Source organism: Pleurodeles waltl, chromosome 2_2, assembly GCF_031143425.1.
Source record: "Pleurodeles waltl isolate 20211129_DDA chromosome 2_2, aPleWal1.hap1.20221129, whole genome shotgun sequence".
NCBI classification, from domain to species: Eukaryota; Metazoa; Chordata; class Amphibia; order Caudata; family Salamandridae; genus Pleurodeles; species Pleurodeles waltl.
Genome location: NC_090439.1, coordinates 731,249,552 through 731,537,909, shown reverse-complemented (window position 1 = coordinate 731,537,909; position 288,358 = coordinate 731,249,552). Strand labels below are relative to the sequence as shown.

General features: G+C 45.2%; 2 protein-coding genes across 2 annotated transcripts; both read left to right on the top strand.

Moving 5' to 3' along the window:
• The first annotated feature begins 60,864 nt into the window (after positions 1-60,864).
• On the top strand, positions 60,865-221,041 carry LACTB2 (lactamase beta 2). The gene is made up of 7 exons (XM_069220326.1): positions 60,865-61,110; positions 132,536-132,699; positions 138,597-138,723; positions 171,436-171,614; positions 189,839-189,987; positions 195,158-195,239; positions 220,898-221,041. The coding sequence occupies exons 1-7, from the start codon at positions 60,989-60,991 to the stop codon at positions 220,939-220,941; spliced, it is 867 nt and encodes a 288-aa protein (XP_069076427.1). The 5' UTR covers positions 60,865-60,988; the 3' UTR covers positions 220,942-221,041.
• Positions 61,552-64,025, top strand: LOC138282581 (protein regulator of cytokinesis 1-like). The gene has a single exon (XM_069220325.1). The coding sequence runs from the start codon at positions 61,622-61,624 to the stop codon at positions 63,098-63,100; it is 1,479 nt and encodes a 492-aa protein (XP_069076426.1). The 5' UTR covers positions 61,552-61,621; the 3' UTR covers positions 63,101-64,025.
• Positions 221,042-288,358: the final 67,317 nt, after the last annotated feature.

Genomic DNA, 288,358 nt, shown 5'->3' with positions numbered 1-288,358 from the left:
TTAAAGCACAGTACCCTTCGAGAAACAAGTGTGTACGAACACTGCGCAACACACTGACATAGTTTGTCATGTAATGATAAAAACCCTTTTTGCCATTTCTAAGCACAGCTCTTTTGTTACACAGTTGGGATATACTGCGTTTACTGTTGGCGCTGTATTCTACATTTCCTGGGTTTAGTTAGTGGCCTGCAGATAGCTACAGACAGTAACACAGTATAGAAGAGCCTGGTCTCTGCACAGACGTTGGCTTTGTTATCCCACTCTACTTACTTATAAACATGACAATCAATTTCAAACCCGAGTAAACAACCAACTCTGATCTAGTGCCACCGCCAGGCCTGTCCACCTGTGACAGCACACGAGAGAGACAAAGAAGCCTCGCTGCCTGTCGCGTTCATGCCTGAGGCAAAGTGCAGGTAATACTCGTTGAAGTCAAGTCGATAGAACGGTTACATCAGAAATGGCTCTTGTTTTACTGCGCATGGCTGGGTGAAGGAAGTTTGAAGCAGGCACAGACTGACCTTTTATTCCACCGGCCATTTCCGCGCGGGCTGGAGCCACCGGAGGCAGGTTGTGCAAGCCAAGGGCCGCCGTTGATGTCTTTCACTACTTCCTGAGGTCACTTGCTGCAGGCACAGAGGACTAAAGGGAAATGAAGACAGATGGAAAGACATAGACCAGACAGGGAGAACAGAGAGAGAGGAAAGAAGGAGGGAAGGATAATGGAATGATGGAAAGATATATATATATGGTGAGGAAGGGAGTTGGGTGGTTTGAACATTTTTGCCAGGGCAGTTTTTGGTTATTCACTCCCGATCTGGTTTGAAGCTGTTTCCATTAGCAGTGACAGCTAGGCTGCGTAACTCCACACAGAGGAAGTATAGACCTTATTTCATCAAGACATGTACATTGTAGCTCTACAATCATGTCAATGCATGATGTTGTGGGTCGATAGCAGGAGCTTGCTGACATTATTTGGAATGTATTCTAAACACCACAACAGAACCCTCCCCAAGGTGTAACCTTGGGGGTGTATAGCAATAAACAGTCTATTAGGGGTCTGACATTAGAATATTGAAACATAAATTTACAGACAGTCCTTCAATTGGAAGACCCAGATGAAGGGGACATTCCATCAAATATTTGGTGACTATAGCTGTTTTTTTGTCTAGCACTTTTTTCAGTTCAACATGAATCTTGCAGCTTTATGATGTTTGGATGCTATGATGTAGATGAAAAGTTGACATGGGGTATGTTTTAGAACTGATAAAATAAAGTTCTGCAAAGGAAATTTGGACAGGATTCAATTCAGTTTTTTCTGCATTTATGGACGTGTGTGTGTGTGTGTGTGTGTGAATAAATAGATAGATTATTAATTATTAACCTATTAACCTGCTAACCTCCATTTGCTACATGTTTTTTAAAGGTTTCTCTGCATTTGCACCGAGTTGTTCAGAAGATCGGATTGATTTTGAGGGACTACAGTATAAGGAACAATAGCTGTAAGACTAAAATTGTGTGTAAACTTGGTTTGACCAGCTTTAACAAGACAAGGCCTTCCTGCGAACTAGTAGAAGGCAGCCAAAAGAGCCTATAAAACTGTGGCCCTTTTACTGATGGTGGAATCTTTCCAAGGAGGAATGATAAACTCCTCACTGTTTTAGTAAACAGGTAGAGGATTCATAAAAGTGATATTACCTAGAGTAGTTGTTTGAGTGGGAAAGAGTTTCATTGATTGCCAGTTCAGAAGCTGGCACAATAGGAATGCATGTGCAAGCTGGGTGTTGGGTGCAAGTGATTCAAGTCAGAATAAGGAAGAGATTTGTCCTCAACTGAATGACTGAATTAAAGAAGAATGACACTTGTAAAGCCCAATATATGTTAAGCTCCCTCCAGGAACAATATATGTCTTTGGAGTGAAGAGTGGCACCTGTCTCCCATACATTTGTTGCAAAAGTGCAAGTTGGACTATTCTTCATTTTTAACAGTATGGTTTGTGTGGATTGTGTTTTGTTTGTTACATGGAGTAAGATGCAGTGTGACTGAAATGAAGCCTGTCGATGATGAAGATGTAAAATTAAGTTGAGTAACGTTAACCGGCAGGTGGGAAGTCACACTTCTCCTTTTGGGTTTATTACAAATAGACTTGGAGTATTCCATTCCTTCAATCCACTTCTTCATTGTGCTTAGCAGTTATGTCACTGATTGCTGGGATAGGAAGGCAGTAATCCTTAAAAGCTTTAACAGATATTTATTATATTTGGTGCGGGCATAGTTGGGTTTCACACACAAGATTATAGCAAATCTAATATTCTCTTAGGTGCATCACATTTAATTCTACATGCATTGCCATGTACACCCCATTGTTCAATTGACTGTTGGACAATAAACTGCAAATTGTTTATTGACACACTAGTGTGTAGTGTCAGGCACTACCTAAGAACTACTCTGCAGCCAAAAGGTAGCAAAGCTGCAGTTTGTGCTTATTTAGTAAGTTCACTTAAGAAGGCCTGACAACCAACAATAAAAAATTTGTCCTGGTCCAGCCACCAACTGTTGACTGTGGCAGCTCCGATATAAGCCAGAACACCCGACTGAAGCAAGAGAGCTGGAACAACAATAGAAGAGCATTCCATTTGACATATTATGAGTAGGCATGTAACACAACTAAAGGAAACAAATTAATGATATAAAATATACAAATAAAGATGATGTAAAGATACATCTCCCCTCCTACTACACAAAGAAAATTATTACAAGTATCCAAGTTAAGTATCCAGGTTTCTTTCATACACAACCACATCTGGTAGTGACAACATCTCTGCTATTGTTTGTTGCCTCCTTCGTGCTGCTCCGATGATGACTTGAAGTTTGATCATCCTTATCGAGCCCCGGAAATACAGCCATATCAGATGACACTGGAGAGGGATTAGCATTCCATGCCTCCTGTTGAGATGAGTTAGCACTGGATACCTCCTGATGTAACTGCAATGAAGAATCCTCATGGGCAGGGACATAAAAAGGAAACAAATCATAATCTCATTATAAAGACATTTGTTTCATCATGACAATTTTTTGAAAATCATAAACAGCAATTAAATTCCCTTTAGCCCACCAGCGTCCATCTGCTAATTTGACTGATGTGTGAGAAAGTCTAACAACTTTAAATAGACCATTAATATGAAATTCAACTTTAGGGGCCACATGTAGCAAGCTTTTTGCACGTCTGTAGGAAGTTGGCTCTGTATGTACTATTTCAAAGTAAGAAATAGCATGCACAGAGTCCAAGGGTTCTCATTAGAGGTAAGATAGTGGCAAAAAGAGATAATTCTAATGCTCTATTTTGTGGTAGTGTGGTCGAGCAGTAGGCTTATCAGAGGGTAGTGTTAGGCATTTGTTGTACACACACAGGCAATAAATGAGGAACACAAACTCAAAGACAATTCCAGGCCAATAGGTTTTTATATAGAAACATATATTTTCTTTGTTTATTTTAAGAACCACAGGTTCAAGATGTACAAACAATACTTTAAATGAAAGGTATTTCACTCAGGTATCTTAGGAACTTTGAATCATCACAATAGCATGTACAGTTTTGGCAAAAATGGCAATAAGCTATTTTAAAATTGGACACAGTGCAAAGTTCAACAGTTCCTGGGGGAGGTAAGTATTGGTTAGTTTCGCAGGTAAGTAAAGCACTTACAGGGTTCAAAGTTGGGTCCAAGGTAGCCCACCATTGGGCGTTCAGGGCAACCCCAAAGTTACCACACCATCAGCTCAGGGACGGACAGGTGGAGAGGTCAAAGTGGGGCCCAAAACACGTAGGCTCCAATGGAGATAGGGGTGCCCCGGTTCTAGTCTGCCAGCAGGTAGGTACCCGCGACTTCGGTGGGCAGACCACGTGGGTTCTGTAGGGCACTGGGGGGGACACAAGTCAGCACAAAAAGTACACCCTCAGCGGCACAGGGGCGGCCGGGTGCAGAGTGCAAACAGGCATCGGGTTTGCAATAGGTTTCAAAGGGAGACCCAGGGGTCTCTTCAGCGATGCAGGAAGGCAAGGGGGGGGCTCCTCGGGGTAGCCACCACCTGGGCTAGGGAGATAGCCACCTGGGGGTCGCTCCTGCACTGGAGGTCGGATCCTTTAGGTCCTGGGGGCTGCGGGTGCAGTGTGTTTCCCAGGCGTCGGGTTCTTTGAAGCAGGCAGTCACGGTCAGGGGGAGCCTCTGGATTCCCTCTGCAGGCGTCGCTGTGGAGGCTTAGGGGGGTCAACTCTGGCTACTCATGGGATCGCAGTCACTGGGGAGTCCTCCCTGTAGTGTTGTTTTTCCGCAGGTCGAGCTGGGGGCGTCGGGTGCAGAGTGGAAAGTCTCACACTTCCGGCGGAAAACGTGTGGTTTTTAAAAGTTGCTTCTTTGTTGCAAAGTTGCAGTTTCTTTGGAACAGGGCCGCTGTCCTCGGGAGTTCTTGGTCCTTTTAGATGCAGGGTAGTCCTCTGAGGCTTCAGAGGTCACTGGACCCTGGGGGATGCGTCGCTGTTGCAGTTTTTCTTGAAGTGGGGAGACAGGCCGGTAGGGCTGGGGCCAAAGCAGTTGGTGTCTCCGTCTTCTCTGCAGGGCTTCAGGTCAGCAGTCCTTCTTCGTCTTTAGGTTGCAGGAATCTATCTTGCTTGGTTCTGGGGGCCCCTAAATACTCAATTTAGGGGTGTGTTTAGGATCTGGGAGATTAATAGCCAATGGCTACTAGCCCTGAGGGTGGCTACACCCTCTTTGTGCCTCCTCCCAGTGGGGAGGGGGCACATCCCTAATCCTATTGGGGGAATCCTCCATCTGCAAGATGGAGGATTTCTAAAAGTCAGAGTCACCTCAGCTCAGGACACCTTAGGGGCTGTCCTGACTGGCCAGTGACTCCTCCTTGTTTTTCTCATTATCTCCTCTGGCCTTGCTGCCAAAAGTGGGGCCGTGGCCGGAGGGGGCGGGCATCTCCACTAGCTGGGATGTCCTGTCGTGCTGTAACAAAGGGGGTGAGCCTTTGAGGCTCACCACCAGGTGTTACAGTTCCTGCAGGGGGAGGTGAGAAGCACCTCCACCCAGTACAGGCTATGTTCCTGGCCACAGAGTGACAAAGGCACTCTCCCCATGTGGCCAGCAACATGTCTGGTGTGTCGCAGGCTGGCAAAAACTAGTCAGCCCACACTGGAAGTCGGGTATGTTTTCAGGGGGCATTTCTAAGATGCCCTCTGGGTGTATTTCACAATAAAATGTACACTGGCATCAGTGTGCATTTATTGTGGTGAGAAGTTTGATACCAAACTTCCCAGTTTTCAGTGTAGCCATTATGGTGCTGTGGAGTTCATGTTTGACAGACTCCCAGACCATATACTCTTATGGCTACCCTGCACTTACAATGTCTAACGTTTTGCTTAGACACTGTAGGGGCATAGTGCTCATGCACCTATGCCCTCGCCTATGGTATAGTGCACCCTGCCTTAGGGCTGTAAGGCCTGCTAGAGGGGTGACTTATCTATGCCATAGGCAGTGTGAGGTTGGCATGGCACCCTGAGGGGAGTGTCATGTCGACTTAGTCATTTTCTCCCCACCAGCACACACAAGCTGGCAAGCAGTGTGTCTGTGCTGAGTGAGGGGTCCCCAGGGTGGCATAAGACATGCTGCAGCCCTTAGAGACCTTCCCTGGCATCAGGGCCCTCAGTACCAGGGGTACCAGTTACAAGGGACTTACCTGGATGCCAGGGTGTGCCAATTGTGGAGACAAAGGTACAGGTTAGGGAAAGAACACTGGTGCTGGGGCCTGGTTAGCAGGCCTCAGCACACTTTCAAATCATAACTTGGCATCAGCAAAGGCAAAAGGTCAGGGGGTAACCATGCCAAGGAGGCATTTCCTTACACAACCCCCCCCCCCCTCCAAACGAAAGAGGATGAGACTAACCTTTCCCAAGAGAGTCTTCATTTTCTAATTGTAAGAACCTGGAAAGGCTATCTGCATTGGCATGGGCAGTCCCAGGTCTGAGTTCCACTATAAAGTCCATTCCCCGTAGGGAGATGGACCACCTCAACAGTTTTTGATTTTCACCTTTCATTTGCATTAGCCATCTGAGAGGTCTGTGGTCAGTTTGAACTACAAAGTGAGTACCAAAGAGGTATGGTCTCAGCTTCTTCAGGGACCAAACCACAGAAAAGGCCTCCCTCTCAATGGCACTCCAACGCTGCTCCCTGGGGAGTAACCTCCTGCTAATGAAAGCAACGGGCTGGTTAAGGCCATCATCATTTGTTTGGGACAAAACTGCCCCTATCCCATGTTCAGAGGCATCAGTCTGCACAATGAACTGCTTGGAGTAATCTGGAGCTTTTAGAACTGGTGCTGTGCACATAGGTTGTTTCAGGGTGTCAAAGGCCTGTTGGCATTCTATAGTCCAGTTTACCTTCTTAGGCACTTTCTTGGAGGTAAGTTCTGTGAGGGGTGTCACTATTGATCCATATCCTTTCACAAACCTCCTGTAGTAGCCAGTCAAGCCAAGGAATGCCCTGACTTGAGTCTGGGTTGTTGGAGCTACCCAGTCCAGAATAGTCTGGATCTTGGGTTGGAGTGGCTGAACTTTGTCTCCACCTACAAGGTGTCCCAAGTAAACCACAGTTCCCTGCCCTATCTGACATTTTGATGCCTTGATAGAGGCCTGCTGCTTGCAGGGCCTTCAAAACCTTCTTCAGGTGGACCAGGTGATCCTGCCAGCTGGAGCTAAAGACAGCAATACCGTCAAGATAAGCTGCACTAAAGGACTCCAAGCCAGCAAGGACTTGATTCACCAACCTTTGGAAGGTGGCAGGGGAATTCTTTAAGCCAAAGGGTATTACAGTAAACTGATAATGCCCATGTATTATGGTATGCCTACTTTTTGCTTCTCACAAATTATTCCACATCCATGCCACAAGTTAAAGCTGTGTGAATACCTTTTTAAAGTTTTCTATTCACCTTCTTCACAACTCCCTTAGAATTGGGAATCTATAAAGCTACAGTATAATGCTTACAACACCTGTTTTCAAGAAAGGATTCCTTTTTTCCAGGTACTAACTGAACACCAGTTTCCATAACAAGTCCCTAACGATAACCCTGTAGAACAAAAATCTTGCTCGAAAACTCAGTGGTCACTTGTGTACTCAAGTTCACTCACAAAGAAAAATGTAATGCTTTACTCCATGGACAATTTGGCAAAGGATTAGGCACCAAAGTTGTTTCTCTAAACTTCCAACGTTTGTTAGACAATAGGCATTTCCCACAATTGTCAACAAAATGATCTACATGTTTATCCATATACAGCCACCAAAAATTACTCCTCAACATTTTACTTGTGGTTGTAGTTTCCAAATTCCCACAATGCGCCAAGCTAATAACTTTAGATCTCAGATCCTTTGGTGGAACAAACCTCCCAGCCCGTAACAAAATCCCAGATTGTATCATAAGCTGAGAAGACATTTGGCAAAAACAGTGTGATTCTCCCTGAAACTGTTTCAGTAAAGGCCATCCCCTGTCAATATAATCCACCACCTTAGTTAGGATAACATCATTAGCATAGCTTTTTTCCACTCTTTTTCACTAAGAGTCTCTTGGTGTACATTAACCACATCAACACCAGCTACCACACTTTCTGAGTCAAAACCAACAGCATCATCAACATTTGTATTTTCGACCAGAAGCAGTCTAGGCAATGGTCACAAACATTCACCCCTGGAATATACCGGACATCAAAATTATATCCCTACAATTTCGAGAGAATCCACATTAACCTTGAAGAAGCCGCAGGCCACCCTATGTACCCTAATTGGTACATCAAAGGTTTGTGATCTGAACATAAGAAAACATTTGTGCCCCATACATAAGTTTGAAACTTTTCTAATGCCTGTGCACATGCTAATGCCTCCCTTTCAATGCTACTGTATCTCTTTTCAACTTCTTAAGGCAAAAGCTAGAGTTTGCTCTTCTGCACCAACCCTTTAACACAAGACCACACCCAGCCAACAGTGCTGGCATCAACTGATATAATATACTTACAAACATTGACCTATGTCTTTAAAGCAGGTACATTAGTAAGTAAGTCTTAAAGATCAAAAAATACTTTTTGTTGGATATCGCCTTGAACAATTTGTTTTCATAATTTTTTTTAATGGTTTCATAACAGTTGCGTATCTTTCCACAAATCTAGCATATTAATCGCTCAAACCTATAAATGGTTTAAGTTCCTATTTACTTTTAAGACAAGGTACATTTCTCAAGGCTTTTTATAAGGTCTTCTTTTGGTTTTATGCCTTCTGATGTAATGCAATGACCGCGATATTCCACTGTACCTGTCAAGACTTTACATTTGTGGTGAGACACAGTCATGCCGTGTTAACTCAAAATGGACAACACCTTCTCTAAAAGGCAGTTATGCTCCCTGATGGAATTGGCAAAAATAAAAATGTTGTCCTAAAAGGCTTGTACCAGGAATAACTTTAAATAGACAGAACATCAGTTTCTGAAAAGCGCTAGCAGCACACACTAGACCAAAAGATAAGCACACATACTTAGAAGCTTGAAATGGAGAAGTGAATGTATTATGTAGCTAGTATGTATCTTTCAAAAGCACTTGATGATGCGCTGCCTTGAGATCAATATTGCTAAAAAAAAATGGCTCCTCGAAAGTTAATAATGGAGATTTTCTTAGCTTTCAGTGAAAGAACGTCTTGATTGTATTAAAGACACGGAGGTGAGTATTATGCTATCTTCTCTTGCTTTATTTTAAACAGCAGTAAAGATAACCACAACTCCCAGAAATCCTAGATGGAGACTACGAAAAAAAGTAATAAAGGCAAGAACCAATCATCACACAATATAGGTATAAACGTCTTAACTGAGAGCAACAAGTCATCTTTTCTTGCGAGAGCAGTTAATAAAGTCTGAATAAAGGAAAAATAATCAGCAAAATGGAAAAAGCTAATAAAAACGTAAAAAAGCTTTTCAAACAATTCTTGATCTTAAATGTCTGTAGGTTGAAATCTGGGAACATGGCCATGTCTTTGTGCCCATCCATGAACGAGAACTTGTGATTGGTTGAAGTCAAACCAGGAGAAGTAGAGAAACACAGAAGGAGATCCTTCTTAAGACGTCTGGTTAGGAGTGACTGTTGTATCTGATAAAACAAAGGGAGGGTTAATAAACAGTGGAGGTATAATACTCGCCTCTGTGCCTTTAATAAAATCAAGACTTTCAGTGAAAGCTAAAAAAATCTCAATTTTATTACAAGGCATGGAGGCTCATATTATGCTAGTTCAAAGCATATAAACTAATGAACTGGCTACATGAGCCACTGCTTTGCAATAAAAAGTTCTAAAAGTTGTAACATTTGACCAATCAGCCGATTTGAGAATGTCAGCTAAACTTAAGCCTGCCCAGAAGGCTTTGGAAGCCATAGCACCTCTAGTAGAATGTGCCCCAAGCACAGAAATGTCAATACGCACCAAATTTATAATCCATATCACCCAACGTGCAAAAGTGGTGGAAGAAACCGGGTAATGCAGGGTTTTGAAAGAGATCAGGAGTTGAGGTCCTGTTGACTTTCTCAAATCTTTTGTTCTAGAGATGTACTCTTTCAAACAGGTTCCCACACATAAATTTGGATGGGCCGGGAAATATGGATAAAATACAGACATTAAATTTGTTTTGGTTCTTCTGTGAACCTCAAAGAAAACACCTGCAGCAGTATGCTGTACAGAGGAGACTTCTAGAGTTTAACATCAGAAGTGTGTTTTAAATATACTAGGCACAGAAGCATAGTCAACTTGGCAGAAAGAAATTTGAGAGACAATAGGGAATTAGCTGGTTCTTTCAGAAAAAACTGTAAAATAACATTAACATCCCAGATAGTACTATAATTAGGTAAAGGGGGTGTAGAAAATCTTACCACCTTCAAAAGATGTAATATCAGAGGATGCTCTCAAACCAGTATATCATTGATTCTGGTATGTTCGGCAGAGATTGGTGACTATTAACTGTTCTATACGCTCTGCCTTGAGAGGTTAAGGATGCCAAAAAATTAACAATCAAAATTACATCCGCTGAAAAGGGATCGGTACCCCTGTCCATACACCAATTATTCCATACTCCCCAGGCTGACTTGTAAGCCTTGGTCATTCCAGGTACCCAAGCTTGTCGTATGAAGCTTGCAGCTTCCTGCTAAATTCCTGGGGTTCTCCAGGAAGACCCGAAATCATCCATGCAACTAGCCATAGCGATTGGTCGAGGATTAGGTTGTGAGGCACACCCGAGGGTTCAGAAGAAGGGGAGGGAATTGAGGAAGTAGAACTGGGAAGTCTGTTGACAATTCTAAGGTTGACGGGAACCAAGGTTGACCCTGCCAGAATGGAGTGATTAACAACACCTTCGTAGCTTGGTGTCTGACTTGAGCTAAAACTCTGGATATCATGATAAAAGGAGGATAGGCATAATATGTCTGGTTGGACCAATCCTGTAGAAATGCATTGGTAGCTAAGGCTTGCGGATCAGGTCTCCAATTGTAAAAGAGTGGGAGTTGGGTGTTCAAGCGAGAGGCAAAAAGATCGATAGAGAAGGGACCGAATTTGGAAGAAAGATTGTTGAAGACTGAAGGATGAAGATTCCAGTCGCTTGAATCCCGCAGGAACCTGGTGCACCAATCTGCTATCATGTTCATGTTTCCTGGAAGATATTCTGCTTGAAGGAATATCTGATTCTGGAGGCAGAACACCCAAAGACTCTTTGCCAATTCGGCTAATGGTTTGGATCTTGTGCCTCCGAGATGATTTATGTACCAAACCGTTTTTTTTTTGTTTTGTTTTTTAGAAGTAGTACTGAGGTATCTAATGTTAATAATTTTTTTTAATCTGACATAGAATTTGACACAGCTTTTTGAACTGAATCCTTAATAAAGGAATCCAAATTGTCTTTAAATAACTGGGCTTCTTCATCTTCAGAAATTTTTTCCATGTTTAAACAGTGAAATATAGAAACAACTGATTGAAAAATATATATTGAAAGAAGGTGGGCACCAAAGAGTTAATTTGTCTTGAAGGAAAGAAAAACTACCAGAATTGACAGGGTTCATTTTTTTCCCAACGTCGAGTGGAACCAGTAAGTATTTCTCAGAAGAAAACGGGGAGTGTACAAACACTCCGAGTCAGACGGAGGCAAGGCAAGGCAGCGTCTGACTGGAGAGAGAGAAATAATGCAAAGCTGAGTCGGGAGGGAGCTGGCAGCTGCTTGATGAGGTCGCATCACAGTGGGGCAGATGAGAACAATACCGTCGGAACAACGGTTGAACTAGCACGCTCTGACAGAAGACGGCATTCGTTTAGAATGTTGCATAAAACGAGTGATCGCTAAGAAATAACAGTCCTAATTGATTGTTAAATAATAATAACGATATATACTAATGATAACAGTAACTGTAAACATAAACACTGTACATACGCACAATAATTGAAATGGAGAAAAGTGATACTTATCTTGACTGCGAGCAGCTAGAAAAGAGGACTTGTTGCTCTCAGTCAAGACGTTTATACCTATATTGTGTGCTAGTTCTTGCCTTTATGACGTTTTTTTGTAGTCTCCATCTTGGCTGCTGTTTAAAATAAAGCAAGAGAAGATAGCATAATATGTGCCTCCGTGCCTTCTAATAAAATTTCTGAACGTTTAGTAGAGGGTGACATTCCACAACATTTTTGTTGAGTGAACATAAATCGGCACACAAAAAATGTGACTATCCTTTTTTTTTTAGCAGTTACCACAGCACTTACCCACTCAGCTCATTTACGGGTTCAATGATATTGCCAGCACACAGCTGATCTAAATGTTTTCTCAACTCATCCCTGAAACACAAAGGAACATTGTGCACTTTGTGTGCTACAGGTGTGGCACTGGGCTTTAAAATGATCTCATGTTCAAACCCTTTCATTGTGCCAATTTTTGTTCAAACGTTTATCCACATTGTCATGTCTTCACTCCACTGACATAATAGGAACATCCTTACTAGGTCTCAACACAATACCCAACCTGCCCTAATCGAGCCATCCCATAAGGTTTCTACCAATCACAGCCACAAAAACATTTGTGTCAGTCATTCTGCCGGAAAAATACAATTCATCTTCAAAAAAATACCAACGTCTCAATTTCAGAATCATCATACACTACTGCTCTGATATCTGCTTTTATAAGCTGCACATCTTTCCATAATGACTTAGATGTTGTTTCAGATAAGATAGTTGGGGTGACCCTAAATCTGCCATGATTTTCAAACTAACTTCCCATATCCTTACCACACAGTATAGCCCATTCTTACTTGCAACCTCACCTACATCATGGTCAACTTTCACAGTAAAAATAGTAGTTGTTGGAATGTTACTAACTTCCTGTTGCTCAACCTCAGAGACCCAACATACTTTAATAGCATTCTCACCATTCTTACGCACACTCATAAAGTGACCAAAAACATTTTGCACTAGTTGCACTTCTTATCTTGAGCTGGACAATTTGCACTACTACCCAAATGATTGCATGAATCACACCTAAAGCATGCATCTCTACGGAGTAATACTTCTACTGTCTTCCTGAAATATTTTTACAACACTTATATTCACACACTCTGACTTGCCAGAAGCTCTCGACAATACTTTCAGGAATTGAACAGAACGCTCAATCCCTTTTAAAAATGTTACAGTTTCCTGTATTGTAGGATTTCTGGAGCACAATAGAGTTCCTTAATTTTCTTTAAATAACAGTTCAGTACAATGTCCTTCTTAATATAGTGATTACAGCATTATCAAATTGACATTTACTAGCTAATTCTCGTAAGAGCAGCTAAATATTGATCAATGTTTTCTTTAGCTTCCTGTTTGCGTGAATACATATTAAAGTGCTTTAATACAAAACTTGGTTCCTCCAAAAAATTTAGCGATAGTCTCTTCTCAGCTTCCATGAAAATGTTCCAGAATCACCAAATCATTCCTAGGGGGCTGTATTTCTGGCAAATTGTCAAATGTTTTCTGTGCTTCAGTGCCTAAACACTTAAAAAGTAGTTCTAACTTCCTGACTGGAGAGTACTCCACAGCATCTTTGGCTACCAAATAATTTTGAAGGGCACGAAACCAACATTTCCACTGCAAAACAGGTTTACCAGGATTGGCCAGAAAATGTGGAGGTTGTTGAACATGTCAACTACCAGCATAGTGAACAACTTCTGTGTAAATATATAAGTTATTATGATAATTCAACTCACCAAGTGTGAAGATTCATAAACTGAATGCAGATCCAATCCAAACGCTAGTCAACACGCACGCGTGCAATACTCCGAGCACTCTTTTGTGAAAAGAGTACAATAAATATTTACTTCCTGTTTGCACGTTGCACACTTACATAGGCATGTCTCTTAAAGTATGCTTGGCCAGCCTTGCTTCATGGACTCCTTCAAAATGACCGCCCTCACATTGCATGCGGCAGCAGGCCAACGTTAAGGCATTTAAGAACAGTGCCTGGCTGAGGACAGCAATCTTTGCCTGGAGGCCATGTCACCTTCAGTCCTCTATGCAGCCTTGTAGTGGTTTCTTCAGGCTGGCACCTCTAACTACCCCACAACAGCTCTGGAATTAACATTACCCAGCAATCACCACCTGGTGATTATTGAAAAACGAGGAGAAGCTGCAGCCGGTACTAGACAACACTGATTAGTCGTCTACTCCTCCATCGGTCGTCACCAAATATACACTGTCAAGGCACTACATAAGAATGACTCTGCAGCCAAAAAGTAACGAAGCTGAAGTTTGTATTTATTTGATAGGTTCAGATAAGAAGGCAAGCCCACCAGCCAACATCCAAGTTGTTCTGTTCCATCTGCACACTGCTGACTGTGGCAGTTCCGTTCTAGACCCAGAACACCAGAATGAAGAAATAGAGCGGAAACCCTAATAGAAGAACCGTCCATATTACATAATAAAGGTAGGAATGTAATACAAGTAAGAAAAATAAATTAATATTATGAAATATACAAAGAAAAATTATGTAAAGATACAACTACTCAACAGACGCCGCTGTGGCAGAGACTATGGCTGGGGGAGGTCTCGGCGCTCCAGGGGTTCCATAAATGGGATCTTATAGGTATTTCCCAGCTGGATGATGTCTGGGCGGGCTCCCACATGCGGTCCTTCCAAGAACTTCAGCAGCAGTTTGAGCTTAATCAGTCCCAGTTTCATAAGTATCTGCAATTCAGACACGCCTTGCAGGCACACATTCGGGCAGGGACGGTTCTCCCTGAATTTAGCCCTGTAGAGGCCAAGATAATGATGGGTGCTCTGGATAAAGGGGGGGGTGTCACATATCTATCGCTCATTAGTCACTAACACAACTCAAACGCTTGATAAGCTCCGAGAACAATGGGAGCAATTGGTGGGCTCGATGGAGGATGGGGACTGGAGAGATGTGTTGATGGCCCCGCGGTCACTGACCATGACCCTCCCGTCTCCAAGTAGTGCAGGCCTACTTTCTCCATACGGCATACCTCACTCCTGACAGGTTGCACAGAGCGGGCCTCCGGCCCCAGGCTGATTGCCCTCGTTGTGCAAGCCCTAGTACAGACTTTTTTCACATGGTGTGGACTTGCCCCCATATAGCCATTTACTGTCAGGAGTTATGCAGGTTGAGGTTGAGGTTGCTCCGCTACCTATTTTACTGGGATTTCTTGAAGGGGTGGGCTCCAGTAGAGCCAACCGGGCATTTGTGGGGACGGCCTGCTTGATGGCCAAGAGAGACATTGCAGGGAACTGGAAAATGGAGACTGCCCCCGCAATGGCAAAGTGGCGTCAAGGGGTAGACTGGTGCGCCCAGCAAGAGAAGTAGGTTTACCGAAGCAAGGGGCTGTCCAGCCAAGTATAAAAGAGTCTGGGGGAGATGGATGGGGAGTGGGGAGGATGGTGCAAGGGGCATTGCTTCATCATAGGGAGGATGTGCGGCGTGTATTTGACTATCATGATGGTTCCTGATTGTCTACCAGTATGATATGCTCTGGATCTGTGCAGTTCGTTCTCCTAATTGTACTAGTGACCTGTTGGGTTTTTATGCTGTTCTATATAAAACTAATAAAAATGGTTTAGAAAAAAAAAAAGATACAACTAAGAGCTGTTACTTCACACTTTTCATACCCTCTCGAGGAGTAACCACAGGTGGGATGGATACACCAAAAGGAGGTAATGCGGCAACACCCTACTTTGTCCTGTAAATGTATTTGTATTTGTTTTGGTTAATGCTGAAAACAATTAAATAAACAGGCACCCTACTTTGAAGTAAACTGAGTCGCAAGCTTTTCCATAAGGAACACACTATTTCTTGGTTTGAGAGGTGCTACTAAACCCTTCAAAAGATTTATCCTTGGGGACTGAGCATGGTGGGGTCCAAGATGTCGGTCTTCTTTTGTGTCCCGGCAGCCGATCCAGATTTTGGATAAGCAGGCTTTCTTGTGGGCTTCTGGGAGATGTGGTTTGGAAGGCCTGTGATGCCTCTTTCATTGTGTGACGCAGGTCTTGTCTTATTATAGGTGATACAACCAGACCTCCAATAGAGACACAACACGCTGTAGGTATTGAGAAGAGTTTATTTGTTGTAGGTCACACTAACCGAAAAGAGCAGCTTCCCCCTCAGCTACTAAATTCCAACTGACACAGCTAGACTTCTTGGGACGTCACATTCCTAGTTTATACACACCTCAATGGAATGTCAGCAACTTTCCAATCTCCTGAGCATAAAGCACAACAGTAGGTTAACTTCATATACAAGATACGGAGAAGGATGTCAGCCTTGCTCTTTATGACAAAGTTGGTCCCAGGTCGAAGGGGGGGGGGGGTACTGCCTTCTCCTCCTCGAGATGCTGGGGGAAGTGAGAAGTGCAGGGCACAGCATCCATGTAGCCACTGCAGTTATATCATCATGCGTGCAATGAGGTGGGCTTCATTTGCCAGTTTTATTGAATTGAAGACATCCACAGGATGAGGTTCATCCTCTGAGAGGAGGGTCACTTATCACCCGCAGTAGTGGGAACCACTGGAATGCAGATGGACCCCAAAGGGGAACATCAACAGGGGTCCTAGTGGCCAATATGTTATGCTGTTCCTCCTTCCACAAGAGAGACCAGGGCTAAATGGGCCACTGCCTGCTACACTGGGCGAACACATATGACTTTACTCCAGGGCGCAGCGGTGTACCTAGTGAAATCAGAGTGATACAACCATAGTGGGACGGATGCAGGAGGAGGGCAGGGCATGGTGACCACTGGTTTGTGGTGCAGAGACTCACCTGTTGTGACCATCAAGTAAAGATGGGGAGGGTAAGAATAGTATTGAAGTGTCACCACGAGTAGCAGAAGAGGCACTAGAAAATAAAGTGAATCCTTTACAGGAGGAACAGGGGAAGGCCCAGAGGCCAGTGCAGGTCCACTTGGGGCCAGAGCAGCTTTGAGGTTTGAGAAGAAGGTAGACAAGAATATTTCACCGTCAATGGCCCAGGCAATCAGAGGGGTAGGTCAGCTTCCTTTACAGGATGTCAAGGTATAGGCAGGAATCCAAAGACAGAGGGTAACCTCTCCCAAGAAGGGGCCAATGAGTGTGGAGTCAACGAGTACTGCAGCCATACACTGGACCTGGAATGAACAGCATACAGACAGTGCCTCGGAATAGAGTGAGACAGACAGGGCACCTTGCCCATAGCGCAGTACAGTAGTGTTGGTGAACCTTATAGCACCAAGCATAAGTGACAGAGGGAGCTTATTTCAGTCCACATAAGAAGGCTGACCTGGGAGTGCTCACACAACAAGCTAGAAAAAAGTGGGCAGCAAAGGGTGACTGGCTTCCTCGGGAGAAGGAGGACAGAGATGGCTGGTACACCCCTCATTTCAAAAAGACTCTCCATCCAGCAAAAACAAACCAGCGATTTTGGGGAAGGGGGCCGCTGTGGTGGACGATTACATAGGTGCCCTGAAGTCTACCATGGTGGTACTGAACAAGATGGACAAGGGCATGGAGAAGGGGTGGTTGCAGGCCATTGGAAGAAGACTTTCTAGGAGACAGCTGAATGACTGCCCAGGCAGAAGAGGGAGATGGGCTGATTAAGAAGGATTCATGTCCGAAATCACAGCAAGACGGAAGAAGTATGTGCAGTCATCAGATCCAGGAAGGATTACTGGAGGTTTTGAGGAATAAATGGGTGGAGCAGAATGCATAAGGTCAATTACTGTTAACCCACAAAGGAGGGTGACAGAACCATCTAGAAAAAAACACAGCTGCCCTTGGGGCAGTGTAATGAGAGAGCAAGAGCCAAGGGTTGAGACAACATTTTACTAAGCATTCATATGAACATCAAATTCACAATCTATCTAGCTATTTTGCTGCTTACCTTTACTCAAAACAGTTTTCACACAGTTTTTGGAGTTTAATGATTCTTCCAGATAGGAACTCTCCACTTTAGAGGTTTTCAAAAGTTTTAAGATCTTCTCATGAACTCTACTGAAAGCATAGTTCAGGAGGCTCAATGTCCAAATAATCAAATGAAACATGAAATTCCAATAGTCTTTACATCTTCTCTCAGCTCCTGTCTTTACGTGTGCTCAAAGTGTGGATACTCAGAAAAAAACGAGGGACTTTTGTTTCTGAGGTATTCAACTGTGTTAAAGTTCCTTCCAGGATTAGTGCAGTAACCTTTGATTACAATTTCCTCTCCAAGCATCGACCAAGTAGAAAGCCAAGTGGCTGGCTGTTTGTTGGAGCATGCTTTATATAATTGTGCTGTTCAATATAGCCAAGTCGCATGACCAAGGAAATCTCACTTTAAATCTTGTAAGATTTCAATCTTCTATTTCTCGGGTGGTCATGGTCCAGAATTCGTTCCTTTGGGGAACTTTGGGTACAGGATTCTGTACCTGGGACTTCATGCAGCTGAATGTGCACAGAACTTTGAAGTTGTGTAAAGGAAAGGAAGTGACTGTTCAGGACAAATTGACAAAGAAGGTGACATGAGGGTATATATGTAGACCTTTCACATCCTCCCACAAAGGACTTGCTAATCTCATCTTTGCCAAAAAAGTAGAACACAAATTCTGACTGATACACTGTTTTTTTTTAAAACTTTTATTTTATTGGCATTTCAGTTGAAGTTTAAGCAGGTACAAGATAATGCCTAATACGTTGTATGACATACTTCTTGACATTCGTAGAAGTGACACACTTAGGCTTTACAGGTATAGTCGACTTACAGCATAGCATAGTAGTTCCGTTTTGTCGCTAAAGTTCTCACCCCTTCGTTAGTATGCCAGTAGTACTCAGCTGTTCAGTGGTTCTTAACAGTGATCTAGGGCAGTGGTGGAGTGGGGGTAGCAATGATCATGTCACTTAAGGTCACTGTCTAATGCCTTCAGCAGTACGTATTCATGCTCTCTAGGGATTACCAATCCAATTCGATATCTGCAATACATATCAAGAGAGTCAACCAGAAATGAAGCCAATAATATAACAAAGCTAAGAGAAACAAAAACAAACAATCTGCCCGTGGTCCTCACATGTATACAAGCAGTGTGACGACAATAGGCATGAAAATCATCTTTTGAGTACTGTCCCGGAGTCTGTACATGGGGATGGGTCACCAATGGGATGAGTGTACAGGGAGGGAGCCACCCATCCATGTGTCGCTCCCCTGGGGGTCCTGGAGTTAATACAAGGGTACTCTCCCTACATCCCTCTCCTATAAACTCATTGTAGTGCTTCCCGTATCACTTTCAAGATCTGTGTCTAGTCCTGCAGCACTGTTTTCACAGCTATCCATCACCTCTGTCCACAGTGGGGCCAGGGGTCTACGTCTCATACCTTTGCCTTCTTCCCTCTGCAAGGCTCTCTCCTCCGCTCTACCCAATCTCGTGACGTCTTGTATCCAAGTCTGTAGGCTAGGACCCTCAGCTTGTTTCCATGCCATTGATACTCGTCGCTTAGCCAGTACCAGGGCCATATCAACAAATCTGTTGCCCACTTTTTTTGGGCATGGCCTAGTGAATAACCCCAGGAGGCATGTTTCCATCGGTCTCTAGTCGTCTATGCAGCGTATGGTTAATTTTATGGATGACCCCCCCCTCCAAAATTCTTGCAGCTGTGGACATCCCCATGTCATGTGCCCGAATCCAACATCCAGCAATCGACACCATGGGCAACCCAACCCAGCCCCCCGTATATGAGCGTCAGCCGCCGTGGGGTTAAGTAAGTCCAATGTGTGTAGTTATATTGTATATATTTTAGTCGGGTGTTTAGGGAGACCGAGGGGGCGTACTCAAGAATCCTGTTCCATTCTCCATCAGTGAGGTGTCTATCTAGGTCCTTCTCCCACCTAGCCTGTAGAGCATCTAGCAGGTAATGTACCATTGCCAGTAGTGCCCTGCAAAGCCAGGAGACCAAATGTGAGCCCTCCCACCCAATGGATGGACAGTATAGTCTGTAAGACCTTGTATGTGGGAGGTTCACCCTCTATACCTCTCCAGAGGGCCCAGATAGATCCTATTATCGCCTCGTATGTCAGGAACTGCCTACGCGCGAGGCAGACCAGTCCAGTCTGTAAGGTTGTCTAACGGGATCTCTATGTACAGTGCACGTAGCGTATGCAGGTCCGTGGCCTCCCAGCAGTGTATTTGTTGTTTTGTAAAACAAGAGAGGGGGTCACTAAGGGACATTCCCACTAGAGGCATATCTGGCGCATAAGGCACCTGTGTGTGTGTTCTTCTAAGGATTCTCTGCCAGTTGCCAAGAGCTGTTGTCAGCAATACTCCCCTCTTAGTGCACCATGCGGTAGGCAAAAGCAGCCCATCCACCAGTCCAGTGTTGCTGAGATCTCCCCCGTCTGCTGTCAGTTCCGTAAGCCCCACTCCGTTGAGCCACCGCGCAAGCCACTGTAACTGGGCTGCCAGGAAATAAAACTCAAAGTCAGGGACTCCGAGCGTCCCGGGGTAGTCTCAGAGTGGTCAGTGCCATTTGTTGTCGTCCACCATCCCAAATCAGTTCCCTAAGCAGCATGTCCAGTGGTCGAAACCAAGAGGGCAGAAGGGTGATAGGCAAAATTAGCAAAATAATATAGTAGTCTGGGCAACACGACCATCTTAATAAGAGATAAGCAGGCCATAGTCAGCAAGTGAAGGGAATGCCAGAAAGTGACACTGGTCTGCAATGCCCGAATCACTGGGCCCAAGTTACCCTCCCTGAGGTCCTGTGTCTCATGGTAGATCTGAATGCCCAGATAACGGAAGGTATGTGGCTCCCAAGATACTTCCTCTGGAAAAGAAGACTGCTGGCTCGTTCCACGGGCCGCCGGGAAGACATAATTCTTTTGTTTATTTAGTCGGAGACCCGAACAGACCCCGAACTCATCTAGCAGTTGAAACACCTGAGGTAAAGTTTCTAGACCATTGTGGAGGTAGATAAGTAGATCATCTACATACAGGGAGACTACATGGAAACGTCCACGTCGACATATGCCCCTTTCTTGGGCCTTAACTCGAAGTCTCGCCGCCAGGGGTTCTATGGCAATGGCGAATAGCAAGGGGGATAGAGGGCATCCCTGTCGGGTTCCTCAATGTATGCCATAGCTACAGGAAATCGTTCGTCCCGTCTAGACTCGAGCCGTAGGTTGTGTGTAGAGCAGCTTAACCCAGTGACCCCAGGCCCTGCCCAAGCCCAGCTGCGGCATAGTGGCATCCAAAAATTCCCAGCTCACTGTGTTGAAGGCTTTTTCAAAATCCACCGACACAATATTTTCTGTCGGACTAGGGGGATGAACATCATCATAGAGCAGGGAGTATAACGACTGATACACTGTTAAAGTCCACTCACCATACAGATCTGAGCTGTTGGGAAGCTATAAGGACCTCACCAATCTGTCAGCAAGACAGCTATTCTGAACAATATTGTTGACTTGCCAACTCTCATGGTGCCACCGTGTGACACACATTTGGCCCTATTCACACAGTCCCATGGCGAGGAGTCAAAATCACACAGTGGTAGGAAAGAGGAGGTGGAAACCACTTAAAAGTGTGGATTTTCAGCACCACTTTGGAGACCCTAAACAGCAGATGTCCATTAAGAGGTGTTAAAATATGCCCCCCGGACATCGGCTGCAGTCCCAGCAACCTTTGTGTTTTTGTTTTTTGAGGTGGGGAAGTAGGTTGATGGGGGCAAGGCACAGGGGCAGACAGGACTCAAAAATAGTTCAGCATAAAGCCCTGTCCCTTCCAAGGCCCCTCCCCCCCTCTCACACAGCGATTTTTATTTTCAAGTTGGCAGGTCTGGTATTGTTATTGGTAAGCGCGTGTAACACAGCAGGGGGGGGGCAAGAGAGAAAACAAGGGCATTCTTCATGTGTTCGTATGTTCCCTCAGCAGTATTCTCAGAATCTTTGTTTCCTGAGCACAACACCTATGCCATGGTTTGAGACAACAAATTACTCAGCATTCGAACAAATATTGGATTCACAATAATGTTCTATTTTTGTTCACTCTTACTCAAGAAGACTTTTCATACATTTTTAGTTCAATAATTCATACGGAAAATGAGTCTCCACTTTGGCGGCTTTCAAAAGTTTTGACATCCTCTCACCAACTCTATTGAAAGCCTATTTTGAAGCTCAATGTCAAAATAACACACTGAAACATGAAATTCCAATAATCATTATATCTTCTCTCATCTCCAGTCTTAACTTGTGTTCAAATTCGGAATGCTCAGAAAAACTGGAGACTTTTAATTCTATGGTTTCCAGCTGTTTGAAAGTTCCTTCTAGGATTAATGCACTAACTTGTTCTCGCTTTCTTAACTCTACCAACTGTTGATGAATCTGCATCCATTGTGTTGCAAGAAGCAATTGAAGCAGAATAAACTCGGGTCCTGAGATCTGGAATTACTTATGATTACTTATGATGATCAGCTCCCCTCCAAGCATCGACCAAGTAGGAAGACAAGCAGTTGATTGTTGGTTTGAGGATAGTTTATATAGCTTCACCCTTCAAAATGACATCAAAGTCACAAGACTGTAGACATCTCACTTCAAATCTCGCTTTAAATCTTGTAAGATTTCAATCTTCTATTTTTCTAGCAGTTTTGGTCAAGAGCTCAGTCCTATGGGGAGCTATGGGAGAAAATGAAGGGAAACGCTCTAAGTGGGGGCTACAATATTGCAATCAAGAATGGGACTTGTTTACTCACGGACACTGAAAGACAGAAGGCATTAGATCTATCACCTCCAAAGTAAATCAGACAGTTCTTGATGTGCACCATTTGTTGTGGCCAGGGGGCAGGGCCTGAGAGGCGGTGAGCGATTTACTTGTCCAGAATAAATGCTCTAGGGAGTGTTCAAGTCAACATTCGGTCTCCTATCCATATCCATACACTCAGAGGATTTTCAACTGTTAGGCATCGACTTTCAAGGACGTCTTGTAAAAAAAGGCAGTGCCTATCAACTATTCCTTGGCTTGAGTGAATTTCAGAATTCATCGCCTTTGTAGAAAGGGTAGTGTAGTGGATTCTATCTAGTTTTATTGGGAATCAGGAGTTTGCTTAGCCTTCTGGCTTGCAGGCCTGTGCCCCTGTCATCTAGTGATTTTTAACCTACTTAGCCTGCTCTGTTTTAGCATATTTATTACATTTTTCTTCTAAGATGGCTGCTATGTTTATAGTTAGGAAAATGTTTTAATTTCACATTATCAGTGCCACTCTGTGAAGGCGTCACTATCAGCGTCAAAGACGTGATTTACGTAGGTATTCACCTCATGTCCCTTTCCCTCGTACATGTGACAGGAACATAATGTACTTTGGAGGGAATTGTTTATGTAATTGCCACCCCAAGCATGCCTTCCTATCTATTGTTTGGGAACATACATGCATCAGGGGTTCTACAAGATCTGTATAAATACATCTCATGCAGGCAAGGTTATCAAAGAGATTCCTACCGGATGCCATCAACGCCATCTATACTACACGTCGCCCTGATGAAGACCCAGCCTTTGTGCCCCCACGGAGTCTGAACTAGAGACTTCATTCCAAAGTAACGAGGGTTTGGGGGTGGATCTCATGGACATGGTACTGGCAGATTAGGTTTATCACACCTAGCTCTCGTTAGGTTAGGGATTAGGTTCTCCATGCTAGGTTATTAGGGCTTATTTCACATATCATGTTATTGCAAGATAGTGGGGGTCTTTGTATTCATGACTCTTGTTTTTACAATTCTGCTTCTTGCATTGTCCATTATCCTAATCATTGCAACTCATGCATTTTACAGTAGATTACAGTCTTGTTCATAAAACCTATTGAAAACTTTACTGCATCTCCTTTATTGCCTGTGTGTGACTGAGACTTATTGCTCATCTGAGAAAAGGGTACTCTCTGTTTAACCACGACTCCCCTGAGATGTCGCACTCTTGAGTCCATGCGTAAAGGCTGCCAGAAATCACCTTTTACTGTTACGTTTCTGGTGAGGTACTGCTTATAAGCTGGGAGGGTTGTGCCGACAGATGAGACTTGTTGTAGGATTGGCCTAGTCGCCTACAAACAAAAGTGCTGCCATCCCTAAACCAGCAGTCTTGCCTACAGCAAGAGCCCAACAACAAAAGTAGTGAGAAAATTGTCTGGGCCTGAGCAAGTGCCATGCTATATCTTGATTTTTTGATTCGAGGAAGAAACACAAAAATGAAGACATTCAAAAAAGTAGCAAGAGAAAGACAGATTTTCAGGCTACAAGCAAGAACTGAATTGGATTCACTTGCTGAATCCTGACAGGATAGGGGGGGACAGAGCTGTCACCTACCACACTTCTACTCAATAAGGGCTGCCTCCTGCACTCACGAAAGACATCGCACTAGCCTTTTGTCACTCCAGACATCTTGGGGCTTGAACAGGGGAAGGAAAGAAATTCCAGAAACGGATGTTGGAGAACTCTAGAAGTTACCCCCACTCCAAAGCTGGCACCAGGTATAAATATTGGACCCTAAAACCAACTCCTCCGTACACTCCTGGACCCGTGGATATCACAGAAGAAGAACTGCCCTGCTGTTAGAGGACTGCTCTGTTGCTTGAGGCCTGCCCTGCTCTCTCAGACGGAAGACTGGACCTGCTTCCTTCATTCTAGGAAGAGTGACACCAACGGCCAGGCGACTGACCTCCTGTTCTGAGCTACAGAGACACAACGAGCTCCAGTGGCCTCCCTGCAACTGCCCAGCTGACTTGCTAACTGGACCTGCAAATGGGTCCGCCTGAGCCTTGTTGGCCTCTGGTTGAGTGAGTCCCTGATCCCCAAGAGGTGCCTCCTCAGGTCCACCCTGGGCCCTTTGTTGGCATCAAAGTGCATTCCTCTAAAGAAAAAGGAGAAGTCCTGACGTTTTGGGCTCTTTTCCACCGCAAACTGGACCATTCCCACAGAGATCCTACTGCCTGCGACAACTGCCCACACTAGGCTTCAGTGGACGCGGCTATTCATGCTACGGCGACTGCCAGTGACGATCTGCAACACAAGATCTGTACTTCATGCTACAGCATTGTCAGTCCGCAGTGACTACAAATGCAAAGCTCCAGCAGAAACCATCTACGGCACATAATTCTATCTTTGCGCTACAGAGATGACTGTCCATGGTGCCCAATGTGCTCTTCACACTACAGTGACGACCACTGGCAATGCTTTTCCTGCTCCGCGCAGCCTTCTCCACTGTAAGCTGGACTCTTTGCACCAGACTTTGAGAAGGTAAATTTTTCAGCGGGACTAACCTGGTCCCTGTATCTGGCCAGTGCTCTATCATGGACGGCCTGAGCATGTGACTTTCCCCCAGTGTACCACAACCAGATATTGTGTTTTTTGCTTTTAAGGGCTACTCTTATCTAAATCTTTGAAACTGCTTATCTCTGGGATCTACTGAGTGGATTTTTGTGTCATAATTAATTAAAATGTACTCTTTTTTGCTAAATTTATGTAGGCACAAATGGCTGTACCTGAAGGAGGTGTTCAGTTTCATCCAATGGGCTGGAAATGATCAACAAGCAGGAATTGGGGAATGTCAGAGAATGGTGGGACAAGGCATCCCTGTTTGGACCCAACTCCCAACTAGGGTGTGAAGAGAGGTTAGGAAGGATGCAGAAACAAAGGAGGTGAACAGAAAGGTATTGGATAATTGGAGAGTGAAATGTATAGATGTGAGCAGACACGTGGACACAGTGTGTGAGTACCTATTAGTATTTTATCAAGAAGACATATACCTGTCCCTACTGGGTGACAAACTGTACTTAGAAAATCTGAACTCTTGGAGGGTTGGTCGAATAAGCAATGCTGAATGGTGGACGGAAATAACACCACAGGGGCAAGTTTTCCGGGTGATGGCTCAAACCAAGAGAGATTTGGTTAACCACTAAAGGAAACAATGTGAGGGGTAGTAGCGAGAAGAGAAGTAAAGGTAAACTGGAAGGTAAGCCTGTCTTGAGAGAGCAGAGCAGGCAAGCAAGTAGAAGCGCTAAGAGATGGGGAAGAGTACATTGGCTGTAAAACAAGGGGAAGTGTTCACAAACTGAACTTTGTACTAAATAAAGTAGCACTACAGTAGCACTACTCGGGTACTAAAAATGCTATTCACATACCTACGGTGAGAGACCTCTGCATCTACTACATTTTTTGTTAATAACTTGCGGTAGTTTTTGTCAGACGTTTTTCCACAAGTTTCATACATTTTACAAATCGAGCGCTCAAACAGAAGTTAGTGAAGTGGATTGCAGATGCTAACGCGCGTCAGCATGATCAAAAGCCCCGACTGAATAAACAAACGTTTTAGCCAGACATGTCTTACTGTTGCCACTGTGGGACAGGCACACATGGTGTGCTCTACAGATTTCTTGGGGTAGTCGTAGAGTCTACAAAGTTGCAAGGTGGTGAGTTTTCTCCCAAGTGATACAGGAAACGTTCTTGCCTTGTGACTATCAAAGTGAGTTCCAAAATAAGCCTGACACAGCAGAGCTCAGTAGCTTTTTTAATCACTGTCCATGCGTGGGCACGTTTTGACAGGAGATGCTTGACTTCCAGGATACACAGTGTACGAATGTTCTTGTCAAGCAGTTTCTTAAAAAGAGCAAATGTGATTAGCGTGTTCCATAGGTAGGCAGCCTGCAGGTCAGCTAATGAAAGGTGTATGTAGTATTTTACTTGCATTTCGTCTCCAGCATTCTCAATTTCTATCCATAGCAAATTACCTGGTGTGAACTTGGGGCTTAACAGAGTTATCGTTCACGTTCCGGGTTCCATGTTTTTTTAATTTTATTCCCTATGATCAAGATTTTAGTTTTGCCCACACTTACCTATCGCTTATTTTCTAGGGAGTAGTTGTGTAAGACATTCATCAAGCGCTGCAATTCAATTTTGGTCTTGCTCATTAGAAGGATGTCATCAGCGTTAAACATGCTTGGGAGTAAACTACCCCCAAACTTTGGTGGATGGGAATTCGTGTTGCTAGTACTGTGGCTAAATCCACCAAGAAGATACTGAACTGCAACAGTGCTAACACACAGCCATGTTTCAGACCAGCACTGGTGTAAATCCTTCGGGAAATTATGCTGCCATCACTAATTTTAATGAGGAACCAAGTATTGATATGTAATAAGATTATTCCTTTTAATGTAATTGGTGGTATGATTTTTCTAGGTTCTGTAGGAAAGTCCACCTTTTTGCCCTCGTCACCCCAAACATTTTAGACAGACACTGGTAGTTACTGATTCTTGGCTGTGCCCTGGGTGCTGCTTACCAGTCCCAGGGCCAGTGCTCTGTGTAAAGTGGATATGCAAATTAGGCTAATTATAATTGGCAGTATCAACCTACCTATAAGCCCCTAGTAAATGGAAGGGCATGTAGAGTTAGGGACCCCAGCATAGGTAGGTGCACTGCTGAGGTGCCCAGTGTCATTTTAAAGAAACAAAACAAATTGGTCAAAAGGCTGGGAATAATTATCCTATTTCCGGCACAAAAGAGTGATTAATACTCTCTTTGAGAATACTTTGTGGATCTCGGCGAGGTTGGGTATAAAGTGTATTTGACCCTCCAGAATAATACCACACATTGCAAGGAACCCCAAGAAGAAATTGATAGGTGTCCAGCATTTGTGGGTACAGGTATCCACAACCATTGCATTTAAGTGGATTACGACCATAAGTAACCTTTGTAACCACTACCTCTTGTTGAGGAAATTGATCTGGGACAATCTCCAGATGACTCTTCACTCTTCCATAATTTCTCATCACGTATTCTTACTATGTATTGTTGATGTTTTGTGTTATGTTTTGATTAATTGGGACATCCAGTTATTTATGAGTGATTTTTTAGTTTGCTCTTTTTCCGTCCTACATCAAAAATTTTCATATAAAATTTGTAAAGAAATTATTCTCAAAGAGAGTATTAATCACTGTTTTGTGCCGGAAATAGGATAATGATTCCCAGCCTTTTGACCAATTTGTTTTGTTTTTTGTGTTTTTACCCAGGTCAGGTAGGGGTATTGGGCAAACCTCTTTTTTTCTACCAGTGTCATTTTAAAGGCAGGCCAACCTTGCTGGCTGCTTTTAAATTAAAGTTATATGTAAATTCGACTTTGGAATTAAAAATACTTCCAAAGTCTTAAAATACCTTATTTTTCCATATAAGTCACCCCTAAGGTGTGCCCTATGTGCCCCTAGGGTTGGGTGCCATGTAACTATAAGCAGGGGCCTTATAAAATAGTTTTATAAGCCATGGTGAGGTAAAATAGTCCTATTTGCTTTCCCTCACTGTAGTGAATGGCCTCCATAGGCTAAAATGGGGAGACTTTATTTTAATTTACAAAGTCCCCCTAAGTGCCAGATACCTCAAATTTGGTATCAAATTAATTGTTATAATAAATCCCACAACTTACAGTTGTTGGATTTAATATAATTAATCCATGGAAAGAGTTTTAAACTCTATCTAAAAAGTTGCCAACTTCAACTCTGTAGTGCCCTTCTCCGATTGGCCAGCCTCTGTGAGGTGTGAAGTGGCCTGGGCTGAACACAAAGAAAGTGCCTGGAGGAGGAGAACTTCCTCAGCAGATGGGGAAGCATGAAAGGGGATGGCTGCCAAACTGGTCTTCAAAGACAGGGAAGAACATTTGGAGCAACCCAGCATCTCCCTCACATCCTGCAACCCCAGACAATTAGGTGCCCCTTTGATTAGATTAGGGAAGGGTAGGAGAGGGGTGTGTTTGGGATTTTTAGCCACACCAGTGGGTGGGCTCAGCCAGATGTAACCTCCAAAAATCAGTTTCAGCCATGATGGATTTGTGAAGAATGTTGCACCCTGGGATTGAATTTTGCCACACTTCCCTGGAAGTAGTCAACACAGGGGGCAGGACCATGCACCTGATTGGAGAACCAGGACCCCACTGGTTTTCACCCAGGAGCAAGGATAACTATTGCAGAGCTGCACCCACACATCAGATCCCTACAAGGAAGAACATCAGAAGAAGGACTGCCCTGCTGGACCCCTGACCTGCACCTGGACACTGCACTCTAAAGAACTGCACCAGTTGCACATTTGGGCTTCATCACAAAAAGGACTTTGCCTGGCGTCAACTGGTTCAAGGAGTGACTCCCTGTTTGCTACAGGTGAAAAATTGCTAACCAGAGCCCCCTGCACGGACTCCTGAAGAGACTGACCAGCTGTCCACTGTCCAGTGGCCGATTTGGAGTTTGCGCCAGGTGCATTCTGGGAGTTGTAGTCCGCGCCCTCAAAGAGCAACTCAGAGCTTCTGGAACCTTGGGGTGAGCTGTGGACGTCTAAAAGACCTTCTGGAAGAAGATCCAGAAGTTTGGAGAACTTTTTGGAAAAATCTCTATAAAAGGACCAACCCACCGAGGCAACTGTAGCCGGCTTGCCTCAATCACGACCCAGCCTGACTTGCATGTTCGTCCCGGTGAAGAAAATCTCCCAAAAAGTGACTAAGTCCGATTGTAGAAAGTTGACCCGGACCTCCCGCCAAGGTATCCGAAGAGGGCTCCAGGGACGTCAGATCAAGATGCAGGTTTGCCCCGGTTGAAGGATTTTCATCTCGAAAAATCGTCTAAGTCCGAACGAGGAAATCTTCACTGAGGGCTCCCGTGACACATATCTGAGGAAGAGCTCCAGGAAGTCAGATTGGACTGGCGATTTGGTCCAGCTGAAGAAAATCTTCAAGAAAACGACTAAGTACGAAGGTAAACATTTGACATAGGCCTCCCGCTTGCTGTAGCTGAGCAGGACTCCATCACAGTCGGCCCTAAACTTTGACTTTGCCCTGGTCGAGGTGCGACCAGGTGAGCAGATTAGCACTATTTGTTTCTAAGTGCTAAAAAGCATTAATTCTTTAAAAATTCAAATCTCTGGTTCCCTTTATCTGATTTTATTTGTTTTTGATGGTATTTTAAAGCTAAAAATATTTCATATTTTTATGAAATGTTTTGGGATTTTTAAACTGTGTCCTGGGTTTTATTTAATTACTGTTTGGTGATACCTGAATGCTTTACGCTTTGTCTCCTAAGTTAAGCCTTGTCGCTCGTTAGCAAGCTACCAAGGTTGAGCTGGGGTTAATTTATTGAGACCTAACTGAACTTAGTGGGGGTTAGTAGCCTATTGCTGAGTATAGGTACTTACCTGCCCTTACCAATAATCCATTTTCCAACAGGTACCAGATTGAAAGCAGACTTAAAGTCGACAAAGCAAAGGTAGAGTTTTGCATGGTTAATTATGTTTTTGTGGATTAATAACAACAGTGCCATCAGTTTGGATAGAGTGTCCATGCATTTCCTAGAGCCTGTTTGATTTATGGTACGATCTCCTACTCAGTTGCCCAGTGCAACAGATCTTTAATGTAGTAAGGCGGCAAAGTATTTGGCTTTCATTTCCAACAGCGAGAGTTAATGATAATTAGCAGGATTTGGTAAACCTCCTCCTTTACAAATTAGGTAAATAATCACCCCCACCCTAGGAGTCTGGGATTTGGTTGATTGCTAATGCCTAATTGAAGATTGGGTGAATAATTGCCCCACCCCAGGAGTTCGGGATTTGATTGATTGATTGCTCATGCATGATTGAAGACTGGGGTCAAAAAGCTTGACTTTAGATTACATTGTCTTTAAGCAGTAGCAAGGGGACCCTTTTTGGTCCAGGGCCACCGCATGAGTGGCTCTTTTTACCATCTGCTCTACTTGGAGCTCAGTAAACTCCCAGCCCGCTTGTCCATTTAGTGAGGTTATAAACACCTCAACTTCCATGCAGATAATATTGGCTGCTTCCTTGGCGAGCGTCGTCAGATGTTCCTCTCTTCCCTCCCTGCGCATGACAATAGAGTATTAACTGACCCAGTCATTCTCGCTAATATTTCGTTATTTGCTGCTACTTTTCTCTTTGCTGTTTACAATTCGCCGAAATTTGTTGGCTGTCCTTCCATTACTGGTGAAGAATAACTCCCCCCAGAAGATATCAAGATACTGTCTTTTTGAATCCCAAATGGCCCTTTAGTATTTTTGTCGAAACTGTTTGATCTTTTCTGTTGGGCCAGAGTCTGGGCACTTTGTTTCGAGTGTCTTAGTTCTCTGGTTAGTTCTCTTTTAGCCAATCTCAAAGGAAGGTTGAACCACTGATTTTGACTGGACTTGAAGAGCAGGGCATGACCTTAATACGTCTTTGCTAAGTATAGAGCCACAAATTTGAGTGTAAAAGCTTTCCACAACTGTGCTAGGTTGCCAAATTGTAATTACAGATTTTTGAGCATTGCCAGACAGCAATTGAAGATGTCTGTGGGGACATTCTTTCGAGTTTCGTATTATCAGATTAATAGTATGTGAGATTGCCCCTACGCTAGTTGCTTTTTGATGTAACGTAGTCCCTGTTGAGTGCTACAGGTGCTGTCCAAAATGATCTCTTTCAGATCTGGGCATTATGACAAAACAAGTTACATACTTAAATGATGACAGACTTTCAATTGTGTAGTCAATGGTTGATAGGGCTTTTGTGGTAAAAAAAATGTATGAGGAGGGAGTTGGTCATCTTTGAATCTCCCATTTGAGGACTCGAAGGTCAGCTTAGTCACAATTGTTCCGTACTACTTCCCTAGCTTGTTGTGTATCTTTTGACTTGGAGTGGATAAATACAGGATTCCCTACTGCAGATCTTTGAAGGTGTTAGCTTCATCTTCAACTGGAGCCGCAAATATGTTCATGTTGAAATTACCGGTCATTAGTATGAGTGGGTTGTTGTAATTTTTTATAAATTCAATAATTGAGCTTTGGAACCTTTGTACTATCTCTGTTTTCTGCTTGTACTGGTGTTTACGTATACATTTTGAATTATCAAGTTTGAAGGCTCACATGGGGACCAAAGTTCCACTTGGACCAGTGACACTCAAAATATAGCCCAAGGGCTGCTTGCAGCCCTCTTGACCTCTGCATGATCCCCTGTCCCAGTGAACAGCAGAATGCCATTTACTTTCTCAGCACTAATATTCAGAAATACATTTTAAAGAAGCAGCAAGCCTTTATTTGCAGGTTATCTGCCATCATGAAGTAACTAAGGTGGTGTCCTCCACCATTTAACTTTAGGAACACCTTTATTTTTAAAGACATCTTACAATAGCTGTGTAAAAATAGGATTATGTTTCTTAAAAATAAAGTGTATTTCATTTACATGCAGAAGAGTTTTTCCATACCACTGCATTGAGAGGTATTTTTTAAGTGATAGTTTTCAAATATGAATTGACCCAAGTTTTCTGGTTTCACATTGTGCAATTCAGCCACTTGATGTACATGCTTCGTTTCTCCTATGACCACCTTTCACAATCCTTGACCATCCAGGACCCCCTACTGCCACCCTGTTGGCATCTGAGTAGCCCTCGGTCACACCACAGGCCATACTTTGTGGCCCCTAGGCAAATGTTTGCGAGAACTCATAACTTGAACTGATAGTCTTCAAGGGTCCTCGGAATGGATTTTAGTGACTTTTAAAGCTAAAGCTGACAATATACAAAAAGACAGCCTGCCCTTAGGCTTGCCTTTTGACTTGCTTTTTGTCACTGGTGTGATCAATTCTATAACACAATCATTGGAATTGGGACCATACTCCAAGTCTCTTGTAAAATGATTACATCATACTCTTTCCATAAAGAGATGACCTTAGGGTCAGACATTTTTTGTGGTAAACCACCTATGTTGCAGGAACAGATCTGCAGCTTGACAGAGCCAAATGGTGCAGGGGAGCTTCACAAAGGACTATTCATTTTTCACCAGAAGGAGCGAGAGCTGTCAGTATCCAGCTCCAATTGTCAGCATGGGCATCAGTGCATCTCTGAACTGAGTTGAAGGTATTGAACCACATGTCCTCCCTTGCTGGAATCATACAATTGGTAACAGAAATAGGGGGTTTTGCCTGGTGACTTCCTTAATCCTACTTGAGCTTTTCAAGATGGAATGGACAGCCTTATTTTGAAAGAGGACGCTATTGTTGTTCGTAACATTGCCCATTTCTCTGTGGCTTAATTGTATAGGATATGCATTCTCACAGTTTTGAGATCATTTAATACCCCCACTCTCTTAGTGTCTCTTTGTGCACCAAGATTTCACTGGCAGTGTTGGTGGGAGTGCCACATTACTACAGTTGCTGTCAATCTCTGAGCACCCTGGGGCTTAAGGAACTCAACGCAGGTGATGTCAGTAGAGGCTAGGTATGATAGCTGTGGGATGGATTTTAAAAGTTCCAGGATAATCCCACTGTTTAAGACATCATGTAAGACTTTTGACTCATATTCTGGATAGAATAATAGTTTGTTCATCACCAAAATGGGTTGCTCTATTAGTCTGGATGTTGCAAGAAACTCTGAGACTGCAATGGATGCCTGGGTGTAATATTAGACTTGCCTCTTTATCTCAGTGTGGGCAGGTGCTACAAAACTTGGGCTCTACCATTCTATACAACTGATAGAGAGGACTACTGAACAGATAACAATTACCACACTTTAGTCATGAATGACAATATAACATGGAAAACCCTAACTAGTTCAAAGAAACTTGAAAGGCTTTAGACAATTCGAACTGTGAATGAGACTTGAACACTACCAACTGCCCTGAAGTTGTCCCACTGTCTTTGGGACTAAAGGCACTTACTGCGCTCTTCATTGTGTTACAAGAAAGAAAAAGAAAATCATCTTAATTATGAATTGTATTTTGTATGACTATATAATTTATTGAACATTTGCAGAACATTTAACCGTTTGTCAAATGTAAAGTGCTGTAAGTCCTTCAGGTCACAATGTATCAGAGTGTTTCCCTCACTTAAACATTTAACCGTTTGATACATTGTGACCTGGAGGACTTAAAGCATTTTACATTTGACAGAGTGTTTCCCTCACTTCTTGCAAGAATTACTTTTGTAATTTGGGGTTTTTAGGAGCAGTTTACTCAGGGAGGAGGACATCTGTGATCTGGACAGACGCTGTGTGGCATTATACCCTGTAACCATTCGAACCAGTGGTTTCTAAAATTAGTACCAACATTGGACTCCAAATAGGATGATCAAGCATTGAAGAAAGCTGGCCCTGTAGCAGACTGTCTCTTATTTGGCAATTCAATTGTTATAGGACTGAGAAGATTTGTTTCCACCTTTTCAGAGCTTGACAAGGCACAGCTTTCTCTTGCAGCACAGTGGGTTTATCGGCAATGCCATTTTAGTGCCGAAAACGATAAGGGCTTCATTTTATTGTTAAACCTGAGAAACCTAAATACCTTTATGCTCACAGACACCTCGAGATGGAGAAAATTCACCTCCTGAGGGATATTCTATAACAGACCTAATAAGTGGTCCGACTGGACCTAAAGATGAGTATTTCACTATCCAAGTGTTCAAGCCTCACATGTGATTCCTTCAGTTTTGGTGAAGCCGAAGTGTAAGTTTGGAGCGCTTCTCTTTGAACTGTCCTTTGTTCCTTGGTGCTTCACCAAGGTGATATGTCTGGTAGTAGAATGCCTCCAAATCATGTGGAGTGTGGCTAGCAGTACAATTCCATGATGATGCAGCAGACCATTCTATTTACCTAGAGTTAACAAGAGACTTGCTGCACAGTCTAGACAATGGTCCCAAATCAGCTGTATCACCCGCAAAGGAGCAAGGATTCTTCGGGTTCAGAATACATTAACCACAATGCTTAGTCTACCCATGGAAAAGATCAAAGCCATCAAGAAGAAGCTAGGAAGAACCTTAGCCAAGGCCAAATCTGTAAGACAACCAGCAAGGATTGTAGTTTGCTGTTAGCCTCCATCCAAACCATCTTACCTAAAATCTGCACTTAAGAAGGCAGCAGAGGTGGAAAATAAAAAGAAGTACACTTCTTCTTTCTTCTTAATTCTTGCTTACATTCTTGCTTTATTCACACAGGAGAAATAGACATCCAACCCTGGCAGATGGCAGCAGCAACTCCCCTGCCTTACAGACTAACTTCCAATTCTACATTCTAATCTACATTCTAAGTCATGTTGCCAGGCACCCCCAACCTTCCATTATCTAAATACAACACATCTCCCCCTTATACTTTGAAACAAAACACACATAAGCATACAAAATTACCTATAGGAATTGATATGAACTATATACAAACAAAATAATATAATACATCAATACGGTGTACACAACATCCCTTGATAATTTCATAACAACACTATTCAGTATAATAATCCTTCAAATACCAAGGACTTTTAGTCACTGATTTTTCTAAACCCCCCCCCCTCCTGACAATGTTTTATTTACAGTTTCTGACTGTTCTTGGTGCATCCTTACCCACTCTCTCACCTCTTGATCACTACATTTCACCACACTACCCATATTCCATCTCTTGCATCATCCAAATCCACACTACACCTCCTCACCCTCACTACCTGTTTAGGATTTGACCATTTGGATAATCCTTTCTTCACATCATTCACCAATTTGGTACGCACCCAATCACCAACCAACATTTTGCGCATTCTTACCTTGTCCTTCAATCTTCCATCATACTTCCCTTGCATTTTTTCCACTCAACGCTTTAAATTCTGCCCATCCACACATTTCCTACCTGCTCTACACATCCATCCTGGCACAATCTTAGTACATGGTTTCCTGCCTTTTAATAGTAAGAATGGTGTTTCTACAGTCAAAGAATGAGGTGTAGTGCGATAATTCCATAACAAATTCTTCAATTCAGTCTTCCGATCTAAACCATTTTGAAGTGATAATTGAATATTTTCCCCAAATACTCTGTTAAATCTTTCCACCAATCCATTCTCTCTAGAATGTGCTACCACAGTTCTAACATGCTTAACTCCACATCCAACCAAATACTCAAATTCATTAGAGGTAAATTGAGGTCCATTTTCCGTCACCAATTCCGAAGGATACCCTTCCCTCCTCCAAACCTCCTCACAAAACGCTATAATCATGGATGACCTAATATCTTTCACCACACTGATCTCCGGCCATTTGGAATGATAATCCATCATGGCAATCACAAAAGCCCTTCCATTGCCAACCAAATCAAATGGCCCGCAAACATCCATTCCTATCTTCTGCCAAGGGTCTGACAGAAAAGGCACCGGAATCACATGCGTTTTGTCACTCCGTCCACAACATATACAATTTGTTACAAACCTCTCCACATCCTTATCCATGCCTGGCCACCAAAAATCCTCCCTCGCTTTTCTTTTCATGCCAGACATTCCTCCATGCCCATCATGCAACATCCCAAAACATCCTGTCTCAATTTAAATGGTACAACCAATTTGTCGCCTCTCCTCAACATGTCATTTTGAACTGACAACTCTGACCAAACATTCTTAAAATTTATTATCAAACTAGCATCTTCTCCTTCTACCTCTGACCATCTTTTGTACACATTATTCATTACAGTTTGCAGCTCATTATCATCTTGAATCGCCATTTTCCACATATTCTCACTTATGGCCTTCTCGTTTTTATCTTGTAAACTCGCTACCAACCATTCCTCATCCTCCTCTTCAGATCGCATTACAACTGGCAATCTTGACAAACAGTCAGCCTTTACGTTTGCCACACCAGGCACATACTTCACACTAAACGTGTACTCTTGTAATCTATACAACCATTTAGAAATTCTTGATGATGCACGGCCTGCACCTCTTGTGGTGAATAAATTTACTAATGGTTTATGATCTGTACGCAGCTCGAATTTTCTTCCCCACACATAGTTTCTAAAATATTGTATTCCCCACCAACAAGCTAGGGCCTCCTTTTCAATCACTGAATATGACATTTCCGCACCCTTCAATGTTTGTGATGCAAATGCTATTACGTGTTCTTTTCCATTGTGAATTTACATTAATACTGCTCCTAACCCATACATGCTAGCATCAGTTGATACTATAGTATGGTCTTGTACCACGAAGGGTTTCAACTCAAGCGCATCAACAGTAAAAAAAAATAATTCAAGAAAAACTTGTTGACATTCACTCGTCCAATTATACTGTTGATTATTTTTCAATAAACAACGCAAAGGTTGTGCTAAATCTGCAAAAATGTTTACAAATTTGGCATAATATTCTGCCAACCCAAGGAAAGACCGCAACTGATCCTCATTCTCAGGTCTGGGTGCTTGTTCAATTGCCTCTATTAAACTTCTCTTAGGTTTCATTCCTTCCCCAGAAACTGTATGACCCAAATATTCTACACTTGGACGCGCAAATTTGCATTTATTCACTTCCACCGTTAGTCCTGCGCTCTCCAATATTTGACACACCTTCCCCAAATTATTATCATGTTCCATCACATTTTCACCCCACACTAGTACATCGTCTTGAAAACACCTTACATGCTCCAATCGACCTAGCAGACTCTGCATAGCTCTCTGAAACACAGCTGATGCTGAAGCCAGACCAAATGGCATCTGGACAAATCTAAATGCACCTTCTGGAGTAATGAAGAATGTTAAGTGCCTAGACTCCGGATTGAATAAAATCTGATGATACACAATTGACAAATCTAAGGTTGAATATATCCTACCATCTTTAACTCCTGTTAACAATTCATTTATGTTGGGAATAGGGTGCCTGTCGATCTATATGTTGTCATTCAAATCCCTTAAATCTACAAACATTCTAATTTTTCCATTAGGTTTACAAGCTAGAACAACTGGGCTTAACCATTCTGAAGCTTCATTTTTTTCTATCACTCCTAATTCCAATAGTCGTGTAAGTTCTTCCTTCAAGGCACCCCACAAAATTATTGGCACACTTCTGACCTTATGCACCTTTGGTAGCGCCCTCTACTTCAACACAATCTTGTGCTGAAATTTCCTCAAACAGCCTAATTTATTATTGAACAAATTAGGAAACTCCACATTACACTTCTCTGCTTCATCTTGCTCAACAGTCAAAACTTGTTCCTCATTGTTTGGATCCAGAACTATTCCTAAAAATGTTTGTTCTTTCCAACCTAACAAACAACGACCCCTTTCCACAACATACACCCAACACTTCGCCTCCCTTTGTTTGAAAACTACCTTCCCCCAAAAATAACCCATAATGAGTATTTTGTTACCACCATATCCCACCAAATCAACATCGGAGTTGGATAAATCACATTGTCCTAATCTAATCCACGTTGTTTTATCAAAGAGAGTATAAGGGGAACACGAATCTGCCCACATACAGACCACCCTGCCATTCACACTAATCTCACACTTTGGGGGAGTGTATTGATCATTTCCAAGTTCACACACCTCACTTCCTTGCTCCTGCACTGATACAGAATTGTCGTTTATCATGAGAACCTCCATATGGCTGCTAACATTCTCATTCTCTTCGGAGATATTCTGCTCTTGAATCTTCCCACTCACACAATTCACACTCTTTTTCTTATATGACCCAGTTTTTTGATTGCATACTTTAAAAAAATGGCCCACTTTATTGCACAAAAAACATTTGGCTTCTTTTGCAGGACAACTGGTAGAAAAAGCCAAATGTTTCATACTTCCACATCTAAAACATTTTTTTTCCATCCACTTTACTGCTAGTTTTGTGTTTCACACTATTAGCTGATTGTTCTAATGCATTCTCCCCGTTATTATTACTCAATTCCTTGACATATCTCGAAGTATCTTCCACCCGTTTTGCTAATGCTATAACCTCATCTAACGGTGGGTCCTTCAAACTCAACAATTTCTCCTGAATACGTAGACTTTTAGTACGATTGATCAACTGGTCCCTAATTATTTCTTTGTGCAAGTTTCCAAACTTACATGTAATTGCTAGCATCGTAGTGCACTGACGAATTGATCAATTGACTCATGCGATGCTTGTGCCCTAGAGAAAAATTTGTGACGCTCAACTACAATCCTTAGCTTACGACCACAATGATTTCCCAAAGCCAACATTGCATTTGTATATACATCATCTTCATCTCCTTCTTCATCCGAACCTGCATTCTCATTCATTACTATATTTACATATGGTTTTCAAAACGTTCCTCCCTTCAACCCCCAAATTATGCTACAATAATGCTAACTTCCTTTTAGCCGTAAAAATAGCTCCACCCAATGCTTATAAATATGTTTCAAAAGCTTCCTGCCAGTCCTCCCATGACATACATGGTTCACCTGAAACAGGTACAAATGTGGCCAGAGGTGCTATAGCTTGCATAGTCAAATCTACAATCACCGTTCTTAATATAGTTCACTTATTGCTCAAAAATCACCCCACCTCTATCAAAATAATAATTTAAAATAATAAAAGTAGTCACTGTTGTCCATGCGCTTCCATGTTGAGAGAAAACAAAAACGTGTGTTTCTTTTCTTTTTCTTTCTTTTTTTTTTTTCTCCACCACAATTGGAATTAACAGGAACACAAAAAAAAGAAGAGAAGAAAAAAAATTCCTCCTTCTTTCCTTGTGTTGTGTTGAATCAAAATTACCGTTCTCTAAATCCGATGGACTGTCAATACACTTAAGCGCTCAACATCTCAAACACGCTGACATCGGCTAACCAAACCGGAACAGTCGCGTTGCCATGGTGCAGACATATAACAAGGTTGCGCAATGCTTCACCACTTCCAATTTGTCACAGCATTTACGAGTGACGCACGCCGTGCATTTCCACAGAAACAGTAACTCAAATATTGCTAGCTCACGCTGCTGAATCAAAGATGCTCGTGCGATCGTGTGCGTCCAACACAGCGCGTGTTGGCCCACTTTGCCGTTCCAACTCTGCCTATTCAGGATCGTGCAATGGAACACCGGCACTGTTCAAAATTCAACAAATGCTCCACAGCAGCCAGCTCCAGGTAAAATATCAGCACGCGCTGCCGTTTCCAGTAATCCCAACGTTGACAAAAAAAAATGAATACAAACGCAATAATTTTGGAAGCAAAAAAAAAACAATCTGCAGCGATAGTACTCCTCACATAGGCTCCACAATCGATGATGTGTACGTCATTCGACTAGATGCATACGAATGACCCTCGCCACAAATCATGTTGAGTCTTCCAATCATGTACTGAATTTCACGATTGAAATGCCACTGTCAGCGTGCTTACAACTGTCCTCGCTGCTGTAACACTGTTTCCTTTTCAGCACACCCCTCAACAGCTTGTGGCCTTCATTTGTACTCTGCCAGGGTACCCACAGAAAAAGATCCCATCCTCGTCGCACAAAAAGAGTACACTTCTTCTTTCTTCTTAATTCTTACTTAAATTCTTGCTTTATTCACACAGAAGAAATAGACATCCAACCCTGGCAGTTGACAGCAGCAACTCCTCTGCCTTACAGACTAACTTCCAATTCTGCATTCTAATTTACATTCTAAGTCATGTTGCCAGGCACCCCCATCCTTCTATTATCTAAATACAACAGAAAATACTGCACCTGCAGAGAACTTATGCAGATTTGATCAAAGAGTACCAAAGAAGCCAGTCATGAGCTAGAGTGGTGGCTTGCAAAAATGGAGCCTGGAACTGTAGAGCCACCTTGGGTTCCCTGCTGGATCTCATCATTGAGTTCAACACCAGCAAACAGTGCTGAGGAGCAATATGTTAAAATGTTTCTACAAGAGGTAAATGGTCAGAAGCAGAGAACAGGTTCCACATCAACTGCCTTGAACTATTAGCACAATCATTTGTTGTTAAGTGCATGACCAGAGGCAGGATGGATTGCTATAATCCCTTAAAAATTAACAACATGTCCCACACCGGAAGTGCTGTCCTACCACTAGGCTGCCCAGTTGACTGTCCTGAATGATTGGTGGTTTGGTGGGTTTAGAGATTGGACCTATGTTTCAGAAGGGTAGGCAGTGGGTGAGATGCCTCTTTTACATTTGCATACGAGGATGGCTCCTCCATGGCTCCCCCTGGCAACCTGCGTGGTCCTTAAGGTCTGAAAGGAAACAATGGCATCCATGGGTTGGAAAGGGCGACTTACACTGGAGACTCCACTTTGGGCGGGTACTGAGCTGCGTCAGGTGGCTAGGCTGCAGGAGATCCAGCGCTGGGACTTTATTGGTATCTCTTGGTTGGGAGACATACTAAGGATAATTCACTTAAGACCATCACTGATCTTCAGGAAGAGTTTGGTCGCCACTAGAGCCAATTTTATAAATATTTACAACTCTGTCATGTCCTTACACCCTACATCATGCATCTGGATGACATCCCAGCCTTCAGCCCAGTGGAAGGTTAAATACTTCTGATGGACAGTCCACAACACAAGATTTCCAACATCTATTGGTCCTTAGTCCTTAATGTCCCAGATGCCTTTGGGCTCCTTCAGGAGGATTGGACTTGGGACAGAGGTCCCCTTACAGATGAGGACTGGAGGGAAGAGCGGGCCTGTCCTTGAGAGGCAGCCATCGCCTCCCAATACCACTTTACACAGCTGCGATATCTACACTGGGTGCATTTCACAAGGGAGAGACTGGAGAAGGTGGCTGATTGAGTCTGCCAGATGCTTGCACTGTCAGACCAAGACAGGAGACTTCAAGCATATGGTCTAGAGCTGCAATGTTTCAGCCACCTTCTAGGAAGGGGTGTTTGATTGCTTGGAGTGAGTGTTGGGACTGACCTTGCTGAGGACCCAGCAGTGTGCCTTGCTGCACATCACATAAGGGGTAGTTAGAAACAGGTATAAGCAAGCCTTGCTTTGGCTGGGCGTCACAACTTCACAGAGAGATATTGCGAAAGCATGGGCGGATACCCAGGCCCCTCCTTAGAGTGCTGGAAGTTGGGCTTAAATCGTAGTCTGGTGTTGGAGTGCCCTATCTACATAGCTAGTGGATGCCCTAAGAAAAACAAAAAAATATGGGAAGGATGGTCAGCCTTCTGTGGGATACATTTGGAACCATGCCCCCAACATGACTGGTACCTGGATGCCACAGTCAGATAAGTTACATCATGAATGTATCATGGATGCAGGCGGGGCGGGAGAGATGGGAAGAGTACTCTGACTACTGTGGTATATGGTGCTACTCATGGTTGTATCATTATTTTGTTTTACTGTATTGTCCATTGTTGTTACTGGTTGTAAACGTAGGGCCCGGGCCCCATTTGTCGGAATGTTAGCATGCTTGGAGGGTAACAGTGTCTGCGTTCTGTATGCCTATACTGTTGTTTATTATTTTAAAAATGCAATAAAAACATTTCAGAGACAAAATGGATAACATGTCTGTGATCTATTATATCAATCAGCTGGGAGCATAAAGTTCAATATGCTAGTGAAAGATTTTTGGCATTATTTTCATAAACGCTACCTCCCCATCTCAGCAGACTATCTAATAGGCAAGAACAACTCTATAGCCGATTGTAACTCCAGGTTTCTATAGGACTTCAATGACTGGAAGTTAGGCTAGTAGGTGTTTAAAAGGCTGATGTTGCTGTTGGCCAATACAAAGTAGATCTCTTTGCTTCCCATCTAACCTGTCAGTTACCAGCATTTCTTATGCTGTAGGCCAGACCCAGAGGCCTTGGCCAAGGATACCTTTCTATAGGAATGATTGTGACCACGGCATTCCACCTTCCCTCTTTTTTTTATGATTCACTGAGTGATGGCAGAGGTAAATCAGGACAGGCCAGATCTTCTCACTGCCAAAAAAATCTGCACTAGACTCTGATGACCTTGCCAACAACCAGGCCATAAAGTAAGGCAGAATCATTGAAAAAGCAGTTTGTGTTCAAGTCTGAGATCACATCAGTGCTAGCCATCTCCTGCAAGACTATCAGTCTGGCTTCAGATCAGGCTGCAGCACGGAAACCACTACCTTACACATCATACGTAGACAATGCCCTCTTGATCAAAGATGAAGATGATACTTGCCTCCTCATACTGCTGGCCCCTCAACTGCCTTTGACACGGTCAACCACCCCACCCTCAAATGCACTCATACTCTCACATGTAGATGGTGGTAAGCCCTACTCCATAGCATCCCAGAGTCCATACTTCTACCTGTTAAGGGATACAAAATGGGAGGCAACAGCTTCACTTGTTCTCGTAATACATTTCCAACCAGAAACAGTTTGTTCATATGGGCACGTCCATCTCCCAAATGATCCCTATTACCTGTGGGGTCCCATGAGAGCTCAGTACAGTCTCTTGCCATCTCCAGCTTGTGCACGAGGTCACTTGGTGCTCTTCTCACAGATATCAGCATCAAGATTAACCAATATGCTGATGATACATATCTGCTCTGCCTCAGACATCCAATGCCTTAAACAATACCTGCACATCATTGAGACCTGGATGTTAAGTGCCTACCAGAAGCCCAAACCAACCAATACACAATACCTGTTATTTGCCAAGAACAGCAAACAAGATCCAGTACAAACCTGGCTCAATGACATGACCTGTAATAGCTTCAAACTATAACTTTCACTTAATTCTATGTCATTTGAAATCACTCTAACCAAAAACTCAAGAAACACAAAGTCAAAAATCACAGATGGCCTGTTTTATCTTCTAAAGAAAGTGAAACTGTTTATTCCAGTGCGCAACTTCAGAACTGTTGTTGAAGCTCTTATACTCTCACGTCTGGATGGTGATTCCATGGCCTCCCAGAGACCACACAGGCAGGACAGATTCCACACAGGTAGTCCTAAAAGGCATCCCACAAATGGCTGCATGTCTCATCAGGTACCTGAGGAAATATGATCACATAACGGTATCCTGATGGAACTCCACTGGCTTCCCTTGCCACCTGGCACCATCCTTAAAACCATCTGCATCAATTACAAAGCAATCACAACTAGCACCCATGCCTAGGTAGCAGACAAGCTCACCATTTCCAGTGGCTCTAGGCTTTATGGTGACAGTATGCAGAATTGCTGCTGATTACTCTCACTTTTTCTTGGCTCTTGCTTGCCAGATCAGTGCAAAACTTTCCATGAATCAACTAAAGTGGATGAAAGTTTTGTGCAGACTCATTGAACGGCACTAGACTGTTAAGACATAACTATAAATACTCTAGGCATAATTCACAAGCGGTCTTCCCAGTTGTGGTGAAGGCTCCGCCACAAGTGTGGAGGCCCTTTGTGAGTCAGACCATCTGACACAAATGCTGTGAGAGTAATTGACTTTTCGCCATATGGGTAGTTGTAGTTAGAACCACGTTTCCATAGGAAAAGCACTTTTTGTTTTCCTAATGCCCTTGGCGCTGTTTCACGAATCTTCATGAAACTTTCCAAAATAAATGTTCTTCCACCTGAGCTCCAAACTGGAAAGTGTTGCTGACCCATCAAGCGGGGGCCAAGAAAAAGGAAGGGGTGGTCCCAAAAACCTTTTTGCCCATTCATTTTTCCATAGGAATTGTAAACATAGCTGCAGCCCAAACCAAATTTGGCAGAAAGCTAGAGCTTGGTCCAGAAAGACTGTGTTTTGTCATTTGGTGTAAATCTGTTCAATAGTTTTTGAGCAATTAGTGCTGAAAAACCTTGTATATCTTAGGCAATGGAGGATCCACAAAACCAACAGATCTCAAGCTAAGATCTGATTGGCTGCCACCACATCAATAATTATGTGACAGCTGCCATCTTAAGACTAGGTCTCAGCCCTGAGTCCTAAAACAAATGCAAACAAAAGGACATCGGGGCAGTGTAGGAACTCACCACCTATGGGAACTATAACTTGTGACCCCACCATGCACAGTTTTTCTTCCGGCCTTGATACTCATTTCACAGAACTAGTTGGATTAATGTATAGTTATGAAAATTACTTTACGTTAAAAAAGACCATAGAAATTCACCATGAAAAGGCTGGCAGGGAACAAGTACAGGGAGCCATGGGAGGGCACCTGCACCGCTCCCATGCACTTGGCTTGGGCAGTGCAGGGGTCTCGCTGCCCAGCACCATCTCAATGTTCACGGTCTGCTTTGCAGACCGTGAACATTGCGAAGGTGCTGGTGCACCCTGTGGCAGCAGCATTGCCGCTGGTTCGATTAGGAGCCAGAGACATTGTCGCCTGTTTTCCGCTAGGCTGATGGGCATAAACCTCGGTTTCTGCCCGTCAGCTTAGCGGGAAATGCCTAAGAGGTGCAGCAGGGTGGTTGCCACTACTGCGGCGGCCACCCTGTCTGGAGTTTGGCGGACGGGCTTTCCCATTCATCAAACTCAAAATGGGGCCCTAAGTTTTTAAAGGTAAGATTAGCCAGTGCTTTCCACGCTAAGCTGAAAAATGACAAACGTTTTTCCAACTTCAGGCACTTCATTACATGTTTGGATTGGTAAAATACCACCCAAGCTAACCCAGAATAAGCAAAAGCACCTCCTGATACATGTTTTGCTCGCATAGGAGATTATCAGAGAAAGATAGCTTTGTCTTGACACGAGGGGTTACTCATTATAGGTCAAACCCAAACCCTAACAAGCTTAGACTGATGCATAAATTATGTAAAACGAAGAAAGAAATTTTGGTTTGGATCGTATTTAATCAGCATTAATTCCTATGGGGGTGTTAGTTTAATTTCCTGCCTCCACTGTTTTCTATGCCTATGATTGACCATGTGTGATGCTTGACTTACTCGAAGGTTGGGCTGGAGTACAGTTAAGCCTGTTTTGATATAATTGGGGATGTAGTAACTTTAGAATGTACTTTGAGAATTGCAATGGTCTTACTTGTTTGTGGGTGTTTCGAAAGAAGCTTGTCCCTCCTAGATCCCTCCTTAATTGCCCCTTACCGCCACCCATTTTTGAGTAATTATTTCCTATTTTCCCACCACTCTCCTGGTCCCAACCACATTTACTACAAAACAGTGTACTTACAAATTTGGAGAATTCTGCCACCAGAGCAGAGATCTCGGCACATAAAGCATAGGAAAGGAGAAGGTGGAGCTCTCCACCCACAAGTTTGTGAATTGCATATTAGAGTAAGTAGTACTACTGTAGTGCTACTTTATGTACTAAAAAATGCAGTTTGCAAATCGGGTGTAAAGACCTTTTGGCCCATTGTGCAGCCCAAAGCAAACAGCATCCTGAGTTGAAGATAAGCAAATCATGGTGGAGAAAAGTTGGCTTATGGAAGGGAACAGAAGGTCCTTCAGCGACAAACATCTCCTCTTAGGATGAGTAGAGATGACTTGTGCAGTCAGCACCTGCCATGAGACCAAGTCCCCTGCATCCAGCATGTACCAATCCTCCCAGCAGCAGCTCCTCTGACAAGATATCACAGACCTGTCAGCAAGGTTGTCGTCTTCATTTCTCCATGTGTGGTGGACAGGGCATTTCAGCAGCCCTCTACTCCCCCAGCATCACAGCTCCTTGGAAGGTGAATTGCAGTGGTCATTACAGTGGCTGCAGGCAGACTCAATCACCTGTCAATGGTGACACTTTTCCAATGAGGACTCATATGTAAAGAGGGAAAATGGCATTAGTTGCAGTGACTGCCATTTCAATCTCTGAATGGCACCTTTAACAAAGCAAAGACTGAAGGGGGCTGACACCATATGTATGCTGCCATGCAGGTTTATCTACAATGTGACTATCACTCAGCAAGTAAAGGCTGAAGGGGTTGACCCGAATACCCTCTCTTTTTATTAATGTATTGAGTTCTAAAGATCTGACAGCAGTAAAGTTGTTGTTCCATCCCTAAACTGGAGAAGCGCAAATTGGTGGAGGAATCGCAGAATTAGACAACTTTTGGAAGTATCTAAGAAGATAAAAAGTTTGTTCATTTTACAGATGTACTGTTTAACCTATATTAGAAATCTATATTTAGGAAATCATAAAATGTATCCTTTTACATACACTGTGTACATTATGGGTCTGATTGACAAAGGTTAGTTAGCATGTGTAGATCTACCCACATGCAGATCTACACATACACCCAGGCATAAATCTACACTTGTTTGCTAGTCACAATTTCCAAATGGAGATTTATACCTAGATGTATACTTAAGAGTCTACTAAAACAAGACCACACTCGTGTGTGGGAGGAAAGAAAAGGTTAGGTGGTGGGGACCCTAGGACACTGTCTCCCTTATGAATCACTTTTACAAAAGGTACCCTACCACTTTATGCTCATTTTTTTTTTAAATGATTAACTTGTCCTGTTCCTCCAATGGACATATTAACTATTTTTATTGTGGACCCTCACACACCCTATTGGTGTCATGCCTTATTATCGGGTCACACCCTGGTCCCTATAAACCAGGGTGGGCTGAACTATGTTCCAGGGAGCACTTTGGATAAAGATCTAAACCTAACAGGGAGAACACATATTAAAATTAACGACTGATGGGGCATGGCTTGGCCGCAGAAGATGGTGGCCGCTCTTTAGTGAGCTCCTGCCTCCCCCGCAGTCATTGCCATACCACCGACTTGCTAGTGGCTTGGTGACATACCAGAGGATCAAGTGGGGCACCTGCCATGCTGATCGGTTGAAGGATAGCTGCTGGGAGCGTGGTGGCCTCTGCAGCCCACATGTGCCCTGGAAATCGTCGGAGCTGATGGCAGAGGATCGGAACATCTGGGGAGCCACCACCCGAGAAGGCTACTTGGTGGAAGGTCACCTTGCTGGATATGACCGGGGGCCCTCTCTCTCTGCCCTCCCACAGCATTCTAGCCACATGGGGGAGAGTGGTTAGTGCTGGCATCCGGTTACTGGCGTCGGGAGGCTAGCTTTCAGCGGGCCTTGCCTGAGAGGCCTCTCTGAACAAAGATCAGTGGCCGGGTCGGGCTACAGTGGGGACATGGCTGGGGCAGAAGGCACTGTGACTGACGTGTTGTGGGAGCAGGCCTCAAGTCCCGTGTGTGGCTGGCAGTGCTCTGGCCTGCTTTAGCCTCTGCCAAACGAGACACACACCCCTCGAGTATTTACTCTTCAAGTCAAGGGTGCATGGTTGTGCAGAAGTTGTTCCTCTCCCCTGTCTGATGCCAGGAGAAACTGGCAGCCATACTGGGCCATGGGGCACCTACCTAGAGGCCCCCTACCCCCACCCAGATTGATAGATCTCCACTGAGAGAAGCGGAGGGAACCACAGGGCCTCGGCCCTCCTCGTCTTGATGGTGGAGAATTCAAAATCAGTGTCGGGATGTGGGGACGGCACAGAAAATGCTAAAGGTCGCTCCAGGTGGATCCATGTGGTGGAAATAGGAGAGAGGACAGAAAGTCAGAACACGTCTGCTTTCATTACTCCTTGACTTCAGTCCTGGCTGCCACCTGATTATTGTCTTGTGCTTCATCATGGAATGTGCCCATAGATTTCTGACTGTAAGACCCCTGCCTGGGGCTTCACCAAGACCCATCATTGCCCATATACAAACTATGCAGACCACAACTCTAAACTAAGGGCCTCTCACTCACGAGACTCGGTGCACCATAAATCGGCACGGAATATGATCTTCCCTGATTATACCCTCAAAGTGCAACAACAAAGTTGTTCCTTCCAAGTTGTTAAACAGAAACTGAGGACCAGGGGAGAACAATACATGCTGCTCTTTTCCACGCACCTCGAAGTGTTAAATTGGGGGAAATCATTATTCTTTGACACTCCCAAAGCTGCCTGGGAAAGGCCTCAGGAAAAGCTTTATCTGAAGGTCAAGGACGCACCAATCACGGCAGACTCTGTCTCAGACCAGGAGGCTTCCCTGGAGGGACACAGACTGAGACTGTGATGGCAGAAGACTTCTCACACGTGGAGCTCTCAATAACCAGAGCCAACTGCGACCCACAATCGCCACGCTGCCTCTGAATGTGATGTACCCCTGCCCACCAACCCTGCTGCCAAGCCGAGAAGGACTCCCACCCCCTAAACGGCCAGAGCCCTCTTGCTTTTGTGCTGCCTCCCTTGGTGCCTCTGCAATTTACTGACTGCTTGCTTGATTTATGTCATTATAGATGACTAGATTAGATGTGATTACCTCACACTTAATACTACTTCTTGCGCAGTTAGCTTTCCCACATCACCTGAAGTCTTCCTGACTGCGCTCTTCAGTTAATGGATAGGGTGTTCACTTGGGTAAGCTTTGCACGACAGTCCGACAGTCTGTGGGAGAAATGGACTCATGTTTGCCCAGCTGGCGACACCCTGATGTTCATACCAAAACAGGTACTTTCAATTTTAGAAGTATTGGGGGGGTGGGGGATCAGGAAGTTAGGGATAGATTTATTTTCAGATTGTTACTTTGTTGTTTACACTGCACTGAAGATGCCCATAACCTCGCTCATGCTTCACATACTCTCTCACTGCCTTCACCCATTATGCGCTTTGTTCTAGGGCCCCTATGGTGGGCCACCTACATCTGGGAGACAAATTTGGGTCCTTGTGCCTCCTTACTTGGAATGTAACTAGGCTGCTTGACAAGATTAAGCATGGAGCGGTCCTCAGGGCTGCCCATAGGGCAGGTCCGGGTATTGTGCTTTTGCAAGAAACCCATCTTATAGGTAATAAATGTCCTTTCTTGCCATGAATGGGGTTCCCAAAGGTATTTCATTCTGGGTCCTACAGGGGGTCGACAGGAGTAGCCATACTCATGAAAAAAAAGGTCCTGTTCTACCACATTCAGACTGGGACGTTATGTTGCAATCTCTGGTCTTCTTCAGGGGAAGCCCTTCGTCCGAAATGTGTATGCACCCCTCCGTCAAGAGAGGCATTTTTGCCTACCATACGCAGTGTCATTATGGAGTTCCCAACAGGGCCCTGGATCCTTAGGGGGGGGACATGAATTGTGTTGCTCACACTCGAACGGACTGCTCCTCCAATGGCTCAGGAGGTCCCCTGCATCGAATGGTATTAACTCTTCTTATGCATACAATGGGCTTACTAGATGCCTTGTGTTTGAGTCACCCCATAGACAGGAGATACACATTTTTTCTCAGGGATACAGAAGAGCTTTTCAAGACTGGATTATTTCCTTCTCCGAAAGTCCCCTGGCACACAATACGTGAGGCACACGTCCGGGCACGCGGCTTGCCCAATCATGCACTGGCTGAGTTGCTGGTGGCATTGGGGGAAGAGGACTACCCTGGTGGCGTTTGAATAACTGGGGCCTCGTAAAGGCTAAGTTCAACCTAGCCCTACATATCGCTACACACGAATCCCTGCATCATAATATCAGTTGGGTTGCCTCCTCTGGGACCCCATGGGAGGCATGGAAGGCCGCCGCACAAGGCTTCATTAACAGCTGTTGCGTGGCCCACCGCGGCCACATTAACATTGAGATAGAGGATTTGGAGGCGAGACTCCTTGAGTTGGAGGCTCAATATGTGGAACTCCCAGACGTGGTGATCCTACAGGATTCACTACTTGCAGGCACTGTCTTGTGTCAAACCCTGATGAATGAGGCACACTGGGCCTGGATGACGACTCAGAGCTGCAGCTATCAATAGGGGACAAATCTAGTAAACCCTCCACTGGCTTTGCTCCACTGCATCTTCACAGGATCCCATTCAATACTCTTTAAAAGCCCACAGTCATACATGTTGTGGGTGAGTGGCTCGTCTCTGGAGCCTTATGCGGCCTACTACAGAGAGTTATACGTTTGCCATGAAACACAGAGCTCCTTCAATGTAGAGACATCTGTACATGATCTTTCTACCCAAGATCTCATGGAGTTGGAAAGTCACTCTCACTAGACATCACGGTACACAAGGGTGGGGGGAGGCAGCAATGCAGCTCCAACCTTGAAAGTCCCTGGGACCTGGTGATTTCCTGGCCAACTTCTACAAGACAATTTGGGCACTTGCGGGCTTTCACTTGTCAGTAGTCTTTCCAGAAGGCCCTGAGGGACAAAATATTGCCCCTGTATGTTAGAGTAGCTTCCATTGTTGTCATTCTAAAGCCACATCAGCCACCAGAGTGCTGTGAATCCTGCCAGGCGATTTCTCTTCTTACCATTGAGGTAAGGTGTGGGCTAGCTAACAGGCTGATTAAAATTTTATCCACCTTGGTCCACCCAGATCAATCGGACTTCATGCCGGGTCAGGCCACGAGACCTCGGTTTTCATAAGGACTGCTTATCAATCCCTGTTAGACCACTTTTAATGACATGGTTTTGTAGGCTGTTTATGTCAATTCCGTCACTCACTGATAGCCACAAAAATAGGTTGTAGACAAACATACAAGAAAAGGAGAAACTTGCCTAATTGACTGGGTCTCTGGTAGAGAGGCATGCACTTGTGCCTTGCTGCAGGATCATAGGACAATAAAGTATGTATATATGAAGAAATAAAAACAAGACAACACAGAAATGCATTATCTCACAATGCTCTGATTGACTATCTGAGGGATGTGTAAAATTAGCTCATTATCATTATGCATGACATGTGTCTTCCATTTGTACTGATAGAAGTATGTTATAGTGGCTACTGAGATCAGACATGCATTATTCGAACTTGTGTGTGTTCATGCTTGTTGCATTTTCTTTATTGGTACTTGTTTATTTTATTAGTTAATTAAAACCTTAAAAGTAATCCTTCTACATAAAACGTAAACAAAGCCGTGCTCATACATTAAAGCATATAAATTGCATAAAATTTTAATTAACTGAGAGGAGGTATATTTCACAAAGAAGAAGAATCCCTACTTGACTCCGGGTTCTAATACAGTACTTCATAGTGGTCTGGCCGTGTGGCGAATATTACCAACATACCTTTCTATCTTTAGCGTTTTTACTCAAAGTGGGTGGACTATGTCTCTATTTGCGCCCTCCCTATCGCAGGCTTCTTCCAGCAGACGCTATTTTACCAGAGTAAATTTCCAAAAATTGAACCAATCTAATATTCAATATGGTGTTTTGTGGGTTGAATGCTTCGATTAGTGCTTGTCTACAGGATCTAATCCCTAGGCCGTTTATTTCTTTTTTCAATAAACAATTTCTATCTTCAGCCAGGGCCGGGCAAATGCATCAGGTTTTCTACCGCCCGATGACAAAGGCGACACTCCTGTGCGCCCATTTGTGGCCCTTTCTTCCAAATTTGGAGGAGGTCTGGCGTTGGGACATCGCCCAGCCTAAGCCTTAAAAAGCATTGCTTAATTTTCCGTGAATAGGGGGCGGCCAAGAGTGTAGATTCTTTTAGAGTTTTATACGAATTAAGGGTCAGCCAGCCATGCGACCTTTTGGTCAGAGCCTCTTTGTCTTTTAACCAACTAAGCAGTTTACATGACTTATTGACTGCTTTGTTAAAAGCCGTCGTGGTAAGTGACTGATCCCAAACCCCACCTAGATTCAAGAGGCTTACACTCCTTTCCAGATACCTTTTGTAGTTTCCATTGCCTCTTTCCAGGATGATTTCAAGCCAGACTAGTTTGGCTAGAGACCCTTCTTGGGCGCGGCTCAGTTTGTAACAGCATTTGTGAAAGCTCCCGGTCGAGCCAGTGATTGTTTAACCAACATGAATTCTAGTCTGACCTGGGCAGCGGCCTTGGTAGCCAAAAGACACGCTTGTACATCTTTATCAAAACTTCTACAAAAGAGTTTCCTCCATATCCCTCATTATTTCTGCCCCATATGAGAGAGTTGGCAATAGTTTGGCTCTCATTATGGCTGTTAAGGGATTCAAGGCATGGTCACAGATTGAATTAGCAAGTTTGCAGAATGCGTAAGCAAGGGTTTGCGCCCTGTTTTTTATTGCTTCTTTTTGAGCCACAAAGTTGCACCTGGCATCGACCACGACTCCTAGATATCTGTAAGAGTTTACTTCCTCCAGGATATTTTCGTTTAGGAGCCATTTACGCTGGCCGGGATGCCTGCGATTGATGGTAATCATTTTGGATTTTTTGTGATTGATTTCTAACTCGTTTACCCTTGCAAACTCACCTAATTTATTCAGCTGTTTCTGCATGCCTACTCTGGTGTTACTAATTAGTAGTAGGTCATCTGCATATAACATATTAGATACTTGCTGGCCGCCCAAAGAGGGGGAGTGGGATGGATCCATGTTTAGCTTTGTAGACAGATCCGCTATATACAGGTTAAAGAGTGTTGGGGCCAATACGCAGCCTTGTTTAACACCAACTGTTGTTTTAACTGCCCTAGATAAATGAGAGCCGCCCCTAATTTTACCTTCACCCATGTGTCAGAATAAATTAATTCAATGGCTTTTAAAATAGTAGCTGGAAGTCCCCAAAGCTGTAGTTTAACAAATAGTTTACCACGGGGAACACAATCGAAGGCAGCTTTAAAGTCAACAAAACACAGGTAGGTGGGGGTCCTGGTTGCTTTTGCTCTATTTGTGATGAGTCCCAGTGCCATCAGGTTCGTAAGTGTTCCTTGATGTTTAGTAAAACCGCTTTGATTGAATGGCAAAATGTTATTGTCTGTAACCCAAGACTGTAGATGTTTTAACACACAGGATGAAAAATACTTAAGGTCGACATATAGGAGAGCTATAAGTCTGTAATTACTTGGGGAAGCTGCGTTCCCTCCTTTGTAGATGGGATGAATTATTGAGCCTCTCCAGGTTGCCGGGACAATTCCCATTGTGAGCACGCAATTGAACATCTCAGCCAGGAAGTTGGCCCATCTTTCTGTTTCCTGTTTAAACAGGGCTTGCGGTAAACCATTAGGCCCTGGGGCGCAATCCGTTCGCGACTTCCCAATGATATTTATTAATTCTGATGCGGAGATCTTTAGGCATTCTGCAACCTCAGGTTCTTGACTCTCCGAGAACCCTTGGGATTGCGGCGCGATTTCGGTATCCAATTCCTTTAGATGTGACTTTAGATGGTGTACCCAAGCTTCCTCAGAAATATTTGCGTTATTAGCTGCCACTGGTCCCTTGTCCATTGTATTGATGATCTTCCAGAAACTTTTGGAGTCGGATGATTTAGATGCGTAATGTAGTTTGGCCCAGATTGTCTCCTGCTGCAGTTTTTTAAAAGAACATAATTTGCTTTTTAAGAGTTTCCTCTGTTCTCGCAGGGCGGCCAATAGTGGACCATTGTCTGGGAGTGTTCGCATTTGCCTTAATAATTTAGCTATAATTGCTTTCCTTCTCCGTATAGGCTGTGGAAGATTTAAACGCTTTTGGTGGCTCAATTGTGCTCCCTTTCTTGTGCTTCCTACGTTGACTGAGTTAATGAGGTTGGTGGCAAAGTTCTCCCAGACCGTTGTCAAATTCGCCCTACCTGTGGCCATTAATTCTAGCCTTAGTAGAGCATCTTCTGCTTGGGTTACGATGGTATCGGATGACCATTTGAGTCGTTTTAGGTTTTTGGTGCCAAAAGCCTCTTCCAGGGCTACTGCTTTTTCCGGTTTGAGTGGTGATGAGTGGATCCCTATTACCTGAGGCTTGTGATCACTTTCCACTCGGTCCACAATGCTGAAGTTACTCACTAATATGTACAGGGCGGGGGTTACCAGTGTATAGTCTAGGTAGGAGACTGATTTCCCAGAGGATCTTGTCCATGCTGGAGGAACGTCGACCAGCTTTCGACCATTTAGTGCGAAGAGGCCTATACCTTCACAGGTGCGGATGAAACTCTCACCTAATTTGTCTTTCCTGATTTTAGTTGGGAGAGATTGGGCGGGCACTGTTGCCACTGTTTGGATGTGATTTTCGCCAGGCATGTGGAATAGGTTGAGATTAAAATCGCCCGATATTAGCCAATATGCTGATTGTACCATGCTTTTCATCCTTATCAATTCGGATAGTAACTTATTAGCTTCAATTATTTTAGTTTTTGGATTGATGTATATATTGACTAGGATCATTGGATCCTGTATATTTTTTCCCCATCCGTCGAGCCTGATAAGTTGGAAGGGTAAGTCTTCCTCCTTGTGCTCTGTGATCTTTGCTCCTATGCTCGTACTAATGTATGTCACTAGACCTCCCCTTGGCCGGCCAGGCCTGTTCATTTTTGTGGCTGGACTGAAATGTTCAATGAATCCTACTAACGGTATTGAATCCATTGCCTTGGATTCCTGTAGAAGTATAATATCAAAGGTGCTAAAAAACTTTGTTACCTCTGGGTCCTCTAATTTTGCCCGCAGGCCACCTATATTCCACGAGCAGATATTCAATACTCTTTGTGGGGGTAATTCCCCAGCTGTTCAGCTGTTACCCGATGCTCCCAAAGGAAGAGCCGGTGGTACCTGTTCCCTTCCAAGGTGGGATCTCTGAACTTGGACCAGCCTTTTCTTGCCTTCCTGCTTCCAAAATTGAACTTGCAACAGGGATTTGGGAAGCCTTTTCTCAAAATGGTTTTTGCAGGCCCTCTGCTGTCTGGGGTGGCTGCACATGCACCGTGCAAGACGGACCGCATGCCTTTTGGCGTTTCCAGAGGATGAGAAGCTAATAATGGAGGTGGGTATCGTTCACCTTTGTAGATGCCCACCTCAATACCCCAGTTTTTCAGTAGGTCCTTTCTTTCTAAGATCTGCATGGGTAGGGCCGGGTCCGCAAAAATACTGAGCATGGGGTCCGTGTGTTGGCAGCCTCTGGCTTGGATGAATTTAATTGCAGCGATGTCGTCTGAGCCCACGTGCTCTAGATCCGGGAGAGCTTTTATCAGTCTTAGAATAGATGAGCGACTGAGAATATCAGTGGTAGATGTTGGGATGAACTCCGGAACCCACAGCAACTGGGGGGCTGGTTCATCATTTTGGGTGCCTTCGTGAAGGGGCTGGAGTTGCTCTACGTGGTCGACATGTTCCATGTAGGCCGCTTCACCAGGCCTTGTGCCAAGGACATACCTCTTGCCCATCGAATTTGCCTGCGATATCTGTCTGTGTTGTTCAGGCTTAGTGGTTCTTAGTTTTATGCTCTGGTAGTCCTCGGGGTCTATTATGATTATCTGAGGGTTTGCTATACACAGCGTGCGGCCCCATCTGGGGCTTTGTTAGCTGGACCGCCCCTATTATGATAGAGGGGGTCTTGGGTCCTGCTTTTGTGTTACTGCTAGTGCTTGCTGGGACGTAGATATCACTGTTCTGCCTACTGCTTGGAACCAGATGCTCTTGGCTTTGCTCTTGTGAGATGATTTCAGTGGTCTTTGGGATGGGTAATTGAAGTGCTCGAGCAGATCGTCTTCCTTTTCTTGCCCGTTTGCGTTCTCTTTTAGATAAAATCCGTGAGGGGGTTTCTCACCATTCCCGGGTTTGATAGTGACTTGCGATGGGAAATAATTCTCCATATCTTCCATTCTAGGGCTAACTGAAGCAATACTTTCTACCTGAGAGCTTATCTCTCTTATGCTCGATGGTACAACTGTTTGGGGTTGCATTTTCTCTATTGCAAAAATGAAAGGTTTATCTTTCCCTTGAAAACATTCAATAATCCAGTATTATACAGTCACAACACATTAAAACAAATATTGTGAGGTTCTAAAGAGGTGTTCTCCAGTCATCTTAAAGAAGTGGTCTACTTAGCGTAATCAAAGTTTGTATGCTGTAGCAAGCGAAAGAAAAATGTGAATGACACAACAGATGGATGAAGAGGGCAGGCTAAAAGCCCCTTTACACTTATTACAAATATAATTTTAGTAAAATCAAACAGTCCTGGCTAATGTCAGACCTAACAAGCACTGGCAAACCCAGCAGGCCTGGAATTGGTTTCCAGTCTTTGCCATTATTAATGCTTTTTATGCTTTATCATGCCTTTTACAAAACAGTATTGCTGTTGAACCAGTTGGAATCTTGCCAATCTCAAAATAAAACATTAGCTAAAAGCTAAAATATTTTGTTGTTTTCAAGAAGCATACATTACCATGCTAGTTCCATGCTCAGACGAGAACTATTTGTGTGTAGATGTGCTCTTTGCAAAAGAGCTGAATATCGTCTCTTACAGTGAAGTTAACCAACAGCTGAAGTGGACTGACTGCCCAATGCTTTATGATATAGCGGGCACAACAATGTGAATGACGACAACAGCCCAAAGGATGAAGCAGGCTGGCTAAAATCCCCAACATGTGTATGATACATATCATTTTAGTCAAATCTATCTAACAACCATAGCTAATAAGTCTGGTGTTGGCTATCTGCTTTTTGACTTTGCCACTACTTATTTGGTTTTATCATGTTTATTTGTAAAACTTTATTGCTGGAGGAGCTGCCGCATCCTTGCCTACAGAAAAAAAAAACAATATTATTTTTTTGGTCTCAAAGAAGCACATTGCAGGAGTAGTACGTGGTACTGAAGGAAATATGTGTGGATGCTCTCCTTCTGAAAGGACAGAATGTTGTCACTCACATTCAAACTAGCCAACGTCTAAAGTGGGCTGACAAATTGCCCCATATGTACTGGGCAGGAGCAAAATTGTTAATGACACTACAGCAGACTAGTAGATGAAAAGGGCTAGCTAAAAGCTCCTGTAAGTAAGAAAAATACATATATATTTTTTTTTAATCTGAAGGCCACGTCTGCTAAGGCCAGACCTAACAAGCAGTGGCAGAGCCAATAGGTCTTGCCTTTGGGCCATATTTGGCTTTGTCAGCAGTTGTTTAGAGATGCTATTCTGCACCCCTACTGCTGTGCAGCATGGCTAAAGAGTAAACAAAACAAGCATTTGCAATGCAATGGGTCTCGCATTTGCTCGAGTTAGAGCTATTATCATTGTAAACTCCTAACCGGACTTTTCTTACTACATGAACTGATAATGAAAAGTAAAAAGAAATTCACATATGCGAGCCGACAGTCGCCATGAGCGTGAAAGAGACCCAGAAAAGAAAACAGAAGTTCACTCACAGTGAACCGTATCTGCGAAAGTGCAATTATCCATGTAACTGGCAAAAGTAGAATTATCCATGTAACCAGCAAAAGTAGAATTATCCACGTAACAGGGTCAATGTCATGCAAAGCGCTCGACTACTGCCCACTGAGATTGCACAACGTAGGAAATAAAAAGTGCAAAAGCATTCTTTCTTTGTTTTAAGGCACAGTTTGGGAGCAAGCAACATGCAGGGAGTGCATCAGGGGAAGCAAAACGGAATGTACAGGTGAAGAAGGACGCAACATGGAGGAGGAAAAACAACATACGGGAAAAGGGAACACAGAGGGCAGAAGGAACATGAAGGGCAGGGGGACAGAAGCAATAAATGGCCCAGATGGAGGGAGGAATACGGAGGACATAGGAAGCGGGGGAAGCAGCAGATGAGGAAGACAGCTACAAAACAAACTAAAAAATAAACAAATATTGTGTCAAACGTGAACTGTGGAACAACAAAATGAACGTGCCCATGCTCGAGGGGAGGGACAAACACAAGAGAAACTAAAGCCCACACAAGCTGATAAATAAAAAGCAAGCAAATGGGAGTGATGAAAAAGCCGAAAAATGGTAAGCAATAAGAAGATTCTAAGCCTACTGTAAACTTACAGTAGGTCTTTTTGCCAAATGACAGCAGCTTGTACTGTCTGGTACGCGAGACCTAAAAATGCTTGTTTTGACACAGCAACAAGAAAAATAAACAGAGGACAAGCCAATAGGTATGGCTATTTCACAAATGAACATGATTCTTTATTGGCTGGCAAATTTGTGTTTGTGATTTTGTGAGTGGGTTAATGTGAGACTAAGGTAATGGTGTGAGTGGAGAGATAGATAAATGAGTGAGTGACTGAGTGTATGGTTAATTAATAAGTGAGTGAGTGAATGTATAAGAGGTTAAGTGAGTGGAGACATACAACACCAGTCTTAGAGGTTGAGATTGAAACGCAGTAGTGATAATGTTATAAAATGCCAAGAATTAACAATATGACAACAATATAAATGTTATGCCAGGATTGGGAGCATAATATGTCAATAATTACACCCACTATGTCAATGCAAGCAATGAGCAGGAGTATGCACCATTATGTAGAGAATGTCCAAAACAAGTAAAAACTGTCATTATTATACATGTTCAGATTTGTCCTATCACTTAGATATCCTAAATGCATGATTAAATTTGTTCTGCCAATCATTAATGTTTGGTGCACGTCAAATGTGCACTTACATATAAACATCAATGTGTCTACACTTGCCCCTATCTTAGAAAGATTGTGTGATAAACGTTGTTTCCTCTTTGACTGACAGGAGAGAGTTGGATGTAGAGAGCAAACTGAATATTTCCATCAATAGTGCAATACTTGTTAGATTTTTAATGAAGGTCTCCGTTTCTAGTGTGAGATAGTTTAGTTCTCTTTATTGATGTCTGTATTTCGGACGAGATACAAGCATTAGAAATGTAAACACAGAAAAGAGGATGCAATGTTGAGAACGGGCAGGATATTTGTTAATGGATTTTTTAGAAATATTCAAAATAGAAATTAAAAAGATGTCATGTTGTTAGTAAAATCAGCCAAATTATCTGGGCTAAGTCAACAACTACTGGTCATGTGTGCAAAAAAAGACATTTCTCAGGTTAAAACAGACTTCAAAATTCCTAGCCTGCCATCCCTTTTGCAAACATACAGTTTGTGTGATGCCATAAAATAAACAATGACATCTAGTGCTCGTGGAGGAATGAACATCATATCTGTAAAGAATGACAGGGACAGTTTCTTTTATGACCTATTTTGGTGCAGTTTTGTGTTAGCCCAGTAAAACATGTAAAAGGCTGCAGGTCTAGTTCTTTGATTTCAGCAACAGCTACAATTAGCACCTTCACTTGATAGCAGATTGAGGAGGAGTACACAGAATAAAGATAAGGAAGCAATACAATAACAAGCATTGACAAAGCCAATAGTTCTTGCCTATGAGAGAGCTATTGGCTTCATCAACGTCGTACAGCAATGTTGTACAACTGGGCAGCTGCTGTGCAGTAAGGCTGAAAGTAAAGGGGAAAAAAAGTGCTATGATGCAGCCAGCACCGACAGCATCACAGTGCTTATTTTCCTTTACTTTCAGCCTTGCTGCACAGCAGCTACACTGTCCTACAACAGGCTAAATCCAATAGCTCTTGCATAGGCAAGACCTATTGACTTTACCAATGCTTGTCTGTATTGTGGTGTTGTTTACAAGTAATGTGAAGGCTCTGGCTGCAATGGGATAAAATGTAAGGTGGTTGGCAGTGCACTGAAAATTGCAATGGTGTACAAAGAATAGGAGTGGATAAGAATATATATTTTTTAGAATCAAAAGATGTGTAAATCGGAAGTTTGAAAATGTCACCACAAAAATAAACGAAGGTAAAAAAAATGTAACCACAGAAAAGTATTTAATGAAGTAAGAAACATGTGCTTGAATTTGTCTGAAGAGTTAAATGTATAAAGCTGTGATGCTGAAAGAATGGGGGCCGCAAGCGTATTTCTGAGCTTTGCATTCCCCACCTGTTCAAAATAGACAAGCATTTATTTACAAGTTAATCGACATGAAAGAAAGCAAGTCACTAGGGTGTCCTCCAAACTTAACTTAAAATGTGTAAAATATGGAAAGATGTATTCAAAAATTCCAAAAATGTATCATATAGACATGCTGAACTGTTTGATCTTAGTGGTTGTGCTACATCAGACTAAATCAGTGCATTTTTAAATAGTTTTCAAACATGAATTTAGAAATGTTCATGCTTCCACCCACTCTGAAATCAGTTATGTGCAACCTTCGGATGGCCTGCGTTGCTATTATATATGGACAACATTTTAGTAAAATCAAATGTTGGAGAAGTTTTCATCCAACTTGCATCCTGAAGGTATACATTTTAAGATTGTTTTATAGGTAGTAATGAAGAAATAAATAAAACATTTGCCTACGATCACACGGTGTGGTCAAGCTGCATTCCTCTTTCCTATAAATGCTCTCACTTTGAAGTCAGCCAAAAGCAAAGTAAACACTGAGCTGATGGAAGACACTGCTTGACATTTGACCGTTGTCTTTGAATGCACAGCAAACGTGAGCAGATAAGAACCAGATCTACAGGCCTGTTTAAAGAAAGGGAGCATAAGGTTTTGGCATCTGGAAGAAAGAATTGAAACTGGGCGCCTGAGCCAGCAAATGGAAAGCAAGAACATGTGAGTTAGAAACCACAAATCCAATAGCCAGCAATGGACAGAATACATTTGTAGAACAACTTTCTGAAACTCCCCAAGATGTATTTAACATACCAGACCAGCTGCACTGTCTGGTAGGCTGCGTCCTAAAAACACAATCAAAATTAATAGTGCAATAAAGCCAACCAATGGTAAGCAATATCCATCCTTTAAGCCCACTGTAAATTGTATTTATATAGCATGGTGAGATTTTCATATGTTCGTTTTAGGCCCTTGCAACTAGAAAGCTTGCGATTTGTGTTAGTCTAGACCTTAAAACGTGGGGCAAGCATCTCCTCCGTGATCGCCATGGAATTCAGAGTTGCCTGAACTTAATATGGCCACCAAATAAGTTGCCACTTCGACGTTGCGCATGCTTAGTTTCTGCAACAGTCGTTAATGTTCACACTGATCAGAATCACCTTGCCCCCTTCCATTTAACCGAACCATTTTAACAAACTCATCATAACTCAGTTAGGCTTTTAAAGAAGGAGTAAAATGAGCACAGTACTCCCGCGCCTGGAGCAGCTCTCTTCACGAGTGATACGCGTGTTGGGATGTAACCCGGGACCTATGACCCTGCAAGGCACAAACACCTACCTGGTGGGTACCGGAGCAAGGTAAGTTTCTCGGCAAGGGGCAGAACCGGTATGTAAACTTATACTAAAACCTAATCTTTGAACGTGACAACGAGCTTGGTTAAAACGCGCGTGAGTTCTTAAAACGGGCAAACATTATGTAGCCCTTCCTTTTACACAACGCAAACCCTGCAATCATTAAATCCGAAAGCGGTGTGGCTATGTTGAGATGAGAGAGAAGAAGGCTGCTTGCACTATTTACATTGTGACTCTTCAAGACGTCGATCCTCTCTCTATGTTGATTTTTTTTTAAATGTCTTAGATTTGGAGTACACCCTTTCCATGTCGCTTCGTTTTTTTTCTTCTTTACACGGGACGGGATTCGTCTACAGAAAGGTAGCGTGCGATTTGCTAGTTTTGCAGCGGACATTTTCATTGGCCAATGATCGTCCTATCAGGGCTTGGAACAGGGTTTGTTGTTTGATTTGAAATTTTCGCTAGCTGCATTTTGAGTAAAGGCGCTTGGCGGTGGGTGGAAGTGAACCTAGCAGACATGGGTGGCCGTCGAAGCGAGGTGCTCTCCTCGCAGGTGGTGAATAGTGTGCAGCGCGCCTTGGCACGGCTGTCGGAGATCTGGGATGCGCTGGGCATTGCGGATGAGCGCCGGGTGGAACGCGTGGAGGTCGTCCGCCGGCACACTGAAGAGTTGCTGTTGAATATGATCAGTGAAGAAGAGTTTACGAAGGCGTCCGTCGAGCAAGGGATTGTCAGCCAGCGGGCCGAGGTGCTTGTTTTGTGCCGCGAGTTGGGAACCGAGGAAAATGAGCCAGAGCTGCAGCCCGGCATAATGCTACTACAGCAGGACAAGGGGCTGCGTCTGCGCTTACAAGAGCTGCGAGCGGTGAAGGAGGAGCGGCTGCTGACTCTGCGTTCCCTGCAGGGTCGCGACCAAGCGCTCTGCGCCCAGCTCTGCGCCACCCCATATTACGTGCCCTCGGGCGCAGTGCCCAGCGAGGAGCAGCTGCGGGAACTGGAGGAGCAGGTGCTGGCCCGAGAGCAAGAGCGGGACCGGCGCGCAAAAGCCTGCGCGCACACCTGCGCTCAGATCAAAGAGCTGCTACGGGTGACTGGCGAAGGGGAGTCGGAGCAGGGACCCGAGGAGGATGGCGAGGAGGAGGACTTGTCCCCGGGCCACCTCCAGGCGCTGCAGGACCAGCTGCAGCAGGTTCGGGGCCGGCGGGAGGTGCTGCTCGGCGCCCTGGAAGGGCTCCAGGAGCAGGTTAATGAACTGTGGCAGCGACTGGGAACCGAGGAACCCGAGGAGCAGTGCTTCCGAAAGCAAGTGGCCGATGCGAAGGGCCTGGCGGGGCAGCTGCTGGTCTGGGAGAAGGAGTTGGACCGTCTGAAGGAAAAGAAGCGAGCGCAGCTGAAGGAGGTGACGCTGAAGGCGCGGCAGGAGCTGGAGCTCTACTGGGACAAGTGCCACTACACTGCCGAGCAGCGCGCCGCCTTCAGCCCCTTCCACTCCTCCGACTTCACCGAGGAGCTGCTGAGCCAGCACGACCAGGAGGTGGTGCGGGTGAAGATGGACTACGAGCGCTGCCGCGCGCTGCTGGAGGCAGCCGGGCGCTGGGACAGCCTCTGGGCCCGTTTCATGGAGCTGGAGACCAACGCCAACAACCCGAACCGCTTCAACAATCGTGGGGGTGCCCTCCTGAAGGAGGGGCAGGAGCGGGCGCGGGTTCTGAAGCTGCTGTCCAAGCTGGAGGAGGAGATGCGGCGGGAAGCGGAGACCTGGGAGGTCCAGCAGGGCAGCAGCTTCCTCCTCAAGGGCAGGCGGCTGCAGGACTACGTGGGCGAGCACTGGGAGGAGCACAAGCGGCAGAGGGAGCGAGAGAAGGCGAACCGGGGCAAGGGCGAGACTCCGCTCAAGAGGCCTGCCCCTTCCAGCGCCCCTGCCCCCTCCAACAAGACCAGAAAGGTTATATCTGCACCCACCAAGCACGTCTACCCGTTGGGCTGTCACAACTGATGGTTCTCTGTGTCATGGGATATTGATGTTTTGCAAAGCACTCACTTTTACTCCGTCATTTGTTATAGTCCTCATTGGCGTTTTCACATCCGCGGTGTTAATTCGGATATATATTTTTGCTACTTTAATTATACAGCTAGCACTAGGTTGGGGTCACAACCCACTGGCTTTCCCACTAAGAATTTATAACAAACCCCCAGCATTTTTGTTGCACGTCTCTGTCGTAACCAGTCTTTTTCTTGCGCGGAGGACGCGTTGAATTGGTTACCCCCACAGACAGTTCTCACCTTTTTTTCTACTGGAAAATTGCCTTCCATTGATCTTCTTTATTGGTGCGTGGACGCCTATGAATTGAAAACAATCAGTGGGTTTGGAACTTACAATTGTGAACCTCCCGGTTATGTCCATAGAGGAGAGCACTGGAAGGTTATCTAGTGGGATTTCACCCCACCAACCCAACTGATGAAGTTCAATTAACAATTTCGATTTCAATTTAAATGATTGCTTGCGTGCGTCATCATGGCAGTGATTGAAATCAGTTTACAGACGGCGTTATATAACTTATTCACACATGTAGTTTTTTTTTTTAATTCTTCTTTTCCTTTTCGCTTTCAGGCCTGGTTTTTGCCGTCTTCGTTTTAACTATATTAAGCTCGAGCATCTGCAGTGTTCCGCATGTGTACATCAATACACAAAGCTGTAGACTTGAAGGCAATAGGTTCTACGGCAATGTTCGTAGTTAATCTTGCACACAGATTAATGCGATTTCTTTAATAAATATTTCATAATCTAGAGGCTTGTTACATATGGTATTGTTGACTTTCTTAAAGGTCTTAGTGCTGACTGTTCCACGCAATTGTAAACGTGACTTTACTACTTAGAAAATACCAATGCATTTGCATTAAAAACGAAAATTTATCTTAAACGCTTTGAGTGGGTTTGTATAGGGTATGTCTACTATCTCTCCCCTAGGACAACACCCCCAACAATCACTTTCGGAATGTGGGTGGCGTAACGGTAGTAACATGCATGGCTGGGGGCAGACTAATATGTTGTTCGGATGTGGAGTTATATTTGAGATAGCCAGTTGGCTCACAGTACAGGTTTCTAGGGAGTATGTGTGAATAGATGCATATGGCAAAGGACATTGTCATTTGTTTTGCTTATCTGGGACGTGGTTACCTTCAGTGGTTGTATTTCACGGTGGCGCCTCCACCCTCATTATGCCTTTTTGATAACTCTATGTGGGTGCGGCATGTCTGTTTTTCAAGAATGTGTCATACTGAGGTCGTAACTGTCTCTACCACCTCTATACATGTATGTTATTTAATTGGCGTAAAGGGTAGAAACTGTTAACTGGGCAGCAGCCTTTGCTAGGACTAACGACACCTTTTTGATAGAAAGTTTGGGGGGGAGCTTTAACTTCATCCGTTCGCGGCTACTAACGCTACAGACATTTTGTTCCAGAACAGTCTCAGTCTCTCCATGTAAAATGAGTAGCATCTTGGTGTTGTCAGCACGTACGTTTACTCTCATTTAGAAGGGAGCTAACGGACAAAGGAGAGAACTGGAAATGAATGGGCGATAATGCCAATTGTTTTGGTACTTAACCATATACTGATTTAGATTCAAAAGTGAAAGATGCACTAAGGAAGAACTCAAGCCACATTGGTGCATCGCCATAAATGGCAAAATCTGAAAGGTGTTGAATATATAGCCAATGGTCGACAGTGTTGCATTTTCTTTATATATTTAGCGGGAAAAGCATACGATCATCACCAGTGTGATCTCACAGGGCACTAGGAAATCTGTATGGCAGTGGTGTGCCCAAACATGGGGTGGACCGGGGATTATGTAAACCTAAAAGTCTGGCACTGTGTGCCCAGAGACAAGATTCAAACAGCATTTCAAAATAGAGTCACTATTGAAAGACTGCCTCTTTGAAACCATGACTGTTTATTACAAAATTCAAAGGTACACTAGTTTAGTTTAGTTTTAAGGATTTATAAAGCGCGTAGTTACCCTAAGGCATCCCAGCGCTAACGTAACATGACTAATGCCAGCAACAGGAGAATTCAGAAAAATTACCTACAGATAAGAATAGTCTTAAGTTTTTTTTTCCTAAAAAGCTGCTCTGAGGGTTCATGACGAAGCTCAGAGGGAAGATCGTTCCAAAGGCGTGCGGCCTTGGTGGAAGAGGAATTGGCTCCCCAAGCTCTCTTGGACCGCCAGATGATGACATGTCTGGAAGAGGAAGACCTCAAACTTCGAGAGGGGGCATAGAGATAGAGCCGCTTTCTAAAGAACATCGGACCCTTATCCTGAAGGGCTCTGTGGACAATGCACAGGGCTTTAAAGTGGGTACGCTGCTTAATGGGGAGCCAGTGAAGTGTTGAGAGAGCAGGCTTTGCGGATAGATGTCTGGGGAGATTAATGAGAAGCCTGGCCGCTGCATTCTGAACTGTCTGCAGCTTCTTTATCACCTAGGCCGGGGAGCTGAGAAACAGCGAGTTCCCATAGTCCAAGCGGGAAAGGATCAGAGTTTGAACGAGGATTCTTCTGGCTGTAGAGGGAAGAAGATTAAACATCTTCCTAAGGACTCTTAAAATGCCAAAACATGTAGAGGAGACTTTTTATGCTTGATAATCCATAGTCAGGCGGGAATCCAACCAAAAACTAAGGCTTTTTACCTGAGCCTTGGGAGGAGGGAGATTGTTGAAAGCCTCAGAGTGCAATGAGAGGGGAGAGGCTGGGGAACCATTGCCTAATACAATGACTTCTGACTTTCCATCATTGAATTTAAGCTTAGACTGGATCATCCATTCTCCAATATCTTCCATACAACACAAAAGGTTGGCCGCAGACGAGTCCCCAGAACTAGATAGTGATACCACAAGCTGAACTTGAAAAGATCTTCCTTTGACAAAAGCAGACAGCCAGGAAAGTGCTGAACCTCCTATCCCTAGTTCAGAGAGCCTGCAGCAGAGAAGGTTGTGGTCCACTGTATCAAAAGCTCCGCTAAGATCAAGTAAAATAACGGCTACATAAGCCCCTTGATCCAAAAGTTGCCGGGCTGACTCCGTCACTGTGAGGAGGGCTGACTCCGTGCTATGGTAGGCTCTGAAGCCCATTTGAGTAGGGTGGAGAAGTTCATGGCTTTCTAGATAGCTGGTTAATTGGTAGTTAACATGTTTCTCCAGGATTTTTGTTGAGATGGGAAGGAGAGCAATGGGTCTATAACTCTCCAGCAGAGAAGGGTCCAATTTAGGCTTTTTTAACAGAGGCTTAATGATGACATGCTTAAAAGATGAAGGGAGAGAGCCTGAGCATAAGGAATGATTCAGTATTTTTGTAAGAGGAGGGACAACAATATCTGAAACCTGCAAGAGGATGGCAGGAGGGGCGGGGTCAAGGGGGGAGCCCGATTTAATTTGAAGAAGGAGGTTGGTAGTTGCAGCATCCGTGAAAGGTGCAAAGGCAGTTAATATGCTTCCGGAGGGGGCGGGATCCATCGTTTGATACTCTGAGGCCTCCAAGGAAGGAGAAGAAGAGAACCCGGAATATATCTTGATGACTTTATCATGGAAGTAAGATGCCAGGCGATTACTGTATTCAGTGGAGGGCTCTGTGGGAGGGGCAGGCATAGGGGTTATGGTTAATTCTTTAAAGATCTGAAAAATTTCCTTCTGTGAGCAAGAGGAGTTTTCTATTTTTGTACCATAGTAAGAGGACTGGCCGGCTTTAATATTTTGGTGGTAAAGTCTGATAGATTGCCTATATACTTCTCTATCGGTGGGTGTAAGGAAATGCCTCCTTGGCATGGTTGCCCCCTGACTTTTTGCCTTTGCTGATGCTAGGTTTACAATTGAAAGTGTGCTGAGGCCTGCTAACCAGGCCCCAGCACCAGTGTTCTTTCCCTAACCTGTACTTTTGTATCCACAATTGGCAGACCCTGGCATCCAGATAAGTCCCTTGTAACTGGTACTTCTAGTACCAAGGGCCCTGATGCCAAGGAAGGTCTCTAAGGGCTGCAGCATGTCTTATGCCACCCTGGAGACCTCTCACTCAGCACAGACACACTGCTTGCCAGCTTGTGTGTGCTCGTGAGAACAAAACGAGTAAGTCGACATGGCACTCCCCTCAGGGTGCCATGCCAGCCTCTCACTGCCTATGCAGTATAGGTAAGACACCCCTCTAGCAGGCCTTACAGCCCTAAGGCAGGGTGCACTATACCATAGGTGAGGGTACCAGTGCATGAGCATGGTACCCCTACAGTGTCTAAACAAAACCTTAGACATTGTAAGTGCAGGGTAGCCATAAGAGTATATGGTCTGGGAGTCTGTCAAACACGAACTCCACAGCACCATAATGGCTACACTGAAAACTGGGAAGTTTGGTATCAAACTTCTCAGCACAATAAATGCACACTGATGCCAGTGTACATTTTATTGTAAAATACACCACAGAGGGCACCTTAGAGGTGCCCCCTGAAACTTAACCGACTATCTGTGTAGGCTGACTAGTTTTAGCAGCCTGCCACAAACCGAGACATGTTGCTGGCCCCATGGGGAGAGTGCCTTTGTCACTCTGAGGCCAGTAACAAAGCCTGCACTGGGTGGAGATGCTAACACCTCCCCCAGGCAGGAATTGTCACACCTGGCGGTGAGCCTCAAAGGCTCACCTCCTTTGTGCCAACCCAGCAGGACACTCCAGCTAGTGGAGTTGCCCGCCCCCTCCGGCCAGGCCCCACTTTTGGCGGCAAGGCCGGAGAAAATAATGAGAATAACAAGGAGGAGTCACTGGCCAGTCAGGACAGCCCCTAAGGTGTCCTGAGCTGAGGTGACTCTAACTTTTAGAAATCCTCCATCTTGCAGATGGAGGATCCCCCCAATAGGGTTAGGATTGTGACCCCCTCCCCTTGGGAGGAGGCACAAAGAGGGTGTACCCACCCTCAGGGCTAGTAGCCATTGGCTACTAACCCCCCAGACCTAAACACGCCCTTAAATTTAGTATTTAAGGGCTACCCTGAACCCTAGAAAATTAGATTCCTGCAACTACAAGAAGAAGGACTGCCTAGCTGAAAACCCCTGCAGAGGAAGACCAGAAGACGACAACTGCCTTGGCTCCAGAAACTCACCGGCCTGTCTCCTGCCTTCCAAAGATCCTGCTCCAGCGACGCCTTCCAAAGGGACCAGCGACCTCGACATCCTCTGAGGACTGCCCCTGCTTCGAAAAGACAAGAAACTCCCGAGGACAGCGGACCTGCTCCAAGAAAAGCTGCAACTTTGTTTCCAGCAGCTTTAAAGAACCCTGCAAGCTCCCCGCAAGAAGCGTGAGACTTGCAACACTGCACCCGGCGACCCCGACTCGGCTGGTGGAGATCCGACGCCTCAGGAGGGACCCCAGGACTACTCTGATACTGTGAGTACCAAAACCTGTCCCCCCTGAGCCCCCACAGCGCCGCCTGCAGAGGGAATCCCGAGGCTTCCCCTGACCGCGACTCTTTGAACCTAAAGTCCCGACGCCTGGGAGAGACCCTGCACCCGCAGCCCCCAGGACCTGAAGGACCGGACTTTCACTGGAGAAGTGACCCCCAGGAGTCCCTCTCCCTTGCCCAAGTGGAGGTTTCCCCGAGGAATCCCCCCCTTGCCTGCCTGCAGCGCTGAAGAGATCCCGAGATCTCTCATAGACTAACATTGCGAACCCGACGCCTGTTCCTACACTGCACCCGGCCGCCCCCGCGCTGCTGAGGGTGAAATTTCTGTGTGGACTTGTGTCCCCCCCGGTGCCCTACAAAATCCCCCCTGGTCTGCCCTCCGAAGACGCGGGTACTTACCTGCAAGCAGACCGGAACCGGGGCACCCCCTTCTCTCCATTCTAGCCTATGTGTTTTGGGCACCACTTTGAACTCTGCACCTGACCGGCCCTGAGCTGCTGGTGTGGTGACTTTGGGGTTGCTCTGAACCCCCAACGGTGGGCTACCTTGGACCAAGAACTGAACCCTGTAAGTGTCTTACTTACCTGGTAAAACTAACAAAAACTTACCTCCCCCAGGAACTGTGAAAATTGCACTAAGTGTCCACTTTTAAAACAGCTATTTGTCAATAACTTGTAAAGTATACATGCAATTTTTATGCTTTAAAGTTCCTAAAGTACTTACCTGCAATACCTTACGAATGAGACATTACATGTAGAATTTGAACCTGTGGTTCTTAAAATAAACTAAGAAAAGATATTTTTCTATATAAAAACCTATTGGCTGGATTTGTCCCTGAGTGTGTGTACCTCATTTATTGTCTATGTGTATGTACAACAAATGCTTAACACTACTCCTTGGATAAGCCTACTGCTCGACCACACTACCACAAAATAGAGCATTAGTATTATCTATTTTTACCACTATTTTACCTCTAAGGGGAACCCTTGGACTCTGTGCATGCTATTCCTTACTTTGAAATAGCACATACAGAGCCAACTTCCTACATTGGTGGATCAGCGGTGGGGTACAAGACTTTGCATTTGCTGGACTACTCAGCCAATACCTGATCACACAACAAATTCCAAAATTGTCATTAGAAATTGATTTTTGCAATTTGAAAAGTTTTCTAAATTCTTAAAAGACCTGCTAGGGCCTTGTGTTAGATCCTGTTTAGCATTTCTTTTAGAGTTTAAAAGTTTGTAAAAGTTTGAATTAGATTCTAGAACCAGTTGTAGATTCTTAAAAAGTATTCCAACTTTTAGAAGCAAAATGTCTAGCACAGATGTGACTGTGGTGGAACTCGACACCACACCTTACCTCCATCTTAAGATGAGGGAGCTAAGGTCACTCTGTAAAATAAAGAAAATAACAATGGGCCCCAAACCTACCAAAATACAGCTCCAGGAGCTTTTGGCAGAGTTTGAAAAGGCCAACCCCTCTGAGGGTGGCAACTCAGAGGAAGAGGATAGTGACTTGGAGGACAATTCCCCCCTACCAGTCCTATCTAGGGAGAACAGGGTCCCTCAAACCCTGACTCCAAAAATAATAGTCAGAGATGCTGGTTCCCTCACAGGAGAGACCAACACCTCTGAAATCACTGAGGATAGCCCCAGTGAAGAGGACATCCAGTTAGCCAGGATGGCCAAAAGATTGGCTTTGGAAAGACAGATCCTAGCCATAGAGAGGGAAAGACAAGAGATGGGCCTAGGACCCATCAATGGTGGCAGCAACATAAATAGGGTCAGAGATTCTCCTGACATGTTGAAAATCCCTAAAGGGATTGTAACTAAATATGAAGATGGTGATGACATCACCAAATGGTTCACAGCTTTTGAGAGGGCTTGTGTAACCAGAAAAGTGAACAGATCTCACTGGGGTGCTCTCCTTTGGGAAATGTTCACAGGAAAGTGTAGGGATAGACTCCTCACACTCTCTGGACAAGATGCAGAATCTTATGACCTCATGAAGGGTACCCTGATTGAGGGCTTTGGATTCTCCACTGAGGAGTATAGGATTAGATTCAGGGGGGCTCAAAAATCCTCGAGCCAGACCTGGGTTGACTTTGTAGACTACTCAGTGAAAACACTAGATGGATGGATTCAAGGCAGTGGTGTAAGTAATTACGATGGGCTGTACAATTTATTTGTGAAAGAACACCTGTTAAGTAATTGTTTCAATGATAAACTGCATCAGCATCTGGTAGACCTAGGACCAATTTCTCCCCAAGAATTGGGAAAGAAGGCGGACCATTGGGTCAAGACAAGGGTGTCCAAGACTTCAACAGGGGGTGACCAAAAGAAAGGGGTCACAAAGACTCCCCAGGGGAAGGGTGATGAGACAACCAAAACTAAAAATAGTCAAGAGTCTTCTACAGGCCCCCAAAAACCTGCACAGGAGGGTGGGCCCAGAGCCTCTTCACAAAACAATGGGTACAAGGGTAAAAACTTTGATCCCAAAAAGGCCTGGTGTCATAGCTGTAAACAGCATGGACACCAAACTGGAGACAAGGCCTGTCCCAAGAAAGGTTCCACTCCAAACTCCCATCCAGGTAACACTGGTATGGCTAGTCTCCAAGTGGGATCAACAGTGTGCCCAGAGCAAATCAGGGTCCACACTGAAGCTACTCTAGTTTCTGAGGGTGGGGTGGATTTAGCCACACTAGCTGTCTGGCCGCCTAACATGCAAAAATACAGACAGCAACTCTTAATTAATGGGACTAGAATAGAGGGCCTGAGGGATACAGGTGCCAGTGTCACCATGGTGACAGAGAAACTGGTTTCCCCTGGCCAATACCTGACTGGAAAAACTTACACAGTCACCAACGCTGACAATCAGAGAAAAGTACATCCCATGGCAATGGTTACTTTAGAATGGGGAGGGGTCAATGGCCTGAAACAGGTGGTGGTCTCCTCAAATATCCCAGTGGACTGTCTGCTTGGAAATGACCTGGAGTCCTCAGCATGGGCTGAGGTAGAGCTAAAAACCCATGCAGCAATGCTGGGTATCCCTGAACTGGTGTGTGTGAAAACAAGAGCACAATGCAAGGCACAGGGTGAACAAGTAGAGCTGGAGTCTGGAAGAATGGCCCAGCCTACCAAGAGAACAGGAAAGTCAGTTGGGAAACCAACTGCAGCACAGCAAAAGAAAGGGAACCTCTCTCCTCAGGAAGAAGTTCTGCCCTCTGAGGGAACTGAGCCTTTGGAGCTTGAACCTTATCAGGTTGAGCTCTTAGGCCCAGGGGGACCCTCAAGGGAGGAGCTGTGTAAGGGACAAGAAACCTGTCCCTCTCTTGAAGGCCTTAGGCAGCAAGCTGCTGAAGAGTCCAAAGGCAAGAAAAATGGAACGCATAGGGTCTATTGGGAAGATGGACTCCTGTACACTGAGGCCAGAGACCCCAAACCTGGTGCCACTAGGAGAGTGGTAGTGCCTCAGTTGTTCAGAGAGTTCATCCTAACATTGGCCCATGACATTCCCCTTGCTGGACATTTGGGACAAACCAAGACGTGGGAGAGGTTAGTCAACCACTTCTACTGGCCCAATATGTCCAACATGGTTAAGGAGTTTTGCCTCTCCTGCCCCACCTGTCAAGCCAGTGGTAAGACAGGTGGGCATCCAAAGGCCCCCCTCATTCCACTTCCAGTGGTGGGGGTTCCCTTTGAAAGAGTGGGTGTGGACATAGTTGGTCCACTAGAACCTCCCACAGCCTCAGGAAATATGTATATCCTGGTAGTAGTGGATCATGCTACCAGGTATCCTGAAGCTATTCCCCTTAGGTCGACTACTGCCCCTGCAGTAGCCAAGGCCCTCATTGGTATCTTTACCAGAGTGGGTTTCCCTAAGGAGGTGGTGTCTGACAGAGGTACCAACTTCATGTCAGCATACCTAAAGCACATGTGGAATGAGTGTGGAGTGACTTATAAATTCACTACACCATACCATCCACAAACTAATGGCTTGGTTGAGAGATTCAACAAGACATTAAAAGGCATGATCATGGGGCTCCCAGAAAAGCTCAAAAGGAGATGGGATGTCCTCTTGCCATGTCTGCTTTTCGCTTACAGAGAGGTGCCACAGAAGGGAGTAGGATTCTCACCCTTTGAACTTTTGTTTGGTCATCCTGTAAGGGGACCACTTGCCCTTGTTAAAGAAGGCTGGGAGAGACCTCTCCATGAGCCTAAACAGGACATAGTGGACTATGTACTTGGCCTTCGCTCTAGAATGGCAGAGTACATGGAAAAGGCAACCAAAAACCTTGAGGCCAGCCAACAGCTCCAGAAGTTTTGGTATGACCAAAAGGCTGCACTAGTTGAGTTCCAACCAGGGCAGAAAGTCTGGGTTCTGGAGCCTGTGGCTCCCAGGGCACTCCAGGACAAATGGAGTGGCCCTTACCCAGTACTAGAAAGGAAGAGTCGGGTCACCTACCTGGTGGACCTGGGCACAAGCAGGAGCCCCAAGAGGGTGATCCATGTGAACCGCCTTAAGCTCTTCCATGACAGGGCTGATGTGAATCTGTTGATGGTAACAGATGAGGATCAGGAGGCAGAGAGTGAACCTCTCCCTGACCTTCTGTCATCAGACCCAAAAGATGGCACAGTAGATGGAGTGATCTACTCAGACACCCTCTCTGGCCAACAGCAAGCTGATTGTAGGAGAGTCCTACAACAGTTTCCTGAACTCTTCTCCTTGACCCCTGGTCAGACACACCTGTGTACCCATGATGTGGACACAGGAGACAGCATGCCTGTCAAGAACAAAATCTTTAGACAATCTGACCATGTCAAAGAAAGCATCAAGGTGGAAGTCCACAAGATGCTGGAATTGGGAGTAATTGAGCGCTCTGACAGCCCCTGGGCTAGCCCAGTGGTCTTAGTCCCCAAACCTCACACCAAAGATGGAAAGAAAGAGATGAGGTTTTGTGTGGACTACAGAGGGCTCAATTCTGTCACCAAGACAGATGCTCATCCAATTCCAAGAGCTGATGAGCTCATAGACAAATTAGGTGCTGCCAAATTTCTAAGTACCTTTGACTTGACAGCAGGGTACTGGCAAATAAAAATGGCACCTGGAGCAAAAGAAAAGACAGCATTCTCCACACCTGATGGGCATTATCAGTTTACTGTTATGCCCTTTGGTTTAAAGAATGCCCCTGCCACCTTCCAAAGGTTGGTGAATCAAGTCCTTGCTGGCTTGGAGTCCTTTAGCACAGCTTATCTTGATGATATTGCTGTCTTTAGCTCCACCTGGCAGGATCACCTGGTCCACCTGAGGAAGGTTTTGAAGGCTCTGCAATCTGCAGGCCTCTCTATCAAGGCATCCAAATGCCAGATAGGGCAGGGAACTGTGGTTTACTTGGGACACCTTGTAGGTGGAGGCCAAGTTCAGCCACTCCAACCCAAGATCCAGACTATTCTGGACTGGGTAGCTCCAAAAACCCAGACTCAAGTCAGGGCATTCCTTGGCTTGACTGGGTATTACAGGAGGTTTGTGAAGGGATATGGATCCATTGTGACAGCCCTCACTGAATTCACCTCCAAGAAAATGCCCAAGAAAGTAAACTGGACTGTGGAATGCCAACAGGCCTTTGACACCCTGAAACAGGCAATGTGCTCAGCACCAGTTCTCAAAGCTCCAGATTATTCTAAGCAGTTCATTGTGCAGACTGATGCCTCTGAACATGGGATAGGGGCAGTTTTGTCCCAAACAAATGATGATGGCCTTGACCAGCCTGTTGCTTTCATTAGCAGGAGGTTACTCCCCAGGGAGCAGCGTTGGAGTGCCATTGAGAGGGAGGCCTTTGCTGTGGTTTGGTCCCTGAAGAAGCTGAGACCATACCTCTTTGGGACTCACTTCCTAGTTCAAACTGACCACAGACCTCTCAAATGGCTGATGCAAATGAAAGGTGAAAATCCTAAACTGTTGAGGTGGTCCATCTCCCTACAGGGAATGGACTTTATAGTGGAACACAGACCTGGGACTGCCCATGCCAATGCAGATGGCCTTTCCAGGTTCTTCCACTTAGAAAATGAAGACTCTCTTGGGAAAGGTTAGTCTCATCCTCTTTCGTTTGGGGGGGGGGTTGTGTAAGGAAATGCCTCCTTGGCATGGTTGCCCCCTGACTTTTTGCCTTTGCTGATGCTAGGTTTACAATTGAAAGTGTGCTGAGGCCTGCTAACCAGGCCCCAGCACCAGTGTTCTTTCCCTAACCTGTACTTTTGTATCCACAATTGGCAGACCCTGGCATCCAGATAAGTCCCTTGTAACTGGTACTTCTAGTACCAAGGGCCCTGATGCCAAGGAAGGTCTCTAAGGGCTGCAGCATGTCTTATGCCACCCTGGAGACCTCTCACTCAGCACAGACACACTGCTTGCCAGCTTGTGTGTGCTCGTGAGAACAAAACGAGTAAGTCGACATGGCACTCCCCTCAGGGTGCCATGCCAGCCTCTCACTGCCTATGCAGTATAGGTAAGACACCCCTCTAGCAGGCCTTACAGCCCTAAGGCAGGGTGCACTATACCATAGGTGAGGGTACCAGTGCATGAGCATGGTACCCCTACAGTGTCTAAACAAAACCTTAGACATTGTAAGTGCAGGGTAGCCATAAGAGTATATGGTCTGGGAGTCTGTCAAACACGAACTCCACAGCACCATAATGGCTACACTGAAAACTGGGAAGTTTGGTATCAAACTTCTCAGCACAATAAATGCACACTGATGCCAGTGTACATTTTATTGTAAAATACACCACAGAGGGCACCTTAGAGGTGCCCCCTGAAACTTAACCGACTATCTGTGTAGGCTGACTAGTTTTAGCAGCCTGCCACAAACCGAGACATGTTGCTGGCCCCATGGGGAGAGTGCCTTTGTCACTCTGAGGCCAGTAACAAAGCCTGCACTGGGTGGAGATGCTAACACCTCCCCCAGGCAGGAATTGTCACACCTGGCGGTGAGCCTCAAAGGCTCACCTCCTTTGTGCCAACCCAGCAGGACACTCCAGCTAGTGGAGTTGCCCGCCCCCTCCGGCCAGGCCCCACTTTTGGCGGCAAGGCCGGAGAAAATAATGAGAATAACAAGGAGGAGTCACTGGCCAGTCAGGACAGCCCCTAAGGTGTCCTGAGCTGAGGTGACTCTAACTTTTAGAAATCCTCCATCTTGCAGATGGAGGATCCCCCCAATAGGGTTAGGATTGTGACCCCCTCCCCTTGGGAGGAGGCACAAAGAGGGTGTACCCACCCTCAGGGCTAGTAGCCATTGGCTACTAACCCCCCAGACCTAAACACGCCCTTAAATTTAGTATTTAAGGGCTACCCTGAACCCTAGAAAATTAGATTCCTGCAACTACAAGAAGAAGGACTGCCTAGCTGAAAACCCCTGCAGAGGAAGACCAGAAGACGACAACTGCCTTGGCTCCAGAAACTCACCGGCCTGTCTCCTGCCTTCCAAAGATCCTGCTCCAGCGACGCCTTCCAAAGGGACCAGCGACCTCGACATCCTCTGAGGACTGCCCCTGCTTCGAAAAGACAAGAAACTCCCGAGGACAGCGGACCTGCTCCAAGAAAAGCTGCAACTTTGTTTCCAGCAGCTTTAAAGAACCCTGCAAGCTCCCCGCAAGAAGCGTGAGACTTGCAACACTGCACCCGGCGACCCCGACTCGGCTGGTGGAGATCCGACGCCTCAGGAGGGACCCCAGGACTACTCTGATACTGTGAGTACCAAAACCTGTCCCCCCTGAGCCCCCACAGCGCCGCCTGCAGAGGGAATCCCGAGGCTTCCCCTGACCGCGACTCTTTGAACCTAAAGTCCCGACGCCTGGGAGAGACCCTGCACCCGCAGCCCCCAGGACCTGAAGGACCGGACTTTCACTGGAGAAGTGACCCCCAGGAGTCCCTCTCCCTTGCCCAAGTGGAGGTTTCCCCGAGGAATCCCCCCCTTGCCTGCCTGCAGCGCTGAAGAGATCCCGAGATCTCTCATAGACTAACATTGCGAACCCGACGCCTGTTCCTACACTGCACCCGGCCGCCCCCGCGCTGCTGAGGGTGAAATTTCTGTGTGGACTTGTGTCCCCCCCCGGTGCCCTACAAAATCCCCCCTGGTCTGCCCTCCGAAGACGCGGGTACTTACCTGCAAGCAGACCGGAACCGGGGCACCCCCTTCTCTCCATTCTAGCCTATGTGTTTTGGGCACCACTTTGAACTCTGCACCTGACCGGCCCTGAGCTGCTGGTGTGGTGACTTTGGGGTTGCTCTGAACCCCCAACGGTGGGCTACCTTGGACCAAGAACTGAACCCTGTAAGTGTCTTACTTACCTGGTAAAACTAACAAAAACTTACCTCCCCCAGGAACTGTGAAAATTGCACTAAGTGTCCACTTTTAAAACAGCTATTTGTCAATAACTTGTAAAGTATACATGCAATTTTTATGCTTTAAAGTTCCTAAAGTACTTACCTGCAATACCTTACGAATGAGACATTACATGTAGAATTTGAACCTGTGGTTCTTAAAATAAACTAAGAAAAGATATTTTTCTATACAAAAACCTATTGGCTGGATTTGTCTCTGAGTGTGTGTACCTCATTTATTGTCTATGTGTATGTACAACAAATGCTTAACACTACTCCTTGGATAAGCCTACTGCTCGACCACACTACCACAAAATAGAGCATTAGTATTATCTATTTTTACCACTATTTTACCTCTAAGGGGAACCCTTGGACTCTGTGCATGCTATTCCTTACTTTGAAATAGCACATACAGAGCCAACTTCCTACAGTGGGGCTGTAGTTCTTTCTCCAGGATCTTTCTAACTTTTTGCACTTCTTTTTTAATTCTAATAGAAGAGGAGAGGACCAAGGTTTAGCCTTGTGTGAGGGCTTGTTGACTCTTGATTTGATGGGCAGAATACCATCCAAATAGGAGGAAATCCACTCATCAAATAAGTCTGCGGAGGTAGGAGAGCCGTTGACCCCAAGGGAGGCCTGGAGAGCAGCGCGCCACTCCCTAAGAGCCAACTTTGACCAGATACGCCCAGAGGTTAAAGAGGTGGAATGTAAGTCTGGTATGGCTTTATAAGGAAAAGAGAAAGATAGAAGGGAATGGTCTGTCCAAGTTAAAGGCAGGGACGGCATGGTGGTAAGAACAGTGAGATTGCTGAATAAAAGGTCCAAAGTATGGCCTTTGGTATGAGTAGGTCCCATTACATATTGAGTTAAATCAAGTGCAGAAAGGGAAGCAAGTAGAGATCTAGCATGCGGACAGTTTTCATTATCAAGGTGAATATTAAAATCCCCAAGAATAGTAAAATTAGGGGATTTACTACATCAATAATATAATGCAGATACAACAGTAAACCCATTGAATTGTACAAAAGCCCTTAGGCATAACAACTTTCAAATGCAGAATAAATAATGGGCAAAAATCAGAGGTATGCTAAGTCTAAAGCATGCAGCAAAATCAGTAAGATGTTGGACAGCATCCCTAGGATCAAATTCTGCGCCCGCTCCCCCCCCACCCTAGAAATAAATAAAATAACGAAGTTGGCCTTGTATGAACACTGCTCAAGCAAATACTATTGTAAAATGTTACTTAATCCTACCAATACCCTGGAACTAACTAATTACATGAATATCGATTTGCTGTGCTCTGAGTATCGTTCGAAGAACAAACTATACATAAAAACAGGTAACCACTGGGAATGAATGCAGTACAGCGTGCAGGCAGGAAAAACCTTTTGAGAATGTAGAAAAAGGGTTTCTTGCAGGCCCTTCAAGAACGGCATCATACAGAAATAAACATTCCACATCCCTCTGCATATAGTGCCAGTCAAGAAATGTCAACACAGAATGAATAACATGATACAACATCCCATTCAGAACAAGATGACGTCTGCCTAGTTGGCACAGAGCAACTGAAATTTATGTATACTTTCGTTCAAGGGTACCAAAGCCATCTCTCCGCAATCCATCATCCTGAGGTCATCCACTAGACTGCCTCAATACCATAGCCTGCCTGGTTATTGCTTAAAAATAAATAGGGTAGTCCCGTCACCTTTGCCTAGTGAGTAGTAGTTGCTTTTCCATAGTTTAGCCTGGGACGTAATGAAACTGGACTTTAATGAATCACTCATTTTTCTCCAATGTCTGCTGTGTATGGCAGGAGTAAAACTATCCTATGTATAGAAGTGAATTCACAGTTGCTTAACATATTTTCACATTGGGGTGGGTGTGTGTGATTCTACAGCACAATCCCATCTATTTGCGTTTCACAAAAATAATATTGAACAACAAATAATTGTTCTCACTGATAACAACACTTTAATATTGAAAACTAAAGATCATTTGAGTCCCATGGATAATTATTGAAGGGGAATTAAAATGACAGCTCTATAACATAGGTGTTGAAATTCTTTGAAAACGCCATGACTAGGTATTGAAGGACCACTGCAACCACAGCCAACGCCTGTTTCACAACAAAATGGTCGCTTCTTCAGAGCTCTAATGGTAAGCATATGTTTCAAAATAAATGTTTGCAATAAGGTAAAGAATTTTCTATAAACCAATCTCCCTGAGTAGTTATACATTTCATAGATTGCTAACCACACCGCTAGCAATATTCTTACATAAATTACAAGGTGGTGATGTTGATATCTGCTATTGACTTCTGTTATTAGGGAGACCATAGTAGACCCATGAGTCTTATATTCGGGGCTACTGGAATTATGCGGCACGACTGAGTAATATGCAGTATATAGTGCAGCACAATTTGTAATAGTATTACTTCATTATTTCAATCATTTTCCAACTTAGTAACACTGGCTAGGTATTGGATGCACCTTATTAGTACCCCTGTAACATCCAAATATGGCAATAAGCATCTGAACGTTAACAGTATAGCTGTGCTAAAGGGCCTGCAGTTGCTCGACAACACGTCACTGCATTTGTAGTAACTCCTGAACCAAAACTTTTTTCGTTGTTAAAATCTGCAGATTATGTGTTTGATTATGGTTCATGTGGCAAACGGGACAAAGAAGCTGCACAATCACATAATTCCAGTGGCCCTGTCTATGTTGAATCCTGATGTGCATACTGTTCTACTTAATTGCATCCTATTATTCAAGAGATCTACCAGACCATGAGCAATTTATCATAAATAGGTTACAACCTCAATCACAGATACCTATTAATGGACGCTCATATGCTCATCACAGCTCATTCTTAACCTCACCATTTGATGATGTAACTTGAGAATATCATCAATGGATTTTTCAACCTTGCTGTGAGACTAATGAATTGTATCAAAATGCCTCTGACACAGTCCTTACAGGTTTAAACTACAAACAATCTACAACATAAAAGAATCTGTAGATATTTGCAAACATAGACTCAATTGGTCATAATTACATTTTTTAATATGATCGATCTTACCTTCCTAATAAGAATTACTGATAAATTTCTATAGCTTCAGAAGACAAAACCCTGTATAGCCCCACAACCATAAGCTGCTAGTGGGCATAATGGTATACCACAGTTGTAAATCAGCCAACGTGACCAAAAGATACAAATGAAAACATTGTAAATTGATGTTTTTTCCCTACTCGTTTTCAATAATTGTTCATTTAAACAGTTTATAAAACCTTGTTAGATCTTCTCACATGACCCCTTCCTAAAGTGAGAATTTTGCCTACTTCTCAAAAATCTATAGCGTTTCTAAATCATCCATTAATTCTTTTACTTGTGGAAGTACGCTGAAAGCTTAAAAAATAGGAAAAATTGACTACCTTTTTGAAAAATGCAAAAACCGTGTTAAAAAAAATAGGATTTTTGACTCCGTTCTGCATGTTCATGAAAGCTAAGAAGATGGCAACTTTTCACCTCAAACCTTTCGTTGATGCCATTTGTAGGAGAAAAAAAAACCACGTGCAGAGCAGTTAAGGTGTTAATGAAACAAGTGGTAAATGATTTACTTATATTTTTAAGTTTCAGACTTAACTCACAGCTCTATGGGGCCCCCCTTTTTTTTTTTTTAAAGCATTGACTCGATTCCTGCTATCTTACCTTTTTGCACTACAAACCCCATTTCATTATTGCTTTGGTGTTGGCGGACTGGTGGATTCCATGAACTACATTTCGGTTTGCTCTGTAAATATGTTCCCTTACCAGAAAATCTTTAGCAACATGCACAAATGTGTTTTTAATAAGCATATTTGTTGACTTGCACACCTTTCTGCCACAAGTGCTAGATAATATAGTGAGTTAACAGCTCACATTCTGGAAGTTAATGGAGATTTTCTTAGCTTCAGTGAAAGAAAGTCTTGATTTGTATTATGCTATCTTCTCCTGCTTTAATTTCAATTGCAGCCAAGAAAAAAAACTACAACTCCCAGCACACCCAGCTGGGAAACTACCAAATACATGTCATAAAGACGCAACCAATCAGGATAACAGGTGAATATAAACATCTTGACTGAGAGCAACAAGTCCTCTTTTCTCGCAGAGCAGTTAATCAACTCTGAATAAAAGAACAGTCAAAGGTAAAATAATGCATGCCAACAGAAGCGAAAACAAGGCCTCTAAACGATATATGATATTGAAAGTCTTTTCATCAAAGACCGGATGAAGCATGGAATGATGGAAACCTTGAAATAAAGACTTCTTCTGCACAAATGTAGGTAGACCAGTCGGAGCATCATTGTGTAGTCGAGGAAAACCTCTAAGATGTCTGGTTGGTAGAGGTAGATTGACCTGATGAAAACAAAGGGAGGGTTAAAAGGAGAAAAAGTGGTGGGATAATACACTCCTCCGTGTCTTTAATAAAATCAAGGCTTTCTTCCACTGAAGCTAAGAAAATCGCCATTTTATTACAAAACACAGAGGCTCCTATTATGCTAGTTCAAAGCATAGAAATCACTGAACTGGCAACATGAGAGACAGGTTTACAGTAGAACGTTCTAAAAGTTGAGACATTTGACCAATCTGCCGATTTGAGAATGTCAACCAAACTCAATCCTACCCAAAAAGCCTTGTAAGCCCAGCTCCTCTAATGGAATGAGCCCCAAAGACAGAAATGTCAATACCTGAAAGGTTCATTATCCATTTTACCCAATGGGCTAAGGTAGTGGATGAGACGGGATTGTGAGGGGACCTAAAGGAGACGAGGAGTTGAGTTTCAGAAGGCTTTCTGTAGGAAGTTGGCTCTGTATGTGCTATTTCAAAGTAAGGAATAGCATGCACAGAGTCCAAGGGTTCCCCTTAGAGGTAAAATAGTGGTAAAAATAGATAATACTAATGCTCTATTTTGTGGTAGTGTGGTCGAGCAGTAGGCTTATCCAAGGAGTAGTGTTAAGCATTTGTTGTACATACACATAGACAATAAATGAGGTACACACACTCAGAGACAAATCCAGCCAATAGGTTTTTATATAGAAAAATATCTTTTCTTAGTTTATTTTAAGAACCACAGGTTCAAATTCTACATGTAATATCTCATTCGAAAGGTATTGCAGGTAAGTACTTTAGGAACTTCAAATCATAAAAATTGCATGTATACTTTACAAGTTATTGACAAATAGCTGTTTTAAAAGTGGACACTTAGTGCAATTTTCACAGTTCCTGGGGGAGGTAAGTTTTTGTTAGTTTTACCAGGTAAGTAGGACACTTACAGGGTTCAGTTCTTGGTCCAAGGTAGCCCACCGTTGGGGGTTCAGAGCAACCCCAAAGTCACCACACCAGCAGCTCAGGGCCGGTCAGGTGCAGAGTTCAAAGTGGTGCCCAAAACACATAGGCTAGAATGGAGAGAAGGGGGTGCCCCGGTTCCGGTCCGCTGGCAGGTAAGTACCCGCGTCTTCGGAGGGCAGACCAGGGGGGTTTTGTAGGGCACCAGGGGGGACACAAGTCCACACAGAAATTTCACCCTCAGCAGCGCGGGGGCGGCCGGGTGCAGTGTAGGAACAGGCGTCGGGTTCGCAATGTTAGTCTATGAGAGATCTCGGGATCTCTTCAGCGCTGCAGGCAGGCAAGGGGGGGATTCCTCGGGGAAACCTCCACTTGGGCAAGGGAGAGGGACTCCTGGGGGTCACTTCTCCAGTGAAAGTCCGGTCCTTCAGGTCCTGGGGGCTGCGGGTGCAGGGTCTCTCCCAGGCGTCGGGACTTTAGGTTCAAAGAGTCGCGGTCAGGGGAAGCCTCGGGATTCCCTCTGCAGGCGGCGCTGTGGGGGCTCAGGGGGGACAGGTTTTGGTACTCACAGTATCAGAGTAGTCCTGGGGTCCCTCCTGAGGCGTCGGATCTCCACCAGCCGAGTCGGGGTCGCCGGGTGCAGTGTTGCAAGTCTCACGCTTCTTGCGGGGAGCTTGCAGGGTTCTTTAAAGCTGCTGGAAACAAAGTTGCAGCTTTTCTTGGAGCAGGTCCGCTGTCCTCGGGAGTTTCTTGTCTTTTCGAAGCAGGGGCAGTCCTCAGAGGATGTCGAGGTCGCTGGTCCCTTTGGAAGGCGTCGCTGGAGCAGGATCTTTGGAAGGCAGGAGACAGGCCGGTGAGTTTCTGGAGCCAAGGCAGTTGTCGTCTTCTGGTCTTCCTCTGCAGGGGTTTTCAGCTAGGCAGTCCTTCTTCTTGTAGTTGCAGGAATCTAATTTTCTAGGGTTCAGGGTAGCCCTTAAATACTAAATTTAAGGGCGTGTTTAGGTCTGGGGGGTTAGTAGCCAATGGCTACTAGCCCTGAGGGTGGGTACACCCTCTTTGTGCCTCCTCCCAAGGGGAGGGGGTCACAATCCTAACCCTATTGGGGGAATCCTCCATCTGCAAGATGGAGGATTTCTAAAAGTTAGTCACCTCAGCTCAGGACACCTTAGGGGCTGTCCTGACTGGCCAGTGACTCCTCCTTGTTATTCTCATTATTTTCTCCGGCCTTGCCGCCAAAAAGTGGGGCCTGGCCGGAGGGGGCGGGCAACTCCACTAGCTGGAGTGTCCTGCTGGGTTGGCACAAAGGAGGGGAGCCTTTGAGGCTCACCGCCAGGTGTGACAATTCCTGCCTGGGAGAGGGGTTAGCATCTCCACCCAGTGCAGGCTTTGTTACTGGCCTCAGAGTGACAAAGGCACTCTCCCCATGGGGCCAGCAACATGTCTCGGTTTGTGGCAGGCTGCTAAAACTAGTCAGCCTACACAGATAGTCGGTTAAGTTTCAGGGGGCACCTCTAAGGTGCCCTCTGTGGTGTATTTTACAATAAAATGTACACTGGCATCAGTGTGCATTTATTGTGCTGAGAAGTTTGGTACCAAACTTCCCAGTTTTCAGTGAAGCCATTATGGTGCTGTGGAGTTCGTGTTTAACAGACTCCCAGACCATATACTCTTATGGCTACCCTGCACTTACAATGTCTAAGGTTTTATTTAGACACTGTAGGGGTACCATGCTCATGCACTGGTACCCTCACCTATGGTATAGTGCACCCTGCCTTAGGGCTGTAAGGCCTGCTAGAGGGGTGTCTTACCTATACGGCATAGGCAGTGAGAGGCTGGCATGGCACCCTGAGGGGAGTGCCATGTCGACTTACTCGTTTTGTCCTCACTAGCACACACAAGCTGGCAAGCAGTGTGTCTGTGCTGAGTGAGAGGTCTCCAGGGTGGCATAAGACATGCTGCAGCCCTTTAGAGACCTTCCTTGGCATCAGGGCCCTTGGTACTAGAAGTACCAGTTACAAGGGACTTATCTGGATGCCAGGGTCTGCCAATTGTGGATACAAAAGTACAGGTTAGGGAAAGAACACTGGTGCTGGGGCCTGGTTAGCAGGCCTCAGCACACTTTCAATTGTAAACATAGCATCAGCAAAGGCAAAAAGTCAGGGGGCAACCATGCCAAGGAGGCATTTCCTTACACAACCCCCCCCCAAACGAAAGAGGATGAGACTAACCTTTCCCAAGAGAGTCTTCATTTTCTAAGTGGAAGAACCTGGAAAGGCCATCTGCATTGGCATGGGCAGTCCCAGGTCTGTGTTCCACTATAAAGTCCATTCCCTGTAGGGAGATGGACCACCTCAACAGTTTAGGATTTTCACCTTTCATTTGCATCAGCCATTTGAGAGGTCTGTGGTCAGTTTGAACTAGGAAGTGAGTCCCAAAGAGGTATGGTCTCAGCTTCTTCAGGGACCAAACCACAGCAAAGGCCTCCCTCTCAATGGCACTCCAACGCTGCTCCCTGGGGAGTAACCTCCTGCTAATGAAAGCAACAGGCTGGTCAAGGCCATCATCATTTGTTTGGGACAAAACTGCCCCTATCCCATGTTCAGAGGCATCAGTCTGCACAATGAACTGCTTAGAATAATCTGGAGCTTTTAGAACTGGTGCTGAGCACATTGCCTGTTTCAGGGGGTCAAAGGCCTGTTGGCATTCCACAGTCCAGTTTACTTTCTTGGGCATTTTCTTGGAGGTGAGTTCAGTGAGGGCTGTCACAATGGATCCATATCCCTTCACAAACCTCCTGTAATACCCAGTCAAGCCAAGGAATGCCCTGACTTGAGTCTGGGTTTTTGGAGCTACCCAGTCCAGAATAGTCTGGATCTTGGGTTGGAGTGGCTGAACTTGGCCTCCACCTACAAGGTGTCCCAAGTAAACCACAGTTCCCTGCCCTATCTGGCATTTGGATGCCTTGATAGAGAGGCCTGCAGATTGCAGAGCCTTCAAAACCTTCCTCAGGTGGACCAGGTGATCCTGCCAGGTGGAGCTAAAGACAGCAATATCATCAAGATAAGCTGTGCTAAAGGACTCCAAGCCAGCAAGGACTTGATTCACCAACCTTTGGAAGGTGGCAGGGGCATTCTTTAAACCAAAGGGCATAACAGTAAACTGATAATGCCCATCAGGTGTGGAGAATGCTGTCTTTTCTTTCGCTCCAGGTGCCATTTTTATTTGCCAGTACCCTGCTGTCAAGTCAAAGGTACTTAGAAATTTGGCAGCACCTAATTTATCAATGAGCTCATCAGCTCTTGGAATTGGATGAGCATCTGTCTTGGTGACAGAATTGAGCCCTCTGTAGTCCACACAAAACCTCATCTCTTTCTTTCCATCTTTGGTGTGAGGTTTGGGGACTAAGACCACTGGGCTAGCCCAGGGGCTGTCAGAGCGCTCAATTACTCCCAATTCCAGCATCTTGTGGACTTCCACCTTGATGCTTTCCTTAACATGGTCAGACTGTCTAAAGATTTTGTTCTTGACAGGCATGCTGTCTCCTGTGTCCACATCATGGGTACACAGGTGTGTCTGACCAGGGGTTAAGGAGAAGAGTTCAGGAAACTGTTGTAGGACTCTCCTACAATCAGCTTGCTGTTGGCCAGAGAGGGTGTCTGAGTAGATCACTCCATCTACTGTACCATCTTTTGGGTCTGATGACAGAAGATCAGGGAGGGGTTCACTCTCTGCCTCCTGATCCTCATCTGTTACCATCAACAGATTGACATCAGCCCTGTCGTGGAAGAGCTTAAGGCGGTTTACATGGATCACCCTCTTGGGGCTCCTGCTTGTGCCCAGGTCCACCAAGTAGGTGACCTGACTCTTCCTTTCTAGTACTGGGTAAGGGCCACTCCATTTGTCCTGGAGTGCCCTGGGAGCCACAGGCTCCAGAACCCAGACTTTCTGCCCTGGTTGGAACTCAACCAGTGCAGCCTTTTGGTCATACCAAAACTTCTGGAGCTGTTGGCTGGCCTCAAGGTTTTTGGTTGCCTTTTCCATGTACTCTGCCATTCTAGAGCGAAGGCCAAGTACATAGTCCACTATGTCCTGTTTAGGCTCATGGAGAGGTCTCTCCCAGCCTTCTTTAACAAGAGCAAGTGGTCCCCTTACAGGATGACCAAACAGAAGTTCAAAGGGTGAGAATCCTACTCCCTTCTGTGGCACCTCTCTGTAAGCGAAAAGCAGACATGGCAAGAGGACATCCCATCTCCTTTTGAGCTTTTCTGGGAGCCCCATGATCATGCCTTTTAATGTCTTGTTGAATCTCTCAACCAAGCCATTAGTTTGTGGATGGTATGGTGTAGTGAATTTATAAGTCACTCCACACTCATTCCACATGTGCTTTAGGTATGCTGACATGAAGTTGGTACCTCTGTCAGACACCACCTCCTTAGGGAAACCCACTCTGGTAAAGATACCAATGAGGGCCTTGGCTACTGCAGGGGCAGTAGTCGACCTAAGGGGAATAGCTTCAGGATACCTGGTAGCATGATCCACTACTACCAGGATATACATATTTCCTGAGGCTGTGGGAGGTTCCAGTGGACCAACTATGTCCACACCCACTCTTTCAAAGGGAACCCCCACCACTGGAAGTGGAATGAGGGGGGCCTTTGGATGCCCACCTGTCTTACCACTGGCTTGACAGGTGGGGCAGGAGAGGCAAAACTCCTTAACCATGTTGGACATATTGGGCCAGTAGAAGTGGTTGACTAACCTCTCCCACGTCTTGGTTTGTCCCAAATGTCCAGCAAGGGGAATGTCATGGGCCAATGTTAGGATGAACTCTCTGAACAGCTGAGGCACTACCACTCTCCTAGTGGCACCAGGTTTGGGGTCTCTGGCCTCAGTGTACAGGAGTCCATCTTCCCAATAGACCCTATGCGTTCCATTTTTCTTGCCTTTGGACTCTTCAGCAGCTTGCTGCCTAAGGCCTTCAAGAGAGGGACAGGTTTCTTGTCCCTTACACAGCTCCTCCCTTGAGGGTCCCCCTGGGCCTAAGAGCTCAACCTGGTAAGGTTCAAGCTCCAAAGGCTCAGTTCCCTCAGAGGGCAGAACTTCTTCCTGAGAAGAGAGGTTCCCTTTCTTTTGCTGTGTTGCAGTTGGTTTCCCAACTGACTTTCCTTTCCTCTTGGTAGGCTGGGCCATTCTTCCAGACTCCAGCTCTACTTGTTCACCCTGTGCCTTGCACTGTGCTCTTGTTTTCACACACACCAGTTCAGGGATACCCAGCATTGCTGCATGGGTTTTTAGTTCTACCTCAGCCCATGCTGAGGACTCCAGGTCATTTCCAAGCAGACAGTCCACTGGGATATTTGAGGAGACCACCACCTGTTTCAGGCCATTGACCCCTCCCCATTCTAAAGTAACCATTGCCATGGGATGTACTTTTTTCTGATTGTCAGCGTTGGTGACTGTGTAAGTTTTTCCAGTCAGGTATTGGCCAGGGGAAACCAGTTTTTCTGTCACCATGGTGACACTGGCACCTGTATCCCTCAGGCCCTCTATTCTAGTCCCATTAATTAAGAGTTGCTGTCTGTATTTTTGCATGTTAGGCGGCCAGACAGCTAGTGTGGCTAAATCCACCCCACCCTCAGAAACTAGAGTAGCTTCAGTGTGGACCCTGATTTGCTCTGGGCACACTGTTGATCCCACTTGGAGACTAGCCATACCAGTGTTACCTGGATGGGAGTTTGGAGTGGAACCTTTCTTGGGACAGGCCTTGTCTCCAGTTTGGTGTCCATGCTGTTTACAGCTATGACACCAGGCCTTTTTGGGATCAAAGTTTTTACCCTTGTACCCATTGTTTTGTGAAGAGGCTCTGGGCCCACCCTCCTGTGCAGGTTTTTGGGGGCCTGTAGAAGACTCTTTACTATTTTTAGTTTTGGTTGTCTCATCACCCTTCCCCTGGGGAGTCTTTGTGACCCCTTTCTTTTGGTCACCCCCCTGTTGAAGTCTTGGACACCCTTGTCTTGACCCAATGGTCCGCCTTCTTTCCCAATTCTTGGGGAGAAATTGGTCCTAGGTCTACCAGATGCTGATGCAGTTTATCATTGAAACAATTACTTAACAGGTGTTCTTTCACAAATAAATTGTACAGCCCATCATAATTACTTACACCACTGCCTTGAATCCAACCATCTAGTGTTTTCACTGAGTAGTCTACAAAGTCAACCCAGGTCTGGCTCGAGGATTTTTGAGCCCCCCTGAATCTAATCCTATACTCCTCAGTGGAGAATCCAAAGCCCTCAATCAGGGTACCCTTCATGAGGTCATAAGATTCTGCATCTTGTCCAGAGAGTGTGAGGAGTCTATCCCTACACTTTCCTGTGAACATTTCCCAAAGGAGAGCACCCCAGTGAGATCTGTTCACTTTTCTGGTTACACAAGCCCTCTCAAAAGCTGTGAACCATTTGGTGATGTCATCACCATCTTCATATTTAGTTACAATCCCTTTAGGGATTTTCAACATGTCAGGAGAATCTCTGACCCTATTTATGTTGCTGCCACCATTGATGGGTCCTAGGCCCATCTCTTGTCTTTCCCTCTCTATGGCTAGGATCTGTCTTTCCAAAGCCAATCTTTTGGCCATCCTGGCTAACTGGATGTCCTCTTCACTGGGGCTATCCTCAGTGATTTCAGAGGTGTTGGTCTCTCCTGTGAGGGAACCAGCATCTCTGACTATTATTTTTGGAGTCAGGGTTTGAGGGACCCTGTTCTCCCTAGATAGGACTGGTAGGGGGGAATTGTCCTCCAAGTCACTATCCTCTTCCTCTGAGTTGCCACCCTCAGAGGGGTTGGCCTTTTCAAACTCTGCCAAAAGCTCCTGGAGCTGTATTTTGGTAGGTTTGGGGCCCATTGTTATTTTCTTTATTTTACAGAGTGACCTTAGCTCCCTCCTCTTAAGATGGAGGTAAGGTGTGGTGTCGAGTTCCACCACAGTCACATCTGTGCTAGACATTTTGCTTCTAAAAGTTGGAATACTTTTTAAGAATCTACAACTGGTTCTAGAATCTAATTCAAACTTTTACAAACTTTTAAACTCTAAAAGAAATGCTAAACAGGATCTAACACAAGGCCCTAGCAGGTCTTTTAAGAATTTAGAAAACTTTTCAAATTGCAAAAATCAATTTCTAATGACAATTTTGGAATTTGTCGTGTGATCAGGTATTGGCTGAGTAGTCCAGCAAATGCAAAGTCTTGTACCCCACCGCTGATCCACCAATGTAGGAAGTTGGCTCTGTATGTGCTATTTCAAAGTAAGGAATAGCATGCACAGAGTCCAAGGGTTCCCCTTAGAGGTAAAATAGTGGTAAAAATAGATAATACTAATGCTCTATTTTGTGGTAGTGTGGTCGAGCAGTAGGCTTATCCAAGGAGTAGTGTTAAGCATTTGTTGTACATACACATAGACAATAAATGAGGTACACACACTCAGAGACAAATCCAGCCAATAGGTTTTTATATAGAAAAATATCTTTTCTTAGTTTATTTTAAGAACCACAGGTTCAAATTCTACATGTAATATCTCATTCGAAAGGTATTGCAGGTAAGTACTTTAGGAACTTCAAATCATAAAAATTGCATGTATACTTTACAAGTTATTGACAAATAGCTGTTTTAAAAGTGGACACTTAGTGCAATTTTCACAGTTCCTGGGGGAGGTAAGTTTTTGTTAGTTTTACCAGGTAAGTAGGACACTTACAGGGTTCAGTTCTTGGTCCAAGGTAGCCCACCGTTGGGGGTTCAGAGCAACCCCAAAGTCACCACACCAGCAGCTCAGGGCCGGTCAGGTGCAGAGTTCAAAGTGGTGCCCAAAACACATAGGCTAGAATGGAGAGAAGGGGGTGCCCCGGTTCCGGTCCGCTGGCAGGTAAGTACCCGCGTCTTCGGAGGGCAGACCAGGGGGGTTTTGTAGGGCACCGGGGGGGACACAAGTCCACACAGAAATTTCACCCTCAGCAGCGCGGGGGCGGCCGGGTGCAGTGTAGGAACAGGCGTCGGGTTCGCAATGTTAGTCTATGAGAGATCTCGGGATCTCTTCAGCGCTGCAGGCAGGCAAGGGGGGGATTCCTCGGGGAAACCTCCACTTGGGCAAGGGAGAGGGACTCCTGGGGGTCACTTCTCCAGTGAAAGTCCGGTCCTTCAGGTCCTGGGGGCTGCGGGTGCAGGGTCTCTCCCAGGCGTCGGGACTTTAGGTTCAAAGAGTCGCGGTCAGGGGAAGCCTCGGGATTCCCTCTGCAGGCGGCGCTGTGGGGGCTCAGGGGGGACAGGTTTTGGTACTCACAGTATCAGAGTAGTCCTGGGGTCCCTCCTGAGGCGTCGGATCTCCACCAGCCGAGTCGGGGTCGCCGGGTGCAGTGTTGCAAGTCTCACGCTTCTTGCGGGGAGCTTGCAGGGTTCTTTAAAGCTGCTGGAAACAAAGTTGCAGCTTTTCTTGGAGCAGGTCCGCTGTCCTCGGGAGTTTCTTGTCTTTTCGAAGCAGGGGCAGTCCTCAGAGGATGTCGAGGTCGCTGGTCCCTTTGGAAGGCGTCGCTGGAGCAGGATCTTTGGAAGGCAGGAGACAGGCCGGTGAGTTTCTGGAGCCAAGGCAGTTGTCGTCTTCTGGTCTTCCTCTGCAGGGGTTTTCAGCTAGGCAGTCCTTCTTCTTGTAGTTGCAGGAATCTAATTTTCTAGGGTTCAGGGTAGCCCTTAAATACTAAATTTAAGGGCGTGTTTAGGTCTGGGGGGTTAGTAGCCAATGGCTACTAGCCCTGAGGGTGGGTACACCCTCTTTGTGCCTCCTCCCAAGGGGAGGGGGTCACAATCCTAACCCTATTGGGGGAATCCTCCATCTGCAAGATGGAGGATTTCTAAAAGTTAGAGTCACCTCAGCTCAGGACACCTTAGGGGCTGTCCTGACTGGCCAGTGACTCCTCCTTGTTATTCTCATTATTTTCTCCGGCCTTGCCGCCAAAAAGTGGGGCCTGGCCGGAGGGGGCGGGCAACTCCACTAGCTGGAGTGTCCTGCTGGGTTGGCACAAAGGAGGGGAGCCTTTGAGGCTCACCGCCAGGTGTGACAATTCCTGCCTGGGAGAGGGGTTAGCATCTCCACCCAGTGCAGGCTTTGTTACTGGCCTCAGAGTGACAAAGGCACTCTCCCCATGGGGCCAGCAACATGTCTCGGTTTGTGGCAGGCTGCTAAAACTAGTCAGCCTACACAGATAGTCGGTTAAGTTTCAGGGGGCACCTCTAAGGTGCCCTCTGTGGTGTATTTTACAATAAAATGTACACTGGCATCAGTGTGCATTTATTGTGCTGAGAAGTTTGATACCAAACTTCCCAGTTTTCAGTGTAGCCATTATGGTGCTGTGGAGTTCGTGTTTGACAGACTCCCAGACCATATACTCTTATGGCTACCCTGCACTTACAATGTCTAAGGTTTTATTTAGACACTGTAGGGGTACCATGCTCATGCACTGGTACCCTCACCTATGGTATAGTGCACCCTGCCTTAGGGCTGTAAGGCCTGCTAGAGGGGTGTCTTACCTATACGGCATAGGCAGTGAGAGGCTGGCATGGCACCCTGAGGGGAGTGCCATGTCGACTTACTCGTTTTGTCCTCACTAGCACACACAAGCTGGCAAGCAGTGTGTCTGTGCTGAGTGAGAGGTCTCCAGGGTGGCATAAGACATGCTGCAGCCCTTTAGAGACCTTCCTTGGCATCAGGGCCCTTGGTACTAGAAGTACCAGTTACAAGGGACTTATCTGGATGCCAGGGTCTGCCAATTGTGGATACAAAAGTACAGGTTAGGGAAAGAACACTGGTGCTGGGGCCTGGTTAGCAGGCCTCCGCACACTTTCAATTGTAAACATAGCATCAGCAAAGGCAAAAAGTCAGGGGGCAACCATGCCAAGGAGGCATTTCCTTACACTTTCTCAAAACTTTTGTTCTTGATATATACTCTCTCAAACAACTACCCACACATAATTCAGCATGATCAGGAAAATACGGATAAAAAACTGACATTAGGTTAGTCTTTGTTCTTCTTCGAACCTGAAAGAAAACACCTGCAGCAGTATATTGTACAGAGGTCACATCCAAAGCTTTAACGTCGGAAATATGTTTGAGGGAAACCAGACAGAGGAGAATGGTAAGTTTAGCAGAAAGGAATTTCAAGAATAGGAGAGAATTAGGTTGTTGAGACAAAAGGAACTGTAAAATCACGTTGACATCCCACGTAGAATTATACTTGGGTAAAGGAGGTTTGGCAAAACGTACTCCCTTTAACAGTCAGCACATCAGAGAACTGTTCACCGATTGGCTTGTTGTTGATTCGAACATGTTCTGCGGAAATCGCGGACCTGTACATATTCACCGTTCTATATGCTCTACCCTGGGCTGCCAGGGAGGCTAAGAAATTAACGATGAGAACTACATCTGCTGAAAAGGGATCGTCACCCCTGACCAGACACCAATTATGCCAGGCTGATTTGTACGCCTTAGTTGTGCCGGGAGCCCATGCCTGACGGATGAAGCTAGCAGCTTCTTGCGAAATTCCTGGGGTTCTCCAGGAAGACCCGAAACCATCCATGCGACTAATTGAAGGGAGTGATCGAGTACCAATTTGTGAGGTTGACCCTTGGGATTCAACAAAAGAGAGGGAGAGAGAGGAAGGAGAACAGGGAAGTCTATCAGTAATTCGAGAGCTAAAGGGAACCAGGGTTGTCCCTGCCAAAAGGGGGTGATTAGTAAGATTCTGGTGGATTGGCGGTGGATCTGCGCCAAACCTCTGGAGATCATAATGAAAGGAGGGAAAGCGTAATTCGTTTGATTGGACCAGTCTTGTTGAAAAGCGTTGAAAGCCAACGCTTGAGGATCCGGTTGCCAACTGTAGAATTGAGGAAGCTGGGAATTCAAACGAGAGGCAAAGAGGTCGATGAAGAACGGACCGAATCTCGAAGAAAGGTGTTTAAAGACAGAAGGGTGAAGCTGCCAATCGCTGGAGTCTTGAAGATACCTCGAGCACCAATCTGCGATTGTGTTCATGTTTCCCGGAAGATATTCCGCTCGCAGAGAAATTTGATTCTGAAGGCAAAATTCTCACAGACTTTTTGCTAACTCGGCGAGAGGTTTTGACCGCGTACCTTCAAGATGATTTATGTATTGAACTGCCGAGAGGTTGTCCATCCGGAGGAGAATAGAACAACTTACCTTGTCTTTGGCAAAGGTTTGGATCGCAAAGGAACCTTCAAGAATCTCTAAACAATGTAAATGCAGTGATAACTCCTCTCTTGACCATAGACCTCCAGTCGAGAACTGAGCGCATCTTGCGCCCCAACCAGCCAGACTTGCATCGGATTCTAAGACAAGATCTGGTGCTGTAGAGAAAATTGCCCGGCCATTCCATGCGTCTAGGTGATCGAGCCACCATTGAAGTTCGATCTTGGAATCGTGATCTAGCGACACTAAGTCCTCGTATCCGAAAACTTCACGAAGGTGTCGAATTTTTAACCTCCGGAGCGCTCGATAATGAAGAGGACCTGGAAATATGGCCTGAATAGACGAGGCAAGGAGACAGATTATCCGGGCTAATCCTTTGATCGTAAGTTGTGATTTGTTCAAAACCAACACTATTTCCGTCTTTATATGGGAAATCTTTTGAGATGGAAGATGAAGGGTAGCTTTGACAGAATCTATGAGAAACCCCAGGAACTCCATCTGACGAGACGGAATAAGATTGGATTTTCTCTGTTGATGAGAAAACTTAGGCCCTGAAGGAGAGAAACGAATATGTCTAAGTGTTCCATCAGGATGGATCTGTCCTGGTGGAAAATGAGAAAATCGTCTAGGTAGATGATCCTGACACCCTGAGCTCTCATGTGTCACCACTGGTTTTAATACCTTGGTGAAACACCATAGGGCTGAAGAAAGACCGAAAGGAAGGCATGTGAAGCAAAAGAATTGGTCCTTCCATTGAAACTGAAGAAATTTCCTGAAGGACTGATGAATTGGGATGGAGAGATAGGCATCTTGTAGGTCTAAACGAACCATCCAATCATTTTCCAATAGCGAGTCCCGAAGATGGAGAATAGTTTCCATCTTGAAGTGATGATAAACAACAAAATTGTTGAAAAACTTTAACTTTATAACCGGATGAAATTTCTTGTTCTTTTTTTTTTTTTTTTTTTTAAACAGAGTACTGATAAACCCTGAGGGATGAGGGGAGCATGGCTCTATTGCTTGTTTGAGAATGAGGGAGTGAATCTCTTGAGAGAGCAATTTGTCTTGTTCCTTTGAAAACATTAAAGGGTTTGGAAGACAGTGTTTGGATTGGAGTGGAATAGAGCTCTATACAATAACCTGAAACCGTCTGTAGTACCCACGGATCTGTTGTCAACATCTGCCAATTTGTTAGAAACAAGGCTGTCCGTCACCCCCCACCAACAATGGACCAGAAGTAAGAACGCTTTCTCTGAGGATAGGATTGTGGCTTGAACTCCTGTTGATAGGAAGTGGAGCCTCTGGTCTGATTGACCCCACCCCTATGGGTGAATCGGCCAGCAAAGTGGCTCCTGCTTTTGCCAGCTCTTCCAAAAACACACAAGTGAAATACTTCTTGCATGGATGACTGCCTTTCCCATAGATGTAAAAGTGGCCACATATTTACTAAGCTCCTGGATAAAGGAGTCCCCAAAAAGAAGTCTGTTGGCCTCAGGTCCCATCTCCTTGGAGGCGAGGTTGTTTGATAGAAAATTAATCTTTAATAAAATACTCTTCTGTCTTTCTTGTGCCATCGAAGCAGTTGTGTTGACAAATCGCCCTTTGGGCCCAATTGGAAAGAATAACCGGGTCAACTTTCTTGCCTTCCATCCTGGCTTCTTCAGCCGAATGATCCAACAATCTGCCCTGGCAGTTGGTCCAGGCCCTGTCTACCCCTTTCTTGGGGTCCTTCCCAAACTTTGTAAAGAACATCAACATATTTGGATCAATGACAGGAGTGGCGGTTATGTTGTTAGGAAGGGAAGGTCTGGGGCATTCCGATTTTAACCTGTGACGCACCAATTTATCTAAAGGTTGGCGTAAGTTTTTGGGGAGACATGCCGCCACATGGTCGCAGGGAGTCCATTCAGTGGAGTTAGGGTGACGGATAAGCGTTGGATCAAACATAGGTTGACCCACAAAATCCAATAAGGAATTATTGTTCTCATTTGATTTGGATGACTTTCCCAATAAATTTAGAGAAGTTTTATGCCTCTTCTCCACAGGCCCTGACCAGATCATTTATGTCTGGATCGTCCTTATCCGTGTCTGTATCGCCCATGGCATCGTCTGTATCTCCCAGGCTATCAACTTGAATGGGGAAGGTAACATTAGAGGAAGTGGACGGTTGACAAAATTTGTTTTTTTTACCGGAGAGTCCGAATTAGAGGCCACATTGTATGCCTTTCTTTTCTTAGTTTTCTTGGAAGGGGCAGATGAAGCATCAAAAGACAATAATTTCTTGACAGAGGCTTCAAAAGTCTTTGAAAAATCAGAAATTGAGTTTGAGACAGCTTTTTGAACGGAATCCTTGATAAAGGAATCCAAATTATCTTTAAAATTTTGATCCTCTTCATCATCAGAAACATTTTCCATTATGAATTGTACAAATGTGTGAACTGTGATAATAATTAAATAACAGTTGAATAATAATAGGAATTAACTACAGGGAAAAGATAAAAAAAAATAATACCAGGGGAAAAAAGTGTCCAGAGAGGAAAGGGTTTAAATATCCTCGAAGGCAGAACCAGGAAGTGGCTGTCCGTGTGAAAAAACAGTCCCAAAATCAATAGGAGGCATGGCTGAGCACTCCTCGTTCAGCGTGTGTTGAGGCCGGAGAAACCTGAAGGCGAGGTCGAACCAGGGCTTTCCTGAACGGGGAATTCCTGAAAGCGGTTGTGGTTGCGAAAGCGACCGCGAAGCAGAGCAACAGCTGACCGAGGCACGGTTAATGGCAGAGAGGCTTAGAAATTACCGAAGCGGTCGCGCTTGACGATGTGTGTCCGAACAGAACAAACAGCTGAGAGAAACAGCTGATTGCTCAGAGCGCTGTGCCGGTAAGCGGGTAACGGTCAAACAAGGCCGTTACACAGCGCGCGCTCGCAATAGAATGTTAAAGAGAATGTTTTCGGAGAGGTAGAAACAAGAGTCATAAACCAGTATAATGATAAAACACAGTATACTACTGTTAGAAATGGGGTTTTTGGTTGGCAGTCAGGTTACCCCCTGTCCAAGCAAAAGCCCTCACTCTAGTCAGGGTAAGTCACACACAATCCAAGATTATCCTGTGCCCACCCTCTGGTAGCTTGGCACGAGCAGTCAGGCTTAGCTTAGAAGGCAATGTGTAAAGTATTTGTGCAATAAATCATACAATACCACCATATAGCACCACAAAAATACACCACACAGTGTTTAGAAAAATATATAATATTTATCTGGATAATTGTAGGTCAAAAAGAATAAAGTTTGCAATGGGAAATTGTAGGGATATCACTGAAAAGTGATATACAGTGTCTTAAGTCTTTAGAATATAAACAAAGTCTCTTTCAAGCACAAGTACCTGGTTTGGAGTGGAAAAATATCCTCAGAGGGCCACAAAAGAAGAGGTGCGTGGAAAAAGGGTGTGTGCGTCGATTTCTCCCCAGCACACACGGACTTGCGTCGTTATTTTCCACGCGGCGAAGTCGTGCGTCGTTTTCCGGCGCGCGGACAGTCTCTTTTCGTGGATCACAGGGATTACCAGATGTCCCGGGTCTGTGCGTGGATTTTCCTGCTTGTTTTCCGGCTGTGCGTCGTTCTGCGGGGCTGCGCGTCGAAATTACGATCTCACGGCAGGCGTCGCGTCGATTTCTCCTCTAGAGGTCGGGCGGCGTTGTCCTTGCAAAGCTGTGCGTCGGATTTTCGGTTGTCCCAAGAGCGTCGCGTCGGTGTGCGGCGTTTTTCTCGCCGCGGAACAAGCTGTGCGGCGAAATGTTCGGCACACAGAGCGTCCAAGTGAAAGAGAGAAGTCTTTTTGGTCCTGAGACTTCAGGGAACAGGAGGCAAGCTCTATCCAAGCCCTTGGAGAGCACTTTCACAGCCAGACAAGAGTTCAGCAAGGCAGCAGTCCTTTGTAGAAAGCAGGCAGGTGAGTCCTTTGAGCAGCCAGGCAGTTCTTCTTGGCAGGATGTAGTTTCTGGTTCAGGTTTCTTCTCCAGCAAGTGTCTGATGAGGTAGGGCAGAGGCCCTGTTTTATACCCAAATGTGCCTTTCAAGTGGGGGAGACTTCAAAGAGTGGCTAAGAAGTGCACCAGGTCCCCTTTCAGTTCAATCCTGTCTGCCAGGGTCCCAGTAGGGGGTGTGGCAGTCCTTTGTGTGAGAGCAGGCCCTCCACCCTCCCAGCCCAGGAAGACCCATTCAAAATGCAGATGTATGCAAGTGAGGCTGAGTACCCTGTGTTTGGGGTGTGTCTGAGTGAATGCACAAGGAGCTGTCAACCAAGCCCAGCCAGACGTGGATTGTAAGGCACAGAAGGATTTAAGTGCAAAGAAATGCTCACTTTCTAAAAGTGGCATTTCTAGAATAGTAATATTAAATCCGACTTCACCAGTCAGCAGGATTTTGTATTACCATTCTGGCCATACTAAATATGACCTTCCTGCTCCTTTCAGATCAGCAGCTGCCACTTCAACAGTGTATGAGGGCAGCCCCAATGTTAGCCTATGAAGGGAGAAGGCCTCACAGTAGTGTAAAAACAAATTTAGGAGTTTTACACTACCAGGACATATAACTACACAGGTACATGTCCTGCCTTTTACCTACACAGCACCCTGCTCTAGGGGTTACCTAGGGCACACATTAAGGGTGACTTATATGTAGAAAAAGGGGAGTTCTAGGCTTGGCAAGTACTTTTAAATGGCAAGTCGAGGTGGCAGTGAAACTGCACACACAGGCCTTGCAATGGCAGGCCTGAGACAATGAAAATGGGCTACTTAAGTGGGTGGCACAACCAGTGCTGCTGGCCCACTAGTAGCATTTAATTTACCAGCCCTATGCACATAAAGTGCACCTTACTAGGGACTTATAAGTAAATTAATAGTCCAATCAGGTATGATTCAAGGTTACCATGTTTTAAGGGAGAGAGCATATGCACTTTAGCACTGGTTAGCAGTGGTAAAGTGCGCAGAGTCTAAAAACCAGCAAAAACAGTGTCCACAAAGTGGAGGGAGGCAGGCAAAAAGTTAGGGGTGACTACCGTAAGGCTGTCAGGTCTAACATGTGTCCCCCCCCAGCTGAAAGTGGGGAGAGCTACCCGACCTCTTGGGAGCTGTCATCGCTAAGGCAGAAGTACCTGGAGAGACCATTGGCGTGGTCAACCCCTGGGCGATGTTCCACTGTAAAGTCCATCCCCTGTAGGGAAATGGACCACCTCAAGAGTTTTGGATTCTCACCCCTCATCTGCATGAGCCATCTGAGGGGCCTGTGGTCTGTCTGAACCCGGAAGTGAATCCCAAACAGGTAGGGTCTTAGCTTCTTCAGTGCCCAGACCACAGCAAAAGCTTCTCTCTCAATAGCACTCCACCTCTGTTCCCGTGGTAATAGCCTTCTGCTAATAAAGACTACCGGTTGATCTCGGCCCTCCTCATTTAGCTGTGCTAGGACTACCCCTATGCCATGCTCTGAAGCGTCTGTCTGCACGATAAATTCCTGGGAGTAGTCAGGGGCCTTGAGCACGGGGGCCGTGCACATGGCTTCCTTCAGGGCGTCAAAGGCTTTCTGACAAGCCTCTGTGTCCAATTCACCAACCTAGGTTGTTTCTTGGAAGTGAGTTCTGTCAAGGGTGATACAATGGTACCATAGCCCTTGACAAATCTGCGGTAGTATCCTGTGAGGCCTAAAAAGGCTCTCACCTCAGTCTGCGTTCGCGGTGGTTGCCAGGCCTTGATCGTTTCAATCTTGGCCTGGAGTGGCTGCACCTTGCCACCACCCACTAGGTGTCCCAAGTACACCACGGAACCCTGCCCAATCTGGCACTTACTAGCCTTGATGGTCAGGCCTGCCTGTTGCAGGGCCTGAAGCACCTCCTTGAGGTGAAGCAGGTGTTCCTCCCAGCTGGAACTGTAGACGGCTATGTCATCCAGGTAGGCTGCACAGAAGGCATCTTTGCCATCTAGGGCCCCGTTAACCAACCGTTGGAAGGTAGCGGGGGCATTTTTCAATCCAAACGGCATCACCCAGAACTGGTAATGGCCATCAGGGGTTGAAAATGTGGATCTTTCCTTAGCCCCCTCAGTCAGGGCGATCTGCCAGTGCCCTGAAGTAAGATCAAACGTACTCAGGAACTTGGCAGCGCCCAGCCTGTCAACGAGCTCATCAGCTCGGGGATGGGGTGAGCATCAGTCCGTGTGACTGAGTTGAGACCCCGGTAGTCCACACAGAACCGGAGTTCTGGCTTCGCACCTGGGGCAGTAGCCTTAGGGACCAACACCACTGGGCTGGCCCAGGGACTACTGTATTTCTCGATAACCCCTAGAGTCAACATCTTGGAGACCTCCTCCTTGATGCTGGCCTTCACCTTATCCGACAACCTGTAAATTTTGTTCTTCACAGGGAGACTGTCACCGGTGTCAATATCATGAACACAGAGGTGGGTCAGTCCAGGAGTAAGGGAGAACAGGGGGGAGAACTGCTCCAACAGCTCATAGCAGTCTCCTTTCTGGTTTAGAGTCAGGGAGTCAGAAAGAATGACCCCGCTTACTGACCCATCACCTTCTTGGGCAGAGAGGAGGTCGGGGAGAGGTTCACTCTCCTCTTCCATTCCTTCATCTGTGACCAGAAGCATGTTGATCTCCGACCTCTCAAAATGAGCCTTTAGTCGGTTCACATGGAGCACCCTTGGGGGATTCCTAGGGGTTTGGAGGTCCACTAGGTAAGTGGCCTCTCCTTTCCGCTCCTTGATTTCAAATGGGCCAGACCAGCGGTCCTGGAGAGCTCTAGGCTCTACTGGCTCCATTACCCACACTTTGTCTCCAGGTTGAAACTCTACCAGGGTGGCCTTCTGGTCATACCAGTGTTTCATTACCTCTTGACTGGCCTCAAGGTTACTTTGGGCCTCTTTCCAGAAGCGGGTCATCTGGTTGCGGAGGGCCAACATGTAGCTGACCACGTCCTGAGGGGGTGCCTTTGGAGCTTTCTCCAACCCCTCCTTGACAATGCTTAAGGGTCCCCTGACAGGGTACCCATAGAGAAGCTCAAAGGGACTGAACCCTACCCCCCTCTGGGGGACCTCTCTGTAAGCAAAGAGAAGGCATGGTAAGAGGACGTCCCACTTACGCCTCATGGCCTCAGGGAGGCCACCAATCATGCCTTTCAGGGTCTTTTTGAATCTCTCCACAAGACCATTAGACTGGGGGTGATAGGGTGTGGTGAACTTGTAGGTTACACCACACGCATCCCACAGAGACTTCATGTATGCAGACATGAAGTTAGTGCCTCTGTCAGACACTATCTCCTTGGGGAATCCCACACGGGTAAATATCCCCATCAGAGTTCTGGTCACCACCGGTGCAGTTATGGTCCTCAGAGGGATGGCCTCTGGGTAACTGGTGGCATGGTCCACCAAAACCAGGATGAACCTGTTGTCTAAGGCAGTTTTGGGGTCCAAGGGACCAACAATGTCGATGCCCACCCTTTCAAAGGGGGTGCCAACGACAGGAAGTGGAATCAGGGGGCTTTTAACCCTTTTTCCTGCTTTACCACTGGCCTGGCAGGTAGGACAAGATCTGCAGAATTTATCTGAGTGTGTCCTCATTTTGGGCCAATAAAAGTGGGTGACAAGCCTGTCAAAGGTCTTGCCTTGCCCCAAATGTCCTGCCAGGGGAATGTCGTGAGCCAGACCCAGTCGGAAGGTTCAGTAACATTGGGGGACCACCAGCGTGCGTGCTGCCCCAAAGGCCGGAACCTTAAGCTCACTGTAGAGGAGATCATTCTCCCAATATAGGTGGTGATCGCCAGAGGTGTCACCTGCCGCCTGGTTTGAGGCTTGTTTCCTCAGACCTTCTAGAGTGGGACATTCTTTCTGCGCCTTGCAGAATTCCTCCCTGGTGGGTCCACCCTCAACTTGCCAGCCAGCAAGCTCAGGTAAGTCACCTAGGGTGGCAATGTCTTCCCCAATTGGCTCGGGAGCCTCCTCCTCAGGAGCCCCGTCAGCCACTGCGGGAACTTCTGGGGCCGGTTTCCCGTGCCCATGGTCCCTCCTCTTGGCAGCTCTCTGGGCCATCGTTCCAGGCTCCAGACGCCCTTGACTTCCCTCTCGGTCAGCCATGGACCGTGTCGTCATGCAGACCCACTCAGGTAACCCTAACATCTCCAGGTGAGACTTGAGCTCCACTTCTTTCCAAGCAGTATGCTCAAGATCATTGCCTAACAGACAATCTACAGGCATGGCAGGACTCACAGCTACTTTCAGAGTACCAGAGCCCCCCCCCCCCCACTCAAAGGGAACCAGAGCCACCGGTAGGTGACTCTCGCGATTGTCAGCGACTATGACCTGGTGGAATGTATTAGGTACTATCTGCTCTGTTGACACCAGCTGACTCTTGATAGTAGTCATACTGGCTCCTGTGTCACGCAGAGCCTCCACCTTCTGCCCATCAATGGTGACCCATTGCCGGTACTTGGAAGTATTTTTGGGCATGTGGACCTTGGGCACTATTTCTCCTTCTCCCAGGGACACTAGGGAAATCTCTACCTGTTCCCCAAAGCTATCTGGGCCCATCTCCCCCCTCCCCCCCCCCCCGAGCGCTACACTAGTCAACCCAGGTGCCTGTCCGGTAGTGGACAGTGCCCTCTTGGGGCACTGGGGATCGCCTTTATAGTGACCATACTGGTAACACTCCATGCTTTTGGGGTTAGGTTTCCCTGACCTGTCATATGTCCCTGGCTTTTTCCCAAATTTGGAAAAGGAAGGGTTGCCACCCCCTCCCTGGGAATTCTTTTGGGGGCCTTTGGAGAGTCCCTTATCTGCAAGTTTATCTCCCCCCTCTTTCTTCTGTTGGGAACCCTGACCAACTTTGTGGGAGTCCCCCCCCCCGCCCAGGTACCTTCTTGGAGACACTGGTGCTAACCCAGAGGTCCGCCTCCTCAGCAAGCTTCCTGGGATCAGTCAGCTTGCTATCCACTAAGTGCTGGCGCAACTCTGTATAAGTAGTAATAAGCATATGCTCTCTTAGAATCAAGTCATATAAACCTTTATAATCAGCTACTTTGTTGCCCCGCACCCATCCATTCAGTGCCTTACTGGAGAAGTCAAAGAAATCTACCCATGTTTGTGTGGTTTGTTTGGTGCTGTCCCTGAACCTCTGACGGTGTCCCTCAGGGGTCAGCCCAAACTTGGCAAGTAAAGTGGCTTTCTGAAGTGGGTATGTGTTTTGATCAGTTTGATCCAATGTGAGGAGTGTATCCCTCCCCAATGGCGGTACATAACCCCACATAGCTACCCCCCATTGCCCTTCAGGAACCTCATGAGCCCTTAGTGCAACTTCATAAGCAGCTAACCATTTATCTATGTCATCTCCCACCACAAAACTGGGCACCACATTTTTGGGTATACGAACCTTCTTTTCTCCAGCAGGTCCTGTCCGTATGCTGCCACCATTATTGCTGGATTCAGACTGTCTTGATCTCCATCTCCTTGAGACTCAGTTCATGAGCCAACAATAGTTTCTTTTCAGCCAAAGCTCTCTCAGCCTCCACCTGTTTGGTTTCTCTTTCGGCTTCAATTTGTTTGGCTGCTCTTTCAGCCTCAGCTTGCTTGGCTTCTCTTTCTGCCCTTCTCTCCTCCTGTTGAGCCTCAATTTTCCCTTTCTTCTCTCCTTTCCTCTGCGGTCAGGCTTTGCACAGAGACACTGCTCCCTGGTCTGGAAGGGGGCACAATTGCAGTGGTAACACCATCCACAGATAGTGAAAATTCCTCTGAGAGGCCATTTTCTGGCTCCTCTTCCTCATCATCCTCTAAATGGGCTTCTGCCCAGGCCCTCAGCGCCACTTGAAAGTCCTCCTTTCTGGAGGCCCCTTGGGTGGGTACCCTCAATGCCCTGCAGAATCCTCTTAGTTGTTTGACCGTATATGTATCCAACTGGACTAGGTCAAAGTCCCCTGTCTGAGACCCAGTCAGAGACATGTTGAGTGAGGATTTGGTTTTTGAAAATTGTCAGGAAAAAACGGATTAGCAAAAAGAGATAAAAACCAAGTTGACCTTCAACTGTGGGTAGGTAGTGAAATACTTAGCTACTGTATGTCACTGCACAAATACATGTCCTATCCTCACCGCTGATCACCAATGTTAGAAATGGGGTTTTTGGTTGGCAGTCAGGTTACCCCCTGTCCAAGCAAAAGCCCTCACTCTAGTCAGGGTAAGTCACACACAATCCAAGATTATCCTGTGCCCACCCTCTGGTAGCTTGGCACGAGCAGTCAGGCTTAACTTAGAAGGCAATGTGTAAAGTATTTGTGCAATAAATCATACAATACCACCATATAGCACCACAAAAATACACCACACAGTGTTTAGAAAAATATATAATATTTATCTGGATAATTGTAGGTCAAAAAGAATAAAGTTTGCAATGGGAAATTGTAGGGATATCACTGAAAAGTGATATGCAGTGTCTTAAGTCTTTAGAATATAAACAAAGTCTCTTTCAAGCACAAGTACCTGGTTTGGAGTGGAAAAATCTCCTCAGAGGGCCACAAAAGAGGAGGTGCGTGAAAAAAGGGTGTGTGCGTCGATTTCTCCCCAGCACACACGGACTTGCGTCGTTATTTTCCACGCAGGGAAGTCGTGCGTCGTTTTCCGGCGCGCGGACAGTCTCTTTTCGTGGATCGCGGGGATTACCAGATGTCCCGGGTCTGTGCGTGGATTTTCCTGCTTGTTTTCCGGCTGGGCGTCGTTCTGCGGGGCTGCACGTCGAAATTACGATCTCACGGCAGGCGTCGCGTCGATTTCTCCTCTAGAGATCGGGCGGCGTTGTCCTTGCGAAGCCGTGCGTCAGATTTTCGGTTGTCCCAAGAGCGTTGCGTCGATCAGCGTCGGTGTGCGGCGTTTTTCTCGCAGCGGAACAAGCTGTGCGTCGAAATTTTCGGCGCACGGAGCGTCCAAGTGAAAGAGAGAAGTCTTTTTGGTCCTGAGACTTCAGGGAACAGGAGATAAGCTCTATCCAAGCCCTTGGAGAGCACTTTCACAGCCAGACAAGAGTTCAGCAAGAGAGCAGGCAAACAGCAAGGCAGCAGTCCTTTGTAGAAAGCAGACAGGTGAGTCCTTTGAGCAGCCAGGCAGTTCTTGTTGGCAGGATGTAGTTTCTGGTTCAGGTTTCTTCTCCAGCAAGTGTCTGATGAGGTAGGGCAGAGACCCTGTTTTATACCCAAATGTGCCTTTCAAGTGGGGGAGACTTCAAAGAGTGGCTAAGAAGTGCACCAGGTCCCCTTTCAGTTCAATCCTGTCTGCCAGGGTCCCAGTAGGGGGTGTGGCAGTCCTTTGTGTGAGAGCAGGCCCTCCACCCTCCCAGCCCAGGAAGACCCATTCAAAATGCAGATGTATGCAAGTGAGGCTGAGTACCCTGTGTTTGGGGTGTGTCTGAGTGAATGCACAAGGAGCTGTCAACCAAGCCCAGCCAGACGTGGATTGTAAGGCACAGAAGGATTTAAGTGCAAAGAAATGCTCACTTTCTAAAAGTGGCATTTCTAGAATAGTAATATTAAATCCGACTTCACCAGTCAGCAGGATTTTGTATTACCATTCTGGCCATACTAAATATGACCTTCCTGCTCCTTTCAGATCAGCAGCTGCCACTTCAACAGTGTATGAGGGCAGCCCCAATGTTAGCCTATGAACGGAGCAGGCCTCACAGTAGTGTAAAAACGAATTTAGGAGTTTTACACTACCAGGACATATAACTACACAGGTACATGTCCTGCCTTTTACCTACACAGCACCCTGCTCTAGGGGTTACCTAGGGCACACATTAAGGGTGACTTATATGTAGAAAAAGGGGAGTTCTAGGCTTGGCAAGTACTTTTAAATGCCAAGTCGAGGTGGCAGTGAAACTGCACACACAGGCCTTTCAATGGCAGGCCTGAGACAATGAAAAGGGGCTACTTAAGTGGGTGGCACAACCAGTGCTGCTGGCCCACTAGTAGCATTTAATTTACCAGCCCTATGCACATGAAGTGCACCTTACTAGGGACTTATAAGTAAATTAATAGTCCAATCAGGTATGATTCAAGGTTACCATGTTTTAAGGGAGAGAGCATATGCACTTTAGCACTGGTTAGCAGTGGTAAAGTGCGCAGAGTCTAAAAAACAGCAAAACAGTGTCCACAATGTGGAGGGAGGCAGGCAAAAAGTTAGGGGTGACTACCCTAAGGCTGTCAGTTCTAACAACTACTATAAATTACAATAAAAAACGGAAGTATAACCACATGAAATTTGTATGATAACAGGAATAGTAAAGATCGTACTTATCTTGACTGCGAGCAGCAAGAAAAGAGAACTTGTTGCTCTCAGTCAAGATGTTTATACTCCCCTGTTATCCTGATTGGTTGCTTCTTTATGACATGTATTTGGTAGTTTCCCAGCTAGGTTTGCTGGGAGTTGTAGTTTTTTCTTGGCTGCTATTGAAATTAAAGCAAGAGAAAATAGCATAATAGGAGCCTCTGTGTCTGTTATAAAATTAAGTAAAAAAATTATATAGGATACTGGTCAATGGGGTTTAGCAAAGGCAGTACGATGCATAACTTTCATTTTTACATATTGTACAATTCATTCAGTCATGGGGGTAGGCACACATCTACTTCTGTGTGTGAAAATGCACATTATTACATTTCGATTTCAAACAAGACTGGCTTAGTTATTGCTGCGTAACTTGGTGCTTCGTAATGAGCCAAATAATAAGATAAAGCCACGGGTACCCTTTGGGGGGGGTGGGGGGGCAGGGGATGGTGGGAGGCTCTGATTTATAATCTGAACACAATCACACCTGTCTGTCTGGTGCTCCCTAATAGTTACCACACTCAAACTGGAAGAGAAGTGGCTTGCAGAAGAGTGTCTAGCTAAGGAGTAAGAAATGTTGCATAAAGAAGAATGTTGAAAGGGAAGAAGTTTGTCAACGCTGTGGAACTTAAGCATGAGTGAGAAACGGCTGTAACCTTAGCAAAAGCTGGCGCTCGGAACACACAGCTCCATAGGAGCCGATGTGAGCACTTAGCTCACTGGTTTTGAATTAGGCCCTGCCATGCAAAATGTAAGGATGCAAAGCAGAAAATGTCAGCCCTAATATTACTGCGAATGACTAAGAACGCTATGATTGGTTGGAAGGACGGTGACATAGCCAAGTAGGAATGTTGGGATTAGAAAATATGGGTTGATTTAAAATCAGTGCTTCAAAAACTTTCATAGATGTTTAAAGGGAACTGGGAGACGTGCAGAGCATTCATAAGATTTTGAATAGTGTATGAAGGGAAATAAGTCTTGGCCTTTGAGTGGTTATTTAAAAGGCTGTTCTCCCATTTCTTCTGGCCCTTTATTGGTATGCAAATTTAGCTCGTTTCCCAGAAATGTCCTACATGTTAGAATGTGGGGATACACAAAGGCACCCATGGTAAATCATAAGGATAGACAAAGGCACCCATTTAACTATTGCTAGTTGAAGCTGTCACTTATGAGAGGGTAGGGATTGACATAGTTAGTCCTTTGCCTTTCCTTCTAACTTTTGAAAACAATTTTACCCTGGAAGTCGTGCATCATGAGACAAGATACCCAGGAGTGGTTATGCTGAAAAGTGCAAATGTCTCTGTGGTAGCCAAGGCTCTGGTTGGCATCTCTAGAGAAACCGAGCTAAGCAAAATCTCTGACCACACAGTGAACTTCATGTTGATCTACATGAAGTCCATGTGCGGTGGAGTTGGTGTGGTTTATGTGTTTTACACCACCGCCCAACCCAAATGATTGATCGGGTTAACAACATTTTATGAAAGATTCATTAGTGCAAACATTTATTTTAAAACATTGGTGCACTGTTCTGCTTACATTTTGCATATCAGAAGGCAGTGAAGCCTTGCATGTTTAAACTGCTGTACATTATTGCTCAGCTACTGCACATGTGCAAGGGCAACATTCAGACCAGTGCTCCTGAAGAATGCGATGACCAGTGATACTGCCTGGGTAACTGGCAGGACAAGAGATACTGATCATGAAGCCTGATCATTACACACGTGGTGGGCAGGTCCTGGGGGGAAATTTGTGGCCCCTTCATTGCTCTAAAGATCAGTGAAGTCAGTTATGTGATTGTTGTGAGTAGTGGTCATGAACTTAACTGACGTACCCTGTTATCAAGCTAATACTGTCTCAGACATGGATACGGCTGTGATGATCATAGCTGGAGAGAAGGATGGGGAGGGCCACAAGTACATCCCAGACAACTGTGTGTAGAGCTGAAGAATGGCTCAGTGGAGGGTAAATCTATCTCCTTACCTATACACCTGCATGGAAAGAAGAGTGCATGTCTAATCTGAAACATTTATCATGCCTATTGTTCACTTCACATCTGATGCAGGTGTATGCGCACAATATTGACACTAGGGATAGTCATCCTGTAAAGGAGCACATGTAGGGGATATTAGATAAGGTGCAGGACTGCATAAATGCAGAAGGGGCTAAGCTGCTTGAACTTAGTCATGGAGACGTTCCATTGTTCCTGCCAAGCCCAGTGGTGCTGGCGCCTCTGCCCAGTTCTTCAGACTTAAAGTTTTGCATGAAAAATGACAGTCAATGAGGTCAAGAAGACTGATGCACACACACTATAGAGAATGAGCTAGGCCCTGCAGAGATCTTGGACTTTTGGTTTGGTCAGTGGCTACTGATAAATCACACGAATCCCTGGCAAGGACAAAACAGTCCAGGACTGTTTCTGCTACAAATGGTTGGTGAACCCTTGCTGGGCTATAGCATTTGTGTTTTTTACTATTTATACAGCAAAGTGTCAGCTCTATCTAAAAGGCTACCTAAACTACTCAAGAACAGTTTGGCAGGTATTTCAGAGTGAGTCTGATGATCAATGCAAGAGTCTTACCTGAAAAAGTCTGATGGTCGAGACTGATGGGGGAAGAGCCAGTCTTTATAGGCCATATTCCAGCCTTGGTTCCCTAAACTAAGACCAAGATGAGGGCCTTTCTAGGACTCACTTTGATCTATTACAATTTTGTACACTGTTGTATTGTAAAGAAGTAAGACTGACATTTTGTGGTACTGTCCTGCACAACCCAGAGAAGCTGTTTCTCCAAAGTTGTGCTCCTGTGAAATGAGAACCATAAATCGGTGGCTCTGACCTCATCACAACACCTTTGTGTGGTAGCTTCTGAGGGCCCTTGGAATCTGAATGTGATGCTACCAACAACAAAAACCCTTTCAGGAATTCGACTGCTGCGTGTAAGCCCCAATATGTCATCTTAGTTTGGTGGTCAGTTACCAACCAGAGCTTCTGCACAGCTAAATGGATGTTCATCGCAAATGACTTAACAAAATTGTGATGCCATGCCAGCACCTTTCTCCTGGTGATACGTTCATAGCTGTCAGCATTAGCACCCAATCTGAGCCATTGACAATGACCCAGAACACTGCCCAGAGAATCGTGAGAAGCTAGAGAAAACATTGTCTCCTTCTGGAGCTTCTGTGATTAAGTCCAGCATTGTAACTGTGAACCGAATGCTGGTATTGGGTCCTGCCGCCACCTGTTTTCATGCAGAATGAGCACTCAAAGGTTTGCAGGCCACCTGAGAGCTCCCAGCTCTCACATTGCCACCATTGAACTTTGCAGCAGTGGACCTGGACCCCTGCTTCTGCCTTCTAAGGTATAGGCTTGCGAAATGACTAACAACATTTGCTAATAGAACATCAGAGACAGTAAGCTGTTTGTGCTTCCAAAAACTCAATGCTCAATGAGCAGTCTTGCTCTTGGCTACAGGCCCTGTATTACTAGTGTATCCCTGTACCTCCCTTCTCCCCACTGAGCATAATACAGTTGCACAATACTTTGCATGTTCTGCATAAGTATGGGAAACACCAAAAAACGTATTGCAGGTAAAAAACTTTTTTTCAGTGCTACATGTGCTGCAGGAACTAGACACCTAAATCACTACACCCTCTCAGAGGAAGCCCATGTTCACTGACTTGTCCATTTCCTGCAGGTGAAAGCCTAAAAAATTTACTTGGCAGGTCATGGAGCGTGCAGAAATACCTGTTTTTCATGATTCCAAGGAGAACACCAATACTTGTCACAAGTAGTTCCTAATTGCCCTTAAAGACTCACAGGCCTACAGAAACTGGCCTCAAGCACCCAATTGAACATTTATCAATCAATGTTGAATGGCTGTATATAACATTTTTGCCCTGCACCTAAATCTGCCTGGAAACACTTTTCCGCACTAGAGTTAGAAAAGTAACTGAAGCCAGTCATAAAATATGTGTCAATTGAGGTTTACTTCATTTAGGAATTTAAATACAGGCATTCAATGTTTATAGGGAGGCATTTATGTATGGTTGAGATTTTCAGTCTGGCTTTGTGCAAAAGATGTCGTTGGAATCCTTGTCAACACATGATATCATCTGGATACCTTGAACGCTTCTTTGGAAATTGTCCATTTAGAACTGGAGGCCTGTGCACACTACCCAATATCAGTGGAGTATTGATTGCTTTCTCCTTCACGTTTGTTCGTGGTCTTTGACTGTTTTGTGCCATGATACACAGGTTTCTGTGTGTACTCCAGCAAGTGGCGGACAAAAGCTGAGACTGGTAGGGACTATGGTCAGGACACCTATCCTAGCAAATCCATAGATAACATCGACAAAATGTCAACCACATAGGCTTACATGAATAGGACCATATACCTACCTCCACTGCTTCCATCTGGCTTGTGCTTATTTGCTCTCATTCCACTTGGACCTAAAAACATCATCATATACAATAACCTCAATCGTCTGTGCCAGAAACATGTACCCTTCATCTTTGACAAAGTCAACTCACAAAAAATGATGGCCGTCTTGCTGACATCGACAAAAGTACACCAACTCGCAACACAATCACCACCCTTCAGCTCCTTTAAATGCCTATCCACCCAGACTAACCTGAGGCCGATTTGGCCTAAGACAGTGGATCCCAACCTGTGGTCCAGTGACCTCTGGGTCCGCGAAGCCTCCTCGGGTGGTCCGCGACTGCTTAGAAAATTTAAATAATATTAACAGATTAATAAAGTGTATGGTTAAATGTACAAATGAAAATTTGAAAACATACTGCAAATGACAAGGAATTTGAAATTGGAGGCTAAAAATGAAATTGGTATCCCCCGATTGGTTTGTGGGAGCAGTGCAGGTGCATCAAACAGAATATAGTATGGATGATGTGAAGTTTCATTTGAATTTAGAAAAGCGTCATTCTTCCTGTTAAAATTACATCCTTTATTTTTTTATTTATATTTGTTTTCAAATAAAACGTACAATTTGTGTATGTGTTTGAATGCTTGTTTTGGTATTTTTTTGTGTATCGTTTTGCATTTCAAATCATCAACCATGTTTAGGACGTGCTTCCTGGCTTCCAGTAATGACTCAAGGGGGGCCAGTGAGGGGGTCGAGGGTGGTCGGGTCCCTGGATTCCAACAATGATTCAGCGGGGTACCGGGATTCCAGTAGTGATAAAGTGGGGGTCCACAGAAGTCAAAAGGTTGGGAACGACTCACCTACGGCACTCTCCATTTTCAAAGGCTATGCTTGTCTTCTTGTCCACAGCCACCTTCTTTAGCACAAACACCACCAACCTGATTTGATCTCATGTAAGAAGCACACAAGTGAAGCAACAATACACTATTTTGCCTTCACCTTAGTCTACCTCACCTATCATATTTATATTGTCCAAAGGTAACAATCTAGATCAAGCCTACCATCCCTGATCTTTCTCTACTTTTCCTGTGTTACAGATCTCCCCACCCCCTCTTAAGGGTAATGGAAACCAATTGAAATTACATTGGTTTTTCACAAAACCAACCCTGGACACAGTTGCACAAACCCTCTTCTGCCTCCTTCTCAAAGCTCTCTCCCATGCTGAGTTTAATTTACAGTTTATAAGAGTTGTTAGTCTGCCCTGCATAAGAAAATCAAACCAAAAGTGTCCTTGTCCTGATACACCAATGAACTAAACATAAACAAAACCTGTAACCACAAGCGTGAAAAGACCTTGCACATCTCCAAATAACCACATGAGCACTTATAGCAGCATAGTAACTGGAAACATAGCATCGTCATTACCAAAGCTGTCTTTAGCCAGTGAACAATCTTTAAATTTGGCGACAAAAGCAAGATACATTTCAAAGCTCCCAAGCACTTTTCTAAATCCTTATCCCTACCGATCAATATTAATGAATACTGCATGAAAAAAACAACACATTCTGCCTTTCTCCTCTCATATATTATACTTGTCTTCCCATCTTTCTCCGAACACTTTCCTTTCCTGTCTTCTTTGCATTCTCTTGTTTTTTTTTTATCTTGAATGCTCTTATGCTTCTCTTTACTCTCCCTCCTTGTTTACACTTTCATTTCTTCTGCTCTTGCACTCCCCTCTCTAGTTATCTTTCTTCGCCTCCTTCATTCCTTACTCTTTCGAAACCCTCATTTTCTCTTTTATGCCCCTCCAGCACTTTAGTCCTTTCATTTTTGTTGCTCCTTTCTTAGGAGCATGAAGCATTGTAGGCGGATAATTTTTGACTTTGCTGCTAGGAAACTGACTGAGTTCCTCTTGTCCAATTTAGGCTTGGCCAATCTGCTACCTGCTGTGATACAGTCATGGATAGATGCAATGTTTATAGTCTTTTCTGGTAGGACATAAGAGGGCTATTGGTGTCTGGAGTGTGAGGCCAATTTATCGATTGTAGAACATTGAACACAATACTCATTATCTCAATTAAAGAATGTACTTGGAGAGCTGACCTTTCTATGTGCCAGAACCTCTAGTCTAAAAGTGCTTGAGGCTTGTGAAAGGAGTGACACCTTGTTAGCTTTTCAACTTAAAAAGAATGATAATATTTATTTGATAACATCATTTCACAAATGACCGAAATAACCTAAATGCTGCACGACTATTTATATATATATATATATATATATATACACACACATAATTACCATTGTTTTTAATTATAAAGAAACACAAGGAGAAAGTGTGATGTATTCTAGGTTTTCAGATGTGTTCTTAATTATGAACTATGGTGAAATGTGATTATCGAAGTGATTTATAAGATTTGTGAAATTATGCTATTGACTAAATATTATATATTTTCCATGTGATCACAGATGTGTTTTTGTGATACACACCAAAAGAAGTCATAGTTATTTAATTCTGACCTTTTAGGTACGGGTCCGATTATCTTGGAGGGGAGTCATTTTTGTTGTATTGTTTAAAAAAAAAAAAAAAATGCCCCTTTTGTTGTTGAGGGGTTACTCTATTTTCAATTTGATTAACAGAGGTTTTACAAGTACCAGAGATTAACAGTTAAACGCAGAGAATGCTAACTTATTGTAGTGAAGAGCTATATTGTAACTAGCCCCCACTCAAACCAGGAACATTGCCCGAGAACCGAAGTGGGAAATAACTTCTCAACACCAGGAAATCACATTGTGCTGAGTGCACAGAAGGAGGTCCAAAGCAATAGTTCAATACACTGGTTAAAGAAGAAGGGCCCAGGAAAGGGAAACAATGGGATGCCGAAATAACTAACAAAGGTAAGGGATCGCAGTACCAGTGTCAACTGATATAGACAGCAAAGGAGTCGAAACAAATAGTGTTGCCAGACAATAGCGCAAGGATCAGATGAACCTTCCTATTGCTCTGTTTTATAAGATCTGGCAGCCGAACACCGGCTGTGTAGTGTCTGGGACCACTTGTCTTGGACACAACCCACAAAGTCTCTGTCCTCCACGTATGCCATTTGCTAACTATTTTCTCAGAAACCTGAAACCTCTTGCTAAAGCTATTCTCTTTTCAGTACAGTTTCTCACAGTTTTAATGTTCAAGGACCCTCAGAGACCCAAACCTATTTCTAAACCCCTTACCGTGGCTCTATGCTTAGATAATCTTTCTTTGGAAAGTTGTTCACCACTTATAGTACTGAAGATGTAAATACTGCTCACAATCATTATGTTTCTAAATTGAACAGGAACACTTTATTCATGATCAAATTCAGAACCGTTTGCTTCTCCTCCTTTTCCTAACTCTGCTTCTAATTCTTCGGAAAATGCCAAACCTTTGACTTTTTACTCCAGATCCGAAATCTCCGATACCTGTGCTACCTTTTCTTCCTATCACAATAATTCTTCTGCAGCCCCTACCAATCTTTGTTTCCTGTTCCTCTGCTTTCCTATGCAATTTTTGTCCGGTCTCTGAACTGGACAATCAGTCCTTCGTAACTCGAACCACTGTATCACAGCAGATCGATTACCCACTCTTAGTAAAATCTGTTACAACCCTTTTTTTGGTTTCTGCCTTTAAGCCTTTTGTCAGCCTTGGGGCTCTTTCCTTCTGGCATTGCTTCCCCTTTACTTAGGAAACTTTCTCTAAAGTCTAGCAATTTTAATAAGTTTCTGACCTATTTCGCCACTTTGCTTTCTTTGCAAATTTCGGGAGCATGTTTTCTCTTAGCTTTCTTCAAGCTACTGATTTTCTCTCTCCAGTACAATTTGGTTTTTGTACTGGCCACTCAACAGAACCCGCATTTCTTTCTATTTCCAACACTTTACTTTATGTCCCTTATAATAAATATTCTTCAATTCTCTTCCTTCTTGATCGTTATGCCGCTTGCGATGATGTAGATCATTCTGTTCTTATTTTTCTGTCTAACATTCTGATCTCTGGTACTGCTCTTAACTCGTTTTATTCATTTTGCTTCTTACTGTCACAGTATCTTCTGCTGTTCGCTATGGTGTTCCTCAGCGTTTGTTTCTTGATCCGCTACTACTCTTCTCATAGTATAGTATTTCTTTAGTTACTATTTTGTGTTCTTTTGAATTTAACTCTCACTTTTATGTGGACAGCTCTCTCAAATATTTCTAATTTCTTCATCCTTTGATTCTCTTTGCAACCTATTTCTGCTTCCTTACCTGCCGTGAAAAAATGGGTGGCCTTGCCCTTCTTAAAACCCAATCTGAAGAAAACTGCGATCCTTTTCTTTTCAGCCTCTGTAGCCATAACCACTCCTCCTCCTATTTCCCTCTCATTCACTACTGTTCATCTAGAAATCGTGGTGTCATTTTTTTATTCATCCTTGAAATTCTTTGAGAAACTCTCTTGTGTGGTCATGTCCTGTTTACATCTTCACACCATTTGGAAAATCATATCTGTCTTATCTTTGTCCTCCACTAAACGCCTCACATCATGTCTGAAACCTTTTAAAACCTCCGAGTAAGTGTGGCAGATCGAGAACTGAATTTAAGAGTAAATATATTACTCACCTTATTTGCTCTTGTAGTCCACTTACTACATTTATTTTCCTCCAGCCGACCATCTCTCTGTCTCCCACTCTTTGTATGCATTTGTGCATGTTTTGTATTGGCATCCTATTTATACAGCACAGGTACACCAATGTTTCAGGGCAGAGAAGTGGGTGACATATCCAGTGCAGGGATCATCAAAGAATATAACAGAATGAACTGACAGTAACATGGAATCAAACAGCAAGCCTTTCCTTAATGTCAGAAGCTGGATTGTTTTCTATAAGAAAATGGGTGCACTTTTCATAGTTTTGCTGCAAGCACAGAACACACTGCACACAGCTCAAGTCAGTTTGACTATTGGGATAGTAAGGTAAAGAGGTTGGCTGATAAAAGGACACATCCATGTGTGTACAATTTAAACTTGGTAGCCATTTAATTTTTTTTTTTTAGGGTTAAAGGGAAGTTTGTTAGAATATATACATTATGATGAAAAAAATAAAAATGAGAAAAAATGTTACATTCAAAGATTAAACAAAAAGTGACCACTGAATTGCTAAAGACAGCTCTGTGGTCAATAATAATGGCTTTGACTTGAAACACCTTGGGGCTTCCCATGGCAGCTAATATAGCAGACCTGTTGAGTCACCTACATTTCGGGTTAAACACCCGCAAATTTAGGCTCTTGCCATAGGATATTCTGAAGTATTCTTGCCCTCGATGGTACGAGAAGATTCATTGTTCATTAGGAGCACTTCTTCAAGAAACCCATAACACACCATCACCCACAACAGATTCCACACCGCAGATGTAACAAGGTCAACAAAGACCAACTAATCACTACCCTCTCCCGGAACCCACCCATTAACACCACTGATACTGACCCAGCTGCCTGCAACTTCAGGCAATGGATCGATACCTGTGCCAACACTCTCGCCCCAGTCAAAAAGCCCTCCAACAGACAGACCAACAGAAAAACCTTCTGGTTCACCGCCGACCTCCAAGAATCTAAGCAGACATGCCAAAGACTCGAAAAGAAGTGGTGCCATAGTCAGACACTGGACAACCACAAAGCCTTCAAAAACGCCTTCCGCAGACACCACCAACTCATCCAAACCGCCAAGAGGAGCCACCTTCAAAGAACGCATCAACAACAATGCACACAGCCACAAGGAACTCTTCAACATTGTGAAAAAACTCTCCAACCCCAGCTCCAAAGACATCCCGCCATCACAAGACCTCTGCGACTCCCTAGCCTCCTACTTCCACCGCAAGATCGCAGACATGCACAACAGCTTCAGCACTCAGACCCCCCGGCAGCCACCGACACCACAGACACCCACCCACCAGCCTTCTGCTCTCCTGGACCCCCATCAGTGACACCATCGAAATCATGAACACCATCCACTCCGGCTCACCGTCCGACCCCCTGCCCTCACCACATCCTCAACAAAGCAAGCTCCGTCATCGCACCCCAACTCTGGAAGCTCATCAACAGCTCCTTCGAGTCCACCACGTTCCTGGAGAGCTGGAAACACGCCGATATCAACACCCTCCTCAAGAAACCCAAGGCTGACCCAAAGGACCCCAAGAAGTTCCTGCCCATCTCCATCTCCCTGCAAAAGTCAACAAGAAGGCTGTCAACAGACAACTGTTCCACTTCCTGGAGGAGAACAGCACTCTAGACCCTTCCAAATCCAGATTCCGCAGCAACCACAGCACCGAAACTGCCCTTATCGCCACCACCGACAACATCAGAACCATACTGGACAATGGTGAAACTGCGGCCCTCATCCTCCTGGACCTCTTAGCCGCGTTCAATACCATCTGCCCCCACACCCTACGCACATGCCTCAGCAATGCAGGAATGCGCAACAGGGCCCTGGACTGGATCACCTCCTTTCTCACAAGCAGGACTCAGAGAGTCCACCTCCCCCCATTCCGCTCTGAAGCCACCAAAATCATCTGCGGCGTACCCCAGGGTTCGTCCCTCAGCCTGACCCTCTTCAAGGCTCTACATGGCTCCGCTCGCTAACATCGCCCGATCTCACAACCTCAACACCATCTCATAATCAGACGACACCCAGCTGATCCTCTCCCTCACCAAGGAGACTGCCAAGACCAACCTCCACGAAGGAATGAAGGCCATCACCTAATGGATGAAGAACAGATGCCTCAGACTCAATTCCGACAAGACTGAGGTCATCATCTTCGGCTCCACCCCCTCCGCATGGGATGACTCCTGGTGACCTGCCTCACTCTGACCCGCTCTGACTTCCACCGACTACGCACACAACCTAGGATTCATCCTGTACTCCTCACTATCCATGACCCAGCAAGTCAACGCCATCTCCTCCTCCTGCTTCAACACCCTCCACATGCTCTGAAAGATCTACAACTGGATCCCCACGGAAACCAGAAGAACAGTCAGCCAAGCCCTCGTAAGCAGCAGCATGGACTACTGCAATGCCCTCTACGGAGGAACCACGGCCAAACTTAAGAAAAGGGTGCATTGCATGCAGAAAGCCTCTGCATTCCTCATCCTGGACATCACCCGCCACTGCCACATCACATGCCACCTGAGAGACCTGCACTGGCTCCCCAAGGCACTGCACAACACTGGACCAGAATACCTCAACAGACGGCTCTCCTTCTACACTCCGACCCAACATCTCCGCTCCGCCCCGCCGACCTTACCCTCGCAACCGTCCCACGCATCCGCAGAACTACAACCGGCGGCAGATCATTCTCGCACCTCGCCGCCAAGACGCGTAACACTCTTCCCACCCACCTGCGTCAGACCAAGGACCTCCTTACCTTCTCAAGACTTGGCTGTTCGAACAGTAGCACCCCCTAAACCCTACCCCCCTCTCAGCGCCTTGAGACCCTCACGGGTGAGTAGTGCATTCTGCAAATTCCTTGATTGATTAGTCACTCTTGGAGTGCTACAGCAGGGGGAGCAGCTGTAACTTCAGTCTGAGTCACTGTGATTTCTCAGATTGTCACACACAATCAAAGGAAGGAGCAGTGACCCCGATACTACGGACAAGTATTAATAAGAACCAACAGCATGGTGATGTTAGGATGCAGGGTGAATTGTGACGCAGCAAACATTCCCTGCAGCCCAGCTGCTGCTGGAAAAGAAAAGTCTGGCAGTCGTGGGAAACGAATTGTCATTTAATTGTGTGTGCAACTGCCTGCAGAAGGACAAAGACCAGCGCCAAAATGAGGGATATATATCTGTTAAGGCATCGGTCCTTAATAAGTAAACTTACTAGGTGACGTGTATAGGTCGATGAACCTTTTGATTCACATGGAGTATCCTAGCTATGATGTGACCAATGTTCTTAGTAATTGATGCACAATATTTATAACCATGAATCAAATCATCAGTCAATAGTCAATAAAACAATAAACATCACACCATGACCTTTCAGCCATGAATAAACCACACCTCCGTATACGTTTTAGTAATTTTATTTCCCTATTGATTACAATACTAAGTCATGAGATTAATTCAAACGCAATTCAATTCAAATAAATAAATAAAAAAACAGCATAAATTTGTTAGAAGACGCCAAAAACATAAACTAATCAAAGCTTGCATCAGCGTACATTCCAAAGCAGTAACACAAGTCAATAAAAGAATCAAAGACGATACGCCATTCCTGGTCAAGGTTCAGCAAAGCAGTCCATCAACCATTTATGTTGGTAATCTGTCAACGTCATGTAAGGAAACCCTGAACTAACCCAGATTAGCATTCGAATGTGGGAAATCATGCAAAACAATTTATAAAACAAGAATTTAGGAAAACATCTAGCTAAGAACACTATTAGACAGCACAGTTGGTACCTAGAAAGGAAAGGCACAAAAATACAATTCAGTCACATTGTCATATCTACGTATCCACGGAATGGGTCAGCAACAGTGTCAGTCTTCGTCCTTAGGTCATCAGTCGATCAGCATCACATCAAGCTCTCAATCAGAGAGTATGAACCCAATGACAGAATCTTGAATCACCTCTACGACCTCGCACTCTTGCTCCCCTAACATCTGAACTCTCTTCTCTCTGTCACGGTGATATATCAAAGTCACCCAGACTGTCCACCAATTTCTAATTGGTCAATTAGTCGTACGTTATCTTCACCAATAGTGTCTATGTACTATATCTATGAATTCTAATATTTCACAGTTCACATGTCGTTGATTGGTCCGCTTTACGATGTTCTCATCATCAGGCTCGTCAGGTATCAAAAATGTTGCATCTTCTTCTCCAGTCAGTGTCTTCATTGTTCGAGTCCTGGGAAAGTACATCTCATACACGTTACACATTATTAGTTACATTGCTAGAGACATCATCTCCTGTCCGTCGGTTCTCACAGAAGCTCTAGTTAAGCATTTTATTAAAACAATGAGCAGTTCACGGTCAGTTCATTTTGTCAGCATTTTCCCATTAGACGTTAAGAAATTCAGCTTTCTGCATGAGGCCTGGCAAGACTAGGCCAAGACACTTGCTAAGTTAAGGCCTACAATTATACAGAACATAGGTTATAACTCTCAATATGACATTACTAAATTAATCTAATACGTTTTTTATATTTCATGTATGTTAATCATTTAGTACAATTCGTAAATACTGGTGGCCGTTCTCCGAGGTCACAAATTCAAACGTGCACATTATTTTTCTCCGTTATTCATTTTCTACCAAATTCATTATTCAGAATACATAAACATTCATTAATAATTTCTAATTAAAAGATTTGTGTTAACATATCCACGTGCTACGCTCCTCTGAGTGGAGAAGCCGCCGGCTCGACAATACAGAATAAAGCCCAGCACGAACCCTCAAAAAACACGGTACCGTAACTGCCTTTGTCAATCCCACTTGGAAAAGAAGCAGAGGTATAAACCCGCATTTTCTGCGCCTCTTCGTGCGTTCCCTGGCCGGAGAAGAACACGGAGAGGTCAAAGGGATTGAATTTGCAGTGTCATCTTCTATTTCAAATCATACCCTTACCCCTCGTGTACATTCCTTTTTGAACATGCTGTTTTCATTTTTAGTCTACTCTGTGGCCAAAAGATTGTTTACCCTAAATTAGAACATTGGAATGCTGGGGCTCCATTGAAAACAATGGAGGGCTGCGGGCTTTTACTGGCCGGTAAAAGCCCGCAGCGCCAACATTCCAATGTTCGCTTTGTTCACAGCAGCAGCTGTGAACAAAGCCTCACGGAGCCCGAGGGGATCCAAATCCCCTCGGGCTCCGTGAACATTTTTTTTTTAATAGAACATTCTGCCCTGTGTGGCAGAATGTTCTAATAGCCTTAGAACCCGCCGTAGCGAGCTCTACTGGCTATTAAAGTCCCTCTCCCTTGTTAAATGCCCTCGCCTTCGGCTCGGGCATTTAACGAGGGGAGCGGGCCTTTAATAGCTGGTAGAGCCCGCTACGGCGGGTTCTAAGGCTATATTAATACTCTTTGCACACACAATAAACAAGACCACTGTGGCCAGTCAATATGTGGTTATCCATTTCTAACTAACTGTATAGTATACACAACTCCCTTGTTAAAAGCTATATACACTATCCGTCTCTAACAAATGTTGTTGGTTGACAGAGTTCCAAATTTGTCAAATTCGACTACATCATATCTGCAACGTTTGCTTTCAATGCTGCATGATTATCACCCTCTTTTTGACTTAGAAAGTTGAGAGGTCTGGTACAATGAAATCGGAATAGATGAGCTAATGTTACTTTTTCAGACACTTACATAGCCTGGTTGCAATGTTCTGGATCAGGTTGTGTGTTAGAGCATCAATGTTGCTACTGTTCCTTGAATCCTAATAGGGTCGCGTAAAGACACTAATAACAAGAATATAATGCCTAGTTTAGGAACGGTACATTATTCCAATGGCATTTCAGATAACAGAAACATATGCTAGACAGCTTTGTGAACTGTATCTCTAGGGACACATTGTGGTTGACAATTAATCCTAGACCATTTTTACGGGGTGGGCATGACCCATGGTGGTTGGCCAAATCAAGGGATCCATAATGTGAATGGGTGGTTAACAACACATGAGGTTTACTACATTTATCTTCAGAAAGTTTGTTTTGTTTGTTATTGTTGAAGAACACAAATTTATTTTGATGGCAACCTCCGTGCAAGGTAATCCTTCATTTGAGTCCACACCCGATAAGAAGGTAAGACAGGACTGTATTTCCATGAGCACAGGGCACTCTTGAAGCTGGAGTATCAGATTGGCTGGTGAGCAGTACAACCTGTCAAAATATTGCAAATAATATTGCAGCTTATATAGTACACAGTGCACAGAAGTGCACAGGGTCTCCATTGCAGGACACTGAATGCGTGCATCAAGATTGGCACTGTCATGTATATGGCTGAGCACATAACCTCCTTGCCTTTTCTTTACTTTATCACTTGAGATGCTTATTAGATGCATCCCTGCATGCAGACGGCCTGCTGGATAGTTGGATTTGGTTGATATAAAGTGTGACCAAGGCACACAATTACAGTATGGTTGCATATTCCCATTAATGAAAACGTTGGTGACTTAATTCGTAGGAATAAAACATTTAGCAATATTTAGGTATCGTCTGTGTACCTCATGTTGAGTCTTATGTTTAATTAAAATAATCTCATACAGATTTGACCTGTAAGGCAGGGTGACATCTGTCTGTGATTATCATGCAAGGAACAATCGAACCCATTTATGAGAGGTCCCATTTATTCCGCTCTGTTGAAAGTTTTCAGTGTAAACATCATGGTTAAAGATGTTGAACAATGCTGATAGCTCCCATAAACTCCAAGCACCTTTGTCAAAATTTAGTGTCAGATCTTTAGTGACTGACAGTCTATTCGGTCTAAAGTCTCTCTTAAAACATGCGAATAGAGCATTAAATTCTAAAAAGTTTTGGATTTGTGTAGCTGGAACTTTTTCTATTGATTGCCAACTTATGGCAGTTAAGAGATTGGCAAGTAATTGCTTTGATTTTACTTGGATAGAAAATCATTTTTTAGTAGTGCCTCTGTACTTCTGACTTAAATTCTACAGATTCCACCCCTATAGGGAGCATTTTAAGACAACCAATAAGTCATCATTCATGAGAAGAATTAATTGCCTCTTGATTTCGGGGTGATACTTAAAGCGAAAAGGCAGTTATTAGACAAGAATGCATTTATATGACAGAGGGTCATTCAAAGTGAAAACGGAACCCGGGCATTTTTATCCCTGGTTTAAATATCATCCGGAAATTGTATATTTTGTGCTCCTTTTCCTATACGATTTTAGCCATCTTCATAGCAGACTAATCAGACAGATTAACACAGATGTTCCTGCATGGAATTAATTTCAACTGTGTGGTGACAAGATTATTCAATTCAAAGACTAACCTTAAGAAGTTCTTTGCAACTATTTCCAATTGACTTTAAATGGTCAGAAAAACATTATTTGGTTGCCTCAATCTTAGCCTTATGTTCCCTAAATGTAGGTGAATATTTTACTTTAGCATCAATGGACCAAATGAAAATATCTTGTTTTGTAGACACCAAGTTCTAGGTCAGTGTTATTTATTCACTTCAAAGCCTGCAATGGAGACATAACTGTGAGAGCACTGAACAAGACCTCAGTTCCACACCCTCATATGAATAGCTGGGTTAATACAAGCATTTAGGCTTGTATTGTGGTTTATGCAACTTTACAGGGAGTGCAGAATTATTAGGCAAATGAGTATTTTGACCACATCATCCTCTTTATGCATGTTTTCTTACTCCAAGCTGTATAGGCTCGAAAGCCTACTACCAATTAAGCATATTAGGTGATGTGCATCTCTGTAATGAGAAGGGGTGTGGTCTAATGACATCAACACCCTATATCAGGTGTGCATAATTATTAGGCAACTTCCTTTCCTTTGGCAAAATGGGTCAAAAGAAGGACTTGACAGGCTCAGAAAAGTCAAAAATAGTGAGATATCTTGCAGAGGGATGCAGCACTCTTAAAATTGCAAAGCTTCTGAAGCGTGATCATCGAACAATCAAGCGTTTCATTCAAAATAGTCAACAGGGTCGCAAGAAGCGTGTGGAAAAACCAAGGCGCAAAATAACTGCCCATGAACTGAGAAAAGTCAAGCGTGCAGCTGCCACGATGCCACTTGCCACCAGTTTGGCCACATTTCAGAGCTGCAACATCACTGGAGTGCCCAAAAGCACAAGGTGTGCAATACTCAGAGACATGGCCAAGGTAATAAAGGCTGAAAGACGACCACCACTGAACAAGACACACAAGCTGAAACGTCAAGACTGGGCCAAGAAATATCTCAAGACTGATTTTTCTAAGGTTTTATGGACTGATGAAATGAGAGTGAGTCTTGATGGGCCAGATGGATGGGCCCGTGGCTGGATTGGTAAAGGGCAGAGAGCTCCAGTCCGACTCAGACGCCAGCAAGGTGGAGGTGGAGTACTGGTTTGGGCTGGTATCATCAAAGATGAGCTTGTGGGGCCTTTTCGGGTTGAGGATGGAGTCAAGCTCAACTCCCAGTCCTACTGCCAGTTCCTGGTAGACACCTTCTTCAAGCAGTGGTACAGGAAGAAGTCTGCATCCTTCAAGAAAAACATGATTTTCATGCAGGACAATGCTCCATCACACGCGTCCAAGTACTCCACAGCGTGGCTGGCAAGAAAGGGTATAAAAGAAGGAAATCTAATGACATGGCCTCCTTGTTCACCTGATCTGAACCCCATTGAGAACCTGTGGTCCATCATCAAATGTGAGATTTACAAGGAGCGAAAACAGTACACCTCTCTGAACAGTGTCTGGGAGGCTGTGGTTGCTGCTGCACGCAATGTTGATGGTGAACAGATCAAAACACTGACAGAATCCATGGATGGCAGGCTTTTGAGTGTCCTTGCAAAGAAAGGTGGCTATATTGGTCACTGATTTTTTTTTGTTTTGTTTTTGAATGTCAGAAATGTATATTTGTGAATGTTGAGATGTTATATTGGTTTCACTGGTAATAATAAATAATTGAAATGGGTATATATTTTTTTTGCGTGGAGTTGCCTAATAATTATGCACAGTAATAGTCACCTGCACACACAGATATCCCCCTAACAAAGCTAAAACTAAAAACAAACTCAAAACTACTTCCAAAAATATTCAGCTTTGATATTAATGAGTTTTTTGGGTTCATTGACAACATGGTTGTTGTTCAATAATAAAATTAATCCTCAAAAATACAACTTGCCTAATAATTCTGCACTCCCTGTATTTTAGTGTTTCAGTACTGAGTTTTATTCTGATTTCTCCCTTTGTACCAGAGATTTTTTTGCTCCCATACCAAAAAGATTTTGCTGGAAAGCTGAATCCCATAAAGGTCTATCCAGATAATGTGAAACAAATAAGTTTCAGGGACCCAGTGCAGCATTCAGGTGGGTAGTGCATAAAGGTAGACTATGTTGCCTGCACATTGTGATCCCCATAGAATATTATTATTTGCCACTGAAGAAATGCTCCAATTTCTTGTCCTGTAGACAGGATGTGCCATAAATGGGTTGGAGGGACAAAGGGCAAAAACAACAGAAGACATTATGGCGGTTAACTTAAACATTTTAGTGCATTCATTATTATTTGTCCCTGGGTATGTGGGTCCAGGGATGTTGAGATTCGGTTACCATGCCTCTAAGAATGGTGACAAGTGGAATTGTAGAATGAGTCACTGTAGTTCCTTCAAGAAGTCACATCCATTTCCTGAATTGCTGTTTGGCAGGAGCATAAGTTTTTGATTATAACCTTGAAAGAACTTCCTCCTAAAAGATGCATTGGCATGCTTTTTGTTGAAGATCCAAAGACATTAGGAAGGCTTGTAGCCAGAAGCTGGTGAGTGAGAAAAAAAGACTGTTAACAGCACTCACATGGCTGACTGATAAAAATGAGCTAGGATCAATAGATATCAGTATTGAAGAAAGTACAAGAGCAACTTCCCAGACCCACAAATAGATCACCCACATCTCTTATCAAAAAGGAGCAGGAGGATCTAGAGCCAGAACCCATAGGTTTGAAGCATGGAATGATAAAATCACTAGTGCTTACCATCTTGTTTTATAGAAATAGGACTAGTGCCTCTGCCCAAAGCACTCAAACAGAAATGCATTATGTTAGTCACTTATCAATCTTCAGTTATAGAAATGTCAAGGGCTGGATGCTGAGAATGTCTGTTGAGTCCACTTCTTGATTGCACAAAAAAAGGTGACTTCTCCCAATGGCCACGGTGCCACCCAGCACCGAACAGTAATGTGAAAGGTGTCACATGTCCCTGCTAGAGGGCCCTTTTAGGAGGAAAAAACACAATGTGTTAAAAACCTCCTTGGCCATCTTGTAGCTCTTGATTGAAAATGAACCCTGAAGTGTGGCCTGGTATCATACCCGCCGGGGCACAGCTTGCTTAGCTCCCGGCCCAGCCATGGATTTCCTGTGGCATCCACTACACTAGCTGCCCCAAACCCGCTCACTGCCTAGCTGGGGTGGTGGTGATCCCATTGACCCCCCATTAGTGTCTGGAGTAGGTGCTGAAGTGGTCCAGTCTTCATGAGGAGGGGAGAGTGGCTGTCAGGGCCTACACACACAGCCTGGAGTGGCTCCATGCGGAGTCCGCCAGAGGACCCAATACAGCGTCCAGAGCCTGCCACTAGGGTCACATCGGCAGCCTGTACCCTGCCACAGCAGACCACACGGCGACACTCAGACTGGATCCCAGAACCGAGGTCCTGTATCTAACGGCGATGGCCTGGCTGTGCTACGGCCAGCCCTGCAATTTGGACCAGTGGTCATAGGGAAGGTCAGGCTGCAACAAGTAGCCCAGCAGGCTAAAATGGACCAGTTTACTGCCCTGGGCACAGGGGGAGGTCCTCCCCCTGCAGCACCAGTCGGGCACCCTGCAGGGACTGCAGGGTCCAACGGAAGCCCAGATACTGGCAGGTCTCCAGTGCAGTGGGCCAGGCAAAGATTGAGGGGGGTCTCACAAGATGTTGGCCTTCTGCGAGTGAACCTCTGTAATTTGAAGGAGCGCTCCCTGGCCACGGAACAGGATGTCTCAAAGTTACAGGGGAAGGATGTCATTCATCAGGGTGAGCTGGGTGACCTCTCGGCTAGGGAGACGGGATTGTAAACTAGACCCGAAGACATGGAGGGCCACTCCCGCCGATATAATCTAAGTTTTATGGGCTTCCCAGAGGACGTTGAGGGACACAGCCCAGAGCTCTTTCTTGAATGATGGATTGAGTGGGTGATTCCCTCGGCTCAACTGTCCCCTTTCTTTGTGGTTGAGAGGGCTCATTGCGTCCTGGCTCCCATGAGAGCCCCCCCCCTCCATGGATTATGATACCAAAAATACTAAACTACAGAGACAGTGATGCCATCCTACTAGCGGTCAGACAGGGTGGAGACCCCAAATTTGAGGACTCTGATCTGTATTTTTCTGGACTACACAAGGCGAGTGCAGCAGTTGAGAATGTCTTTTGGGGTGGCAGGGTGAAACAAAAATTGAAAGCCATTGGCTTGCACTACATGCTCCTATATCTAGTGAAAATTAAAGTGATCCACGATGACCGTTTGCATTTCTTCACCACGTCTGAGGCAGTATGGGACTGGCTGGAGATTCGGGGTGACGGTCGGATCATGGTGCCAACCCCCATGGATCAGGAAAATGTACTGGAATTTGGGAGGCTCGAGAGAAGGAGGGAAGTGCAAGTGGCATGTTGGCCCTCCTCCCAAGTGGTGGTCTGCCAGGATGGAACACTGGATTTGGAACAGTGGCGATTGGAGAGAGAGGCGGCGAGGGCAGTCATGGAGGTGCTGACAGCCTCAAATGCAGAGGAAAGCACAGGGAATGTGGTGAAGTACACCCCAGAGTGGGGGTGGGGTTGAGGTTGTAATAAACTAGACAGCATATTGTGAGTAAGATGTGTTGAGGTGGGCGGATGGGTAGGATGTTCTGTGCAATGCTTCCCTCTCCCAAAGTAGATGGTTTTCTTTTTTAATTTGTTTTTCCCCCTTTTCTGGGTTTTGTCCATTAGTCATAGTGGGGTGTTCCTATTCTTTGATTGTTTTTTACTGTGCGTGTTGGGCACTGGTGCTCCTGTGTGACACGATAGCGAGACAGTTGTGTGTTCTGGATGGGCGCATGTATGACAAATGCTGAGAGTGTGCGAGTTTGGGCACCAGTTGGGAATCTAGGGTCTCGAGGGTGGGCAACAGACCTCTCTTCCACACATGAGTAGTTGTCCAGTTGACATGTATTTCTACTCATTGAGGGCAGTGGGGGATAGGGGATAGTATGAGGTGGTCACAAGTTGGGTTTACTCGGGGGTGTTTAACTAGTTCTGGTTCACCTGGAAGGAGGAGCACAAATGGGCACACCACACCTGCCAGAGGAATGGATGGGGTCGTTAGCACCACTCGGTTCCCATTATATGACAAGAGATAGGATTCCAGGTGCCCCACAATACAATACAATGTCCTGGAATGTCAGTGGGCTGGGCAGTAAGGTGAAGTGCGGCCTGGTCATGTGCTACACACGACAATTGCAGGCAGACATTGTCCTGCTCCAGGAAACACACTTGAGGGTGACTCAATGTCATTTTCTGGGTTGGAGGACCTACACAGTGCTAGCACATGCAGGGTACACATTTGGCTGAAGGGGGGGTGACGATTCTGGTTAAGAAAAAAAAAAACTTTCCTTGTGTCCTGAATGTAGATAGATCAGAGCGGACAATTTGTGGGAGTCCAGGGCCAGTGGGCAGGACATTAGTTACACTGATCAGTGTCTACTCGCCCCCTCAACTTCATCAGCCTGTCCTAGACCAATTGGCAGCCATACCTGTGGAAGCCAACTCAGCCAGTCATGGGTGAGGATTTCAGTAATGTCATGCACCTGGCGTTGGATCACTCGAGTCACCGTGGCAGGAGTCAGGCCCCTGGGGATGTTTGCACAAACCTTAGGCCTTTGTGATCTTTGGAGACAACAGCTTCCCAGAGATATGGATTACTCCTACCTTTCCAGAGTCTAAAGGGTCTTCTCCTGGATGGACCATCTGTTTGTGCCTGGGGGCGAGGAGACTGCGGACCATGAAGCAGATTACCTTGTGCGAGGATTGTCTGATCATCCCCAAATAGCTGAGTACTTGGAGACAGTGGACTTGCTGATAGTGCCCTCAGTAGACAACATGGCACTTGAGGATGACATCACCCTGGAGGAGGTCATGGCTGCCATTGCAAAGTTGAAAACAGGAAAGGCACCGGTGCCCAATGGCCTCCCGGCAGAATTCCATTAAAGGTATTCGGGTCTGCTGGTCCCCTATAAGCTTATCCTCTTTCAAGAGGTGAGACACTGTGGCGCATTGCCTCTGGATCTGCAATGTGCAGACATCGCTGTGATCCATAAATACAGTAAGCCCGTGACCGACTACAGCTCTTACCGTTCCATCTCCTTGTTAAACATCAAGATGAAAGTGCTGGTTACCATTTTGGCCTCAAGACTCCTGACGGTAATTGTCCCTTTCCTCCACAGAGACCAGTTTAGCTTCATGCCGGGCAGATCTACAAGACTTAACCTTTAGCGTTTCCATAATTGGATACTGGAGGCTGCCTATAGAGAGGACCCCCACATTATCATGGCACTGGATGCGGAAAAGGCGTTTGATGCCATCCACTAGTCCTTCCTCCACCAAACGCTCTGTAAATTCTATTTTGGTCCCTGCTTTCAACAGTGGATATCACTACTGTACTAGGCCCCCACTGCAGCAGTCCGAGTGAATGGGGGATCTCACGTCGACATTTACCACTGAGCGACGCCCCTGGAAGGGCTGCGCTCTGTCCCCCTTGTTATTTGTCCTCACTTTCGAACTACTGGTGGATTCAATTTATTAACCCCATACAGTCTGGGATTCAAAATCTCAGAAATGACAGGGTACGAGAAAAAAAAATCTCTTTGTTTGCGAATGACATTCTGCTTTGCGTCTCCGAACCCAATATCTCTATTCCTGCAATCTTTAGTACTTTTGAGTCCTACGTGGCTCACTTGGGCTACCACATTAACTAGAACAAGTCGGTGCTGTGTCACCCCTACACCCCCAAGGAGGTCGCCAGTCTCCCTCACATGCTGCAGGTTGTGACTGAAGGCTTTCAATACTTAAGCATATATGTAATGCCCCACCAAGAGCATTGATTCACTAGACACCTGGGATGTGTGATGCAGCCTTTTCAAAACTATGTGGAGAGATGGAGCACGTTGCCCCTCACCCTGTTGGGGAGGGCAGCCATATTTAAAATGATTACCCTCCCAAAACTACTGTACAAAATGCAAAACACCTTCTATCCACTCCCTGAGATAATGTGTGTTAAACCAAAGAGCGATCTGCACTCCCTGCCATGGGGTGGTGGGTATCCCAGAATAGCTCTCTCCAAGCTTCAACATATCCCTCCCAGACATTAGTGCCTACTACTGAGCAACGCTTCTGGTGGCAGTAAATTACTGGGTGTTTGCCACGCAGGACCACTCTACCTATTAGTTGGAATTTCCTCGTCACTTCTGCCATCACTTCCTGTACGGAGAGAAGGGAGTTCAGAGTCTGCCGCCAGCTACACAGGGGGCAGTGGAGGCCTGGCGGAGAGCCGCTGGCTGTATGGGTTCGGCAGGTAAGATGACATGGGCAACACCGCTTTGGGAGGGTGCATGGTTGTAGGAGATTATAAACTTAGTGGATTTGGTGCCTGGGATCTACTGGGAATTTCTCGCATAGGAGACCTCCTAGAGGGGAGTAGGCTGATGCCATTTGCATCGCTCCAACCTGATTACTCCATGCATTGTAACCAGTTAATGAAGTGCGCCTGGCTGGCAGAGGGCTTCAAAATGCTGGACTTATCTGAATTCGCCCCACTAGAGGGACAGCTGTTTTTAGAGGAGCTGTCCTCCCTTATGTATAAGATGCTCAACAACCATATGCCAGATAGACTGGCCAAACTGAGGGAAAGATGGAGCCAGGAAGTGGGAGATTTGGAGGATGTAATTTCAGAGGCAGCCCTGATGCACCTGAGGGAGGTGGCAATAAAATCCCACCTGTGCCTGATTCAGTTCCAAATTCTTAATTGAGTAAATTATAAAAGGGACCGATAATATAGTATGGGATGGGGGAGCTCCCAGGACTATCTTCCTTGTAGGGAAGCAGGGGGGTGTTATATTCACACGTTGTGGAATTGCCCGGACACCCAGAGATACTAGTCACAGGTGGTGAGAGAGCTTGGACAGGCAGTGGATGAAACTCTTCCTCTTTACCATAATATATCCTGTTTACCAGGTGATGTTGATGTTACCAGGGCACTGCTTCTCTTTTTTAATTTGGTACTGGTGGTGGGCAAGCATGATGTAGCACGATATTGGGGGGCTTCAGAATCGCAATCATTTCAGGAATGGAGGAGGGGGATGGATCTATATATGGCAGCTGAGAGTCATGTATAAAGTCAAGCGATGCTTGTGCAAATTTCAGAAGGTTTGAGGGGTAAATCAAGCGCTACGGCTTGACTCTTCCATCGGGAAATGTGACTCACTTGGCATGAATAAATTGTTGTACTACATGTGGGGACATTGCTGTCATTGTTTTAGTCTTTTACTACTAGCTATGGAACTCTCATGTTACCACCTGCTATACTTAAGTGGGTGGGTGTGTGATGGCCTCCTTCATAGTTCATTGTTTCCTGTTGGGTGCATATTAACTCTTTTATACATTGTTTGTTGCATTATCCATGAAAAGAGAAAACCTAAAAAAGATATTTAAAAAAGAAAAGAAAATGAACACTGAAGTGTTCTGCAAGGCTCCAAACTACCCTTAGTATTTGGATTCAATCCAGAAGTAAAATCCAGTAGCGGTTGCAACTGCCTGTATCCAAACGCAGAGGGCAAAAGTAGTAGTAAGAGGTGACTTATCTGTGAAAATTCAGTGAACAAGTGCATTCCAGTACATTGTCCTCTTGCAATTGCCCTCCTTTATCCATGCTTCAAACAGGAGCTGAAATCACAGGAAAAGACATGTTTGATCGGAAACCTAAGAAATCATCCTATGCGCAGACCACCATTTAGGAAAGGGATGTTTATAAAGTTTGTCCAGACCCCTGTCATTTTATTCATGGCATTGTTTTGGCAAGAAAAGAAGCCCTTTGCGCCACGCTAAGTTACCCAGAGCTGCTGGCGCCCTTAATGTTCTGTGCTCCGAGTGACTAGCGGACCACCTCTGTGTGTGACCATGAGCAAAGAGATGTCAGAACAGTCCAGCTAGTAAAGATGCTCAACCATGAGCTGCATGCAGCATCCTACATACTGCTGTGGGGCAGCGCATGTGGACCGATCTTTTATCCTCTGGATGCAAGGAATCTCTGGCAAGGTCCTAGTACTGCTGTCAGCACTGCTCTCTGCATATATCTCAGCCCAGACGTATCAAGAGATAAAGTCATGTTGTAAAGCCATTTTAGTAATGTCTCTAGTCAAGTTATTTTAGCAACTAGGCATGCCTCTTGTGCCTTTAGCCCAGTTACATTTTATTCTGCTTCATTTTTATTATTTAAGCATAGGCCACATTCATGGTGCTGTTTTATTTTCTTTATCTAGTTGGTCTTTCGTCTAGTAAAGCATTTTGTTTCTTAACAAGACATTATTTTCACTTTATGCTTCCCTCAAGGCTGCATTGAGACAGGGTTGCCGACAAAGTGGTTCACTGCGTCTCCGACATTCACAGAAACATTCTTGCGTGGGGACGTTTTCTCAGACCTCAGCTGTTTTATTATAAAAATACTTCCCTGTCCCATGCACATTAGAGGGAGATTCCAGCCAGATGACCATGACTGAATGCTGATTGACTTTGCTACAGCTGATTGCTGAGACTACCAGTTCCCCGGCCTACATGGGGATGGTGTCTCTATAGACAACAAGCTTCCATGCTCCGGTATGGGGGATGATGTCTTCCCAGGGGGTGGGAGGTGGGGGGATGGGAATCACGAAGAGCCGATTAGGGCTTATCATGCTGTGCTCTAACATAGCTTAGGTGGAAACCACATATATTATACATAGTGATAGTATGGTGGGACTTTTTACCATTTTGCTTCTAGAGTGTTTCATCATTCTAATTATTGCAATTCATGCCATTTTATCTAAGATGCAGTGGTTTCAATAAATCATATTGAACCATTTTCTGCCTCTGTTTGTCTTTGCACGTGTGAGACTGATGTTAGTGAGAGAAAAGGATAAGGTCTGATACACCACGATTTCCCTAAGAAGTCATTAGGTCATGCACCCGGTTGTCACAAATCATCCCTGATTTTGGGCAGAGGTGAGGCGCTGCTAGTTGGCTGAAAATGGATTAGACCGACAGTTGTCGCATGGTGTGAGATTGGAGTCAGTTCCTCACAATTCAGGTGATGCTGCCGCCCGAATCCAGCAGCCTCGTTAGGATAATGAGGACCTACAGGACAGGAAGCATTGTAAGTAGTACGCTATGACACCTTAAATACAGTCAGTAAACCCCATAAAGCACAAGGCATTCAGATTGGCCTTGGACGATGCCTGTATGTTTCGTTTAATGGTATTGCGATATCTGTCAAAGCAGATGATTGAATGTTTAGTGTTAAAATATATTTTAATGTCATTTTATCTTCATTTATTTAGAAGAATTTTGATTGACACTGGAGAGCCCTCTGTACCAGAATACATCAGCTGTTTAAAACAAGCATTGATCCAGTTCAACACCGCAATCCAGGAAATCATTGTGACTCACTGGCACTTTGACCACACTGGAGGAATATCAGATATCTATAAGAACATCAAGAGTGGTAGGTATAAAATTATAATTTTGTTTACAATAACTCTAAATATTAAGAAAGCAGTAGCTAACTTTTCTGACTATTGGAACAGAAAAGCAGTGGGGCTGTACCAATGGACATCAGATAGTTTCAATTGACTATCTTGGCTTGAAGAGATCTCCACTTCTTTGTCATGTTGGCACCCCCTTTAGAATATTAATGTGTCCCGTTTGTGAACTGACTATGCTATTTATTCAAACCAATCTCACTTTTTAAATGTGTTCACCTATCTTCCCAAAGCCTTTCAAGCATAACACATTTTTTTACATCCTTGCCGATACTAACTTTTCTGTCCCAGCTGCCCTGTTGCTGTCTCCCCTGAAAGAGCAAAGTGCCTAACTGGCTACCTCCTTCTACTTGGCCTCAAGTGGCAAGGCCCTTTGTATTTTGACAGTTGAAATGGTTGTCTTCAGCAGGCTCCCTGATGCCCAGCATGCACACTGCCCTTATCTACCAATCTCACTCCTTTTTACAGACACTCACTGGAGGGGAACATGTTCATAAGTTAATTTAAAACATGATGTCCACTATACCCCAAATATAAATCTGATGTGTGCCAAAAAGTAGGCTACCAGCCATGCAGCATGTAACAAAACCAGACAAGGACATCTCGCCATGGCTAAAAGATGCTCGGCTACAGAACCCTCCCTCCCTAAAAGAGAGGTCATAAGAACACTATGCGCAATGAAGGAATCAGTTGTACATCTGACTGCTTCAGAAAAAAATTGTCAGCCAGCCAGAACTTCAGTTCTCTATCAGAACAATAGGGCCAATCTGTAGTTCTAACAATCCAGAAGATTATTTTCCTACACTGCAACTTTGCTGTTTATCACCCCCAGTGAGTTTTTGCTCACTCTTGGTGACATAACAGATCAGTGTAATATAAATAATAGAGGATTTACAGTGAAAATCCTAATTTTTGTATGTAGATAACTATTTAAAATTGATTGGTGCATTCTTTACTGCTTTTTGCTAATGCGCCCAGTAAAGATCTTTACTGGCTGTTGCGTAGGCAGTGTTGCCATTAGGATGCCATGAGTGGGGAAGCAGGAGATGATTACACTCAGGCAAGAATCACTGCCGTTGTACCAACTGCATTCAGTCCGTCAAACTCATATAATTAAAACTATTTACAAAAAAATTATTAACTAAAAAGGTTTCACATTCGAAAACAATAATGTTGATTGTCTTGAAATCTATTTATAAATAGAAGCATTTTTCATATATGTATTTACATCTTTGATACAATTAAAATAAAAGTAATGGTGAGAAAAGAGCTCTCAGAGTGACAGGAAGAAGATTGTGCCTTGTACCTAAAGTTCCAGTATCAAAACATTCAGATGCTAGGCAAGAACCTACTAGAAATACATCTTAGCAGCCATCCTTCATTGAATCATAAACCGAGTCTTCAAAAAACTGTCTGAAAAGGTTCTATATGTTTGTAAAGCAGATAACTAACCCTTCCACCAAATCTGAAATTACTGACTCGGTTATAAAATGTAATACATTTGGTCAGCTTTACAAAAAAAAAATACTTTTGATCATTCCCTAAAATAGTCCAATAACAAACTGAAATCTCGCCCATTTATTCAAAAATCCTCTAATACTTATAAATAGGCATTAACAAGAGCTCAAACTCCAAGTTGCTCAATCGATTTCCAAAGTAAGACCTTTTAATCAGTTGACTGATCTTGTTATGGAAATCTTTGGGGTGGCCACCTTTGAAAAGGGTAGCAAAAGCCAATGGAGGCAGTTCTGCCAAGAACATCACTAATGCATAGAGAGATGTAGGAATCATCCCAAATTCTAAATAAAAAAGGCACAATAAATGCGTGTATTTATTGACTAGTCGCCTTCTGATGTAGCTAGGTAACATTTTGAAACAAATTCTAGCTAGAGTGGAATTCTGAACAGATAATGATAATAAAATGGTTATAATTTCATGCAAGATATGTTTCAGGTTTGGTGACTGAGCCCCTGAACAAGATTGCAGAATGGATACTACCACATATACTACCAATATAAAACATTAACCATTGAAAAAAAGGGTCTGTTTTCCATCAGATTATTATTATTTGCCACTCTGGCGGCTTTCATACTATGGTGCCTTGTGCCTTGTCCTTTTCTAGAGCTTCAGATTACTTCATCATGACAATGAAGCCCATCTCTGGTAAGATGAAAGTGGAAAGCAGCGTGCAACAGGGCTTCATCCTGACGCCAGTTCAATGGATTATATGTGATGTTTGCACCCCCCGAATCATCTTGAACTGGATGTCCGTATCTCAGTAATCTTCTAGTTTCCCCTCATTCTTTATACAGACAATGCCGGCTTATGCCACTCACATAAAATGCTCCAAAATCTCTCTTTGCTGCCTCGGAACCTTATGCAAATTAAAGTATCTTGTCATAAATGTACAGAAATTCAAAGTAAAGGTGTTTCATCCAAGGCAAAATTGAGAGTTGCCCTTCTATATTAATGGCACAGAACTGGACATAGTTAACAAATTGGACTTCATGAAAAATATAGATAGTTGGGGCTTCCAGATTCAGAAGAGCAAGCAGTTGTGGCTTGCGTGACGCAGAAGAGGCTGGGCGGTGCGGGGGGAGAGAGGGAGGGGATTAACAGGGAGGGAGAGGATTCAATTAAAAATAAGTTTACAAAACACTTACCTGTGCCGCCACCTTCACGACTGCGCTGCTCCTCTTCTCTTCTCTGCTGACAGCATGCAGGCACAGGCTCTCAGCCTGCCCTGCCCCAATCACGACGCTGCTCAGAGCAACATCTGGATTGGCTGGGAGCGCCTAGCCAGGGCGCTCCCAGCAGACTGAGACCCTGAGCTGTAGAGAGCTCTGGGCGCATGTGTGTTTGGCCAGCCCGAGATGGCTGACCAAACATACATGCGCTATGAGGGGGAGTCTATGGCCCCACCCCTTTCCCCAAAAATGATAAAAGTAAAGTTTATTCTCGTTTTGGGGACAAGGTTTGCAGCTACCGCTGCTGGCTCGGGGGGAAGGGAGTGACGCTCCTCCACCCTTATGGAGAAGCCACCCCTTAGACCAAGCAGCCTGAAAGAATATAGTTCTGTAGTGACCTACTTTAATCGAAAGTCTGGTGGGATTTCCCTTTCTGCTGTACTTAATGTTTTTCAGGGTTAGGCACTATTTGTTAACTTGTATGGTGCAGCAGTTTGGGACCATTTCAGTGTTAATAGGCTCATCACAGTGGAAAATGCCTTTTCACATTAATTCCTTCAACTTCTTATTGGAACACCAATTCTAGCCTTATGATTTGAGGTCAGTTTTTCTTCTTCCAAACTCCAGCATGCCCTACACCCATTTTATTGTGCGCTCTTCTTCAAATCATTTCTGAAGCTTACATCTTCAGGTCAACACTGAAGGATATTCTAAAAAATGACAGTTTGTTATCCTTAACATAGTTTCCCATATCAAAGTGGGAACAAGCATTAGTCTTATTTAGTTATGCAATAAACTTAGCAAGTTGAAAATGTAGTGCAACCACATGCCCGCATATTGTGTAGTAACGGAAAGTTTGTAGTAGTCAGAACTCTTATCTCAGTTTGATAAATTCTCATCTCAGTTTTATCTATGTGTAAGTCAGGTAGAGGGTTTTTAGTAAATGATGGTAAAAATCACACATTATTCACTGTTATTCATATGCCCCATATGATGACCAATTGTGTACATTCGTTTTACACATTTTTGTTGTTATTACTGTGCCACAAGAGCCAAGTGGATTACACCACTGACGAAACACAACTATCTTAGCACTTCTCTGAAAAGATTATAAAAACATGGGCATGGAGGACTGGCTAAGGCAGATCCTGAAACCCTGACAATTATATGCACCGTGGACCACTATGATTACTTCCTTAATGACCACCTATATATTTTTTTGTTCTAACACAGTGAAGATTTGTGGATGGTAGGTGTACTAAAGAAATCTTTAAATGTCATTCCAGTGCTATCCCTCTATATTACTGGTAGGTAATGTGGCTAAACAATTTCAGAGCAATCAAAAATCGAACTGTTCCAACTTGCTTTCAGAGTTACATGCATTTGATCTTCATTGATAGTCATAACACTTGAATAATTCCCTGCTTCATGGGTGGACTCCAAACACCTTTCTGTATAGTTTGTTCTTCGGTGTAACATTGCAAATTGCATTTCTCCATGAGTTCATGTATAATTATATATAGTGGAAGTCTATCAGTTGCCACTCCTTTCTTAAATGTCCATACTATTACTTTAAAATGTCAATTTAGACTTGAATTGCTGCATTTGACGTTCAAACCCCCTTTAATAGATTGTGTACATAAAAGTAAAAATGCAGCCTAATAGGCTTACATTAAGAAAAGAGAAAAAATAGGCCTGTCCTTTACAAAGAGAAAAAAGAGGCATGTCTCTTAGTGCTCCCGTTCCCACAATCCTTTGTACTAGCATTTGCCACCCAAGCCAATTCTTTTTTCACGGATGTCAGTAAAAAGAGTATATGGATAACTTATACTGCCCAAAAATAACCACTACATACATGTTGCAGTATAATGCAGTCAAAGGCACAAGTGATCAATGAGTTTACAACCCCATTGTTCCCAGGGCCATTAAAGTGCACGTTCAAGTTGTAAAGAAAGATTGATATAATTCATCCTGTGGGGAAGAATCTTGAAGCTGACTTAAAATGATTTGGAAAGGACAGAATGTCTTTATGGCCAGACCAAGTAACTGGTTGGTATATAAGATCTGACGTAAACTCATCTTAGAGAAAGAGTGACTACCTTTTATATGAAACAGAACGCCATTCATATGGGTGCTATATAGATTAATGGACTAACATCTCACTCCCTTTTTAATTGTGTAAGTTTCATAACACAAATTCAGCCTGTTTATGATTGTGCCATGACTTCGGGAAAGCAGAGGTATTTTCCATGGTAGGGTCACAATATTAAAGAACTCTACAGATTTTACTTCTGTATGTAAAATGAAAGGTCTTCTTCATTCCTGATTAATCAATCATAATTATGCACTTGCACATACCATGGTCATTTGTCACACCTTGATGCATACGATGAGTGCAGCACCCGCTCCCTTTGGGAGGTGCTCATTCCTGAAGTCCCAGAATGTGTACACAAAAATGATGGTGCACTGAACTTCTAGAGCAGGCTTTAAACATCAATTGCATACGCAGAATAAAGGAGGTGTGCCTTTTATTTCAACAGCATTCAAAATGGTAAAGTAAGGCATAAACAACGTAATCTTCTGTAACGTTCTGCCACCAGGTTCTGGCTTATGCCCTCGCCATAGCTTCCTCCATGGTACAAACTCGCCGTTCTTGATTTAATTTAGTAATATACTATAATTATCTAGTTAAGAGAAAATGCCACTGATGACCATCAAGGTAGTTCTTATAACTTTGGCTTAGCATGTTCGAGATTGCACATTCTACTGTAATATTAGAATGTTCTGCTCTCAAGTGATTGGCTCTGGGAATCAGTCACGTGTAAATGTGATGAGGTTTTAACTCTGTTCTTCTGAATGCAGGACATATATAGCATTGATAATGCATTTAAAAGGGTTCTTTTCCACAGCTGAACTGAGATTGTGTGAAAGGTGGATTTTTTCTTAAAGGAGCTACAGGCATTTTGATTCATCATTGAAAGTTATCTTCATAAATATTAGTAGTACATTTGGCACTTGTACCTATGAGCCTGTTTTAGCACCTAACGGTAAACATAAATGAGTGAGCCAGAAGGCGCCGAAAAAACGAATCTGTACCATAAATTAAAAATGTTTGTGTAATCCCTGAACAAAGATATCACATATCATTGACAATCGTGTTGCTTCTTTTGCAGATTTCAAGTATAATATCAGTAAACTACCACGCAGCCCCTATCGTGAAGAATCTATCGGACAAGGCGAAGAAAGATACACTTACCTCAAAGATGGCGACCTGATAAAGACTGACGGGGCCACCCTCAGGTATCAAATCATGCTGCTTTCGCTTACCCAGACAGCATTTCTGAGCTTTAAACTAAGCAACACATTTTTGGGTGATCGAATTATGACTAAGGCCCTCATCCTGACCTTGGCGGGCGGCGGAGGCCGCCCGCCAAAGTCCCGCCGTCAGGTTACCGTTCCGCGGTCGAAAGACCGCGGCGGTAATTCTGACATTCCCGCTGGGCTGGCGGGCGGCCGCCTTCAGGCCGCCCGCCAGCCCAGCGGGAAAGAGGCTTCCACGATGAAGCCGGCTCGGAATCGAGCCGGCGGAGTGGAAGCTGTGCGACGGGTGCAGTTGCACCCGTCGCGTATTTCACTGTCTGCACAGCAGACAGTGAAATACATTTAGGGGCCCTCTTATGGGGGCCCCTGCAGTGCCCATGCCAGTGGCATGGGCACTGCAGGGGCCCCCAGGGGCCCCGCGACCCCCCCTACCGCCATCTGGTTCCCGGCGGGCGGACCGCCGGGAACTGGATCGCGGTAGGGGGGTCGGAATCCCCTCGGCGGCGCAGCAAGCTGCGCCGCCTTGGAGGATTCCAAGGGGCAGCGGAAAACCGGCGGGAGACCGCCGGTTTTCCTGCACTGACCGCGGCCAAAGCGCCGTGGTCAGAATGCCCTGCGGGGCACCGCCGGTCTGTCGGCGGTGCTCCCGCCGACCCTGGCCCCGGCGGTCTGAGACCGCCGGGGTTAGAATCACCCCCTAAATGTGGACGAGCAAGATTGTAGCGGGGCTGTCTCATTACCAGCATGAGATGTTTAATAAACATTGCATGAGGGATAAGGATTCAGAGTGCAGTAGACATACAAAAGATAATAAAGCGATTAAAATCCAAAGCTAGGTGTCTCTCCAGGAAGTCACACATAAGGAATCCAAATAGCTACGTACTAATAATTGTGCACTTACAGTTGCATCTAACTAGCCATACCATTATTTAAATCCACTCAATGGTTTTTAAACAATTGTGTGTGTTCTTGAAAAAAAGTGTATGAACCAGGCCCGGTTGTAGTGGGTGGGCCAGGCTCACCCAAACATTACCTCTGGCCCTCGCAGTCAGCATACGAGCCCTTGGAGAACGCACCTGAGAATTGCTCTCTCTGTGCGGACGGCCAAACCTTCTGATGGTTTTTCACGTTATTTACATTAATAATCAGTCAGGAACAGGGTTGCCACCTTTCCAAAAGAAAGATACTGGCCATTTGTCTTGGTTTTAAGAGTGTGCAAAGGCCTGGACATGATACTAAATAGGACTATGAATAAAATCAAATGCATTAATTTGTAACATGACTCTTCTGTCTGTATATGCTTTACTTATTAGTCAGGAACCTTTGCAGCTTTAGAACACACTTAAAAGTGTTTTCTATTGATATTTGCTGTTTGAAATATATACTGATAATGGCTAAAAATGCCGGCTTTAGATGATTTTGCTTATTTTTGTACCGGCTGCTACATTAATATACTGGTGGTGCCGGAAGAAAACTGGCCAGGAGGCAACACTAGTCAGGTCATTAAGGAACCTCTACAACACATTTTAAAGTGCATTGTTTTCATAAATACTGTACCTCTAGAACACATTTGAAAGTGCATTGTTAGGTTGAGCATAGCAGCATGCAAGTGCTGCTTTTCTGACGTGTTGGTATGTATCTGGGCTGTTAACCACACTCACAGCACACCCATCACTATCACTCGTTCCTGGCCTTGCTCTTCAAAAATCCTTTATTTTTGTTGGTAAATGCTTAACGTTTGTACCTCCTTGGGGCGGTTTAGCCACTGCCTTGGACTTCGCCCCTGTTACATGGCTAATTGCACTTTTGCCGATATGTTTGACTGCGAGCAAACTTCTTTTTCCTTTTGTGTGCTGCTTCACGCCGATGCCGTGGCACTTTGAATCGGTTCGCTTATGTAAAACTGTATTACTTTTCATTTTCAATTTATGTGGCAAGAAAAGTCCGGTTAGGACTTTACAACGCTAATAGCTCTAACTCGAGCAAATGTGAGACCCTTTGTATTGCAAATTAATGTTTTTATAAATACTGTTTAAAGTATGCACTGTAAAGGGGGAAGAATGCTGGCTTGGGTGATTTTTTTTCTATTTTTGTACTGGCTGAGACATTACAATAATCAAGTTGGAAGAAAATGGGCCTGTGGCAACCCTAGTTCGTGCCAGATGCTAGCTATGGTTGGGCGGTGTATATTGGGGAAGTGGGGGCAGGGAGTTACCTGCCAATGATGTACCAGGCGCAGTGGCACAAGAATTGTGAGCATCTTTCTGAACCTCCATGATGTCTGTTTCTGCATGGGGCGTCTGAGAGTGTTTTTGTATTTTGGTCTGAGTATGATGCTCACAGTAATATATTGGAGGGTGGGGCATATATTATACTAATCAGATAGTGGCAGTGCATTCCTCATTCGATGAGCAGCCATGAGGGAATCATAAATGTCTGATCACTATCTAAGAGCAAATGTGGAATTACAGTGCCTACTTTGAGTATGTGTGTCTGTTCTCAGATTGATGCTGTGGTAAACTAAATAACCAGTGTATCTCATTTACTATAGTGTGCTGGACTGAATTTATTCTCACCAGCACAGCAGGATTACAAATGTGAGCATTTCATATTCTGATATCTTGTTGCAGTACATTTCACAATCCCAGGTTATAGTTAAAGCCACTGAAATTATGTAATTTTGCTGCAGTGGTGTTTTTCACATAATTATGGAGTTGCCACATTTGCCATATAATCCATCATCTGCCTCATAATCTGCAGATTTAATAAAATGTTTGTTGCTCAAACTGATCAAAGATTACAAAAATGCTGCACCTGGTGGTGTCACACAGTTGAATGCCCGTCTCAAGGGTTAATTTGTCACCTTTCTGCTGCTTATTGCTCTTCTTGGTTCTTGTACTAATGAGGTACAACCTATGCTCAGACAGTGTTAACAAGTGTAAAAAAATTGACAAAATAATGTGCCACGTAACGCCACATAATTTGCCATTAATTGCTGCACAATTTATTTAACCCTGCCACATAATTTGATCCTCTCCTGCGCAATAATTTCAGTGGCCTTGGTTATAGTGTTCTTACTGTTTGTCTAACCACATCTACTCGCAATGCGACTGATCATTATACAGTTCAATAAACGGCTACCATGGGTTATCTAATGTGGTAATATGTTCACAAAGTGGCATTAATGCTAATTATTCCAACTTACCTCAGAGCTAAATAATTATCTAACAAGTATACTTTAAAATTGACATCTCTAAAGTCTTGCCACAAACAAAATATGATCTTTAGCTAAATGGATTGTCACTGTGTAACTCGCAGCATATACTTTATACCACTGTATTAAAACCAAACATACAATTTTTAAGACAACATTTCTTCTATTTGGTCACATTTCCTAAATAACATTTGTTTCCATTTTACATTTCACAGCATAGGACTAACTTTGATTAGGCGCTATGTTACAATGAGACTTAACACAGCTGATGATCCATGCACAGGAGCTGCAGAGCGTATGGTCCCTCACCCTTCAGGGCCGGAAGCTGCATCACATACACATTTAGAAAATAGATGCTGTCTGTTTTCCTCTATTCTGCATCCATAATACATGGCGGGCACAGGGGTAAAGTGATTCCCTCATTTTCATGGGGCCATGCCTCCTTGCAAATGAGGGAATGTTCTCTGAAGATAAGGTTGGTACTGCAAGTGCACCAGAGTTATCAGCTTAACCGAAGGGCCTGCACAAGTGTCTGCATATGTGCTTCACTATATAGTATAGCATAGGATTAACTTTTGGGAGCATCAGGTTAAATAGGCCTGGCACATCATTAAATACTTGAATATTCAATGAGAGCAGAGCGTATGGCTTTTTAGCAAATGTATTAGAAAAACCTGCTTTGAAATGCACTATTGGTCCAATTTTTTCAAAATGTTCATTGGTGGAGACCTTGCAAACCCTTTCTAGAAGATGTCAGGCTCACTCGCTTCACTCTGTACAATTGAGGGCAAGTATTACAGCCCATCACTTTAAAAAGCGACTCCAGGAAAACCAGCCAAACAGTGTCTTCATGAACACAGGTCACTTTTTGCAGTTTCCACTGGGACTGCGATATTAAACATTAGATCCTATCATATTAATAAATTCAGCTGTTCAATGTGCACTCCACTGTTCTGATTTAATAAAAAAAAATAAACTAAAAAACATACGTTTGAAACAACTTGTTGCAATGTTTCATTATTGTGAATAATGTGCTACTGTATCATCTTCCAATGAACACGATTTTTCATGTGATAGTAAGAGAAATGATTAATGATCTTCTTACATATCACGTCTGCAACTTAATACAAGTAGTATCTAAAACAAATTTATAATAACTTCAGCTATGTCAAATATTGTGGTCATCAGGGAGAAGGCCATCTGACATCCTTCCTAAGAACATTGAGAGTCAAAGGTCATATGATGTCACTTTCTGTGATATAAGGTCAAGGATGTGTGATTCCATTTCTGCAAGCCCCTGGCATTTTGGTGAATCAACCTCCATTGTTAAATCTAGGGCTTGTAGACTACCTCCAGAAGTGACATAAATTGGGCCTGCATTGGCCCACCCGAACGCATCCTTGGCCCATCCGGATACAAATTCCTGGAACTGGACCTGTTATGAACCACAAATTGATTTAATATTATATATATATATATGCAGTCTATATCTAATGCCTTTCGAGATTCTCATAATTCTCTTTTTCAGAGGTAAAGAAAAGGTATACGTATTTCCGTTTCCCAAACGCCTAAAAAGTGAAGCAGTAATGCATTTTAAATAAATGCTTAACAAACATAACTTATGTGTAAATTAACTAATGCCCCCGCCTGTAAGGAAACATGAATTGCTATTTCCTCTAAACTTGTTTTTATTTCAAACACTTGCGACTTAGAGGCCTGATGGCGTTCCGCGGCGTGTTCAGGAAAAGCCAAACTTTGGTGTTAAACTGTTACATTCTCTTAGTATCTCACCAAGTCTTTCAGCTATCTCAATAATTTAACATACTTTATTGCCCCCCCCCCCCAAAAAAAAACTAGATTCACAACTATTTTGTTCATTTTGAGCCTTGGAATAATCTTACTTTATTGTACTCTACGAATATCATATTATTGAAAGTTGTATACCCGTAAATTGTAATACTGACTGTTCTCTATAAACCTTTAAATAAGATGAAGTTTTGAAAAGACTATGACAAACAGACAATTAATTAATATTGACAATACTAATTATAGTCTTAATTTATAAAAAAAAAAACTCCCATATCCTAGCACTCCTTTGTGATCTTCGAATCTGAGTCTAATTTGAATAAAGTTTGTAAAGTATGCAAGGAACGCCATCAGGCATAATAACCATGAGTGTTTGGAGGTGCGGACTTCGATTTATATATACATTATTTGTTAGGAAACTCAAAATACATTGAGATATATGGCACATTAAGTGAAAATGTAAAACCATTTGTGGTTCATAAACATTTCCAGGAATATTGACGATGATTATTTTAAAAAAGAGTAGTTGATTTAAATAAATACTTGGCTAATTATGTCCAGATGCGAGCGCACAATGATTAAGTCTTGGACTTTCTGGTTCCTTAAATGTGAATTGAATCAGAGGGAAGGGTGGCCCCCTTTTGACTGCACCATAAACAGATTAAGTTATTTTCCGTGTACTTGTACATGCTATACAGTTGCAATCCAGGGACCTCATAACGAGAAGAGTGAAATGTGTAACCATAAACTATGATGTGGCAGTAGCAGTGATGACATGAGCGACTTCATGTGACTATATCAACCCAGGCAAGAGGTGTACCTTTGGACATCATGTATGAAGAGATGACATGCAATACTTGTGTGTAACTTGCACTGCACATGAAGTCCACGACCTCCAAAAACATGAACACTAGAATTATGAATCCAAAAACATGAGCAACAAAAATATTGACATTCTCCTCCCAACCGATACTGTAATGCCAAAATTAGCTGTGGTTTGCTCCCAAAAATAAACCACCTATATCTGTATGTATTGAGATATCTGTTATAATAAACACATGAGGAGAAAACATAGGGTAGGCGGACCAGTACTGTGACCACCGTCATAACCACTTGTGATACTGAATAAATAGAACAGTGGCATTTACACGAGGAACAAACAAGGACGACACTTGAGTGGTTTTCAGTCATGGGAGTCAGTGATGTCCTCGATCAGCAGACAAAGGCTACTATCATGACTTTCACTGTGGGCGTACTGTGTTTTTGGAGAACTGGTGATCCAAGAACTCCATTGCACTGCTAGTAGGCTGTTTCGTCAAAGTCAATGGACTTCGCAGGACAAGCATCCATATTTAATCTGGTAAGATTAAAACATTTTTATTAATACCTAAGGTCTTCATGGATGTCTTTGCTGCTTTAGTGCAGTCAGGACATGTGCTGACCCTGGCTATCTGATGAATAATGTCTCCTGTTTCCCGAAGTGCTTATAAGCAAGATGGCAGTCTTTGTAGCTCGGGCATCTTTCAGTAATGGAGCTTAGCGGAGCAGTTGGAGCCCTTGCAACAAGCCCTCTCAGCGCACACTCCACTTAGAAATGCTGATTATTTTCGAATTCACAGGGTCTTATCCAGGATTATTTTAAAAAATGCATGCATATTGACAGTGCGAGTCAGCTCAGGTATAGTCACACAGTTATGTCACCTCTACACAAGCACCCTTGAAAGTCCTCAGTTTAAGCTTGAGTCAACTGTAGAGTGCTTTCATCTTCCACATACTGCTTCGATTCAATGTACACTTCCCACCATGGAAATCTTATTTTGGCTGTTGCATTTCCTTCTTCTCTATTGCACCGTGGTGAGCAATGCAGCTAACCAATGTAGCATGTGTTTTTGTGATTATAATCAAAATGCAGACATCTGACACAACAACTCAACTCCTGTGCATAATCAGTAAATAATAAAGAGGGCTTGAAGGCGTCAATAGCAGTATTCACAGCAATCTTATGCCAGCCCTCATCCAGTGGCAAAGGCCTTTAGTACACCTCGGATAGCTTCTAAAAGACAGCAACTCCTAGCGGTGAGTACCAAGCAGCAAGGAACGCAGCTGTAGTCCCAGGGAGCTGTGGCTCTGCTCTCCACCATCTTTTAGAGTATGACACCCCGACTCGCAGCAGGGTAGCGCTTGGATCAACAGACATATTTGGTTCAGATGTGCTTACAGCAGACTGTGCCACTCCTCACCGCGCACTTGTTCTCATGCTCTACAGGTAATCGGAGAGCTTGAAAATTCACAGACACTCTCCATTCAGTTGGGAGCAGAGTTATCAGTAAGGAATGTCCAAGGATGTGAAAGAGCGAAGCATGAAGAGAAGCAAACGTTGTACACAAATGGCCTACCACCATAGGATGCCTTTTGCTCCAGAGTCATGAGGGGACCCAGTAGCAGCAGGAGAAGAGCACCACAGCATAGACTTTATCTGTGCCCTTATGCAATTCCATATAAAGCAGAAAGTGCCTCCATCCTGTTCCCTCACAAATAGCCTGTCTATCCAGATTAGTGCTGTAATATTTTGGCTGGTGAAGCAGGAGCAGGTTAATTGAAAGCAGCCACCAAGCAGCTTGCCCTCAGCCATCCCCAATTGTAAACAATTGTTAACCAGAGAAGAGGTTTTTACAGTTAATTAGAGACAGTGTATCAAGTGGGCGGACACATGTCTGAATGAATTGTATGTTTCAGGTGTCCACTTTGGAAATTTCTGGCTATTCTGTTGTCTATCATCCATTATGTTGAGGTACAGAGTATTTTATTTTTTATAAATAAGTAGAAAAATTACTATTGTCTAACTACTGTATTATTGCACCAATTTCAACCTCTTCTCTCTAATTGTATGTAGTTCTTCAGTACCCTCTCAAGTGCATTGTGATTGCCTGATGTGAAAAAGCAAGGTGGGCTTTGGGAAGGGGACGCCTTCTAGCTTTTTCGCAGCTCAATAAGGAATTGGTCTGTAGATTCCTGCATTTAGGTCAAATCCTGTTTAATGAAAATGTTGAGGTTCACATGGCTGATTAACCTTTAATTTTCAGAACACTATATCACAATTAGGTCTGTGTAAGACGTTTGCACATGTGATCTGATAAATGACTATATATGTAGTAGATAGACAAGGCTATGATAGTGACAAATAAGAAAAATGTGTTTAACAATTTCATATTTTGCATATCCCTGCTGTTAACACTGTAGACAGTCGACAGCATTTACAACGAATGCCTTTACGACAGTGGAACCAGGACTGAAACTTTACAACAAAGGTCTCTGCAAGACATTTTTTACAACTAGAATCAAATCAAATCATTAACATTTATAAAGCGCGCTACTCACCCGTGCGGGTCTCAAGGCGCTAGGTGGAAGGGGTTACTGCTGCTCGAAGAGCCAGGTCTTGAGGAGTCTCCGGAATACGGAGTGGTCCTGGGTGGTCATGATGATGGTGGGGAGGGTGTTCCAAGTCTTGGCCGCCAGGTAGGAGAAGGACCTCCCACCCGCTGTGGAGCGGCGGATGCGAGGGACGGCGGCGAGAGCGAGGCTGGTGGAGCGGAGAAGACGGGTTCGGGCGTAGAAGCTGAGGCGGCGGTTGAGGTATTCTGGTCCCTTGTTGTGGAGGGCTTTGTGTGCGTGGGTGAGGAGTCGGAAGGTGATCCTTTTGCTGACGGGAAGCCAATGCAGGTGTCTCAGGTGGGCGGAGATGTGGCTGTTGCGGGGTATGTCGAGGATGAGGCGGGCGGAGGCGTTTTAAATTTGTTGCAGACGTTTCTGGAGTTTTGCGGTGGTCCCAGCGTAAAGGGTGTTGCCGTAGTCCAGGCGGCTAGTGACAAGGGCGTGGGTCATGGTCTTTCTGGTGTCGGCGGCGATCCAGCAGAAGATCTTCCGGAGCATGTGGAGGGTGAGGAAGCAGGAGGACGACACGGCGTTGACTTGTTTGGTCATGGTGAGAAGTGGGTCCAAGATGAAGCCGAGGTTGCGAGCGTGGTCTGAGGGGGTCGGTGCGGTGCCAAGGGCCGTGGGCCACCAGGAGTCGTCCCAGGCAGTAGGGGTGTTGCCGAGGATGAGGACTTCCGTTTTGTCTGAGTTCAGTTTCAGACGGCTGAGTCTCATCCAATCTGCGACGTCCTTCATACCATCTTGCAGGTTGGTCTTTGCGCTGGTGGGGTCCTTGGTGAGGGAGAGTATAAGTTGAGTGTCGTCGGCGTAGAAGGTGATGATGATGCTGTGCTTGCGTACGATGTCGGCGAGGGGGATCATGTAGACATTGAAGAGTGTCGGGCTGAGCGAGGAGCCTTGTGGGACGCCGCAGATGATCTCGGTGGGGTCTGAGCGAAAAGGTGGGAGGTAGACTCTTTGAGAGCGGTTGGAGAGGAAGGAGGCGATCCAGTCCAGGGCCTGGCCTTGGATCCCGGTGGAGCGGAGGCGGGTTATTAGGGTGCGGTGACAGACGGTGTCAAAGACAGCCGAGAGGTCGAGGAGGATGAGGGCGACTGTTTCACCGTTGTCCATCAGGGTTCTGATGTCGTCTGTGACTGAGATGAGGGCGGTTTCAGTGCTGTGGTTGGCTCGGAATCCGGATTGAGAGGGGTCGAGAAGGTTGTTGTCTTCAAGGAAGTTGGTAAGCTGCTTGTTGACGGTCTTCTCTATGACTTTGGCAGGGAAGGGGAGGAGCGAGATGGGACGGAAGTTCTTCAGGTCGCTTGGGTCAGCCGTAGGTTTCTTCAGTAGGGCGTTGACTTCAGCATGTTTCCAGCTTTCGGGGAAGGTAGCAGACGAAAACGAGGAGTTGATGATGGTCTGGAGGTGCGGGGCGATGATGTCGTCGGCTTTATTGAAGATGAAGTGTGGGCAGGGGTCCGAGGGGGCACTGGAGTGGATTGAGTTCATGGTGGTTTTGGTTTCTTCTGTGTTGATGTGGGTCCAGGCGTTGAGGGTGATGGCTGGGGGTGTGGGTTCAGTGTTGGTCGGCTGGGTCTGGTGTCCGAAGCTGTCGTGTAGGTCGGTAATCTTACGATGGAAGAAGGTGGCGAGGGAGTTGCACAGGTCTTGTGAGGGCTTGATGGCGTTGGCGTTGCTTTTACACAAACGCCTTTTCCACCAAAATGTAAGTATTTTACAGGGAAGTATAACATTTTTTAATATATGTATGTATATATGTATGTATGTATATATATATATATATATATATATATATATATATATATATATATATATATATATATAATGTGTGTGTAATTTCTTTTTTTTTTTTACTTACCTAGGAAATACTTACATTTCCGTTGTATGGCATGCAGGCGTACTCGTGGTAAAAAAATAAAATACTATTTTTTTCTATTTATAGTCTTATACACACTGTGTATGTATGTGTGTATATATATATATATATGTATATATATATATATATACATATATATAGAGAGATATATATATATATATTCACTTAAAAAAACAAACGTTATTGGGACGTTATAGGTAGGGTCTGAATTTACTTGCACAAATTCAGCAGTTACAGTTAGTTATTTCAAGTAACTATAACTCGCGCCCTAAGGTAACTATAATTCACGCCCCGCCATGCACAGTAATGTGATCAATAATTTTACTGCAGACAGTGACATTATCAATGATGTTATCAAAGATGTCCTGAGTGCTGTAATTTTTGGGGTAGTTAGCAGTGCATGGCGAGTTATAGTTACCTTAGGGCGCGAGTTATAGTTACTTGAAATAACTCTAACTGATTAAGTTTTATGATTTTGTGCGAGTAAATTCAAAACCTACCTATAACTGTATGAGGCAGACCCTTGCAAACAATTCAACATTTGCTCTGGAGAGGTGGTGGTCCCCGGGGCCGCAGGGGTGTGGCGTGGCCCCCGCATACAATTCAATCTTTGCCCCAGGGAGGTGGCGTGTATCCCTGCATACAGATTTAATTTAGCCCCATGGAGGTGGCGGTCCCCAGGGCTTTGGGGGAGGCCACATTAAAACATGGTTTTGCCCCCGGGGAAGTGGTGACCCCCCCTGCGTTATTCATTCTGATTGCCCCTGGGAGATGGCGGTCCCCAGGGCTAATAGAATCCATAGGAAGGGGGGGCGTGCTTCCCCTTTCTTTTTAAATTTTCACGGGACCTGGCCCACTCAGTGGGCTTCATTAAAACAAGCATGGGAGCCCATGCTATTTTCGCCGGATCTGCAGATCCCCAGCAACTCGTGGCAAAAATATTTATTAAAATGCTTTTTTGTTCTAGGGGGGTCCCTCTGAAACCCCAGCACCAGACCTAAGGGGTCAGGATGTGCCTGCCCTGTCCTTTTTTTATTTTTTACCTTTTTTTCTGAGACTATGCTGAAGCCTTCCTTGTTGAAGTTTTGGCAGCCAATCAAACCTCAGCACGAGATTGGGAGGGTTCGCAGAGTCTTTGCGTCCCTATATATCCAAATTGTTTTTTTCGTTTAATTTTTCAAAAACTCCTGAACGGATTTGCACCCATTAGCAAAAAGGTTGCTTTCCGGACTAAGAGCTACTTTTCTGCCAAATTTGGTGTAAATCGCTTCAGTGGTTCGGCTGCTATTCCTGTTCAAAATCCCTATGGAAAAATACACAGGGAAAAAGAGTTTTGGGCTTCCCCCCCACTTTTTCTCAGCCCCCTCTTGACGGATCACCCTGAAAGTTTCCAGACAGCAGCTGAAGTGATCGTCATATTTTTGTGGGCAAATAGTGTGAAGATCCATCAAACGGCGCTAAAGTTATGAGCAAAACTTCTTTAGAAACTATGGCGGTCATTATGAACACTGGCGATCCGGACCGCCATGCTGACAGTGGCGGTAATTACCTCCACCGGCATGGGGGGGGCCGGACCACCATATTATGTTCATTGGGAGACCACCACAGGCAGAACTCCGCCAGGCTTCTGCTGCCAGGCAGCCTGACGATGGCGGAGTTCCTTATCTGACAGGCGGACTTGTGTTCCCCCAGCCTTTCCCTGGTGGTTCAGGCTGCCAGGGAAAGGCTGGAGGAATGGGTGCCCCTGCACTGCCCATGCACTTGGCATCGCAGTGCAGGGCCCCGTGCTGAAATTCGTTGTAAAGGCATCCGTGATAAAGGTATATTTGACTTGTGATAAAAAAAAAAAAATGTTGTAAAAACGGTAATTGTAAACATTGTTTCATTGTAAAGCCTTCGTTGTAAAGGCTTTTGTGTTCCGTCTTCATTAACAATGCTGTTTCCTCTCGTTTTCACTAGCCTGCTTAGGTCTTAACAATGAGCTTAGAAGTTCTACCAGATTGTTCAAATGTTTCTATAAGTTCTAATACTTTACAGTTCAAACAAATTTCAGTAGTTTACTCAAATGCTCTTAAAATACTTTCATTGTGAACCCAGGGGTTCTTTGCTGTGGTTGTTTCTCAGATTTTGTTTTAAAGTGGATCAAGTATACATTATTGAAATTTAAATGGTTGGTCACATGCTGTAAGGAGTTTTTCAAACAATATTAATTTGGCAGTATTTGAAAATGTTATTTCTTGGGGAGGAGGGATAATCTAATGTTATAAAGGGTGTTGGAAGGTGGGTCATTAGCAGTGTGGCCTGCACAAGTAATGGGTCCAGACTCGACCACCACTAGGAACCAAACACCCCATTGTAGCACTTGACTCTCATAGGGTAGCATTGCAGAGCAGTCCAAGGTTTACTCAAAGGGTTTTGGTGTGTGCTAGTGATCACATTCACGAGCACACAGGAATAGCACTTAATAAATGATTGTCCAGTCTGTGCTTTTGATAAAGTAAAAGTACATTTATTACACACACTCAACTCAATACTATGCAACAATTTACAAAAATACACAGGTTGTTGGAATTACTTTTGGATGACATTGCGTAATCATTCGGATCTCCCCCTGAGGAGACATATAATCCAACAACCCACATGGCAAAACATTTACTTGTATCCCAATGTAATATTTGACGGTAACTTGGAGTGAGAGCACCTAAATCTTGCAATAAAGTATGTCTACTTTGAAAAGAGGTGGCTGTCAGTCTTATTTCTCAAATAAGCATGAAGAACCTGTATATGCATGTTGGAATACTTGGTGCTGTCTACTGATTACTTTGAGATTACTTTCAGATTACTCTTGATAACATTCTGTAACACCATCCTGCACCTCCAGAGGGTGCTTTGTCATAAGACCCTTCACAAGCCATACTAGGTATCTCCCTACTAGGACCACACATTCCCAGAATACATTTAGCATAGCATGCTATAATTTCAACCAGGAATGTAAAGCGTCTGGCAGTTACAGCCTTTCACCCCTATAGAGCACAGTTCCACAAGCAAAGTACAAAAGTTTGCGCTTCATGGTGTTTTGGAACCCTTGGGGGGTTATAATTCTTTTGTCCGATCCAACCTAGGGTGGGGACACAAACCTTGTGCTGTGGGAGGCTGCGCTGCTCCTGCAGCTCCCTCTGTCCATGGGCAGTTGGTTGGTGGTGGCCCCATCTTCCTACAAGCTGGCGAGAAGCCAAAACAACTTGTGGCGCCTCGCAAGGCATTGGGTACCAGTTTGCGTATGTGATGAGCGGCTCTCCCGCTGTGCTGGGAGAGCCGGTGTGCCTTTGCTTATGCAGCGTCGCGCTGTACTCTTCTTTGTCCGGGGGGGGGGGTGACTGATCGTACCCGGACATCCCTTGCATGTCTGCCTCATTGGAGGACAGTGCAGGGAGACCACCCCAGGCTGCCCTTGGGGTGTAAGGTCCCACCCGGACACCCCTGTGATACGGCGTGTTGGAGGGCAGTGAGGGGAGCCCATCTCCGGCTGCCCTTGAGGTCAGGGTGTCAGGTCCCATCCGGACACCCCTGAGTGGTGCGCATTCGGTGGAGGGGTGCTCTGGCACCCCACCCCCTGTGGCCCTTGCCGGCTCCCCAGGCTGCCACAGGAGCCGGCATCCTGCCTTTGGTCTGCCCGCTCCACCGGGCAGACGCTCACTGTGTCCCTGTCCTCCCCGCTCCTACCAGTGACGAGCACTGGGAGCGGGGACGGCCGACCACCCAGAGGGTGCGGCGGCACTCCCCCCAGCCTTCCAGCTGCTGCAGTGACCTAAGGATGGGTCCTGGGCCCCCGCCTCTGTTGTGCAGTTCACTGGGAGCACGACAGCGCTCCCGGCTTTTTCTTCATTGAGAGGCCTTCAGCACTGGGACATGGTAGGGGATCCGGGGCCCCACTGGGCAGTCTTCACAGGTGAGCAATAGCGCCCTCCAGTTTCATCTTCGGCCGCTGGCCCTTCCCACAGCCGGCGGCCATCTTCATGTCCCCCAACTTGTGAGGCCATGGGATGGCCCAACAGTCATTTGTCATGCTCTGACTTTGCCATTAGGTTCATGGGGAGCGCAATGGCACTCCCGGATTTTTACTTCGGCCACATGGGCCCCACCTTCCTCAAGAAGGGGAGTGCGGCAGCACTCCCGCAGCTCCTCTTCTTCTTGGCCACAGCCCCTGGGACCCCTGGGGGCATTGACCAGAACAACGGCAGAGCCCCCCACCTCCCCCCGCTTCACCACTTGCTTGGAAATAGGTCAAAGGTTGCATACCTTCTCCTTGGGATATCTCAGGCCCCCAAGGGCCGATTTTGATGATCTTGGTGTCATTTCACTCCTGGTGGTGAGCTCTTGCTACCATGAATACTTTCGCTATGCCTACTGGCCTAGAAGGCTCCCACATTGTAGGGAGCCAGTCCTGCTGACTCCCTGTACCAGCCTTTTCTCTGGGGCCTTCCTTTTCTTCTGGGCAGCCTGCTCTCCCTGCGCCAGCCCAGTCTTCCCCCCAGCTGGTCCTCAAGGGGGTTAAGAGGGCCAACTTACCTGGCCATGGCATGCACCTCGCTGGGTCTGAAGTCATTCAGGGGCAGAGTACCTGCCCCAGTGGGCAGTGAGGGGGTTCTTCTTTCTAGTTGTTCATGATGCCCGCCTTCAGGCCCAGTGTCCTGCAGTGAAGCACAGCCAAGAGAGCGAGCTTTCCCCTGTGCAAAACATTTTAATTGGTGGCGGAAGTGTCCAGCAGGCCTGCACCTGTGGCCAATCCAGATGTGCCACATCACTTCCTTGCCCCGTCCCCTCCTTCCTGCACAGTCTTCTGGGATAGCTCAAAATAGTGGGTCTAGGAGCTAGTGCCACATGTGCTCTGAAATTCTCAGCCTCTCCTCTCTGACATTCCTTCCAGGGCTTCTCCGTCCTTTTCCTGGCACTGGATGACAGCTGGCGGATTGATGCAAGGCCCTGCTTAGCCAGCTGGACAGAGCAGTAATTGGCCCTAATCCTGAGCTCAGTCAGAGAAGGCTGACATTCCTGGATGACCCATCAGTTGTGCATCTATGCCTAGGGCTTTATTCTTTTCATACAGGTTACAGTGTACATTGGAGTGAGTCTGGTCTCTGTGGACCCTAGGGGACATGAGTTGCGCCCTAGGCCATTCTTTCCCATTGACATTTACTGGAGTGTCTCCACAGTGAAAAGACAGTAAGCACACTGACTTTTACATTTAATGTAGTGTCCCTACAGTGAAAAGACAGTAAGCACACTGACTATCCCTCCCATGTGTACACCCATCTCATGAGGCCTACTCCAGGTCACCACCAACCCTGCATAGTTCCGTCTGGGCAGGCTACCTAAGCACAGGTCTTGGGTTGTGCATTCCAGGGATTCTTGCCACACAGCCCTCACATAGGTGTAAACGCGTGTGCACACTGGATCACATGTAACTAGCCCGGGACCTCCTACTCTTGCTGTGCCATGACAGCTTTTCCTTAGAAAGTGGCGGTAAACATGTGCAGCCCATTTTACCATGAGTTTACTGTGGGTGAGTCCCCAGCTATGATGCTTCCTCACAGTAAAAGGTAAAAAAACTAGGTGATCAAAAAGCTAAAAATCAGGGTGGGCCAAATAGTCAGAACCATTCTCTCACAAAGTGGTACAGTCATTTAGTGTTGAATCAATTTCATTTTTCCTAATGTGAATTTGATCAAGATTTATTTAAAAATTGTCATATTGTCTTTAGAAACTAGAGGTTCTGCGAAGCAAAGCAGTTGTTTTCTGTAGGTACAAGGTACACACAGCTACATGGACACATGCACAGTCTAATGCAAACAAAGGTAGCACAGTTTAACGCAGTACATGTCTGCACAAACAAAACTCAAGATGTCACACATTAGATGAATCCATAATCCATATCAGGGGGACAATTCTAACACCATACATGCTCACATTGGACAATACAGGAGGAAATACTTGTTATATCAAACAGTACACAATGCCATGACACCACCATTGTATTTACACCCACATTCCTATGTAGTCAAAATATACCCCTGTCTTGAGGGACACTAGCACTGCCCACAAAGTCAGATACTGCAGGGTAAACTCCTTAGGTATGAATGGAACACCACATTCACACTCTGTGAGAAGGACTCACTGCATGCAGTCCCTACAGGCAACTGACAGAGTACAAACTTCAACATTACACATGAGTAACAATCAAAAAGCTAGCATGGTGGGTACAGAAAGTGTCTTCCTTGTACATGTGTGGAGATGTGGCCTACCAAATGCAGACTCATGCCACTTTAGGGGGTGGGGTTCTGTGTTATGTACCTGTACTGCAGAACACTCCTTTGGACATATGTGTCTATCCTACAGAGATGGCACCCAAAAAACAAAGGCATGCATTCTACAGTTTCTGCTCTGTGACCAAACTACTGAGTCACACATCATGGTCTCTCAGGAATCAACACACTGTCAGCACTGTAGGACTGTCATTTGTGCAATACGCCTTTACAGGACAAATATGACCTGTGTGAAGGTGACAACAGAGCTGTGGGAGTAAGGAACTTGTCATGAGTCAAAGACACACATTGAAAATGATGCTATGGACTAGATTAATGATTTACCTCTGAGCCCATTCCTAATCTAGTCAAAGGACTGAGGCAGTCAGGGCAGGTTTTGCCAACAGAGCCTCATATTGGTCAAATGACAGGATGTGCTGTGGAGCAGGGAGTAGGCACAGTGCCACAGTTGCATAGCCACAGTGACTTACCACAACCTAGTCTAGGTCCCATACTGGAAGATGCATTTAACAGGACCAGGCTGAGCTGACAGAACCTACACGACACTCCATTCCCATCACTTCCAGGTATGACAGTACATCATGTAGCCAACTGCAATTTGTCATGTGGTGTGTGTGGCAACCTGAAGGGCAGAGTGACTCATGATATGCCTTCCACACAACAGTTTAGCAAGGGCCGATGTGGTTTGAAAGATCTGTGGTAATATACACATTGCTCACATGATTCTCAACCGACTCAAACAACATACATAGACAGCTCATGTTGTCTGACATTTACAAAAATCATGAGGAAAGATATGTCCGTGGATGGCAGTAATATCTCCTTACCTAGTTATGTGCATCCAGCACAAGGATTAGCAAAGACCCCAAAAACCTTGCACAACACAATGTGACTGAACTTAGCCTATGGCACTGCCCACCAGTAAGTGTACATTGTCCATCCCATTGATGCCACACAGACTGCAACAACAGACACACAAGTAGTCTAGCTGGCACCCATGGGCCCATTCTAGTGTGTGAGGAGGGAAAGGATGGTGAAGCGCAGAGATAATTGTGCATATGAGGTACTTACCTGCTCCTCTTTTGAGCCATAGAGCTGTCTATACAGGGGTATGACGTCAGTCACCAGCCTCTCCAGCTCCTCTGGAAGGCAGTGGCCCTATCACCTTCTGGACATGGCATGATTGCTCCCAGAGGCGGCACACAGCAGCTCAGGAAGTTGAGGAAGTGTTGCTGGCAGCAGTGTCAGGAGTCAAGTGAGTGAATCTGCAGAACATAGCATTCACATCCACCACCTACGTGGTTGTCCTCACCGGTGGACACAACCATTGACCCGCAACCACCACCGGCAACAACGTTAGCCTATGGCTTTGTCTGCCGCAGTTGCAACCGCCTACTGCCATGACGACTTCCGCCATTGGTCGCGGAAGGTTCCTGATGTCCAGTGGAGTAGGTCAGGCAGCCGCCATTTTGGCAGCCTGAAATGCTGTATTGGCCTTTAGAAACTGAGTCACATATGCAAAAAAGGACTTTTGACCTCACAAACATGCTTATCCTGTCTTGTTATATAGGTCCTGCTGTCAAAAAAACATTTCATTATGTTGCAGGGCACAGTCCACCACCGCCGACAGTCATTTTGGCAGTCGGATATCCAGTCACATTTCGAGGGGCAATTGTGTTGCACACCTTTGAGTTGGGTCCATATACATGTTGAAAACCATGGGGGTCACATGGGACCCTTGGGTTATTTGCATCTGTTATGTGTGCTGGTTGCCATATCTATCCAATCAGGATAGACATGATGTTATTGACATCCACTGACAGACCTTCAGACCATGGAGCAACGCCACATAATAACATATTACCGCCTGGATAGGTAAACAATAGTGGACTTATGTCGTCAGTTGGAGCCAGATCTGATGCCAGATATTAGTTATCAAACCAGCATACCACCCATTGTACAAGTCATTGTAGGTGGATCTCTACAGTTCACGTCTGTGCCTGTGCCTGTTATCCGGGTTCAGCCCATGATTCCTTCATAATGCAGAACAGCACCATACCCCAGCTGATGTCACAACTGTACCCAGAGATGGCCTGGCTGTTTGGTAAGTCACATCTGTCCTGTTTGTGTGTGTGCAATGTCTAATGCTACAATAATGAAGTGAGGAACTCACTGTTGCACATATGTCCCATTACTTAATAGGTGACTCCCCATATCCAAACCGTCCTTGGTTGTTAACGCCACTAAGGAATCCACCTATGCCAGGGGAAGTCCGCTTCAGTGAGGCCCATGGAACAACAAGGCAGGTAGTGGAGCAGGCTTTTGGGTTCCTATAGGCCAGACTTAGGTGTCTTCGCCTGACTGGTGGAGCCCCCCTCTAGTCACCCAGAAAAGTGTGTCAGATCACTATGGCATGCTGCATGCTCCACATCGCCCTGCAGAGAAATATCCCATACACCCCAGAGGAGGGGTAGCCTGCAGTGCCACCGGGTGAGACTCCTGAAATGCCAAGTGACTATGACAGTGGTGAAGAGAAAGGAGCTGACTTGTAGGAAGATCTCATCAACAGCTACTTTTCATGAGCGTATGTCATGTGATGTAATGACTGTGACTGTACAATAAGCTGTAGTTGTGAGAATGTGTGGAGTTGAGTGTTTTAGCAACAACTAGGGAGCTGATACTCTGCAATATTCAGCCTTGATGATGTTGCTTTGTTTGTGTCCGTTTCCTTGCAATGTAATTACATTTCCAGTTGCTTGTTATGCGATTTGTGTAATAGGTATATTTGCAAACTGCTTGTTTTGTTCTTGTATAGGTACTTTTACTATGACATCTCATGTGGGCATTTCAGAGTTGTGACATTGGTAGGTATCTGATCCTGGTTTGACATACAAAGTGGACATGGATTTCTCCAGGTAATGTAGGTCACAGATTTGAGGTGTATGAGACCTGCACCAAGGCAGCTTGCACGGTGTGTGGGTGGAAGGTCAGTAATGCAGATTGGACTATTGTGTGCTGTGTTGGGCCGATTGCATCATGTGTGTCATCATGTGGGCATGAAATATGCAGCCATCGATTGTGAGCAAGTCATTCACCCTTCACATTGGCTAAACACTATTCTTGTATGACCTGTAAATAGCTGTAGATGTGTTTCATCATTGCAGGCCACAGTGCCTGTGCCACAACAATGACAAATGTATGTCATACCACCAGATGCATGGTCATTGGATTATGATGGGCCTGTTAACAAGGACTGTTGTTGTGCTATCTGTCTGTATCTTCGATTATGTGATGTTGGATTACTTTGGTATGGTATATGATATGGCTGAAGCTGCTGATATCATCCACTTTAATGTTTGCCTATTCTACAGGACAATATCTGGCAAATCCCTCCCTTCTGTGGTCTGCGGGCTGTACCCTGGATTATGTATTTTGTCTCAGTATGAATGACACATTCTTTTGTCACGAAAGTCCTGACATATGGACAGACTATGTGCTGTACACTGGAATAAAATGTTTGGTGTGACCAGACACTTGCTCATATGTGTTTGTGTGTAATGGTAGTAATCCTGAGCAGGACACTGTGTACCCGTAAAATATCCCTCCTTGCAAAAGTAAGTTATGTCTTCATCATATGGTTCACATGGCCTTACATCTCTACATAGCAAAATGTTGAAATTAAGCAAGCAGATAATGAGTTTGTGATGGGTGAATTTATTACAGTGCTCTTGCAGTAAATAAAATTTGGACAGAAAAGAAGAAAAATAATTAAGTGAAGGTGTCAGTCATGGTGAATGAAATCATTGGAGTAGATGCCACACCATTGGGAGTCCAAAATACTCCTCCCATTGGAACTGGTGGGTAGTTCGGGATCAGTCAACAGAGTGAATGTGTGGCACATAAAGGAGTTCCTTTAGGAAGAGGTCACTTGCTCGCAGTGGTGGTTGTCTTACCACCCTCACCTCCTGGATTTTTCACCTATGATCCCTGCTTGGGTGGTGGTGGGGGGGATCTGCTGCTAGAGAGGCAGGAGTGTCTGGGGCTTGTTCCTCTGGCAGGGCCTCCCTTCCAGTGGCTGGCATGGATGAAGAAAGGCCTGGTATTGATGCACCAAGAAAAGGGTAGAGTGGTGTTGTACAGCCCTGCTCAGGGTGATGTTAATGTCCCTCATCAACCCTGTTAGGGAGGCCATGTTGGTAGTGTGAGCCTACCACCATTCACACATGTCCCTATAGATGTTCATCTGTCGCTGCTTGATTTCCCATAATTCAGTCAAGACCTGGCCCATCACACCTTGGGACTCCTTATAGACCCCCAAGATATGCCTGATGGTGTCCAGGCCAAGATCAGCCCGAGTAACCTCACCCCACTGGCCCACAGCATCCCTCCCATGTATCCTACCCTCACAAGCCTGTGTCCTTGCCACAGGGTGCCCTCTCCCACTGAGTCCTGGACCCTCATTGTCGGAAGTGTCAGGATCCAGGACGGGGGGGGCACGAGATGGTAGATACTCTGCTCAGGACCCAGGTTGGGGGGGGGTTTGAATGATTGCCTGTGATATTGAGGCAACTGGGCTGGGAGGTGTTGATGTGGCCACAGTAATGCACACTGTTGGTGTCTGAGCAGCTTGCCCAGATGGGCAAGAACCGTCCTCCGCGTCCAGACTTCCAGGAGTGTCTTCTTCACTAAGGGCTTCATCCAGGGGGGTATGGCAGTCTTTTCTGTGGCTACTGTGTGCCCAGTGGCAGCCCGACCTGTTGATGTGAAAGATACAATGTTACTGGTTGTATTATGACATCTACGTCCAACAGTTTAATGTTACATTAAGCATAGACCTTGTACAAAGGTATTTTGCAGTTAATCCTATTGTGGCAAGTACCCATGAAATTGGTTGTATTGACCTGACATTACTGAAGCATGCCAATTCCATCTAAGTCAAACAACTGCTAAAATGTGCAGATCATTAGCCCTTGGCATGATGGCCTGAGCATGAGATTTTGCCACCAGTGCAGGCAAAACAGTGGCTCTACAAGATGTCTTTGGTCATTTGGAGGCCTAGTTGATTGTTATGCAGGCAGACCCAGGAGTTTGTTGTATAGGTGGCTGGAGTCATCATGTGGTCAGTGCACTGTGAATGTGTCTGCTTCTAATATCATTCTGGTGATGCATCTTGAGGCCTTTGGAATCATTGTTTTGCACACTGGGTAAGTTTCATCTTGGATTAGCTGGTCAAGGTGGAGCTAGGTGACCAGACACATCGCGGAGTTGATCTGGATCTTTGTCCCTCCCAGGTGAGTAAACGTCAATTGAGATTTAGCAGGCAAGGGTATTTGGGCAAGTGGCCACTGTTCTTGTATTTGGAGTTTCTGAAACAGTGCCTCATGGGAGTTGCAGTCATGTCACACTCCATACTACACACACTTGACAAATGGTATCCTCCCAGGTGAGTAAACTTCAACTGAGAGTTCATAAATAGATAGATTTGGGCAAGTGAACATTGTTTTTGTGGTTGGAGATATATACACAGGGCCTATTGACCTTAGCATTCCCATCACTCCCTCTACTTCCCACCACACATGTCATCTTCCCATGTGAGTACACTTCAATTGAGAGCCAAGACACAGGGGACTTTGGACAAGAGAACACTAGTCGGGTGTTGGAAGTTACAGATACAGGGCCTGCTGGGAGGTCAGTCAGGTCACTCCCTCTAGTTTACAACACTTGACAAATGGTATACTCCAGGGTGAATGAAGAGCATTGGAGATATTACAAACAGGTGTATTTGGGCAAGTTAACCATGTGCTGGTGTTTGGAGTTACAGACACAAGGGCTGCTGGTAGTTGCAGTCATTTAACTCCCTGTACCACACACAGTATACAAATGTTAACCTCTCTGGGGAGTCCACTTCAATTGAGAGATCATAAACAATGGTATTGGGACACGAGAACACTGGACTGATGGTTGGTTTTACAGACACAGGTCCTTCCTGGTCTTAGTAGTCATGTCACTCCCTCTAAGTTCCCAAATTTGACAAATGGTATCCTCCAAGCGGAGTGAACTTAAATTGTGATTTGCCAGATAGTTGTCTGTGGACAAGTGAACACTGTTCTGGTGTTTGTAGTTGCTGAAACAGTGCCTCCTGTCCGTTGTAGTCAGGTCACTCTCTCTAGTGTACACACACTTGACCAAAGTTCTCTCCCAGGTGAGTACACTTCAATTGAGAGTTCACTAACAGATGTATTATAGCATGTGACCAATGTTCTAGTGTTTGTAGTTACAGTAATAGTGCCTGCTGGGAGTTGTAGTCATCTCAGTGCCTGTACTACACATACTTGACAAATGTTATCTCCACCGGTGTGCATCCTTAAATTGATAGGTACCAAACATGGGTATTTTGAAAAGTGACCACTGGTCTGGTGTTTGGAGTTGTAGAACTGTGCGTGCTGGGAGTTGGAGTCATGTCAGTCCATGCCCTACACACATTCTACAAATGTCATCTCCTTAAGTGACTACACTTAAAATGTGGGTTGCCAAATAGAGGTCTCTGGACCAGTGGACACTGGGCTGGTGAATGGAGTGACAGTAAAAGTGGCAAAAGGTATGCTGTGAGCATGCAAGACATAGCATTTTGGTGACATTTTTAGTGTTGTGACTTACCAGACTCCACTCCCTAGATATTCCTGTCAAGCCCTCAGGATGCAGGATGGCCAATACCTTCTCCTTCCAGGGAAAGAGTTATAATGGTGCACTGTAAGGGCCACTGTTAGTCTTCTTGGCCTACAGCAGGCCCCTGTAGACCAGGGAACGACTCTTGCCCATGAGCTCATTCCACATCTTCCTGATGTCCTTCTTCCTGCACAGGCTGGTGCTTATAGCATTGACACTGTCAACGATCCTGTCCCACATTTCCACTATCCTACTGAGTTGTGTTCCAAACAACTGTGGCTCTACTCTTATGATTTCACCGACCGTGACTCTTAACTCATCTTTTGGGAAACAGCTATTTTTTAAACGTGCAATGGTGGGAATAAAACAGGTGAGAGTGACTTACTAAAGAGGGAAAGTGCAAAAGAGTATGACTTGGTGAAGGTGTGTGCAGGGTGTTGAATGGGATGGTGAAAAAAAGTGGTGCCTAATATCTGTAATGTGTGTATAAAATTCACTCGGGCTTCTGTGTGTTGCACTGTAAATGCAAAGGATTTTAATCTGTGAAGGGGTGTGTGTTATAGTGCCCTTTGCAGGCGTGTCCAGTTTGGCAATGTGTATCAGCTGTGCTGTTTTCATCCAATGTGCAGTTGTGTATTATTTTGGCAACCGGTCACTTCTGTGGTTCAGACTGCCATTGGCTGACCACCATGGGGGTCCGCCATAGCGACTGTGTGCTTGTAATACAGTCAGTGGTTGGATGGTGTGCTGTCGGCGCCGTAGGTCGGACCACCTATTTCCAGGCCTCCTCACCACTCGTGGTCTGCCTTTTTTGGGTGGCAGTCGGCAGTTCTGCGTGTATGACTCATAATAGGGCAGTCTTTTTAGGACCACCAACATAACGGTTTGGCAGGCTGACCGCCAAACTTGTATTGAGGCCCTGTATCTATTCCTTTAGAGAACTGGGTAGGGCAATTTGCATTTTTTGAAATGTTCATATTTTGGCTTTTATTGACATATAGATGTGTTGACATGTTTCTACCCCTCCAATCTGAAACCATGCCAGGCTTTCATCCGGGCTTTAGTGGTGGAAGGCACAAATGATATGCAATAAGAATCCTAGAAATTCTTATAGAAACAGTATGAACATACTAAAAAAAATACCTGATTGTAAGATGGTGCATTTAGAATGTAAAGATCAGTTATTGTCTTCTTAGAACAGTAAACAGCTCTGGTCCTTTCTGCCTCTCTGTCTCTCTCTCCTTCTCTCACTTTTCTACACACCCTATCCTGCAGTACCACTCTGCCAACCTATGTCCTTGCTCTCCCTTGTACTTAGGGTGTGACATGTTATTTTACCCTTCAGACTTTGGATGTGTGAAGTTCATATTGGCAGATCCACTGTTCACCAACAATACCATGCCCAAAGTATGCACTACCATAATGAGGCTCTCTTTACTTGCCTCCTATTAGCTGTCACTGCTGCTCATTGATGTTGCGTGTTCCCATCACTACTAATAGTCATATCTGATAGAGACTTCTAGCAGATTCCTTACCTTAGAATTTCCCCCAGGCATCAGATTTTTCATTGAGTGTGCCATCAATTGGCATTGTCAACTCCGTGTTCGTCATTGTTGCCGTGATGACGTTGTGCTCGTATATAGGCGCCAGCCTACGTGCAGATACAGAGAAGATCTACCTCTAGTCATTTTTTGACAAACTGCAACACTTTTGTCAAATTCTTTTTGACGAGTTTTGGATGTGTCGAGGGATGTCCAGGAAGACCGGTTTTAAACCCTGTGACTCCTGTCTCTGAATGATGATTGTGACAAATCTGCATTTCATCTGCCTTTGGTGTCTTGAGCGCGACCATGACCCGAAGTCGTGCTATGAATGTCAGGCCATGAACCCAAAGCCTTTGAGGAAGTGGTCCCTGAAGCTCATGGCAGCCCGGCACTCGATTCTGCGTCGCTCCGGGTCTCGTTCAAGAGGAAGGTCAAGAGAACGCTCGTGGAGGTATCACCACTACTCTTCGTCCAAGTCATCAGGGCGATCAGGTCCCAAGAAGAAGTCAAAGAAGGCCAAACGTTCTTCAACTTAATCCCGTCGCTCGGACGACACAACGCGGGAAGGGCGTCGACGCTCAGGGCCTCCGTCTTTGGAGCTTCCGTCTGGGTCAGCTCCGCGCCTCCACGAATTTCTGGGAGCCGGTGCCACCCCTGCTCAGCTGAAAGAATTCTATGAGGCCATGCGCCTCATCTTTGGGCAGACCGACCCGTCCTCGTTGTCTTCGGGCACAGGAGAGTCGGTGAGGGCCCTCTTGGGTTCCACGTCTGCAACTTCGGCCCTGGCTCCAAGGAGCACCTCTGGATCCATCCCGATGGCGATTGTGCCAACGTGACCTTCCCCGGCATCGGGACAGACATTGACGCTCCCGACGTTGGTTCAGCCAACAATCAACGTTAATCCTAAACTTATCCCAGGTGAGCCGGAACGGCGTTGCTCGACACAATTCCATTTTCCATGGGCTCTCCTGGGCCCAGGGCAGATCCAGACCCTTCTTTCTATGGGTATGGATATGGGAATAGTGTAGAGGGGTCGTTGGACCCTTTAGAATACCAGCTTGACCCTGGCATGGACTGTGTTCAAGATTTGGGCGACGCTAGAGGACTAGATACTTCTCCTGAGACTGACATGCTTTCTCTCCCTACTGTGGCTACAGAGGAGGGAGCTTCACACTCCATGGTGGTAGGAAAGGCTGCTAAGGTTTTGGACTTTGAGTTTCCTTCTGTGGAGGTCATGACTAACCTCCGGACCAAGGTGCATCAGTCTGGAGCTTCCAGTTCGGAATCTCTCCTTCCCTTTAATGAAGCCCTTACGGACATCCTACTGGGAACCTGGTCCAGACCTAGCACAGGGGTTCCTGTGAATAGGACAGTTGCCTGCCGCCATCAGCCTGCACCGACCGACCCAAAATTCCTGACCCAACATCTTACACCTGAGAGCTTTGTGATCCAGGAGAGAAAGCGGACTCAGCACTCAGTCGCTTTAAGGACTGGGCTATGTCTCAGTCCCTTGGCCTTGTAGGTGCTCCTGACCCCCCCCCCTCCACAGTCCACTTTTTGCCCCTTTCATGGCTACAGAAGGGGCAGCCAGCCGCATTCATTTACAACCGCCCACTGACCCCCGCATTCTTCACAGCTTCTGCATGGATGCAGGATCCCACATGCTGGTGTATCAGGGAGCCAGCGGTCCACCCAGTCTACCCCACCCCCTCCACTTTCTCCAAACCTTCCTAGTCTGTTGGAACATCCTGGACCAGTTGGCAGCAGGATTCGCCATCACCTGCCCTACTGGGAATCCATCACTATGGACAGGTGGGTGTTGCAAATTGTCCAAAGGGGCTACTCCTTCCCCTTCAAGACTTCCCCTCCGACCATGCCACCATCACTCGATCATCTGTCGGAGGATCATTTGACATTTCTTCACCAGGAAGTCAAGGCTCTAGTCACCAAGTCTCGCTACTTTCTGGTGCCCAAAAAGAACAAGGGCCTTCGCCCTATCCTAGATCCCTGGTCCCTCAATCTCTTCCTCAAGAAGAAGTTCAAGATGCTAACTCTAGCTCAGGTCCTGTCTGCCTGTACCCTGGAGACTGGATGTTAGCGTTGGACTTGCATGATGCCTATTTCCACATTCCCATCCTGCCAGCCCACAGAAGTTACTTGCAATCTGTGGTAGGTCACAAGCACTTTCAGTTCACTGTGCTCCCCTTTGGCCTTACCAGTGCCACTCGTGTGTTCACAAAAGTGATGGTAGTAGTTGTAGCTCATCTGCGCAGGTTAGAGGTTTCAGTCTTTCCCTACCTCGACGACTGGCTGTTGAAGGCAAACTCGCCCCAGGCTGTCATCTCCCACCTCCAGACTACGGCGAACCTCCTGCATTTGCTGGGATTCACTATAAACATGCCAAAGTCACACCTGACTCTCTCTCAGACACTTCCTTTCATCAGAGCTGTTCTGGACACAGTGAAGTTTCGGGCTTATCCTCCTGAAAAACAAGTCCAGGATATTCGGACTATGATCCTGATGTTTCAGCCTCTATCCTGGATTTCGATGAGGATTACTCTGAGGCTTCTGGGCTTCATGGCCTCGTGCATCCTGATGGTCTAACATGCCAGATGCCATATGTGGGCTCTGCAGTGGGACCTGAAGTTCCAGTGGGTGCAGCATCAGGGGAATATCTCGGACAAGGAACTGCACTAGATCTGTAGTGGTGGCTATAGAATCCAGATTGGGTCAACGGCAGATCTCTTTCCCTTCCATAACCAGATCTCACAGTGGTGGCAGATGCGTCACTTTTGAGATGGGGCAGCCACATGGGAGGGGTGGAGATCAAAGGCATCTGGTCTCCAGTGGATTCCGGGCTCCACATCAACCTTTTGAAGCTCCAGGCGATCCAATTTGCAATGAAAGTATTCCTTCCCTCTCTCAAAGGGAAAGTGGCGCAGGTGTTCACCGACAAGACCACCGCCATGTAGTACTGCAACAAGCAGGGCGGAGTGGAGTTGTGGACCCTCTGTCAAGAGGCTCTTCTCCTCTGGACATGGCTGGAACGCCAGAACATTTCACTGGTGGTTCAACATCTGGCGGGTTCTCGGAACGTCAGAGCAGACGAACTCAGCAGTCGATATATAGTCGATCACGAATGCCTTCTCCATCCAGAGGTGGCGCAAGGTCTCTTTCAGCATTGGGGAGAGCTTTGGTTAGATCTGTTCACCTCCACAGAGAATGCACTATTTCAGCTGTTTTGCATGTTGGAGTTTCCAAGGCGGCACTCGCTCAGCGACGCTTTTTGTCATGAGTGGAGTCAGGCCTTCTTTACACCTTCCCGCCAATACCATTTCTGCCCAGAGTCCTGAAGAAGATCAGGCACGACTGGGCCCAAGTAATCCTGGTGGCTCCGGACTGGGTACGAAGAGTCTGGTATCCCGAGTTATTGAGCATGGCCATCGATTCGCCAATCAGACTGCCCCTTCGGGAGGATCTTCTGTTGCAGTGGTAGGGGACGGTCCTTCACCCAAACCTGTCTAGTCTCTACCTCCTTGCGTGGAGATTGAGCGGTGGCAGTTGACAGCTTTCGACCCTCCGCCCCAAGTCTGTCATGTTATCTTGCCAGCCAGGCGTCCCACCACCAAAGCGGTATACGTCTGTCGTTGGAATCAATTTGTGGCATGGTGTATCAACAAATCTGTTGATCCCCTTTCTGCACCTCTCTTGGAGGTTCTCCTCTCCATTCTCTTGCTTGTCCAGCAGGGCTGTCCTCTGGGCACCCTCAAGGGTTATTTGTCTGCCATCTCTGCCTTTTTAAGGCTGCCGGACCAACCTTCTCTGTTCAAATCTCCCAATGTGGGGAGGTTTCTTAAAGGACTCACCCACATATTCCCTGCTATCCCGTTCATAATGCCCCAGTGGGATTTGAACTTGGTCCTCACATATCTCATGTGTGCTCCTTTCGAGCTGCTCCTCAACTGTCCCCTGTGGCTCTTGACTCTTAAAACTGCCTTCTTGACTGCCATCGCCTCTGCTCGCAGAGTGAATGAGCACCAGGCTCTCTCTTCGAAGCCATTTCTAACTATAGATCCTGACAAAGTGGTGCTTCGTACCCTGGCTTCCTTCCTCCCCAAAGTGGTGACACCTTTAAATGTAGGCCAATCAATCACCTTGTCTACTTTTGACGCATCCCCACTTCCCTCTCATGAGGAGAAGGGACTCCACTGCCTGGATCCATAAAGAGCTTTGCCATTCTACCTAAATCGTAAGATTTCCCGGTCGAATATCAACTCTTTGTGGGTTATGTGGGTACAAAGAAAGGAAGGGTGGTACCGAAGAAGACCATCTCACGATGGGTAGTACTCTGCATAAAAATGTGCTACTCTTAGTTGAAAAAGCAACCCCCTGAGGGTTTGCGTGCTCATTCTAACAGAACAACTGCTGCTACCACAGTGTTAGCACACAGCGTTCCAGTCCTGGATATCCGCCAGGCAGCGACGTGGGCATCTCTGCACACGTTCACTAAACATTACTGCCTGGATAGTCTGGTCCGCAAAGACGGCTACTTCGGACGTTCGGTCCTGCAGGACTTTTTGATGTGATCTTAGTTTGCAGCCCAACACCGGGGATGGTATTCCTTGGGTATCTATTCTAAGGTAAGGAATCTGCAACTAGAAGTCTCTATAAGATAAACAAGTTACTTACCATCAGTAACAATATATCTGGTAGAGACATATTCTAGTTGCAGATTCCTTACCGACCCGCTCATCCTCCCCGCTCTGCGAACTGATTTCTATTCCCCCTCTTCCCCTTAAGAGCCCTAGTTTTGGCGTACCATTCTCAGTGTTCATGGCTCTGCGCTACATGCGTGGGAAGTCGTGAAAAGAAACTGACCAGCATGGTGCCTATATACGACTGCAACGTCATCACAGCGACCACAATGCCTGCAGAGTCGACCGATGCCACCTGACGGTGCACAGGGGTACTGCTCGAAGAAAAATCTCCGGATCCAGTCTCACGGCTCAGGGAAATTCTCTAAGGTAAGGAATCTGCAACTAGAATATGACTCTATCAGATATATAGTTACCAAAGGTAAGTAACTTGTCCAATTGTTTTTTTGTGTGTTAGCAGCCCACTAAATATTGTGTCACAGCACCTAAGCTCCAGCAATGCAGCTCAGTGCTGTGCTATTTTACATATCATAACTCACAATACCAGGCAAAAATATCCGCCGACCCCAGTGAATCCAGAAAATTCCGGCAAATCTTCCTGCCCCCATTCCCAGTGAAGGTACTGGAAAAGATCATCAACAAGCAATTAATACCTGGAGCAAAACCAACTACTCAATGCCTCCCAATCCAGCAGCCACAGCACCGAAACTGCCCTGATCGCAGCCACCAACGACATCTGAACCCTCCCTGACTGAGGACAAACAGCAGCTTTGGTCCTCCTCAACCTCTTGCCAGCCTTTGACACAGTATCCCACGACATGCTGATAGAAAGACTCCACCACATCTACATCCAAGGGGACACACTTAGATTCCTCACCGGAAGAACCCATAAGATCTACCTCCCACCTTTCATCTCTGAACCCAATGAGATCACCTGCGGTGTCCTGCAGGGCTCACCCCTCAGCCCTGCATTCTTCAACCCATATATGACCCCTCGGGCCAGCATCATCAGGTCAGACGGTCTCAACATAATTTCCTTTGGAGACGACACCCAACTCATCCTCTCACTCACTGACAGCCCCTCCACCACCAGAACCAGTTTCTACAAATGCATGACAAGCATCGCTGACTGGATGAACAACAACTGCCTGAAGCTAAACACAGACAAGATGGAACTACTGATCTTTGGCAACAGCAGCAAAACATGGAACAACTCCTGGTGGCCATCAAACCTAGGACCCACACCCACTCCCTCCAACCACGCCACAAACCTCAGTATTATCATTGACAACAAGCTCATCATGAAATCAAAGGTCAACACCGTCTCCTCTGTCTGCTTCCTCACTTTTTGCACATACTACATAAGATCTTCAAGTGGCTACCTCAACACAGGAGACGTACCGTGACACAGGCCCTCATCACCAGCCAACTGGACTACGGCAGTGCCCTCTACGTAGGATTCACCACACACCTCCTACAGAGACTGCAGACCATACAGAATGCCTCAGCCAGACTCATCCTCGACCTTCCCCGACAAACCCACAGCACACCCCTCCTCAGGCAACTCCACCGACTCCCCGTACAGAAGTGATGCCAATTCAAGCTACTGACCCACGCACACAAGGCTCTACACAACCAAGGAGTCGCATACATTAACCACCGCCTGAACTTCAACCAACCGTTGAGAAGACTACCCTCTGCCTCCCTTTCACTTACTTATACTCCCCACATCTACCAAAGCAGAAGTGGAGGACACATTGCAGCAAAAACATGGAACAGCCTCCCCACACACCTCCGGACCATCACCTTAGTTCCGGGATTCCGATTTACTCTCAAGACCTGGCTGTTCAAATAAGCCTCCAGGACCTGCAAGCGCCTGGCTACCCTATTGAGTGATTAGCCGCGCTTTATAAATCCTGATTGATTGATTGATTGATTTATATTACTGTAATGATGGTAGAAGAAGGAGGCATGGTATGACCCTAAGGCTCTCATTACAACATTGGTGGTATTGGCTACCAGCCGGCAACGTGTATTATGACTGCCGGTGGTATTCCGTCAGAAATCTGGCAGAACACTGCCGCCGGTCATGGCGGCGGACGGCGGTAAGGCGGCCCTGCTGACAACAACACTGCCACGCCAGCAAAACACCGTCGACCGTATCATGAGCAATGATACGGCCTGGCGGTGTTTTGCTGGTGGACGCAGCTGCTGACAGCAGCGCCACGGACCCTCTCCAGCCGCAGGACCCCCTGCAAGCATGTAAGTCGGGTTCTCCGACCGGAGAGGGGGTTTGGGGGTGTTGTGTGTATGTTGGGGGGTGCGTGTATGTTTTGGGATGCGTGCATGCGGGTGTGAGTCGAGTTGGATGCATACAAGAATGAGTGATTGTGAGTGTTGAGTGTTGTGTGTTGTGGATGTGTGTGTGTGTGACAAGGTATGTTGGTGTGTGTTGTGGTGTGTGGGTATGTATGTATGTATGTATGCATGCGTGGGTGGAGGTGGGTATGCGTGTGTGCATGTGTGTATATGGGTGCGCGTGTGGGTGTGTATATGTTCGGGGGCAGGAGCGGGTGGGGGGGTGGGGGACATGGGGCCCCTATCAGTGCCAGGGAAGGGATTCCCTGGCACTGATAGTGCCTACCGCCATGGTTTTTGTGGTGGTACAGAAACCACGGAAACCATGGCGGTCGTAATGCCGAGGGTGGGAATGTTACCACCCTGGCGGTCGGTGTGTTAAAGTGGCGGTGTTGGATGGCGGTAACCGCCAGGGTCCCAATCCCATTTATTTTACCACTGGCCTGTTGGCGGTATTACTGCTGCTTTAACACCGACCACCAGGGTTGTAATGAGGGCCTAAGTCAGTGACTCACTGTAAACATGCCTACCCATGCCATTTGTCATTATTTTGAGGAGAACAACTCATGACCAGTCCAACCTGTGATAGCAACACATTTGTATTTTTTGTCATTTTCCATGTTTTCTCCTACTCCATTGGTGTGCCATTATGGTTCCTAGTTTGCAACTGCCCTTGAAACAAGAAAGATAAGAGCTAGAAAGAGTAACAAAGAAAAAGTGATTGCATTTGTGTGTGTCTGAGTGTGTATGAAAATGTAATGCATTCCTGTTTTACTTAAACCATTTGCACACTTTTCTTTCAAATTAACAGAGTTCTGTACACACCTGGGCACACAGATGACCACATGGCTTTGGTTTTGCTAGAAGAAAATGCAATTTTTTCTGGAGATTGTATTCTAGGGGAAGGAACAGCAGTGTTCGAGGAACTTTATGACTACATGAAGTCATTACATAGGTTATTGGAAGTGGAGGCAGATCTAATATACCCAGGTTAGTGGTACTTTTCTGTTTCTATATGTTTTATGGCAAACTATACAAGTCTGTTTAAATTATCACTTTGTGCTCATTTATATATTACTATTTATACATCCTCTTGTTTTTCTACTTTTACTGCTATAAAACATCTGCTGAGCATCGTTTTCCTAGGCTACATAATGATGATATTAGAACCCTGCTTATTGGTGTTCCAGGGTGTCGGTGATCTGTTCCAGACATGGTCCGAGGACCTGAGCCTATCACAAATAAAACAAATAATAATAGTGACAGAGTTTCCCCCAGATCACTGTTTATTCGGATCCACGACCTAGTGGATAATAGAATAAATGAAAGTATGTATCGGAATGGCTGAAGCTATCTGGAATAGTACTACAGATGGAGACGTGTGGAACACGTTTACAGGGTAAAATGTGCACACCTTCTTATTATTCCAGCAGCACATTGTAGGTCAACCCAACAATGGGATGTAGTAACCAACAACATTCAATAAACAAAAATCATCTGAAAACACAGTGACAGATAGCTATTTAGTTAGATTAGTTGCAAGAAGTATTCATATATATAGTAAGCATAACTACAACAGTCTGAAAGGGGGAACCTAAGTGTTTAGATACATACCATGCTAGTAGGCAAATCATGTGCCCCCAAATAGTAGGCCTACTAGAGGTCTCTACTGGACGTTGTGCAAATGATAGCCACTGTGAACAGTTTAGTAGTCTTCAACAACAAAAAGGATTAATAAAATGTAATAACTGTAAAGCTTGCAAAATTGAAAGATCTACAAAAACATTTTTAACGAATAACAACACTGAAGTTAATATTAAGGATAGGATAACTTGTGATACAAATTTTACAATATATATCCAATATTTCCTTATCCCATTTAAAGGAAAAGTCAAGACACCTTCAAATAGTTGCAAAAATATATTAGCAATAGCACAAAAAGACTTCCTCCCAACGCGTTTCAGCCGTAGCCTTGTTCACAAAATTTTACAGTATACGTGATTGAGTGCCACTGTGGGTTAAGATACATTGGTAGCACTATTTGTAAGCTCATAAAGAGGATATCGGAGCACATCAGAGCAATCGCACTCAATGATCTGACCAATGCAGTAGCAAAGCATTTAAGAACACACAAGACGAACAGTTGGAGAACATTGAGGTTTTATGGGATAGACCATATTCCGGAATAATGAAAGGGGGGGGGGCAGGACAAAGAAATGACAACAACTCGAGTCCAAATACATCATTCAGTTAAGAACCAAGGTTCCTTCTGCACTGAACTGTGACGAGTAGCTTCATTTTCATTTATAAACTAGATTATCAGAGTTTAGCTTTATTAATTGACTGTATAGATTAACATTGGATCGTCTGAAATTGGATAGTCTGAAATTGGATATTGGAATCCTGCATAACTGTGAATTAGGATAGGTAGAAGCTGTTGTTGTGAATTGGGGTACTATACCTAAACAGGGGAAAATTATTGGATCCACAACAACAACACATATCATGAATTGCCAACTTAGTACTATACTCAGAGGAGCATATCCAATCCACTGTACGGAACTGGTGTATATATACATATATGTTACTCATTAAAGAGGCAGACTGGTTCAATAATGGCTTAGTTAAACACAATCCCTGATTGAAGTTGAAAATAATGAATTGGTGAATTTGATTCCTTGAAAAAAAATGTTCATTGTTTTACTTTTGAAGTTATATTGTTTTTAATGTTATATTACATGTCCCAGAATGCCTCCTAATAGGCAATTGTGACTTCTGAGTATAAAAAGGTAACGTAGTAAAAGGACTCACTAACCATGACAAAAACAGTTGTGGTCGAAACGCGTCGGTAGAGTTGCAAGTTTTGGAGCAAATAAAGAAACTTATAATGTTCACGGAGTGCGGTGCAAATTCCTTTGGAACATAAAATTGTGAGTGTTCGGTCTCCTCTCTTGGCACGAACTCCAGCTGTAGAGCTCATCATCCTTAATGCCTGCATTGTGGATAACCTTGAACATACCCATCATTTCAGAAGTGCACAGAGTTGATGCCAGCTGAGATGGGGGGCAGCAACTGTGGCCTGGGCAAACACGTCTGCCAGATGAATGGCAATGGAATTTGACTCAGAACACTTTGATAAACCAGCTCATTCTTAGGATAAGGGAGGACCTCTCAACCAATGGGCAGCCTGCAACAGAAAAGGGAAGTCACCACTCTCAGAATAAAGAAAACAAACTCTTTACTTCTTTGTTTCTTTAGGATTCCCTTTAACCCCTTCCCTGCCAGGCCTTTTCCCCTCCTGTGCCGAGCCTTTTTTTGGCTATATGGGGCAGTTCGCACTTAGGCCCTCATAACTTTTTCTCCACATAAGCTACCCATGCCAAATTTGCATCCTTTTTTCCAACATCCTAGGGATTCTAGAGGTACCTAGACTTTGTGGGTTCCCCTGATGGAGACCAAGAAATTAGCCAAAATACGGCGAAAATTTCATTTAAAAAAAAAAAAATTGGAAAAAGGGTTGTAGAAGAAGGTTTGTGTTTTTTTCCCTGAAAATGGTATCGACAAAGGATTTGCGGTGGTAAAATCACAATCTTCCCAGCTTTCAGGAACACGCAGACTTGAATTAGAAAACCCCATTTCCCAACACAATTTTGACATTTTACTGGGACATACTCCATTTTTACAATTTTCTGTGCTTTCAGCCTCCTTCCAGTTAGTGACAGAAATGGGTGAGAAACCAATGCTGGATCCCAGAAAGCTAAGCATTTCTGAAAAGTAGACACAATTCTGAATTCAGCAAGGGGTCATTTGTGTAGATCCTACAAGTGTTTCCCACAGAAAATAACAGCTGAAATAAAAGAATATTGAAATTGAGGTGAAAAAAACAGCCATTTTTCTCCACGTTTTACTCTGTAACTTTTTCCTGCGACGTCAGATTTTTTAAAGCAATATACCATTACGTCTTCTGGACTCTTCTGGTTGCAGGGATATATAGGGCTTGTAGGTTCATCAAGAACCCTAGGTACCCAGAGCCAATAAATGAGCTGCACCTTGCAATGGGTTTTCATTATGTACCGGGTATACAGCAATTATCGTGCTGAAATATAAAAAGTGAAAAATAGGTATCAAGAAAACCTTTGTATTTCCAAAATGGGCACAAGATAAGGTGTTGAGAAGCAGTGGTTATATGCACATCTCTGAATTCTGGGGTGTCCATACTAGCATGTGAATTATAGGGCATTTCTCAAATAGATGTCTTTTTAACACACTGTCTTACATTTGGAAGGAAAAAATGTAGAGAAAGACAAGGGGCAATAACACTTGTTTAGCTATTCTGTGTTCCCCCAAGTCTCCTGATAAAAATGGTACATCATTTGCGTGGTTAGGCCTACTGCTGCGACAGGAAACACAAAATGGACACATCACATTTTTACATTGAAATCTGACATGTTCTACAATTGCCTAGCTGTAGATTCTGGCCTCTAGCTCAGCCGGCACCTAGGGAAACCTACCAAAACTGCACATTTTTTAAAACAAGACACCTAGGGGAATCCAAGATGGGGTGACTTGTGGGGCTCTCACCAGGTTCTGTTACCCAGAATCCCTTGTGCCAGCAGTTCCATTCACCCAAGTATTTTTGTGGCCTTGTTCACTTTTTGGAGACAATCAAACTGGAGTTGACAATCTGGTAAGAAAGCCTTAGATGCATATGAACCGTAGTTCTCCTGGGAAAGTGTGTTCAAGTTAACTGATGCTACATTTGACTCCTTATGGGGGTCAGCTACAGCGGGAGGAGCATTTGTTATAGGGAGGAGGCTGCAATGGCACGAGTTGTGGAAAAGTGACCAGCAATAAAGATCCTTTTCCCACCACCTTCCATTCTTTGGTCTAAAGTTGTTAGGTGCACATCTAACAGGGAGGGCTCATTTGTCAGACGAAAAGAGGAAAATGCGCCTTCCTTTTAGGGTACCAACTTTTACAAAGGAAGCCACCTTAAAACCTCCAAGAATCAATATATCCCATTTGAGGCAAAGTCTGAGGCTGGAGCACTGCACTGTTCGACAAATCCCAGTTATAGCACAACAATCCTCCACGAAATGCCAAGTCCTGACTACATGGATTCCAGAGTAGGTGGACAGATAGCAGAATGTTATCATCAATGAAGAATGTGAATAAAGGGCGAGTGAGTTCTACATATTATAAAGATTGGATATGTCATTGCAAGTCCACCTTCGGGCCATCAAATTGTTGTAACATCCATACCCAGAATCCAAGCACAACGCAGGCTACATTGACTGGGGTTCAAAGTCTGTTGTAAAAGGGAGAGGTACTACCAATTTCCCTCCTCCGAGACGGTGTGGGTTTTATTCAGTCATCTTTCTGGTGCCAAATCCAGGAGGAAAATTCAAGCTAGTGCTGAATTGGAAGGAGCTGAATGTATTTGTCTGTTACACCGCATTCAGAATGCTAACTCTACTATACATGATCCCATTGTTATCAAAAGGATTTTTTTTTTTGCAACACTAGATCTTCAGGACGCGTTCTTTCATGTGTTGGTCCATCCAGACTGTGAAAAATATATCAGGTTTGTGGTAGGAGAATTACATTACTAATACAGAGCCCTCCCATTCGACCTGTCTTTGTTGCCAAGGATATTCACAAAGGTATTGTCGTCAGTGGTAGCATACTTACAGTACAGCGTTCCATCCCATACCTAGACAAGTGGCTTATTTCTGGTCCTATTTTTTAATGGCTCAAGTCAATGTGAAGCAGGTATGCATGACTCTCAAGTCGCTAGGATTTGTCATTAATTACCCGAAGTCCATCTACATCCCACTGTGAAGGATATCTTCATAGTGGGTCTATTGGATAGATTTGAGACAGGTGTTTCTCCCAGATGCAAGAAGGGAAAAGCTGTGGAACCAGTTTTCACAGCTTTTTCCTCAGCCAGGGCCTGGATTACCGTTAAAAGTCTGATGTCCTCAATGAGTATGATAGCTTTCTGGGCACAGCACCACCTCAGACCTCTTGTAAATCACGTGTTGAGTCAGTGGTCACCATTAACTCAGAGCTACGAGAGGTTTATACAAATCATGGACAAAGAGAAACTCAGCCTACAATGGCGGTTAGATCCACTCAACCTACAAAATGGGGTTCAAATTCAGTATCCCAGCTCAGTAGGGGTAATGTGATGCAAGTGCATGGGGCTAGGGAGCAATCTTAGAAGGGTAGGAATTGAAAATTAGGTGGTCAAAGGAGGAAGCAACACATTCCTTGAACTGGAAAGAGCTGAAGGCATTCCGGTATTCACTTCAGGGGTTAGCTTGTCACCTACGTGTTAAGGCAGTTCTAATCAGAACTGACAATCAGGTAGTGGAGAGCTGCTTGAACAGGCAGTAACAGAGTATTGACAAAATTAGCAACAAACATTTGTTTTTGGGAAAAAGCACACTTGTTGGCCTTGAAAGCAATGTATATCCCGGTGGCAGACAACGTTTAAGCGGAAAGACTCAATGTCGCAATTACCATCCTCTACACCTTACCATATGATTCCAATGGTGTTTCAAAATAGTGGAGGTGTTCAGAAATCCATTGTTCGATTTATTTGCATCTTCAAACAATGTCTTACTTCCCTAACTCTGCTCATACAAGTAGTACCCACATTTGTGGGCTGTGAATGCACTAAAAATCCCTTGGGTAAATGGAATATTGTATGCATCCCTTTAAATAACCCTTTTTCCGAACGCACCGCAGAAAGTTCAAGGGGAGAGTGTGAAGGTGATTTTAATCGCTCCATTTTGCCATGCAGACCGTGGTTTCCTCTGCCAAAACAACTTGCCGTAGAACAATGTTTTCATCTTCCACTGAACCCTCTTCCTCTCCAATTTTTGATGCTATCACAAAAACAGCCTTTGAGTTTAAATCTAACAAAATTTAGGACAGTCTAGGGAAGTTGCAGTCGATATTCAGTCGACAAAAAAAGCTGTCGCCTCTCAAGTCTTTTTCCAGACATTAGCTGAAAAGTAGTGCCAAGTTAAGAGTTTGGAAGCAAAACTATGTGATCAATTTCAGATTTTGGATTTTTTGGATGGACGGCTTTCTACTAGGTTTGGCACTGTTCCCTTTGTTGGCACAATGGGTAGCAGTTATAGCAGTTATAGCCTTTAGAATATTGGGTTCCAATATTTCTAAAGCAGTCGCATTGGTGTCAAAGCTTCTAAAAAATTTCAGATTGAGAAAGCCTGTAGTTCCTAGTCCAATTGTAATGTGCAATTTATTGGTTTTCTTGAAGGGCTTACAGGCAGAACCATTTGAGCTAGTGGAGACTGTTGATATTTTGTGGGTATCAGCAAAAGTAGCTTTCCTGGAGGCTACGAGGCAGTGCTTAGGCCACACCCCCAAACTTAGGCCAAAGGTTCAGAAGAAATATAATTGTTCAGTGCAATTAATAGTTCCAGTATTGGATGAAGATTCTGCTCATTTCGTTGCAGTGGAATTTGATATAAAAAGGTCACCCCTGGTGTATTTAGAAAGAACAGAATCATTCAAAGATTCAAATTCATTTGTCTCCCATGTTGTAGCAAACAGAGGGGAAAATGTTTCAAAAGAGACCCTGAATAGGTGGGTAAAACAGGTTATTTTCCAAGCATATCTATCTGCAGGATGTGAGGTTCTGATTCAGAGGCAGGGTTGCTCTAACAAAGCGGTTTCCACTTCCTGGCGGGGGGTATCGGTACATAAGATATGTATGGCAGCGACAGGTCCACCTTAAATACTTTTGCCTCATTACAGATTAGATTTAAATCTTAATGAATCCATTAATTTTGCTTCTGGTGTTTTAATGGCTACAATGAAGTAACTGTTTGCAGTATCATATAGTATAATAAAGTATCCAGCGTATTGGTTTCTGGTTATTAGCTTTTCTATACCCTCAGTGTGCAGAAACTGGGATGAGGAAAACTGGCGAGCGAGTAGTGGGTTCCATTACTTACTGGCACCTTCATTACCTTAAGTCATAGTACTGCTCGTCCCAGTGCAAAACCCTCCCTCCAATAATAATATAGCATCTACAGTTCAAACGCTTATTAACTGCAGGTTGCCATCAGGGAAGGAAGTTCTTTTAAACTATGGGTTACAAACAAAGTAAAAAGGCTAAAGAAAAGGTTAGGTTTGGGTCGCTTGTGTCTGGGGGCAGGGCCACCTCTTTGTGTAATAGCTGAGATGAGGAGCACTACGACTCAGATTCATGAAGATTACTGGTAGGTAATGGAACCATTTCTGATTCAGAACGGTGTTACAGACATCCGTGCCCAGGTTGTACGAAACCGCAGTGCAATTCCTTACTTGACGATTGTGTCTGGGTGCAAGTCTTCATGTAAGAGTACCCCCCCCCCACATAGGCAGGAAAATGAGCCAAGATGTCTGGTTTCCCACCGACTGGGCATGTCCACTAAACCACAAGGTGCAAATGTCACTTCTAGGCAGAAGACATCAATATAGTGTCCCTCCAGCCCCCCAAAATTGGGCTTTCTGCGCCGCTAACCAGAGGTCCTCTCAGATCGTCCCAAGGGCTGACCAAACAATGTGAAACCAGCCAAATCTAACCACAACTAGACAATCAAAAGATTGGTTTTGATGAGAGGCGTATGGGGCTTTCTCCTGGTGGTGTAATGCAGAAGCAGTGTAGCATGTTTTGCAGACAGAGGGGCAGTACGGATTTACAGGAGGCAGGCCTACATGCAAGTGAAGCACAGCCCACCCAGCTGTACTGGATAGTTACCGCTGCTGGTGTGGAAAACCCACTGGGAGAGATAACAGCCTTTAGCTGGCAAGCTTTATGGAATTGGCGCGGACCATCCCAAATTATCAGGTCTGTCTACGTCAAGGTGGAGTACATTTCCCGTTTTTGGTGATGGAAAGCAGTTGTATAATAGAACGTGGCCAACAAGACAAGTGCTACTTTGTTTTCTAGATGGAGGCAACATGAAACCATAGTTGGCTGAGGCCCAAACTTTCCCCTACAGGTCAGATTCAAATCTTGGCAGTCAAACTCATCTTCTCATACTCTAGGGATGAAATAATGATTAGCAATGAGTTATATTACCTCATATTTCTGGTTATGCCGGTGTCAGGAGGCAATTCATTTTATTCTCCAAATGTTATGTTCTCCATATCTTTGTGGAGTAATGAAGCACAACGCCATGTCAGATGTGTCAATTCTGCACCCTCTCCTTCCTCTTGGGCTGAAAAGAAAACATATGTGCCCTGCATCTCACCTCCTAGAAGAAGCATAAGTATTTTCGTATTGTGTGTCCAAGAGCCCTCGAGTGAGCAGTTTGTTTCTCGGACTGAAAAGGTGGAAAGCATTGTCTTACCTGTGATGGGTTTGTGGTGGACGATTCAGTCGCCATTTTGCATGCCTGTTAATGGTACCTGGTGTTTTCCCCAGCTGAACCATGGCATTTGGCTATTGGAGGTGGCGCTGATTTAACCCACACTTCAAAGGGGAAACGGACACAGACTGCCAGGAAAGAGCTTAATTGAACTAAGTGTGTGCACACTCCTGGTATTTAACTGTATGGTAGGCGCGCACTTTACGTGGAGCATGGCTCCTAACCTTGAGAGTATTATGCTTCATCCTTGGATTCTCACCATTGACAGATGCATTCTTCATGCAGAATAATTGCATTCATGTTTTAACACCGACGTCTTTCCAAAATTTAGATATTGGTTCAAGGCTGTCAGTAGCTTGAGCAACGTACAGATTGAAGGCAACTCACTAGGGTTCATTTATATTGAGGCTTATTATGCAAGTAGATTCTCGGGTGTCGTTTTCGGCTGTATCTAGTGGTTGATCCATTCTATTTTATGAGTTTGTGGGTTACAAAAACATAGCTCTTGTATCAATATATTGTCTAGTGAATACATCGTTTCCTAGCTTCAAGAAAATACTTAAGGTGCTTTGCACTGTTGCACTAAAGTCGAGGTTAGATCCCTCGTCAAAATCATCAAAGCCCTATTCTACCCAAATGATGCAGAACCCTAATTCATAACAGAAAATACCACTCAAATGACTTAGTGGTAGTGGCTGCTGACAAGGAAAAATGAGAAAATAACTGATTTTATTCAATCTGGGATTGGGTTACTCTCCTAAACTTTAGATGGGAGCCAGAAAATACAGCGTACCCCCATTCCACCTGGTCTTCTGTGGGCTCACCTTACAGTAGGGAGCTCAGCACTAAAGCGATCATCATTGGACTCTTAGAGACATTGCCACTGGACTCAGCAGTCACTTTTTTACGAATACCAACAAATGTTGCAGATCACCTGCTGTTTTCCTTTTGCCAGAGGAGCATCTGTCCATATTGGAGACATTGCAGTGCTAGAGATATTTCTCACCTCCCTACTTCGCCGCTGCTACTAGACATTTATCAAAAAGTATTACTGACAATTTTCATAGTAGTATTGCAACACATTCTAATCTGGTCAGTCACTCTTTCGTGGGATGAAATGCTGGCTCACTTCTTTCTGGTATGTAGGTCCAACACCAGGCTCCTCTTTTGTGTACTGCCACCTTCTGGCTGCAGTACAAAACAAGCATTTTTAATGCAACGGGTCTCGCATTTGTTCGAGTTAGAGCTATTAGCATTGTAAAGCAAAAAAAAACGCAGCACGATCGCGCTATGTAAAATGCAGTGCAATCACACTGCGTGGCAAATAAACAGATAAAGTAGTCCGGACTCCAGGCTGAAAACATCAAGCCTCGTATGTTTTTGGTACTTTACCAGTGCTGTGTAGGTGGGCTGAACACTGGAAAAGGCTTGACGTATGCATGCCTTTCACAAATGAAAGCAAGCCGATTTTAAAAGGCAAGCCCACGAACCAATGTGAGTGACTGACGTGGCATGGGCGTGGTTTCAAACCCAAAGAGAGATTACAGAATGGACGGATCACTTTGTGCTCGCCCATCAAAACATGTTACTATTACGCTGTGCCACCAGCCCCAGCTTCAGCACACCAGTTCCAACTTACGCTGAATGTGCCTCATAGGTGTCAACATGCCCAATAGAGCTTATCAAATAGTTTTTTGAACAGCTGACCGCTTATTACCATGGCAAATAATAACTGATCTACCAGATAGCTCCTCTGTGAAAAAGGCAGAAGGACTTCCAAAGCTTGTAAGACTCTGACTGAGCAGTGTCTGCCTCAGGTCCCAGACATGTAGGGATACAGTGCAGAAGAAGAAAAGGAAGAGGGGAAGAAGCGATGCCAATTCCAGCTTTTAACTCCATTGAAGGGACCTCTCTGGTATTTATCATGTGCGCCAGCACATTGAACTACTACCGAAGCTGAACTTTCCTAGCCCTTCTCTGCCAACTTCAAATAAGGGCATTTCTTTTTTTGTCATGTTGCCAAAGATTGTGGATGCTTTTGAGAGCTCAGTGCCCACTGTGGATCCAGACAAGCTCAAGAACGTATTTGAACTGAATACTTGATCTCTACATGTATTTTATCATTTCTGGGTGAAGTGGGATGCTTATGTGCAAGCTTCCTATATAGTGGGGACACCTCCGGCAAACCTAGCTTGTGAGTGGCCTAAAGAGCAGCACCACATTTCCTTACCTCAGGACTAACCACAATTCAAATGTGAAACCAAACTTTCCTCTTGAAAAGCCTTGTTTGAGCCCACCATAGAAAGTTACACAGAACATCATCTGTGCCAGCTGTCAACAGAAAAGTGTCCAAAAGCACTGGCCCACCGCCCGCTATTTTTGTTTGTCCTTGCACCTTACACCATAGAGCTCAGTGACCGGACCTGCAAGCACTTGATCAAAGGCCAATAGTCAGCGAGCAAGGTCTGTCCTCTGTTAACATACTTTATAGGATTCACTACCTATTGGAATGTTAACCCTTTTCCAGAGATCTATTTTTTCACATCTAGAGGAGGGCTGGAGCGAAGTGGATGATTTAACCCACTAACAGGCATTGCGGTAAATGACTTTAGTCTCGATGCCAAAGCTTTCAATCATGGCTCGTTAACAGTGTTTTATTCATAACCGGTCATGACTGAGAGCTCTGAACATGAGCTGAAGGTAGTGCAAGTTTCTCACAATGCCTGTTAGTGGGTCGAAAAGTAAATAATAATAAAATATTTACTTAGCCGCGCGTCCTCTGTGTTCTTCTCTTTGAAAGTCCCAGCGCAAGTCTCAGAGCCTCAGCCACATCCCCTCTACCACTCTAGATGCTGCTGATAATGTTAGCAGCATGAGAAAAGAACCAGGATTGGTTGGACCAAGCTTGCTCGGTGCTCCTTTAGACACTGGGGACCTGTGCCTTCTCTCCACCCAGCTGTCTTAGACAGCTTGGTGAAGAGGTTTAAACTGCGCATGTCACTTTGACATGTGAAAAATAAAATGGAAATAAACGCATTTTATCATCAATTGATATTTCACCTCTGCTGCTTTTGCTGCAGAGGGGAGGCGATCCTCCACTCAAATGGAGGAACTACTGCTGCTAGAGGTGCTCATCAATCGCTGCTATCCTAAATGCCAAATGCTTGCTTGATGACCATAATCTTCACTTCTTTGATGGCGAGAGTCCTGGCTCTCAGAGTATTTTAACTGCACACTTCTCCCTAATCATTTAAGGATACAGAATAGTCAGCATGCAGGAGGAGAAAGCCTCTAGGACACATCATCCCTGTCCATACCACGGGTGACAAGAGCCCTAATAGAGTTGTAACAGCAGATGGACAACCAAAGCTGCAACCCACAAACATCTGTGCTAGCCAGTAACAACAACAGCCTTGCTAATGTGTCTCTAGTGCCTGATACCTGGGGGCAGATATTGTAAATTTCCCAGCATATCAGCTCAGACAATGGTGTTAGCAGCTTGCATTCGCAGGGAGAAAATCCAAATTTCATTTGAAAGCCAATTCCTCAGACAAGGGCCAGTTGCCTCTACAGAGGACGTGCTGCGTTCTGTATTCTCTAAACGTCTCCCTAAATTTCAGAAAATCATGCCTGGTATGACCTTGGCAATTTCAGTTCACTGTGGGAATTCTAGAAATCAACATTGGGAACGATTTCTCGTCATCAGAGGGAATGTGAAGTATGAATTACTCTTCTACCTCTTAAACTACTGGCTCTAGTTGCCATTGTTTCTGAGGGTTCTAGGCCAGCAGCCCAGACATTTATGCATTCATAGACCAAGTTGAGGGTGCAATCCATGAATGATCATACATGTCGCAATGGAATCAGATTTGTAGGGTCCTGTCACATTGGTTCATTGTCACTATGTCACTATTCTGTGATTTTATGTTGTTCTCAGTTCAGGACAAACTCTTAGAGTGTGAGGTTTCTCATCAATCACTGCTGAAGCTAGTGAGGTGTGCTTTCTTGCAGGGTTGAAGCACACACCTTTCAGAGGTCACTGGGCCCTGAGACGTACAAAGCATAGGCATGGTGTTGACACTCATTTGATTTAATACTTCACTCTATGCAACATTCCACCTCAATTATTTATTTTCTCCATGCAACATTCCTCTCCATACTTAACAACAGTCAACTCCTTTCATTACTCTGCATCATGTAGCATTTTGTCCCCATGCAACATTATATTTCATGTAACACACCTCTGTGTGCCCATTGTTATTCTGTATCATTCCACTTAGTGCAATATTATATTAATTCCTCTGCAACTAGTATTACAGTTCACGTAACATCCCTTTCCATGTTAAATGGCACTCTATCCCATGCAAAATGTCACTCCTATAACATTCATCTCGGGCAGGTTTCTGTGCTATAGAGCATTCCACTCCATGAAACATACTTCACTTAACATTCGCCCCATGCAACAATTCACTTCTTGCAATATCCTCTTCCATGGAGCTCTCTTTTTCATTCAAAATTCCACTTCATGCAATATTCCTTTCCATGCAACCTCAAACTCTTTGTAATTTTTACTCGGTGCAATGCTAACCTCCACTGAACATGTCTCTGTATGCAGTATTCTTCTCCATGTGACATTCTGATTCGTGTAACATTTAATTCTTTCCTGCTTCTGGTGCTTGAGCCTATTTAATGCACACAAATCCCTTTGAAGTGTGCATTAACACATAATGCTGTCATACCAGCTCATACACAATATCAGCACGCATAGCTCTTGTTGGTCTTGGTCCTGTCTGCAGGGTCATCCCCAAACTTTGTCTTCACACACCTGTTATCTGAGACCGTTGTTGTTTGCATTTAAGACTGCACACTTTACAATTGTTAAAGTGCTTGTACTCTCTCCTTAAAACATGGTAGAACTGGTGTATACCCAGTTGAAATGTTTAATTTAACTGTAAGTCCCTGCTGATTGTACCAACCACTTACCTAGCTGTTAGGCCTGCTATCCTTGGTGTGATTTCCACCTAACTTGTTGCCCTCAGACTTCCTGTTTTTGCTGACTTTTTTTGCTGCCTTTAGGACTCTGTGCTCATTACCACAGTTAACCAGTGCAAATGCGCTCGTGCTTTTTTCCCCTAAAACATGGTAACATTGGCTTATACCCAGTTGGCATATTTAATTTACTTATAAGTCCCTAGGAAAGTGGCAATACATGTGCCCATGATCTGTAAATTAAATGTTATTAGTGGACCTGCAGCACTGATTGTATCACACAGTTAAGTAGTACTTTAAACATGTCTCAAGCCTGCTGTTGCAGAGCCTGTGTGTGCAGATTAAATTGCCACTTCGACTTGGCAAAATAAACCTTTAGCAAGACCCAAGCCTTCCTTTTTAAAACATGACACCCCTAGGGTAGGCAGCCGAGAGGGCAGGGCGCCATATATTTGAAAAATAGGACACATACTTCTAAGTTTGACATGTCCTGGTAGTGAAATACTCTTAAATTCGTTTTTCACCATTGCAAGGACTATCTCTCACATAGAATAACATTTAAATTGCTTCATTACATTTTATAAGTGTCATTTCCAAATGGGAAAAGATGATCAGTTCATGTTTGGTGTCTCTGGAATCACAATTTAAAATCCCAACTTATGGTGATGTCAGATTTTCAATTGTAATTCTGAAAAGGCCACTTTTAGAAAGTTGGCATTTTCTTGCTGGCAGGATGGGAGGAAAAAGCTAGACACAGCCCCACTTATATATGAATAGACTGTGTCCTGCCTCCGCACAAAAGGCTGCATACTCCCTGTAGTTAGTGTGGAGCCAGGACCTGGAAGTCAGGGCATCTGTACACTTCAAAAGCAAGCATCTAGAAGCTTCTCGCCACTTCAGAGGCACAACTGTGTATAAAAGAAGGATCTCGGACGCCGGCTCTTCTGTATACGTCTGGACCTGCGGATACAGTGCCAGGAAGAAGGACTGCTGGGCTGCTACATGGACTTCCACTCTGCTAGGCTGCTGCCCTAAAGGAACTGCTGCCCTGCTGTGCTGACCTGCTGCTCTCTTGCCTGGGGAGGAAGAACTGGACCTGCAAATTCATCTTGAACCCAGGACCCCAGAGTGACTCCAAAAACTAGTCTGCTGGCCTCCTGATCTGAGCCTCAGAGACATAAAAGGCTTCCCAACCAGCACCTGGACCCAGCTGAAGGGAGTTTCTGACCCCCAACTGGTGCCTCTCAGGTCCTGGATCCTTAGTGTGGCTCACAAGCTCTTGAAATGAAACTTTTCTGCTCTTCATGACCCAAATGGGCCAGTTCGCACCTGAACCATGTCGTTCACACCAAAATTCAGTACAAGCCACCACCAGCATATCTCTTTGTACAGCAAGCATTGATTGCCCATGGAGGACCACCAGCGCAAAGTACCAGCTCACCCACGATGCCTGACCTGCTCTTTGCACCATGCCGACCTCTGCCCACATCACCCTCCTTGCTCCTCGCACCCCTCTGCTACACGAACAGGACTCTTCGCACAAAACTCGAGAAGGTAAATCTTTGGTGGGACTAATTTGGGACTGAGTCCAAACCGCGCTCCATCGCTATCAGCCTAAACTTTTTACTTTGACCTGGTCTGGCACGACCAGATTGCCACGGTTGGCGTTTTCTGCTTTTATGCACTATTTTTCATGTTATTCTTTAAAAATTCAGAACTCCAGTTCTATTGATTGGATTTTTGTTGTTTTGTCTTGTTTTATTATTAATTTAAGCTCTATTTGTCAAACCTGATGTGGGATTATTTTTTGTGTGGTGTTTTCACTGTTCTACAGTTTGAAGTGTTGCCCAAATTTTTATATATTACCTCTAAATTAGGCCTGACTGCTCTATGCCAAGCTACCAGGGGGTTGAGCAGAGGTTAATGTGGAGTTCGCTTGTGCCTTACCCTGACTAGGAATGGGGTTGCTGCTTGACCAGGGCTCATACCCCAGTCAACCAGTAACCCATTTTCTAACAGAAGCACTTTAAACATGTCTCAGGTCTGCCATTGCATCCTGTGTGTGCAGCTTTTAAATGCCATTTTGACCTGTCAAAATAAAACTTTTGCCAGACCCAAGCCTTCCTTTTGAATACATATGTCACCCCTAAGGTAGGCCCTGGGCAGCCCAGAGCATTGGGTGCAGTGTATTTAAAAAGTTTGACATGTACTTTTAAGTTTTACATATCCTGTTAGTGAAAAACTCTTAGAGTCGTTTTTCACTACTGCAAGGCATACCTCTCCCAAAGGATAAAATTTGAAGTTACCCTTTTATGTTTAATAAGGTGTAACTTCCAATTAGGACCAGGTAGATAGCTCAAGTTTGTTATCCAAAGAATTGTAATTTAAAGCCCCTTTTAATGAGAAAAACATATTTTTAAACACAATTCTGAACTATAGATAGTTGGCATTTTCTTGTCCTAACCATTTTGTGCCTGATCCTGGGTCCTATTGCTAGGTGTAGGTGGCAGTTAGTCTTTGTGTATTGCTCCCAGACAGTGAGACAGAGGGAAGATGGGTTCTGGCAAGATGGGCCACTCTGAGTTAAGAAGTGGTGGGACCTGTCACCTACCAAACTTGTACATCACAAAGTCTTTGCCTGAACACTCTCACAAAGGGCTTGTCACTAGGCCATTGTGACCCCAGACAAGCTGGGGCCAGGTCAGGGAGTAAAAGGATGCTTGACACCTCAGGGGGTGGAAACCTCTAGATCAGTGGTTCCCAACCTTTTGACTTCTGTGGACCCTCACTTTATCATTACTGGAACCCGGGTACCCCCACGGAATCATTATTGTAATCTGGGGACCCCTTACTGAGCCATTTATAGAAGTCAGGGATTCCGTCCTAAACATTATTGATGATTTGAACCGCATAACAATACATAGAATCTATAGAAACAAGCATTCATCAAACACATCCACAAATAATAACATATTTTATTTAATTTGAATGCTAATATAAATAAAAAATTAAGTTAATAGGAAGGTTGTAGCTTTTCTAATTTTAATTGAAGCCACACATCCTCCATACTATATCCTGTCTAATGCACCTGCACTGCTCCCACAAATCAATCCAAGGATAGTAATTTAATGTTATCCTCCAGTTTCAAATTCCTTTACATTTACAGAACGCTTACAAATTTTCAATTGAACATTTAGCCACTTTATTTATAAACACTTTATTAAACTGTTAATAATATTTATTTTTCTAAGCAGTCACGACTGCTTGAAGAGGCTTTGAGGACCCCCAAGGGTCCCCGGACCACAGGTTGGGAACAACTGCTCTAGCTTCTTCTTTCACTTTAAAGTAGGGCACCAAGTATCAATATTGGACCCCAGAACCCAGCTCTTCAGTCTGGACCTGTGGGTATTCTGCCAGGAAGAAGGACTGCTGTACTGCTGAAAGGACTGCCACTCTACTGGACTGCTGCTCTGAAGGATTGGTGCCCTGCTGTGTTGACCTGCTGCCCTATTGCCTGGGTGAGAAGGACTGGACCTGCATCTGTTGGACCCAGGACCCCAGAGTGACTCCATGGGTTAGATGGTTGCCTCCAGATCTGAGCCTCAGGTACAGTAGCCATCTGTGAGTCTACCCTGTCAAATGGTGCTACCCCAGCCTTGGACCCTTGGAAGTGGCCTCTGTGGATCCAGTGGAACTGGTGTATCTTCTCAGTTGTGCAGAATAACCCAGAGAAGAACTGACTCATCATCTTCGCTATATGGCTCTTTCCAATTGCAAGGACCCGGATCGCAGCCTGCCACCTTATTGGAACCACCGCTGCATGACACATCCTCAGTGCAGGCCGTCACATCCCTCGTCAATCACAGCCTTGACAACGGACTCTGCATCAAAACCTCGCAGCTCCTTGGAACCAATGCATCGCCCTGACTGCGAGATGCATCCTTGATGCCGGACTTCGAATCGCAAGCTGTCGTCGACGGAAGGACATCACATTGCAACCTCACCACAACTCAAAACCGAAGCAGGCCTAACTAGGTCCCTGTGGCTGGCCCACACTCCATCACGGTGGGACTGAACATGTGACTTTGTCCGGTTCCGATGCAACCGGATATCCACAGTTAGCATGATGTGCTTTTCGGTGCTATTTTCACTGAAACGTGCATATCTCTTGTTCTACTGATTGGGTTTTTGTTATTTTGGTCTTGTTTCATTTATTAAATATTAATCTATCTTTCTAATCTGGTGTGGGATTCTATTTATATGGTTTTCACTTTATTTGCTGTTTGAAGTGTTGCACAAATCTTCGTACATTGCTTTAAGTTACGTCTGATTGCTCTGTGCCACGCAACGAGGGGGTTGACCACAGGTTAATTTATGGTTAGCTTGTACCTCACCATGACAAGGATTGAGATTGTTGCTTGACCAGGGCTCACACCCCAGTCAACCAACAACCCAGTTTCTTACAGCTCTTGAAAAAACTCAGCGGACAAATGATGCTCCTGTAGGAATCTGTGGGCAAGTTATCCTTCTCAGGCTGTTACAGTGAGCACCACAGATTCCGGGATAATGACACCTATTATTTAAAGTGCTACATAACTGCAAGACAGTTGGAAAAAAACTACAGCACACTTATATTCTGCACTGTAACTGTCAAACCTCTTAACCTTTCCACTAGGAAAGTGTGCAAGAGTTGGGAAAGCAAAAGGACCCATTGACCTATGAGTAATGCAATACGAGTATCTTCAACACTCACGGTAAGTAGATTTTCATTCACTGAGTATAAGGTATTCTGTTTTGCAAATTACAATTTGTTCTGTGTCATTGTGATTTTAGGGCATGGTCCAGTTGTGCATGGAGCGAGGGCTAAGATTCAACAATACATATCTCACAGACAGGCTCGTGAACAGCAAATTCTGAATGCTTTTTTAGAAAAAGATGGCAAATCATACACCACATCGGAGCTTCTAAAGATTGTATATGTGGTAAGCCCATGTTGTTACTATTTAAGACACAAGGAGTCATGTCACAAAAAGTGAGCACTAAATGTGTTAATGTTATATACCAGAATCATTGATGCCATACAAAATGGTAGAACTGTAGCTATGGTAAGTTGCGACTCTGGCAGTGGTAGATTGTTGTTTTTCAGTGCAACAGTAACGAAAAATGCTGCATTCAGATAGACGTTAGCATCCCTTTTTAAAGCCTACAGAGGAAATACAAAAAACCAGGCAGCACAATAAACAACACAATAACACAACAAAATAACAAGCAAGGCACAAAACAACAATGCTTCTACATCAGAACAAAAGACAACAACACAATGACAATACAATAATAAAACACAAAAAACAACATAACTGTGCATACACCAAACCACCATTGCACTAACACAATACAAATAGGCCATACAACCACAATTCCGTACAATAGCACAACCCACAAAAACACAACCTAACGCAATGGTACAACACGCTAGCATAAAAATGCAGCAAAAAAGCCCCATGACAGAAAACAACCCTTCACAGCTTTACAAAAACACAACTGTAGAACCCAACAGATTAAATCAACCACACAATAAAGCACAATAACAATACAAAAACACTTTTACAGCAACACAGAAACAATCAGTAACACAGCACCATACAGCAAGGCACCATAAAAGAACACATCCTAACAGCGAAACACAATACACACTACAGTAGCAATGCAACAATACAATACTGGGTTGTCTTGGTATGCTTATTGTGTTGTTGTATTGTGGCTGTTGTATTGGTGTATTTTTATATTATTTTGCTATGCTGCTTTGTTGTTTTGTGTCATTGTATCTCAGCTGCAGTCTATTTGATTATATATGGACAAATCTTTTTGCCACCTTGACCGCCTCCACAAATCTGCTTTCATTATATAATGTTAACCTCTTTCTGCACCAATACTACCAACTATGAGTAATAGTATCAACCAAAACAGCATCTGTGACCTGACCTGTGACTCCAATTTAGAATGTAATAACGTAGTGTTGGGTTACTTCTTCTTGCACACAAAAAGTGAATCATTGGAGAAAGGCAGAACAACTTGAAATGTATGAAGTATATAGCTCATATATTCAGATGTACAAACATTGCAATACTGAATGAAATCTATATTATTTTTAGGAAGATGATGTACATAGTATGCAGAGCAATTATGAAGAGACAATTAACTAGAAAGTGTCTCTTAGAAGTCTTTATAATCATAGGCCTTACAACTTCTACAAATCTTGACACGTCTGCACTCATTTCTCTATGTCCATTAATGTGCAAAACAGATTGTGTCTCATTTTTAAAATAAGATACCATATTTTCTCTGGAAAAAATACAGTATTATGAAAGCGGCGTGTGCGCCACATATTTTAGGGACTCACACATTATCTCTTTTATATAAACATGTTCACACATGCTAACAAATGATGCCACCCAAAAAATATATTTTTTTAAACTTGCAAATTCTCATGTGTCAATACAGTTACAAGGCTGTGTGCAGGTCAGGGAACTAAGTAAAAACAAGCATTTGCAATGCATTAGGTCCCGCATGTGCTTGAGTTAGTGCGTTTGGCGTTGTAAATTCATAACTGGACTTTTCTTGTCACATAAATTGTGAATACTGCCTCATAATTTGGAATTTTCCTATTAATTCCAGTGGCCTTACATATAACTAAAGCACTTCCATTTACCTTCTTCCTCTATCTGTACCAAAAAATGAAAATGTTGCCATTTAGCATCCTAATTTAAAACTGCCATGCTACTTCGTAAAGGTTCAAACAGAAAAATAATTTTCCAAGATTCATTTCTAAACATAAAGGGAATGATACTTTTTTGTATATGATATCAAACGTGAAATCAGCACCCAGTTCCAGTCAGATGCTTAAAGAAGGATGAAAAAAACATCAAAAGATCAAAATAAATGTTTCAGAGTAGGCAGTGGGTTGCCAGTGGAAAGAACATCTTGACAGTTGGGCACATAGGGGGTCATTCTGACCTTGGCGGTCCATGACCGCCATGGCGGAGTGCGGCGGAAGCACAGCCAACAGGCTGGCGGTGCTTCCTGGGCGATTCTGACCGCGGCGGTAAAGCCGCGGTCGGAAAAGGGAAGCCGGCGGTTTCCCGCCGGTTTCCCGCTGGCCCAGGGAACCCGCCATGGCAGCGCTGCTTGCAGCACCGCCATGGGGATTCCGACCCCCTTCCCGCCACCCTGGTTCTGGCGGTGTCCACCGCCAGAACCAGGATGGCGGGAACGGGTGCCGTGGGGCCCCTGGGGGCCCCTGCACTGCCCATGCCACTGGCATGGGCAGTGCAGGGGCCCCCTAACAGGGCCCAACAAAGATTTTCACTGTCTGCTTAGCAGACAGTGAAAATAGCGACGGGTGCCACTGCACCCGTCGCACCCCTTCAACTCCGCCGGCTCCATTCCGAGCCGGCTTCATTGTTGAAGGGGCTGTCCCGCTGGGCCGGCCGGCGGTCTTCTGGCGGTCGCCCGCCGGCCCAGCGGGAAAGCCGGAATGGCCGGTGCGGTCTTTTGACCGCGGTGCGGTCTTTCGGCGGGAACCGCTTGGCAGGCGGCGACCGCCGTCCGCCGCGGTCAGAATGACCGCCATAGTCTTTGGGGAAGCCCCTCGCCCACGGTGTGATAATCTGAAGCGATGTTGCAGACAGCAGCTTGTAACTGAAGAAATGCAGGTGCTGAAGACGTACTTGGGCTCTGACAACAGCGGTTTATAGAGAGATGAAGATTGTACTTAGGAGGTTCCTATTTTAGCCAGCAAACAAACTTGCATGCCATCTCCTCATTTGACCTAGGAAGACACATGAAGGCCTGTTTTTTTATTCACAACAAATGTGGTTTCATTTCAGACTGAAATATTTTCCACAAACTGTGGTGTCTTTTCCACAAACTGTGGTGTCAGAATCACATGGATTTATATCAGTCGCTATATCTATTAATATACCAAATTGTGGGGGTCATTCTGACCCTGGCGGTAATTACCGCCATGGCGGAGGTCGGCGGTAGCACCGCCAACAGGCTGGCGGTGCACCGCTGGGCATTCTGACCGCAGCGGTTCAGCCGCGGCCAGAAACGGAAAGTCGGCGGTGTACCGCCGACTTCCCGCTGCCCTTGAGAATCCTCCATGGCGGCGGAGCGCGCTCCGCCGCCATGGGGATTCTGACACCCCCTACCGCCATCCGGTTCCTGGCGGTTCTCCCGCCAGGAACAGGATGGCGGTAGGGGGTGCCGCGGGGCCCCTGGGGGCCCCTGCAGTGCCCATGCCAATGGCATGGGCACTGCAGGGGCCCCCCGTAAGAGGGCCCCACGGAGAATTTCAGTGTCTGCTTTGCAGACACTGAAATTCGCGACGGGTGCAACTGCACCCATCGCACCTTCCCACTCCGCCGGCTCCATTCTGAGCCGGCGTCCTCGTGGGAAGGGTGTTTCCCGCTGGGCTGGCGGGTGGACTTTCGGCGGTCGCCCGCCGGCCCAGTGGGAAAGCCAGAATGACCGCCGCGGTCTTTCGGCGAGAACCGTTTGGCGGGCGGCGACCGCCGTCCGCCGTGGTCAGAATCACCCCCTGTGTGTCTTTTGCTTGATGTGTCTACTTTAAAAGTGCAACCTGTGAGTGTGTGTGCAGCTTTGTGCAAGCATCTGTTGTGGTCACGTGACATAGGACCCTCATGTGTGCAAAGTCCTAGTTCCCTACCATTTAACCATAACAGGTTTGAACAAGTAATAAAATAAATAATGGAGGAGGTGAATGTAAAGTGTGGCGTGCCGCACTGTAACAATGATAGGAACTGGAATGCCTCATGTGCTCTACGGAAACGTGGTAGAACAGGGAGAAGGTGTGGCACAGCGACTAGAGCTGCCGACTTTGGAACTGGAGACCCAGGTTCAAGTCACGGCATCGGGTCAACATCACTTAATCTTGCCATGCCTACAAAAAATGAATATGACCTTGTGCAATATAGGTGGTACTTATGTAAAGCCTTGAATACCTTCGGGTGGAGTTTGTGCCTGTCTTTTGCTTGATGCATCTACTTTATAAGTGCGACCTGTGAGTGTGTGTGCAGTTGTGTGTAAGCATCAGTGATGGTAACGTGACATAGGATGCTCATGTGTGAGAAGTTCTGGTTCCCTACCGTTAAACAATAACAGCTTTGAACAAGTAATTAAATAAAAAATGGAGGAGGTAAACATAACATGTGGCATGCCGTGGTGTTACAATGAAAGAAACTGAAATAGTGGTAGGACAGGGAAAAGGTGTGGCACAAAGACTAGATGAATATGAATATGTACCTGTGTAATGTAGATGGTACTTATGTAAAGCCTCCAATACCTTTGGGTGGAGTTTCGGCTACTAAGCAAATAAGTAATGAAATAAGCACACCGGACAGGCATACCTGGTAACCGGAATCCAAACTAAGGAAGGGTGGGAGCTAGGCAGCTGAGAGAGCAGCGGAAGAGGGCGAGGAAGAGTAAATGTGACCAACATAACAACCTGATCTACAGCGAAGCTTAGCTTAAAGCAAGAATGCTCTGCAAATCACAAGGGAAGCTTCACCAAACAGGAGCAGGAAGTGAAGAGAAACAAAGTCCCCCAAAGGAAAAGATGAACACTACAAAGCGTAATTATACAGTAGTTGGCCCCTGCTCCCAAAGAGAAAAAGGAGGGACAAATAGGCATGACAGACCATTAGCAAGCCAGGATTTTTAAATGACACAGATATGAACAAATGAACTGGCTTTAAGCCCACGGTACAAGTACACTTAAAAGAATACAAAAGGCCATATGCTTACGCTTGACCTAATGAAAGCTCCTAATACTGCTCCAAAAACACATACATTCACATACAGTGTTCAGAACAAACACTGTACCATCTGCTGCTACAGCCATGCATTACCATTGATTAAAAAATATTTTGTGATGCAACACCCATATTCTTCAAACTTTGAATCTAGGTTGTTAGTACTTGGTATTGTTTGAAAAAGAAAAAGTGAGATTTGAGCACTTTAATACAGCTAATGTTAGAGTGATTTTAGGCATTGCTAATTAATTACGTCAGTCACAAAATAAATTATGATGTCTTGGTCTTGAAATCATCATAATACTTTTGATCGTTTTAGGATACTCCAGAGTACCTTCATAGAGCAGCAGAGGTTAACCTGACTCACCATTTGGAGAAATTAAAAAAAGAAGGGAAAATATGTAAGTAGATGTACACTGAACATTCGTCTCCATACTTGTATTTATTTTGTTCTAGTGTTGGTTGCTAAACTTTTTTTCTTCACATGTAAGGAGAGAGAAAGGTTTATTTCAGGGTTTATAGATCACTCACCTATCTGACTGTGACACTCACAAAAAATAAAAAAAAACTCCTGGATTTAGATCACCGGGGAAGGAGTAATTCTCTAGTGTTGGAAGAAAACTTGTACAATGAAAACGACAGAAGCTTTTATCATGCAAGATGACATGCTTCATCATAAGTGCAAGCCCAAAATGATCCTGATTCAGGTTCTTTGATCATTTTCACTATATGGGTATGTGTGGTTTTGTCACTCTTTTACACACAAATATATAGAGAGATCACATCACATGTAACTGTGTAATATTGTGCAGTATTGCCATAGAGGGGTTCCAGTGACATCACAAGATTTGTAAATTTCACCAGAATCTAATCTTGGTGACACAGGACCATATTATACATGGTACCCATTATGCATTTTTTATATGACATGTTAATTTTGGGACTGTTGGTTTGAAACAGCTGTTTTCTTCAAAGTGCAGCTAACAGTGAGCACTGGTCGGAATTACAATGTTTAGGCTTTGTTTACCTTTCTTGAATAAATTGTTCATAAAACAGTGGGACTGGTGAGGGTCACTGGATTTAGGCGATTCTGTGGCCACAATGTTTGCCTCGTGATTATGGATTTACTGCATTTGCCACATAATTTGCAGACTTTACCTCAAAACTTCTCTATCTTAAATAGATAAGATTAATACTGCCAACTAATTGAGATGATCTTGCTGCATATTTTGGTCCTCCGTGTTGCAAAATGATCGTAGGTCTGACTATGTCAAAGTACTGCATTATGTCATTGTGATGATGACATTCGTATTTCACAAGTAACTGTGAAATATTTCCCATATATATATATGGGAAAATGTCACTTACCCAGTGTACATCTGTTCGTGGCATGTTGTGCTGCAGATTCACATGCTCTGCATATGGATTCCGACATCTAGTGTTGGGCTCGGAGTGTTGCAAGTTGTTTTTCTTCGAAGAAGTCTTTTAGAGTCAGGGGATCGAGTGACTCCTCCTCTTCGGTTCCATTGCGCATGGGCATCGACTCCATTGTTAGATTGTTTTCCCGCAGAGGGTAAAGGAAGGAGTGGTAGAGTATATAAGTGAAAAAAGAGATGTCTATGCAAATGTAAATGTATATACATATGTGTTAACTTAAACGACTACAGGCTTCCAGGGAGGAGGGAGAGTGCATGTGAATCTGCAGCACAACATGCCACCAACAGATGTACACTGGGTAAGTGACATTTTCCGTTCTATGGCATGTGTAGCTGCAGGTACACATGCTATGCATAGCCTACAAAGCAGTTTGTCCTCCCATAAAAAGCAGTGGCGAGCCTGTAGGAGTTAAAGTTGTTTGAAATAATGTTCTTAAAACAGCTTGTCCTACTGTGGCTTGTTGTGATAATACATCCACACAGCAGTGTTTCGTAAATACATGAGGTGTTGACCATGTAGCTGCTTTACATATTTCAGCCATTGGTATATTTCCTAAAAAACAGCCACTGTTGCACCTTTCGTTCGTGTAGAATGTGCTTTGGGAGTGGTTACAAGTTGTCTTTTTGCTTTGATAAAGCATGTTTGTATGCACCTTACAATCCATCTTGCTAAACTTTGTTTTGATATAGGATTGCCTCTTTGTGGTTGTTGGAAAGCCACAAAAAGTTGTTTTGTCTTTCTAAATTGTTTAGTTCAGTCTATATAGTACATTAGAGCTCTTTTGAGGTCTAATGTATGTAGAGCTCTTTCTGCCACAGAATCTGGTTGTGGGAAAAAGACTGGCAGTTCCACTGTTTGATTGCTATGAAATGGTGAGACTACTTTTGGTAGAAATGTTGGTTTTGTTCTTAGTACAACTTTGTGTTTGTGTACTTGGAAGAAAGGTTCCTCAAGAGTAAAAGCTTGTATTTCACTTACTATTCTTAAAGAAGTGATTGCCACTAGGAAGGCAACTTTCCATGTTAGAAATTGAATTTGGCACGAGTGCATGGGTTCAAAAGGTGGCCCCATAAGTCTTGTAAGCCCTATATTTAGATTCCATGATGGAACTTGTGGTGTTCTTGGTGGGATTATGTGTTTTAAGCCTTCCATGAAAGCTTTAATGACAGGAACTCTAAATAAAGAGTTATGTTGAATATTTTGTTAATATGCAGATATTGCAGTAAGGTGTATTTTTATTAAGGAAAATGCTAAATTTGATTTTTGCAAATGAAGTAAATAGCATACAATATTTTGTTTTGATGCTGTAAGAGGATCTATATTTTTAGATTGACAGTAATAGACAAATATTTTCCATTTGTTTGCATAACACTGTCTAGTAGTGGGTTTTCTTGCTTGTTTAATAACCTCCATACAGTCTGATGGGAGTTGTAAATATCCAAATTCTATGACTTCGGGAGCCAAATTGCTAGATTGAGAGCATTGGGGTTTGGATGTCTGATTTGAACTTTGTTTTCTGTTAACACATCCGGTCTGCTTGGAAGTTTGGAGTGCGGTATTACAGATAGATCTAGTAGTGTTGTGTACCATGGCTGACGTGCCCATGTTGGTGCTATGAGTATCATGTTGAGTGAAGTTTGACGCAACTTGTTGACCAGAAATGGAAGGAGTGAGAGAGGATTGCCCTTGGATTTGGGATGTGGGTGTCTGGATGCAAAGTTTTGGCATTTTGTGTTTTCACTTGTTGCGAATAGATCTATGTTTGGTGGTCCCCACTTTTGAAAGTACTTTTGAAGTAATTGAGGATGACTCTCCCATTAGTGTGTTTGTTGGTGATTTCTGCTGAGGATATCTGCCAACTGATTGTCTATCCCTGGAATGTACTGCGCTAATAGATGAATTTGATTGTGAATTGCCCATTTCCAATTTTTTTGGGCTAGAATGGACAGTTGGGATGAATGTGTCCCTCCCTATTTGTTGAGATAATACATGGTTGTCATGTTGTCTGTCTTTATAAGAACATTCTTCTGTGTAAGAAGAGGATGAAAGACTTTGAGGGCCAGAAACACAGCTAATAACTCTAAGTGGTTTATGTGTAGCTGTTTCTGTTTGACATCACATTGTCCTTGAATATTGTGATTGTTTAGGTGAGCTCCCCAACCAATCATTGATGCATCTGTTGTAATTATAGTTTGAGGCACAGGGTCTTGAAACGACAGCCCTTTGATTAAATTGCTGCAATTCCACCACTGAAGGGACATATGTGTTTGGCGGTCTATCAACACTGGATCATGGAGTTGACTGTGTGCCTGTGACCATTGTTGTGCAAGGCACTGTTATAAGGGCCTTGTGTTTAATCTTGCGTGTGGAACTATTGCAATGCAAGATGCCATCATTCCTAGGATTTTCATGACAAATCTTACAGTGTATTGTTGATTTGGTTTTATAAGTGGAATTAGATTTTGGAACGCTTGTATCCTTTGTGTATTTGGATACACTAGAGCTAGTTGAGTATTTAGGATAGCACCTAAATACGGTTGTACTTGTGCTGGTTGAAGGTGTGACTTTTGGTAGTTTATAGAAATGCCTAGGGTGTGCAGGGTTTCTATTGCATAACGTGTACAATTTTGGCATTGTGTACGACTGCTTGATTTTATTAGCCAATCGTCTAGATATGGAAAGACATGGATATGTTGTCTTCTTAGGTAGGCTGCTAATACTGCTAAACACTTTGTGAATACCCTTGGAGCTGTTGTTATGCCGAACGTTAACCCTTTGAACTGGTAGCGCTTTCCTGCAATGACAAACCTGAGGTATTTTCTGTGAGCTGGATGGATGGGTATGTGGAAACACGCATCCTTGAGGTCTAATGCTATCATAAAATCTTATTTTTGTAGCAGTGGGATAACATCTTGTAGAGTTACCATGTGAAAATGCTCTGATAGGATGTAAAAATTGAGGGGCCTGAGGTCTAATATTGGCCTGAGTGTGCCTTCTTTTTTGGGAATTAGAAAGTATAGTGAATAAACTCTTGTTCCTAGTTGAGACTGTGGAACTAACTCTATTACTTGTTTGAGTAGTAGGGATTGAACCTCTTTTTGTAACACAATTGTATGTTCTGGGGTTAACTTGTGATACCTTGGTGGAATATTTGGAGGAGTGTTTATCAATTCTAGGAAATAACCATTGCAGATAATTGATAGCACCCAGTTGTCTGTGGTGATATTTTGCCAATGTGTGTGGAACTGCTGTAGTCTTCCCCCGACAGGAGACTTGTGAAGTGGAAGGGAGTGAGGGAAGTCACTGTTTTGGCTATGTTGCTGGCTGTTTAGAGGTTTGGAATTTACCTCTATTTCTAGAGTATTGTCCTGTATATGTACCTCTAAACCCACCTTGCTGGTACTGGGTTTGATAAGTTGGTTTTGTTCGGGAAGTTGATGCGTCTGAAGGTTGTGGTCTGAAACCTCCTCGAAACTGAAGCTTACAAAATGACCCTCTATATGGTGTAGAATATAGTGCACCCATTGCCTTGGCTGTGTCTGAGTCCTTTTGTAGTTTTTCTATTGCTGTGTCTACCTCTGGCCCAAATAGATGTTTTTTTATCAAAGGGCATGTTTAACACAGCCTGTTGTATTTCTGGTTTAAAACCAGAAGATCGCAGCCATGCATGTCTACGAATAGTGACTGCTGTGTTCACACTTCTTGCAGCTGTATCAACTGCATCAAGAGCAGATCTTATTTGGTTATTACTAATAGCTTGCCCTTCCTCTACTACCTGTTGCACCCTTTTCTGATGCTCTTTTGGGAGATGCTGTATGATATCCTGCATCTCATCCCAATGGGCTCTATCGTAACGAGCTAGCAGTGCCTGGGAATTAGCTATCCTCCATTGGTTTGCTGCTTGGGCCGCAACTCTCTACAGCATCAGATGTTCTGCAGCCCCTTAGCAGGAGGGGGTGCATCTCCTGAGGACTGACTATTCGCTCTTTTTCTTGCAGCACTAACCACTACTGAATCAGGTGGCACCTGATGGGTGATGTAATCAGGGTCCGAAGGTACAGGTTTGTACTTTTTCTCTATTCTAGGTGTTATCATGCTTTCACAGGCTCATTAAAAATTTGGTCTGCGTGCTTTACCATGCCTGGTAGCATTGGGAGGCATTGGTACCTAGAATGAGTTGAGGATAATGTATTGAACAAAAAATCTTCCTCTAGTGGTTCTGTGTGCATTGTAACCCCATGATAGGCTGCAGCCCTAGCTATCACCTGATTATATACTGTAGTACCTTCAGGTGGAGATGGTTTAGAGGGGTAGGTGTCTGGGTCACTTGGTATGGGATCAGGGTCGTAAAGGTCTCATGGATCAACCGTGTCTTGTTGTGAGTCAAAAGAATGCGTTGGAGAACGCATTGGTGTGGGACGTATTTGAGGAGAGGTAGGTAGGTAGGTGTGGAGAATGTGGAGGAGAAGACTGAGGAGGTGCTGGCTTCTCTTTTTGTTTTGCCACTTTAGCTGGGGGCTGCGCAGTGTCCAATTCCTCCTGAAATGCCAGCTTTCTCTGTTTTTAAAGGAGGTGCTGTGATGATTCTCCCTGTTTCTTTATGGATGTGTATCCTAGACTGTCTCTCATCCATAATTTGAGGATTGGTTCAATCTCTGTCTCGTCCTCTGAGGTTTTATGGCTTTCTCGCAGTCTTTTGGAAAGTCCTTGTTCCTCTGTATAGCCTGCCTTTTTCGGTTCCGAAGTGTGATGTTTTTTCGAGATCGAAAATGATGAGGATGGTCTCGGCTCCGAAACTGTTTTTCTTATTTTCGACTCCGAAAATTGTTGTTGTCTACTGGAGTCTGAAACTGAGCTTTTAGTGATTTTTGTTGACTCTGAAGTCATCGGAGGTGTGTCCTTTTTCAGTGGCGAACCCGAGGGTCGATCACCGACAGTCTTTTTTCGGACCGAGCCATGGCCTTCCGGCAGTGGCATACCCAAGGCCTTCTGTTGTTTCTTGTGTGGGGGTGCAGGGGCAGACATCCTCACATGCTGGCCGGCTTTGACAGGCTTCTCCGACTTTGTGTCTCGGATCGAGACTGCTGTCTGTATTTGTTCTTCTTCTGTAACGTCGAAATGTTCTCCACTCTTCGACGCCATTTCCAGCCTTCTTGCTCTTTGGTCCTTCAGAGTCTTTTTCGATTGGAACGATCAACAGGCCTTGCAGTTTTCCTCCCGATGGTCTGGAGAAGGGCAGAGGTTGCAAACCAGATGTTGGTCTGTGTATGGGTACTTAGCCTAGCACCGAGGGCAGAATCGGAATGGAGCCTGATCCATGAGGCTGTCCTCGCGGTCAGCCCGAATAGGCCCGAGTTGGGCACGCGCGCCCCGAAGTGCGAACAACGTTGTTTTCCGACGGTACTGCTGTTTCAATGGAAGATGAGTAATGCGATTGATACTGACAAAAAGGAAGGTTTTTTAAAGTTTTCCGAATCTAAATCTCACTTCCATTTCTGCCTTAGGTCTAACACCAGATTCCATTGGAGCGATCATTATGAGATTTTGCAACCTTTCCCTAAAGCACATGCAAAACCTGCCGTGCCTTCCGTTGCAAAAAAATAAAATAAACTAGGATACTGGTAGGAAAAAGGTGGGCTTATCACAAGATGTACAGGGAAGTCACGTCAGAGGCACCCAGACCTTTGGAGACGAAAACATACGTGGGACCGAGGAGGAAGCTGTGCCGTCCAGCATTCTGGCAGCTCAAGGAGATGAAAGTCCAGAGGCCATCTTCTTCAAGGGCTCCAATGCCTGAGAGAAGGTAAAAATTCACTGAGCCAGCGGTTAACTCACCAGCATCAGGAAAGAACATCAGGCCAACCCAATGTACTTCGACGGTGCCCCGTGGCCAGTCGTGATCCTTGTAATGCCATTTGATGGAGGTAGAGAACCATTTCCTCTAAGGCAAGCCAGAAACAGCACAAACCTTCAAGTTCTGATCCTCCAGCTGGGATGCCACAGACTAGGCACTGGGTCAACACCGGCAAAGGGACTGAACCACGCCACCCTTTGATTCTGTCTAGCCCAGAGGCTCCAAAAAGCCACAATTGGAACCTAAACTGACTCTATTGAGGCTTCCAAAAGCCACACTTGGAGCCACAATAAAAAGCTACAGAACAACCGTTGCTGAAACCAGCGCGGACGTACCCTTTGCTGCCAAAGTCAGACACCATGGAGGGGCCAATCTTTAAAAGGCTCTCAGAGGTCCTTGAGGCAAAGCAAAAGAAGCATTACATCCACATGGACACAGGCAAGATTCTTGCCAAACCTTCTGCTTCAGGACTTATTTGCATCCCAAAGAAATAGAAATACCAGTTGGCCCTTGAGGAGGAACCATTATTTGGCACTTCCAGGCCATCCAGCCCCAAAAGAGTCAGCGACTCAGTCACCGCCCCTATACCTTTCTCAACATTACCATCCACACCTACTCTTCCGCCCCCACCACTATTCCTGCACTCTCCCCCTACTGAGCCACACAACACTGACTCAGATCCAAGCAGCCCTAACTACACACAGAACCCCTGTAAGGAGCCCCTTAGGCCCCAGGAGGGATATGATCCCAAGCAAGACCGTGTGGTAAACTCCCATAATGACCCAGATCTAAAGCCCTACCCTGCCAAGCTGTGTCCACCAAATTAAGCTACTGAATACCATGCAGTATTACAAAGGACTGCACTACATCAGAATGCAAACTCCACGCAATGGAAGATAAGGGAAACCTATTCAAGACCCTGTCTAAGACAGAGTATGCAGTCACCTACCCCCTATGCTCAAGTTTGCCACAGACAACTTTAAGGTGCCAGTGAAAACCAGGGTATTTACTCTCCATGAGGATAAAAAATGCAAAGCTGGCCCAGGCTCCCCGGCTTATTTGCGCAAACAAATTGTCCCTGACTTCTTAGTTGTGCATTCTGCTCATAAGAAGGCTACTGCACAGGCCACATGAGGCTCTTCTCAGCCAGGCAAGGAGTCAAAGTGAACTGATGCCACAGGAAAGTGGGTGTCACTTGGGGCAGCCACTTTGGTGGCCCTGCTTTCCAGGTACAATGAGTACCGCTGGTAGGAGATGGAGGAGCTGCTGAAACACTACCCAGAGGTCCATCGAAAAAGGCACAAGAGTTGATTGTTGAGGGGAAACTATCAGCAATGCCAATATTATATACGCCCTGAAAGCGGCAGATACAACTGCAAGACGCATCCTTCACAGGTGTGCCTTGCTTAGGGCGTCAGGGTTTAGGCCTTAGGTGCAGCAGCACCTCTTGAACATTCCTTATGACAGCGAGCGTCTGTTGAGCCCTCAGGTCAACCAGATGCTCAAAACAATTAATAAGGACACTGATGTTGCCAAGTCCACGTGCCCTTTACAGTCCCCCCGGTCCCAAATCATCCTTCTGGGAGCAGCAGAGCAGGGGAGGTGCCAAACCAGTGGGTTCAGTTCAGAGACGCTTGTACCATCAGTAAGAACAGTCCTTTTAGGGTCTTCGGGACTGAAGGGCAATTGTGTATGGGAAAGGCAGAAGTGGCCATCCACTGCAACACAGTGACTCCCTCTCCCTTCCCTGACCACATTTCACCTGTCAGGGGAATATTGAAACATTTACTCAATGGAAAAATATGACCTCAGATCAATGGATACTTTCCATTTTATTGGAAGGGTACTGCCTTTAATTTATCACAACCCGCCCAACATCCTATCTTTCTACCACATACTAAGTTCAGATCACCCTGACCTTCTGGAGGAAGACATTCAGATGCTTTTACAAAGGGGTGCAATAAAAACCAGTACCTGTGATTCCAGCACAGTGCGGGGGGTGTTCCCTGTTTTTTTTTTTAATCCCCAAAAAGGAAAACTCTCTTTAGCCAGTCGGCAACCTCCATTCATTGAACAGGTTCATCCAGGCTGAACACTTTCACATGGTCACTTTTTAAGATGTCATACTGCTGCTATGCCATAGTGACTTCACGGCAGCGCAGAATCTGAAAGACATGTAATTTCATATCTCAATCCACCTAGTGCATTATCATTAGCTTCAGTTCATGGTAAGTTATAACCATCCCAGTTCAATGTGTTACCCATTGGAGTCGCTACAGCTTCAAGGATGTGTGCAAAGTGCCTAGCGGTGGTAGCGGCACACCTGCACAGAAACATCATACATGTCTCTGCATACTTAAATGACTGGCTGATCAAGAGCAGCAACAAACAGCAGTGGTGTGTCTCTATTTCACAGTTAAGGGTTCACCATCAGTGTGGAAAAAATTGTATTCCCAGCCACAGCAAGTTCAGGTCTTCTTTGGCTCAGTTGTAAATGAACTGGCAGGCAATGCATCCCCTAATGACCAGAAGATGATGGCATTCTAACAGCTACTGCCTCTTTTTCAAACACACCTTCCTATTCCTGTTCATACTATCTAGAAACTATTGGTGTTAATGGCTTCATGCACAGCATTTGTACTGCTGGTCAGGTGGCACATACGTCCACTACAGGAATGCCTCACAAGGTAATAAGCACAAATGGAAGGGCTTTGGGAGAATCTAGTGTTGGTAATATCCAGGGCCCAGCAGTCTCTGTTTTGGTGGAACAGCAGGAATCTATTGCTTGGCAAGTCCTTTCTACTCCCCCTTCCTTAAGTGACCATCAGCACTGATGCGTCTCTTGTGGGGTGGGGAGTTCATCTCAGCAAGATACCTGTCCTAAAAACCAGGACCCCTCAAGCTCAGAGGCACCACGTGAACTGCCAGGAGTATCAAGCAATCCGACTAGCCCTCAAAGTGTTCCTCCCACTTCTATGGAGGAAAGAAGAACCATTAGTGGCAGACAACATGACAGCTGTATTCTACATCTAGAAGCAGGGTGCTATCTACTCCCCCTGGCATTCTGCTGTAACTCAAGAGAATTGACTCTGTGCAGTCCACAACAACATTAACCTGTTGGCAAAGCATTTGCTGGGAGTGGAGAACAAATTTGCAGACTGGCTCAGCAGGATGCAACAATAAGACTATGAGCGGGAATTGCACCCAAAAGTTCTTCACAAGTACTTCCAGTGGTAGGGGACATTTGAGACTTGTTTGTTACTCCGGAAAATGCAAAGTGCAAAAACTTTGCATTTAGGCTCTGCATCTACAGTCCATGGGAAATGCACTGTGGATGAACTAATCAGGAATATTTGCCCACACTTTTCTCCCCTTATACGATGAAGAAGAAAAGGCAGATGTCCATTACCCTTATCCTAGTAGCACCAACTTAGGCGATACAGCCCTCGTATTCAATGCTAGTAGAGATGTCAATGAATCCTTATAAGACACGTCAGCACAATACACAAAAGACCTTCTCACTCAACATCAAGGTTAGCTCAGGCCCCTAAATCCCAAACAGCTGAAACTTGTGATCTGATACCTGCGTTCCTTCAGTTTGGTTGCCTCAGTCTCCCAGAGGAATGCATGGTTATACTGTGGGGATGCGAAAGTCCACTACACATACCTGTTATGCCGCTAAGTGGATTACTGTATCTCCGGTTAGTCACCTTTATAGTTCCTGTGCAGAAGATTGTTTCATGGCTCATACACGTAACCAAGCAGGCCTTCCCTGCACTTCTAAATGCATACACATAACTGCAGTGGCAGCCTACCTTTAAAACAAACAACATTCTTCTCTGTTTAACATACCAGTTGTTAGACCTGACATCCTTGGTTTGATTTCCCCTACTGTTAAACATGGTAACATTGGCTTATTCACAGTTGGCATATTTATTTTACTTGTAAGTTCCTAGCAAAGTGCACAAGGGGAGTCCATGACCTGTAAATTAAATTATACTAGTGCCCGTGCAGCACTGATTGTGCCACCCACTGCAGTGGCTTTCGAACATGTCTCAGGCCTGCCACTGCAGAGCCTGTGTGTGCTGTTTTACACTGCCATTTCATCCTGGCAAGTGTACACACTTGCCAGACCCAAACCTTCCTTTTTATTACACATAAGTCACTGCTAATGTAGGCCCTGGCTAGCCTAGCCCCAAGGGCAGGGTGCAGTGTATTTAAATATTTGGACAGGAACTTATTAGTTTTTTTATGTCCAGGTAGTGAAAAACTCTTAAATTTGTTTTCCACTGCTGCAAGGCCCATCTCTCCATATGTTAACACTCGGATTGCATTAAAACATATTTTAAGTGTAATTTCCAATTTGGGGAAGATATAAATGTGGAGTTTGGTCTCTGGATTCACAATTTAAAAGCACAACTCATGGTGAAGTCGGATTTTAAACTGTAAGTCTGAAAATGCGACTTTTAGAAAGCTGGCATTTCCTTACTTTAACCATTCTTTGCCTTATGCTCTCTCTGAATACACATCTGGGCTGGGCTGGGTGACAGCTGCACTTTGTGAATTCCGTCTAGACAGTCACAAACACAAGACACTCAGCTACATCTGCATTTATCTGCATAACAAATCGATCTTCCTGGGCAGAGGGAAGGAGAGGGATTCACACTTATACTTCAGTAGGTGGTGTCCTGTCTCCACACAAAGAACTGATTACCCCCTACAGATAGCTTGGCAGATAGGGCTAGCATGAAAGGAACCCTTGTGCACTTCTGAGATTTCCTTTGAAGTCTCCCCTACATCAAAGGCCTTTTTGCGTATAAGTACTGGACTCTAAACCCCAACAAACGTATTTACTTTGGGGTCCTGAGGAGTCTCTGCAACCAAGAGGAGCTACGCTGCCAGAAGGGAACTGCCACTTTGCCACTTGCTATGCTGTGTTGGCCTGCTGATTGCTGTGCTGCTGGGACGGACTGCCACTTTGCACTGTGCTCTGCTGTTCTGGCCTGCTGCCTCTACAGTGAGGGGGAACTGAACCTGCCTCTAAAAACTCTCCTCCCTGAGTATCTCTAAGGGCTTGTTGGATTGCCCCCTGTTCTCCCCAGAGGTCTCTGGGACCCTTAAAGACCTCATGTGACAAAGACTGCACCCTGCACCCTGCAGCCAGACTTAGGGCCATATGTACGAACACTTTTTTCCATAGACACAGAATGGGTAAAAACCTTTGCTACATCTGGCCCTTAGTGCTCTTTGCATGCCTGTCGTCGCTGGAGGATCTGAGTGTGCTGCACATTATCGCTCTGCACAGCACCACGCCACTCCTTGAATTTGCTTGCATCCTGCCTTGGTTATCCCTGTGCTCCCCGAGGGTCAAGCAAGGACACCTTTTCAGTGAGCCCATCACCTGGGATCAGCGATTCTTCGTCACAGTGAGTGTCGGTAGCCCCGAGCAGCGTGGGAGTCCATTGGTTGCCTAGAAACTGCAATGAGGTGAACGCACCCTCCCACCAGGTGCCTCGAGCCGAAGACTTGCAAGGGTCTCTACTGCGGCTGAGCCCTGCTTCATCTCTGCGCTGTGTCTTTCACCAATGCGGACCCTGTCCACAGCCCGTGACAGCTGGTAATCTCGATCCCCAAGGTATAATGCCGCTAGGCCTGTGCGACCTTTCTGTCAACCCCCACCGCACAAAAGAGATTTGAGGATGGGGAAAGTATTCTTTACTGCAAGTTGGTCTTTCTGCTTATGAGGCAGGGCAGGCTGGAGTGTTACACAGAAGATTACCGTAACTTCCCTAGAAGGGGCAACCACAACTTTTCCCAGGCACTGAAATTAACTAAGTATTCCGAGCATGTATAACTGAAAAATTATTTATTGGATTTTTGTATTTTGGTAAATTTTAACTTAGATAAACAATCTTTATTTTTCCAAACTAGTGTGGAGTCTTTTTGTGGTGTCTGTGACAGTGTTGCTGTAATTAAGTGTTGTACAAATACTTTACACATTGCCTCTTAAGTTAAGTCTGATTGTTCTGTGCAATGCTACCAGACGGTGAACACAGGTTAATTTAGATTGTTAGGTTACCCTGACTAGGACTGTGGTCCCTACTTGGACAGGGTGCAAACCTCTGCCAACTAGAAACCTCAGTGTGGTTCTCACACGATTTGATGAACCCCCTACTTTCAATTACAGGTTTTGTCTCTCAGACACTTAAGTGAGCTTCAGGCCCTTAAGTACTGGAACCATTTCACATTCACAAACATAGGATAGTTCTTTGTACCGACCCCACCTTTCTGCCCAAGGTTGTTTCACTTTGCCACATGGACCAGACCATTGACGTGCTTGTTTTCTTAGCACAGGTAGTCTGTATCAGAAAGGGCCCTTCATGCTCCGGATGTCAAGAGAGTGTGTATATGCTTTATTAAAAGAACTAAGCCCTTTAGAAAGTCTACTGAACTTTTTGCAGCTTTCACCAAACCCCACAGAGGCCATGCTGTGTCTAAGGCTGGCATTGCCAAGTTCATAGTTAAGTGCATCCAGATCTGTTATGCCAAGCCTAAGCAAACATTCCTTGTGCCCCTGGAGCCCACTGTACATGCAAAAAGGGAACAACCCTAGATGTGTTTTGTAACATCCCTTTAACAGATATCTGCAAGGCTGCTACTTGGTCAAAGCCACATACTTTCACCAAGCATTATTGTGTCTATATTCTTTTACATCAACAGGCTTTAGTTGGCCAAGTGTTCTTGAGAATACTTTTTCAAACATCTGCATCATCTGCTCACTAGCTACTGCTTTAGAGAGGGGCTGCTTTATAGTATTTGTAGAGTATATGTATCTACAGTCAAAAATATCGTGAACAGAAAATGTTACTTACCGTCTAACCATCTGTTCATAGCATATGGTGCTGTACATTCACTTGTGCCCACCCTCCTCCCTGTAAGCAAGTGATGATCAAAGATATTTTCAACGTTCTTTAATTCCCTTTACTATGCACACCATACATTCTCTTTGACACTGCACTCCACTTACACTACGCGCCTGCTGAGATTAAAACTATCTTGGGTGGAGGGAAGCTGAGTACTATTGACTCCAACGTCTTTGAATAAAAATGTCTGGTCCCAACAATAGATGTCAGGAGAATGCGAAGCATATAAATCTAGAGCACTATACACTACGCACAGATGGTTACAAGGTAAGTAACATTTTCCATGCATTTCACTGAAAAAACAAAGGTTAATGAACTTATGGTATAGTTTGGTTATAACACCACAAATGCAGGCTAAAAAGTCTCTGCAGTTAAAGTGGAGGTATGGTCGCAAACTAAAGGTGTAAATATATTAAAATTCGCAAGCTAAAGTTAGCGCTGAAATCCATAACTGAAGCAGCAGCAGACATGCGAACCATAATGCGTACACCAAATAGGATTCGCATATCTAGAATTAGGCCTTGTAGTAAAACCATCTTTAAGGGTCCCTAACAGCTGTATACCTACTCCATTCTGCGCACCCCAGCTTGTAGTGCAAACTTTTATTTTTTTTTAATATTTTTTTTATTTGAGTTTTAACAGAGACATAGCATAGCCAGATAGACATTACATGGCAATCTCTTTGCAATGCGTCCAAACTAAAAACGTATGTCAAACATCCCCAGCCCTCCCTCTCCACCCAAACCCTCATACAGCACCCATCAGCACGTTGAACAGTCCCTGAGTTCAGTTCTTTTAGCACACTCATTTGTCTCTGAGGTCTCTCCTGTTGCCATGTGCTAAGGAGTATCTCCCTCATCCCCCATAAGTCCATAATCACTGGTGGACTATATCTCCAAAGAATAGTACGTCATCCATGCTCCTCATATCCTTTGGAACTTCCACGGGCATCCTCTATTCATGTACGTCACTTTTCCCCCCATCATGAATCCGTCCACCCCCCTCCTTCACACCTCCACCGAAGGGCACTTCTCTGAGCCCCATAGTGGGCTATATCCCTTTTGGCTACCATCAATCCCAGTCCACACAGCGTAAGCTTTCTCCGGGGCAAGTCTATATAATTGGGTATTCCCAATAGAATATACTTGGGATCTAGGGGAATCTGCGCCGACAGCACTCCCATCAGCTCTCCCATCACCTTATTCCGGAACTCCTTAATCTTGGGACATTCCCATACAACGTGAAAAAAGGATCGAACATTACCACAACCTCTAATGCAGTCCGGGTGTCTCGCCCTCCCTATCAAATGTAGTCTTTGTGTATCATAGTATACCCTATGTAGAATTTTAAACTGTATCAGCCTGAGTCGTGACCTAATCGCCACATCTCTGGGAAACATCAGTGCCGCCTCCCAGTCTGTCTTCCATCGTTCCCAATTCTGCCTCCCATCTATTACGCAGGTGTGCCAGTGTATTTGGCATATTATTGTTTATAGTCTTATATATTAGGGATGTCGCCTTAGCATCTATCCCACCCATTAATAGTCTGCCCTCTAAACGGGCGCATTCTGGTATTCCCTCTCCCGGGAGATCCTCCGCTCTCCATGCATGTCTCAGGCGAGTGTAGTAAAAATACTGTGTGCTGCTCAGCGCATACTCCATTTGAATGGACTCAAAGGACATAGAGCCTGATTCTAACTTTGGAGGACATAATGGACTCGTAATACGGTAGGTGGTATATCCGCCACTTTTGGGACGGTTTAACACCTTCCTCCAAAGTTAGAATCAGGCCCATAATGTCCCCATCCTCCATCACGTCCCTGATGTTTGAAATGCCAATCCGGTCCCAACACTCAAAACCTCCCAGTTTCTTAATTTCCCGCAGCCAGACCCCCTCCCATAGTGGGGTCTCTTTTAGTGGGACGTCTATGCCAGCCCGTCATCTTACTAGCTCTTGTCCAAGCCTTCAAGGCAGCCTGCGTGGCTGGAAGAAGATGTCTAATCCCACTTCCCTCATATAAGAATTGCATACACAACCTCCTATCCCATTGTAGCCGCTCTAGGCAGAAGGAGGGATGGTCCTCCGATGCGAATAACCAATCGTTAATATTGACGAGGTGAGCCACCCAGTAGTATGCCTCTATATCTGGCAAGGGCAATACCCCGCGTATTGATTGCGTTGCAGCATTCTAAGAACTATTTGTGGATGTTTCCCTTCCCAGAGGAAGAGCCGCATATCATGATCTATGACCCTGAACAGGCTTGGGGGGATCTGATAGTATGTGTTTTGTAAAACATACAGGAGCTTTGGTAAAGGAATCATTTTGATCATTGCCACTCGTCCCATCAGTGTAAGAGGCAGTGTTTTCCATACGCCAAAGTCCGTCCTTCAACACCCTCCCCAGGTTACGAATATGTCATCTGTCAGCTTCATGTGTCATGTAGATGCCAAGATATGTGAAGCCCTCGCCTGTGCACTGCAACGGCATTGGCAATGGGGGCAGCAAAGTATCCCCTTGCGGTGCATAAAGAATCGATTTATCCCAGTTAATACAGTATCCTGAGTGTCTCCCATATTCCTCAAACAGGAGAAAAAGCCTCGGGAGGGACACCTCTGGGCGGGTGATGTATAGGAGGACATCATCCGCATATAAGGAAATACGTTCCTCTTCCTCCTCTCGTAATCTAAAACCATAGAAGTTTGAGCAGGTGCGGATCCTACATGCTAGGGATTCCAGAGTAAGTGCAAACAGTAGAGGGGACAGTGGGCATCCCTGTCTCGTGCCCCGTGCGATGGGGAATTCAGAGGAGAGGACTCCATTTACCCTCACCGCCGCCACCGGGTTGCAATAGAGCAGACACACCCACCCTGGACCAAAACCAAATCATATTAGTGTAGCTTCCAAAAAGGGCCAATGCATCAAAGTCCTTCTCCGCATCTAGGGCTAGGAACAGGTGAGGTTCTGGTCAGTCCATGATAGTGGCCAGCCACACATGCACCAGTCTCAGGTTATGTCTTGTGGATCTTCCAGTCATAAAGCCAGTCTGGTCCATGTGAACTTATGTAGAGATAACACCCATCATTCGGGTTGCCAACACTGTGGCCAAAACCTTCACTTCCACGTTTAGCAGGGATATCGGTCTGTATGATGCACACCTCCATTTGGGTCTCCCCTCTTTATATATGACTGCTATCTTAGCCCTCTTTAAATCCGGGGGGAGAACTCCCTGCTCACGAGCCTCCAAAAACATATTTAAGAGATTGGGAGCCAGTACATCGCTTAAACTCTTAAAGATCTCTGCCGGAAACACATTTCGGCCTGGAACTTTGCCCGATCTAAGCCTCGTCAGTGCTGCAGTGATCTCATCTAGTGTAATGTCTCCCTCTACTCCTTCCCGTCCCTCAACGTCCAAGACAGGAACATCTGTCCTGTCCAAGTATTCGGTGATGCGGTTGGCGTTTTCTAATGATCTTGCCCTGTAGAAATCTCTGTAATAGCAAGCAAATGTCTCCCCGATATCTTTGTGGACGGACACCCTGGTCCCATCTTGAGACTCCACCTCCTGAATCAATCTAGCCTCTCTTTCCTTCGTCCCCAGCCAGGCCAATAATTTCCCGGCTTTGTCCCCAGTCTCGTATAACCTGTATTGGACCGCCTGCAGACGATTCCTAGCCTCTTTCTCTGCTGTCTCTCGATACTCAACTTTCACCCACTCTAGTTGCCAAAGAAGCAAGGATGTAGGCATCTGCACAACCGCTCCTTCTAATTCTAGGAGCTTACCTTCCATGTTACTCAGCTGTTCATTGTCTCTTTGCCTTTTCTGAGCCACTAGATTTTGTGCACTGTCTCGGAGTACTGTCTTGAAAGGCTCCCAAAACACTACCGCAGATCCCACTGACCCCACATTTTCTTTAAAGTATAGGTCAGTATCCACCCGTAGTCCTCTCACCACTTTCCGGTCTTGCAGATCCCAAGCACACAGCCTCCACCCCTTACGCCCCTTTGGCCTCCCTCCCAGACGCACCATCAAAGGGGAGTGGTCCGACAGCCCCCTTGCCAGATATTCAGCTTGGTGTATTTTGCCAACCTCTCCAGCTGGGGCAAAGATATAGTCTAAGCGGGAGAAAACCCTATGAGCCCCGGAGAAATATGAGTACTTTCTTTCTGTTGGATGCACCCGTCTCCATAAATCCAACAATCCCAAGGCTGCAGTGAAATCATACAGCGGGGTAGCCAGGCCCGGGGACATCCCACCCCCGGATCTATCCACTCCTGTTTCCATCACATCATTAAAATCCCATCCCAATATGTGAAGTGAAGAAGAGGACACCAGCAGGATCTTTGCTACCTTCTCGTGAAGGGGGCCCTGGAGTCTCGGCGGGGCATATGCGCTCATCAGCAGGGCCTCTCTCCGTCCCCAGAACCCCTCCACCCCTACATATCGACCATCAGGGTGCTCCCATCGGTGAGTGACATGAAAGAGGGGGGACCGACGGATCAGGATCGCTACCCCCTTGGAGCCAGAGGTGTATCCCATGTGTGCCAGCACTACATACGGGCCCCTGCTTAGAAATGCACACCTCGTACCTCTGAGATGGGTCTCCTGGAGGAGTACTATGTCCGGTTTCTGTCTTTTAATATATTGGGAGACTAGTCCTCGCTTAACCTTGTCTCCCAGACCATTTACATTCTCGGAGAGGATAACAAAGCCCTGTTCACTTTCGGAGGTCATCACCCTTACTTCACTCATGGGGGCTATCTTAAGCAGCGAATCATAGTAACAAAGCTCTGCGACCGCTCGGACCTCCAGGAGCTTAAATGAGGGAATAGAGGAACAACCTCTCCAGTCATACAATGCTCAACTATTTGTGTCTGTGGGTTAACCGTATAACATGACAATAACAATGTAAATAACCTTCTTTTAGTAGAAACCCCATAATCACCCCCCCACCTCCCTGTGGCCCCTGTGAGTGTACTTCTCCATATCCCTACTTCTCAGGAGTCAAGAGGTCTGTAGCCCCCCCTACCCTCCCAACAATACGAACTTGTAGAACGTGTTCACAACCCCCTTAGATTTAATAAGAACCATAGTCCTCCGGGGGGGCGCGAAACGATACCATCTCTCCACTCTCCTCTGGCCTCCATTCATGCAGATACCCCTCCAGACTTCTGGGCCTCCGGGGCCTCTCTCTCTGCCTCCATATTGTCAATAGCCTCCAATAGACGATGAGGGGACCCGCCCCAGGTCACGTCGACCCTTAGGCGTCAACGAGTCCATAGCTTAATCTCCACTGCGCCTCCGAGCTCCTGCGCTACGATTCCCTTCCGAGTCAGTAGCGTCCTCTCCTTTTTCTGCTCATCTGGGAAGTCGCCATGGCGTGTCCTTACCAATTCTTTGTCTCTGCCTTCCTCTGCGTATCGGGAGGGACCAATCCTTAGGTCTCGCACCTTCCCTCTCTCGGGGTCCCTTCTCAATATCTCCACTCCCCCTTCCAGCGAGCCGGGTATGTTCCTCAATCCACTCCCAGGCCTCCTCCGGAGACTGAAAAAAGAATGTCTTCCCCTGAAACAGGACCTTTAGCTTGGCGGGAAAGAGGTGCATGTACTGGAGAGGGAGACCACAAAGCCTGGCTTTCACTGAGTCAAAGGTACGCCGTTGTTTCTGAACTTCTCTAGTGTAGTCAGGGAAGACCAGGATCTTGGAGTTTTCATACCGGACCTCCCCCATTCTGCGGACTCCCATTAGGATCATATCTCGGACCTGATGATTCAGAAAACGGGCTATCACAAACCTAGAGGCGCACCAGGCAGAGGCCTCCCCCCAACGCTCTGTGTGCACGTTCAATCACAAAGCAGGCAGAAAAGTTTTCAGGGGGGGGACTCTCCTGAGCCACTGCTCCAAAAAGCGGTTCATATCAGTCCCCTCGAGCCCCTCTACAAAACCCACAAAGCGGAGATTATTGCGCCGTGCTCGGTTTTCAGCATCCTCCAGCCGCCACATTACATCCTTATTGATGACTTTGATCTCTGACACCTCTTTCCGTAGGTCCCTGACTGTGTCCTCCATTTCAGATATGCGTGACTCCGCACACGTGACTCGCTCTGCCACTTTACGGAGGTTTTGTCGGAGCAGGGAGACCTCCGAATGTACCTCGCCCATTCGCTCCTCCAGAGCCCCCCTGGACGCCTGGATCGCCCAGAGGACCGCATTGTTGTCCAGGGTCGACACAGAATCCGTCACCGGCGCCGGGGAGGTTACCACTTTGGTGTATCTATCCATTTTGCCTTGTCGAGGCGGTTTAGGCTCCTTATCTCTTGCCATTGGGAGACTTCAACAAGTCCTTCTGGATCACCAAGTTCTCAGTGGCCCTCCGACAGGCAGTGGACCACTGTGCAACCGCAGGCGGGAACCAACCAAGGGGGACCCTCTTGACCTCCCCCTGCCTCTGGAGCAAGCCAGGTGCTCACCTGCACAGTCCCGCTGCCAAGTCTCTCCTCCCTCTGCTCCCACGTGTGAGATGGCCTCTCTCTCAGTTCTTTCCTCACCCTCGACCGGCCTCGGGTCAGCGCATAGTCTCCGAATCTTCACCGTCTCCCTGCACCTCACAGACCGGTCGCAGTGCGCCCGACACACAGATGTCTTTTCTTTCCTGGGCGCTCTCCGCCCTCTACAGGAATCAGGGCAGCGATGCCTCCGTCTTCTCCAAGCGCCCACAGTCCAAAGAGGGGGCACGAGAGGTCACACCTTATCGCCTCAGCCCCTTGCAGTGTTTCTTCCGGGGTCAGCCAGTCACCCCGCCTCCAGTGCCCCAGGGGACCTCCGAAGCGGATCCTTCCGTCCAAGGACCCTCGCCCTGGCCTCTCCACCATCCAAGGTGTACGCCCCTCTCTGCTCCTCTGCTGCCCGAGCTCCTGCACCAGATGGCAGATTTCAGGGGCGGTAGCACGAGGGAACCACGTCTCACCGCCTCGTCCCTCCGCGTCCACAGCGGGCTGCCGAACAGTCCTCACGCACCAGGCGCTCCCGGGGAAACCCCGGCAGGGAGTCCCACGAGCCCGGGTCCCATTCCGGCCACCCCTCTCTCCAGAGGCGCTCCGCCCTCAACCGCCTCTCTTGTGGCAGGGAAGCCTCCAAGTCTGAGCCCGCTGTGTCTCCCCGGCGGCTACAGATGAGCGCACCAAAGGCCCCGCAACACTCCGGTCGGGGACCCCCACAAAGAAGGGGGAGGGGGAGAGAGACTCTTCCTCTCCGGATCGGTGTGTCCCAGAGGGGTAAAATATGCAAAAAATGATATTTTGGCAGAGGCCGTCACGGAGCTCGTCAAGGAGTGTCCGTCCTCGGCACCATCTTGGCTCCGCCCCCGTAGTAGTGTAGTCGGCCATTAAGGGCCCTTGAAGATGGTTTGACTACAGGGGCCTACCTTCACACACCACTCCCTAAGGGGTCTGAGAATACTCAATATCAGGGTACCATTGGATCAGCAAGTATTTACTGCCTTTTCATGCCTAAAATTTAGTGTGCATGCCACCACAATAACGTTCTGATCAGAGAAGCGTCACCGGGGAAGAACATATTACCATCCTGGCGAATGCCCTGAATCTTTTACAGCCATCAGTGTAGGGCAGAAACATGTTGGTACAATAAGGGTCATAGGACCATTGCATCCGTTTTGCCCCTTTTTATAGTCTATTTTAATACTTTCCCATCCACCCCCTAATAAAGGGACACCTTGGGAGTGGATGAGGAATTTGTATGTACACATAGCTTCCCCCAAACACACTAATATACAAAGAACTCCCTAGAATATGGTTGAGCCCACCCTGACTTGTAGGAGTCAGGGTGAGCCAGATGATGAAGCTCACCCCTACTAGAGTAGGTGGGGGTCGCATATAAAAAAAAGATTAATTTTGATTTTTTCCACTTGTCTGAGAGGTGGTGTTTAGTGTAGGAGCGCACATTTTCTTTTACATGGCAGAGGGATACTCATATGTTTATTGTGATTTTAGGGAGAATGTATCTCCTCTATCTGTGAGTTCACATAAAGATCTCTCTTCCTTTCCGATTAGTTGGTCTTTTATTTACACTGTGGTGAGGAAGGTCAAAATATGTGCAACTCTTCAGTTCTCCACACAGATTAAAATTGATAGGCCCAGAGGTCCATAAAGTATTCCGAGAGGCTGGGTGACGTGCTACTTTTGTTCAGTTCACAAGGCAGGGGGTGGAAGTGGCTTCTGAAGACTACTTGACCAATGGGCAAACAGTTCTCAAGGGTAAACCTTCACAATCAATTTTGCAGAACATCTTGTTTATCTTACTATACGCTATCCTACAGTGGACTATTCTCAGTAAAATCCAAGATGGCAAAATCGTTCTGTCCCCAGAGAGAGCTTGTGACATATCTAGGGGTGTGCTTAAGGAAATTAGCAGCCCCCTTCCTCTCCAGCACTCCAGTGGTTCTGGGGCCAGCTTTTTTCTCCACTGACACTAAAGCCAGGAGGCTAAAGTGAGTTTTGGAATCAAAAGATCCTGTTTTCAACCCTTCCTTTATCACTAAACTATAAAAGCTAAAGGGCCAGATGTATCATCACGGCCCTTTGCGAGTTGGAAATAGCGATTTTTAAGAAATCGCTATTTCCGACTCGCAAAGTGCCATGTATCACATTTGCGACTCAGCAATAGTGATTTCTTAAAAATCGCAAATGCTATTACAATCGCAAATTGTGATACCGGGCCCCATTCGCAGCTATTGGCCTGTTGGCCCATATCTGCAAATTTTTTGCATTTCCAAAATTGCGATTTCTGAACCAGAAATCGCAATTTTGGAAATGCAAAAACCCAGGGTGCTGGGGGCCTAAGGCCCCCTCTGCTGCACCCCAAAAATGTTTTGGGGGACATGTAAGGTGCACACATGCTAAAAGGGCATGTGTGCTTTACATGTTCAATTTAAAAATGCATTTTAAATGCATTTTTAAATTTTTCACCAGGTTACCACCTGGTTTCATTTCATGGTATTTTGCATGTGCAAAATGCCATTCTGCGAAAAATCGCAATTTGTGATTTTTTGCAGCATAGCCTTGCGATGTGGATTTTGCCAATCGCAAATTGTGACTCGCAAAACCAGGTCGCAATGCAAGAAATAGCAATTTTAGCCATTTCTTTTTTGTGGTCTGCGAATGCCTTTCATGCATCGCAGACCACAATTTTGCGATTCGCACTGTTTGCGAGTGCAAAAAAAATTCACACATCTGGCCCCTAGTCTCCCCTGTCCCTTTTTAACTAATGAAGGTTCTGGACACCCCTAAACTGCCCTGCTTGGGTTCTGCTGGGTCACATTCCTCTCCCAAGCTATCCTGCCAGGCCCAAGCCATTGTCTCTGCTCTGAGAGAAGTATTTCACACTTCATCAAGCAGCACTAACATCCAGCTACAGGCAGGTAAATGCTAATTAGCATGAAGGGGCTTTGGACAAGGAAACTATAACTTTTATAAAGTTTATTTTCCTATGTATTTATCAGAAAATCCAACTTCACCACTGACTTGGAGTTTTATTAAATATTAAAACTTGTGGTTAAGCCATTTCTTCAGTTTATTCCAAACTCAAGATAAGGGATTAGCACACTATTTGTAGCTGGGTTTTGTGAAGTGCTCTATCACCATTACTGTGGTATCTTGTTTATGAAACTAAAAACTGTTAAATACACACAAATACACCACCATCAATTGTAGTTTAGCTTAAAAGTCAAACTGCACTTGTAGGGCTGAAGCCATGTTTTCCTTGTTAGCCTAGTGAATGGCACACATATGTGCTTCACTTTACAGCTGAAATGTAACTTTTTATGCCATTGGTGTATTTTCTTACATCATAAACTGTGGTCTCAGTGGAAAGTTAAATATGCCAACTGGGGATTAGACAATTTTACAATGTTTGAGGGGTCAGAGTACATACGCTGGAAACTAGACAGCAGTGCCCCAGTGTTCATAGTTAAAAAAACAGAAGTATCAGACCACAAACAATGGGTCTGACCACAAAACAAGAGGCACACTGCTGTCAGCTGTACATACCAGGTTTAGTTACTCTTGTTCTTTTGGCTTTTATTCTAAAATTGCACAACTAGAATTATGTATCATGATTATATAAGGTGAATCAGATTCGTTGTCATATGAATTAGATTTCTAAATTACATTTGACACAGCTGTGTTTTGCCCGCATAATCAGTGCATTCGAAACAAAATCACCATCACAGCCATTTTCTCTCACTTTCTCAGATACCTCAGCAACAATTCCTTTTTTATACGTATCCATAGTTACATGTTTTCCCACTTTTGCACATCCTTGCAAACTGTCTCACCATACCATAGCCATTGCACTTTTAAGTATCCAACACTCTTTTATAACTAGCAACATGGAACGCACGTCTGTTCCAGGGGTACTTATTATTGTCCTCCATGTTATCATTTCTCCATTGTGCATATTTAGTTTTGTTTACGATATCTTGCAGATGTTTACCTTGCTGTAAGTGACTTCGGACCTTATTTAGATTTAGCAGATGAGACAGTCCATCACAAATGTAGGGGGTGTCCCATCCTCTGTATTGCAACTGTTCTATAAACAAATCAACAAACAGGACATCCATCACATTGTGACAGAGTATTTTGTCCACCAAACTCTACAATTTGGCCCTTTTTGTGCTACTTCTGTGCAAATGTCTTTCCTGTTAACCTTAGAAATACATTCCCATTCCAATTATTCTGTGCATACAGAATCCTGTAATGGAGCTTCCACATTCACCAGAATCAGTCTTGTACTTTTACATTAATTGTATGCACAAAAATATGTTCACAGAATAAACTGTTGGGTAAATTGCAAAATGTACATGTGACTGTCTAGTGAAGGTGTTCCCCATCAAAAATAGCTATGTAAAGCAGTTTTTGGGACTCTGAGGAATACAGACGCTACAAGTGAGTGTTAAGAGTACATTCAGAAGTAGATGCCCACCTTGTAAGAACAATGTGCATAAAGTGATGCAGGGACAAAGTCTTAGCACTACAGTTTTGACTCTTACACCCATCGGATAAATTCAGTAGTGCTGTGTGTGCTGTTTTTTAAGTTGCACTTAATGCAAATTAGAGGCTTTTACTCCTCCACCTAGGTTTCTGCCTCAACCAGGGAGTAGCGCAATACCCTAGACACAAGGGTATGTCATTTTTAAGTTGTATAGAGCAGCACCTGGGACAACCTCTTTCTGGGGGCACTTGGACTTCTGATTGTGGAAATAACAAAAGGACACACATTGCGTACCTCTGATGTGCATTCAGTTTGAAAGTGTCTAATCTTTAGAGTTGAGTACATTTTATTTATTTGGGCGCCCATTGAGTTCCTGCACTGGGGACTTTATTTCCGGTGAACTTGGCCCAAAGTGCTGCAGAGCTTCTTTTTCCATAAGTAGGCCTGGGCATAATTGTAACTATGCTTGAGTAGTCCGATAAATTCCAGTAATTCAGTGTTACTCTATGATATGGAATTACCTTGCACCCGCTATTCATGTTCTGTTGCATTTAGTGCTTTTTCCTGGCGTAAAGTGCACTCATGCCCATTTTAGATGCAAATGGGCATTTTTGCCCTAACAAATAGCACTAAGTGCAGAACCCTGTGGAATTTTCAGGTAATTCTACTTGATTACGCTACACTGAATTACACAAGTTACGCTTACCCCTAATAATATCATATCTGTAAAATGCTGTTGGCTTGCTCAATATATGTGGGGCTAGTAGGGAGTATTTAAATAGCAGTCTTGCCCATATCCCGAAATATAAAATATATATTTTTTTTTTATTTATTTACAGCACAAGAACACTCACCAAACTTGAGATGGAAAAGTAATTTATAAATTGGAAGATGCTCAATCCAGCTTCAGAGTGATGTTTTATGGAACAGTACAAAAAGAATATGAAGATACTCTTGAAAATAAAATCCAGGTCCCTTAAGCACTCCAGAGTCTGCATGTTTCTGGGGATCACACTGGACTTCAAATTAATTCAACAGACTCCTCTGTCTTTCAATCTTCAGGAAACCCCATGCTTTGTCCTGGATGGGTGACTCGCAAGTGCTCATGGGGGATTTTACTTATCTAGGGATGTACATAACTGAGGATAGTTAACGAGCCTAGGATTAAAACTTGCAGCTGCAACTAGATAGATTAACTAAAGATTAGTGTGGTCATTGTGACCGCCAGGGTAAATTTGGCGGCCCCACCATGAACAGGCTGGCAGTGCAGACCGCCACATTATGAGTGTGGCTAGTTGGCCTCTGCCAACCTGCCACATCTCCACTCATACCACCATGGCGGTCAGAACCACCAGGCCAGAGATGATCATCTCCGACCCGGCGGTTCACAGAAGACAGCGGGCGGTATTAGGAGCTGGCTTTCCACCATGGTTTCCACGGTGTCAGCACCGCCACAAAAACCCTGGTGGAAAGGCTACCAGTGACGGAATTTCTTCCCTGTCACTGGTAGACGGTCCCCCCCAGCAAGCACTAGACCACCCAACCCCCCCCAGGAAGAACTATACCCCACCTCCCCCTACCCCCAGCAAGTACTAGAGCCCCCTCCCCCACTCTCCCTGTAGCCACAACGCCCCCACCCCCTTTCCGTCACAGCACCCCCCACATACATGCACAGACACCCACATGCACTATGCATACACCTATTCACCTACACTTATATACACGCATCCACTCACATTCACAACATTCATACACGCATTCAGACACGCATTCACAACAACATTCATACACGCATACAAGCGTGCATACTTACAACCATCCAGCATGCATACTTACACGCATGCACACTTACATGCAGACACGCACTCACTTCAACATTCAGACACGCATACAACCAAGCATATACACATTCATGCAAACACGCAGATGCAATACAGCGGGTGGTGTTCTACTGGCGGGGCAGGTGGTGGAACTGCCAGAGCCCCTCCACCTGCCAGCATGGCTACTGCCAGATTTCCACCCAAAGTGTGGCAGAAATCCGGCAGTACCTGTAATATGGTGGGCGGGAGACCACCAGCACTGGAAGTCTCCTGGCACCTGCGGCTTTGGCGGTCTTCATGGTACACCACCAAAGTCATAATGAGGGCCTATGTGTTTTAATCGAGGCTTTCTCTCTATCCCATTGGTAGGTCGGTATTTTTAAGGTGGTTGGGCTTCCACATCTATTGCACCAGCTCCAGAATTTTCCACACCCAGTACCCACCACCTTTTTCACTCACCTCAATGCAGTGCTGAGGAGGTTTGTTTAGAACCATAGGCCTGCTGCGGGTAGACTAGCCACACCCAACATACCCTCTTACTGCAGTCTCTTAAAACTGGTCATTCTGGTTGTTTGGTAAACTGAAAGATCCAAGCTACACCTCTGAGCAATGGTTATGCAAGGGACACAGATTTTACACGTTTTCCGGGCGGGTTTCCCCCTCTGTCTATTGCATCAGCCACATCACTGTTATTTAAGGTCTGGACTATTTGCTTAGAGCTCGGGGCAGGTCCTGGCACTTGGTGTGGGAGACCCTCTTAAGAAAGAAGTACTGGCTACAATAGATCTTGAAGGTTTCAAAAGCTGGGACCTTATTGACATTTCATGTTTATGGGACCTCATGAATGGGACAAATCTTTTGATGCGCTGCAGGCAATGTATGACCTTCACCGACGGCAGTTTTACTGATACGTGCAACTCCAACATGGCTTTCCTGATATTTGTTTCTTGTATGGAGAACCACCCAGAGTATAGTCTATTGGAGGTGCATGTCCTGCTAGATTAACCAATAAATCTCAAACTCTCTCACATATATAAATCCTTTGTCATAAACACCCCAACTCATTCCTCCAGCTACACTAAGTTTGGGCTGAAGTTCTGGATGATGACTGAAGTGAAGCACTAGAGTCACTGAGAGAGGCTGCCGTTGCAGCCCCATTTCGATTCATGTAGCTGAAGTATTCTAACTGGTTTATCTCATGCAGTCTAGGTTGTGGAATATGGTGGCAGCCACTCTGCCTTTTTGCTTATACTGTTCTGACCAGTGGAGGAATTTTCTCCATACCGTTGAGGGCTGTTGATGCTCAACTCATTTTAAGTGGGTGTATTGGCATGCCTCGGCGAGGTGTTGGAATGGTCACTTCCCAACAGTCCCAGATTTGCCTTACTATACATACTATACATTACTAACAACATAGAAGATAATAGGTACAAACGAGCCCTTAGTGACTTGGTTTAGTTGGGCCCAAATGAGATATTGCCAGAGCCTAGAAGAATGTAGAAGCTCTATCAGTGGCAGAGGCAACTGGATTGCTGCATGAGTTTAGATAACCCTATATTTATGCAAGAGACTATCCCTTTAATACTGGCAGGATCTGGGTAGACTGGGCCCAGTTTTGGAGGATTATGCTTAAGGCCTGTCCTGCAGGTTCCTGGTCCCTGGATGATATACTGTGCACCTTTGATAACTGAAGGGCGCAAAACGCAATCATGGCTTGGTAGGGTTTGATTAGAAATCATCCTTACGGTTTTTTATGCAATATATTATGAGATTATTTTGTTTTGTATGAATCTGCTATATTTGATGATAACTCTTAATCCCATTGTTTTACCTCAAAATGCTAATAAAATGTTCTTTAAAAAAAAGAAATCCGCACACAGAATCACAGTGTCTGGAAAGGACAACCAGACACTGCAACAAATCTACAATACAATTTACTCATCCTTTCTTGAAATGAGGCTATAATGTGGCTGAACCCTGCATTGACACATGCACACTGCTCACTCTGCACTGATACATACATACTGCTTTTTTCTGTAGAGACATGGGCACACCGGCTCAGCCCGGACTTGGGCACACTATTCTCCGTTCCATCACACTGCAAAAGTTTCACCCCTGCTATCAGACACCTGCTCTCATACAGACCCTCCTTCCCATGCACTCACACCGGAGCACCACTCACTCTGCACTCATACAGATTATACAGGACCTTCTTTAGGTCCAGGAACAGGAGTGTTACCAGGACCAGGGTATTATGTGATTTTTGCAGCTGCAGCGATTTTCGCATAAATATAGATTTGCCACATGATCCAAAATCTGCAGATTTTAACAAACAAATGTTGTTTCTAGCTCGAACGGTTCAAAAGTTATAGAAATGTTGCGACACGTTGCCGCGAAGTGGAAGGCCCTTTGCAAAGCTGGAGTGGTCACCCATCTGTTGGCTTATTGATATATTTCGGTGTTAAATTAATTCTATTGACGTGCAGCCAATGCCAAGAGAGTTTAAAAATGCTGAAATAATGAAGATATACTATTACAAAATGTGCCGTAATTTGCCTTTTCGTACCGCATTATTTACTCAAGCCTGCCTCATAATTCCAGTGGCCCTGAGTGAAACGCACTGCGGGCCCAAGCTCTCTCACACTGGAGGGGACCCTCAAACAAACGAGGAGTGCCTGTGCGACCTGGAAAGATAGAGAACAACCACTCACTCTCCTGTCTGGCAGCACCCGCCTCTGTGGTTTGGGTTGTGTTGGCTGTAAGCAGAAAGAAACAAAGTTGCAACGATTTTTTCATCCACTGTTACAATGTAGGGAGACCCCAGTGGAAAGGAGCTACTCTGTTGCCCTCCCCTGTCTCCGAGCATGCAAGAAGGAGACATAATAGTGTGAAAGTGTGGCATATTCACCACTGAAGAGCAATGGCGGGGAAAAGACTATGAAGAATTCAGAGAAAAGAGTGTGACAGAGACAGGCCAAAGTGAAATTACGAAGAGAGAGCGGAAGTAGGAAGAAGACAAAGAGAAAGGTAAGAAAAGCTGAATGTGAGAGAAATATTACAGAGAAAAGGGAGATACCCGAAACTTAAACGAGTGAGAGACAGAGGAAGGGAGAGAGCGAGATGGACATGCAAGCTATTAAGAGACAGGTGAGAAAAACACACCTGAGAACGTGCGAAAGGAAGAGAGGATGTAAAGAAGAAAATGGGAAGAGCAGAGAAATACAACCGAGGTGAGAAAGGGGAAAAAACAGTGTGAAGAAGGGCAGGACACCAAAGACTGACCAATGTGTGTGAGATTGACACAAGTTACAAAGAGTGTGGGTGAGAAAGCATGAGTGAGAGAGAAATACTGCAGAGACGAGAGTGAAAGACAACTAAGAGATAAACGATCACCAGTGGAAAAGAGTATGACGTAATTACAGAAAGAAAGATGAGAGAGAGAGCTTGAGAACAGAGGGAGAGAGGCATTAAAGAGACACAGGTGAAAAAGAGACAACACATACAGCAAAAGGGAGACAGATAAAATAGAAAAGGCAGAAGCGTAAGAGAACCAGAGGAAGGAGGCATACAAAACAAAGGAGAACAGAGAAAAGTACAGGATAGGAAGAGAGCTTATGGTGAGATGAAACAGAAGCCAGATCAAGGAAGAGAGACAGGAGAGGAGAGACGTGAGGGAAGGACAAGGGAGATGAGAGGAGAGCTAGAAAGAGAGCAACAAAGCCAGAACCATGAAAGGTAAAGAGCAGGGGCACCGTAACTCTTAAGGCATTTGAACAACAGTCTGAGGGTCTGAAGTTGTATTGAACCTTCTGCAGCACACATCCAGATCCTCGGATAAAACAAGAGAAATAAATACATGTCTTAAGCGCCTTAGGTCCGTTCTAGGCCCTTCAGACTGTCCATTGTATTTATGTTTCACAGGGGAAACATCCTTAACAACACAGTTGTAACCACGCAGTGCCTTTACCATGCAGTCTTTACAACGCAAATCTTTACCATGCATATGCCTTTACCATGCATGTCTTTGCCATGCATAGTAAGTATGGCTAAGGTAAGTATATGTGTGTGTGTGTGTGCAGTGTGTGTGTGTGTATGTATATATATATATATATATATATATATATATATATATATATATATATATGTATATGTATATTAATTACCTACTGGCAATAGCTAGTAAGTAGTTATTGTTAGTATCAACTTTTCCAAAGACAAACTTTTTTTGTTTTGCTAATAACTTTTGCGCTGTTTGAACAATCTTCACAAAATTTACAAAACTAGTATGCAAGTTCGTTCAGCTGCTGCCTGGAAAGGTTCTGGGTGATTGATCAATCGGGAACCGAGAAAAAGGGCTGGGAGCGGGGTCCTAAAACGCCTTTTCCCCATTTTATATCTATGGGGATTTTGCAATCTTTAGACGCGGCTACTGCCCAAACCGTTGAACAGAATTGCACCATATATGGTAAATGTGGTCCGTAGACTGTGCCTCAGTGTAAATCCGCGATCGATCCAGGGATCTGAAGCCCAATGGAAAAAAAAAAAACTCAGCCTCTCACACACCATAACCCTAATGCGCACAGCCAAAAGCTGTGCGCAGCATGGGTAGGTTACATGCAGTGGGGTTATCTGTGCATGGTGGTGGTTGTATTAACATATGCTATTTATATATCACTTTATGTTAAAAAAAACTTAAAAATTCACTGGAAAAAAACGAAGCCCACAGGGACGTTATAGTTAGGTTCACGTTTTATCCACAAAAAGACAAAGAGATTCAGCAGTTATAGTTATACTTATAGTGATACTTATCTGAAGAAACTATAACTCGTGTCAGAAAGTAACTTAAGCCACGAGTTATAGTTTCTTAACATAAGTATAACTTTAACTGCTGAATTTCTATGGTTTTCTGCTCAGTTTTCTCATCAATAATTTAATTTCAAATGTTGCAGTGACATTCTCAATGATTTCAAAGAAGATGTCTTGAGTTATGTGATATGTAGAGTAATTAGCAGGGCATGGTGATGGTGCGAGTTATAGTTACCTTAAGGCATGAGTTATAGTTACTTAAGATAACTGTAAGTAGTGAATTTCAGTGTTTTTTAGAGTTTTAAACGTTGTGTTGTTACCAATTTTGTTCTATTGCCATTTTGTTTGTTGTTATTGGGAAAGGGGCCTGCGGCTAAAATATGGCCAGTATTGCATATGGAGGGGTTTGAGTTCCTTGACCTCAGGGGTTGACATAATGTGGCACAATAGAATAAAATGGGTAGAAAATGTCAAACATTTGTTTTGTTGTTTTTGAGATTCTCAGGTGGATCCGTGGATCTGAATGAGATAAAAAAAATTAAGGGGCACATTAAGACATTGGTGGTAAGTGCCGCCTACCGCCGCGGCGCCGGCCGCCAAAAGACCGTCGCCCCGGATAACATCCGTCCGCCAAACTATGACCACAGCGCATTTCCGCCACAAGAAGGGCAGAAATCCGGCTGTGGCCATACTGGCAGATGGTGTTAAGATGACGCTGCTACCACCAGCAGAACCACACCAGTAGACCGCCGCCAGCCGTATTATGACAAATAAAACGGCCTGATGGTGTGCTGCTGGCAGGCACAGCTGGCGGTAGCAGCACCCGGTCCCGTCCCCTGCTGGAAGACCCACTGGATGCAGATAAGTTGGGTTTCCGACAGGGGAGGAGGGTGGGGGTGTTTTGTGTGTGGGGGGGTGCATGAATGTGTGAGTGTGAATACAAATGTGTGTGTAGGGTTGTTTGCGTGTGTCAGCATGTGTGAGAATGCGTGTATGAATGGAAATGTGAATGCGTGTCTGCGTGTCAGTGTGAATGTGGTACGGTTGTGTGAGTGAATGAATGGATGAATGTATGAATGCGTGTTTGCCTATGTGAGTGAGTGTGTGTGTAAGCGTGGTGCATGTCTGCAAGTGTGCATGTTTAGGGGAGTGGGAGATTGGAAGGGGGGAGCGTGGATGGAGGGGGTCGGGAAGCATCTGGGGAGTATTAGAAGGGGTGGGTGGGCCTCATACCAGTGACAGGGAAGGTATTCCCTGTCACTGGTAGGGCCTACTGCCATGGTTTTAGTGGTGTTACGAAAGCCACAAAAACCATGGCAGTAGGCAGGGTCAAAATGCCGCTGGCCATACATTAGCAGCCGCCTGGCTGGAGATTCTTATCTCTGGCCCAGCAGCTTCTACCACTATGGCGGTCGGTGTGGTATATTGGCCAACCCGCCAATGTCATAATGTGGCAGTATGTACTGCCAGCCTGTTGGCGGTACTACCCCCACATTATCACTGACCACCGGGGTCATAATGACCCCCTAAGTATTTAAAAATAAATATGTGTATGGTAAAAGGATTGCTTTTAAAAAGAGCCTTTGTGTTTATGATGTGTAGGTGATAGCTACACATGAAATAGGACAGGGACTTTGTTGTTAGGAAATAGAATTAAAGAAAACATAAAAATTCACTTAAAAAACACAGGTTACAGTGACATTATAGTTGTGCTCACATTTTAAATGTACATAATCATAGAAATTCACCTGTTATAGTTAGAGTTATTTTAAGTAACTATAGCTCGTACCCCAAGGTAACTATAACTCATGCCCTCCCCATTCACTGCTTGTTACCCCAGATATTACAGCATTTACAACATCTTTTATAAGGTAATTGATAATATCACTGTACTAATTGTTGTAAAATTATTCATTAAAAAACTGTGAATGGTGGAGGTGCGAGTTACAGTTATCTTAGGGTACGAGTTATAATTACTTGAAAAATGTGAGCCTAACTATAACGTCCCTGTAACCTATGGTTCTTTTAAGTGAATATATATATATATATATGTATATGCAGTGCTTAATGTGTGCTTGTTGTTTCCGGTGCTGAGCACCGGCACTTATCTTTGAGGGCCGGTGCTTAGTCTTCTGCCTCAAGCATTTGCTGTGAGCAAAAGACACATATGGGAAAAACGGAGGAAGAGAAAAACGAAAAAGCGTCACAAAGGTAGAAAGCAGAAAGCTGCAGGAGTGAGCTGAAAGGGCAGGGAGTGGCTGTCAATAGATTGAAGATGCCAGAGATGGATTCAAGATTACGCTGCTTCAGTATTCCGTGCTCACACATTTAAATGCAGCAGCCACGTATTTAAGAGAAGGGCTTTGGGCACCGGCACATTTTTATATAGAAATTAAGCACTGTGGGTATGTATGTATGTATGCAAAAAAGAAGCGAGAACTCTGGGTAGTTCCCAAGTTTAGGTGGCAAGCAGCTCCAACAAGGAGCACCCAGCAACACTCTAGATTTGCTTGCCTCAGATGTCTGTTTTTCTATCAAAGTTTTTAAGTATAGGATCAGCACAGTGCCGTCCACGCTGCGCTAGAAAGGGGCAAAGTTCTTTTACCATTTGTACAGCAAAATCTTTAAGCATAGGATTGGCACAATGCCACCCTTGCTGAGCTGTAAAATGACAAAAGCTTTTATATATATATATCAAAAAATGAAAAACACAAAGGTTTCAGGGACGTTATAGTTAAGAAATAGAATTTAAGACAACATAGAAGTCACTTAAAAAAACAAAGGTTACAAGGACGTTATCGTTAGGTTTTGAATTTACTTGTAGAAAACCATAGAAATTCAGCAGTTATAGTTAGAGATCTTTCAAGTAACTATAACTTGCATCCTCGCCATGCACTGCCAATTACCCCAGATATTAGAGCACTCATGAAAACTTCTATAACATCATTACAAATATAAATGAAACAATAGAATTCAAATTATTGAATGGTGGGGGCACGAGTTATAGATACCTTAGGGTGCAAGTTATAGTTACTGTAACGTCCCTGTAACCTTTGTTTTTTTCAGTGAATATATATATATATATGTGTGTGTGTGTGTATATGTGTGTATATATATATATATATATATATATATATATATATATATATATATATATATATATATATATAAATGTTTTTTATTTTAAAACATAGAAATTCACTGAAAAGAAACAAAGGTTACACAGGCATTATAGTTAGGTTCTGAATTGAAGCCCTGGGGAGGTGGCGGTCCCCAGGGCAGCGTGGGAGGGGCTCTGGGCCCCCCTGCATTAAAAAAAAAAAAATGAAGGCTCTGGGGAGGTGGTGATCCTCGGAACTGTGGGAGGGCGGGAGCCCCAACCCCCGCACAAAAAATGTTTAAACCACACTGCACCTGGCCCATCTGGGGGCCTACTAAAAAAAAAAAAAAGGTCTTGTTTAAAAAAAAAAAAATGCCGCAAACTCACATAAAAAATGTTTTTTGCTCTGGGGGAGTCCCTCCCACACCAGTGCTAAGGGGTCAGGGTGTCCCTACCCTGGTCCCTATTATTTTAATTTTACTTTTTTTGTGGAACTCGGCCGAAGCCGAGACCCAAGATGTCTGCCAACACTTCCTGGTTTAAAGTGTTGGCAGACAATCAGAGCTGTGTATTTCCCTGCATGAGCTTGTCTTTGTTCACGAATACTTTGTGGCGAGAGACATACAAATTTGAATTTCCCAAAATTTCTCAAAAAGTACTGAATGGATTTACTCCAAATAAGCGAAAGCGTAATCTGTGTACCGAGAGCTAGCTTTCTGCCAAATTTGCTGTAATTTTGTCCAGTGGTTCGGCCTGTAGACATGTCTAAAGAATCCTATAGAAACTAGCATGGGAAATGCAACGTTTTTTTAGCTGCCTTTTTCTCGGCCCCTGCTTGACGGATCACCCCAAAACTTTCCAAGCACAACAAGAATCACGGCAACTGGTTTTTAGGGAAAAAAAATAGAAGATTCATCAAACGGTGCCAAAGATATAGGCAAGCCAAGAAACGCTTTTCCTATGGAAACATGGTCCTAACTATAACTACCTACTGCCGACCACGAGTAGGGAATATATATATATATATATATATATATATATATATATATATTTTACAAAACAGAGCATTCTCAGGATAGCATATTTCCCTTATATATGGGTATGTTTTCAGGGTTAAGGGGTTGGTTGGGGTAAATGGTAGAAAGGGTATTTTAAGGTTTAGGGGTGGATAAGGGCATGGTTTAGTAAAGGGTGGGTGGGGTATAGGGTGGTAAGGATATTTCAGGGTTTAGGGGTAGGTCAGGTCATAGGGTAGTAAAGGATTTTTTTTAGGCTTTTGGGGTAGGCAGGGGTATGGGGTGGTAAGAGTATTTTTAGGGTTTATGGGTGGGTAGGAGTATAGGGTAGTAAGGGTATTTGTAGGGTTTTGGGGTGGGTAAGAGTATTAAGTAGTAAGGGTATTTTTAAGGTTGGTAGGGGTATAGGGTAGCAAGGGTATTTCAACCCCTTGGGTGCAGAGGACGAGGTGGCTATGTCCGGTGGCGCGGCGATCAGGCACGACAGACGTAACCACCTCATCCTGGACCCGCCCCAAGGAGGGAGCACTAACGCTACCCCCATGGGCCTTCCACCACCCTCCCATGGGCAGGGATGGAAGGGGAATCGCTTCCCCTTCCACCCCTGCCTCTCCCCAGTGACGTCTGATGACGTCAGCACATGATCGCGTGCTGATCTCATCAGAAGTCACCTCCCACCCAGCGCAATGCAGAAGAGAAATGCTAAGCATTTCTCATCCGCTCAGGAGGAGGGGGCAGGTAGAGAAATCAAAAGAAAGGAAAGCCTTTTCCTTTCTTTTGATGTCATTCTGCAGGTGGGGGGATCTGCAAAAACACATGCATACACACACACCAGCCAATAAAAACAACAACACTTACCTGCTCCAGTTCTCAGGAAGAGAAGCATCAGTGGTGATAGTAGGGTTGGGACTCTTGCCTCCCCTCATTGGCTAACCTTAGGTCTTCAATTGAGGAAAGGCATCAGTCTCTATCTTGTCACAGAGAAGGATGGGGTCAGAGAGACTGCACGGCCCGACTCACTCTGTGTCGAGATATCAGTGATACACCCTTGGCCCTGGACACTTCAGGGTATAAACCTGAAGCACCAAAGTACGAGGCTATCACTGACGCTCTTCCTCGTCAGGAGGGAGAGGGCCTTGAGGACCTTTGCTGAGCTAAGGAGAATACGCCCAGAGTAGCTGAGACCTCCTTAGCCCAACACAGATTATCTCAGGCAGCCAGGAGCCTGTGCATTTAGTACGTCTCACTCTTGACTGCTTGACCTGAAAATAAAGTGTCTGTCAGACTGACTATTGCTCAGCCTGACAGACACACTACGTCCAAAAGGTGCAGGGCGTGGCCCCTCTACACTTGAGGACGGGCCCTTCTGGGTTTTATTAGGGTTTAAGGGTGGGTACGGGTTTAAGGGTGTTTTTACAGTTTAGGGGTAGGTAGGCACATGGGGTGGTAAGGTTTTTTTTACTGTTTGAGTGGGTAAGTGTATTGGATGATAAAGGTATTTTTAGGGGCATGGGGTGGGTAAGGGCATAGGGTGGTAATAGTATTATTTCAGGTTTGAGGGTATATGGGGCTTAGGGTGGTAAGGGTAAATATCAAAGGGTGGTTTGGGGTGGTTCCCCCATTAAAAAGATTGTGTTTGTGTGCCACCTAATGAGGTACTTTTTCTTTTTGAGACATGATCTTGTGCAATCCAAGTAACGGGATGGCTAGCTCTGCTCCTTTGCTTGTGAAGTCTGTGTAACTGGAGTGATACCTCTGCTGTGTGCAACTGTGAGATTGATTATAACTAGAGATATAATTCTCATGTATGAACCTGTGATATATGTTGCAGGCCTTCAGCCAGGGATATTCGGAAGGATACAGATATGTTGCTGACTTATTCCAAGGGATCCTTCTGCTGTATTATCTGTGAACCTTGATAGGTTGGTCAGTCTTTCTCCCCATAGACCCCTGGAGGACTCTGCAGTCAGGCCCTTCTGCTACAAGAGGGGCTAAGGATACTGCTAAACAAGTAACATTTTGAAGCAGTTGTGGGATGTTGGTGCACTACCCCAAGAGTGATCGAGTTTCACAGTTCCATGTATGAGAAGCTCATCCAGGCCAGGGTTTTTTCCTTGCTAATCTGGGATTTGTAGTCCTGTAGATGGTAACGTAAAACAAAGACTACAAGACTCAGAATGCAAAGAAAAACCATGACTGGGTGAGCGTTAAACAAATGGACCCGGTAAACTTCAGAGATCTATAACCCCTTCACATCAGCTCCCCCACAGAAAACCTAGGAGTCATGCTGATGAGGTATCCTCTGGCAGGAGGCAATAGGGCTCACGCTGACAGACCCCTTTCTGCAGTCGCAGGAGGCCCCTTCATGCAGTAGGCATTTTATTGCTAAACCCTCTTAGAGAATACCTTGAACTCAATGATCTGCAGTTTCCTGCAGGACGCCCTCGGATCCATGTATGTAGATTCCTCTTCTACTGAAAACCACAGGCTTCATACTCCTAAGCCTTTCTTCTGCAGCTAGGCCTAAGCCAGGGCCACTGGAATTATACGATTGTGTGGCCGTGGTGATTGTCGCCTAATTATAAATTTACTGCATTTGCCACATAATCCATAATCTGCGGCATAGTCTGCAGATTTTAACAAAAAAAATGTTTCTAGCTCAAACGGTTCAAAAGTTACTAAGTATGCAGCAATGTGTGTTGCGCACAGTGGAAGGCCCTTTCAATAGGTTGACTTGTCACTTTCTGTAGCTTATTGCTATATTTGGGTGTTAAACTGGTATTAATGAGGTGCAACTAATGCCCAGATAGTGTTAAGCCTACAAATTACAAAATAATGAAGTAATATCACAAAATGGGCTGCATAATTTGCCTTTTCTTCTCGCATAATTTAATTAACGCTGCTACATAATTTGACCCTCCCCTGCTGCATAATTCAAGGGCCTAAGGGTCTTGATTCAGCCCCTCCTACAGGAGATCGAGGCTCGTGTTGTAAAGTCACCCACTGCCCCGTCGCAAAAGAGGTTAAGAAGGCATTATAATTCCTTCTCCTGCAGGAGGTTCCAGGGTTCCAGTTGAGAGGCCCTCCTGTGAAAGGGCACGTGCTATTTATTGGTAAACCCACTTACTTCCAACAGTTGTCCCTCCGGTACCAGTGCATTCTGGCTTCAGGCTAAGTACATCATATGAACTTTTACTGTTTCCTCATCTTCCATTCCCTGAAGGAATTAGAACATGAAATCCAGCCATGCCAGTCTCCAGAGGGCAGAGCCCACCATCATCTACCCCTGCACATACCCCACCCCCACCGAGAAGAGACCAAGGACACCCCTTGTTCTCTGTACAGGGCTAAGCTCACATGTGGCACCACAGGGTGGGGTAGCAGGCCACATAGGGCAGAGCTTACTAGACTGCAGTGTAGGTATGCCCAAGGGCAGCGGTCTAGCTCTCAGTGGTGCAGCAGGTACAATGTCACCTGGGCCCAGAGCTGTGAGAGGCCGTCTGAACTCAAATTATTGAAGTTTGTATTACACAAAAACAGAAGAATGTGGGAGAAGGGCATTGTTTTCATTGATTTCTTCAGGGCACCCTTGCCACGCCACTGGCCGAGGAGAAGGAACACTAAGACTGAGCGAAGCTGGCACTGCAGAAAGGATGCTGGCACAGGAAGCATGCTGACATTGTAGCCAGACTCTCCAGGAGCTGGTGCTGCAGAGAGGATGCAGACCTGTGTAGTGAAAAACTGCAAGGAAGGCAGCAGGTTAGATTTAAGAGGGCTGGTGCCGCCAAGGGTTTACTTTCTTGATCCCAGGGTCGGCTTTAGGGCGGTGAAACCGGTGTGGCCGCACTGGCTGGTGACCTAGAGTGAGGCACTGAACTCAGGAGGTGTGGCGCTATGTTTAGCAGTAACTTTAGATTTACAAGCACCTTTTGCAGAGTTCCTTGGGCACCCAACTTTCAGGTAGGAATAGAAATGTCAAGATAACTCTTGTGATTGACATTCCTGCTATAGAGAGAGATAGTTTTGACTTTCCATAGAGAAGCGCAGAAGATTAATGTGCCTGCTGCAAAGAACAGATCTGCATTTTATGTGGATAGCTGAGTGAATTACTAAAGCCAGCCTTTACCAGTGCTTTAAAACAAATTATATTTATGTGAAAAAAGGACTATCGAGAGATGAGGGGCACTTTTGCCGGGTGATAAAGAGGGAATCCTAGGATGAAGTTGCCGTGGGTGCCAAAATGACTGTCTCACCAGGCGCCATCAACGTTAAAGACTGCCCTTCTTAGTCCAATGTAGATGGTGTGGTGGGGAAAGGTGCTGGCCTCTGTGAACAAACTGGCATCTGTGAACAAAGTACCTACCAACTACAGTTGCTTGGCAAGGATGCTAGGGGTCCAAGCGTAAGGAAAAGACCCCCTGACTCTTTGGGGGTCATTACAACCCTGGCGGATGGCGGAGAACCGGCGGTAAGACCGCCAACAGGCTGGCGGTCTTACCTTGGTGTATTATGACCATGGCGGTTACCGCCACGGTCAACCGCCGGTTCTCAGTCCCGCCTGCCGGGCTGGAGACCTGGGTGTCCAGTCCGGCGGCCGTCAGTATACCGCCGGCGGTATTTGGACCCGGCTTACCGCAGTGGATTTCCAGCGGTTTCAACCACCATGAAATCCATGGCGGTAGGCACTATCAGTGCCAGGGAATTCCTTCTCTGGCACTGATAGGGGTCTCCCCCGCCCCAACTCCCTCCCCTACACCCCTCACCATCCCTGCCACCCCCCAAAGGTGGCAGGGCCCCCCTCTCCACCCTGACCCCCAACATAACATTACTCACACACACCTGACACACATGCCGCACCACCAACACACACACACACGCACACACCCCGACATACATGCCTACATCCACACACACAGTCAGACACGCACACCCACATTCAAACATACATGCACACATCCATACAGACATACCCACAGCCATACACGCACTCATTCCCATACACACACAACACCCCCACAAGCATACACGCACGCACACACACCCTTTACATACACACATGCACACCCCCATGCACGCACACAGCACACAACACCCCCCCACCCCCCTCCCCTAACGGACAATCGACTTACCTGGTCCGTCGATCCTCCGGGAGGGGACGGGAGCCATGGGGGCAGCTCCGCCGACACCACATCGCCAACAGAACACCGCCACGGCGAATCACAGGACGTGATTAGCTGGCCGGTGTTCTGTTGGCGTGGAGGTGGAGCAACCTCCACTTCCCCGCCGCCCGCAAGTATGGCTGTTGGCGGCTCTCCGTCGGAATAACGACGGAGAGCAGCCAACAGTCATAATACGCTGAGCGGCAAACCGCCTGCACAGACGGTCTTCCGCACGGCGGTCCCTCGGCGTTCTTGCAAAAAGACCGCTGAGGTCGTAATGACCCCCTTTATCTGGTAGTAAAATACATGCATAAATGTGGTGCAGCAGAAGCCTCACACCCCTCAGCCCTAGTGCCACTGCACCTGCTACACCAGCAACAGCTACGCTGCCTCCTGGACTTAGTGATGTGAGGAAAGGCATGTAGGTCAGTGTGAGAAGGGGGCATCCAGAGGCAGGTACTACAGAAAGAGACACAGAACAATGTGAGCTATGGCCAGGACCACTGGAATTATGCGATTGTGCAGCCGCACTGGTTTTTGTATAAGTGTGGATCTGCCGCATTTGCCGCATAATCCATCATCTTCTGCATAATCTACAGATTTTATTTTAAAAAATAGTTTCTAACTCAACCGGTTGAAAATTACTAAAATCTAAGAGACACGTGCTGCCACGCAGTTGAAGGTTATTTGCAAAAGTTGACTTCTCATCTTTCTATTACTTATTGCTATGTTTGGGTGTTAAACTTGGGGGGCAACATATACCCGTATCGTGTTAACTAGTGTAAATATTGCAAAATAATGAAGTATACTATCAGACAATGTGCTTTGTTACACCGCATTATTTGCCTTTTCTTGCCGCATAATTTAGTCAACACTGATGCATAATTTGGTCCTCTCCTGATGCATAATTCCATTGTCCCTGGCTATGGCTCTCCTGCGATGGTGATGCACATAACGTGTGCAGCCACAGTGAGGGGTGTGGCAGCTTGCCCCTGTAACAGGGGCTGCCTGCAGGTCTTTCTGGTGACACAGGGAGAAGGCCCAGGTAGCAGGCCTCCTGCTTTCTCTCCCAGCATTCTTGTCTTCATGCTAAAAGGATTCTCCAGAGCCCCATATCAAGACCTCCAGAAGATCGTAGAACATCAGCAGCATTCATGTGGGCCTATCTTGAGATCCAATACTCTACCCCTCACACTCCATGCTAGCAAAAGGTACCGAACATTCTTGCCTTCTCCCAGGCATAGTCCCATAGACTCACCTGCTGATTATAGGAAGTCTGCTCGCGTTGCAATAGAATGTTATTCTTAGCTTATTTTGTGCATGGTGGACACAACAAGAACACAACCTTTAGCCTGCTGCACTATAGGCAGGGCCATTGGAATTATGCAGCAGAAGAGGGTTTTTTATGCAGCAGGGTTGACTAAATATGCGGCAAGAAAAAACTAATTATGCATTATAATGCGGTTCATTGGCTGATAATATTACTTCATTTTTTGTAATTTTTACTCTTGTTAGCACTGTCTGGACATAGGTTACCCCTCCGTTTAACACTCAAATATAGCAAAAAGCAATAGAAAGGTGAGAAGTCAACCTTTGAAAAGGACCTTGACTGCGTGCATGCATGTGTCACTGAGATTTTTGACCCTTTGAGCTAGAAACAAAATGTATTTTTTGCTAAAATCTGCGGGTTATGCAGCAGATGATGGATTGTGTGGCAAATGCGGCAGATCCATAATTCTGCTAAAATGGTGCATCTGTACAATTGCATAATTTCAGTGGCCTCGACTATAGGCTGGTCCAGAGGTCACGCTGTGTCAGGTCTGCTGCCATGGCCATGCACTCAGGGACATACCTGCCACTATCAACAGCAAAAGATAGCCCATGTGACCACTGCCAAGGAGATCACGTAGGCTGTGCATCTATCTTTTTTAATACACTAGGTTGCTAATGTAGAATTTCAGACTGTTTTATTTCCTTGTTTGAGCGTTTACAGAGCTTGATGATATTTGATACCATTTGGAACAGCTGTGTAATCCATATATTACGAATTTGGGGCCACATGTACGAAGCAAAATATTTGTGAGTCAGAAATAGCGACTCCATGCGAATCGTAATTTCCGGCTCGTGAAACGGAATGTAAGAAAAAAAATCGCAAATCAATTTTGCGATTTGGTGTCGAGTCGCATCGCAATTTGCGAAATCACAAATTGCGAATTCCTAATTGCACATGGGGGTTTAACCGAATCGCGAATTGCGACTGAGTCGCAAATAGTGAACGGGTGCAAAAGAAAAGAGAAATAACCCTTCCTGGTGCTGGATGATGACCTCAGAACCAGGAAGTACCTCCCATGGAAGTGGGAGTAGTCTAGCCAGGACAGAAAGCAGAGGCACACCCAGTTGAGAGGAGCAACCACAGCCATATCAAGCCAAACTAAGGAGGCAAACACTGCAGGGAGGAAGAGAAAGCTGAAATTCTCTGACAAAGTGTTGGAGGTCCTCACTGAAGAGTGCTGCCTACACCATGAGGTCCTGTTTGGAAAGGCAGCAATGAGTGTCCCTGACACACAAAAAAAAGAAGATATGACTGGACATACAAAGCAAAATAAATGACACTGGAGTCAGTCACCGCTCCATCAAGGTGGTGCGCAAAAGATGGTATGTCCTCAGGTCAAGAACCGAGGAAAGAGTTGCAGAGCAGTTGAAGGAGGCGCATGGAACAGGTGGGGGACCATCCACAATACCACCACCCCTCAATAGAGAGCATTGTGGAGACCACTTAGGAGCCAGTGGCTGTTGTTGGAACTGGGGACCTGGACAGTTCAGCACCTGGAACTTCCAAAAGTAAGTAGCAAATCTCACTTATTTACACTATTCAAGGCACCATGCACACAACCACAGATCACAAAGCATGCATCATCCAAATTGTTCAATGCTGATATGCCCACCTCAAGTTCAGTGCATTTTGGGTAATGTAATACAGTAGTCCAATATTTGAGGGATATTTATTTTGATAAGCCACACATCTGAGAGGCACTGACAGTGTATCCCCTGTGTCCCACAGGTCTCCCTCAAGTATCCACTGATGACCCTAGTGTGGAGGGAGATGACGATGCCACCATGACAGCAGATGAGGCAGTCAGCATTTCCGCAGGGGAGTGCAGCACAACACCAATTGTTCCCCATGCACATGAGACAACAGAGGAGACAGATGTTGACAATGAGGCAGTAAACCTGACACCGGGTCCACAGATGGGTGAGAGTCAGCCACTGCGAACAGCAGGGTCTGGGCGTAGAAGGCATTGTCTGACACAGGATACAGGTGAGGAGGATGTCATTACACAACAATTCCTTGGACTGGTGGCATCCCTACTCAGCAGCCACCGCCTGCAAAACAAACACATGTGGATGATGAACCAGAACCTGCCCCGAATGCAACAGACCCTCACACAGGGATTTGGAAATGTAGAAAAACAATTATCCACCATGAACACCAACATGGTCAACCTCATCACTGCCATCAATGACCTATGTAGGGAAATGGTGGCGGATCGGGCCCATGCAGGGCGCAAAGAGCGCAACACAGCTGCACGTTTGGACCGCTCAGTCAGGCCATTGGTTGCCTAGCCACCACAACCACCTGCTCTGTCACGCTCCAGGTTGAACTAGGACATTTTGCTGGAGATGTGGCAAGGGGACTACGGCGCATTACTGCTGCTGGTGACCTCATTCATACCTCTCAGGCAGCAAGAGGTACTGGTGACACCCCTCAGGACACTGAGGACATTTCAAGCATTTCTGCCTCAGATGCTCACATCCTGTGTAGTAGCAGTGCCTGCCAGACATCTGTGTACCAACCATGCCCAGGCCATGGTGGTCGTACCCGTAGGAGGGTGTGATGTTGTCTCTAGGTTTAGCCTAAGGCACATGAGTGGAATGTGTTAGGTTTTGTTACATAAGACTTGTTTACTGCTGGCTATACGCCACCATTTACATTATGCACTCCTGACATTAAAGGATATTTTTGTTTTGCACAAGCTGGCTATGTGTGACTTACATTTGTGAGTGCTGTTACAGTTGGCACTTACCTGCCAAAGTAATGAGTTGCTATGTGATCCCGTCTCCGTCTGCCTTCCATTGCGATGCTACCATCCCCAGGTTGTCATTGTGGTGGCTCCTGCTCGTCATCCTCTGAATCTGTGTAATCTAGGGTGAGATGTAGCCCACGTCTAGTTGCTATGTTGTGTAGGATGGCACATGTTGCCACAATCTTGCATGCAGTCTCTGGGGCATACGGGCGTGCACCCAGTGCTTAATTTGTAAATACAAAGGTGCGGGTACCCACAGCCCTCCTCTTAAAAATGCGGCTGCTGTAATTAAATGTGTGAACATGGAATACTGAGGCGGCGTAATCTTGAAGCCATCTCGAGCTTCTTCAATCCATATAAAGCCACTTGCTGCCCTTTCAGCTCACTGTAGCAGCTTTTTACTTTCTCCCTTTGTGGCGCTTTTTCGTTTTTCCCTTCATCCGTCTTTTATATATGTGACTTTTGCTCGCAGCAAACACTTGAAGCAGAAGAATAAGCCCCAGCCCTCAAAAATAAGTGGCGGTGCTCCGCACTGGAAACAACAAGCACAATTTAAGCACTGAGTGCACCTCCACTTTTGTGCAGTTATCTTAAACGTGACTTCAATATGCCAAAGGTCCTCTCAATGACGGTTCTGGTGCGCTGATGTCCAATGTTGTAGCGCCTCTCATTCTGATTGGCAGGTGTTAGGTATGGGGTGAGTATACATGGCCTCAGAGTATATGCTCTGTCACCTGTGTAACAAAACAGCAGATATGAGCATGGCTTATTATGGTTATGCATTGACATGTATTTCTGACATTGATGATACTACACAGTACCTAATAAATATCCTTCATCAAACTCCCCACGTTCTAGGCGTTGGTGTATCCCACTGTGCCTGAATATGTACGCATCATGTGTGCTCCCTGGAAATTTTGCCACTATGTCAGTTATGACATTATGGACATCACATACCACCTGGATGTTTAGTGAGTCAGTACATTTCCTATTGCGGAACACATATTTCAGATTTGCAGGAGGACATATGGGTATATGTGTCCCATCCACACACCCTATTACATGGGGTATTCTGTAGAAGTCCAATTTGGTGTTGTGTATTTCCTCCGCATTCCTGGGAAGGTAAATGTATCTCGACATGTGCGCGAGTATGGCATCTAAGAACAATCTAAAGAATCATGACAGAGCACTTTGGGACACCCCACCAGCAACAGCAATCACTCCCCAGTAGCTACCCGACATCAACAGGTGCAGTGAGCACAGCACTTGCACATGTGTGGGGAAGGAGCAGCTGCACAGGGTTGGGCTTTCTAGCTGAGATTTCAGCAGTTCAATTATCTCTAAGATGACTGTGCTGCTCAGTCTATATTTCTCATATATTTCCTCCTCAGTCTGTTATAATATGGTCTGCATGGTTCTTTATATCCTCTCCTGTCTCCACCTCCTCCCCCTCTGCTGGGCAGCCTGCACTCGCCTCCTCCATGCAATCACGTAGAGTGCAGCCATTTTGAAAAACTCGGATACCTTCTGGGTCTGCTTTTATACTCTGATTCTGATTACCACCTGCTTGGAATCAGTGCTAATCTGGGTCTGCTTTTATACTCTGGTTCTGATTAACACCTGCTTGGAATCAGTGCTAATCTGGGTGTACAAAATGTCCTATTTGTGACTGCCTTGTACATTCGGTTTGCAAGTCGCAAATTGTGATTTCTTGTTTGCGAGTTGCAAACTCAAGTCGCAAATGTTTGCGATTCGGTAATTGGTTGCATCGCTATTTGGGACTCCGAAATGGCATTTGTATATACCATTCCGCTTTTTGCATAGTCGCAAATAGCTCTGTGACCGATACAACAAAACAAAAGATACGTATATGTGGCCCTTGGTGCAGTAACGGCTTGTTTTGGATTTTGGAGCTTCATTACTGAGGGAGAATTGTTAAAAATTTGAAGATTGCTATTTAAGGAAGGTCAGGACCATCCCACCTTGAACGGTGCGAACTGTAAGAGTGAAGAGAGTAAGGTAAACATCATGAATTGTTGCAGTTACAACTTTTTTCCGTAACCCTGGAGAAATGTTAGTAGCAGCCAATAAATTATGGACAGGAGATATTTCTTTTAAATGGCCAAGGAAATGGAGTGTTTACTAAAGGTGCATTATAGCAGTTGGCAAGTTTGGACAGCTAAACAGTAGACACTAGTAGGATTTGTTGCTCAGAAGTGTTTGAGCTGGATAGACAAGTTACTTTTCCATCAGTGTGAGTGATGTATATTTATAAAATAAATGTAGTAGACAAGAACTAGACAATTACAGAAACTCATCTACAAATGTAGTTCGGTATTTGTTAGACCTAACATCCCTGGCGTGGTATTCATCCTAAAGTTCTTGCCTATCCATCCTGTTTTGCTGAATTAGTTTTTGTTAGCTTTGCGATGGTGTGCCTTTTACAACTGCTAGCCAGTGCTAAAGTGCTTGTGTTCTCTCCTTCAAACACGGTAAGATAGGCTTACATCTATTTGGCACATTTAATTTACTAGTAAGTCCCTATTAGAGGGTACTACCAATACCCAGGGTCTATAAATTAAATGCTACTACTGGGCTTACAGAACTCATTGTGCCACCTACTAAATTACCTTTTTAAAACATATCTCAAGCCTGCCACTGCAGCCTGTAGTGCAGTTTTCATCTGCCATTATGACCTGGCAAAATAACCCTTGTACTGGCACTAAAGCTTTCGTTTTAAAACTTATAGGTCACCCCTAAGGTAGGCTTTAACTATCCTGGGGGCAGGGTACATAATGCTTATGAAGTAGATCATTTGGGTTAAGCTTTACATGTCCTCCAGTGAAAAACTCCTAAAGTTGTTTTTTACTGTTGTAAGGCCTAGCTCTCCCACTGACTAACACTGAATGACATTATTACATTTAATAAGTGCTATCTTTGGATTGAGAGCAGATAGAGCTATGCTAGTTAGATTCAAATGAATTACAATTTAAAATCGGCTTTAATGTAAAGTCCGATTTTTAAGTCACTGTTCTGTAAATGCCACTTTTAGAAAGTTGCCATTTTTTGTCCCAACCATTTGGGCCTTCTGCCAGTGTCTTAGACCACTTGACTGTGAATGGCTCAGCCGTTGGGGTATGTGTATTGCTTCTAAACAGTAACAAAAGGGGGCTTATGTGTGGACAAGATGGACCATCCTGACGGGATGACTGGTAGAAACTGTACCTAACCCCACTTAAGCACCAAGGGGTTTTGCCTCCTGCACCCACAAAAGACTGTGCCCTGCCTTTTGTCACCTGCAGACAGTTTGGAACTTTGGGGGCAGCAGAAGAACTTTCCCAAACCAGATGTAGGGGTAGGACAGGGATTTCCCCCACACAAAGGCTGGCACCAGATATGCATATTGGACCAGCAGAGCCACTAATAAGAACAATCCTAGATCTGTGGAATTTACAGAAGAAGGACTGCCATGGTGCCTAATGACTGACCTGCTACCTGAAGGTCTGCCTTGCTCTCTGAGAAGGAAGATTGGACCTGCTTGCCTTCATCCTAGGCTAACCAGAGGGACTCCGGGGACCAGTTGGCTGACCAGTGTGAGGCACAAGGACATAACAAGCTTCAGAGGCCTCCCTGCAACTGCCCAGCTGACCTGCTGCAAATGGACCTGCCTAGACCTGCATCTGGGCCTACCTGATCCCTTCAGGCCTCAACTGTAGTGAGTCCCTGACCTCCAAGAGGTGTGCACCCAAGTCCTGGAACTTTGACTGACATCAGAGTGTAATCCTCTACAAGAAAAGCAAAAAATAATGAAGCTTATGCTCCTCATGACCACAAGTTGAGTATCTTTTGCCTGTGAATACTGCCAATATGAACCTCCATTGAGAACTGCTGTTCACGCTAAAGTGACAAACAGCAATGATTGGCAATGCAACAGATGCACTTTGAGCTACAGCAACAACAGCTTGCAGTCACTGTCAACACGCAGCTAAAGCAACAACCGTCCACGATGCCCAACCACCTCTTTATGCTATAGTAATGATAGCCTGCAACGCCAGACCTGCTCTTTGCACTACAGCGAGTACCATCCATGACGCTCGACTGCTCCTTGCAGTCTCCTCCACTGCAGATGGGGCTCTTTTGAAGGTAGCTTTTCAGGGTGACTAACATGGTCCGTATGTCAGACCTTACGAACATAGGAGGAGTGTAGCTGGGAGTTGGAATCCCCGGCTACATCGCAGGTTAAACCGGGAACGGAGTCCCGGTTTTCCGAGCCTTGCGAAAGTGACAATAAAGACATCGGGAATCCGGATGAGCGTATTCCCGATCCTTTACCTGAGCACCATGGTGACGAGGACGCGATCGCCATAACTGGGAACCCGGATATCCGGGTTCCTGACGTTATCAAAAGAGACAACGGACTACACGTGCGCTGCACGTTAAGAACAGAGGACGCCGAAGAAGACGCCGCCGAGAAAAGAAGAAGGAGGCAGAGCCCATTGAGACGACCACAGGAGGAAGACCAGAAGAACCCCAGTGCTGGGGATACCGCAACGGGAAAGGAAGGTCCCGAAGAGCGCGAATGCCGCCACGTACCCGGAGGGACGTGGCTCAACCAGATACGGTCCTATTTAAAGGACAGTCTTCGATTGAAGATAGGGAGGGAGGGGGCTGCGGGAGGAGAGAGCAGGGGAGGGGTGGAAAGAGAGAGGGGGGACAAGAAGGGAGGAGGGAAGGGGTTGAGAAGGGTACCAGAATAATCACCAGGAACACAAAAATAAAGGAAGTTTCATAATTAAAAGTATCACTCACAAGAGGTGACTTCCCTTGATTTCTGACCTGTAGGTCACCACGATATTCTGGGGAGCGGAATATCTCTCTCTCTCTCGCACACGAAATTACACAACAATATAAAACCCCAGACTCATCGATATTTACGTTCCTCTTGTTTTTCCAGTCTACCTGGAAACATCATCGAGGAATATCATCTCCAGCCACCTGGAACCCTGAGGAAGAAGAGGACAACGTAGAATCACTAACCAACAGGCCGCAAACATTGGACATTGTCACAGTTAAAAATAGATATAATAAAACCATGTTTACTCACCCTTTCAATTGAGTTCCATAGTCCTTCCTATCGCCACGCCCACTGCCACAAGGTGGTAGGAGGAAGGCACAGGCAGGGATTATCCTCCTAAAGAGCTATATTAAAGGTTAACTTTTTAGGTAAATGCTGGGCCTTATATCAGACCTACACTCCATCGCTGTCGGCCTGAACTTGTGACTTTCCCCTGGTCTCGCACAACCAGATAACTGTGAGGGGTGCTTTATGCTTATAGTACTATTTTTTAACTAAAAACCTTGAAATTGCAGATCTCCAGTTCAGCCAATTGAATTTTTGTGGTTCTGGTGTCATTTTATTTATTAACATTTACTCTACTTTTCTAAATTGGTTTGAAATTTTTCTTGTGTTGTGTTTTTCACTCTGTTACTGTTTGTGCGCTGAATAAGTACTTTACACATTGCCTTTAAGTTAAGGCTGGTTGCTTTATGCCAAGCTGCCAGAGGGTTAAGACAAGTTACTTTAGTGACTTTTTGTGGTTCAATCTGACAAGGATGTTGGTTGTTGCCAGAGGTGGGCTTCAACCTCCTCCACCAATAGTCCAATTTCTTACAGCATTCAAAACCTGATGAGATGAGACTCTTTGTTCAGTTTTAGAAATGGAAGTTGTGTTTGTCAGAATGTTGGGATCCTACTATTTTAAAATTTTAAAGAAAAATATGAAAAGTTAATTGCACATATCACAAATTAAGAATTGAGTGTTTCAAACGATGCACTTGCCTTGTTTTTTTTAGATGTGAGACTCTATAAAGGAATTTATTGAAGGATTATGAGTCAAGAATTATAAGATCTAGGGCCAGATGTATCAAACGTTTTTGCATTCGCTAACAGTGCAAATTGCAAAATTTGGCCGTTTGCGAATGCAAAAACGTGGTCTGAGATGTATGAAAGGCATTCCCAGACCAAAAATAAGAAATCGCAAAAATTGCGATTTTTAGCGTTGCGACTTGGTTTTGCGAGTCACATCTTGCGTCTCGCAATTTGCGACATGAAATACCGAATCGCAATTAGAGATTCAGTATTTCAAGTAGGAAATTGCGAGATGCAAAATGCGAGTCGCAAAACCAAGTTGCAATTCGATGCACCAAAAAATCGCAAATAGCGATTTTTCGCAGAATGGCATTTTACACATGCAAAATACCACCAAGTGAAACCAGGTGGTAACCAGGTGCAACCTATATAAAGAGGTCCAGAATGCCTCAGACTCTTTTCCACAATGGCTGCACTCTAAGTCATGGCGAGGAGAATGAGGATCTTGACAGGTTTGAGGAGAGGGAGGAGGAGACAGGAGCGCATTTTCAGAGTGCGCATTACACTTTTTGACCAGACTGAGGAGGAAATATTTGAGAAGTACAGGTTGAGCTCAGCCATGATACTTGACCTGATAGCTGAGCTACAACCCATATTGCAGTGCACAACACATAGGACTCATAGCATCCCCACCCCTGTGCAGGTATTATGCTCCCTCCACCTACTTGCCTCAGGGAGCTATGCTGAGCAGAATACACCAGTACATCAGATTCCCCCAGACCCCACAGGAAATACAGCAGACAAAGATAGATTTCAACCAGATAGCACAGTTCACCCATGTCCTAGGTACCATAGATGGGACACATGTAGCAATCTGTCCACCATCAGCCACAGAGTATGTGTACGACAACCGTAAATACCAACATTCCATGAATATACAGGTGATATGCAATGCCTCCTATATCATAACTGATCTCGTGGCCAGGTACCCAGGGAGCACACATGATTCATAAATCTTTCGCCAAAGCGACATTCACACAAGACTGCTAGCTGGGGAGGATATCTACTAGGTATTGTCCCTCTGTACACTGGTGCATTGATGGTTTGCTGAGGTCAGATGGGTCAGTTACTCATTATACCCTCTGTTCCTTCCAAGAGACAGTGCCTACGCAGTGCGCACCTACATGATGACGCCCTTCCTAAATCCTACAACACCTGCTGAACAGAGATACAATGCAGCTCACAGGGCAACCCGCAACGTGGTGGAACGTACCTTTGGGCTGCTGAAGAGTCGCTTCCGGTGCCTCCACAAAAGTGGAGGGGCACTACAGTACAGCCCAGAGACAACATGTAGAATAGTGGCTACTTGTTCAATCTTGCACAATATACCTACCGCCAGGGGCATAACTGTGGAAATATGTGATTCTGAATCGGATGAGGATGATGATCCCATACAACCCCTACAGCCAGCAGACCAGACCAGTGCAGCAGAGGCGTGCTGACATCACGCACAACCATTTCAGATGTAAGTATGAACAACACAAATCCACTGACAATTGTGCTTGTAGTAAGTAAATGTATTACCTTAATGTCAGGTAATATCAGTTCCACTAGTAGCAACAAAAGTAGTTGAAACAATAAACAAAAGCAGTTTACAGATATTCACTATTCCTTCATAGTTTCTTATGGCACAAAAATGTACAGTCCCCTGTGGCCAATACACTCATTTCCTCTGGCCACGCAAGCCACTCGAGTGCGCAGTTGCCTCACTGGCACCTCTATTTTCTGCCTCAGTGACAGTGCCTGGCACTGTGACGTCTGGCATCCATTGTGGGCACAGCTAAGCTGCTGAGGCTCGATGTGTCCTCTGTGTCCCCCAGTCCCAGTTCACTTGGTGTGGCTGACCGGTTACCCATGATATTGTCTATCACATTCGTGATCTGCACCAGTCCTTGTGCCACTTCCCTACTGCTGTGCGCTGCCTCTACCTGTGCAGCCACAGCACGCCGCAATATGAGGACTGTTGAATTTGCCAGCCTATTGACAGAGTGACAAACACTGCCAAACATACCTATGAAACGTCTCTCCTGCCTGCAGTGGCTTGCTCTGTCGTGGCGCAGCTCCTGACACAGTTCCCTCACTGCACTAGTCAGCTTCCTTGTATCCTCCGATGCTTGGATCTGTACCTCATGCAGCTGTTTGATGTTGGCATTGAGACACTCCAGCTGGTGATGCAGACCCCCCATGTTTGTATTGTGTGCCTGCATCTGCCTTTGTAATGCAGAGATTTTTTGGTTTTGCAGGTGCTGCTGCTTTAACATAGCCGATTCCAGGCCACCAAACATTGATGGTCCCTCACCTGCCTCAAAAGCCTGTGCGTCTGCAAACGTAGGCATCCTGCGGGGTGTTGTGCTATGCTGTGGACGGGGCTCCTGCATCCGAGTGCATCTGCCACTTGGGGAAGGTGTGTGTGAGTCATCCTGCTGCTCATCAGAGTCCTGGCTCAGTTCTGGTAGTGGCAGTGCCCTAGGCCTGCGTCGGATGGGCACTATGTTCTGTGACTCGCTGGTATTGGAGTCTGAAGCAGGTTGGGTGTCTTTTTCCCCTGCAATGGCACATGCTGTAGCTGCTGGGCCTGGGCCACCTGCAACAACAAAATGCAGCATGTCAGTTATGTATGTATCAATAAAGGTCACACAATGGTAATAAACGTACAGTTACTTCTCATGTTGTGAGTCTTGTGGTCTTCTGTGTGTAGCTCTGCCTAATACATTGTATGTGCTACTTTCAGCTCTGGGTTGTGGACTACCACTCCCATAAGGCATTGTTGTGCTGCTTCTAAGATGTGGAATGGACTACTTCTCACAATGCTTTGCCCTACTTGCTAATTCCTAAGGGGCTTTTGTGCATACACATATGGGGTAACATTTCAATATTGCACTTACCTTTACTTGTACTTGGTGTGTCGGATGTGTCAATGTCAGTGACCCCACTGAATGCTTCTGGGAGGAGTGTGGACTCCACTAGGTCTTCCATTGGGGTGGAGGGTGTCTCTGTGGGTGGTGCGCCTCCTGTGCTCCTGGCCTCCTGCAGTCGTCATGCCACCCTCTCTTTGGCATGGGACCGCAGGCCGTACCACCTCTTCTTTATTTCCTCCACAGAGTGCTGCGCTACTCCAGCAGTGCAGATTTTGGTCTGGATATCTGCCCAGAGTCTGTGCTTTTCACTCTCAGGCACCTGGAGTGAGCTTTTGCCGAACAAACAGTCATGGCTCCTGACCACCTCCTCTGTGAGCACCCCCAGCTCTTGCTAACTAAACTTTAGTTTGCACTTCCTTTCTCCCTTCTCCTTTCCCTGTGCAGAGGTGTCCATGGTGGTTCTGCAGAGCTGCCTTCTTCAGAGACTTGCTCACTGTGGCTAGGTTGACTCTCTCTGAGTGCTAGTTTGGGTGTGGCACCTGCAAACTGCCTGGGATGACTCACTTCCTGCTTGTGATGTCATCAGGCTCCTCCAGGTGTGCGTTCTCGCAATTTGCGATTTTCAATTACCGATTCGCAATTTGCGTTCGGTATTTGGGCCGCGCAAACCACAATTAGCGAATTTTAAGGAATCGCTATTTCCGATTCGCAATGGTGACACATGGCCTATTGCGACTCGGAAATAGCGATTTCTTAAAAATCGCTATTTGCGATTCGCAAGGCCATTTCATGATACATCTGGCCCCTAAATTTGAGGCCTGGTTTTGGATAAGTAACATTATGAAATGGCAGCAATGTGTGCAAAGGATTTGTCTCTGTATTCTTCAGGTAAGATGCAATTAATGTATTTCATCTTAGCAATAGCATGTACTTCGATGTTATAGGCAATCAAAATATCTAATGTGTATCCAGTAATAGCATAAATCCAACCTGTGTAATGTGACACAAGATCAACCGCTGTTAAACGGTATTTGGTCAAATGAAAAACAAGCGTCTCCTATGAAAGACTGTATACAAATCACAAACTATTTTAAAAGTCCTTTGCAACTGTGTCTTAGGTAAGGGATATTTTTAAAGCTGTAACTTTGAATCCTGTTTGTCACATACATATAACAATTCTCCTTCTAAACAGAATAGCTAATGATAAAACCTAGGAAACGCATAAGAATCCATCTTTACCTGCAGAGATTAATAAGTTATGCATTGTGCACAGTGTCTAGTAAGACATTGCAATAGCATTCAAATAAATATTAATGAACAATATACTCTATTTATAACTCCTCACACATTAGAAATAGCCCCACACTCATAACTTCAAACTGTGTATTTTTGTATTTTTTTCCTTAATGTTTGTTTATTGGACCTCCTTTGAGATGATTATTAACCATGATGAAATAATTGTGTCATCAAAGGTGTATTTGCAATATACAGTAGAAGTACACATGAAATTTTGGTTGAAATATTTCTGTGTCATAAATGTTTTATTACAACCCTGAAGAAACGGTTCATAAGCATGAAACGTGCTGGCTGTAGTGTATACTGTCTCTTTACAACATAGCAGGTGACCATTCATAAAGGACAAGCACTTACTAAGCTTTGGGATATTAGGGTATGGGTATATAAGGAACTATTTGTGTTTCCACCATGAATTTTTATGTCTATTATCAATGTAAACGGTGATCCAAGTTGCATTAGAAATAAAAATAATAGAAGTCAGTTTGCTCCAGAATGATACATTCATAAACAAAATATTGGTTGTAAAGATAACCCTACAATCATAGTCTATATGCATTTTTCTCTATATGATACTTCATTTATGTAGTAGCCCCAAGCTGAGCCGCTATCATCGGATAATCCTATTGTATAGAAATCTCTTGAACAAATTCAGTAACACAGTTAAAACCAAAAATTCAACGCAAACAACAAAGATGCACAAACAATAGCTAGTACACCACTATGTTTTCCTGACAATTATGGACTACATTATCTAACATTTATAGCACACACACACTATTATAAAAACACCAACAACATAAAAAGCAGTGCAATACACTAACAAACAAAACTAAACTCCAAGACTTAATACCTAAAGTTTTAACAACTACTTTAAAACATATTATAAAATTATTTATTTATTTAGTCTCATATTGAAATAAACAAGTACATTAAAAAAGATTTGAAAATAGAATGACACAAAATACATTTGTAATATAATTCTTAAAAATAAAATGATTTCAATACATTAAAAAGTACTTTGCATAAATATTAACATATAAATAACAAATACATTTGATTAAACCCAGGTGGCTGACTAATTAAACTTAGGGACAGATGTAAGAGTATCTTATGTGTGAAAGAGCTCTAAAGTTATGTTTTACATCTGGTTTGGGAAAGCTTCTAAGTGCCTTCTTAAGGCTTTGTGAATATTCATAAGAAAATGTAACTATGCATTTTTGTGTGACTTACTCCATCTTTCATAGTCAAAAATACAATTGATATTATTAAAAAACCTGTTAATATCATAAATAATATGTATGTATTGCAATACCTTTGTAAGTTTATTTTTTAGTTAAACGGTGATGTATAACTGAGTTATAATATCACAGTTCACACCTTACACTTAAATCACACTTAAATCACACCCAATATACAGTAGTATGGATGAGATACCCAACATTATAGTTAATATATTTTAAATACTTTGTTCTAATATCTGTTTTATTAAATTATATTTATTGTATGGATGCATGTGTATCTAACACCATTATATAGTTAATCATGTTATATCTTACTCATTCAAGCATACCTTACTCAAACATATCTTTCATCCTCATGAGTATGGAAAATATACATGAGTGAGTGAGATATGCAATGAGGCATGAATAGGATTTTCTATGTAAGTTACTCATGATTGTGTAAGTCACAGCAAAAACCTTATTGACAATGCCAAGTTGGTGAAAAATGAGGTATACCATGGGTTATCCAATGTACACACTCAATATTCATAAGTAATACTAGGTGGGATTAGGGTGTGCATATTTGGGTTGTTAGATACTAAGATAATAATTCCTCTCTCTTAAAGTCAATAAAATACACCAAAAGTTTTAAATCCATACCTTCTTGCTTATGCCAACTGTACGTTAAGGGCACAGGGGGTCCCTGCCACAATGACTCACCCTGAATGACTGAATGTATTTGAGTGTGCGTATGTATATTTGCTATCTTTGTACTTCCCATCAACATCAAAGGTTTATCTTTATTTCTGTTTGTTGTCCACTGTGCCTTTTGATCACATCTGTACAAGTTAACACAGTTATGATTTTGATACCTATGCAAAACTTCAGTAAAAATCAGTTCAGGGCACAAAATGGTGGAGTAACTGTGGTAGATCATGTTTGAAGAAAGTCCAGTCACCCCAAATTTAACAGAGTGTATGGAATAAAAATAGTGTTAGGGAAAATATTTTTTTTGTGAGTGGATTTTAAAAAAAATATAGAAAAAACAAATCTCAATCAACTGGTATGACGCCACTTACCATTTTCTGTAACCAGCGTGAGGATAAGAGCAAATGCTAAGAAAATCTCAACATTACTCTCAATGGCAACCATTTTGTGAATTACAATAACAGCTCTAAGTTAAGAGTGCTCTTAAACTTTTCTTAAGATTTTTGTTACTTTCAGACTTTAGTAAATCGGCCCCACCAGAAACATACACTCACAAAATACAATGTTAATAAAATATACAATATACAACATCATAACAAAACACACCACCCAAAGTACTAAGTCATACATTCTCTGTTTTTATACATTAAAACACATAAATCCCACCCAACATTACTACAGAGATAAAAAACATTTGTACTTACTATTCTGAAGCAGGTTTTTCTTGAATAATCCAACATCCAAAATGAAAACATACATCCGTACAAAATTCAATAAAAACTATGCCAAAGAATGCAAAAATAGTTTATATTAATTATAAATATTCTATTAAAAACATATAATCACCAGAAACACCATACAAAACCCAAAATATTTAATAGAAATATATTAGAAGCTCCAGGCAACCCAGACAATGAAGGAAAATATTTTTAAATCAATATTTTCCTTGTATTAAAAAAACTCCAGCAGCATTTAAAGGCGATCTGCTCTTGGCCATGGGAAACCTGCAAAAAAATAAACATACATAAACACCAACAAAACATATGATACTCACAAAAACATGAAATACCTCTTACATAGTGCTAAAGTATATGTAAACCTAAACTACACAGACTTACCCAACAATACAGCTTAAGATCAACATCACTCATGTAACCAACAAATCCTTACTCCCAATCCTTATTAAAACACTAAACTGTATTAACCTATACAAACTAACCTGACTAATAACCCACCAACCAACTAGCGTTGGTTAGCAAATAAGAAAATGACATTCTTACCTGAACCAAAGATCTGCATCCAGGAAACGGTACCCAGAGATCCACTAGCGAAGACTTACAAAGAAAACAGACTACAAAATAGAGTTTCTGGTAAACATGGTGGCAAAATTGAAATGGAAAAAAACTTTGTTTACATTACAACAAATCATTAGACGTATTAATTTACCAAATTGTCTATAAATAACATGACTAAATGTCAGTAAAGTGTAATACTTTTTTAAATATGTAGAAAATATATTAATGAATACTGCTAAACAAGAAAATAATACGTAATAACAGCTCTTATTTTTATATTACATTATACATTGCAGGAAATTAACTGCATGTATAAAGTAAATGTTTTACAAACGTTATAGCAAAAATATACTTGTACAAATGTATTACAATATATATAAATTGGTATATATGTATAAAACATGTAATTTATCTTGTAAAAATATTATAGATTTAAGTAAAAAAAATTACATGTATTTGAAAGTATAAAGTATTCTAACAAATGTAAACATATTACTAAACACATTTTTAAAAAGTTTAATAAAATGTATACTAATTTAACTTTTAAAACCAAAAATAAAAAAATTATGTAAATCTCTGTACATAGCATAACCCTAACCATATTACAGAAAATGTTGGATTTTTAAGGGGTTGTGTTTAATATTCCCATTCTAGCCTTAGCCACATTGGGGAAAGAGTGGGACACTGAAGGAATCAGATTTACTATTCCCACATCAAACTTAGCCACTTTGGGAAAATGTTTCACGCTGGGACTGTCGGGTACACCATCTTCACTCCAGCCTTTGCCTCATTGAGAAGATGGTTGGACTCTCATAAAATCTGATTAACTATTCCACACCAAATGTAGCCATATTGGGAAAAGTGTTTCACTCTGAGAGGGTCTGTTAGTCGGTGAGGGTGTGGCATTACCCACATTGGTGAAAGTTTTGAACTCCAAAGGAAAGGCGTCAAGTTTACTATCACAACTCTAGACTTATCAATGTTGGAGAAAATGTTTTGATACTGAAGAGTGAAAGTCTGATTTGGTGTTCACACTCTATAGTTAGACAATTGGAAAAAGTGTTTGATCTTGGGAGGTTTGCTTGACCATTCCAGCTCCAAAGTTAGTGATAGTGCGGAATGTTTTAGACTTGGGGCAGGGTGAGTCGGATTTCATATTTCAACTCCAAACTGAGCAATAGTAACAAAACATTGGACTCTCTGAAAGAGTCACATTTACTATTTCCACTCCAACTTTAACCACAATTAAGAAAATGGTGACCTCTGGGATGTCTGATTTACTATTTCCATTCCAACCTTCGCTACACTGAGTAAAGCCTTGGAGTCTGAACGGGGTAAGATTTTCTAGTCCCACTCCAAAAATATCTTTATGACAATATTATCATGGAACACAATATTACAGATAAGAATACCATTTTTTTACTTATAAATATAGAAAAGATTGACGCGTTTAATATTGGTTCTTGTAACATACCATATATTCTCTGGTTTTGATTTTTTGTACTGTTTTATTAGGCCCAACTGACAACTGAGTTCTAGACTAGCAGAATAGTTAAGGGTTTTATTACAAAGTCCAAATGTCAGGAAATAGAGAGTCAGCGCCATGAAGGCTGTCAGTGAGTAGGGCAAATCGGAAGAATGCAAAATCAAAAACTAGCATGAGTCCCAAGTGGGCAGCAAAATTGGGAACGAAACAGACAGCATCATCCCTAGTGGAATTTGAAAGTCTCTGGCTTACCCTCCAAAATCGAGGGTTTATATACACTATTTTCACAAATGAAATTAACAAAACTGCATTGCCCAGAACTTGCCTCCATGCCAAGTGGTAAACCTATGTGCCCTACAAACCATAAACAATGTTTAGTACAGAAGGGGCGTGGCTGAACCAGCCAAGATGTGGGACGCGTAATCACAGCGCTCCGACAGGGCCTGCTACGTGATCCTGATGAACGGCTCTCCCCGGGAGCCAGCAGGACAATCCAACCAGATCAGGAGAGCTTGACCTGGCGCAGGGCGGCGGGGCTGGAAGTTACCCCCCCCCGGGCACTCCTGCGATGACGGTGAGGAGCTGCGGGCTGTTATAGGCCCCTCGCGGGCATCTGTGGGACCTGGGCTGAGCTGGAGGGACGCCCGGGGTCCTCTGCCTGCCTCTGACGTCGGTGGTGCTGCCCCACCGCACTGGAGATTGAGGGGGCGGCGAACAGAGCCCTGGGCCCTGGGCGCGCCGAGTAGTTGGGCGGCGGCCCCGGAGCGGGGCCTAGGGCGCTGGGATCTGTGAGCACCCAGAGCCGGTGGGAAGTTTCCTGACCCCGTGGAGAGGCAGCAGGGACTGCGGGGACCCCTTGAGGAACCAGGCGGTGCCCCCTGAAGTGAGGGGACCCACCGCTGGGCACTGCTCGCCTTCCCGGGGGAGTGCTCCCACTGAAGCCGGGTGGTTGAAGCGGCAAGAGCTGGTTGAGGTGGCAGCCGCCTATGAAGCGGAGGAGAGATCGGTGGACTCATGCTGGGCACTTGAAAAGACACCTTAGGACACCGGCCACCTCCACAGGGACTTGTGGCACACCGCGGCGACGCCGCACTCACGGAGCGGAGGGGGAGCTGGCAGCTAACCCTCCAAGAGGGTAGAGAGCACACCAGCCTGGTGGGCACCGGTGGGGGGGAATGCCCATTGGACACGGGAACGGTTGCTGAGACGAAAGCAGGCCCCATCGGAGTGCACTACGAAGGTAGCCGTCGAGGACCGGGACCTGCTGCGGAGGGGACCCACTCCAAAGGGGTACTTAAACTACAGAGTTGCGCTCCGCAGATGCCATCCAGGGCCCGGAATAAAGGCAATATGACAAGCCGCAAAGCCCCAATTGAACATGGTGGAGAACACACCAGAGACCTCAATCACCCAACAGTGCAAGCTACACTTGATAAAATACTAGGTGCTATTGAAGATACCACACAACCCTGCAACACGATATCAACCAGGTGGCAGTGGAGGTGGGACTTCTGAGAGCGGACCACCAAAAGTTGATGGACAGAGTGCGGGTGGCAGAAACGGCCCTGATGGAGCTTGCTCCGAAACACGAGGATCTGGCAGCCACAGTGACCGACTGGACCGACCGAGTCATGCGCCTAGAGCGACGGGCAGAAGATGCGGAAGGGAGAAGCCGCAGGAACAACGTGCGGGTAGTTGGCCTACCGGAAGGAGCGGACGGAACAAACATGGTGGAGTTCCTAGAAGAGTGGCTGCGAACAGTGGTGGCACCGGAGAGCCTGACCCCATTTTTCTCCCTGGAGCGTGCACACCGGGTGCCCTCGAGGCCCTTAGAGCCGGACGACCACCCCGGGTGGTGGTGGCCAAACTGCTGCACTACAAAGACAGAGATGCTCGTCTCCAGCTTGCCAGAGAGGCCGGGCCCTTCAGGGTGGCGAATGGGGAGGTGACACTGTTCCCGGACTTCACGCTGGAAGAACAGACCAGAAGGTCTTCTTTCCTAACAGGGAAGAGAGCACTTAGGGAAGAGGGGATCCAGTACTCCCTCCTCTTCCCGGCTAAGCTGAGAGTGATTGTCAATGACCAAGCTATGTTTTTCCTGAAACCAGACAAGGCATGGGAATGGCTAGAGACGCGTGGAATAGGAGAGGGACGCCGAGGTGATGGTGACCAGACCGGACAGAACCTCCGTGGGGGACAGAGGAGACAGCGGAACAGATGCTGCACGCGAGGCGAACCGATTCGGGCCCAGAAGGATCTTTAGATATCCTCACCGGAGGGTAGTGGAGGAGAATCGGACTGGGCCTCTGTGTCCTCGATGGGGGGCTTGGGCTGCTCCGCATCTGCCCGGAGGGTGACCCCCCAAACAGCAGACGAACTGGGTTGAATGAATCCACAATCTGGACCTGGGGCACATTACAACAGCAGGCCCTGAAGGGCATGGAGCGACCACCCCCCACAGTTGTCTCGGCCATTCAGCTATAGATGGCGAGACCCACACCTAACTTGTTAATTAAGTTACACTGTTGCACTCATTCATGGGCCACCTACAGTTGGAGAGGCGCCCTGGGGACTGGGAGATGGGAGTTACAGTTTTATGGTTTTGATAGTGATGTCGCAGTTGGGGGCTATATATAGACAGGAAATGCAGGCAGGGGAAAGGTCTTGGGGTCTGGCTGGGCGGGGGTACGTGGCCCACTACAGACATGCTATCATGACAGAGTACAATATACTAACATAGAATATAAGGGGGATGGGGTCACACGCTAAACGACATAGAGTGTTGGCCTACCTAAAAAGACGGAGTATCCACGTGGCCTTATTACAGGAAACGCACCTCGTAGTGACCAAGATCAAAAAATTAAGACGAAGATGCAGAGGGCAGATATTTGCCACCAAATATTTGGCTTACGCTAGGGGAGCCCTGGTGTGGGTTAGGGCGGGAGTCCCATTCGAAGCTACCTCGAAGGATATTGACCAAGAGGGTAGGTATGTAACAGTGAAAGGGAAGCTGCATGGAGCCCCGGTCGCCTTAACTAATGTATATGCCCCTAACCAGGACCAGATCCCCTTTATGCAGCGCCTATTGAGTCATAACACACGCCAACAAGAGGAGGAGCTATTGATTGGGGGAGACTTCAATAGTGTAATGGACATTGACCTTGATCGTTCCACCCCCGCTGACGGGAGCAGTAACACATAAAATAGCTAAGAATTTGAGGGATTGGGTGAGGGCCTGGGAGCTGGTGGATGTCTGGCGCAATCAAAACCCTGGGGAAAGGGACTTCTCCTATTACTCCTGCCTTCACCGGGTCCACACCAGGATAGATAGGGTAGTATGCTCGACCTCTATAGCGCAGGAAATGACACACTCTGAATACTTAGGGCGCACCCTCTCTGATCATAGCCCCCTCATGCTTACATGGAAGGTGATCAACGATAGACCCCCATGCCAATATGGAGACTGTCCCCAGCAGCGCTGGAAGACCAGGCGTACAGAGAAGAGCTTCGCTCCCACCTGGCGAGCCATATCGCTATTAATAAGGGGTCTACGTCAGCTAGACATGTGGAGTGGGAGGCGCTCAAGGTAGTGACTAGGGGTTATTGCCTGGGGCAGTCAGTTGGAATCAGACGCACATTGGAGCGGGAATTGAATAAGTTAGAGAAGATTATACATGAAGGAGAGAGAGGGGGAAGCAGAGAGGCGGCTGTGCACGACAGGTACAAAGAAGCACAGAAGACCCACTCACAGGTCGAGGAACAGTTGAGATGCCATAGTACGCAGGGACACTGGGCTTCGGTGCAGGCGGAAGAGGGCAGATCGGGCAAGATGTTAGCTTGGCTGGTGAGACCGAGAAGAGGGGGACACCCATTGTAGGAGTCCGGGACATGAAGGGGGAGCGCAGAAGTACACCGGCGGCCATAAATGATGCTTTCAGAGAGTATTACACTTTCCTCTACAGGAGCCCAGAAGCACTCGAGACAGAATCATTGGACTCCTATCTGCACCCGCTGCCCCTGAACAGACTAGAACATGGGGAGGAAGACAAGCTGGGGGGACCAGTGACCTTTGGGGAAGTACAGTAGGCGTTCGAGCAGTTAGCATCAGGTACAGACGGGCTCCCGATAGACTTCTATAAGAGGTACTCGGCCCTGCTGGCACCCCAGTTGGTGGAAATGTACGTGGAGGCGTTCCATCAAGGCTGACTGCCGGACCAAATGAGGGAGGCCTTGATGGTCCCTTTCCCCAAGTCGGACTCGGGTGGCCTGTCTGTGACTGACTTGCGCCCATTATCAATGTTGAACAATGACTTCAAAATTCTTAGCAAGCTTATGACCAACCGACTGCTCCTACATATATCCAATTTGATCCATAAGGATCAAAACAGGTTTGTACCTGCCCGCAATACATCGCTAAATCTTAGACGCCTTTTTGCCATCCTGCATATGCGGCATGAAGAGAAGCCCCCTACAGGGATGCTCCTCGCGATTGACTTTGAGAAGGCCTTCGACTCGGTCAGATGGGACTACCTGAAGAATGTTATGCGTCGGATGGGATTAGGGGAAGGATGGGTGAGATGGGTAGACCTATTATACGAAGCCCCACTGGCAAGAGTAAGGATGGGCAGGACGATGTCGGAGACTTACCATATATACAGAGGCACCAGGCAGGGGTGCCCATTATCCCCATTGTTATTTGCCTTAGCGATTGAGCCTCTGGTGGTCCGACTTAGGATGGAGGGCAGGGGCAAGGGAGTGGAGTGGGTACAGGATGAACATATTATCTCCCTCTACGCCGATGACATCCTGATCTATCTAAGGGAGGGTGATTCGGGACTGCCATGGGCACTTGCTAACCTGGACCACTTTGGAGGCCTGTCCGGCCTGTGCCTTAATAGGGGCAAGACCTTTGTATTTCCCTTGACAGCAGGAATCCTGCGCCCTCCATCCTGCCCGGAGGCTATGGTATGGGCGCCACACACCTTTAAATATTTGGGCATACAGGTGTTCCACGATCTCAGGGACCTACATGAAGGTAACGTAGGGAGGGCACTTTGATCGCTCTGTGCTTCTGTGGGATTTTGGCGATCTCTCAAATTATCCATCATGGCCAGAGTATCACTATCCAAGATGATTATGCTGCCACGTCTCCTTTATTACTTTACCAACTTACCGGTACTACTCCCCCTGTCATGGTTTAGGGAGCTGAATGGCCTCCTCAGGGACCTTATATGGGATGGTGGTCGCGGACGCACAGCGCTCACGATTATGTGTAGACCGACTAGTGCAGAGGGATTGGGAGTCCAGGACTTTGAATTTTATTATCTGGCATGTCAGCTACAGTGGATCTCCAGATGGTGCTCTGGGGAGGGTAACCTAGACAGGTACACGGAAAACGGTGCGACAGATACAGAATGGATCATAGCACAAATGATAGGCTGACGAGTAGAAGCGCAGGAAGGGAGTATTATGACAAAGGTAGCTTTGTCGTGCTGGAAGAGATGCTTGCGAAGGGTGGGAACTGGATGCCCTTACTCTGCAGCACTGCCTTTGTCAGTGATAATACAGGGTACCAAGGAGGGCACCTTACTGGGATCAGGGCTGGGAGTTTGGGCTAAAGCTGGAGTGGAGAATATAGGGGACCTCTTCTGTGATGGGTACTGAGGTCTTTCACGGAAATGACTGATCAAAAAGGAATACCAGCCAGGCAATTTTTACTACATCATTACCAGTTACATCACATAAGGGTACATTGGGGCACGGTCAATACGGAACCTACCATACACCGGACCTTGCATCTCCTGCTAACCTCCGGAACTGATCGTCACCAGGTGTCTGGGCTGTATAAGGCCCAAAATGACAACACACTTGACCCGCTGCAGACACTAAGGGAAAGATGGGAAAAGACACTAGGTAGAGATATGTCGGAAGCAGAGTGGAGGAGGGTACTGGCATACCCTTGGGTGGTCTCACGAAATACAAGATGGGAAAAGACACTAGGTAGAGATATGTCGGAATCAGAGTGGAGGAGGGTACTGGCATACCCTCGGGTGGTCTCACGAAATACAAGACTCCAATACATACAGTATAATTACACCCACAGGACATACCTCACACCGCACCAGGTGAACGCAGGGGGTGTTCCAGATGTGGAAAAGTGGACGCAGACCTGGACCATATGATGTGGCACTGTCCTGAACTCCTGCTGAGCTGGAGGGCAGTATTGACTGATCTGGAGGGCCTTTTGGGCGCGACTCTGGGACTGACCCCGTCTGTGTGCCTGCTGGGCTTGTACCCGAAACCGTCACTTGGGAGGGTAGGCAATCGATTCCTAGACTTGGCCTTAGTTTTATTTAGGAGACGGATCACATTAGGTTGGAAGTCGCCAAGGGCCCCCCTCATGGAGGACTGGAGACGGGACCTGTCAAGGTGGGCAAGGGCCGAACTGCAGGTACTGCGAAGCCCTCGCTCCTGCTTGGGAGGAGGCATTGACCAAGTGGGAGAGTAGGGATTGGGAAGCAGGAACATCGACAGGAGGGTTGGGGGCCAACATGGAACAAGAAGAGAGAGAACTGGAACAGGAGGGACACACTGAACCTTAATACCAATGAGAACACCCTGGACTGTCCCAACTCAAATGGGCGATTAGTGAAAGAAACAGAGAAGAAGGTGGGCAGACCTGGAGAGCATCAGCGGATATGGATAATGTGAGGGACAATAGGCGGAGGGAGTGCCCGAGTCCCACCTGGTGACATTAACACCCAACAGGGAAATCACAGAAGTGGCAACTGGGTGTGGCGACCTGCCCGGCGGGAAGCCCTTGGCCCATACCCTTGCAATCAGTAGTCCATGCCTGCCCCTTCTGCGATACACCACATGTTAATAGTTGTTTTAGTTTGAAGCATGGGATTGGTATGGGAACAAAAGAACGATAACAAGACACACAACACAGGAACTTGCGCAATCAATATGCAAATAGCACACAGAGACAAGATTACACAAAGTCTGAGCATCAGATCCGAATAGAAACCCAAAGAATAATATGTTAAGGACTAATACTGGAAATTGTTGCAGCTTGTATAATTGCATGAATAAATGTAAGTGTATACAAAGTACTGTTTTGATTATGTACACCAAGAAAATGTTAATAAAAACAATTTAAAAAAAATAATATTTGGTACGGAACTACACAGATACAGACTTTATAGATTTAGTGTGAGGTATCTTCTTTCAAAACTAAAATATATGATTTGAGTAGAGAATTTTAGTTCACCTTCCTTAAATAGACCCCACTATATTTTGTCAGTGGACAGCTAGATCCCACCCTCTCCAGTTTTAAAAAGTCCCTTAGTCAGCGTTACCAAATCCTAGCCCTGCTAAGTACCACACAGCAGGGGTTAGACTAACACATTTTAGTGCTAGTGGTTGCATCACCGCACTAAAATGCACTAGTCCCATATTTACATAGCTTCTTGAGGCAGTGGGGGGATTGTTGGAAATGGCCCTTTTTGCACAGTCACCGCCAAACTTGCCTTCTTCCTCCTATTTTTTTCAGATCTGTTTTGCTGACTTATTGTCTCTGTGGGTGTAAATTGTATTGGTGATTGGTTTATCCATAATTGGTGTTGCACCGAGCCCCTTTTGCGGGGTCATCCACAGTCTTTTTGCCTCCTTCCTCCTAATTTTTCTGACCAGTTTTTTTTGGCTTTAGGACTGTGAGCACTTTACCACTGCTTATTAGTGCTAAATGGCATATGCTTTCTGTGTAAATTGTATTGTTGATTGGTTTATTCCTTATTGGCATATTTGATTTACTACTAAGTCCATAGTAAATTGCACTAGAGGTGCCTAGGGCCTGTCAATCAAATGCTACTAGTGGTCCTGCAGCACTGGTTGTGCCACCCACATCAGTAGCCCTGTAAACATGGCTCACACCTGCCACTGCAGTGTCTCTGATGGCAGTTTTAAACTGCCAATTTGACCTGGCAAGTGTACCCACTTGCCAGGCCCAAACCCTCCCTTCTAGTACATGTAAGGCACCCCTAAGGTAGGCCTAAGGTAGCTCCATGGGCAGGATGCAGTGTATTTAAAAGGTAGGACATGTACTGGTGTGTGCTACATGTCCTAACAGTGAAATACTGCCAAATTTGGGTTTCACTGTTGCAAGGCCTATCTCCCTCGTAGGTTAACATGGGGGCTGTCTTTAAATAACTTTAAAGCACAGATTCCCTTTGAGGGCAGATGGAAATATAGAGTTTGGGGTCTCTGAACTCACAATTTAAAAATCCATCTTTTAGTGATGTTGGTTTTTAAATTGTGAGTTTGAAAATGCCACTTTTAGAAAGTAGGTATTTTCTTGCTTAAGCCATTATGTGACTGCGTGTTTGTGGATTCTCCATCTGGGTCAGTTTGACAGTTGGGCTTTTCACACCTCTCCTCTAGACAGTGACACAAAGGGAGCTGGGGTGTAGCCTGCATATCCTGATGAGCCATCTGAGCTAGAGTGGAGGGAGGAGTGGTCTCTGGCACCTGAAAGGACTGTGCCTGCCCTCACACAATGCAGTCTCCAACCCCCTGGTGTGAGTCTGGGACCTGGCCTGGACAAGGAAGGATCTTGCAAACAGTTGAGACTTTGCTTTGAAGTTTGCCAACTTCAAAGGCAGAAGGAGTATAAGAAAAAGACCCAAAACCCCATACTTTTAGAATCTTTCTGGAATCAAGAGGAACCTCTGCCAAGGAGAAGAGCTGAAGAGCTGGAGGAGGAGTACTGTCCCTTTGCTGTGCTGCTTTCCTGGATTGGCCTGCAGTTGCTGCTTCTGTCTGAAAAGAGTGCAAAGGGTGAGTTTTGCTGTGTGTCCTGCTTGAGAGAGTTCTCCAACGGTTGGAGGACTCAGGGACACCAAAGACTTTAGTTTCCTCGACATGCAGCACTGGGAACTGTGTGTTTTTGGTCTGTTCAAGAGGAGAAACCACTGTGACGCCACCAACGAAGCCACTGGCCTGCACTGTGACCTGTCGATGTCACACAGAGGCGCACTGCCCCGCTTCGCACCGTGACCTTGGTCTCACTGACGCCATCATCGGATGACTTCACCGAGCCACTGCTCGCACCACGGCCTGTGGGCCCCACACTCCTGCATCACCTGCTCACACCGCAGCCTGGGCATCCCCGACAACGCCGCACCTACTGACACTGGCGCCACGGCCTGCACCGTGGCCTGTGGACACCGCTTGTGAGGTACACGAAGCACTGTCCCGCACCGCAGCCCCGGTCCACCGACGCCAGCATCGTCAACTCCTGTGTCATCACCAGGCATTCTGCTGCACCGTGACCTGTGGACACTGCTCGTGAGGGTCACGAAGCACTGTCCCATCCTGTCCCGTACCGCTGGCTTGGGCCTACTGATGACAGTGCTTCAGCACCATGACCTGTGGACACTGCACGCCGCACCGCCCCGCTTCACACCATAGCCCTGTCTCACTGACGCAGCTAGATGACAGTCACTGAGCCGCTGCCTGCACCGTGACCTATGGGCACCGCATGCCGCACCGTCCCGCTTCACACCGCAGCCACAATCCATGGCAGCGCTCCTGACTTCATCAGCCCGGAGTTCAATCTGCAACGCGTGTGACTTCAAGGGCCGATGACTCCTGCACCGACTCAGGACCCGACACCGTGATGCCGCTCTCCGGAGCTCACCGCGAGGATCATGATGCCCTGCAAATCCAAGGAACTGTTTGCAGGTCTCCCTGACACAGTAGCTGCCTCGCCACACTGCGGTCGGCCTGAGCTGTTGGTTTAGTTGATCACGACGCCATGATAGCCCCAGGTGGAGCTATCAACTTCAAGGAACTGTATTTTTGAGTAAGTCTTGCAGAATTCATATTTTTATTGCTGTATGTTGGATTTTTATTGTATTTGGTCTTGTTTTAAATAGATAAATATTGGCTATTTTTCTAAAACTTGCAAGTCTTAGACACAGATACACAGAATGAGCTAAACAACTCTCACATGAAGTTAATAAAATTTCCTGTCTTGTTCGACAACTAGAACAAATATTACTTAGTTAACACTGAAACATGTTATTCGTCTTTAATATTATAGGGCATTCACATCACGTCAGCAACCTAGGGAAAAATTCAGGTCAGAGAGAACAGAATAAGCAAGTAATTGTCCTCTACTGTTGCAAAAATGAAGCTTCAGGCATAGTCAAGCTAAGAAAATCTAAATGCACATTAATACAATTAATAAACATAAATCCTATAGCACACCTAACAATTTGAAATCAAATATGCAAAGCAAATTATTTAATTGCAAACATAATTTATGACATATTAGAACAATTTGAAATGTGTATTTGTTTTACTGCACACATGTAACTCATGTTAATAAACTCACTTAATGTAGATTTTCCTATTTATTTATGAAGGAAAGTCTTAATTTTATTAAAGACACAGAGGCGAGTACTATGCTTTCCCTTCCTGCCAGATTTATAATAGTAGCAGTCAAGACAATGTAAAAAGACTACAAATCCCAGGAGGCGAAGGTTACATAGCCAATACATAGCCATTGGGAAAAAAAATATACCCCAGAGTAACCCACCAATCACAGATATATAAACCCTATAACACTTATCTTGACTGTGACCAGCCCTCTTTTCGTGTGCAAGAAGTTAATAAGTATTGAACATTGGTAAAATAGAAAACATAATGCATAATGCCATTAGAGAAAAAAGATCATGACAAAAGTTCACAAATCCAGGGAATTGTGGAGATCCGAAGGAGGTGAAGAATCAAGCCCATATCCCGGTGATGAAGGAGAATAATTAGGAAGAAGATTGTGTAGTAGCCGGACTCGCTGTCAGGGAGGAAAGAAACATAAAGTTAAAATAATGTTGCGGTGGGATAATACTCTCCGTCTTTAGTAAAATTAAGACTTTCCTTCATAATTTACTAGGAAAATCTACATTTTATTTCAAGACCAGAGGCAACTATTATGCTTGTTCAAAGCAAATTAATAATAGTTGAAGAAGCAAGATGTACAGGTTTACAATAAAACACTTTAAACACATTGGGGGTCATTATGACCCTGGCGGTCAGTGGTAAAGCAGCGGTAAGACCGCAAACAGGCCGGCGGGAAAAAAATTGAATTATGACCGCAGCGGTAATCGCCACTTCACCATTCCGACCGCCATGGCGGTGAAGACCGCTGGGCTGGAGATTGCGGTCTCCAGCCCTGCAGTCATCTCTAGACTGCCGACGGTATCAGGACCCTGCATACAGCCATGGATTTCGGGTAGTGGGGAACCGCCATGAGATCCATGGCGGTAGGCACTATCAGTGCCAGGGAATTCCTTCCCTGGCACTGATAGGGGTCTCCCCCAACCCCCGCTACCCCCCATGAATCCTCCCCCCACACCCCAACCCCCCCTGCCACCCCCAAAGGTGGCACAACCCCCCTCCCCACCCCAAACCCCAAACATGCACATATACACACCCCTACACGCACACATACACCCCAACAACAAATACCCACAAACAGACATGCACATGTCCGACCCGCACACATTTCCCATACACACAACCCCCCCTGCACGCATACACTCACTTACTCACCCCTCTACACTCTCACACGCACACCCCCATGCACGCACACAACACACAACACCCCCCACCCCCTTCCCTAACGGACGATCAACTTACCTTGTCCGATGATCCTCCGGGAGGGGACGGGATCCATGGGGACAGCTCCGCCACCAGCACACCATCACCAGAACACCGCCACACCAAATCATGGGACGTGATTCAGTGGGCAGTGTTCTGTTGACGTGGCGGTGGAGGTTAAGCAACCTCCACTTTCCCGCCGTCTGCCAGTATGGCTGCTGGCGGCTTTCTGCACGAAAAAGGACGGTGGGCTGCCAGCGGTCATAATACGCAGCGGGGAAGACCGCCACCACTGGCGGTCTTCAGCACAGCAGTACCTCGGCGGTCTTGCGAAAAGACCGCTGAGGACATAATGACCCCCATTGTCATTTGACCAATCAGCTAATTTGAGAATGTCCTTGAGACGGGAACCTGCCCAAAAGGTTTTTGAAGCCAAAGCTCCCCCTGAAGAATGGGCACCAAGAATGGAGGTATCGATGCCCACTAAAGACATATTCAATTTGACCTAACAGGCGAGAGTAGGAGAAGAAAAAGGATTATAGGGTTTTCTGAAAGAAATCAGGAGTTGTGACGATGGGGACGTTCTTGGATCAGCCATTTTTTGTTCATAAACCTTCAGACATTGTCCAAAACAAAGTTCAGGATGGTCAGGAAAATAGGGTAAAACACAGTAGATAAGTTAGTTTTTGTATGTCTGTGAACTGTGAATAAAACACCTGTTAGATTGAATTGACGAGATGAAATATCTAAACCTCCTACATTTGAAAATCTTTTAATAGAAATTAGACATTAGAGCATAGTATGTTTATCAGATAAAAATTTTAGAGAAAGAAGGTCATTGTCAGGCCAAGATAGAAATAAATGTAATACCACATTTACATCCCATGGAGAAATGCATTTAGGAAAAGGAGAATTACAAAAAGTTACTCCCTTTAACATGTTGCAGACAAGTGGGTGCAACCTGTTAAAATCCCAGGAGGTGAAGGTTACATAGCTAATACATAGCCAATGGGAATAAAAACATACTCTATAGTAACCCACCAATCACAGTCATATAAACCCTATAACACTTATCTCGACTGTGACTAGCCCTCTTTTCTTGTGCAAGAATTTAATAAGTATTGAACATTGGTAAAATAGAAAACATAATTAATAGTGCCATAAGAGAAAAAAGTTCATGACAAAAGTTCACAAATCCAGGGAGCAGAGGACTGTAGGCAGAAACGTCAGCAACAGGCATCTTGTGGATATCCGAAGGAGGTGAAGAATCACAACCATATCCCAGTGATGAAGGAGAATAAATAGGAAGAAGATTGTGTAGCAGCCGGGGTCGCTGTCAGGGAGGGAAGAAACATCAAGTTAAAATAATGTTGCGGTGGGATAATACTCTCCGTCTTTAGTAAAATTAAGACTTTCCTTCATAATTTACTAGGAAAATCTACATTTTATTTCAAGACCAGAGGCAACTATTATGCTTGTTCAAAGCAAATTAATAATAGTTGAAGAAGCATGATGTACAGGTTTACAATAAAACACTTTAAACACATTGTCATTTGACCAATCAGTTGATCTGAGAATGTCCTAGAGACGGAAACCTGCCCAAAAGGTTTTTGAAGCCGTAGCTCCCCCTGAAGAATGGGCACCAAGAATGGAGGTATCGATGCCCACTAAAGACATATTCACTTTGACCTAACGGGCGAGAGTAGGAGAAGAAACAGGATTATAGGGTTTTCTGAAAGAAATCAGGAGTTGTGTCGATGAGGACGTTCTTGGATCAGCCGTTTTTTGTTCATAAACCTTCAGACATTGTCCAAAACAAAGTTCAGGATGGTCAGGAAAATAGGGTAAAACACTGTAGATAAGTTAGTTTTTGTATGTCTGTGAACTGTGAATAAAACACCTGTTGGATTGAATTGACGAGATGAAATATCTAAACCTCCTACATTTGAAAATCTTTTAATAAAAATTAGACATTACAACATAGTAAGTTTATCAGATAACATTTTTAGAGAAAGAAGGTCATTGTCAGGCCAAGATAGAAATAAATGTAATACCACGTTTACACCCAATAGAGAACTGTATTTTGGAAAAGGAGAATTACAAAATGCTACTCCCTTTAACAAGTTGCAGACAAGTGGGTGTTCTCCCACAGGTTTTCCATTAATGTAGGGATGGTTGGTTGGTATAGCTGACCTATATAAATTGATAGTGCGATAAGTCTTACCTTTGCTAGCCTCTGCCACTAGGAAATTGATAATAAAAGTCACCATCGCTGAAAAAGGATTGATACATTTTCTCACACACAAGCCAACCCATAAAGACCAAGCTGATTTGTAAGCTTTTGTAGTTCCTGGCACCCAGGACATTTTGATATAGTTTGAAGCTTCTGATGAAATCAGTGGGACTGGTTGAGAATTCCTGAAATTTTCTAAGCTGTAAGGGTAAGTAGATTGTCTATGACTAAGTTTGTGAAGGAGACCTAGGGGATCTGATACAAGGTTCGGGAATGAAAGAAGAAGAATCAGGAAGTCTATGGTCAACTCTAGGAGGGGTGGGAACAACTCTTGAGATTGCCAAAATGGAGCATGAGTACTAGGACTGCTTGTTGTTCTCTTACCTGTGCTAACAATCTGTTGATCATTATAAACAAAAGAAAGGCATAATTCATTGAAGCTGACCAGTCCTGTAAAAAGGCATCCGAGGCTAAGGACATGGGGTCTGGGCATCAGCTGTAAAATTGAGGAAGCTGGGAATTGAGGCGAGAAGCAAAGAGATGTATTTCAAACAGAACCCATTTGTGTTGGAGGGACTCGAATACAGAGGGATGAAGATTCCAATCGCTGGAATCTTGGAGATGACAAGAATGCCAGTCTGCTACAAAGTTTAGATTGCCCGGTGAATATTCCTCATGTACAGAAATTCTGTTTTATAGGCAAAAGCCCCAAATCCCTTTTGCTAGTTCCGCTAACAGCTTTGATTTTGTGCCTCCTAGATCGATGATGTAGCATACTTCTGAGATGTTGTCCATTCTGAAAAGAACAGAACAACAAACTCTGTTTTTTTTTTGCAAAGTTTCTGATCGCAAAGGAACCTGCAAGCATCTCTAAACATTTGATGTGCAATGTGGACTCCTCTAGGGACCATGTACCTCCAGTTGAGATTGGTCCACAATGGGCACCACAACCTGTGCGGCTTGTATCTGATTCTAACACAAGATCTGGGGCTGATGCAAAGATGGTCTTGCAGTTCCAGGTGTCTAAATGGTCAAACTACCATTGCAGCTCTATGCAAGATTTTTGATATAAAGAGATGTTGTCTGAGTAAGCGAGGCCTTTCTGTAGGTGTCAGATTTTTAATCTTTGAAAGGTTCAATAATGCAAGGGACCTGGAAATATGGCTTGGATAGAACAACATAGAAGGCCTACGATCCTTGCTAGGGATCTCAGGGAAATCAGAGAACTTTGAAATGTTTGGAGAATTTGGGATTTTATGGACCTTACTTTTATTGAAGGAAGATGTAAAGGGGCTGAGACCGAGTGCTAGAAATGGGGTCTTTGGTTGACAGTCAGGTTTCCCCCTGTTCAAGCAAGGACCCTCCCTCTAGTCAGGGTAAAAGAGAATCACCCTCAGCTAACCCCTGCTTACCCCCTTGGTAGCTTGGCAGAGCAGTAGGCTTAACTTCAGAGTGCTAGGTGTAAAGTATTTGTACCAACACACACAGTAACTTAATGAAACCACTACAAAATGACACAACACCAGCTTAGAAAAATAGGGAATATTTATCTAAACGAAACAAGACCAAAATGAAAAAAATCCACAATACACAAGTCAAGATATCAATAAAAATGCAAAAAGAGTCTTTAAGTAGTTTCAAACACACACTAATGCTGTCAGTGTGAAAAAGTACCTTGTGTGCGTCAAAAAGGGCTTGTGTCATTTCTTCTTTTGCCGGGTCGGGCGCATTGTTTCTTCTCTCCACAGGAGAGCGATGCATCGATCCGGTCAGCACTCTCGTGTCCGGGCAGGCCTTGCGTTGTTTTTCTATGCCCAGCAGTACTTGAGTCGGAAATCCAGCCACACGATGATCTGAAAACCCTGCATCGCAGATGGTGATCTCCCAGCCTCCGTCAACGATGCTGCGCGACGTTTCTCCTGCTCCGTGCGTCGATTCTTCGGTCGCGTTTACTGCGAGCGCCGATACTCAGCCGCAGAGCCGGCGGCGCTTTGTTTCTTCAGCCGCAGATCCGAGTCGCGTCGATTTTATTCCCCGCACAGCGCTTTGTGTGTGGATTTCCTTGTCTCTAGGCTGCCAGCTTCTCCTTTCAGGGACCCAAGAACTGGATGGGCACCACAGGGCAGAGTAGGAGTCTCTCCAGAGACTCCAGGTGCTGGCAGAGAGAAGTCTTTGCTGTCCCTGAGACTTCAAACAACAGGAGGCAAGCTCTAAACCAAGTCCTTGGAGATTTCTTCTCAAGATGGAAGGCACACAAAGTCCAGTCTTTGCCCTCTTACATTGGCAGAAGCACCAACTGCAGGCTAGCTCCACAAAGCACAGGCAGGGCAGCTCTTCTTCCTCAGCTCTTCAGCTCTTCTCCAGGCAGAGGTTCCTCTTGTTTCCAGAAGTGTTTCTAAAGTCTGTAGTTTTGGGTGCCCTTCTTATACCCAATTTCTCCTTTGAAGTAGGCCTACTTCAAAGTAAAGTCTCTTTTGAATGTGAAATCCTGCTTTGCTCAGGCCAGGCCCCAGACGCTCACCAGGGGGTTGGAGTCTGCATTGTGTGAAGACAGACACAGCCCTTTCAGGTGTGAGTGACAACTCCTCCCCTCCCTCCTAGCACAAATGGCTCATCAGGAAATGCAGACTACACCCCAGCTTCCTTTGTGTCACTGTCTAGTGTGAGGTGCAACCAGCCCAACTGTCAAACTGACCGAGACGGGGAATCCACAAACAGGCAGAGTCACAGAAATGGTATAAGCAAGAAAATGCCCACTTTCTAAAAGTGGCATTTTCAAACACACAATCTTAAAACCAACTTTACTAAAAGATGTATTTTTATATTGTGAGCTCAGAGACCCCAAACTCCACATGTCTATCCGCTCCCAAAGGGAATCTACACTTTAATCAGATTTAAAGGTAGCCCCCATGTTAACCTATGAGAGGGACAGGCCTTGCAACAGTGAAAAAGGAATTTAGCAATATTTCACTGTCAGGACATATGAAACACAGTACTATATGTCCTACCTTAACCATACACTGCACCCTGCCCTTGGGCCTACCTTAGGGGTGTCTGACATGTAAGAAAAGGGAAGGTTTAGGCCCGGCAAGTGGGTACACTTGCCCAGTCGAATTTACAGTTAAAACTGCACACACAGACAATGCAGTGGCTGGTCTGAGACATGATCACAGAGCTACTTATGTGGGTGGCACAACCAGTGCTGCAGGCCCACTAGTAGCATTTGATTTACAGGCCTTGGGCACCTCTAGTGCACTGTACTAGGGACTTACTAGTAAATCAAATATGCCAACCATGGATGCACCAATAACCATACAATTTACACAGAGAGCATATGCACTTTAGCACTGGTTAGCAGTGGTAAAGTGCTCAGAGTTCAAAAGCCAACAGCAACAGGTGAGAAAAAATAGGGGGCAGGAGACAAAAAGATTGGTGATGACCCTGCATAAGCAAAAAAGTCCAACACCGAGTTTACAAGAAAACTATTGAGAAGGAATAAGAAGGGAATTTTCTCGACTGATTAGAAAACCGAGATCTGATAACAGAGAACAAGTTAGTTGAATATATTTGTAGATTGTAGAGAGGGAAGATTTTGGCTCATGAGTAGGATGTAATCTATATAAATAATCAGCATGACGGCTTGTGATCTGAGAAAGGCTACCACCAGTTTCATGAGTTTGGTAAAGCACCATGGTGCTGGGGAGAGAGGAAATATGGAAGGTTTGAATTAGCCACTGAAATTGTAAGTACTTCCTGAAGTCTGGATGTATAGGGATAGTGAGATACGTGTCTTCCCGATCCAAACAAACCATCTAGTTGTTTTGGAGTAAATAGTCTCTGAGATGGATAAGGGTCTCATCTTGAAAACTTTCAAAATGATTGAAGTGTTTTAAATTGATGACTGGTTGCATCTTTTTGTTTTTCTTTTGTACAAGAAAGACGGAGCTGAGGAAGCCTGAACGATTGAGATGACAAGGGACAATTGCTTGTTTTTGAAGAGCCTGAATTTCCATTGAAATTAGATTGGAGGATGTGGGAAGACCGACTGAAAAGGTTTTGAGTAAAGTTCAATAGCATAACCTTTTACAGTATTTAGCACCCATGGGTCTGAGGTTATTGAATGCCATTTTGGGAGAACGAATTGAACACGGCCTTCTATAGGAGAAAGACCAGAAAGGAGACTTATCTGGTTGTCTGGTGTATCTGGAACTCTTGCTTCCTCTGTTACGGAAACCTCTCCCTCGTTGGGGGTAACATTGAGGTCTGTATTCCTGGTACGAGAAACTGAAGGAACCTCAGGTACCTTGATTGTTGTAGCCCTGGCTGGCAAAGCGGTTCCTTCCTCTGCCTGCCCTGGTGAAAACCTGATTGGAAAACATATTTTTTAAAGACTGTTGGGTCTTACCAAGGGAAGCAAACATTGCTACTTATTTGCTGAGCTCCTTTATGAAGGTGTCGCCTAACAGAACGCCTTCAACCTTGATTCCTGGATCAGCCACTGCTAAGTTTTCCAGTTTGGGGTCTAATTTCAGTAGGAAACCTTTCCGGTGCTTGTGGGTAAGACCTGAATTGACATTGCCAAGTAGACAGAAGGCATGTTGGACCCACAAAGATAGTTAATCCAGATTAATTGGAGTATCTTCAAGTCTAGCTGCTTGGGCTAGGTCAAAGATGTGGGTCAACGGCCAAACTACGTCCAATAATTTATCTTGACATGTGGACAATGTCTTGTCGACACCTTTATGGGGTCCTTACCAAATTTAGGGAAGAAGGTTAGGTGGGATGGATCTATTGTTAGGGTAGTAGTGATTTTTTGAAGGAAGAGAGGAGTGTGGGGACTCCAACTTAAGCTTGGCTTTAGTCTATCTAGTGGGGTACATAACAAAGATGAGACATACTCTCCCACGTGGTCCGCAGGTAGCCACTCTGTGGAGTTAGGGTAATGAATATTATTAGGATTAAACATTGGAACCCTTTCTGAATCTGTGACCAAAGCAGGTTTTGAAACCGCTTGCGGAGTAGTTTGGATTTTTTAGTGGGTGGGGGGGCAAAGAGGTCTCTGTTCCTGTTATCGGGTTTATCATTGTCCGAATCAATATCACCCAGGTCCCATGTCATCGTCAGTGCCTGGAATATTGGATATTATTATGGGTGAAGAAATATGTTTTGTTTTAGCTTTACATGTGAGAGACAATTTATTTTGACTATTCCCCACCTTTAAAGGAGGACTGTGAGGAACCAAGTTCTCTGCCTTGGTGAAGGAGCTTCACCAATCAATAGCTCCACTTTATAAAAGAATTTAGGTTGAGGTAAAGGGCACTTTCTGCTAACCCCCGCAGAATGGGCCAAAATCGTCTTGGAAACAATGTTAATCACAGAATTTTACAAATTCTTAGATAATTTATCCATGGAGACAGAGACTACCTGTTCAACATAGAATATAATGATGTAATTTAAATTGTCTTTCACAGAATCCTCACCTTCCTTAGTATCATGCATGGGTGGAGAACTATCGATCTCCATTGTAAGAGGTATATAATGTGAGACAAACAACAATAAATTAAATTTAGCAAAAAAAGAGGTTACATTTGTGGAAAAGGAACAGGAGAAGGGTGATAGCAGTATTATGCGAGGGAAGAGGAAGTATTATGAGAGAGAAGAAAGAGTAGACTGAAGAGGGCGGGAACAGGCACTCTGTCCAGCAAAAGGCAGAACCTGGGAGGTTGCCGAGTGAGACAAACGGCACTGGTATTACGAAGAATGGAAACAGTGCCCTGAGGAGAAAAAACTGCTATTTTAATCTGGAAGTGCAAGTGGTGAGGTCTGGCACACCGTTTCTAAACAAAATGGTGAAAGTGGTGAGGTGAGTCACGACATTCCTCCAGAATGGTAAGAAATGGCTACTGCGGTCTGAGGAGAACGTTGGAGTTAGAGCACGAGGGACGTGGCTCTCGTGGGTGATGCGGCAACGTGCCAACTACCAGAAATAACAGATGATAAACCAGTAAAGTGCATCAATAAATGATAGATATACACAGTAAAACATATGTTATAAACCTGTATTGTACAATGTGAAGAATATGAAATGAGATACTTATCTTGACTGAGAGCAGCGAGAAAAGAGGGCTGGTCAGAGTCATGTTGTGTTATAGGGTTTATATGTCTGTGATCGGTGAGTTACTATTGTAAGGAAATGCCTCCTTGGCATGGTTGCCCACTGACTTTTTGCCTTTGCTGATGCTATGTTTTGAATTGAAAGTGTGCTGAGGCCTGCTAACCAGGCCCCAGCACCAGTGTTCTTTCCCTAACCTGTACTTTTGTTTCCACAATTGGCACACCCTGGCATCCAGGTAAGTCCCTTGTAACTGGTACCCCTGGTACCAAGGGCCCTGATGCCAGGGAAGGTCTCTAAGGGCTGCAGCATATCTTATGCCACCCTGGGGACCCCTCACTTAGCACAGACACACTGCTTGCCAGCTTGTGTGTGCTAGTGAGGACAAAACGAGTAAGTCGACATGGCACTCCCCTCAGGGTGCCATGCCATCCTCACACTGCCTATGCAGTATAGATAAGTCACCCCTCTAGCAGGCCTTACAGCCCTAAGGCAGGGTGCACTATACCATAGGTGGGGGCACCAGTGCATGAGCACTGTGCCCCTACAGTGTCTAAGCCAAACCTTAGACATTGTAAGTGCAGGGTAGCCATAAGAGTATATGGTCTGGGATTCTGTCAAACACGGACTCCACAGCACCATAATGGCTACACTGAAAACTGGGAAGTTTGGTATCAAACTTCTCAGCACAATAAATGCACACTGATGCCAGTGTACATTTTATTGTAAAATACACCCCAGAGGGCACCTTAGAGGTGCCCCCTGAAACCTTAACCAACTACCCGTGTAGGCTGACTGGTTTTAGCAGCCTGCCACACTCGAGACATGTTGCTGGCCACATGGGGAGAGTGCCTTTGTCACTCTGTGGCCAGTAACAAAGCCTGCACTGGGTGGAGATGCTATCACCTCCCCCAGGCAGGAGCTGTAACACCTGGCGGTGAGCCTCAAAGGCTCACCCCCTTTGTTCCAGCACCGCAGGGCACTCCAGCTAGTGGAGTTGCCCGCCCCCTCCGGCCACGGCCCCACTTTTGGCGGCAAGGCCAGAGGAAATAATGAGAATAACAAGGAGGAGTCACTGGCCAGTCAGGACAGCCCCTAAGGTGTCCTGAGCTGAAGTGACTCTAACTTTTAGAAATCCTCCATCTTGCAGATGGAGGATTCCCCCAATAGGGATTGGAATGTGACCCCCTCCCCTTGGGAGGAGGCACAAAGAGGGTGTACCCACCCTCAGGGCTAGTAGCCATTGGCTACTAACCCCCCAGACCTAAACACGCCCTTAAATTTAGTATTCAAGGGCTTCCCTGAACCTAAGAAGTTAGATTCCTGCAACTTACGAAGAAGAGGACTGCTGAGCTGAAAAACCCCTGCAGATAAGAAGAAGACACCAACTGCTTTGGCCCCAGCACTACCGGCCTGTCTCCCTCCTTCACAAGAAACCTGCTCCAGCTACGCTTTCCCCAGGACCAGCGACCTCTGAATCCTCAGAGGACTGCCCTGCTTCCAAAAGACCAAGAAACTCCAGAGGACAGCGGCCCTGTTCAACAAAGACTGCAACTTTGTTTCCAGAGGAGCAGATTTAAAGACCCCTGCAATCCCCGCAAGAAGCGTGAGACTTGCAACACTGCACCCGGCGACCCCGACTCGACTGGTGAAGAAACAACGCTACAGGGAGGACCCCCAGGCGACTCCAAGACTGTGAGTAACCAAAGTTGTCCCCCCTGAACCCCCACAGCGACGCCTGCAGAGGGAATCCCGAGGCTCCCCCTGACTGCGACTGCCTGACTCTAAAATCCCGACGGCTGGAAAAGACCCTGCACCCGCAGCCCCCATCACCTGAAGGATCGGAACTCCAGTGCAGGAGTGACCCCCAGGAGGCACTCTCCCTTGCCCAGGTGGTGGCTACCCCTAGGAGCCCCCCCCTTCCCTGCCTGCATCGCTAAAGAGACCCCTTGGTCACTCATTGAAACCTATTACAAACCCGACGCTTGTTTGCACACTGCACCCGGCCGCCCCCGCGCTGCTGAGGGTGTACTTTCTGTGTGGACTTGTGTCCCCCCCCGGTGCCCTACAAAACCCCCCTGGTCTGCCCTCCGAAGACGCGGGTACTTACCTGCTGGCAGACTGGAACCGGGGCACCCCCTTCTCCATTGAAGCCTAAGTGTTTTGGGCACCACTTTGAACTCTGCACCTGACCGGCCCTGAGCTGCTGGTGTGGTGACTTTGGGGTTGCTCTGAACCCCCAACGGTGAGCTACCTTGGACCCCAATTTGAACCCCGTAGGTGGTTTACTTACCTGCAAGAACTAACAATAACTTACCTCCCCCAGGAACTGTTGAAAATCTGTGTCCACTTTTGAAATAGCTATATGTGTTTTATGTAAAAAGTATATATGCTATTGTGATTATTCAAAGTTCCTAAAGTACTTACCTGCAATACCTTTCAAATGAGATATTACATGTAGAATTTGAACCTGTGGTTCTTAAAATAAACTAAGAAAATATATTTTTCTATAACAAAACCTATTGGCTTGGAATTGTCTCTGAGTGTGTGTTCCTCATTTATTGCCTGTGTGTATGTACAACAAATGCTTAACACTACTCCTTTGATAAGCCTACTGCTCGACCACACTACCACAAAATAGAGCATTAGTATTATCTCTTTTTGCCACTATCTTACCTCTAAGGGGAACCCTTGGACTCTGTGCATACTATTCCTTACTTTGAAATAGTGCATACAGAGCCAACTTCCTACATTGGTGGATCAGCGGTGGGGTACAAGACTTTGCATTTGCTGGACTACTCAGCCAATACCTGATCACACGACAAATTCCAAAAATTGTCATTAGAAATTGATTTTTGCAATTTGAACTATTTTTCTAAATTCTTAAAAGTCCTGCTAGGGCCTTGTGTTAGTCCCTGTTTAGCATTCCTTTTAGAGTTTAAAAGTTTTGTGAAAGTTTGAATTAGAACCTAGAACTAGTTTTAGATTCTTAAAAAGTATTCCAACTTTTAGAAGCATAATGTCTAGTGCAGAGATGAATGTGGAGGAACTCGACCTCACACCTTACCTCCATCTTAAGATGAGGGAGCTAAGGTCACTCTGCAAAATAAAGAAAATTACAATGGGCTCCAGACCTTCCAAACTACAGCTCCAGGAGCTTTTGGCAGAGTTTGAAAAAGCCAACCCCTCTGAGGATGGCAACACAGAGGATGAAGATAGTGACTTGGAGGAAAGTTCCCACCTACCAGTCCTAACTAGGGAGAACAGGGCCACTCCAGCCCTGTCTCCAAATATAATAGTCAGAGATGCTGCTTCCCTCACAGGAGGGACCAACATCTCTGAAATCACTGAGGATAACCCCAGTGAAGAGGACATCCAGTTAGCCAGGATGGCCAAAAGATTGGCTTTGGAAAGACAGATCCTAGCCATAGAAAAGGAAAGACAAGAGATGGGCCTAGGACCCATCAATGGTGGCAGCAACATAACTAGGGTCAGAGATTCTCCTGACATGTTGAAAATCCCTAAAGGGATTGTAACTAAATATGAAGATGGTGATGACATCACCAAATGGTTCACAGCTTTTGAGAGGGCTTGTGTAACCAGAAAAGTGAACAAATCTCACTGGGGTGCTCTCCCTTGGGAAATGTTCACTGGAAAGTGTAGGGATAGACTCCTCACACTCTCTGGAAAAGATGCGGAATCTTATGACTTCATGAAGGGAACCCTGATTGAGGGCTTTGGATTCTCCACTGAGGAGTATAGAATTAGATTCAGGGGGGCTCAAAAAACCTCGAGCCAGACCTGGGTTGATTTTGTGGACTACTCAGTGAAAACACTGGATGGTTGGATTCAAGGCAGTGGTGTAAATAATTATGATGGGCTGTACAATTTATTTGTGAAAGAACACCTATTAAGTAATTGTTCAAATGATAAACTGCATCAGCATCTGGTAGACCTAGGACCAATTTCTCCCAAAGAATTTGGAAAGAAGGCGGACCATTGGGTCAAGACTAGGGTGACCAAGACTTCCACAGGGGGTGACCAAAAGAAAGGGGTCACAAAGCCTCCCCAGGGGAAGAGTGTTGAGACATCCAAAAACAAATATAGTAAAGAGTCTTCTTCAGGCCCCCAAAAACCTGCACAGGAGGGTGGGCCCAGAGCCTCTTCACAAAACAATTTTGGGTACAAGGGTAAAAACTTTGATCCCAAAAAGGCCTGGTGTCGTAGCTGTAATTAGCCTGGACACCAAACTGGAGACAAGGCCTGTCCCAAGAAAAGTACCACTGCTAACTCCACTCCAGCTAACACTGGAATGGCCAGTCTCCAAGTGGGATCAACAGTGTGCCCAGAGCAAATCAGGTGTCACACTGAAGCTACATTAGTCTCTGAGGGTGGGGTGGATTTAGCCACACTGGCTGCCTGGCCTCCTAACATGCAGAAATAAAGGCAGCAGCTCTTAATTAATGGGACAAGTGTAGAAGGCCTGAGGGATACAGGTGCCAGTGTCACTATGGTGACGGAGAAACTGGTTTCCCCTGGTCTTTACCTGGCTGGACAAACTTATCCAGTCACCAAAGCTGACAATCAGACTAAAGTACATCCCATGGCTATGGTAAATTTAGAGTGGGGAGGGGTCAATGGCCTGAAACAGGTGGTGGTCTCCTCAAATATCCCAGTAGACTGTTTGCTTGGAAATGACCTGGAGTTTTCAGCATGGGCTGAGGTAGAACTGAAAACCCATGCAGCCATGCTGGGTATCCCTGAACTGGTGTGTGTCAAGACAAGGGCACAGTGCAAGGCTCAGGGTGAAAAAGTAGAGCTGGAGTCTGGAAAAAGGGCCCAGCCTACCAAGAGAAAAGGAAAGCCAGCTGGGAATCCAGCTGCAACACAACAACAGAAAGAGAACCTCTCTTCTCAGGAAGAAGTTCTGCCCTCTGAGGGAACTGAGCCTATGGAGTTAGAACCTTATCAGGTTGAGCTCTTAGGCCCAGGGGGACCCTCAAGGGAGCAGTTGTGTAAGGGGCAAGAATCCTGTCCCTCTCTTGAAGGCCTTAGGCAGCAAGCTGCTGAAGAGTCCAATGGCAAGAAAAATGGAACACATAGGGTCTATTGGGAAGATGGACTCCTGTACACTGAGGCAAGAGATCCCAAACCTAGTGCCACTAGGAGAGTGGTAGTGCCTCAGGAGTTCAGAGAGTTCATACTGACCTTAGCCCATGATATTCCCCTTGCTGGGCATTTGGGACAAACCAAGACGTGGGAGAGACTAGTCAACCACTTCTACTGGCCCAACATGTCCCAGAAAGTTAAGGAGTTTTGTGTCTCCTGTACCACCTGTCAAGCCAGTGGTAAGACAGGTGGACATCCAAAGGCCCCCCTCATTCCACTTCCAGTGGTGGGGGTCCCCTTTGAAAGAGTGGGTGTGGACATAGTGGGTCCACTTGAACCTCCCACAGCCTCAGGAAATATGTAAATCCTAGTAGTAGTGGATCCTGCTACTAGGTATCCTGAAGCCATTCCCCTTAGGTCGACTACTGCCCCTGCAGTAGCCAAGACCCTCATTGGTATCTTAACCAGAGTGGGCTTCCCTAAGGAGGTGGTGTCTGACAGAGGTACCAACTTCATGTCAGCATACCTGAAACACATGTGGAATGAGTGTGGAGTGACTTATAAATTCACTACACCCTATCATCCACAAACTAATGGCCTTGTTGAGAGATTCAACAAGACATTAAAGGGCATGATCATGGGGCTCCCAGAAAAACTCAAAAGGAGATGGGATGTCCTCTTGCCATGTCTGCTTTTCGCTTACAGAGAAGTGCCTCAGAAGGGAGTAGGGTTCTCACCCTTTGAACTGCTGTTTGGCCACCCTGTAAGGGGACCACTAGCTCTTGTTAAAGAAGGCTGGGAGAGACCTCTTCATGAGCCTAAACAAGACATAGTGGACTATGTACTTGGCCTTCGCTCAAGGATGGCACAGTACATGGAAAAGGCAAGTAAAAACCTTGAGGCCAGCCAACAGCTCCAGAAGTTTTGGTATGACCAAAAAGCTGCACTGGTTGAATTTCAACCAGGGCAGAAAGTCTGGGTTCTGGAGCCTGTGGCTCCCAGGGCACTTCATGACAAATGGAGTGGCCCTTACCCAGTGCTAGAGAAGAAGAGTCAGGTCACCTACCTGGTGGACCTGGGCACTAGCAGGAGCCCCAAGAGGGTGATCCATGTGAACCGCCTTAAGCTCTTCCATGACAGGGCTGATGTGAATCTGTTGATGGTAACAGATGAGGATCAGGAAGCTGAGAGTGAACCTCTCCCTGATCTCCTCTCATCAAGCCCTAAAGATGGTTCAGTAGATGGAGTGATCTATTCAGACACCCTCTCTGAATAAAGGTCCTGCAACAGTTTGCTGAGCTCTTTTCCCTAACCCCTGGTCAGACACACCTGTGTACCCATGATATGGACACAGGAGACAGCATGCCTGTCAAAAACAAAATATTCAGACAGTCTGACCAAGTTAAGGAAAGCATCAAGGTGGAAGTCCACAAGATGCTGGAATTGGGAGTAATTGAGCACTCTGACAGCCCCTGGGCTAGCCCAGTGGTCTTAGTCCCCAAACCTCACACCAAAGATGGAAAGAGAGAGATGAGGATTGTGTGGACTACAGAGGACTTAATTCTGTCACCAAGACAGATGCCCATCCCATTCCTAGAGCTGATGAACTGATAGACAAATTAGGTGCTGCCAAATTCTTAAGTACCTTTGACTTAACAGCAGGGTACTGGCAAATCAAAATGGCACCTGGAGCAAAATAAAAGACAGCATTCTCCACACCTGATGGGCATTATCAGTTCACTGTTATGCCCTTTGGTTTAAAGAATGCCCCTGCCACCTTCCAAAGGTTGGTGAATCAAGTCCTTGCTGGCCTGGAGTCCTTTAGTGCAGCTTATCTTGACGATATTGCTGTCTTTAGCTCCAACTGGAGAGGATCACCTGGTCCACCTGAAGAAGGTTTTGAAGGCTCTGCAATCAGCAGGCCTCTCTATCAAGGCATCCAAATGCCAGATAGGGCAGGGAACTGTGGTTTACTTGGGACACCTTGTAGGTGGAGGCCAAGTTCAGCCACTCCAGCCTAAGATCCAGACTATTCTGGACTGGGCAGCTCCAAAAACCCAGACTCAAGTCAGGGCATTCCTTGGCTTGACTAGGTACTATAGGAGGTTTGTGAAGGGATATGGATCCATTGTGACAGCCCTCACAGAACTTACCTCCAAGAAAATGCCCAAGAAGGTAAACTGGAATGTAGAATGCCAACAGGCCTTTGACACCCTGAAACAAGCAATGTGCACAGCACCAGTTCTAAAAGCTCCAGATTACTCCAAGCAGTTCATTGTGCAGACAGATGCCTCTGATCATGGGATAGGGGCAGTTTTGTCCCAAACAAATGAAGATGGCCTTGACCAGCCTGTTGCTTTCATTAGCAGGAGGTTACTCCCCAGGGAGCAGCGTTGGAGTGCCATTGAGAGGGAGGCCTTTGCTGTGGTTTGGTCCCTGAAGAAGCTGAGACCATACCTCTTTGGTACTCACTTTGTAGTTCAAACTGACCACAGACCTCTCAGATGGCTAATGCAAATGAAAGGTGAAAATCCAAAACTGTTGAGGTGGTCCATCTCCCTACAGGGAATGGACTTTATAGTGGAACACAGACCTGGGACTGCCCATGCCAATGCAGATGGCCTTTCCCGGTTCTTCCACTTAGAAAATGAAGACTCTCTTGGGAAAGGTTAGTCTCATCCTCTTTTGTTTGGGGGGGGTTGTGTAAGGAAATGCCTCCATGGCATGGTTGCCCCCTGACTTTTTGCCTTTGCTGATGCTATGTTTTGAATTGAAAGTGTGCTGAGGCCTGCTAACCAGGCCCCAGCACCAGTGTTCTTTCCCTAACCTGCACTTTTGTTTCCACAATTGGCACACCCTGGCATCCAGGTAAGTCCCTTGTAACTGGTACCCCTGGTACCAAGGGCCCTGATGCCAGGGAAGGTCTCTAAGGGCTGCAGCATATCTTATGCCACCCTGGGGACCCCTCACTCAGCACAGACACACTGCTTGCCAGCTTGTGTGTGCTAGTGAGGACAAAACGAGTAAGTCGACATGGCACTCCCCTCAGGGTGCCATGCCAACAGTATAGATAAGTCACCCCTCTAGCAGGCCTTACAGCCCTAAGGCAGGGTGCACTATACCATAGGTGGGGGCACCAGTGCATGAGCACTGTGCCCCTACAGTGTCTAAGCCAAACCTTAGACATTGTAAGTGCAGGGTAGCCATAAGAGTATATGGTCTGGGAGTCTGTCAAACATGGACTCCACAGCACCATAATGGCTACACTGAAAACTGGGAAGTTTGGTATCAAACCTCTCAGCACAATAAATGCACACTGATGCCAGTGTACATTTTATTGTAAAATACACCCCACAGGGCACCTTAGAGGTGCCCCCGAAACCTTAACCAACTACCCGTGTAGGCTGACTGGTTTTAGCAGCCTGCCACACTCGAGACATGTTGCTGGCCACATGGGGAGAGTGCCTTTGTCACTCTGTGGCCAGTAACAAAGCCTTCACTGGGTGGAGATGCTATCACCTCCCCCAGGCAGGAGCTGTAACACCTGGCGGTGAGCCTCAAAGGCTCACCCTCTTTGTTCCAGCACCGCAGGGCACTCCAGCTAGTGGAGTTGCCCACCCCCTCCGGCCACGGCCCCACTTTTGGCGGCAATGCCGGAGGAAATAATGAGAATAACAAGGAGGAGTCACTGGCCAGTCAGGACAGCCCCTAAGGTGTCCTGAGCTGAAGTGACTCTAACTTTTAGAAATCCTCCATCTTGCAGATGGAGGATTCCCCCAATAGGGATAGGAATGTGACCCCCTCCCCTTGGGAGGAGGCACAAAGAGGGTGTACCCACCCTCAGGGCTAGTAGTCATTGGCTACTAACCCCCCAGACCTAAACACGCCCTTAAATTTAGTATTTAAGGGCTTCCCTGAACCTAAGAAGTTAGATTCCTGCAACTTACGAAGAAGAGGACTGCTGAGCTGAAAAACCTCTGCAGATAAGAAGACACCATCTGCTTTGGCCCCAGCCCTACTGGCCTGTCTCCCTCCTTCACAAGAAACCTGCTCCAGCGACGCTTTCCCCAGGACCAGCGACCTCTGAATCCTCAGAGGACTGCCCTGCTTCCAAAAGACCAAGAAACTCCCGAGGACAGCGGCCCTGTTCAACAAAGACTGCAACTTTGTTTCCAGAGGAGCAGATTTAAAGACCCCTGCAATCCCCGCAAGAAGCGTGAGACTTGCAACACTGCACCCGGCGACCCCGACTCGTCTGGTGAAGAAACAACGCTACAAGGAGGACCCCCAGACGACTCCAAGACTGTGAGTAACCAAAGTTGTCCCCCCTGAGCCCCCACAGCGACGCCTGCAGAGGGAATCCCGAGGCTCCCCCTGACTGCGACTGCCTGACTCTAAAATCCCGACGGCTGGAAAAGACCCTGCACCCGCAGCCCCCAGCACCTGAAGGATCGGAACTCCAGTGCAGGAGTGACCCCCAGGAGGCCCTCTCCCTTGCCCAGGTGGTGGCTACCCCGAGGAGCCCCCCCCTTGCCTGCCTGCCTGCATCGCTAAAGAGACCCCTTGGTCTCTCATTGAAACCTATTACAAACCCGACGCTTGTTTGCACACTGCACCCGGCCGCCCCGCGCTGCTGAGGGTGTACTTTCTGTGTGGACTTGTGTCCCCCCCGGTGCCCTACAAAACCCCCCTGGTCTGCCCTCCGAAGACGCGGGTACTTACCTGCTGGCAGATTGGAACCGGGGCACCCCCTTCTCCATTGAAGCCTATGTGTTTTGGGCACCACTTTGAACTCTGCACCTGACCGGCCCTGAGCTGCTGGTGTGGTGACTTTGGGGTTGCTCTGAACCACCAACGGTGAGCTACCTTGGACCCCAATTTGAACCCCGTAGGTGGTTTACTTACCTGCAAGAACTAACAATAACTTACCTCCCCCAGGAACTGTTGAAAATTGCACTGTGTCCACTTTTGAAATAGCTATATGTGTTTTATGTAAAAAGTATATATGCTGTTGTGATTATTCAAAGTTCCTAAAGTACTTACCTGCAATACCTTTCAAATGAGATATTACATGTAGAATTTGAACCTGTGGTTCTTAAAATAAACTAAGAAAATATATTTTTCTATAACAAAACCTATTGGCTTGGAATTGTCTCTGAGTGTGTGTTCCTCATTTATTGCCTGTGTGTATGTACAACAAATGCTTAACACTACTCCTTTGATAAGCCTACTGCTCGACCACACTACCACAAAATAGAGCATTAGTATTATCTATTTTTGCCACTATCTTACCTCTAAGGGGAACCCTTGGACTCTGTGCATACTATTCCTTACTTTGAAATAGTGCATACAGAGCCAACTTCCTACAACTATGGACTATGTTTTTCTTCCCATTGGCTATGTAACCTTCACCTCATAGGATTTGTAGTCTTTTTACGCTGTCTTAACTGCTGCTATTAAAAATCCGTCAGGAAAAGAAAGCATAGTAGAAGCCTCCAGTCTTGAAATAAATTTCAATATAAGTACGATTAATTTTATGGCAAGACCGGAGGCTCCTATTATGCATTTCTTTTCTAATTTTATTAAACAGCAGCTGCAGCCAAGAACTACAATTCCCATGAGGCAATGAACATGTGGCCAATGGAAAGCAAACTAGTCAAAGAAACCCACCAATCACCAACCACTAAGCAGTATAATACATATCCTGACTGAGAACAGCCCTCTTTTCTAAGCTGCTCGCAGTCAAGGATAAGTATTTATTGTCATTATACTTCTCATTATAGTTATTTAGCTGTTGTACAATATTATTGTTCCGTTTGTTTCTGTGATTGTAAGCGTGTTAACACTTTGCGCTTCGTGTTCCGATCAGCCGGCTTGTAGCCGCATCTTTCTTGCCCCGCGCGCGCGCGCTGCCCGAGGCTCGCTCCGGCCGTTAATGCTTCAGCGTGACCGCCATTTTCCACGGCGATCGCTCTGAAGTGAACACTTTCATTGTTTCTGCGCCTCACCTCGCTCTCAGGTCGTGTTTGCGGACCTTCCGACGTCTACTGGGGAGCCTCTTCAACTCTCCTCATGTTTCCTGGTGCCTTTTTTCCCCGCCCAGAGGCGGGGTTAGTTTCTCCAGCCAGCCTGTGAGGGAAAACTTAACCCCTTAGGCTCCTTTATTTTTTCCACTTAGTTTTGCCTATAATTTCTGTTTATTATGGATAGCTTCCCATTTTCCCATGCTGCCACAGAGGAGGAGGAAATAATTAAAGAAACTCTCAATGACTTTATGCAGTGTTCAGTGTAACAAGTAGTCTCTGCTTCTATGGATAAATTATCTAAGACATTACAGAATTCTGTGGTACAATTAATGTCTAAGACGATGCTGGCCCAATCTGCGGGGGAAGGCAGAGAGCGTTGAGGAATTTTAAAAAATAAGACGAGGCTTTTGAACAGTGAGGATTCCTCACACAAGGCGGAGGTCACGGTTCCTCACAGGCCTCCCTTAAGGGAGGGAATACTTTCTATAACATAGTCGAAGAAATGCGCTACCAAAACAAAACATGTTACACATATTGTGATTTCAAAAATTTTAGATTCTGAGGATGATGAAGCGCATGATAACTACCCGGACTCGGATCTTTCCGATAAAGACAATGGAGACTCTGTCTCTTCTTCCCCTCCTCCTAAGAAAGCAAAAACTAAAACTCTTTCGGGTTCCAAGACAGTTACAGTTTTTGATTCTGAGGGTGAACCCATGTTCGATCATAATGATATCCAGCACCCGCTTTCTACTGAGTGGTTGCCTGCAGAGCATGTGGCAGAATACCTAACTTCAAAGCTCCGCTCTCTCCTTGACAGACAGGTCAGGTCGAAGATTAGATCTGAGTGTCCGCGTCCGTCACTTCCTTCAAAGATCACGACTACTCCTGTCATAGATGCCTCCCTTATTACCTTCTTTTCCAAATTTGGAAAGGACCCTCGAAAGGGGGTTGACAAAGCCCGGTCTACATGCCAGGATAAGCTTTTGGATATGGTGGGCCCCCTAGCACGAATTTTTGACATGGCGGAAGCAGCTCGTTTGGACAATGCTAGCCTGGATCCTGCCGAGTTATCCTCGTGGGTACAAAGAGCTGTTTGTTTATTGGCGAATGCTAAATGTTCCATAACCCATGAGTGTAGGAAAGGGCTATTACTCAAGTTGGACCCGAAGCTGGTCAGTCTGGCAACCTCAGATCTGGGAGTCAAGGCGGAGGGTTGCCTATTTGGAGAATCTTTTATCAAAGAACTTAGTAAGTACGTGGCAACGTTTTCCTCATTGGATAAAGCCCAACAATCTTTGAAAAAAGTATTTTCCAGTCGGGTTTTCTCCAGGGCCGGCAGAGGCAGGAACTGCTTTGCCGGACAAACATACAGCAACCAAGGTTCCAATGGCACCTTCACCAGTACTTACCAGGAGTTCAAGCCCCAGCTTTACCCTCAAAAGAACCGAGGATTCAGGAGCAGAGGTGGCCGGGGCTCCCGCTTCTCTTCCCGACCCGGTAAGTCATCCTTTTTCTATTCCGGTGGGAGGTCGTCTTGCTTTTTTCTTTCCAAAGTGGCAGTCTCTCGCAGCAGTTCCCTGGGTTTTGAACACAGTTCGGGGCTATACTATAGAGCTTTATTCAGAGCCTTTTCAGGATCTTCTCCCTCATCTGCCCCAATTCTCGTTGGAAATGGAAAACATGATTTCCGTGGAAATTCAGTCTCTTCTCCAAAAGCGGGCAATTGTCCCTTGTTCTCTCGATCCTTTGGGGTTTGTCAGTTCAGTTTTTCTAGTTCAGAAGAAAAACAAGAAAATGCATCCGGTGATCAACCTCAAATGTTTCAACCAATTTGTAGTTTACCGTCATTTCAAGATGGAAACCATTCTTCACCTCAGGGATTCGCTCCTTCAAGGCAATTGGATGGTTCAGTTAGATCTCCAGGATGCTTATCTCATCGTACCTATGCACCCAGATTCGAGAAAGTTTTTACAGTTCCAATGGCACGGTCAAATGTATCACTTTTCGTCCCTTTCGCTCGGTCTTTCTTCCGCCCCTTGGTGTTTCACAAAACTCATGAAACCAGTGGTGGCCTCTCTCAGAGCTCAGGGAGTCAGACTAATTATCTACCTAGACAACATTCTTCTTATGAGTCAAAATCATTCAACCCTTCTCCATCATGTTCATCTAACCTCTTTGCTTCTATCCGACCTAGGTTTTATCATCAAAAACAAGAAATCTTCCCTCACTCCAGTTCAATGAATAGAGTTCTTAGGTTTCCTGGTGGATTCCGTGTCGGCCATTCTTCTTCTCCCTTCTGCAAAAATAAAGTCTATTGAATCGGAAATTCTTCAGACCTTACACAGTTCTCGCCTGTCCATCAGATCTCTAGCAAG

What these genes read in the sequence shown, in the direction of transcription:
- LACTB2 (XM_069220326.1), top strand. Translation starts at nt 60,989, where the DNA reads ATGAGCACAGTACTCCCGCGCCTGGAGCAGCTCTCTTCACGAGTGATA. An exon ending in TTCTAAAGATTGTATATGTG is followed by an intron (nt 189,988 to 195,157) that starts GTAAGCCCATGT and finishes TGATCGTTTTAG; the next exon opens with GATACTCCAGAGTACCTTCA. An exon ending in AAAAAAAGAAGGGAAAATAT is followed by an intron (nt 195,240 to 220,897) that starts GTAAGTAGATGT and finishes ATTTATTTACAG; the next exon opens with CACAAGAACACTCACCAAAC.
- LOC138282581 (XM_069220325.1), top strand. Translation starts at nt 61,622, where the DNA reads ATGGGTGGCCGTCGAAGCGAGGTGCTCTCCTCGCAGGTGGTGAATAGT.